The sequence below is a fragment of the Desmodus rotundus genome, chromosome 11, assembly GCF_022682495.2.
Source record: "Desmodus rotundus isolate HL8 chromosome 11, HLdesRot8A.1, whole genome shotgun sequence".
Classification (NCBI taxonomy): Eukaryota; Metazoa; Chordata; class Mammalia; order Chiroptera; family Phyllostomidae; genus Desmodus; species Desmodus rotundus.
In genome coordinates, this window is record NC_071397.1 from 37,242,861 (window position 1) to 37,531,218 (window position 288,358).

General features: G+C 38.4%; 1 protein-coding gene, 1 non-coding gene and 1 pseudogene across 2 annotated transcripts; 1 reads left to right on the forward strand and 2 right to left on the reverse strand.

Moving 5' to 3' along the window:
- The first annotated feature begins 25,679 nt into the window (after positions 1 to 25,679).
- BCKDHB (branched chain keto acid dehydrogenase E1 subunit beta) lies at positions 25,680 to 234,866 on the forward strand. The gene is made up of 11 exons (XM_024576580.3): positions 25,680 to 25,914; positions 35,048 to 35,125; positions 36,550 to 36,618; positions 69,000 to 69,133; positions 69,372 to 69,527; positions 71,614 to 71,722; positions 112,131 to 112,228; positions 114,173 to 114,283; positions 179,757 to 179,843; positions 232,808 to 232,956; positions 234,580 to 234,866. The coding sequence occupies exons 1-10, from the start codon at positions 25,722 to 25,724 to the stop codon at positions 232,946 to 232,948; spliced, it is 1,176 nt and encodes a 391-aa protein (XP_024432348.2). The 5' UTR covers positions 25,680 to 25,721; the 3' UTR covers positions 232,949 to 232,956; positions 234,580 to 234,866.
- Positions 27,491 to 27,592, reverse strand: LOC112319370 (U6 spliceosomal RNA). Its single transcript, XR_002976317.1, has one exon. It is a non-coding gene; the product is annotated as a U6 spliceosomal RNA (small nuclear RNA).
- On the reverse strand, positions 60,711 to 61,988 carry LOC112319234 (protein FAM204A pseudogene; annotated as a pseudogene).
- Positions 234,867 to 288,358: the final 53,492 nt, after the last annotated feature.

Genomic DNA, 288,358 nt, shown 5'->3' on the forward strand with positions numbered 1-288,358 from the left:
TTTGGAGAACTGGCTGCTGATGGCCTCATATCCTGTGTCAGCTGATCCCACTTACAAACCCTGGAAGCTGCCAGGGACACTGAACCGTCAGAACCTCTGCTTTGCTGGATTTGAGGGCATCTTCAGGATTTGCCTGGGTTACTATGTGGCATTTCAAACATTTCCTCAGAAAGATTTATTTTTTCTGTTAATTTAAATGTTTTAAAAATCAGTGTAGGAATTGCCAGTGTGATAATGGCAATGTGTTTATGTAAGAAAATATGAATGTTTTCAAACTGTACAAAATGGATGAAGCAAATAGGTCGAATCTAGATAATTGTTGAATCTGGGTCATGGATAAATGAGTGTTCATTGGACCATTAGCTCCAGTACTTTTGCGTGCATTCTTAAAATTTTTCATAATAAAAATTTATAAGATAATAAAAAGGAGTCTCCTTCTGTCCCTCTCCCTCTCTCTCTCTTTTTCTCTCTCTCTATTTCTTTCAAGAATCAAGACACTTATCGAAGAAGGGCAAACAGGGTTTTTCAGTGGAGGAACTGCCTCATAGGACCCCAAAGGCATCCATTGGCTTTAACAAGAGAGTGGTTACTAGGACCCTGGGGGAGCAATGGAGGGGTGGCAGGCAACAGGTGTGGTTGGCTGGGATGCAGGAGTTGGTGGAAGCATATTGGGGTACAGCAGGTAGGTGAGGGCATCTGGGCAAAGGGAGATTTTCTCTGATGGCTGGCCCCTGGGCTGAGCAGAGGCAATAAACGAGTAGAAGTACTTGAGATTACACAGCAAGGAACTAGAACTGGAATCCTCAGAGATTTACAGAAATATGTGGTTGCCCCAGACAGGGTCATAATTTGTCCCTCATTCAAACTGATATTTACTCCACATGTTTTAAGGCGAGGTCTATGGCTGTGTTGGGGAAGAGCTAAGGAAGGGGCTTTAGGGGGCATGGCCTGGCCTCTCCTCTAGGTCCTAAGCAGTTTAGCTCTGGCCCCAAATACATACTCTACACACATAGCAAAGGCAGAGGCCCGCAGCAAATTGTGCAACCACCCCAAAAGGTGATTGAGGAACTAATCAGCTGTTGCTCCTCAAACATGCCCATTGGAGTTTCGCTCTGGCACCCCGGCAGATTAGAAATGCATTCCTCCCAGACACACACTTTCACTCCCTAAGAGGAGCACAGCAGGAAGGGGTGATTCTTGAAGGTGTGTAGAGAAGATAAAATATGATCTCCCGGGCTCCTCAGGTTTATCTGCTGAGCAAGGTTGTTTTATACTGAAGACAATGGAACACCATGATCTGCCCGGCTGAACTGAGGTGGGTTACCTAAATTCTCTGTGCCTCAGTTTAATTCATTTAATGGAAGTGACTTTAGTCACTTCTATTTTTAGGAAGTGGCCAAAATCTCATGAAATCCAACAAACAATGAGAAGGAATGCAATTCCTAAAAGAAAGGAACTCTCAGGTCTCTATTGCTTAGAACAGAAATTTCATTATATCTTAAGCATTAGATAAAAGCTGATTTTTAGATAAAAAGTAAAAAAATATAACACTTTGGTATTTATTATAACCCATGTAATAAATAGTGACATAATATGTAATATATAAGATAGTATAACAATAAACTATAGTGTTATGAATAATAAGTGTTATTTTAATAGATTATCATAATTATTAATAAACAGGTATAATAACTATTGGTACCCCACTACTATGATACTATTGCTATCTCTGTGCACAATTAAGAAACAGCAGTTGGCCATGTGACCATCAACCTTCTATCAGCTGTTGTATTAGAACAGGCTGGGCCATGCTGTGGTGACAAAGCTGACTTGCTTAATCAAGCTATCCTCCATGTCTTTCGTGTTACAAGGTCTTATGAAATGGACATCTAAACACATAGCTGTCAGCTTGTCACACAAAGAGAAGAGAAACCCAAAGGGTCATTTGGCCCAGAAATAGGATGTATCCCTTCTACATATTAGTCCATTCTCTATAACTAGTTACAAGGCTTCAGTAAGCTGCAAGGAGAGCGGTACTGAGGCATTAGCCAGCAGCACATTTCTCTGAACCAGGTGGATGTATGACAAATAGAGGTCTAACATATATCTGAATGGGAGGTCACTTCTGGCTGGGAAGATTTAAAAAGGCTTGGGAAAGACGTGTTGTTTTTGCTGGCTCTTTTGAATGAAAGGTCTCTGAAGAAGCACTGCTGGGAGTGGGGAGGTAGATAGAGGAACAGCATGGAAATAATAAAGTAGCAAATGTCTTAGAGATCTGTTTTGCTAGAAAGAACAGGCCCTCTAGGAAGTTCTGGGACCAAAATCTGGAAATCGTTAGTCAATTGACTAGAGCCAAATACACATACCATGCCAAGGGGTTTATCATACAGATACATTTACTGAAAGTGTTTGGAACTAGAATTGATATTATGGAAAAGGAAAGGATAGCCAAACCAGGCCATGCTATACACAAGAATTCCCCAGACCCAGGAAAGTGACCTGCTAAGGGTCATATCGCTAATTAGTAAATGAACTAGGATTAAAATCCATGTTTCCTGATTTCAAGTTCAGATTTTGTGTAGTTACCCCATGATTATGACATGATTTTGAAAAATTTATCTGGAAGAGGTACACAGAATGAGTAAGATGTGGGGAAGGCCAGAGATGGGAAAACCAATTTAGAGAATAATATAATTTTTTCTAAATGAGGGAAAAAGGACTCTGAACTAGGCTAGTCATAAAGAGGTGTGGAGGAGTGTGTTATTGGAGTTAGTGAGAGGGGTAACTTCCCATTGGAGTTGGAGAGGACTTTCTCATTCCTTTATGACTTCATACAGTGGGACTTCAGCTCAGTCCTTACCTCTGGTGAGGTTGTGAAGAGAAAATGAGCATATATATCTCAATCCCACACTCTCTCTCCTTATTTTCCATCTCTGCCATGCAGTGGAGCTGGGAGGGAATGAGGTGTCAAGCTCAGCCGTTGACTTCTGGGTGGGTTTAATTCTGTGTTGGGCAGGATAGTGTTAGCGTGCTTATGCGACCATGGATTCCAGCCACGTTTTCAAACTCAACATTATCAGTAAGAAAGCTATTCCTTTGGTGACCATTGTCTGTTTAGTGTGCTTTATTTCTTTCTTTTTTTCCTATTATAATTTAGTTTATTGTTATGTAAATTCAGACATAATCCAGGCACAATGTGATCCATCCCAAGAATATAACAAGTACCCATATGAAAAACCTGGTAGAACATCTTCGCAGTGGGGATTATTTTTAGCTTTGTATAGCAACCTTTGGAACTCCAGTCACAATGCATTTGTGGCACTATTACTACACTCACTAGTAAGCTAACATTTCAGTTATATTTTATATATCTTTATTAAAGTGTACTAGTGTGTGAAGCATTACAAATTACCACCTTGATTACCTTTGGAGTCACTCTTGAGTCAATCATATCCTTGAAAATCAGTTGCCTAAACAATCTTCCTTTTATTTTTTTATTTTTTTAAATATATTTATTGATTATGCTATTACAGTTGTCCCATTTCGCCCCCCTCACTCCACTCCATCCTGCCCACCCCCTCCCTCCCACATTCCTCCTACTATAGTTCATGTCCATGGGTCATACTTATAAGTTCTTTGGCTTCTACATTTCCTACACTATTCTTACCCTCCCCCTGTCTATTTTCCACCTATCATCTATGCTACTTATTCTCTGTACCTTTCACCCCTCTCCCCCGCCCACTCCCCTATTGACAACCCTCCATGTGATCTCCATCTCTATGGTTCTGTTCCTGTTCTAGTTGTTTGCCTAGTTTGCTCTTGTTTTTGTTTTAGGTGTGGTCGTTAATAACTGTGAGTTTGCTGTCATTTTTACTGTTCCTATTTTTGATCTTCTTTTTCTTAGGTAACTCCCTTTAACATTTCATATAATAAGGGCTTGGTGATGATGAACTTCTTTAACTTGACCTTATTTGAGAAGCACTTTATCTTCCCTTTCATTTTAAATGATAGCTTTGCTGGATACAGTAATCTTGGATGTAGGTCCTTGCGTTTAATCTTGGGTAATGGAATTATGATGTGCCTTGGTGTGTTTGTTCCTCCTTGGGTCTAGCTTCTTTGGGACTCTCTGAGCTTCCTGGACTTCCTGGAAGTCTATTTCCTTTGCCAGATTAGGGAAGTTCTCCTTCATTATTTGTTCAAATGTGTTTTCAACTTTTTGTTCTTCCTCTTCTCCTTCTGGCACCCCTATAATTCGGATGTTGGGACGTTTCAAGATGTCCTGGAGGTTCCTAAGCCTCTCCTCATTTTTCCAAATCCTTCTTTCTTCATTCTTTTCTGGTTGAATGTTTTTTTCTTCCTTCTGGTCCACACCGTTGATTTGAGTCCCAGCTTCCTTCACATCACTATTGGTTCCCTGTACATTTTCCTTTGTTTCTCTTAGCATAGGCTTCATTTTTTCATCTGGTTTTCAAACAGATTCAACCAATTTGGTGAGCATCTTGATAACCAGTGTTTTGAACTGTGCATCCAATAGGTTGGCTATCTCTTCCTGGCTTAGTTGTATTTTTTCTGGAGCTTTGAAGTGTTCTGTCATTTGGGCCTTTTTTTTTTTTTTGCCTTGGCGTGTCTGTTACTTTAAGGGGCGGAGCCTTAGGTGTTCACTGGGGCGGGACAACGCTGGTCGCTGCAACGTGAAGCTGTACGTGGGGGAGGGGCCGAGAGGGAGTAATGGCGCCCCCCTCACTCTCCTCCGGATTTCAGTCTTTCACTCTGCTACCCACAATCAAACTGGGCCCCTCTGGTGCTGGTTCCCGAGTGAGAGGGCTTGTGCACACTCTAGGCCCCTGTGGCTCTCTCCAATGACCTCTCCTGTGAGGCTGGGAGTCTCTCCTGCTGCCGCCCCAACCCCCACGGGCATTTTCAATCAGAGGTTTGAGGCTTTACTTCCCGGAGGTGGAGCCCTGGGTTGCTCAGTCTGCTTCGCTCCCCGCCTTATCTGTGTGCGAATGTGGGGCTGCGGGGTCTGCTAGCGGTCAGACTGCCTGCCCTGTTCGTCCCACACTCAGCCAGTCTGGGTCCCGCCACGGCCACGTGAGTCCTCTCCGCCCTGGTGCCCGTCTCCGCCCCTCCTACCGGTCTGGATGAATGTTAATTTTTCATTTCCTTGGTGTCAGACCTCCTTGCCGTTCGATTTTCCATCAGTTCAGGTTGTGTGAGGAGGCGCAGTGTGTCTACCTACGCCGCCATCTTGGTTCTCCGCTTTATTTCTTAATTGGTTCTAAATTCAGGAACAGAAAGGGTAGTTAGTTATTATCCCTCTTAAACTGCCGCAGAAAGAATAGAGAATCATAATTTTGGAATGGGAGGGACCTCAGAAGTTTTCCAGGTCAATAATTTCTGTTTATAAGAAAAGGAACTGATTTCTAGAAAGTTTGGCATACGCAGTGTCACAGTTGCAGTTCGGTGTGCAGAGAGCTTTCTCCTACGTGATTATGGAAGGGTGGTGACGCGAGTATAGCAGACTATAAACACACAGGAGAAGCCAGCAGCATGGAGGGGAAGGTGGAAATATAGGCCTGAGTTATAGATTTGTTTAAGACATTTTTTTTTCCTGTGGAAATTTTATGTTTTTGGTAAGCAAGTCTCTCACTAATTTAGTTATGCCTTACACCTTCAGTGAATGTTAAAAGTGCTCTACATTATGTAAACATGTACCTAGAATATACAAATAAATACAGAAGACATAAGAACATATATGTATAAAAAAGATAAGTGAATATTTACAGTTTGGTGTTTTACATTAAAATCTGAATCCAATTGGAATTTTGTATATTTAAATTTTCAACTTAAGTTTAATTAAATTAAAATGTTAACTTAAATTTTCATGTCAAAATATCTTTTGTTGGAATGCCTATCTCTTCCTGACTGATTTGAAATACCGTATGTATCATATATCGCCCTTTATCTATGCCTGGCACTATTTCCAAATTTTCCTTTCTGTCCATCAGTCTGTTTTGACTCTATCTTTGCCAGCCGTACCCTGTGTTGGGCTTCACATGACAATCCTCGTGCACAGCATGGGATAGGGTCAGGCACTGGGTTTGAGCTTAGGGTTTGAATCCAGGCTGCCTCCCTTGCAGATGTACGTCCATAAGGAAGTGAATTAACCCTCTGAGCCTCAGTTTATTCACTGGAGTGATGAGAATTATCCCTAACTAACAGAACTGCTCTGAAGACTAGAAAAAACACTGCGAAGCACATAGCACTCTTTGGTGCACAGTAGAGCCTCAAGGAGGAGGGTCACAATGACCATCGAGTGACAGTGCAAGGAGTGAGATCTGTGAGAAGCAGGAGGAGAAGCCCAAGGACAGGGCTTTGAAGGATATGCCCATTTAGAAGGGTGGAGGGAGGAAGAGGAACTTCTGAAGGTAATAACAGAGTGGTATGGGCAAGGGAAGTGGCAGACTAAAGGAGGAGACCATGGTTAGCCAATAATGTCAAATGTTTTACATCAGACCAGAAAGATGAGCACTGAGAAACTGATGTCACTTTTGTCATACTTCCTTTAGGATGACAGTTTTAGGATTATGTTTGGGCAGAAACTAAATATATTTGAGGAAGACTGTCATCATGGTTAGCCCTCTGTGCTTGTTATGGTCCTGTTTTTTTAATGGAAACTGTGTGACATCTTCATTTGCTGTGACTGCTTGGGAAAAGCCAAGGTCAATTCGAGGTCAGAAGTTTTCAATTTGAGAGTCTTCTTGTCTTGTTTAACTGGAGTAGGTTAGTGTCCTTCGGTTTGAATAAACTACTTTATGACATCTATTTTAAAAAGTGATATCATTGCAAATATCCATATAAAAGCTTAAAATTATTTTAAATGTTAATCCTACTGATCTAGCTCAACCACTTTTTAAAATATATTTTATTGATTATGCTATTACATAATTGTCCCATTTCCCCCCCTTCACTCTACTCCATCCTATCCACCCCCCGCCCTCCCACATTCCCTCCTATAGTTCATGTCCATGGGTCATACTTATAAGTTCTTTGACTTCTACATTTCCTACACTATTCTTACCCTCCCCCTGTCTATTTTCTACCTACCATTTATGCTTATTCTCTGTACCTTTACTCCCTCTCTCCCCCTCCTACTCCCCTGTTGATAATCCTCCATGTGATCTCCATTTTTGTGGTTCTGTTCCTGTTCTAGTTGTTTGCTTAGTTTGCTTTTGTTTTTGTTTTAGGTGTGGTTGTTAGTAACTGTGAGTTTGCTGTCATTTTACTGTTCATATTTTTATCTTCTTTTTCTTAGATAAGTCCCTTTAACATTTCATATAACAAGGGCTTGGTGATGATGAACTCCTTGAACTTGACCTTATCTGGGAAGCACTTTATCTGCCCTTCCATTCTAAATGATAGCTTTGCTGGATAGAGCAATCTTGGATGTAGGTCCTTGCCTTTCATGACTTGGAATACTTCTTGCCAGCCCCTTCTGGCCTTCAAGGTCTCTTTTGAGAAATCAGCTGATAGTCTTATGGGAACTCCTTTGTAGGTAACTGTGTCCTTTTCTCTTGCTGCTTCTAAGATTCTCTCTCCTTATCTTTAATCTTGGCTATGTAATGATGATGTGCCTTGGTGTGTTCCTCCTTGGGTCCAACTTCTTTGGGACTCTCTGAGCTTCCTGGAAGTCTATTTCCTTTGCCAGATTAGGGAAGTTCTCCTTCATTACTTGTTCAAATAAATTTTCAAATTTTTGCTCTTCCTCTTTTCCTTCTGGTACCCCTGTAATTCGGATGTTGGAACATTTAAAGATGTCCTGGAGGTTCCTAAGCCTCTCCTCATTTTTTTGAATTCTTGTTTCTTCATTCTTTTCTGGTTGGATGTTTCGTTCTTCCTTCTGGTCCACACCGTTGATTTGAGTTCCAGTTTCCTTCCCATCACTATTGGTTCCCTGTACAATTTCCTTTATTTCACTTAGCATAGCCTTCATTTTTTCATTTAATTTGTGACCAAATTCAACCAATCCTGTGAGCTTCCTGATTACCAGTGTTTTGAACTGGTGCATCTGATAGGTTGGCTATCTCTTCGTTGCTTAGTTGTATTTTTTGTTGTATTTTTTCTGGAGCTTTGATCTGTTCTTTCATTTGGGCCATTTTTCTTGTCTTGGTGCACCTGTTAGGTAAAGGGGCACAGCCTTAGGTGTTCACCGGGGCGGGATAACTCTGGTCGCTGTGCTGTGACGCTGTATGTGGGGGAGAGGTCGTGTAGGGAGCAATGGCACTTGCTCTGCTCTCTGACGGTTTTCAGTCACTTCCCCTGCTATCCGCAATCAAAGTGGGCTCTTCTGGTACTTATTCCTGAGTGGGTGGGTTTGTGTACATTCTAGGACCCTGTGGGTCTCTCCAACAAACTCTCCTGTGAGGCTGAGAGGTTCTCCCACTGCCGCCTCAACCCCCATAGGTGTTTTCAGTCAGTGGTTTGAGGGTTTATTTCCCTGCGCTGGAGCCCTGGGTTGAGTGGTCTGTCACCGGGTCCAGCAGCTGCTGCCCTGCCGGCCAGCCGCAGCTTTGCCTGCCCTGCTCCACAATCTACCACCTCGCTGGGTCCGCCAGCCGCCGCCTTGCGGCGAATTCTCTCCACCCTGGCTGCCCATCTCCGCCCCTCCTACCAGTCTGGATGAATGTTTCTTCTTTATCTCCTTGGTTGTCGGACTTCCATACAGTTCAATTTTCTGTCAGTTCTGGTTGTTTTTTGATTTTAAATTGTTGTTGTCCTCCTTTTGGTTGTGTGAGGAGGCACAGTGTGTCTACCTATGCCTCCATCTTGGCCAGAAATTGATCAACCACTTCTTAAAGAGCTAGATTTTCTGCCACCTCACAACTTTTGCCAGAATGAGTTTCTTTGTTTACTTATCTCTGTTGAGCACTATGTTTATCACTCTGGAGAAAAAGAGACCCTTTCTAGAACAATTGCACCAGCCAACCTTCTAGAGGCGGCTGACACTGCAGAGTCTTTGGAAGGTAACTGACCAGCCCCCGGCACATTCTCAGCATTGCACGTGCAGTATTACTTGTGAGTTAACTGCACTGAGGGGGAGATAAGGCTGGAGAATGTTTTGCCATGGCTGAGAGTGTCCTTTGTGGAGTGACAGTTTAGACAAAGCCAAAAATCTGTTGAGATGTACAGTTGAGACACAGTCTTCAATAGTGTCATTGGGATCACATGTAGAAGAATTTTTCCATGACAAAGAGACTTACAGGGTCACCTACTAAAGAAACAGTTAAGGATCCCATCTCTTTCACTCAGGACCTGTGTGCCCATTTTCCCTTTGCAGTCTAGCATATTTAAAGCAATTTCTTCAAATTTGAGGTTAAACTAGTTAAACAGGGTGGCAAGACCCAGATCCTCACTGGACTGGCCTCCTGAATGCCACCAGAATTTACAGAATGTAGTTTGAAGATTACTACACTTGATAATGTCCTTTTTCTCTATTATTTTATGGTTCTCTTAAGCAAAAGAGTTCCCTGCTTTGAGTTTTTTAGAGCTTGAGAGAATTGTGAAAATGGAAATTAAACCAATGGAAAGTTCTCTCTCTATATTCAAGGCCCCATCTCAGTGCTACTATCTCCACATAGCTTCCTTGACCATTGGCTAAAACAAATATCCAATATGTAATTTTCAATCTTTAGGCCACAGTCACCTAGTGAGCCTGTTAAAATGCAACATGAATTCTCAGGCCCTATCTCAGGAGGAACTACTAACATGGTAGGTCTGCAGGAGAGTCTGAGATTCCGTATTTTCACTTGCATCCTACCTGATAATGACACAGTAAATAGGCAGGGACCATGCTAAGAAACACTGCTGCACTTTTTGAGTACTATTTCTTTCTAGTTTTATTACATACTACATGGGTTGCATAATGATCTCTGGAATGGCTGTCTATATCTGTCCTAGCTTACACATGTTTCCAGTGAAGGGACATTTCTGTGCACCAAGATTTCTTAAATTGCAAAGGAGGTCTCTCTTGGTCGGTGAACCAAATACAAAGAAGGAAGTAGCAGCGGCCATCCTTCTCCCTGTTCTCCAATCCCAGGGACCCAGGACAGGACCTTACCCAGGTCCAGGAATGCTTCTCCCTCAGGCTGACAGACATCGGTGATGGCTTTGGAGCCACACAGTTGGGTCATGCCATCATCTGAACAAGACCCAGCCATAATGCCAGGGGATGGTGCATGGTCTTGAGGTTGGGTGAGCCATTCCAGCCATTATTCTGCGACATGATTTGTTTACTTGAGAGATTAAGACTTTTGATGGGATGATTTGTATCTGGATTACATATTAGTTCCCACACAGTGTTCAATGAATATTTGTTAAATGAAAGAGAAAATAAATAAAAGTTACTTTGGTCTGAAGCCAATTCCAAAATGAGCGTGGAGGGAATGACTTTGATCAAATGACTTATTCCTGAAAGGTTTTCTTAGGCTCCACTGAGGAATGAATGCCAATCAGCCACAAAATTAGGCAACAGAGCTTTATTGGGGTTTGCTGCTCCTGGGTGAAATTCTTGGGTCTGCGGAGCAAGCCGAAGAAGTCGAAGAAGTCGCACAAGCCGGGAATATGGTGGTGGTGGTGGGGTTAAGCACCAAATTCTGATTGGCTCCCCTCAGGGGCTAGGGATTGGTCTCCTGGAACAAAGCTGCAGTCCATCATTGGTGGTTTGATAGGATAAGGGGCGGGCTTAGGTTGCCAGGCGGATATCCCTGCCCATCCTGATATTCTGATGTCTTTGATAGGATAAGGGGCGCCGTGTTCGATCTGGCTACTTCGGGCAGTGGGGGGGGGGGGTGTTGAGGGGAGGGGCTACAGGTCAGCTGTTTCAGGTTTGTCGGGGAGGGGCTAGTAGGTTGGGGCCTGAAGCAGCATCTGAAGGCAACCTGGGAGGCTTCCTGGATTCTTTCCTGTAGGAATCTCAGGAAACAGGAGCCAAGCATTAATAGTATGCAGATTATTATGAATGGCCCTAGGAGCGGGGCCAGGGTGGTAAAGAGTAGGGAACAACACCATGGGGTTATTGCTTCTAGGGTATCTGGGTCTCGGTGTAATTTGTCCCTGAGGTTTTGTAGGGTATTAAAATTCTCTCCCACTACACCGCTTTCATTCACATAGAGGCAGCACTGTTTCTGCAGAAAGAGGCATGTTCCCCCTTTTTCTGCCGTTAGTAGGTCTAGGGCTCTGCGGTTCTGGAGGGCAACCTGGGCTACTGAAGTTATCTGTCTCTGCAGAGATGCTAGGGAGATAGCAGAGGCATCTAGGGCCTGTTCTAACTCAGCCTGTAGTTGATGAGTGGTCTGGAGACTGTGTGCTAACCCAGCTCTGCCTATTCCAGCTGCTGCCAGGGTTGTGGTGAAGGTTAGGCCTACTAGCATGGGCAGGAAGACAGCTCGTTTTTCTCTATGCCTGGTTAGTATATCTCTGAGCTCTCCTTCTCTGTAAGGCATAAGCTGTGAGGTCAGCACGGTCGGGAAGCAGGGAAGGCAGAGGGGGAGTTGGATTTTCTAACAGCAGAAGGATAAGGGAGGAGGAAGGGGTAGGGTTTCGCGTGACCTGGAGAGTGGCGCCTTGCAGTTGGAGAACGTCCCTTCTTAGAAGTGGGATAGGGCAGGAGGGTATGACCAGGAACTAATGGGAAAAGGGAAAGCCGTCCAGACTGTAGTTAAGCAGAGGAGTTCGCCACGGGCGAGATGGGGTCCTGTCAACCCCCATGACCGAGATTTGGGAAGGAGTAAGAGTTCCTGAAAAAGATGGTAAAACAAAGTAGGTAGCCCCCCTGTCCACCAGAAAAGGGATGGACTTACCCACTACCTGCAGCGTTACCCTAGGCTTGGTGAGGGCGATGAGGGTCTTCGAGTCAGGGTCGCTTCAGTCGTCTAGGAGTCCGAGAAGTTCCGGCTGGGCCGGGGAAAAGTCTGCACCCTGATCAGCTAGTCCTGCATGGAGGCGCCGGGGCGAGCCTCTAAGGGGACAGGTATCCCTCCAGTGGCCAAGCTGTTGGCACTCGGGGCAGGGCTTCGTTAGTGGCCGAGGTTGAGGACACTGGCGGGCCCAGTGTCCTTCTTTGCCAAACTTGAAACAGGCCCCCAGTGGGGTGTTCTTCCACCCAGACTTAGGCTTCACCCCCGTGATGGTGTTTGCTGCCGGCGGCAGGGCCACCTTTTGCTGTAGGCGTGCCTGGCAGACAGCCTCAGCCTCTGCTTCCCAATTATTGAAAACCTTAAATGCCATATTTACCAGATCTCAGATGGGGGTTTGGGGGCCATCCTTGGCCTTTTAAAATTTTCTTCTAATGTCTGGGGCCAACTGAGAGATAGAGTAGCTAAGACAAGTGGCCCCAGAGTTAGAAGCCGGGTCAAGCTGGGTAAGGAGCATCATTGCCTCGGTTAGTCTGTTGAGAAATAGGGTCGGATTTTCTCCGGGGCCTTGGATGACTTCTCTGAGTTTATCATAATTGACTGCCTGAGATGAAGGGCAAGGGGAAGGCAGAGCCCTCCTTTTGGGAATTACAGTTGTTAGAGGTGGGAAGAGCCTAGGTGTTTTTCAATTGAAGAGAGGTCAGTTAGTGAGAAGGGGTCATGGACCTGAACAACACCTTCTGCTTCTGCCACTTCCTGGAGGGGGCAAATATGGGAGTCTAGGGGCTCTAGATTCAGGCGAGAGCGGGTGTGTGAGCTGACTGGGGAGGAAAGGTCTTCAGAGGGAGGGGAAGAATCTGGCTGAGAGGGGAGGGCAGGGGCTGGAGTAGCCACGGGTTTCGGAGCTGATGAGGAGGAGGAGGAGGAGAAGCAAGATCTTCAGGGGGAATCAGAAAAGGAGGAAGGGGGTTCTGGGGCAGTTGGCTTAGGAGGCCGTTTGGATTGAGAGTTCCCTTGGGCCAGAAGAACTTGAGCTGTGGAGCATTGGGCACACAGATCAGGGCGGGAGCGCAAGGCCCAAGAGCCCTGAATGTATGGAACCTCAGACCATTTGCCAGTCCGTCTGCCAAAATTATCTAGGTCAGTAAGGGTAGCGAAATCAAAAGTACCTTCGGGAGTCCAGGTTTCACAATTATCAAGTTGATATAACAGCCTGGCCGTTAGAAAAATCAGCCATTTTCGCTTGAGGCCGGGATCAATATCAAATTTGCCTCCTGGCAAATTTTTCAGGAGGCACCCTAGAGGTGACTTAGGGTCTGGTTTGGACTCCCCCATTCCTGGTCCCGCGAGGATTAGCAAGTGGGAATCGGAGTCTCTCAACCCAAGTTGCTGATCAGGTCTGGTAAAATGGGGATCTAGGTCCAGGAACATCTCCTCCGGTGCCTAGAGTCTCAGCGGAGGGAGAGCAGCCTCTCCTGGAGGGGTCACCCTGACGCAGCGCTGCGATTTGGTGGGAGAGCAGCCTCTCCCAGCAGACGAGGGTCCGGAATCAGTGTTTGGGGACCAGAAACGTAAGGGCAACAGCACTTACCCTGATTCTTAGTCTGGACTGGTGGGGTAGCCGCGAGGCCTCCTCCGGGAGTAGGGAGAGGAGTGGTCTTCAGCAGACAACAACTCCTCCCGGGTTTCGGCACCAAATGAAAGGTTTTCTTAGGCTCCGCCTAGGAATGAATGTCAATCAGCCACAAAATTAGGCAGTACAGAGCTTTATTGGGGTTTGCTGCTCCCGGGCAAAATTCTTGGGTCCGAGGAGTGGGCTAAAGAAGTCTGCACAAGCCAGGAATATGGCGGGGGTTTTAAGCACCAAATTCTGATTGGCTCCCCTCAGGGGCTAGGGATTGGTCTCCAGGAACAAAGCTGCAGTCCATCATTGGTGGTTTGATAGGATAAGGGGTGGGCTTAGGTTGCCAGGCGGATATCCCTGCCCATCCTGACAATTCCCATAGGTGCTGTGCCCTTTTATTTGTAAATAGAATATTGTGATGCCTGTCTAATATGTATTAATTTTTTAAACCACAAAGTGTGTTAAGACTCTTGGATATGAACATTATGTAAACATTTTGCATTAATGCACCATCACTTAAAAATTCTTCACAGTATGCCTGTTAAATTAAATACTGTATATCCACATGCAAGCTTATAAAGCATTATAGACTTGGGGGTTGCTTCTTATTTTTTTTGAAAAGTTACATTAGCTATCATTTAATTGATACTTCTATAGAGGAATTAAGGGCTATAGCAGACAACATAACAATATTTAAACCCACTTTCACCCTAATCTTCTGTTTCCTCATCTGTAAACTACAGTTAATGCTAATTTCCTAGGAGAGGTGAGGATAAAAATAAAAGGATAAAATAAAATAAGATCTGCAATGTTTGGGGTTTGGTCTATTATTACTTTAATGAGCAAAAGCAGATACACTGAAATGCTGAAATAAAATTGCTACCAAAAGATGAACTAATAAAGTCATCTTGAAGTTTGCTGGTTGCTTCCAAAATTTGAATCTCAGCCTTTCATAAACATATGCAGTATGCAAATCATTGTACAGTTGTATTCTGAAGGGCATTACAAAGTAGCAATAATTTTTATTGCTTCATGCCACCTGGTGTCCTGATCAAGTTACTACAATCCATAATTGTAAATTGTTAAAAAAACAAACAAACCAGATCTTATGTTTATTAGATTATTTTTTCTGTGCCAGGCACTGTATTAAATCTTTCATATATGCTAATTAGATAATTAACTAAACAAATATTTATTGAGCAACTTCTATGTACCAGTAACTTTTATGTATTATGTGAGTTTATCATCATGACATCCCTCAAGGTAAGTTTTTGTGTTCTCCCCACAACACTTGGAGACACAGTTAAGTGATACACCCAAGGTCATACATACAGCCAGAGCTGGAAGATCTGGTATTTAAATCAATACTCTCACTGCTTCCATAGTGTATAATAGCTAATCTACTCTAATTTTTTTATGAAGCCAATTTTCTTTTACAGAATGATGATGAAGGTGCTTCCAACATAACAACTGTATCAATAAATCTTTATCATCATCTCCTGAGACTTACTGTCACACCACTTTATGCGAATAGCAAGGGCCTCGAGCAGTAGGATCCCATTTCACCCCATCCTTTGTACTCCTGCCGCCATACACTTTACATCTAAATGTATCATATACCCCATAACACAATGTTATAATTTTTACTTTAAACAATGATTTGTCTTCTGATAAAATTAAAAATGAAAAGGATAATAACTTTTGTATTTACTTACCTACTTACCATTTTTGATCCTCTTCATTTCTTCTATCTGCATTTTTTCTTTCATTTCTGATTCTAATAATTTGATTTTTCTCTCTTTTTCTCTTGTCAATGTAGCTAAAACTTCATCAATTTTCCTGATCTTTAAAAAGAATCAGCTTTTGGTTTATTGATATTTTCTATTGTTTCTTATATTCTCTTTTCCAGTAATTTCCATTCTATCTTTATTATTTCCTTCTTTCTGCTTGCATTAGGTTCAGTTCACTCTCTTTTTTCCAGTGTTTGAAAGTGGGAAATTAGGCAGTTGATTAGACCTTTCTTGTTTTTTCAACTGAAGCATTTACAGATATAAATTTTGTTATAAGCACTGCTATAGCTATATCCCATACATTTTGATATATATCATCATTTTCATTCATCTCGAAGTATTTTCTAATTTCCCTTTTAATTTTTTTGACCCTTGGTTATTGGGGTGTGTTATTTAATTTCACATACTGGTGAGTGCCCCAATTTTTTTGGTATTGATTTCTATTTCCATTCCATTGTAGTCAGAGGACATACTTGGTATTATTTCTGTTCTTTTATATGTATTGAGGTATATGTTATGGCCTAACTCATGGTGTATCCTAGAGAACGTTCCATGTGATCCTGAGAAGAATATATCATCTGCTGTGTTGTTGAGTAGAGAGGTCACAGATGTCTGTTAGGTTAGTTGGTTTATGGTACATTCAAGTTGTGTTTTGCTGCTAATCTTGTGCCTAGTTGTTCCATCCACTATTGAAAGTGGAGTGTTGAAGTCTTCAATTGTTATTGCTGAATTGTTTATTTCTCTCCTCTTTTCTGTCAGATTTTGCTTTGTATGTTTTAGTGTTCTGTTGTTAGGTTGCATCTATCTCCCTGATGGACTGACCCTTTAATCATTATAAAATGTCCCTATTTATCAACTATTTTTGTTTTAAAGTCTATTTTATGTGGCATTAGTATAGCCACTTCGCCTTTCTTATGGTGGCTGTTTGCATGTTATATCTTCTTGTATCCTTTTACTTTTATATCTTTGAGTCTAATGTGTGTCCCCTGTAGGTAACATTTAGACAATCTCTGCCTTTTTACGCTTCTATTGAAATAATCACAGGTTTTATTGTTCCATCTGTTGATATGGTGAATTGCACTGATTCATTGTTAAATGTTAAACCAAACTTGCATTTCCATGTGTAAATCCATATGGTCATGATGTACTGTCTTTTTAAATATATCATTTTATTATCTTTTTTAGAATTTTGTTGAGTATTTTTACATCTGTGTTCATGAAGAATATTTGTTTATAGTTTTCCTTTCTTATAAGGCCTTTATCTAATTTTAATTTGAGGGTAATGTTATCATCATAGAATGAATTACAAAGTATTACCTTATCTTCTGTATATTGGGTTTTTAAAAATAGAATTAGCAATATTTATTCCTTATATATTTGGTAGAGTTCACCAGTGAAGCTATCTGAGCTTGGAATTTTCTCTATGGGAAAGTTTAAAGTGTCAATTTAACTTCTTCAGTAGGTTTAGGATTATTCAGATTATCTTCTTGCTATTAACAAAGTGTTTTCCAAACTCCCTTCACTTCTGTGTGCCTAATGCCAAGTTTGTTTACCCTGCACTTACACATAAATTTGTACTTTGTAGACTTATGTGTGTCATAACTATTCTGTAGATATTAATTGTATTTAAATTAATTGTATTTGATTTAATTAATTGTATTTAATTTGCTTTCTCTTTTACTCTATTTTTTAAAAGATTTCATTTATTTATTTTTAGAGAGAGTGGAAGGGAAGGAGAGAGGGAGAGAAACATCAATGTGTGGTGGCCTCTCGCATACCCCCTGCTGCGGACCAGCCCACAACTCAGGTGTGTGCCCTAGACTGGGAATGGAATTAGTGACCCTTTGGTTCACAGGCTGGCACTCTCCACTGAGCCACACCAGCCAGGGCTTACTCTATTTTTTTAAGGAAAGATGTAGGAGAATCGAGAGGAAGACCTTTCATGGTGAAATTTTCATGACTGGAGGGACAAGACATGCACCTCCCAGGTAGGATAATATTATGGTCACTGGGTTTTCTTTTGGCTTCTAAGCACCAGTTCCCCCTTTGGTTGGTAGCAGCTCCGTGACTTATGTTTGGGTAATCTTCTCTTTTACTTTGTATGTAGTTGCAGTTCACAGTCAAGGGATAGCAATGAACTGAGCTGGGATAACAAGATCCTCTCCCCCAGGAACTGAGTCGTGAACAGAATCGATCAAAGACAGATAAAATCGTTGGAGTAATGTATCCCAGGGGTTTTACTATCCACACAAGTCATGAAATTACCTCCTGTTCTCTGCTCTCTGGGGCTGCCCTGGTTTCTGTTGTTTCTGTGCTGTTTGTTTCTTCATTTTTTTTGTGGGCTTTCCCATGTCCTCTAAAGTAATTATAGATCTTCTTAAGTTAGCCAGAGGTGATTTCGGTAGCTTGTACCAAATAGCCTTAACTGATAAAAATGTGAGTTTGGTGAGGCGGTAGCAGTTCTTCTCTAGGCAGAGAACATAGTGTGTAGAAAGACTGCAGGCTGTTTATAGGGTTTGTATATATGATATGTAGACCCTTTTATCAAAGACACTAGTTGGGGGTGAGCTAGTTAAAAATGCAGATGCTTTACCCTAGGCCTAATGAATAAGAATTTCTCAGGAATCTGGAACTCTGAAATTTGAACAAATTTCTCGGGGATTATTCTACAAAATACATTTGAGAAACACAGTATAAGGGCATAGGTTTTTAGATTTGAAAAATATAAATTGGAATAATTTAAGATGTTGAAACTGAGGTTAGTCATTTAATTTCTCTGAGCCCGTTTTCTCATCCATTCGATGATGATAGTAAGACCTTGTTCATCAAGCTGTTTTGAAACATTGAAATATATATATAAAGAATTTTCATGTTGCTTTAATATGGAATAATTTCATCATTTGTGCATATCTAGATTTCAAAATCTAATACGTCTAAGGTAAAATGTGTGAGTAGCCAAAACTGTGGTTGAAAATAATTTAATACACAATAATAACATGTGGCCACAATAATGCATTATGTTGTGGATAAATATACTGTCTCTCAGTAAGCGTACAAATGAGAATTTTCCTAAGTTAGAAAAGTTGAACATCATGCAATGTGCTTGGCTTGTGCTTAGAAGTCATGCCCTATTAAAAATATGCACAACTTTCCATTTGCATTGTTTCTCACTCATGCTGTATGTCAAACAAGGGCGGATGGGGGTAGTGTCACTCCAGGAACAGGCTGATGGCTGCTCACGTCTAAAATGTTGCTAGTTGATGAAGCAGAGGAAGAATACATAAAGAACTGGCCATCAACTCTTAAATTCTACCACTCAGTAGTAGCTGTCTACACTTGTGCTACAATTCATTGGCAAAGCAAGTCACGTTGCCATACCTAATTTCAGATGGCTGGGGATGCGCAATCTGCCTGAGTTCTTAGAAAAAGAGGGAATGGAAATACTTGTGAGTATTGCCAATGTTTACCATGTGGGGCCTGGACATCAATATATTTTGAAAACTCCCTAGGTCATTCTAATGTGAAGTCAAGGCCGGATACCACTGGTCTAGGGCTTATATTTTTTTCACAAAAGGGAGGGAATAATCACCTACTCTCCTGTAAGTTTCATATTAATTTGTGCGGGTTAAATGTGTGCATGGTGTGACATAGGTGGACATTTATTTTATCTATGCCTCAGGGTGGTTTACATGGTGCAGAGAACAAATCGTCATGGGTCATTGGTGATGGCCACTGCTCACCTGCCCCTGCTTTCTCACCTCCTTTTTCACACTGCTCACCATCAAGCATTCCCAGTGTTCTCACAAAGTCTCTGATGCCTTCAGGAGAGTGTCTGTAGTTCAAGGATTTGAAATAAGATTAATGGATAAAAGTCACAACAGAAAAGAAGTGGAGATAAGTTAACATATAAGCCTCAAAAATTTCTTTTCATCCCAATACTCATATTAGGTAAGCCATAACTTTAATTAGGCTGTTAGAAACCTAGCAATATTCACAAATTATCCTGAGAATTAAGAAAAAATCACTACTGCCAGGCTGGCATGTATTTTTGTTTACAGATAAGTGGATCTTTCTGAAACATAGATATAGGGAGATATCAACATTTGGAGCAGTGTTCTGAGCCTCCCTTTGTGTCTAAATCCACCAGGCTATACACAAATGCCAGAAAATGTCACTTCGAAGGATGCTCTTTCTGCAGTGACTGCTCATAGGGTTTCTGTCCACCCGGATGGTTCAGGTTCCTAAAAGACTATTATAATGTATCTCAAGCCCCTGCAGGAGATGAGAAGCCAGAAAGAAGTTGTCTAGATGCTTGAGAAGCAGGGAAAGAGGGATAATTCATACACTGAATGGTACAGGTGACTGATGATGGGTTGGTTACAATAATGTTCATTAAAACATAGTGCTTTGCTCATGCAAGGCTCTTAATACACAGTAGTGAATAGTAGGGTCAGATTCTTAAAGTTGGAGAGATCCTTAACAATTCCTAAATGAAGCATCAATCCTCTCAAGAAGCTCCTCCAATAGTGTTCATCCCAGTGCGTGACTATCTCCAATGATAGAGAATTCATTGTTTACCAAGACAGTACACTTAATAGGGAGTTCTTTATATTATGTTGCAATTTGCTACTTCTGTTTCTTGTTCTTCCCTCTGGAATCAGACAACAAATTTAATCATTTTATCATAAGAGAGCCTATCAAACATTTAAGGAGAATTAATATATTACTTTAAAAATCTCATATGGACCAAGAATCTTGTTTAACTCTTCCCAAAATCAAAGAAATGCAAAGAATTTGCATTTCTCTGATGAATAATAATATTGAACACATGGGAATATTAATGTGGAAACTCTTCCCAGATCTTCCCATCACCATTATTTAATTTCATATTGAACAAAATCTATGCAACAATATACAGAAACTCTTGGATAATGTAAGCATCTCCAGAGAGTTCATCAAAAGTATCCAGCTTCTGTTCTGTCACCAAGACTCTGGCTGTTATGGGTTAAATTGTATTCATCAGTCAAAAGATATGTTAAATCTAACCCTCCGTAACTAACACCTGGTACCTCAAAATGTGATGTTGTTTGGAAATAGAGTAGTACATGTAATTAAGTAAGTTAGGATGAGATCATACAGGAGCAGGGTGGGCTCCTAATTCAACAAGACTGGTGTCCTTGTAAGAAGATAGCCATGTGAACATACCAGAGACAAGAAAGGAAGAAGAGTGAGGACATCATGTGATGACAAAGTGAGAGACTGAACCGAGGCATCTGCAAGCCAAAGATTGCCAACCAACCTCCAGAAGGTAGGAAGAGGCAGGGAAGGATTCCTCCAAGGGTTTCAGAGGGAGCATGATTCTGCCAACACTTCCATCTTGGACTTCTAACTTCCAGAACTATGGGACAATGCACTTCTGTACCCAGTGGTACTTTGTTACAGCAGCCCTAGGAAACTAGTACACTGGTTTTGATTGTATTTTGGACTTTCTTTTCAGAATGATCTCCACAGTGTTGCAGACTCTGTCCTGCAGAGTCTACGTGGCTTGTGGCTAAAGACGAGAACAAATGCACACAGACTACAGAAGTCCTGTGGAGAGAAAAGGGCAGTACAGGTGCAAAGTGGCCGCAAGAGAGGGCGACCTTGGAGGGAATCCCTTTTTCTCTGAAATCCAGCACACCCTACAACCTTACCGAAAAGCACTCAGTGTCACCTACCCTTACCTGAGCTGATGCGCGCACTCCAAGCAAGTTGGTGTGTTGTCCACAGCTGCGGCTTGTAGCCCTGGGTCCCTGTATGGGAGCCAGATGATGCAGACTCCAGGCAGTGGGGTCTGTGTGTTGTGGATGTGATGAACAAATTCACATGGACTGCGGAAGTCCTGTGGAGAAAAAAGGATGGTACAGGTACTCTCTTAAGGTGAGAGTCCTACAGCTACTTCTCTCGAGGGGAGAATGCCTTGGCCACTCTCTTAAGGGGTGAGCACCCCGACCCTTGCCTGGACAGGCTTTTATTGTTTTTCTTGGGTCTTGCATCAAAGAAGAATTTATTATCTATTACATAGTATGTTGTTGTCTACATTTTAGGTACAATCAAGGAAATTAAAATAATAAATGCAGAAGGGAAAGTGGTGCTCTGTCCTTTGGAAAGTTCTTATAGACTTTGGAAATTACCTTGAAGATAGGCAATAAACATCTACTGTTTCAGACCAGGGCAAGGGATTTTTAGCAAGAGCAAACCAAAACAGTCTGGATGCATTTTCTGGGCCTGGTTCCCACGGGAAAACCGGTCTGAGGGTCTGGCTCCTGCCCGCCAGTTCGCTACTGTCAGCTTTCTGATGCGGGGCTGAGTCACATTCACCATTGTCAAACAGACCGGTTCCCTACACATAGGATCATTCCATGTAGTAATCAGCAAAGCAAGGAAAATCACGGAATTTTCCCATCTAAATAATCCCCAGGCCCAAACTGAAATAATTTCAGAGTCCAAAAATAATACACATGTTGTCAAACCTATGCTGTAGGGGATACATCTCCTAATCCACATATTTAGGTGTACAAATCTAACTTCCTTATTTTTCTATAATGTGATTTTTAAATAGCAGTTTTGCTGAGATATAATTTTTATGGCATTAAATCTACCCTTTTAATGTTTTTTTAAGTGCTTTCACAAAATTGTACAACCATCACCATTATTTAATTTTAAAACAGTTTCTTCACTTCCTCAAAAATCTTTAGACCTAATAACAGTCACTCCCTGTTACCTCCTTACCCCATCCCCTGGCAACCACTAATCAAGTTTATGTTTCCATTGATATGACTATTCTGTACATTTTGTATGAATGGAATTGTACAGTAAGTGATCTTTTGTGACTGGCTTCTTTCAATTACCATAATGTTTTCAAGGTTCATCCACATAACATTACCTCATTTATTTTTATTGCTAAATAATATTTCATTGTGTGGATGTACTATGTTTTTAAAAAAGATTTTATTTATTTATTTTAGAGACAGGGGAGGGAAGAAAGAAAGAAAGAGAAGGAGAGAAACATGGATGTGAGAGAGAACATCAATTGTTGCCTCTCGTATGCTCCCCTGCTGGGGATGGGACCCACAACCCAGGTACATACCCTGATTGGGAATTGAACTGGCAACCTTCCGCTTTGTGGGACAATGCCCAACCAATTGAGCCACACTTGTCAGGGTAGATATACTATATTTTGTTCATCCACATCAGTTGATGGACATTTGGATTGTTTCCACTTTTTGGCTACTATGGACAATGCTGCTATGAATATTTGTGTACCGGTTTTAGTGTGTACATAGTTTTTACAGATATTTGTTTTGGGTGTATACTTAGGCATGGAATTTCTGTGTCATATAACAAATCTGTTTAACATCTTGAAGAGTGATAAGCTATTTTCCACAGCAACTGCATCATTTTACACTCCCAACAGCAATGTAAAAAGGTTCCAATTGCTCCTTATCCTAACCAACACTTGCTATAGATGTCTTATTTTAGCCATCCCAGTGGATGTGAAGTGGCATTTCATTGTGGTTTCAATTTGCATTTCTCTGATGAATAATAATGTTGAACACATGGGAATATTAACATGGAATCAAAAACATGGAAAGATTTCCATGTGTTTATTGGCCATTTGTATATTTTCTTTGGAGAAATGTCTATTCAAAAACCTTTGCCCATTAAAAAAAAGATTTTATTTTTATGACAGTTTTAGGTTTACAGAAAAATTCAGCAGAAGGTCCACAGAGTTCTTATATACCCCTTCTCCTCACACAAACACAGACCGCCCCGCTAACGTCATTCTATTCCACAGTGGTACTATTGTTATGGCCAATGAACACACACACACATCATTAGCACCCAAAGTCCACAGTTCACTTTAGTTTACCTTCATGTTTTATAGACTATAGGTTTTGACAAATGTATAATCACATGTATGTCCCATTACAGTATCATGCAGAATAGCTTCCCTGCCCTTAAAATCCTCTGTGCTGTCTATTCATCCCCTCCCAAACTCCTGACAAATGCTGATATTTTTAAGTCACCATAGTTTTGCTTTTCTAGAATGTCATATAATTGGAATCATACAGTATGGTTACAGTATCCTTTTCTTCTAATACTGGCTTCTTTCATTTAGTAATATGCATTTAAGGTTCTCCACATTTTTTCATGACTTAGTAGCTCATTTCTTTTTAGTGCTGAATAATATTTCATTGTCTGGACGCACCACAGTTTATTTATTCAATCACCTTCTGATGGAGGACATCTTGGTTGCTCCCAAGTTTTGGCAATTATGAATAGAGATGCAATAAACATGTGGGGGCAGAGTTTCTTTGTGGGCATAAGTTTTCAACTCCATTGGGTACATCATAAGGAACATGATTGTTGGATCATATAGTAAGAGTTTGTCTAGTTTTGTAAGAAATTACTGAAATGTCTTCCAGAGCAGCTCTATGATTTTTCATTCCCACCACCAGTGAATGGGAATCTACATATTTTTAATTGGGTAATTTACTTTTTTATTAAGCTTAAGAGTTTTTAAAAAGTATATTCTGGATACAAGTCCCTTATCATTCTGACTTCTGGACCTCCTCAAGTTTCCTGGACCTCGATACCATAGCTGCACCTCTCTTGGCTTGTGAGAGAAGCATTCTTCTGTTCCAAACACCATGCCATGGTCACGAATTTGAGGACCCTGTAATGCTGTTTTAGGTCCATCTACAAAGAAAGACACCTGCAGTTCTTTGTGTTCTATGGCTCTACCTTTATGGGAGATGGGAAAAACTAGATCTTAAATTAGAATGCTCTTTGTAATCTTTTGTTCAAGTCATAAATTTTGTACCCTAAGTTATTCAGGTTCTTGAGGTTTAATACTCAGAAACCAGTCTTTAAAAGTTAGTCTTTTCTCCAATTAGTGTCTCTGTCATTGGTTTTAAAATCTAACTAAAAGTAAAAAAAAAATCTAACTAAAAGTTCAAAAGCAAGAATTCGACTCCTTTGCTATTGCCTCCTTGATGCCTCTGGTTGAGTTTGAATGGGAGCAGGTAACAGGATACAAGGATGAAATATCACAAGATATTATGTTGCTATATAAGCGTTCAAAAGCTTACTCTAAGCAGGTACAGATTGCACAGGCAGTAAAGCTCAGTGACAGAAAGTGAGCCAAGAGTCATTTTGAAAGATAGTCTTTGCCTATCTTTCTAAACTATACTTCCAAAATTACACAAAAATGACAGTCATTTCCCAACTTAACATCAATGAAATGTGGCCAGGGTGGCTCCCACTTTAACAGCACAGACATTTCCACAGTTACCAGGCAGATGGTGTGGTGGCAACAGGGAAATTTTATTTTTTAAAGTGATTTGCTGGGTAGACACACCTGGTGGTGCTTTCTTTTTTGTTCCTGACTGCATATAGTTGGAAGTTCGAACTTAACCAGCATATGAAGACCTTCAAAATTTGGGGCCTGTCCTTCCCCCCCTCCTGCTTTCATCTGATGAAACTACTGTCACTCTTGTTTCTGTCATATCATACAATGATTTGTAAATTCATGGACAGAGAAGGTATCCTTTTAAATATTTGAATTTTTAAAAACGTTACAAAATTGATTATTTTAAATGTAAGTTAATGACTCAAATTCTCCAGGTTTCTAGGCTAATTAGAATTAACCAGCCAGGTCATTTTCTCTATTCCTGGGCAAAAATGCATCAACTATCTAATAAATGGGTTTGCAAGATGAAATTTCAGTTTATCTCTTTCACTCTCATCTAGATAAAAAAATCAATACAAATATATATAGACTTATTAATCATTCAAGAAGGATTTGAATAAAGAGGTGTAGTTTCACGCAGTGACTGTTAAATTTTCTGAAACTCAAAGCCAATAACCAATGCCAATCAGTAATATTTCCTCCCTTTACTTACGGGATATAGAGGTAAAGAATAGGAGAGGATACAAAAAGGTTACATTTCAAAAGAAAGTATAAATGCTAAAATGAAAAAGCCAGTGAAACTGACAATGTAAATGACACTGGGAAAGAACAAATCTAGGGATACTGAAGAACTTTGCAGAACCGCCTCCGGGCCCGGACCGCTAAGCTGACAGAATGGAAGGCCCCACCCCCAGGAACAATTGTGCTGGAACTCACCTGCCCACAAGCACTGCCACCCCGCCTCTTCCGCATGCGCACAACGAGCAAATGCTGCTTGGCTTTTCTCCACGCCTGTCCCACCCCTGAATTCCGAGCTCCGATTGGTTCGATTCGCAGAACCGCCCCTTAAGCCGAACCAATGTGGAAGCTGCTTTGGTGCTCCGCCCCTACTGCCGGCACTGTGCGGCGGCGCAGCTAGCAAAATCCAGCAGCGAGTGGGGATGGCTGCCGAAGCTGCGACAGCGGGTCGGCTGTGGGTCAGTGCGTGTAGAGCCGGGGCACCCTGGCGTAGGCTGTGTAGTTTGGGGCTGCTGCGAGGTTTCTTGCAGCCCGTCTCGGCCGTCGGGGATGCAGCCCAGAAGCGGCAGTCGTCTCACTTCACTTTCCAGCCGGACCCGGAGCCCCAGGAGTATGGTGAGCTAGGGGCTGCCCTGTGCGCTCCCGCTGCTACCCAGGCCCGCCTGCACCACGCACAGTCCACGCCCGGCTCTCTACGCTAGAGCCTCTTCTTATCGTAGGGTTCGACTGTGGTTTCCCCCTGCTTCTGAACAGCCCCTCAGTTGGGACTGTTCAACTCTTGCGCTGCAGCCCTCTGCACCCTCGACCTGGAGGAAAGGACACACTGGAGTCTGGAAGGGCCCGAGGGTGGTGGAGTGGTGCCGAGGAGACGCCTCCTTTTCCCTGTTCTCCATCCTTGCTTTCTCAACCCTGGCCATCGGTGTTGTGCCAGCTTGCCCGGGGCTAGGCCAATACCAATAGGCAGCGGTATTTAAAAGAAAGATTTTTTTTTCTTTCTTCCTTTGGTAGATTAGAGAAAATGGAGGAAATAAGTAATTGAATTGATTTTCCCAAGGTCACAGAATAGGTTCTTCGTAGAGATAGGAAAGAATCCAGGCTTCCTACCTAAGCCTTCTGCTGGTCTAGGCTGCCACTCAGCCACTGACAGGTAATCGATGTAGCTGAAGGGAAGAAGTCATTTAGTGCTTCCAATGGTAGCAAGGACATGAAGCACACCTCACAGTATGACAGTTGCATAACTTTTACGATTTTTTCTTCAAGTTTTATGTCATCTTTGAGAGTCCAGTGTCTGTCATCAGGCCATCGGAAACAAGAAAATGTCCTTCGTCTAAAAACTTTCTCGTGCTAGAGCTGAAGTGTGTCTTTATTTGTGAATAATTAATGAACGTTTATTGAGGGCTTACCATGGGCAGGCACTGTGCTCAGAAGTTTACATCCATCATTTGGTGCTTAGGACAACCTTAAAGAGGTCGGTAATGTTTTTATTCCCATTTTTCAGTTAGGTTAATTGAGGTCTTAAGCAAGTTTGTCCAAGGTTACACAGATAAGTTAGTGGTAGTTTCAGCTTTGGAATTATTCATATTCCCAAGCTTTATTCTAAATAATGTGCTAAAATGCAGGTAGAAATAATTTGCTATGAGGTGTCCCGGTTTTGTGGAACAGGGAATACCTTAAAGGTGAATAGCAGTGTTCTCACCAATAAGATGAACCTTGAATTTTGTCTTCAGAGCAAAGAAACTTTTGCCCAATACTTCGGAAATAGAGCCCAGGTCTTCTTAATCACCTTACATAATTGTGAAATTGCTAAAATTTGAGTAAAATGATAATCACTTTCTATGATAGTCTTTTCAAAATAATAAAAACATTATATAGATAATTTGTATAATAGAAAAAAGTAAAAAAAGAAAGTAATCTTACCACTTACTACTGTAAATATTGCTAACATTTGGGGTGTATTTCTTCCAGTTTAGTGGAATTAAAGTATTCTAATAAAATTAGTGGAATTAAATTTTCCCATAATTGTATTTTTAACACAAATACAATCTGCACTATTTAATCAAAAGCATCTCCCTAATTGTTATATAGTCTTTTTTAATTTTAATTTTTTTCTCTAATTTTATTGTTGTTAAGTACAGTTCTCTGCCTTTCCCCCCACCCCAGCCTAATCCCCAGCCCTCCCCACCTCCCTCCCAAAAATATGGAACGCTTCACGAATTGTCATCCTTGCGCAGGGGCCATGCTAATCTTCTCTGTATCATTCCAATTTTAGTATATGTGCTGCCAAAGCGAGCACTGTTAGATAGTTTTTATAATCTCCTTTAGAAGAAAATTTCTGTGGAGTAGGAACACTATAATTGAATGATTAAAATCTTGGTTCTAGAGTCAGATTGTCCTAGGTTCTATCTTGGCCCTGCTACCTATAACTTTGGACTGGTAACTTACCCTCTATAGGCCTCAACTTTTTTATAAGCAAGGAGTTAATAATAATACCTACTTCAGAAGGTTGTTACAAGGACTAAATAAAGATAATGGGTATGGTATACATAACCCAGTCTCTGACTACACCTAGAAATAAGTGGAAACTTTAAATAATTACTATTATGCTTTAGTTGTTACAGTTTTGTAGTGTTAAAAATAATGCAGATAGAAACACTTCATGTGCCTTTTATGTATCTGAGATTATTTGTTTAGGATAAAGTCCCAGGGATGATATTTCTGACTTGAAGAAAAGAACACTTTAATAGAGTTTAATGCATAGTTTAATTTCCATTTTATACTCCCGTCTGCATGTGTAAGAGTGTGAGTATTGGGTGTCATGCTAAAATCACAGGTGTACTCTATATTGTGATTTATAATAAAAAATACATATTTAATCTTTGTTCCACTAATGGCACAGAGTTCGGAAAATCCTTGAAATTTCCTGTGATGGGTGCAATAAAGGTGTCTTTCGTTATTTTAAGGTTGAATTTTGGCAAGCTCTTCAAGTCACTTCAGGGTGGGGGCTGGCCACAGGGGAACAACCTTTGTGATTAGAGAGTTGGCACTTTCCCTCCCACCCACCTGACCTCTGGGGAGGGAGTGGGGCAGAAGATGGAATGAATTGCCGAAGGCCCATGATTTAATTAGGCATGCCAGTGTAATGAAGTCTCCCTAAAAACCCAAAGGACATGGTTCAGAGAGCCCCACTCACAACTTAACATTGCCCAAGTTTATTTGTTTTCATAAGCTTTCTTGTCCTCATCTGTACTGTTTCAGATGTTGCTGGGGGGATTCTGTGAGATAATACATGTAATTACTGGTGCCTGGTACCTGTTGTACTAGAATATATTCCCTTATTAGGGGGAATGGAAAGGTAACCAGCATAGAGTAGATGCTTCATAAATACTGGACATTTGTTAGTAATCACCTCACTGAATTCTCACAATAGCTCTGTACAGTAGATATTTCTTTTATAGAGGTGGTGAAGGAACTTTCCCCAAGTTACACAGGATGTAAATGGCTCACAAACTCAGGCCAGGCCTGGCTTGTGCCAGTGTGTTTACCTCTGCCATTGCCCTGTGTTGCCCCCCAGGAAGAGCACATCTAGTCATGCCTGTTGCTGCCCCTGATTTCAGGCATTGTGTATATGTGTAGGTTTGTTTTATTTATTTATTCTACACATTTTAATTTTCTCCTGTATACCAAACTCTGTGCTAGGTGCTTAGGGATATGGAGACGGGCTTGTCTAGTGGAGGAGATAGCCCAGAAGTAGTAAGCAAATGCCTACCTAAATCAATCCCAGTTCCAATAAGTGAAATAAATGTTCAGGTGCTAGGAAAAAGAGTAAGAGACCTGGCTGGCCCCTAAGAAGAGGTAACATTTAACGGGACTCCTGGATGTGGTGAGAAAGGGGGTTTCGTTCAGGTACAGAGGCTTTGAAGGATTTTGAGCAGAGGAGTAATATAACATGCATTGCTTTTTAGAACTCTCATGTAGCAGCTTTCTAATGAGTAATTTGGAAGGATGAAAAAGTGCAAGTTGAGAAGCAGTACTGTGGACTGAATATCTGTGTCTTCCCACTCCCCGCACCCATTCATATTTTGAAGCCCTAATCCCTGATGTGATGGTTTTTGGAGATGGGGCCATTGAGATATAATTAGATCATGAGGGTGGAGCCTGCATGAATGGGATTAGAGCCCTTATAAGAAGAGAGTTTCTCTCTCCATCATGTGAGGAAATAGTAAGAAGATGGCCTTCTGCAAACTGGGAAGAGGACTGCACCAGGAATTCACCTTGGTCTGGAGTTCCCAACCTCCATAACTGTGAAATAAAATTCTGTTGTTTAAGCTACTCAATCTATGGTATTTTGTTATAGCAGCTAAAGCTAACTAAGACATGTGGTTAGGAGGTAGTTTTCTGGAACAGGAAAGAAATGGTGGGTTTTGGAAATAGTGCCACATTGTAAGCTATGTCTTGGAAGTAGGATTGATGGATTGGATCCCAGTAATAAATAAAAGGAAGACATTAAAGGATGCCTCCTTCATTTCTGGCTTGGACAGCTGGGTGGAGGATAGAGCTCTTTGCTAAAATGTGAAAGTAGCATCTTGGGCATCGACATCAAGAGTTCAGTTTTGTGCTTGTTGAGTAAAAGTCCAAGACATCCAAGTGGAGAACTGCTGACTGTTGGAGATGTTGATATAAGAACATCCAAACCTGTAGAAAATTTTTATAAACATTGTTTTGACCCAAATAGGATATAACTGGATGCAGGATCTCAAGAGACTGAGATAAATGCATTGGAGAATAACAGTTTGCAGTTCCTGTTATGCATTTGAAATTAAAGAGGGAACTAAGGAAGATTCCATAAAGGTGGGAGAAAGGAGATGATGATGGGAATTATAGGATAGTTAAGATTATGTGCTCTCTTGCATGGTTTACAAGGAGGGGTCTGAAAGGGCATTTCACAGCTGCGTGAACCTACCTGCACAGAAACAATGGAAAAGGCTTGCTTAAAGCAAAGATATGCTTTTTTGTAAAGAAGTAGTACGCTTGGGATGTGACTACCCACCAGGACCTGCCCAATTAGGAATTTATAATTAGATCACCCTGTGAGATTTTGATAGGGGAACTCAAGAGTTAAAGATTTTAGCCTTAGTTGATAGGCATAAGCGATTAATGCACATGGAAAGCTGTTATTCCAGGAGGTGGAATACAGGACCACCTGTGACTCCAGGAGGTCCACAAGCAATTCAACCTTTGTGCCCCGGGGGCTCTGCAAGCAATGGAGATGGTAACTAAGCCACTGTGTTCCAGGGAGGGAAGACCCTGACTCAGATAAAGAATTGTTGATCAGCAGATAAAGAAATACTAGGAAAATTGCTGCAGGACTGCAACTCTTATCTGATTAACATTTTCCCAAACCCCTTACCTACCCTTTCTTTCTCCTTATAAAAAAGATTAACGAGATGAGATGTTAAGACAGTTTTTGAGGGTACATAACCTGCCATCTTCTCAGATTGCGGGCATCTGAATAAAGCAATCATAATGATTCAATCCTTGTCTCTACTTACTGGTTCTGGTAGTGACAGGCAGCACGAATGCCGACTTTTCCAGTCTCAGTTACTTTCCCTAGAACCCCTTTTATTTGTCCACAGATATAAAAGACAGGAGCTCAGATGGGAGGTCTGGCTAATATATATTTATTTGGGAGACACCAGCATGTGGGTCGGTTTAAAAGCCATTTTGAGATTGAGTGGAGAAGGAGCAAAAAGAAGGGAAACGTCATTGCTTTTTCAGCAAAAAGTGATTTGTTCAGCAAAAAGAAGGGAAGCATCATCGCTTGCCATATCATGACTGAGTTACCAGGTGCCCTGAGAGGGGGAACCTAGGGACCCTAGTCACAGTCCATTCAACTTTCAGAATTTCTTAAGGCCTTTCTGTTTGATTACTCCTCCTCCCCCATGTCCGTACCATTTACTTTCTCCCTTTTCCTGGCTATTCAATAATACTGGCACCTTAAAAGGCATTTGTGTTTATATATCCTGCATTTATATTTTAATATTAAGTGCTCTGTCTCTGATATTTGGATTTTCTCTGAAACTTACTGTATGGAGTAGAGATTGCAGTACCACTTAATGGAGCTTAGAGTGAGGTAGAGGTACATACCTGGCACATAGAAAGGGATTCCTGGAAAATAGAGCATCTGGAGAGATGGAAGAGGTTTTGTTGGGGGAAAATAGGTAGTTTCTTAGCCATCTTCCCATTTCACAATGTAGTTAGTGCCAGTTTAAGCCATTGAAATAACTCACTCGTTGCTTCCACAGGCTTATTCTAATTGCCATGTATGTTTTAGGCACTGTGCTAAATGCTGAGATTTCTAAGGAATATGATGAGGCAATGTTATAATATGTAGGTCTACAGCAAGGACTAGGCAGCTCAAAGGAGGTGCAGTGCAGAATTTGTTGGCAGAGCCTTCGTTTTTGTGAAAGTAGACCCTAGTTTTCAATATCATAGCTGTGCATTTTTATTTGTTTGGGGTCTAATTACAAATACACTTGCTGTTGACATGCCCTGCTGTTGACCTTATTTATTTCTGGAGACTGCTGCTTGGGACCCATTTACCCCTTTTGTCTCAAGTGGTCTGGCTCTGTGGAAGGCTTCTCTCTCCCTTCAACACAGTTGCCTACTGAAGAGTTATTCAAAATAACTGAATACTCCATCAGACTGTTGTTGCAATATCCCCTCTCCCCCACCTCCCCTGCAGTCTCTTTGAATTGTGACTTTGAGAGATCATTTTTTTCTATCCCATTCCTTTCTCTATAAGTGGTTGATTAACAATTTGCTTTGTGTATTTTTTTATCTTAATTGAAGTAACTGCATGTATTTGTTCAGTCATTCATTCAACAAATGTTTAGAGTCCCTACTGCATGTCAGACATTGTAAACACGGAGCATATAGCTCTGATCAAAGGCAGATGAGAATCCCTTCCCTCTCAGAGCTTATGTTCTGATTTGTCCCTTCCATTCCACTCACATGCTACTTTGCAGTAATGATGACCTAGTAATTCTTGATGCTGTAAATAACTTTTTTAGTGGTGTTCATAGACCACCTTTCTTCTTTTTTCTTTTCACAGGTCTTTCCAGTGGCACAACTTTGGTTGTGTGTGCTGTAGGTGTGCTTATCTTACCATGAGGGAACACAGACATATTCTACCAATATAATAGGTCTTTGGTGTAAGCTACACAAGAATAAGTACTTTAAGAAAATTAAATATTTAAAATGATCTTACCTGTGCATAACTTGTGATTTCTTCCTGACCTATCCACAAAACATAGTACAACTCTAAAACGAATTGAAAGTAGATGTTGCTGTATTAAAAATGGTCATTTAAGAACATGGTGATGGTTGCCAGATGGGAGAGGGGTTGGAGGGAATGAGTGGAAAGGTGAAGGGATTAAGAAACACAAATTGGCAGTTACAAAATAGTCATGTGGATATAAAGTACAGCATAGGGAAGATAGTCAATAATATTGTAATAACTGTGCAGGGTACCAGGTAGATACTAGAACTGTTGGGGTGAGCACTTCTTATGTTATAGAAATGTCTAATCACTGGGTTGTACACATGAAACTAATATAATACTGTATATCAACTGTAATTGAAAAATTAAAAATATTAAACAATTTCCAAAAATAGTCATAAAACTTTTAAAAGCATCTAATAGAATAGCAGTTAATTCAAAACCCTAAAATTTTGAATTTATTTGAAAAAAAGTATTCAGAAGTGAAAGTTTATGTGCTCATATGGAAATATTACCTTTAAACACCCTTGTATATTATTTTCATGAAAGATGAGTAAATTCTTTGTGGTTTTTAAACAATACTTTCCAGATTTACTATATGTGATTTTTTATTATTAAAATTTTTGCTTTCTTCTGACTGGAAAGTTGCTGAGCAGCAATGTGATAAGATATCTTGAGAACTTCAGTATTAATTCTAATGATCTAATGACTTAAATATCAGCTTATATGTTTGGGCATTTTTCATCTTGTAGATCCTTAGGTATGAAAATCCTAATTGACAAAAATCTTACTTTGTGAAATGTATGTAATAGGAGAGTGGGATGACTTGGTGGTTGGGAAAAAAAATTTACCCTAAACCATTATCATCTGATGCTGAGCACTAATAAACACTCTAAAGAGTTTTTATAGTCTGGAGAAAGATTTAAGGAAGGTATCAATTAAATGATATAGCCTTAGCCTCAAGAAAAATAAATTATGAAGTGATCATGAACATGTGGTATGATTGTGTTTCCTCTGACATAGTTGATGTAACAATATTTTCTTGAATAAATTCCTGTTATTCCTACCAGAAACAAGTCTAGGAACAGGCCTTTATTCTGGGCACACAGGGCAGCAGGCAGACCTGGTGGGCATTGCCAAGACCTGAAGCCTGGGCTTTTAGCAATGTTGAAGGGGCTAGAGAGTTATCTAAGGTCAGAGCAGAGAAATAGTAGGCCGTGTGTCAGTAGTTAATAAAGATTCAAGATGTCACAGGTCAGAGATTGCCATGGAGTCTTGGGAAGAAGATGGGTTTCCAGGAAAAAAGTGAGTGACTAGTATCTCATGGCCAGAGGGTTGAAGGCAATGAATAGCAGTAGCTGTTGTGTCCCACGCTGGGAATTGGACCTTGGATTTTGGAATATACCAGGCTACTGAGGAGCCCAGAGGTTAGGTGGGGCAGTGGTCAGGGTAAGCACAGGTGTTGAGGCGATTTGATATTAGCATGGTTATGGGTTAAAGTGAGCACCAGTGCAGAGATTAGGCACTGAAATGAAGACTGGGCCTGTGGATCAGAGAAGATTCCAGCAGAAGCCTTTCTGTGCACTGAATATGGTTTTGGAGGAGTTGACCCAAAGTTCTAGGATGGACTGGGCACCGGGCAGCACCAAGACTTAAATCATATCTCTGAAGTCATAATGTTTCTGAATTTCAACATTTGGAACTTTATCAACTAATGCTTTGTGCCCTTCAGAATAATGCCCAGGTCAAGATGAAGGACACAAAGTCCAGATCTAATCATAAATAGCTAATATTTATTCAGCACTCACTGTGTCTTGTATTGTTCTAAGTGCTTTACAGGTACTGATCCATTTAACCCATTTAGGGAGAGAGAGGTTGGCTTGCAGAGATTCTGACTTGAGCAATAAAATAATAGGGATAAACAAGTCTGATGGGTTTAGGCATGAGATTCTAGTATTGTCCAAACACCAGCAGCTCTGGGTACTTAAGTTCATTTGTTAGCGTTCCTCATTGTTTTATGGCCGGTGACCATTTGCTTCCACTGGCCTGTGTAACACATGCCACTGGTCATGTGCATTCCTTATGACTAATGTTCCCAACCTCCCTGCAGGGCATCTTCCCAGACCACTCTCATGCTGGCTGGTAACCTTTCCTGACTTTGTGTAACTTTTGTTTATTTTCTACACACATTTGGTCACGTGATTATATGTCTTCTTCCTCTTTTTATACTTGTTTCTTGTTTAATGTTTGTAAATTTTGCCTCATCAACAACCCTCCTGAGGTCTTTGTTGCTTTTGTGTCTTTCATAGAGCCATCAGCATTGTAAATGACCCAATAAATTCATGTCATGTGCTCTGTACCTTCCTTCCTACCTTGATTTTTATCAAGTTGTAAATAACTTAAGAAATGCATTATATTTATATATTATGTATGAAATGTGACTTTAAAATTTTATTTTTATTTTTACAGGGGAAACTCAGAAAATGAATCTTTTCCAGGCGGTAACAAGTGCCTTGGATAACTCATTGGCCAAAGATCCTACTGCAGGTAAACTTACCTTGTGCTTGGTTGTGGAGGCTGTGGCTTCAGAATTAAAGATTTGCTAGAAATATTTGTCTGGACCTCAGTGGTTAACATTATAGCTACCTGAAATTTATAAAAGACCTGACCAAATGATTAAGATTTAATAATCCAATTATGATCTTAACACATTTTTAATGTGCTCATTACAAATTAGTTCTCAGGTGTATCATCAAATTCACTTTCCCCATAGTATGTGAGGTACTGATATTATATTAATACATTCTGGATTAATACCTACTCTGTACTCCTGTTCTATAGCATATAAAAAACAAAATACCACTTTGTTCAGCTCTCTATTTATAAAAATCAAGATTTGATTCTGTGTTTTCCTATAGGATACATTGTTATTCAACTTGCAAGATTTGGGGGGCACTAACTTTATAAGTAACTTAACCTTTATCTTATCAAGTTAAATTATTAATATAAAAAGAGTTGTCCTTCTGCTGTATTTTTTAAAAATTTGATTGGCTGTACTTCATACCTTTGACTTCTACTTGAGAATCCCTAGTTTTAAGATCAAGTGAAAAACAGGTGGTTTTTTAGTGGAAAGTGAGAACTAGATTGTTGGGCCCAGTTTGTTTTGAATGCTTTCTGAGAATGATTGATCTGGATGAATAGAGAAGGGTAATTTATTTTCATGAGGTACAGAAAGCTGGGTAGGTGCATTAATATGACTAGAATTTAGCACTGTGAATTCCCATTTTTAAATTTTCTTTGCCTTACTTCAAGTTCCTCTCAATTTGCACCTGTACTGTTCTTTTTCTTGCTTACTGTGTCCTGCCATACTTGCCTCCTTTCTCTTTCACACAATGTAAGTCACTTAACTATTTGTGACTGTTTTCTCAGTCTGGAATGATTTGCTTTTAGCGCTTCCAATCACTGACTCTCATTGTATAATATACTGTGTATAAAAAAACACTGGCCAAGGATTTGGGAGCCTGGAGTGTGAGTCATAGTTCTGCCTCCTTGCTTTCCGACTTGGCAAGTTCCTGTACTACTTCTGTGATCTCAGTTTCTCCATGGCAAAACAAGATGAGTTTTTAGATCAGTGGTGCTTTCTTAACTGAAGTGATTTCAATCCCCCTTCCTCTTACATGTAACAATGCCTAGAGACACAACTGTGTGAGGGGCAACTGTCATCCAGCGGGTAGCGGTCAGGAATGCGATGTGCTGCTGTGTATCTACAGTGCACAGGACAGGCTGCTGCGACGGAAGGATCATCCTGTCCAAAATGTCAATAATGTCAAAATTGAGAAACTTTGATTTGGATCTATGGTCCATTTCTGTCTTCTGATTTAAAATGTAAACATTTACATTACTTATTTCTTATTGTTACTATGATTTAGGGCTTATTAAATAAAATATGGTCTTTAAACATCATTTTTCAGTAATATTTGGTGAAGATGTTGCCTTTGGTGGAGTCTTTAGATGTACTGTTGGCTTGCGAGACAAGTATGGTAAGTTAATATCTTTTTATATGAACAGCATTCCTGTATAATTTTTAAATATCTTGAGAATACAAAATATGCCTGTTAAATTGTTGCTGTATCTGTATTGTATAAATGGGTTCCTTTTCATTGCCACAGCCACCCACAGAATCCTTTGGCCTAGATTTCTCCAAATGTGCTCTAACTGTGGCATCCCTTTGACCTAGTTCATGTTACACATATAGATTCCAAAATAATCTTCGTTAAATGTATTGTTTATCACGTAATGCATATATCTCGGAATCTTTGATGTTATTGCTGCCTGCTCAATTTCAATTCCGTTGCCTATAGTTTAAGATTCTGCCCCATTGGTCTTTGTTAAAAGATTTCATCTTTTTTTTTGGTCTATTTTCTTTTTCTATTATTATGTATACATACAAGTTTTATACATCTTTTTATGTCTGTATATTTTATTTATAGATGTGCATATATACATATGTTCTTAAAAAATATTTGACTCCTATTTTGTAACTTTTAAAAAAAAATGTTTTATTGATTATGTTATTATAGTTGTACCAAATAACCCCCTTTTGCCCATCTCTGCATGGTATCCCCCCTTCTCTCCAGCAGTTCCCCCCACTTAATTCATGTCCATGGGTCATGTGAATCAGTTCTTTGGCTACTCCACTTCCAACAGTTTTAAACATCCCCCTCTCTATTTTGTACCTACCAGTTTATACTTCTTAATCCCTGCACCAACCCCCTTCTTCCCCTAACCCTCCAAATAATCTCCATTTCTGTGATTCTGTACCTGTTCTGTGACTCTGTACTGTTTGACTCCTTAGTAGTCAAAGTAGTGTGACTTAGCAGTGTGACAAAGTAGCTGCCTTAGTAGTGTGACCTGTTGTAGAAAAGGCACCTGTAAATTGTGTTGGGTGGAGCCTTAGGTAGTCACTGGGGTGGAGCAAACTGTTTCAGTGCTTTGTGGCTCCGTGTGGAGGAGAGCTCAGCCTGTATGCCACTTGTGCCCTTCCGGCTGTTGCCCTGGTGCTGAATCTAGAGGGGCTGGTTCTGCGTGAGTCCCATGTCAGTTGTGGGTCCTTTATTATTATTTTTTAAGTATATTTGATTGATTATGCTGTTACAGTTGTCCCATTTTTTCCTTACCTTTATCTCCCTCCACCCTGCACTCCCCTATGTCTAGCATACCCCCTCACCCCTGCACCCTTAGTTCATTATCCATGGGTCATACATATAAGTTCTTTGGCTTCTCCATTTCCTATACTATTCTTAGCCCCCCCACCCCCGCCATCTATTTTGTACCTACCCATTATGCTTCTTATTCCCTGTACCTTTCCCCCTATTCTCTCCCTTCCCCCTCCCTGCTGTGGGAATACCTATTCCCTCCCAAATCTCCATTTGATCCATGTGGTCTCCATTTCTGTGATTCTGTTCATGTCCCAATTGTTTGTTTTTGTTTTTTAGGTTCAGTTGTTGATAGTTGTGAGTTTGTTGTCATTTTACTGTTCATAGTTTTAATCTTCTTTTTCTCAGATAAGTCCCTTTAATATTTCATATAATAAGGGCTTGGTGATAATGAACTGCTTTAACTTGACTTTATCTGAGAAGCACTTTATCTGCCCTTCCATTCTAAAAGATAGCTTTGCTGGCTAGAGTAATCTTGGATGTAGGTCCTTGCCTTTTATGACTTGGAATACTTCTTTCCAGCCCCTTCTTGTCTGTAAGGTTTCTTTTGAGAAATCAGCTGATAGTCTTATGGGAAGTCCCCTGTAGGTAACTAATTGCTTTTCTCTTGTTGCTTTTAAGATTCTCTACTTAGCTTTAATCTTGAGTAGTGTAATTGTGATGTGCCTTGGTGTGTGCTTCTTTGGGTCCAACATCTTTGGGACTCTCTGAGCTTCCTGAACTTGCATGTCTATTTCCTTCTCCAGATTGGGGAAGTTTTCCTTCATTATTTTTTCAGATTCGTTTTCAAATATTACTGCTTTTCCTCTTCTCCTTCTGGCACCCCTATGATTTGGATGTTGGAACATTTACAGTTGTCCCATTGGTTCCTAAGCCTCTCCTTGTTTTTTTGAATTCTTGATTCTTCTTTCTGATCCAGTTGAATGTTTATTTCTTCCTTTTGTTCCAAATCGTTGATTTGAGTCCTGGTTTCCTTCCCTTCACTGTTGGTTTGCTATATATTTTTCTTTATTTCACTTTGTATAGCCTTCACTTCTTCCTTTATTTTGCATCTGTACTCAGTCATTTCTGTCAGCATCCTGATTACCAGTGTTTTGAATTCTTCATCTGATAGGTTGGCTGTCTCCTCATCACTTGGTTCTTTTTGTGGAGTTTTGATCTGTTCTTTCATTTGGACCATATTTCTTTGTCTCAGAGCACCTGTTATTTTGTAAGGGGTGGAGCCTCAGGTATTTGCCAGGGCAGGGCAAGCCACTTTGCTGGGTTGTGGCTTTGTATGTGAAGGGGGGGTTACAGAAGGAACAATGCCATTTACTCAATTCTCGCTTTGTTGGGGGTCCTTTAAGAGAAGTCTCTTGAGAATCCTGCAGTTTCTTCTGCTGCCCCAACCTCCCCTCCTGCTCTCCCCAGCATCCCCCCCTCCCCGCCCACTGGTTTTTGCAGTGAGAAGTTGTGGGAACTTATCTTCCTGGTGCTGGAAACCTGGGCTGGGCAGTCTGGTCTGGGATTGCTCCTTCCTAAGCTATTCCTCCCAATTTTTATCCACCACATGTGAGTGTGGGACCACCCATTCTGTGACCTCTCAACGCCTCCACGTCTCAGCCCCTTCTACCCATCTGGATGAATGTGGCTTTAAATCCATGGTTGTTGGACTTCCATACAGCTTGGTTTTCTGACGAATCTGGGTGAAACTTGTTTTGTAGTTTAGTTCTAATTTTTTTTCTGTAGTTGTGCATGGAGGCTAAGTGTGTTTACCTATGTCTCCATCTTGGCAGGAAGTCTGATTTCATCTTTTATTACTTGCATTACTCAGGGTTCTTCAGAAAATAGAAGCATTAAGATATATTTATGTCTCTATGTATATGTATATATATGTACCTATATCTCTGTGTGTATATATATATTTATATATCTGTATATCTATATACCTATACCTATACCTATATAGAGAGAGGAAGTAATAGATTATATTTTAAGAAATTGGCTCACACAGTTGTGCAGGCTGACAAGGCTAAAACCTGTAGGGCAAGCCAGCAGGCTGGAAACACAGGCATGGTTTCTATATTGCAGTCTTGAGGCTGAATTTCTTTTTGTGTGGGAAACCTTAGTTTCTCCTAAGGCCTTCAAGTGATTGGATGAGGCCCAGCCACATTATGTAGGGTAATCCTCTTTATTTAAAGTGTACTGATTTAAATGTTAATCACATCTAAAAAAATACCTTCACAGCAATATATAGACTGGCATTTGATCAGATAAGTGGGCACCGTTGCTTAACGAAGTTGACACACAAAATAAACGATTACATTCCCTTTTTACATGTTTTGTCCCAGCTAATGTGTGTCTTTTTCCTGGTATGTGATTGATTTCTACTTTTTGCTTTCACTCATTTCATTTGACTCAAGATTATCAGAATGCGTTGTGGCCCATCCCATTCTTCCCACTCCTGACTTTATGTAAGGGATGTTTCACCCCCTACTACTGTAATGGATGCCTTAGGTAATTTTTACCCTTTATGTCTTCTTTCAGTTTAATCTAATCTGGCAGAGCAGTTCAGTTTCTTGGGAGGACTTGACATCTATCTATCTTCTTGTCTTTGACACTGCCCTGTAAAGCTCCTGTGTGCTACCAGAGTAAGGGGTGAGGGTCTTTAAGATACTTTTTTTCTAATTGTTCCTACTTGTTCCACACTTTTCTGAATCTAAGGAACCATAGCATCTTCATTTCAGTTACCAGGAACTCCCAGGTGGTGGTTCTCTCTTCCTTTTAACAGAAGGCTGACTTACTGGGTCCTGTCTGTCTGCTTTTGCCTAGTTTTCTGTTTTAAACAGCTGTTTAGAGTTGGAGACAGTTGGGTCAATCTCATCTATCTCAAGCTATCTCAATTAGTTCCAGCTAATTTAGATTCCTATAAACTTTAGATCTTAAAAAAATGTAAAAAACTTTATACATTTGATTTCAAAAGTAATGCATATGCATTGTAGAAAATTTGGAAAATACAGAACGGTATAATTGTTCATACTCCAGAGATAATGAAACAGGGAAAAATGTCCCCGTAGTTTCCACTGCCTGCCACAATGAAAGCCAAACTCATGAGACAGGTGCTGGTGAGAGGGAAAGTGGTTTATTTCAGATGTTGGCAACCTGAGCAGATGGCAGGCTCATACCTCAAAAACCATCCCAACATCTCTGATTCAGCCAGCAGTTCCTATAGGGAGTTGGTAGGAATTTGGGAGGGGAACTGCTAAGTGGGGGAGTGCGGATGTACAGTTTCTCTTGAGACAGGGAAGTGGGAGTGAGGGGAGGGGGCTGAAGTGGAGGTATAGAGTTCCCACTTAAGTCCATTCTTCTTGTTCTGATGTTATCTCGTGATGTGAGTTAGCCAGATGCCTTTGATTCATTGGGTCATTGTTGGTGTCAGTGCCCCTCTTTCTAGGAACAGGGGCAAATTGGAGCAAAAAACACAGAGTTGATTATATGTGTACTTTGATTTTTTACAGAATGTATAACTTTGTTCATTAGATTAGTAATATTAAATGATGATTACAATAACCTAGAGAAAATCACTGTACATAGTTTGGCTTGTATGCTTCTTGACTGTATTTAAATATATTTGCATGTATTAACCAATATTTAAAACATAGAATTGCATTTTTTTTAAGGCTCTTCATCTCTACTTACATTGCCCATCTATTCTTGCATGCTGTCTACTTTATGTATTAGAGCCTTTAGCATGGTAATCATAGTTGTCTTTAATTCCAGCATCCCTATAACGTCTGGTTCTGATGCTTGCTCTGTCTCTTCAAATAGTGCTTTTTTGCCTTTTGGTCTATACCTTGTAATTTTTTCTTTACAGCAAGACATGAGGTACTTGGTAAAGGGAACTGTTGTAAATAGGCCTTCAGGGATGTGGTGGCGAAGTGGGGCAGGGAGGGGAAACATTCTGTAGTCTTACGATTGGGTCTCAGTCTTTTGGTGAGCCTGTACCTCTGGATGTGAACTTTGCAAGTGTTTCTTAATATTTTTTACCCCCTCAGGTGAGATGGGATGGCTAGAGTGGGCTGGAGTTGGTTGTTTCCCTTCAGTTTCCCCCAGGTCAGTTAGCTCTGATAATACTCAGCAGGCTAGGCTTTGGTTAACTAGTTTCACCTGATGGTAGACCTTCTTAAGAAGGGACTGCTCTGGTATATTTCAAAATAGTTCCTTTTCTGCTTCCCCTGCTGGAAGTGAGAGGAGATTTGTCTCTGATATATACTATGGGAACCTAGTCAAGCTCCTGGAGGTAAATCTCACAAAGTTGAGGCCACCCCATTGACTGGGTCCCTTGGAGTTTTTAAATCTCAGACTTGTCCACACTGAGACTCCAGCAATTCATCTGTTATAGTTCAGGTTTTCCTACCCTGGCACTGGTTTCTGTGGTGGTTTCAACTCCTGGTCTCTGCTCCTGTAAGTCGAGATTCCCAGTAGTTGTGTGTCTGCCTGTTTCTCCAGTCTTGAGGGCGGAGGTTTGCTGTGTGTCCTCCTCTCTCATGTGGGTCTAAGATGATTTTTAGTCTGTTCACCTTGTTGTTAGGATGAAGTGGCAACTTCTTACATGTATCAAGTGGAACTGAAAACCACAAGTTGAATTATACTTTTGTAACTTGTGTGTGTTACGTGCCCTAGAACTGACAACTGGCAACCTTGTTGTGAATGAGCGATGTCCACAATGCCCTGTTTTCAACGGGCCTGCTCAGCTCCTGTGGACGCATGCCTGTGGCTTCTTTTATGGAGTCAATCATCTCATATTTGGTCTTCCTCTGTTCCTGCTGCCTCCTATTTTTCCCAGCATTGTTGTCTTGTCTATATCTGGTGTAGCTATGTTGCTGAGCAATTTCTATCCTTCATTATCCCGTCTTGCCTGACCCAGTGTGTGGTAGCATGCCACATGCTTGTTTAAGCTGCTGAGTTTTCTTCTGGCTCTCTGCCCAGGTTCTCATCCTTGGTACTCCTCTTCTTACTGTATCCATTCTGTCTGGGGCGTTTCATCCATGTCACCTTCAGCTCACACACCGGTAACTACGAAGTTTCTATCTCCAGTCTAGACCTCTGGCCTGAGCTTTAGATCTCTATATTCAATACTGTATATCACTGCACATCTTCACCTCGATGTTCCAGTCACTTCACAGTCAGCATTTCCAAACTCATATTTTCAATTTCAGCAGAATTCATTATTTCCACCCAGCAAATCCACTACATTTTCTATCTTGGTGAATCTGCCACCAACCTAAGGCAGAAACTGGGGAGATCATAGTGTCTTCCTTTTGTTTCTCATTCCCAGTATTCAGTCGTCCTAATTACAATTTTATCTCCATAGTTTGTCTTTAATGTGGACCCTTTTTCCATTCTCACTGCCCTGGATTCTCACTTTAGATCCTTAATTCGTTGTGCTTGAACAGTTTCATCATTTTTCTTAGTAATTATCCTCCCTCCAGTTCATTCTTATCTTCTTGCCAGTGTGAGCATTCTGAGACACAGATTTCTTGGCAGGATGTGTGGAAGACTTTGAGATCTGCTTCCTACCTACCTACCCGACCTCATTCACTTTATTCTTCACTTATATTGACTTCCTGGATGTTTTCCCAAAGGCCCTGCTTTTTTTTTTTCCCCACCTTTCTTCTTTTGCACATGCCATTTGAATCTCTCTCTCATCTGATTATTGGTAAACTCCTTATTTCACCTTCAGATGGTTCCTCTATAAGGCTTCCTGACCCTCAAGAAGATCCAGGCACTACTTAATCACTGTTCAGAGCTTACATATTTTACATCTGGCAAAGTATATTTTAATTGTCTTTCCATCAGATCTGTGCACCAGACAACTCAAAGGCAACAGGTATTTACATCTTTGTATCCCTAAGTGTTAACATAGAGTCAGTGAATAGTATGTGAATTAACCCTCCTTTTGCTAACCAAGGCAGTGGCCTATGACCTAAGAAAGGGGATTTGCTTAACTCCCTTCAATAATTTTTGATTGGTCTGATTTTCTTTCTTAAAAAGTCAGTTAAAAAAGGGAGAAACTAAATCCCTCTTGACAAGTCTACTGTTTGTAGAGGGCTCTTGCAGGTTTATGTTTATATGATGGGGGCTGAGCTAACAAACAGCTCTTAGCTTTTTCGTCAGCACTGCTGCGAATTTTTACAACAGCTTTAAGGCTATGGATTCAAATTTTGAATAATTCCAGGTTGATCAGTAGGAACAATTACATCACCACTACTGTCTAATGAGAAGAGGGTAAGATTCAGTTCGCAGAAGTGAAGAATGAAGAAAATGGTGAAGAGAAATATCAAAATTATCAAGAGAATTATCAAAAAAGAACCTTTAGTATTTAAAAAATAGCACTTGCCTTTTATAAATCTCTGCCCTTTTGAATATAAGCTGAGAATTTTTAGGTATATGGAAACATCAGCTTAGTGTTTTTTTCTGAAGTTAAAAACATTAGAAGATTATGTTGATATAGTTGAATACATTGTATGAAGTGACATAGCAAAGACAGCCTTTTGTGAGGGATTGATGAGCTCTCTGGGCAAGGCTGTGTTGAGTGGGAAGGGATCAGTCAGTCAGTAGGTGGCAGCCTACCCTTTGAAATGAGACTGCCCCTCTTGGCATTTTACCAGTGTTCTGGAACTTCGGGGAAGCGTTTTCAATTCCGTCGTCAGAAGGGAGAATTTGAAGACTTGGAGGTTACTGACATAATACTGTAAAGCTGAATATTTATGTAAAAAAGAGGGAGTTGTATAATTAGGGACAATGCTATTTAAAAAAGGGAGATAGAGTTATACTGTATTCCAGGTAATCCAGGTGAATGTGGGTTTAGCACCACTAAACTGCTTTTTTCCTTCCTGTATTTTAATAAAACAAAATAATAGGAGTGCTTTGAAAATTGAATAGTATAATTTCCCAACACATTGAATACCAAATGGCAGTTTTAAACTTTTTAGGCAAGGAGACTCCTTGATCAGGAGCAACAATTGGAAGTTGGGAAATTCTAGGGAAGCGGGGGTGGAAGAGGGTAATTAAAGGTAGTTGATTTTTATAGTGTGTGTGATTTTTATGTTGAATACCACATATTCTGTCATTTACATTATGAGACAGATTTTAGTGTATATGAAATTTGTGCTCCTTATTGTCATTATCAGTGTGATAGGGTGTGTGTGTGTGTTTTAGTCAAATAAGACTTTGGCATTTCAGGTTCAGGGTCTGTTTTATTTAACACTGTTGTGTACTGATATGAATATTGTTGGGCTGTGGTTCCTAAGGCTATATTTTGGTCTACTTCTTGGAGGAGACTTAGGTGAGAAAAGGAACAGCAGAGGACTTACCGATTTAGTTTATAGGCCCAAACATCCGCCTTTTCACAGGACTTGATGTTTTTCCATTACTGTATTCATTCCTCTACACCACAGCTGCAGCCTGTCGTAGCAACTTGGGAAAATGAATATAACTACTTCTTATGTAAACATCATAGAAATTGTATAACCAGATACTTTGTAATGCACTGAATTCAGGAAGGGAAACTAGGACAGTTTTGTGGAGATGGTGAGTCTTCATCCATACTATGCCAGTATTTGGGAGTCAACTCTGGGCCTTGGTGTCCTCATCAGTAAAGTGAAGGAAAAGGACCAGGTGGTCCTTGTGGATACACATCTCGGTAATCTTTGTGGTTTTATTTTAAAAGTGAAACACACATGCTTTGTGCTTTGATTTCCTTTACATTTACAAGTTTTGTATTTATAGTAGCTGTTATATTACCTTAGAACTCTGGGGTTGCCCTGGCTGGGTAGCTCAGTTGGTTAGAGCGTCATCCTGATACTGCAAGGTTGTGGGTTCAATCCCCCATCAGGGCACATACATGAAGAGACCAGTGAATGCATAAATAAGTAGAACAACAAATCGATGTTTTGCCCTCTCTCTCAAATCAATAAAAATAAATAAATAAAAAGAACCCTGGGAAAACTTTAAGCACCTAACTTTCTCTTAAGACATCCCTTTTCCAGTATAATTTTGTAACTGTGGGGACTATAATCAAAATCCTTTGACAAGTCTCATGCTTTTATATGAATTATGAAATAACACCAACAGAAAGTGACCTTTTATTATACGCTCCTGCTGTAAAGAACGGGTTACTTGGGTGATAATCATACTCTTGGGTTTAGTGTCAGGGTTCTAATGAAGAGTGGCACTCTGTGAGATGGGGTTTGGCCTCTGAGCAATTGAAACTAATTTCCCTGAAGAAAAAAACTTAAAAAATAATGAAAGTTTTTCAGGGAAATAGAATATGTGGTTTATTCCCCCTATTGAAGTGTATGCATTTATGACTTCAGAGAAGGTTGAAAACTAGTTGTAGGTTGTAAGATGTCTAACTGTTCCCTAAGTTGGGAATGAAAACTAGTATCCATAAGATGGTGTAAACTGTTTTTTCTAATATGCCTGTTAAAAATATTTTTAAGTATATTTTATTGATTATATTACAATTGTCCCAATATTTCCCCCTTTCCCCCCCTCTGCCCGGTACTCCCCTTACCTCCAGCAGTTACCCTTCCTTACTTCATGTCCATGGATCATGCATATAAGTTCTTTGGCTTCTCCATTTCCTATGTTCTTAATATCCCCCTGTGTATTTTGTACCTACCAATTATGGTTTTTAATCCCTGCACCTTTTCCCCATTCTCCCCCTTGCCCCTCCCAACTGATAACCCTTCAAATGATCTCCATACCTATGATTCTGTTTCTGTTCTGGTTGTTTGCTTAGTTTTTTGTTTCTTTAAAATTTAGTTGTTGATAGCTATAAGTTTTTTGCCTTTTTAACATTCATAGTTCTGATTTTTTTTTTCTTAAATAAGTCCCTTTAACATTTCATGTAATAATGGCTTGGTGATGATGAACTCCTTTAGCTTGACCTTGTCTGGGAAGCACTTTATCTGCCCTTCCATTCTAAATGATAGTTTTGCTGGATAGAGTAATCTAGGTTGTAGGTCCTTGCTTTTCATCACATTGAATATTTCTTGCCAGTCCCTGCTAGCCTGCAAAGTTTCTTTTGGAAGTCAGCTGACAGTCTTTTGGGAACTCCTTTGTAGGCAACTCTCTGCTTTTCTCTTGCTGCTTTTAAAATTCTCTCTTTACCTTTAACCTTTAGCATTTTAATTATGATGTGTCTTGGTATGGTCTTCTTTGGGTCTAACTTGTATGGGACTTTTTGTGCTTCCTGGACTTATATGTCTATTTTCCTTTACCAAATTAGGGAAGTTTACTTTCGTTATTTTTTCAGGTAAGTTTTCAATTTCTTGCTTTTCCTCTTCTGCTTCTGGCACCCCTATGATTTGGATGTTGGCACATTTGGAGGTGTCCCAGAGTCTTGTTATACTTACTCATTATTTTGAATTCTTGTCTCTTCTTTCTCTTCTGGTTGAATGTTTATTTCTTCCTTATGTTCCAAATCACTGATTTGAATCCTGACTCCTTTCCTTCACTCGATTCCCTGTAGATGTTTCTTTATTTCTTTCACTTAGTGTAACCTTCATTTCTTCCTTTATGTTGTTGCTGTACTCAATGATTTCTTTGAGCATCCTGATATACATGGCTATCACTGTTTTGTTTTGTTCTTTTTCTGGAGTTTTGATCTGTTCTTTCATTTGGGCCTTATTTCTTTGTTTCCCCAATTTGGCAGGCTCCCTGTGTTTGTTTTTGTGTATTAGGTGGAGCTGCTTTGACTCTCTGTGAAAGGCACCTGTAAATTCTGTGGGTTGGAGCCTTAGGTAATGACCTGGGTGGGGCAACCTGCTACACTGGTTTGTGGATCTGTGTAGGGGAAGGTCTTGGAGAGGGGACTGTGCCACTGCTTGGCTTCTAGGGCTTTGCCTGTCACTTGCCCCATTTCCAGTCACTTCACCCACTCCGCATATGTGACTGGCACCCTTCCAGCTTTTGCCCTGGTGTTGAACCCCAGAGAGGGGTTTGCATATGTTTTAAGACCATGTGGGCTCTTTAGTGAAGCCTCCTGAAAATCCTGCAGTTCCTTTCGCTGCCCTAACCCCCACTGGTTTATATAGCCAGAAATGGATATTTATCTTCCTGGTGCTGGAACCCTGGGCTGTGCGCAGTGGCCTGGGATCACTCGCTCCCAAGGTATCCCTACCAGTTTTTATCCACTGCTTGTGAATGTGGGACTGCCCATGCTCAATCCACCGTCACTGCCATTCCAGGCAACACTGCATTTCCTCGACTCCATGTCTCCATGTCTCTCCCACTCCTACCCGTCTGGATGAATGTGGCTTCTTTACATCCTCGTTCGTTGGACTTTCATACGGTTCAGTTTTCTGATGGTTCTGGGTGTTACTTGTTTCAAAATTTAGTTTTAATAATTTTGTGAGTGCTCAAGGAGGCAAAGCATGTCGCCTGTGCCTCCATCTTGGCGAGAAGTCCTCCTAGTTTTAAAGGGTTGCTAGTAGTTTTAGGTGTTTTTAACTTCCCCAAAGTCAGGCACTTTAATTTTCTTCTGAAATTACAAGGCCCCTTTGTTTTCTAAAAGTGCACGTGGCAGAATGAGTTAAGGAACAGGTTTAGTGTGCCCCTTTTTAGCATTTCTCTTTTATTCAGTTGAAGGAGGTACCCCAGAAAATGGGATAAAAACATTGATGTGTACTTCATTTATGGTAGTTTTCCTTATATATTGCATTGATGTTCTTTTGTAAATTCTCATTAAAAAAAAAGATTTTAGGCTCTGTTATAGTTAGAATTGGCACAAGTGGTCACCGTATTTCAGCTTCTCTAAACATTAAAATGACTGTCATCACAGTTGGCATGTTGATCAGTAGCTTAACAAATAACATTTAAGAAAATAAGACATTTTAATACATTTTGTAGAATATCAGAATTGAGGGGGAATTGAGGATATACTTGAATTAAAGGAGCACTGAAATCACTCCCAGTTCTCAACCGGGAGTCCTTTTGCCCTGCTGGGAACATTTGGCCATGTCTAGACACATTTTTTGTTGTCATAGCTGGGGGGTTGCCACTTCGCATATAGTAGGTGCAGGTCAGGGATACTTACCCATGATGCATTGGACAGCCCTCTCCCACCAAACAAATAATTATCTGGCCCAAAACATCAATAACACCAAGGTTGAGAAACCCTGATCTAGTCCCTCTTCTGATGCAGAAACTGAAATTCTGAGAGGTTGAATGTTACCATTTTGCCCAGTGGCAAGTGGGTGAGCCAGATCCTGAGCTCCAGCTTTCTGAAACACAGTGTTAAGCTTTTTGAACTGCATTATTTGCCTTCTTATATTTAAACGAGCAACTCATTCATATAAAACCATGAGATATACAGTATAAGGAATATGTAAGGAATTTTAATAAACAAAGCTCAAGGGTTTTGATTACTCATGGAGTAAGAAGCCAGTCATCAGTGACCCATATTAAAGTTGTAAAAAATTCTCTTTTTGTGACTCTTTTGTGAACAAGTTTTTTGGTTAGGGCATTAGATTGTTTGGGGGTAGTAGCTGCTGCTTTAACAATATTTTTTTCCTTAGTTGATTAAACAGTAAATGTTAGAGCTGTCAGCAGGTGTCTCTCTGACATTTTAAGCATCAGTATAATGCCCTTAAGCCAGTTTTTCTCAACCTTGTTTGACAATGGCAGGCTTTTTGAATTATTAAATGTGTACAACAGGGCTTAGGAGAAAGGCAAGGACTACAGTAGACCAGGAAATATGGGAGTATAGGTCATTATTGTCAGAAAGTGTAAAACTGACTTATTTATCTTTTTAAATATCACAGAGAATTAGAAAAACTTTATTTTATTAAGAAAAAATATATAGAGAGAGTAAAAGATCTTTGGTTTTACACTTTCACTGTCAAGTATGACATATATCATATGTTCGTTTAATAGTAGGTATGATATTGCTAAGTTAGCTTCCCAAATCTGGTTCTGAGTCTCATGAAAATTTTCTTCCCAACTGTTACTTTTTTTTTGGGGGGGGGGAGAGGAAAGGTGGCCAATCTCTCAAAGAAGAAGGGCCCCAACTGTTACTTTTAACAGAGAGAAGAACATAATTTTTTTCCTCAGTATTTAGTATTTCTTGAATTAGAGTGCCTTAGGTATATTTAATTGTTTTATTTTGGAGCTCATTTTATAATTTTTACACATTGAAGCCAGAAACCAATTCTTTCTTTCTTTCTTTTTTTTTTACTTTTTCTATATTCAAAATTGCATATTTAATTTAAATATACTTTTGAATTATGAGGCTTTTCTTTTTTAGATCCCAGACATTATCAGGGCTGAAAGGTGATCACTATAACAATTTTTATATAGACAGTTCAGATTGCTCAGTATCTGAATCCCTGGATTCTCCCATCCTATTTTGTTCATTGTTAGGAAACATCACGAAGGCCATTAAATTACAATATAGGATGTTGTTCTTTCTAGAAGTTGTGCCTGATGGCCATGCAGCTGTGTAGTAGCTTTATATTGACATTGTGCTCAGGTATTGAGCTGATGTTGTCATGTACCTGAAATCACTTACCTGTCCTAGGAGGTTTGAGTCAAAATGTGTAGGTTATTTCGAGCTAGACATTCTGTGCTTTAATTCTAACTTGGAATTCCACTGTGTAGCACCTTCAATAGTTATAAAGTCACATAATAATTAAATTCATCAGGAAAAAATGACTTTTCAGTCAAACTGGGGGTAGCCAGTAAAAACAGCCCTGCATGGAAGACAGCATTAATGTCATTTGCCAGATACGTGTTGAGGGAAACCTATGGAAAGTCTCAGAAGATTGAAGCACAATGCTCTTATTTTCTGTTCCCAATTAGCATAGATGAGATTTCTCGCTTGCTTTGGTTGGCAGAGGGGATGGGGGATGAGTTAGGTAAAGGTTGGCAAATGTCATGTGCTAAGGAATCACTTGGGAAGCTTGTTGGACGAAAAGTTTTCAGTTTCCTAGTGAGTAGCTACACCCAAAGGCAGCTTTAGCAATGAAGTACTTGACCTCCGGTGGCATCCTGCCATCCCTCTCCCTCCCGAAGTCCTCTGGCCATCAGCTAGAAGTGGTGACATCTGGCCAACCTTAAATTAGCTAAAACATTCTTTTTCTGTAGTTTTGGCTCTCATACAGTCAAGCATTGCTGGTAATAAAGGATTTCTCCTCATCTCAGTTTCTGGGCAGGCAGTTCATTTAACCCTCATCTTTTCCCTCTGCTGGTGTCTGCCAGCTTGGAGTCCAGCACAAAGACATTTACTCTTAAGCTAAAAGGAAACACACACAAACACAGTATTACATTCTTAATTCATAAAGATTCTATAGATGCTGAATTTGAGCATTTTCGTTCTTGAAAAAGTGGAGGTTCCTCAAAACTCAAAAGCAAACTTCTATCACTTTAGGAACATGTTAATTCTTAAAGGAAGAAAGGAACACATTAAATGGCTTACACCCATGATCTCTATTCTAATCTAAATTAACAGTGATAGGATAGACATTAAAAAGTTCCACAGTATTTTAACATTCTTCAATCCAATAGGGCATCTGGGTCATTAGCCTGGTGAAGCCACCTTTTCTTTTGTCAAGTAAAGATTCCATGGAGTTTATGCCCCAGGACCATTTAGCTTTCAGTTCCTCTAGTGTGTATGTGTGTGGTTATAACTCTGCTCATAATGTTTAACTCTATATAAAAAGAGGAGTTAGATATCATATTAGATATGTCATACAATTATTGCATGCATTGTGTTTTTTTAAATGGCTTCATTCACTCTACAGTCTGCTGAAAATGAGTCAGGAGGGGAACCAGGATCTGTTGTGTGCCTCTAACCTAACCAGTCTCTCCTGCTTTCTCTCAGATACTTGTAAGCGGAATTTGAGCAAAATAGTCTTAATGAAGCATTTACCATCCCCCCCATCAGTTCTTGCCAAATTACCTTTATTCGCCCTCATATCTAGTGCACACTGTTTCTTGAGGCCTGGGGCAGAGGCAGCTCACTGCTCAGCTTTAGCGCCTGTTTCACCTAAAAATATCAGTGAAGTAAAATTTCAATAAAGTGGGTTTTTTTTAGGCTAGGTGATCCTTGGCTGTCAATATTCATTTCACTCAGGGAGCAGCCCACGAGTTACTGCACTGTTCTCCACTGTTCAGGTTTCCTTGTAGCTGTGCAGTGCTCCTGCTGTCGCTTATTGCCACCCTGCATCCCATTTCCCTCAGAGTGATCTCTGTGTCCAAGGAGTTACGGGACCAGAAGGTAGACATTATTCTTTTTAAGGGTTTAGATAGGTTCATGGCTTTCATGGGAGAAGAGCCTAACATCAGGATTTTCTTGCCTAGTTTTATTTTCACAGGTACGCTTCTGGTACTATTTTCTATTTGTGGTCTCTACTGGGGTCTTTGTTCAACAGCTTGAGCCTTTCTTCCCTAATTTCCGGTGGACTGCTAAAAGATTAAGTCCAACTATTAGCATATGATGTATTTCTTCCTTCCAGACCACATGGTGTCTGTTTTCCCCTTGTGGGTCCCTTTTGTGGAGGCTTTAGCAACTTGACTCTGTTTCTTCTTGCCTGTCCTCTTCTTGCCGTCACTATGTGTGCAGCCATAAGGGGTCTGGTGTTCATCCTGTAGAGAACACATGCCTACACTCTCCCCTTACCCTTTGCAAAAAAAGAAAAAAATCAAGAAGCCTCTGGTGAAGGTGCAGTGACATAATGATCCATGGACCCTGACTCTGCCTCTGCTAACTGACATTGTGGTACCTGGTGCTCAAGAAGACTTTAATTTTCATCTGTCCTCCCAAACCACCTCATGCATACATAGTATCTTAATAAAAGCGGGCTAGCTATGAAAATGTAAGATTAAGAGAAGCCATCTGGCTTTAGTCTCCAACTAGAATGCTCCTCCTAAGCTCTTCCTACATAGATATTCTGGAGTTTCTACTGCCTGGCAACTCCATCAGTTTCCCTTTGCGTCATTTTTATAGTTTCTGCAGAACTGGAAAGTTGCCACTCAAAATAGCGTGTGATATGACTGCTAGGCCAACTGTTGGAAGTAATGGAGGGGTATGAAGGCAGCAATGGGCTGAAGTGCACTCGGTAGAGAAAGGCTGGCATTGACCAGTGGATACAGGAAGTAGCTGATTAATACTGAAGTGTCATCTGACATGTAGAAAAAACATCCCTGAACTTTGTCTTGGGCTAAGGCATTTCTTTAGTATGTCCTGGGATTGCTCAGGTCATTTTGCAGGCTACAGAGACCAATTTATTAGGCCTGGGTACTTGCTGGAGATACTATTTGAGGAAAATATAGATGCTTTCACGTGTGTGTACATATGTGGGATAAAAAAGTGTTTGAAATAGGCCCCCAGACAGTGACACCAGGATTCACTTCGTGGCACTGCTTTTCACCCTTGTCCGTATGTTGCAGTACTGATTTGTAGGTCTCCCCTCAGAGGTTCTAAGTTACTGGTCTGGTGTGGGGCCAGGGTGTAGGAGCTTTAAAAGGTCCCCAGGTGATTTAAATATGCAGCCAAGTTTGAAACCTGCTTTAGAAGGTACTAAAGTCTTTAAGGAAATCCCAATACACTTGATATGCCAAAGCATAATTACATGGCAAGTAAAATAACAATGTAAGTATGAAATAACAATATAAAACGATATAAGAAGTGCCCATAACTTTGCTTCTTTTATTTAGGCTAGAATTTAAGTGACAGAGAGTGAACTAAATTGTGAACTATGAGTTTTGATATCTGAGTCTTGTGGAAAAAGAGACAACTGAACATAGGCATCTACTTTTCCCCAAAGACTCCCCTGAAATGTCAAGGGATTTTCTCTTGTAAAGGCCTAAATCCACAAGGATGGGGAGGATGCACCTGGAGACAACATGAACAAAATGACAGAAAGCTGGAAGTCAAAGGACTTGATAGGCCTGGAAAACCAGAATCTGCAATGGGCCATGGGGCAGCCAGGAACCTGCCTGGTTACGTCACAGAATTATCCAAAGGCTCAGGACTTGGCAACACCAAGTCTCTCTGGGAATAGGGGTGAAGAGTGTTGGGGCTCTAGAATAAGGAGAATTGGTCGAAAGTCTTTTTGTCCTCAGATCTCCAACTTTTTTATATCATCTGCCCAAATCCTGGAGGTTAATTCTTCATGGAGAGAGCATATGTTAATCATCTAGAGGTTAGGGGGGCTGGGAATATAGTCTTTATTCTGTGAGGATATATGCTCAGCTAAATTTTGGGGTTCTGTTACTGTACAAGAGAATGAATAATGGGAGATAATTAGCAGTCAGTACATGCTTACATATACAGGTATTTACTACCTGTGTTAGTATAATAATACTAGTAACAACAATGATGGTAATGATAATAGTAGCAGTGAACTTTATAGTGCTTTCTACATGCCCAACACTCTTCTAGGAACTTTACATACATTAACTCACCTAATTTTATTCCATTTTGCAGAGGTAGAAAATGAGGTACAGAGGAGATAAGTAACGTCCTCAAGGTTTCACACCAGAACCAGGCCTAAGACCTCATCTTTCTGTGATTAAACCTGACATTGTTTCAGAAGAAGCTGATTTGTAATTAAAGTTGCTTAATGTGTTGGTTTTGTGTTCTCTCTGGAAAAAAAATGATTATACTGATACATGTGCTTGATAAATGTAAGGAATTATTACTAGTTTTATAAAACTATTTTGTACAAATTCAAGTAACAGAATACAAATAATGTAACATTTAAAGTGTATTAATATCTTTTTTTAAAAAATGGGTTCATATAGTATTTTGAATACTGTTGTAGAAGGTGACGAATGACAATTAAATTGGTAATTTAGAACTAACTGTGGCCACAGCATGTGTGAATGAAGACAGGAAGACCAGGATCCAGAAGACTGTTGGGTCCAGAGGTTCTTAAACTTTAGCACCCATCAGAATCACCTGGAAGGCTTGACCCATGAGAGATTACTGGGCTCTACTCCCAGAGTTTCTGACTCAGCAGGTCTGAGGAGGGGCCCAGGAATTTTTATTTCTAACAAGTTTTCAGGCGGTGTTGCTGCTGGTAGTCCAAGGACCACAGTTTCAGAACGTCTGCACCTATCTGAAAGGTCATGAGAAGCTAAACTATGGCCATGGAGGGAAGGTGGGGTCAGGAAGGGGTCAATAGAGAGCCAGCCAAGGAGAACTGATTGGCCTTGTGATTCTTTGGAAGTTGAGGCAAATGGAGAGAAAAGGATCTAGGGCAATTGTCAGGCATTAAATATCGAGTGAAAGACAAAAATTTCTGCTAGGTATGCAATTAGGAGGCCACTGGTGACTTGCTGACAGAAATAAAAGCACTTTTCATACAAGATGCAGTCAAAAGTAGATTAGATGACTAAAACTTTGAGGGAATGTGATTACCCTGTAATAGTGTATAGAATATAGATGTCTTTAATTTTGAAACACTAGATTGTACTTCGTACCATTGCTTATTTTAGCTGACTACCTGGTTGGACCAGACTAAAGTGTTCCATCATATTATACATCATAATACTTTCTGGCTTTCCCCTGACCAACTGTTTAAAAATGGATCTGATATTTAAAAAAGTTTCTATATCCAGTTTATTTCAAGTGAAACTCATCCACATGCATGTAGAAACTGTTTCCTTGCATTTTGTAATGCATGGTGACTTTCAAGCTCTGTCTGCCTCTTAGATCTTGCATATGGATGCTCGAGACTACTCAGATTTAAAACTTCAGAGTTGTCAAGTTCTGTTGGAATTACCTGGGGTTTTTTCTCACTGCTGTCACTACTGTCACTATCATAGTTCATGCTCTCAATACTTTTGACCTGAAAGATTATAATATCTGTGGTAAGAGTCTTTTTTCTTACTTCTTCCTACTCTAGTTTACATTATATACATCTGTGAGATTAATTTTCCTGGAATACAGCTTCAATCACAATACTTGCTTAAAACCTTACCAGTGTTTAATAGTAAAGTCCAGTTTTCTTAACTTAGCATTTAAGATCTTAAGTGAACTGGCTTTCGCTTTTCTGTCTGTTAGTTTTTAATCCCATATTCCTCACTGCATCCACAATACTCACCAGTTGCACCAAAGCTTCCCTGGCCCTCTGATTTTCTTATAGCTTCTGCCCTTCAGAAAGTCCTCCCTCTTCTTCAAATCTGACTCATACTTCCAAACCCAGCACATCTTCCTCATAGCCTGCGACACCTAGAAGTAATCTCTCAGTTGTTCCTGTTTGTGTCCATCTAGCACTGCATCTATAACTCATTATACTTGTTTTATCCCATATTTTACTCACATATAAAATTCACCTTTATATCTCCCAAGATGCCCATTATAATCCCACACACAGAAATTGGTTTAGTGAATGGAAGAAGGGGAAGCCTGTTGTCATGATTTAGTGCAAGTAAAGTGATGGTTCACTTAAATGACACAGACAAATATTGCTTATCAGTGGATGACTTCTAATAGAATTTTCTACTGCTGCTGTGAGTGAAAGTTTAAGGGACCTCTTTTAAGTATAGCCTGTCAACTTTGTCATATCTCTTTTGATTGTTCAGAAATATTTTCATTTTAACTTCTTTATATTTGATTGTGTCTTGGGTATTTCAGTAAGCCGAAAAGTATGCTTATTGTGAGATGTCACTGTTACGCTTTTATGGCAAGCTTGTTAAGCATCGCTTGCATGACGTGTGTGCATAAGTACCCGTATATACACAGACATGAACTCATACATGTTTTACCTGAGATTAATATGGTGGACAACTGTATTTTCCACACAGTGGTTATTAGTTAGGTGGATGAATGGATTCACTAGTCAGAATAATGATCTACACCAGTTATTTTCTGCCTGTTGATAAATTCCATTGTTGGGTTTTCTGATTCTGCTTTTAGTTACTCATTAAAATGTGAACTGGAAAAGTAATTAGACCGTAGAAGTGATGTGTCAGATTTGTTGGTTACAACTGATTTTAGAGGAACAAACATATAATTCTAGAATAAGATATTATAATGCTATAAGTTATAAAAATTGTAAAACATTTTAGATTTAGAATAGAATAATATAATTGAATTTTCAAAACTAACTTCTTTTCTTTTTGGCTGAATATCAGTCCTTTGGGGCTTTTAGACTGTTACTTTGGGGACTATATTAAGGATCATAGTTTTGGTATTTGTGTTTAGCTCTGCCTATATGTGCACGTTGAATTTCTTCATATATCAGTGATACAATTATTTAATTTTTAATCCTCACTTGAGGATATGTTTATTAATTTTAGAGAGAGAGGAAGGGGGGAGAATGAGAGACAGAGAGAAAGAGAGACAGAGAAAGAGACAGAGACAAACATAGACATCTATGTTTGCCTTTCATGATCAAACCTACAATCTAGGTATGTGCCCTGACTGGGAATTGAACCTGCAACCTTTTGGTTCATGGGATGATGCTCCAACCAACTGAGCTACTCAGCCAGGGCTACTCAGAGTTATTTTTAAAAGAGCAGATATAGTTAGTGAATGTTTATTTTGGGGGGTTAAAACTATGTTTTCATTCTTTTGAGTTTTATTTTATTAATAGCTCTTCAGTTTAGACTTAGAATTGGTTTAATGTCAACTTTCTCCTGTTTACAAAGGGGAAAGCTCATTTATTTTTCATGCTGCTTTGTCATGTTGTTCCCTTTTCTTCTGAGAAAAGGGCACCGACCTATTTAGATAGGGAGGTTTAGGCTATTTATAAAGCTAGGCAGGTTAATTTAAATTGACAGCTTGGTGATGTCCTCCTTGATGAATGACGCACATGGGTTTTAGATGGTGTTGGCATGCTGTTTGCACTTATGTCAGGAATCAGCTGGAGGAATTTGCGTGCTTCGGGCTTTGGTGTTGACGTAGGTACTGGGTACAGATATGTTTTAGGAAACATATCATTTCCATATAAATGAAGAAAGATTTTTAAAAAATTTAGATGGCCTGCCCTTAAATTCCAGCTGGTATCATGAGGATGATGAAAATATTTCTTTTGACTTTGTGGAAAAACAGCTTTGATTGTGTTCATCAAGCAAAATGAAATCATTACAGGTTTATTCAGAAATACTTTTTGGACTCATTTTTTGAATAGTTTTTTTAATATCTACATATACTTTTATTTAAAAATTATGTTTTTGCTTTAAACTCCAACTGTAATCTCTTAATAAGTTTCATAGATGGCTTCACTTAAGAAATTTGTGCAGTCACATCAGTAACCTTGTCAACTTGATTTTAATGAAAGAAGAGCCCAAGAATTCAACTTCCATGACAAAACTGTGGTTCTCCTTTTAAAAGACATAGTAAATACCAGTTTGATTAAAATGGGTTTTTTGTGATTATTTTAGGTTTGTGAGTGTCACTAGACAATACCATGTGATCTCACTTATATGTAGAATCTATTGAATAAAACTGATGAACAAAAATAGAAACAGGCATGGACACATGGAACAGACTGACAAGCTCTCAGAGGGGAGGGAGGGGGGCAGGAGGAAAGAACATGAAGGGATAGCTGAAGAACACATATGTATAACCCATAGACAGACAACAGTGTGGGGACAGCCAGAGGGAAGGGGGCATTGGGGGCTAGATGGAGGCAGACGGGGGAGGGGCAGATGGGGACATCTGTAATAGTGTCAACAATAGAATAAAGGACAGAAAGAAAAAAAAAAAGTCTTAACTTAAACGTAAATTGTTGTATGGTGCATATTACCTAGAATTCAAACATTCAGATTATATTTGTTTAAATTCTGTTTCTTTCCAGATAAAGTGACTTCACAAATGGGAATTTTATCTTAAATCACATCGATCATGCTCAGAAATAAAATTTGACACAAGTGTCAAAACATCAGTGGTTGATTTATTACTAGCTATTATATCGTTTCTGGACTCATACCCACAACAAAGCCAGCGCTGGGTAATTCTTGGGGATATCTGGGCTCGGGAATGCTGAATTGGTTCTGTACTGCCAGGATCATGCTATTGCCTTTGTGGATCATCATGTCATAAGGGCCTTACTCACGTGTATGGCAAATGGCACAATGCCGTAGGTCAGGGACCAGGCATCAGTTTGCTCAGGGACCCTTGTGGTTGGGGGTGAGTAGTGCAGAGCCACTGCTTCCAAGTGGATGCGTGCTTGAATAGAACTGTGATCTATTAGGATCAACTGGCCCTCCTTTCCAAGGAGTGTATTGGATAGCTTTGGGCTCTCTCAGGTTCAGTTTTTGGCCTCTATAGCTTTCAGCCCTCTGTAGATGCATAGCTGCTGCCACGGCATTTATTCCTCAGTCCAGGAGTTGTTTGGTCATCAACTCTTTATTCTCCCTCCTGGGATATCTCTTGCAGGTTTGCAGTGGCTGGGCCTCCAGTTTATAGCTGTACTTGGCTCAGTGGTAAACCTCGGGACCTTTGTGTAAAAGTGCATGCGAGCCTCCTGCTCTGCCTCTTTATAGTCTTGCTAATGGAAGAAGATTTAGTTTCATAGTTTGGCATTGCTTGTTACAACCCTGCTGCCTTGACTGACTTGCTTTGCTACCCCACTTTTTATCCCAGATGGAGACAGAACTTAACGAGGAGTGTCAAAGTGGCATTGACATTTTCTAGCTGGGCTGGATTGAGTGAAGGTGGGCAGGTACAGTGCTGAGTGGGCTCCTCCAGCTGATGGGAGTCTTGAAGACCAGATGTGGGCCTCAGTACCCCTCAGTGCCAACTCTTGGGGGTTCTCCTTTCATGTGCCTTTCAGCTAACGACTGTTCAGTCTTTTTGTGATGATTCTTTATATTCTATTATGCTTAATGGTTACAAAGAACTTATACATTCCTTACATTATTTGACCCACTCAGATCAACCCTGGTTCGTAGGCAGGTTACTTATTTTTATCCTAATTTTATGAATGCAAAAACTGAAGCGTGATCCAAGATTACACAACTGAAGCAGAACTGCATTTAAACCCAGGTGTTCTGACTCCAGAGCCCATATCTTTAGCCATAATGCTAACTTGCACATATACACCAAACTTCCTGCCTCTTTATCCCACAACTGTTTCTATTCCCTTTATGCTGCAGCTTCCTTGTTTTATTTCCCAACTCTGAATTTGCACTTTATTACTTGCCTCTGTGCCTTTGGTCACACTATTCCCACTTCCACCTGTGCCTTTCAAAATTCTCCTTCTTCTTTTCAAAATTAAGTTTTTGGGGTGACAGTTAATAAGATTATATAGGTTTGGAGTGCACAATTCTATGATACTCATCTGTTTATTGTATTGTGTACCCACCACCCAAAGTCAAGTCTCCTGTCACCATATATTTGACACCCTCACAGCCTTTACTACCTTTTATGCTCCTTCCTTCTAGTAACCATCATGGTGTTGCCTGTGTCTATGGGTTTTTATTTATTTTTCTTGTTTGTTCATTTGTTCTCAGTTTTATAGAGCACATATGAGTGAAATCATGTGGTTCTTAATTTTTTCTGCCTTATTTCACTTAGCGTGATATTCTTAAGATCCATCCATGTTGTCTTTCAGGGTATTTACCTGAAAAATTTGTAAACATTTATTTGCAAAGATATCTGCACTCCTATGTTTATTGCAGCATTATTCACAGTGGCCAAGACATGGAAACAACCGAAGTGTCAAAATTCTGCCCATTTTTTAGTGCTCTATTCCAGTGCCTTCTCATCCACGAAACTTCGCAACATTCCTCCAAGTGTGAAAGAATCTCCTCTTCTCTAATGGCCTTTTATTTTTACATCACTTTCTTTTTTTTCTGTCCTTTTTTTATTGCAATATTTTATCTGAAGGTACACTAAAACTAACCAAATGCTTTTATTATGTGACTGTCAAGTATCAAGTACTGCATCCAAAGAACTAATAATTACTTCTAAAACGTTAAGATAGAGTCATTGGTAAAACAGTGTCAATTCAGACTTTCTTACATTTATGACTAATCCATTAAAAAGAAATACCAATCTTTAAAAACTCAATTCCAGAATAAGTGCAGTTACACTCAGTGCAGATAAGGAAGCATAAGGGGCTCATTGGCTATGCTGTACCAGATGGGTGAAAAGTAAACTCGATTTTATAATGTCAGTCCCTGTGAATAAATAAATAAATCCCGATCTTTTTCCTGTACGCGTGTGTAGATTCCCGGTACAAACACCAGAATGTTCCATTCCATTCACTTCATTAGAATGAATTCTTTAGAAAAAGACTGATAATCAGCCCCCAGATTTTATGCTTATTTTTCTATGTCTACTGATTTTCTGACATATTTGACATAAGCAGGAATATCTTTTCAGTCAGCTGAGCAACTGAAGACTCAAGTGAAATCTCAGAAAAGACATGACGTCTAGAAGAACTCTGGCAGGTTACATGTATCCTATGTTGCTCTTGGTTTCCCATCTCTTCTTCGCTTCAAACCCTCATGCAGGTTTCTTCTTTTTCCAAGCAACGTGTGAATTTTCAGCTTCCTTTTTGGCTTTTACAAAGTTATGGCAGGCAATTGCTTTGAGAATTTTTACACCAAGCCTTTGGGTAGCCAGCTGGTTACTGAGTTCCTCAGCCTTCTCAATATTCCACTCTTCCACAGCCTGGTTGATGCTCTTTTCAAGGCCCAACTTCTCAATTTTTTTCTTTTTCACAGGAGGTTCAAACTTGTCATTGACTCCAAAATACTGAGTAAGTTCCTTCCACTGTGCTTCACTTGAGGAGTGTTCACTATGAGATTCTTCATTCTTCAATTACCTTTTCTGGAGCATTTTCTCTTTTTTCCTTCTGAACCTTGAAGTTGAAATTTTCTGTTCAGAGTGTTTTTTATGCAATTCTTGAAATTTATTCCACGCATGTAAGGGAATTCCAGGAAGACACTCTTCATATGCATTTACATTTGCCTCTGAGTCAGTTTTTGGTCCACCTGTAGGGAAATCTGAGATCTCTGTTTCTGTAACGGTCCCATCTTCTTTATCTTCCTGTAAGTTAAGTCCAGAGTTCTCTAAAGTGTCTTCATCTTCAGAACTCAACTCAACATCACTTTCATTTAGGCCAGCAGGTAGCAGCCCACTCCACATCTTTTCTTGAGGCTCAAGACTGCAAGAGGGTGGCTCTGGAAAGGTACACCTTTTCCTGCTTGGCCGCGCAACCCGGAACTCTGCAGGCTCTCTTGCAGCAGCGTCACACTCTGGTCCCCAGTTGGGATTCCCATCCTGGGCACAGCACTAGGTGCCCAAGGTTCTGGTACAGGAAATCTAGCCGGTCAGGAGCCAGCCACCTGGCAGCCATCGTAAGACCTACAGCACGTTCTTGTATCATAGTTATTTATATTTGACTCATTTCCTCTTTACGTAGGTTGTTTGAATGTTAAAATGTTTAAAGTTGTTTAAATGGTATCTCACCTTAATGTCATTTGTAGCATCCATCTACAGTGCCTTGTACATGGTCAAGTACATGTTGTGTGACTTTTTATTCCATTGGTTTAAAACAAGTCATATCAAGTTATATTTTCACTAGGTCAGAATTAAATCCTCTGATGATGTCAAAAGGATATGGGAAGGTTCACTGTCATCCTTTGCCACATCTATCTGATACGCTTAGGAAGGTATCTTCAGACATCCTTCTTATTCTATCTTCTGTTTGCTCTACCTCTTAGGATACAACTTATTTGTTAAAGATCTTATATAAGTTGTGACAGATTGAGTACTTTGTTTACATAAAAATAATTTCATTCCAGATGTTCCATATTTTTTGCAGTCTCTTATATGGTAATTGCTAGTGGTAATTGAATTTCTTGGGAAACAAAAGAAGATCCAACTTTTAGTACCAAAATAATTTTTATTTTACCCTTCAAGATTTTTTTGTAATTCATTTAAAAGTAAAAATCTCTTTAAAGTTAACACCTAGCTTCAAGAGCATAGCACACAGGAAATGTTGAATGTAATTTTAAAAGTCTTTTGAATACCTCGATAATGATTAAGATCATCTGAACTGTGAAATTGATATAGTCAGTCTGAGATACTCAGTAGAATCTGAACTGATTTGAGGAATTACATTTATTTAATTGCTTCCCTTTTCTTCCACGCCTTTTCCCTTTAGAGTGGACAGTGTAAAAGCTACGTCACTTCACTGTCAGTAACATCTTAGTTTTATGGACAGGTCTGGCAATTTTATACTACCTTTTTGAGATAGAAACATGTATACATTTATAAAGAATAATGGTGCCATCTTGCTATGCAATTAATTATTGGATCAAAGTTTGAAGCAGCCCCTTTTAAAAGTTTTTTTTAAATTCTCAAGTATTTACTTGACTTTTTAAAATTATGTTTTAAAGATGCTTTTTATTTTACTTCATTGTTGGTAACTAGGAACCCAACTTTTTTTATTTGATGTAGCTATTTTGAGAAACATTTGAGGGAATTTTAGGAATTATCCTCAAAGACTTACTACATTCAGATTAATGCTCTGAACTATTTTTTTGTGTCTGTGGCTGTGGCACCAGATAATTAAGGTCTAATTTGCTATATTTGAGCATTTATGAGTTGAGTAGTTTGCAACAGCTAATTTAGGAAAGAAATTTCTCTAGTACAGTGGAGCAGGCCCTGAGTAGAGAGTACCAGGGCTGTCAGTTACTGGCTTTTGACTTTGGGCTTGCTGTCCTTCCCTTCCCAACCGTAAGTTTTACATGATCATTAAAGTACCTCATGGAATCTCTATCTACTTTTATTCCTTGTGAATTCCTTGTAGGTATAACTTTTAATTTCTTCCCCAGTTGATACAGTTTGGAGCATCCCTGTATTCTCTTTAGTTTAAAAATGTTTATTTAAATGAAAACTAATTTACCCCATGGTACTTTTTTCCAATTAATCATGTAAAGTTTTTTTTTTTTTTTTTAACTTTGGTTACTAATAGTAGTGCTTTTAAAAACAATTGCCACACTATCCTTCCTTGTCATCTGTGGTCCCCGGGCCAGCCTTCTCTGTTCCTAAGCTGGCTCACTGTCAGTCTCTCTAGCACTCCTGTCAGTGCCCACGTACATGGTCTTCTCAATATTCTGGCTTCTCAGTTTCTGCCCTTCTTTTCTCTAGTGATCTTGTTCTCCATCCGACCTCATCTTCTCACAGTCATACTCCTGACTTTGTCATTGTCAGGAACTTGCAGTTCCTTCGCAATCTCAGCTTGAAGCATCCCTAGCTCTGACCTCCATCTAGAACCTCTTCAGCTCAGTACTTCCATCCCAACAATCTTTTGAACCTTATTGATTCTTAAAATGCATGAATGCCACAGTCCTGTTACTGTCTCGTACTCCCATGATGACTCTTCTTCTCTTTATACACAGTTTTCATTTGCTTGGCAAAATCCAGTTTAGTTAAATCTGCCTTCTCTGTCTAAATCAACAACAGCGCTGTTGGAGCAGCACACCTTGCCAACTGCTCTCACTCTGCTTCAGGACTGGTGCTCTGCAGGGCCCGCTCACGCTGTCTGCCATCCTGCTGCATGTTCCGGGGCCGTTCACTCTTTCCTTCTTTTCTCTCAGCACTGCCTTCTCTATTCTTACTCTTGCCGATAATCTAGTTTCATATTTTATTAAGAAGATAGATGCAACTAATAGAGAACTTTGACAAGCTCTCACGACCGCATGTATCCATGTCCCAGCATCAGTGCTCACACTCTTCCCTCCAGTTTTGAATGAATATAAGGGTTCCTGTCAACCTCTCCACATAGACTCCTTCCCTCTTTGTCATCTTTTTAAAGACATGGTTCTAGTCATTCTTCTCTATTTCATTAATTTTCTCAAAATCATCAATTTCCCCTTCTCTACAGATCATTCCTATCAGGCTGCATATATATTCTTTCATCATTTAAAAAAAATCCTTCTGTTGTCTCCATATTCAGCTAGTTATTACTCTTTTCTTTTTCTCTTCTTTATAGCAAAATTTCTACAAATAATTGTCATTACTCATGGTTTTCAATTTCTCTTCTCATTCCTTTTTGAATTTTTTGTTTTCTCCCTCCTACTTCGCAGACACGTTAAGGTCGCCAGTTAAAACATTTCAGCCCTCATCTCACTTCTGCTGATGGGGCACAGCACAAGTTAATTACACTCTCTCTTAGAAACACTTTCTTCATTTGGTTCTAGGTCAGCACATTCTCCTGGTTTCCTTGCAAACTCTTTGGTGTTTTTCTTTCTTCTCAACTTTGCTGATATTATTTCTTGCCTCTTGTCATTGTAACACTGGATTTTTTTTCTCTATGTACTCATTTAAATTTACTCGGTAAGCTCATTTAGTTCCGTGTGTGTGTGTGTTTTTTTTTCTCACCTGAGGACATTTTTTTCATTGCTTTTAGAGAGAGGAAGGGGGGTGTAGAGAGAGAGAGAGAGAAAGACATGGATTTGAAAGAGAAACATTAACCAGTTGCTCTCTCCTATGCGCCCTGACCCAGGGATCAAACCCACAACCCAGGTATGTGCCCGAACTGGGAGTCCAACCCACAACCTTTCCATCCACGGGATGCTCCACCCAACTGAGCCAAAGTGGCCAGGGATCTAGTCCCATGTTTTTTAATGCCATCTTTATGCTTAAGACTTTCCTATATCCAGCAGTTAAATTAATTCCTTTATCTTAATGTCTGAATGCATCTCAAACTTACTATCTCTAAAACTGAACTCTTGGTTTTCAGTTTCAGTTGAGAAACTCTTGGTTTGTCAACATGCTTCTTCATGGTTTTCCCCGTTTTAGTTAATGGCAACTCTCTCCTTCAAGTTGCTCAAGGAAAAAGCCTTTGAATCATCTTTAGCATTTGTCTGACTCATACTGCACATTCATTTCATCAGCAAATCCTTTTGATTCTGTCTTTAGGCTATATCCAAAGTCTTACACCTTTTCTGCAATTGTTTTGTCATCTCTTACTGGAATCATTGTAATACTATGTAATCAATCTTGCTGTGTCCACCCTTGCCTATTTATAGGCTATTCACCAAATACCAGCTAGAGGGATCCTGCTGAAATGCAGTTTTAGAGAATGGCAGGATTTTGCTCATTGGCTTACTGTCAACTCACCTACTTTACTCATTCTCATGGTAGTCAGAGCACTTACAGTGACCTACAAGGTCCTATCTGATTTGTTCTGTGTTCCTGTCCCATTGTTTTAATTCTTCAACTTCATATCCTTTCACTGTTTCTCTTTCTCCAAACCAAACGCTCTGAACTTTTTGCCTTTCTCCCCATGTGCTAAACATGTTCATACCCCCAGGACCTTTGTACTATCTGGTCCTTCTGCCTGGCACATATTTCCCTGGATGTGTGCATGATAACTTCCTCAGGTCCTTTAACTGTTACCCCTTCCTTTAAATGTTACCCCTCAGTGGTGCTTTCCCTATCTTCCTATTTAAAGTCACAGTAGTCCCACTTGCTTCCCACCTGCTCCCTCAGTCACCTACTCTGTGCTTTACTATTCTCCATAGCACTTGTCATCATTTAACACACTATGTATCTTACTTGTTTATTTTGTTTTTGCCTTTTTTCTGACTGAAATGTAAGTACCATAAGGTAGAATTTTTTTTTTCTACTGTATCCTCTGCATCTAGAATTAGTGTCTATACAGTATTAGGTACTTTGTAAATGTTTGAATAGGTGTGAATTTTTAGCCTTTCCAGTATCATGATTCTTCTGTTACAGATACAAATTGAGCCTTAGGAGTTTAGTAATTTGTGGAGATGACACTTAAACCCACAGGCAATTACTGTGTGTATTACTAATTTACCCATTGGGATACTGTGTGATCACTGTGTAAACTTGACATCAGGTTAATTGCATTGTAACAGAAGAAGTCGTCAGTATTGTACGTTTTATGTGTGCTCTTACCCTCAATCATTACCTGTTTGGGAGAAAATAGAAGCAGATGTTTAACATTTAATTCATGTTGAAGCAGTTACTTTGCTTGATCATAGAGACATGAAGAGAGTTAAACTATTTTCTCAAAATAAGCATGTTTTGGAGTAAGAATTCTTCCTTCTAGAAACAAAAAAGGCTGTATTTACTGAGAAAAAAATACCTGAATCCAGGGAACTAGAAGCAGCAAGGAATAAATTAGAACACTGTTTCTGCGGCTCAGGTGCTTCAGGTATCCCACGGGTGTGGATCCCACAGGTGGCAGCTGGAATCTGTTTTCACTTTCTGCCAGTGAATTGTTCTTAATTCAACAGAATCATACATTTCCAGAAATTATCAAACAACTCAGTCAAATAGAGAACTGATGAGGGCTAGAGGTCACCATCAGAAGGTAGTCACAGATCATGATGAGTATGACTTCATGCTTTAAGTTTTTGCAGCTGCTTTTAGAGTACAGACGTAGGATGTCTAGTTGGCATTTCCTTGCACCTGCCCAATTTGTGATTCATATTCAAAAGGACTGATTGAGCTGAAAGTAATTTCTACGTATCAAATCTCTGGATTATAGAACTGAAATATGAATCCCAGATCTGTCCCCAAACTCTGGTCAGCTGGCCAGACTGTCGTTATTGCTTGTGTCAATCCGTCCATGTGCCTGAAATGAGAACTTTTCATGAAATGCTGACATTGGTTGGGAGGTGGTAAAATTTCAGACGAGAATTTAGTTATATGCTAATAACATTGTACCTTGTGGTTTCAATGGGAAGCCTAAATTGTTTGTTTATCAAGCTCCTTTACTTAAAGAATCTCAGACTCCAAATTCTGTCTCCCTTCTATTGAGCAAAGCTAAAATCTGTGCCCAGCTCTTCGGGCTTCTTCTGGCTCTTACCTGTTGGGCTTTGGGAGTCTCCTGCAGACACAGGGGTCAACCAAGAATTTGAGCAGAGTTAATGCACAGATTTTGGGGGCACTTCCATGTAGTGCCCTTTTAGGAACTTCGTTTCTCAATTTCCCACCACTGATAGCTCCAGACTCCATTCTCTCTGATACTTCAGGCCAAAAAGACCGTGTCTGTGCATCTGAATTCTAGCTGTCTCGTGTCATGGAAACTGGGGAGTCCCCTTAGAGGATATTTCTTGTAAATGTTATACTCATCCTTTGCCATTCATTTCTTCCAAGGGTCCAATCTCTTTCAGTTTAGGCCTATTTTGGCCTCTCCAAAGCCTTTAAGTACCATAGTTTTTTGTTATATTTTGTTCAGATTTATAATCATTAGATGTGGGAAGGTTGCTCTGACATTATTAAAATCTGAACCAAAATTAGTTGGGATACATAGAGTTTTCATTATCATTCAGGTCAAAATACTTTCTAATTTTCATTATAATTTCTTTGACTCGTGAGTTATTTAGACATAGATTTAAATTTTTTTCAACATAAGGATTTTCTAATTATCTTTTTGTTATTAATTTCCACCTTGGAAATTCCACCATGGTCAGAGAATATACTCTAAATGATTTTATTTCTTCAAAATTTGTTGAGTTAGATTTATAACCCAATCTGGTCGATTAATACCAGTGTTCTATGTTTACCTATAAAAGATTTGTATTCCTAGCTGTTAGGTGTAGTGTCCTGTATCTTTCAGTTAAGTCATATTTGTTAATGGTGTTCAAATCTTGTTACTTTTTTATTTTGGTAAGCTTTATCTGTTAGTTACTGAGATTGGTATATTAAAATTTCCCATTATATTGGGAATTTATCCATTTCTTCTTTTAATTCTGATATTTCTTTCTATTTATTTGGAGCCCATGTTGTTACGTGAGTTTAAATTTAGAATTTTGTCTTCCTTGTCAATTGAACCCTTTAAACAATGAATTTTCCCTTTTTATCTCTGGTAATGCCTTTTCCTTTAAAGTCTTTGTCTGCCATTAATTTAGTAACAGCTTTCTTTGGATTGATTTTTCATTGTATTTTTCCCTTCTTTTTACTTACAACTTTCTGATTTCTTTATTGTTTATTTTCTTTAGAGTAGTTGGGTTTTGCTGGTTTTTTTAATCCCACTGTGACAATCTGTCTTCTAATTATAACATTTAGATTACTTACAGTTAATATAGTTACTGTTTGCATTTAAACCAGCCACCATGGTAGTTATTTTCTATCTCCTTCACCTGTTTCATGCTTTCCCCCCTCCATCTCACCATTACTAACTCATTGACTTTTCAGGGGTATTGTGCATTACATTATTCTGATTTGTCATTGTAAGATGACTTTCTTTTCTTTTCTTTTCCTTTTTTTTTAGGAAAAGATAGAGTTTTTAATACCCCATTGTGTGAACAAGGAATTGTTGGATTTGGGATTGGACTTGCAGTCTCTGGTGCTACTGCCATTGCAGAAATTCAGTTTGCAGATTATATTTTCCCTGCTTTTGATCAGGTAGGAAGATTGCATTTTACTATAATTGATAATTTCTGAGGTTAAGTCTATGTAGTACTGAAGTTTTGCCTCTAGTCTTCTACCCCACTACCTTACCAACTTTTTGTTATCTTTCAGCAAGCACATTACAAGTTACGTTGTTATAGGCATGTATTTAAAGATCTAATGACATGTTTCAAGAAAATGGATGAGAATAAAGTTCTTGTTGTGATATGTCCCTTCTCTTTTCCCTCCTGAGATTGTTAATGAAGCCGCCAAGTATCGATACCGCTCTGGGGATCTTTTTAATTGTGGAAGCCTCACCATCCGTGCCCCCTGGGGCTGTGTCGGCCATGGGGCTCTCTATCATTCTCAGAGTCCTGAAGCTTTTTTCGCCCACTGTCCAGGAATCAAGGTATCCTCACTTGTGTACTTTATTTGATCTCCATTTGTTGTTTCCATTTTGGTTCATTCTACAGTATTAATATTAACTAATAAGCTCCTCTAGAGGAAAACAAACAAGATTTTTGGAATTTATGTAAACAATTCTTTTTAAAAGAGAGCTTAGTAATTCTTTAGATCCACTTATCCATTGCTCAGGTTTATAGAATATTGATTTTGAAGTAGCACCTGGCTTGACCCTGATACTAATTTCAGGCTTCAAAGAATAATACTGAGAACATAGTTGGTTTGTCTTTCCCCTCTTTCAAATCTATAGGTTCACTTAATGGATTCTGGGGTAAATTAATAAATCTACTGGTTAATTCATAGTCAGAGGAATAAGACTTTTGCAGAAGCCTTTGTTAACTAGGAGTGCTTTTCAATCCAGGTAAGGTAATATGTGCTCAAACCATTAATTTTGAAGTATCTTTCTTTTATAGCCTTGCGCAACAGTCTTAGGTTTCTACAACAGTTTAAATCTCTTAATAAAAAACATTTTGCATATTTTAAGTCTTAATTTTTTACATTATCTCCTTTTTTAGTTCTATTTACTGAAGAGCTTTCCAGGGAATCATTATAAAAACACATAAACATGTCCACCCAGGGCTGTGTGTCTGTTTTTTTGATAACATAAACTGGTTGTAGATGTGTTTATGTTTATTTTTGTGTTTTTTTTCCCTACTAATGCAAAGTCATAAAATTTTCTCAGTTGAATACAAATTGCATAATTTTTCAATGTAAGCTGGGAATGGTAAGTTGGGACAGAAGCCACATTTGAGGCGACAGTTTTATTTGTGCTTGAGCTGAACATTGATTCACATTTACTGTTTATGATGTTGCCCAGTATTTTTAAGAACAGATCTTTTCTCTCAATATCCTACCTTCTCTACTCCTCCCCCTTTTTCTTTTTTTTAATCCCAAATGAAAATAATACATGTAGTACAAAATGCTAAATACATGATGGAAGCAGATGAAGAAAAGTAAGCAGTGTGTTCAACAATCTATTTACAGAAAATGAAATAGTGAGATTTGAGCTGCTGTTTTATTTTTTTAATAAAAATCCTTTAATGAATGGTTTGAAAACGATTTTGAAAGCCAAATATAGCTTGATTCAAGGAACCTAATTTGAGCCTTTGTGATAAATTCAGGTTTATTTTTATGGTAACTCTTCCTGTGTAATTCTTGTCTTTATGCAGTTATTTAACAATAATTAAAACTTAGACACAAGTTTGTATAATAATTCGGGGCAAAATGGTGTAGAGGTTAAGAGCTTGAGCTGTGGTGTCAGTCAGAGCTGGGTGACAATCCCTGGTCTAGCAAGTGATATAACCTTGGGTGAGTAATTTGATCTCTCTTTAAGCTTTAGCCTGCAGTTCTAAATTGGGGAAAATAATAATAGCTACCTTGTGGGGTTGCTATAAACAGTAGAGGAGTTACACGTACTATCTGCTGTCATTGTCCTCTTCCTCATTATCAACCTCATTCTCAAGAAGGTCCTGGAGCCCTTTCCTGTCAACAGGAGTGTGCAGTACCCACACTTTCTTTTAGCTTTGTAATAACTAGACATTACAGTACCCAGCTGATAAAGTTCAGTGGATTACTTCTTTAAATAGGAAATCATGTTGTTCATGGAAAGGAGATTTTGATATTTGAAATTGGAGAAGAGAGTTTCATGCCCTTTGAAATTAGTAGTAGAGTATTAGTAGAAAATATTTCTTTATAGATAAATACAGAAAGATATTGACAACTTTACTTGTTTTGATGAATGCTCTTTTCAGAATCCTATATTTTACACACATACACACAGGCAAGTTTAGCTCCTTAAGAGAATAGCAGTTTTAGTCATTACAGCATGATAGGCATCTCATAAATGTTGAACAAGTTGAATTTTTGGGGACAGAATGTAAATTTTTATAAAAAATGGTTAATTAGGCTAAAAATGCCAGAGTTCTATTTTTAATTAGTAATAATTGGTTATTTAAATATCAGTCCTTCTTATAAGTGAGTTTACTGGGATACAGTTTTACTAAAATTGTCTTTAAAAAAATCTGTTTTTGCAGGTGGTTGTACCCAGAAGCCCTTTCCAGGCCAAGGGACTTCTTTTGTCATGCATAGAGGATAAAAATCCTTGTATATTTTTTGAACCTAAAATACTTTACAGGGCAGCAGGTAAAGGTTTTCTTTATTTTATATTTGTGAATATCTTTATATTTTTGTTTTTTACAGTTCAAAAATTTATTTTTTTTCTGTAAGTTTGGTTTATATTCACCTTGTAGAAAATATTCTGACTTTTTTCCATATTTAGTTTATTCTCAGGTGTATACTTTATGTGTAGGGAAAATCCACCTGCTCATTTATGTGACTTGATTGTGGAAAAAAAACATGCATTTTTTGAGAACATGGGGACTATGGTAATCTACATAGTAGAGCTTAGTAAAAGTGGGTTGAATGAAAAAGTGAATGAGCTCTTTGTGCTAAATAGCATTAAATGCCCTTATAGCTAATGTTTAGGTCTGTTTAGGTCTTAATTAAAATTAGCACACTTATGACAGTGAAGGAGGGACTATTAATGCTGAGACATCAGGTCTACACTGGGATGACTGCGTAAGGAACCTGGCATTCAGTCATGCTCCTTTTAGCTTAAAAATCATGATTCTATAAACACTCATCTGTGACTGCTTATTTATCAGCTGTTATCACAATTTTAAGATCAAATGATTTGGTCTGTTGCAAGTATATTTTGAATTCAGGAAACATTGCTTTGGCAAATAATTCTTTGAATAGATAAGCTTAAAAACATTTAAAAAAATATTCTTGTTTATTGTATTATAGTTGTCCCAGTTTTTTCCCCTTTTCCCTCCTCTGCCCAGCCCCCCATTATCTTCAACCCCTACTCCACAGTCCGTCCCACACCATTGTCTATGTGCATGGGTCATTCATACATGGTCTTTGACTAGTCCCTATCCCTTCTTTCTACTGTTCCTCCCCTGTCCCCTTTCCTCTGGCACTGTCAGTCTGGTCTCTGTTTCCACGTCTCTGGTTCTGTTTTGCTTGTTTGTTTATTTTGTATTAGATTCTTCTTATAGGTGAGATCATATGGTGTTTGTCTTTCACCACCTGGCTTATTTCACTCAGCATAATACTCTCCAGTTCCATCCGTGATGTCACAGAAGATAGGAGTTCCTTCTTTCTTTCCTTCTGTTGTATAGTATTCCATTGTGTAAATGTACCACAGTTTTTTAATCCACTCATCTACTGATGGGTACTTAGGCTGTTTCCAGCACTTGGCTGTTGTAAATAACGCTGCTATGAACATAGAGGTACATAAATGCATTTGAATTGGTGATTTGGGATTCTTAGGGTATATTCCCAGCCAGAATTGCTGGGTCAAAAGGCAGTCCCATTTTTAGTTTTTTGAGGAAATTCCATATTATTTTCCACAGTGGCTGCACTAGTCTTCATTCCCACCAATAGCACTTGTTTATTGATTGATTAATCAATCTGACTAATCTGACCCATGTGGGGTGATATCTCATTGTGGTATTAATTTGCATCTCTGATGGCTAGTGATGTTGAGCATCATTTCATATGTCTATGAGCCATCTGTATGTCCTCCTTGTATATTCAGGTCCTTTGCCCATTTTTTAATTAGATTGTTTGTTCTCCTGGTGTTGAGTCGGATGAGTTCTTTATATGTCTTGCAGATCAAATCCTTGTCTGAGGTATCACTGGCAAATATGTTCTCCCATACAGTCAGTTCCCTTTTCACTTTAATGATGGTTCTTTAGCCATGCAGAAGCTTTTTAGTTTGATGTAGTTGCATTTGTTTAATTTTCCCTTTATTTCCCTTGTCCTAGAACATATATCATAAAAAATATTGCAGTGTGGGATATCTGAAATTTTACTGCCTAGGTTTCCCTCTAGGACTTTAATGATGTTACAATTTATATATGACTTTTATCCATTTTGAGTTTATTCTGGTATATGGTGTTAGTTGGTGGTCTAGCTTTGTTTTTTTTTGCATGTGCCAGTCCAGTTCTCCCAACACCATTTGTTAAAGAGGCTATTTTTACTCCAGTGTATGCTCATGACTCCTTCATCAAATATTAATTAACCATGTGTTTATTTCTGGGTTCTCTATTCTGTTCCATTGATCTATGCTTCTGTTCTTTTGCCAATACCAGACTGCTTTGATTACAGTGGCCTTGTAGTATAGTTTGATATGATTTATTGTGATCCCTCTAACTTTGTTCTTCCTTCTCAAGATTGCTGATGCTTATTGTGGTCTTTTTTGGTTCCATATAAATTTTTGAAATATTTGTTCTAGATCTGTGAAATATGCCATTGGTCTTTTAATAGGAATTGTGTTGAATCTATAGATTGCTTTGGGTAGTATGGATATTTTAATGATGTTAATTCTTCCAATCCATGAACATCGTATATTCTTCCATTTATTTGTGTCTTCCTTGATTTCTTTCTTCAGTCTTCTATAGTTCTCCGAGTACAGGTCTTTAACTTCCTTGGTTAAGTTTATTTCTTAGGTACTTTATTTTTCTTGCTATTACAGTAAGTAACTGGGATTTTTTTCCCCAGTTTCTCTTTCTGATATTTCACTGTTGGTGTACAAAAATGCCCTCGATTTCTGAGTATTGACTTTGTATCCTGCTACTTTGGCAAATTCACTTATTAGGTCAAGTAGTGTTTGGTGGAGACTATAGGGTTTTCTATGTACAGTATCATGTCATGTGCAAATAATGACTGTTTACTTCCTCCTTTCCAATTTGGATGTCTTTTATTTCTTTTTATTGTCTGACCACTGTAGCTAGTACTTCCAGCACTATGTTGAGTAAGAGTGGTGAAAGCAGACACCCTCGTCTTGTCCCTAATCTTAAGGAGAAAGCGTTTAGTTTTTACCTATTGAGTATGATGTTGGCATTTGTTTCTCACATATGGTCTTTATTATGTTGAGGTATGCTCACTCTGTTCCTACCTTGCTGAGTGTTTTCATCATATATGGGTGCTGGATTTTATCAGATGTTTTCTCAGCATCTATTGATGTGATTATGTGATATTTTTGTCCTTCATTTTGTTTATGTGGTATATTAGATTTATTGATTTGTGAATATTGTACCATCCTTGCATCCCTGGGATGGATCCCACTTGGTCATGGTGTATGATCTTTTTAATGTATTGCTGAATCTGAATTGCCATTATTTTGTTGTGGATTTTAGCATCTATGTTCTTTAGAGATATTGGCCTGTAGTTTTCTTTCTTTGTTGTGTCTTTACGTGGTTTTCAAATTAGGATAATATTGGCCTCATAAAAAGAGTGTGTGAGTCGTCCCTCTTCTTGAATTCTTTTGGAATAGTTCGGGAAGGATAGGAGTTAGTTCTTTAAATGTTTGGTAAAATTCACCTGGGAAGCCATTGGTCCAGGGCTTTTGTGTGATGGAGTTTTGTGATTACTGCTTCAGTTTCACAAGTTGTTATTGGTCTATTCAGGCTTTCTGCTTCGTCCTGACTCAGTTTTGGAAGATTGTATGTTTCTACAAATTTGTCCATTTTGTCCAGGTTGTCCAATTTCTTGGCATATAGTTGTTAGTAATTTCTTACAATCCTTTATATTTCTGTGGTATTGGTTGTAACTTCTCCTCGTTCATTTCCGATTTTATTTATTTGAATCCCCTCTATTTATTTCTTGATGAGTCTGGTAAAAGGTTTGTGAATTTTGTTTATCTTTCCAAGAACCAACTCCTAGATTCATTGATCCTTTGAATTGTTTTTTAGTTTCTATGTATTTATACTGCTCTGATCTTGATTATTTCCTTCCTTCTACTTGTTCTGGGCTTTGTTTGTTGTTGTTCCTGTAGTTCTTGTAGATATAGGGTTAGGTCGTGTATTTGAGGTTTTTCTGTCTTCTTGAGGTAGGCCTGTATTGCTGTGAATTCCCTTCTCAGGACTGCCTTCGCTGTGTGCCAAGGGTTTTGGGTTGATGTCTGTTCATTTTTTTGTTTGTTTGCTTCCAGATACTTTTTGATTTCTTCCTTGATCTCATTGTTTCCCTGTTCATTATTTAATAGCCTGTTATTCAATCTCCATGTATTTGAAGGTTTTTGAGTTTTCTTCTTGAGATTGGTTTCTAGTTTCAAGCCTTTGTGATCAGAGAAGATGCTTGATATGAGTTGAATTTTCTTGAATTTGTGAGGCTTGTTTTGTGTCCTACTATGTGGTCTATCTTTGAAAATGATCCATGTGTGTTTGAGAAAAATGTATCTTTTGCTTTTGTGGGTTGAAATGTTCTGCAAATGTAAAATAAGTCCATTTGACATACAGTGTCATTCAGTGCCTTAGTATTCTTGTTGATTCTTTGTTTGGAAGATCTATCCATTGTTGACAGTGGGGTGTTAAAAATCCCCTACAATGACTATATTGTTGTCAATCTCATTTTTAAAGTCCTCCAATGTTTTCTTTATATATTTAGGTGCACATATATTGTTGGGTGCATATGTGTTTACAAGAGTTATATTCTCTTATTGGAATACTCCCTTAAGTATTATCTAGTGACTTTCTTTGTCTCTTCTTATGGCCTTTCTTTTGAAGTCTATTTTGTCTGATGTTAGATTGCTCCCCCAGCTTTTTTTCGATGGCCATTTGCATGGAATATTATTTTCCATCCCTTCACTTTCAGCCTGTGTGAATCTTTTGTTCTGCAGTGGGTCTCTTTTAGACAGCATATATGAGGGTCATGTTTTCTTATCTATTCAGCTACCCTATGTGTTTTGATTGGAGCACTGAATCCATTTACATTAAGGTAATTATTGATAGGTACTTATCATTGCCATTTTTTCCCTTTGTACCAGTGTTCTCTCTCTCTCTCTCTTTCTTCTCCTCCTCCTCCTCCTCCCTCCTCCCTCCTCCCTCCTTCCTTCTTCTTCCTTCTTCTTCCTTTTTCATCCTTCTTCTTGCAGGCCCTTTACCATCTCTTGCATTGCTGGCTTGGTGGAGATGTATTCTTTTAGCTTCTTTTGTCTGGGAAGCTCTTTATTTCCCCTTCCATTTTACATGAGAGCCATGCTGGAGAAAGTAGTCTTGGTTGCAGGTCCTTGCATTTCATTACTTTGGATATTTTGTGCCTTTTTGGCTTGTCTTGTTTCTGTTGAGAAATCAACTGATAGTCTTATGGGAGCTCTCTTGTATGTTACTAGCTGTTTCTTCCTTGTTGCCTTTAAGATTCTCTCTTTGTCTTTAAATTTTGCCATTTTGATTGTAATGTGTCTTGGAGTGGGCTTCTTTGGGTTCATCTTGATTGGGACCCTGTGTGCTTCCTGAACTTGTGAGACATTTTCCCTCACCAAGTCAGGGAAGTTTTCTGTCATTATGTTTGCAAACAGGTATTCTAGCCCTTGCTCCTCCTCTCCTCCTTCTGGTATTTCTGTGATACTAATATTGTTACGTTTCATGTTGTCCCCAAGCTCCCTTAAACTATCCTCATTCTTTTTGAGTCTTTTCTCATTTTGTTGCTCTGTGTGTTTTTTTCTACCATGTCTTCCAACTTGCTGCTTTGATCCTTTGCTTTGTCTAGCCTACTTTTAATTCTTTCTTGTGTGCTTTTCACTTCAGATAGTGCATCCTTCATTTCCAGCTGGCTCTTACTCAAGTTTTCTGTGTCCTTTTTCATTCTGATACAGGTCCCACTAGGTTCCTTACAGTTCGAAGTTCCTCGAGCATTGTTATAACCATTTGTTTGAATTCTGTGTCTGATAAATTGCTTGCCTTGATTTTACTTAGCTCTTTTTCTGGAGATTCCTACTTTTCTTTCATTTGGGGCTTGTTTCTTTGTCTCCCCATTTTAGTTGTCACTTTGTGTTTGTTTCTGTGTATTAGATTGATTTGCTTTGACACTCTGTCTGTGGAGTGGCCTTGCATATTAGGAATCCTGTGGGACCCCGTGGTGCAGACTCCTTTATCTCCTGATCTGGATGCTCTAGGAATGTCCTCTGTGTGGGTTATGTGGACTCTTCTGTTGTGTTTCAGTCCTGATTATTATTGTCCTGTTCATTGGTGGGAACTCTCCTCCTTCTGATTGGCTAAGAAGCTCAACCCCCACAATATACTACATGTTGTATGCTGTTGTATAGGTGTTCACAGAACAAAGCAAAACAATACACAGTATCAAAACAAACAAACCCATCTGACCACCACAGCAATATGAATCACAAAAAAGCAAAGAACAATAACAGTGGTAAGTGCAATGTAATAGTAGAGAAAGGGAAAAAGGAAAAAGAATAGGAGACAACCAAAGGAAGGAAATGTGATTATGCCAGGAGAAAGGGGAAGAGAGCTAATACTTGTAATGAATTGAAAGAGGGAAACAAGGAAAAGGAACACAGAGAAGATAACAAAAATAATAAATGGAGAGAAGAAAGGGAAAGTGGAGTATCAAATATAAAAGTAGAATAAGAGATATGAAAGAAAAATTAGAGCACCAACAATAAAAGAAAAAAGTAGATAAAAAGGTAAATAAAAAAGGCCATGAGAAAGAAAAAATAGCTAAGATAATGAAAGAAGAACCAAGTGGATTTGTGTCAGCTCAGTTTAGATCTTGTTCTCTGGTTTCTCCCTTTGGGTACTACTTGATGTCTGAGTCTGGTGAAAACCAGTGTCAGGTGCTGTCCACGTCTGGCCCTTGGCTGACTTTTCAAAGCCAGAGGTGATCCCCAGTTTGTGGCTGATTCCTCCAGGCTTGGCTGCTCCCAGAGTGGGCCAAGCTGCTCTGCACAGCTGGCTTTTTCAGCACTAGGTCCAGAGGTATGGCAGCAAATGTCCCAAGTTACCACAGGATCTGCCTCTGCCTGTCTCTGCTGCCTGCCTGCTGTCAGTCTTAGATTAGTCTCAGACCCAACTATTTCTGGAAGGGCTTCTGGCAGAAACAGGGGGCTGTGATTCCTGGATCTCCTGTGGCAGGTGCCTTTCAGACTTCATGGAAGATGGTGGGTGTGTTCCCCCTCTTCCAAGCCACTAGTCTGAGTCTGTTTGGGATTACTTCCCTATACTCAGCAGGGCAGAGCTCCTATTTAGGTTTCAGAGCCCAGATTTTGAGTTTGCTGGACACTAGGAGGGTATTTCTGTGGCTCTCATGTGAGTGGGATATACCAGTCTGTTTCCCAGGATAGTGTGTGGACTGGCTGTGCCCCACCTAGGCTCTGACAACCCCTGAGTCTGTTTATGTTGCTGTCTCCTCAGCAAGGGTAAAGATGTAGGATGGGATAAAAGAAAGAAAAAAAAAAAGCCCAACAAAATGAACATGAAGGCAGAGCAAAACTGAAGAAAGAAAAAAAAAGTTGCTGAGTGGAGGAAATGGGGTTTCAATGTTTGTGGCAAAGACATTTCCAGAGGGTGAGGAGAGTGGTATCCCACAGGGTAAGGTGATTCATTTTCCCCTGGGAGGGGCTAGCTCTTCTCAAGAAAGGTGGCTGCTGTGGAGTCCAGGTATATTCAGGCCCTGAAAATCCCACAGCTGCTCCTGCAAAACTCTCCCCAGTGCCTCCCATTAGAGAGACTCCTTGTGCAACCCTATTGGTGCCACCCTCCCCTAGCTGGGGCCCAAGGTGGGTAGCTGCAAACACAAAGCCTGTGCTTTGCTCCTTTCAGGGAAAATAAAAAGAGATGGTGGGTTTATCTCTAGCGGTTATTGTCTCCCCACAGAGCAGAGAGCCCCCACAGTGCAGACTCCTTGATCTCCATCTGGATGCTCTAGGACTGTCCCTTATGTGGGTTTGTGGATTTTCGTGTTGTATTTGAGTCTGGATTTTTATTGGTCCATTCATTGGTGGGAGCTTTTCCCTGTCTTGCTAAGGGGCTCAACCTGTACCATGGCTGCCTCTGCCTTGAGAGGGCTTCTACATGTGGGTTGGATCCCCAGTTGGGGCACATGCAAGAGGTCATCTATCCACACTTCTCTCTCATATCGCCTCTCCCATATCAATAGATTATATCCTGTATGCATCATCTTCTTTCAAGTCTCATGTCATCCTGATTCGGTGAGAGAGTGAAGTGAAGAGTCCAGCATCAAAACTATAACACAGGACAGTGTTGAGGCCTTCCTGCCACTCCCTCCAGTGAGTCTCAGCCTCGACCTTCTGGCCCTGTGCTCCCTCTGTGGTATCTGTAGCCAGTGCCACCCTGGACACATCTCCACCCCCAGCGTTCCTGGCTCCTCTGCCAAAGCACATCCTTCTCAGTCAGACTCTGTCCCATTCGTGGTTGCAGAGGTGCCAGGGGCCATGGAGGTGACAGTTACCTCCCTGGCAAGTACCACAGCCCCTCGACCCTGGCTCCTGGCAGTAGTGTGGTATGCAGCCCTGCCCAGGGTAGAGGGCACAGAGACAAGTCCAGGCACTGAGGCGCAGCCACTCTGGTGGCTTCTTTCCAGGGAGGATATTATAATTTTCTCAAATGGAATCCTGTTCCAAATCCGCACAGCCAGATACTCTGGGCTCTGCCAGGAGCACCTGGGCCACCCGCCCCAGTGTGCCTCCCAGGTCGGCAGGCACTTGTATACTTGCACACACATCCACACACTCATCTGTGAACACACTCACACCCTCTCTCACACTCAGCTGAATTTTCAAGTTGATTGCTCTGTGGTTTAGTTGCAAGGCTGGTCAGCGGCTTGGAGCAAGTGAATGGAGCTTCCAGCTACTCTGCATCCATCTTGGAAGCCCAGTAAGTAAAATCTGACTCTGCAAGGCTTTACACTGGGCCAAGTGGTGATCCAGCTCTAAAACACAATTCACAGTCACGCGTTAGGCCTGCAGCAGCCTCCCTCCTGCCTGCGCCTGCATGTGTCAAAACATTGTTTTATTGCAATGTTATGTACATACAATAAAGTGCATAGATATTAAGTATTCAATTTGGTAGGTTTTTACAGTTCTATATATCCATGTAAACGCTGTGCAAAACAAGACAGGGAACATTTTCATCACTCCAGGAATGATGAATCTATTCACCTTCTCTGCCAATTCATTCTCCCTATCCTTAACTTACCTACTTTCTGATGCTATTACTATAGATTAGTTGCACATTTGGGGGCTTCATGTAAATGGAATCACACAGTACTGTACGAAGGTGGACCCCCCAAAACTGGAATTATCCTCTGGAGGGTGGGCTCCTTGTAGTACGGGCTTCCCTGCTAGGTGAGTGGTGGGGGGCTTCCACCCGCAGAGCCCCTCCAGCCGCCACAGATGACAATAAGTCTACCAAGACATGATCTGCTTGAGGAGGAAAGGTGGCCAATCTCTCAAAGGAGAAGGACCAGGAGCCCGTTCCTCAATGTACTTTTATTGGGTTTAATTTGCAGAGGAATACAGGCCATATACATTAAGCTCATCAATCACTGTCAGGCTGTAATGATCAAACAATAGGTAACATTCAAAGAACTATGAGGGCGTATTCTGAGTAGGGTCAGATAGCTAAAGGGCCATAAAACTTTGGGGAAACAAACTCATTTTATGCTTGGACCCTTATCATTTAAATTGAGGGTATTCTTTAGCAAAGCATGTTTCACAGGGTCTTATGCATTCTTTCTTAGGCCCAATTGCCCCTGGGGAATCTGCCTTTTCCAGCACAGGGCCATACCCACCTCCAGCATTGTTTCAGGCTCAAGTCAGTCAGGGGAAGTAAAGCAGCCAATAGGTTAGATTAGGGGACTTTTTGCAGACAGGAAGAGGACTCAGGCTATGTCAAAGCCGAGGGGCGAGGGTCCATCACCCCCTTTTTCTGTAGCCCCCTAAGTCCTTCCCTGAGGGCCCTTTAGCAACCGTGCCTTTCTTAGGTCGTTCTTCCGCTGAGGAATCTTACCCATCATTGGCTAATTAGTCATCCACCTGGGGCCAAGCAGGGTGAAGTAAAAGGGGGCAGAGGTGGCACCCCTACAAGGAAGATAAGCTTTGTCTCCTTAATGGCTCATGGTCCCAAGGTCTTTTTACTCAGCCTTAGCCACAGACGGGGGATTACAGCTTCTGAAACCAGGCAGGACAGTCCCAACTGGTGAGTGTTCTAGGAACCCATCTGTATCTGTAGCTAGTGTTGTTGTGAGAGGTTGCGTTCAGCTTCAGTGAAATTTTTTTTGAAGACTCAGTGCATTCGCCTATTTCATCATGGGTGATTTACAAGTGTACCTGCCCACAACATGCTAAGTATTCAGTTTTTTATCAAAATCGGCATTTCCCCTGTGCCCCACCCTCCCCATTCACCTGATCTTGCCCTGAGAAACTTTTTTTTCTTTCCTCGGATGAAAAAAGTCCTAAAATGGAAACATTTTGCTGATGTGGGAAAGGTGAAGTGAAAAACAGCAGAAGTACTAAAAGCCATCAAAATCAACAAGTTCAAAATTGATTTGAGCAGTGGAAAAAATGTCTCAGGTATATTGCATCAAATAGAGAGTATTTTGAAGGGTGAATGAAGTTTAAACATGTAAGAATAAACACACAATTTTTTATACATGAATTTCGGTTTTGTTTGGGTCCCTACTCACGTATGTTCTTTTGTGTTTGGCTTCTTTTACTCAACCTAATGTTTTTGAGACTCATTCATATTGGTGCTTATATCAGTAATTTCTTCCTTTTTCATTGCAGAGTAGCATTCCATTGTATGAATAGATCACAATTTATCAGTTTTTGCCTATTTTTGGAAGGTTGCTAGGGACATTCTTGTACATGTTTTTGTGAACATGTTTTTATTTATTTTGGGTAATAAGCATCCAGGAGTGTAATTGGTGTGTCACAAAGAGGTAGATTTAGCTTTAAAGAACTTGCTGAAGAGAGTTTTTCAAAATGATTGTGCCATTTTATACTTTCATTAGACACTTATCAGACTTGTAGTTGCTCTTAAGTTAAACATATTTTAAATTGAATCTCTATGTTTTTTAGGCACTCTTTTGTGACCTATGTCCTATTACAGGATAAATAATTAATGTAAGCATTTAAGATCTGGAGGTGAATAGGAAAGCACTGATGGCATACAAGGTCTGTCTGGAAAAAGTCTAACTGTTGTTAATATAACGAGAGCAGTTTGCACGACATTGATGTAACCTGGCAGCCAGGGAGAGTGGACTGGAATGCACATGCATGAACAATGATGACCTCACTGTACTAGTCAGTGGGGGCGGTAGAGGCTGCTGAGTGAGCATGAGTACTGTGTGGCCATCACATTCAAAATGACTGAGCGAGTATAGCAATGAATCTGCATCAGATTTTGTGTTCAGCTCGAACATTCCTCTGTGGAAACTATTCAGATATTACGAAGTCTGTAATTATGGGCAACTGGTGATTGGCAGCTTCATCATGACAACATGCCTGCTCCTGCATCATAGCTCATGCAGTTTTTTGGCAAAACATCAAATCATGCAGGTGACTCAGTTCCCCTACAGCCCTGATTTGACAACTTCTGGCTTTTCCCCAAACTAAAGTCACCTTTGAAAGGGAAGAGATTTCAGACTGTTGATGAAATTCAGGAAAATATGATGGAGCAGCTGATAGTGACTGGGAGAACTGTGTGAGGTCTCAAGGTGCCTACTTTGAAGGGGACTGAGGCATGATTGTCCTGTGTGCAATGTCTTTATTTTTCATATTACATGCCTGGATACTCTGGACAGACCTCATATCCTGAGTAGCTATTTAATTTCTAATACTTTGGATACCCTTATAGGTATTATATTTGTGAATTCGATCAGCTGTTATAGCTAATCAATAAATGCAGATTTTCCCCCCAGTATTTAATAAATGGAGACTGCCTAAGAAACATTTGGAAAAGTAATGTTCCCTATGCTGACATTTTGAAATCAGGATTGGTAAGGAAAAGGTTTAATGTTACAGGATTCTAGCTAAGCAAATGAGCTTGAGAAATTTATTGTAGGTTTGGACCTGCAGGAGGTTTTGAAAGTCTCTGATGAGAATCATGGTTCAGAAGTGTTTTAGAAGTTTCCTCATGATTGATTATATGCTATTTCAAGGACTCTAACGCTGAATGTTTTCTTGACCCCCAGTGGGTAAAAGACCATAAACACACTAGTTTTTTCACAGCTAGAGAGCTTCTCTGCAGAGGAAAGGGAAAAAAAGTAAGCCACCAAACTACTATCAAACTACTATCTAGTAGTTTTTTGATATGAATGTTCTCTAGGAGGTTATCAAAATTGATCCCAGGGCCAGGCCAGCAGTATAAGATTCCTGAGAGCTTCTTAGAAACGCAAATTGTCTGTGTCCTTCAAGACCTACTGAGTTAGAACCCCTGGGAGCAAGGCCCAGCTGCCTCTCTCAGTAGCCCTCCTGGTAATGCCGATTCATGCTAAAGGATGAGAACCACTGCTTAATAAGGTCAGTTCTGAAGCAATAACTGAAGTTGCTTGTCTCTATTTATTTTTATTGGCTTTGATATAGAATTCAGCATGCTTTTGCTTTCAAAGATTTTATTTATTTATTTTTAGAGAAGGGAAGGGAGGGAGAAATGGAGAGAAACATCAATGTGTGGTTACCTCTCACATGTCCCCTACTGGGGACCTGGCCTGCAACCCAGGCATGTGCACTGGGAATTGAACTGGTGACCCTTTGGTTTACAGGCTGGTTTTCAATACACTGAGCCACATCAGCCAGGGCGGAATTCAGCAAGCTTTTAATCCATGGTTTTGTTTGACTTGGCTTCCTGTTTGAATCAGTGTCTTACAGCTGACCATATTCTGTCTCCTGCTCTTTTTTTGAAGGTGGATGGAGGGGAGCTCTGAATGTTCTGACACTGATTCTTCAGTTGCTGTCTGCGTGCAGCTCACTCTTCTCTAGCTCTATCTGTTAATCTCCCAGATCTGCTTCACACTGGTGACATAAATGCCAAACTTCCACTTGTTTGGAATGATATATTGAATTTAAAAAATGGAGCATTTTGGTTCCGTTATCTGAAGTCCCTTGTAGACGACATGTCTGTGTTGAGGGTCAGTGGAACACTAAAAGACGGTGCTTTAATTTCAAAGATCAGAGTAGCCCGATGACTTCCAAGTTGTGGCAATAAAAAGACTTTTGGTGTCCATAAATAATTATTTAACTGGCTTTTTTTCTTACATTCTTTCTTCTTGAATTTCCAGTATACATCTGGGAATAGTTAAAACAGAGTGGACTAAAAATACAGACTCTTACATTTAGAGTTTTTAAAAAGAGTTCATATTGTGAAGGTTCATAGAGTAATACATATAGATGTATATTATACTATAAATACTAGGCTGACAATTCTTTGTAAAAATAATTGGAAGTTGTGTTCATTACATAGCTCACCAGTAATCTTAACTAAGTGGAAGATAGTCAAGTATAAGTAATGAAAACTTTTTAGTAGTCTAAGGCCATGTTTATAAAATATGTGCATTAAAGTTCTTATATTTTATTTATGGAGCAATATTGTAAATATACAGATATATTTATGAATTATATAATTATAAAACAGTTAGATATATTGTTTAGGCTTACCTCATAATAAGACTGTAAATAAGATGTCAATTTATTTCTCTCACATAAATATCCAGATTGTTAGTCCAGACCTGGTGTGGAAGCTCCTCAGTTGTCAGAGTGCCAGGGCTCTTCTGTCTGGTTTCTCTGTTTGTTTTAACATGTTTCAGACTGTGGTCCCAGATGGCCTCTCACTTTCCAACATCACATAAACATTTTGGCTACTAGGAACGGTGGAGGGGGAAAGGGGACAGGAACTCTTCTTCTCTGTAAAGAATTGCTTAGAAATTATTCCTGTTGAATCTACTCATATCCTATTGGTCAGAAATTAATCACAGGGCCACTGAGAAAAGTAGTTTTTAGCTTAGTGCCCAACTGAAAATTTTATTATTACACAATCATGTATAAATTTTATTATTACAGCTGCTTGCATGGTCTCCAAAAGTAATAAACTTTAAGAAGGGAATAGAATTGTTAGAAATATTATTTACTTTTGACCCATAGTCCATTTCTAAGAATCTGTTTCAGAGACATACTGAAAAAGGTCTTAAAAAAATGTTACTGTTCATTGCAGCACCATTTTGTCCATCTCTAGGGGATGTTGGTTGGTTGCATAAACTAAGCTATATCCCTTTTATGGATTCCCCTGCAGTTCTTTAAACACATGGGACAGATCCCTAGTTACTGCTTCATCATTCAGGGTCTGATCAGAGATGCAAACCAGAAAATGTAATAAAGAATATATTATAGGCATTGCACCTATAATGTATATATACAGTTAGAGAAGCTGAACAGTCTACAAAAAGTTTTTGGTTCTGTGCTTGGTGCTGCATCCTGAAGTCTGTGGAGCAAGCAGACTTCCAGGAAGAGAAGATGGACATGAAGTAGGAGAGACCAAGGGCAAATAGAATCTGCTAGGATGGATCTGAAAACAAAGGACAGTTTGGGATTTTTGTCTTTCTTCTCACTGCCTCCAAATTTTAGTATGATGAAAAGATAAGTCCCTGAGACTAGGCTAGGAGGCTCTAACAGCCTGTCCAAGAAATGGTGAAGGCCCAAATTAGCAGTGGATGAGTTAGAAACTTCTCATTATATGAAATATTATACATGCTGTCTAAATGAATTTAAAGTGGGGAAAGAAGAGGAAGGTGTCAAGACTAAGTATAGAATAAGATTTTGTTGTCGGGTAGTAATGGAAGAATGAGAGATGAGTACTCTGAAATAAATGGTGTGTGTGTGTGTATTTTATGTGTATAATGATCTGGCATGCAGGTTAGGGTCTGGAGTCCTGAAATGTGAAGCTCAGAACCCTGGAGGTATGTGAATGTCAAGGTCTCTCTGTAGGTATTTGCCAGATCCTGGGGACATTGAGATTCTGCTTTGATGACATCATGGGATACTGGGGACAGGGGATAAAGTCCAGGGCTCACTTTAGGTAGAGAATCTACTTACTTAAAGCTGGGACTCCATGAACCACATTCACAGTTTGAGATGTAGAGGTGGCAGGAAGGAGAATTTCCTGTCTTGACTCCATGCTGGTGGAGAGAAAGGAAAACTCTCCTCTGAGATTTTTATTACAGGATGACCCTTACACAGGATTATGATTTGAATTTGTACTAGTACTGTGGTCTGAACATTTTTAGGTAGATAATTTAATTTCAAATGCTTCTGGGTTGGTGGCATGCCTAGAGAACTGCCAGAAAGAAACAGATTCCCTCTGGAGTCACTTCTGCCCAGGTCTCAGAATAGTACCACAGATAGAAGTCCCCCCAAAAAGATAGTCTCTCTCCACACAAACAAGAAAAGGCAGATGCAGACCCATTAAGACCTCAGATTGTAGAACTATCACATAGAGAATGCAAAAAAGTAGGTTTATATTTTAAAAAAGAGAAATTGAGAATCCAAGCAGGAGAAAAGCAGAGTTGAAGAATAGAATGGAATGTCTGTAAAAGAAAAATATAGGTGAAAGGAAAAAAATCTGATTGTTAACCAGAAATTATAAACAGATAAAGGGAGAATTGATAAGCTGGAAGAGAAGGCCAAAGAAATTACAACTGTAGTCTAGAAAAATAAACAAGGAAAATATGAAAGAAATGCTGAGTATGGAGGGGGAATGAGTAAATATATTTAAGAAACAGAGATGAGTTCATTTTCTAATAATGTTCATTAATAGAATTTTACTGACAGAACAGTAATTTCCTGGCATATTTTTTTCTACTCTGCTCTATCAGAACTAATTTGATGCAGTAGGAAATATTTTAGGGAAGCATCATCTGTCACTCATTAACTATTATCTGATTTTCCCTCCTTCAGAATCATTAAGGTAAAATGTAATTTTTCCCAAATCTAGAGTAGATTCTATACATAATTCCTGAAACAAAGTGTTTAAAGGATTCTAGGTAAAGAGTTCTTTAGGAAGGTAAAGTATAAAGCATCTATAAAAGTTACCTTGCTAACTCAAAGAATTTCCCTTTAATGTATAATTTTTATCTATATAATTTATATCACTAAATCCTGTATAGTTGGTTAAGGCTTTAGCCTTGTAGTTGTAGTGCACATCTCTTTCTCTCTCGTTTGTTAATCTTTTAGCATCTATTGGTCTATTATTTTCCTTGTAGAACTTTTTCTTCCCTTGGCCAGTATTCTCCCTGACTCCATGTGATTTTTAAGGGGCTGCCAGTCACCCTATCTGAACTCTGTGATCTCAGGTGAGGGACATGTGACTTGAGCCGAGCTGTGTCACTTATTTTCTGGGATTTTCTATGTAGACATACTGCTATACTTTCTGTGTGTGGCTTGCCTGGGACCAAGTTCCCTGTTACTTAGTGAATGAGAGTTCCTAGTAGAAGATTGTGAGGCTAAGGAGATATGTTCGCTGGAGGTGGGAGGTGGAGAGAGAAATAGAAGTCAAAAGTGAAAATCCTCACCATTTTTGCCCTGACCAGTGTGGCTCAGTTGGGCGATGTCTTGCAGGGCAAAGACTCTTGGGTTGGATTCCCAGTGAGAGTGTATGCTGGGTTGCGGGTTTGGTCAGGGTGCTTAGGAGAGCCAACCAATCGCTCTTTCTCACATCGATGTTTCTCTCTGTCTCTTTCTCTCTCCCTTCCTCTCTCTCTAAAAATACATACATTTTAAAAATCTTTAAAAAAATTCTCACCATTTCATTAAGTTAGTTCTTAAAGTTCCTTGAGCTACTCATTCCTTTAATCTTCCTTTGATTAAAGGAATCTGGGGGAAAGAAACTTAATCACATTTTAGGTTCAACTCTCTGAGTTCCATTCCCCTGTGGACTTTACTAATATAATAGATAATCTTCACTGATATAATACATCGTTTTGGGTAGAGAAAAGAAGCTTCTCTTTCAAGATGAAAATGTCATCAGCTTGATTAGCACAATAAACTGCAGCTTTTCATGAACATACTATAAATGCCCTCATGGCTGCAGTAGGAACCCCCTCTGTGTGTCCGTGATTTTACTTACAATAGTACTCATATAGTTGTGGAGGGGTTGAGATAATCCATGTGAGTACCTGCCTCATCTTTAAGCACTTTTTGAACACTTAGGTGATAGACACAGTGATATGTTGTGTGGACATACGGATTCTTTCATTTAGTCTTCATAACAACCTTATCAGAAAAATTCCGTCACCGTCGTCATAGGAACTTAAGCATTAGGGAAGTTAAGCAACTTGCTTTAAAGCCAGTTTTCAAACAGGTATTGGGCATTTATGGTACAGATGGTTCATTTTATCTTCACAAAACCCTATGAACTGGCGGTATCCTGAAACTGAAGTTTAGAGAGTTTAAAAAACTTGCTTGCAGAGAAATAGGTGATAGAGTTAGGTTTAAAGGCTGCGCTCTCTCTAACATTACCTTAGTTTGCATCCCATTTAAACATTATGAAACAAATTTTTTCAGTGTTTTAGTTTCATGCCAAGACATATGCTGTCTATTTCATTCTCCCACAATTAAAATGATCTACTTTTTAATTGAATGGAAATATATGACATTAATAGCTCTTCATTATGGCACGATGTCCCTTATATTATAGTGTATAGTCCAGAGTTTGAATATGTACTGCATTAATTTCTCCATTGGCATAGTGTCGGGGGGCTTTAATGCAGCCCCCCAGGTTCCGCCACGGCCGAAGAAAAAGACTACCAAGACATGATCTGCTTGGGGAGGAAAGGTGGCCGTTTCTCTCTGGGGGAGAAGGGCCCCGAGCCTCTCTCTCCAGGGGCTTTTATTAGGTTCATTCGCATAGGAATACGGATAAAGCTCATCAATCATTGTCAGTCAGTAAGGGTTAAACAATACATGATTTACAGAGAACTCTGAGGGCCTATTCTGAGTTACAGCCAATTAGTTAGAGGGCCATAAAACTTTAGGCGCCAGACTCATCTCAGGTCTGGACCCTTATCTCTTAAACTGACGGTACAAATTAAGTAGGTTTCACAGGAATGTATGTATTTTTGTTAGGCCTGATTCCCCAGGGAATCCGCCCCTCCCAGCACAGGACAGCACTGCCCTCTGTTATTGCTTCAGGCTTAAGTCAGGCAAGGGAAGTAAGGCAGCCAAGAGATTAGGAGACTTCTTGCAGACAGAATGAGGACTCAGGTTATTTCAAAGCCGAGGGGCGAGGGTCCATCACCCCCTTTTTCCACAGCCCCCCGAGTCCTTCCCTGCAGGCCTCTTTCGTGACCAGAACCTGTCTTAGGTTGATCCTCCCTTGAGGATTCTTACCCGTCATTGGCTAACTGGCCAAGCTCAGGGCCAAGCAGGGTGAAGTGGGCAGAAGTGGCACTTCTGCCAGGGAGACAAGCTTTGTCTCCGTAGTGGCTTATGGTCCCAACTCTGACTCAGCCTTAACCATGAGGGGTTACAGCCTCTGAAACCAGGCAGGGCGGTTCCCAACAGCATAGGATTAATTCACTTCTTTTTTTTTACTCTGAGTTTCCTTTATTGCTTTTAAATGTATTTTTATTGTATTTTTTTCCTTTATAATTTATCCCCCTTATACCCTTTTCCACTTCCACCCCCTACTTCTCACCCTCTCAGTCACCACACTGTTGTCCATGTCCATGAATCTTTTTTCTTTTTTGCTCGATCCCTCCATCCCTATACCTGTCACAAGTCCAGCGTGGCCACTGATGGCATTTGGGAATGTCTGCTCCATGATGCTGTAAGGGACCTACTCACCAGTCCCCAACTAGAGACAAAGGTAGCTGAGAAATGCAGTCTTCTACATTCTGGGGAGAGGGGATGAAACTCTTCAGCACATAATTGTCCCCATCACAGCTCTTCTTGATCTCTCTGATCCCCTCATTTTTTGGACATCTGTGCTGTGGTGGCTATCCACATGTCTGGCCTACAACACGCAGAAAAAACTTAACATATTTTTCAGACTATAAGACGTACCCCCCCCATTTGGGAGGAAAATGGGGTGTGTCTTATAGTTCAAATGTAGCTCACCTGGCTTGCTGAGGGGGAGGGAGGGTGGCGGCAGTAGAGCCAGAGTTTTTTTCCCTATTTTCCTCCTCTAAAACCTAGGTGAGTCTTATGGTCTGGTGTGTCTCATAGTCTGCAAATACGGCATTTTAGTTCAGCCATTAAGTTTATAAACTATAAAGATGAAAGTAAAAATAGGTAATATATTCTTTATGCAGCAGTTTTCTTGAATTTCCTTTCTACAAATAAGTAGAATATATTATATATATGAATATATAATAAATGTAAACTTTATCTTCTAAATTTAAAAGGAATGTAATATTTCTGGAATTTACAATTATGACATTTAAATACAAATAAACTTAAAAATGACAGAGGGCTATTTAGTAAAGGTGGATAAGGAAGAGAAACCTAGGCAGACTCAAAAATGTACAAAATAGTTATGATTTTAAAAAAGTTGAATCAGTCAGACATTATCAAATATAGGCATCTCATGGAGAAGCTGTTCTTACATGTCTTGAACTTTCCAATTTTATTTAATTGAATGATTGAGGAGATCAGTGATATTGGAGTAAATATGGTTTTCATCTGTGGTTACTGTAGTGAGAAGAAAGGTAAGACTGAAAGCCTTGTGCTGCTTATTTCCAGGATTCAAATGATCCTTTCGGGCAAAAATAGGTCATAATGATACTGAGGACATTTTTTAAAGCAAATACATTAGTGTTGTATAAATTCATACATTATGAAGAAAATTGTTTTAAGTAGGTTTTGAATGGTAGAAAACTTTTAAGATGTTTTCACAAATTCGTTACGTTGACTTCATGAAGCAGATTATTTTTATGCAGGCTAATAAATTTAATACAAGCTATACTCACTGACGGGAATTCTTTGATCCAGTAATGAGAGATAACTTAATTCATTTGTTAGATTTTTGAATTAGTTTTTAAATTGAAATAACATGTACAAGTTTTAAACAGACAAATAATACATCCTGTAACAAAAACAGCAGCTCTTTACCTCAACTTTCACCAAGCCTGTGCTTCTCTCCTCATAGGCAATCCTTTTCAACTCTTTTAGTAGTTTCTTCTGGTAACTTATTATCGTGTTTGTAGATGATATGCTTAAACTGCTTTTTAACAATTTTATCTTTCTAGAATTTAGTTATTTTATCCTCCCTTTTCCCCAGCAGCTGCCATTCCTTCCTCACCATATATAAACTTTCTCTAATATCTTTGTAGAGTTATAGTGTAATTTTTAGTCAAATCATTATTTGGCATTTATGTTGCTATTGCAATATCAGTATGATTAACAACTAAGCCAAAAATAAGTAAAAAATGAAGCATTCTTTCATTTCCTCTTTGATATGCAACTATTTTCTCTAAATACAATTTTTTGTTTTTATTTGCTTAATTTCTCATGTTTCTGTTACCAACATGGTTACTAACTTCCTTAATATTATCTATTTTCATTATGTTTGGACACAGTAGGTGGACAATCAGCGCTTTTACCTGTAGGCATCCCTTCTGCCCTTAGTCTAATGAAGTGGTTGAGTATGGATTCTGGAACCTGACTGCCCGAGCTTGAAGTACTGCTCTACTAGTTACTAGCTGGGTGACTTTGGCAAACAACTTAACCTTTCTGTGTTTCCGTTTTCTAACCTATACAAAGAGGCCAATGAGAATACCCAGCCCATCAAGTTGATTTAAAGATGAAGTGGATGAGTGAATAGATTTAAAGGGACTGAGTCTACAACCTGGCACAGAGAAGGTTCTTAGTTCTGGTAGTTGATGTGATTGTTCTTTCCAGGGATAAGTTAGTTCTATCATTAGTGTTTGATATGTGATTAAAACAAATCTAGTCACACATCAGTTATTTTATCCACATATGTAAGGCAGTGACAAAGTTTCCTAAATATGAACTTGGATCCTTAACCAAAAAGTAGTTCCATTGTACTATCAAGCTAATTTAACTTTTTTCAATTAAAAAGATATATGCCTGATAATAAGGTATTTTAATATTTTGGGGTAAACATTGTTATAATTAGAAGTTAACAATGCCTTATGTTGTTTTCTTAAAAACGCTTATTTTTCTTATTACGAAAGTCATGTTCTATCAGCAAGCTTTTGATGCTTAACAAGCCATCCCTAAAACTTACTGATTTAAAACAACTTTCTTACGTAGCTCATGTGCAGTTCAGCAGTTTAGACTTCAGGTTTCATCTTGGTTCCCTCAGATACTTTGTCATTTGCAGGTACGGTGTGGGTTGCATTTGTGGATCTCCCATATCTGGGGACTGTGACTGGTAAAGCTCTGCTCTGCTTGTCTCTGATCCTCCAACAGGCTAGCTTGGTCTTATCCACATGGTAGAAGCAGAGGTTTCAAGGGGGCAAGTAGCAGCATGCAAGATTCCTGAAGCATAGGCTAGAAACCAGCACACATCACTTCTGTTAATAGCATATTGGCCAGAGCAAGTCACAAGGTCAGCCCAGGTTCAGGGGGTGGGCAAATAGACTCTATCACTTCATGGAACCAGCTGAAAAGTCACATTGCAAAGGGAGTGTATACAAGGAGGGTTAGAGGATTGTGGCCATTTTTCAGTCTTTTATAGATGCTTTTTGAAACTCCAAAAAGTGCAAAAGAGAAGATAAAAAGAGCTCATAAATCTGTCCTCTAACTACTGTTGACTTTTTGTTGTATATATTGCCAGAACTTTCATCTATATTTTGAAACCTATATTAATACTGTCAATTTATTTGATTACAGACCTTTTACAGTTCATGGCTTTTAATTTCATATATGTTTGTTCTTTATGAATTGGTTATGTAAACATCTGCCTTAACATTATGGAGCAGCATTTATTGTAGATGTGAAACAAGCGGGGAATGCAGTTAATAGCTTGTGATCTTATTTTGTGATGAGAGGGCCTGATCTAGTATGAGTATCAAGAAGAATCAAGAGGTTTTCCATCAACTTGACGTGCAGAATTACTTTTGAATTTATTTATCTTTTGCAATTGACCCGACAAACTGAAATATTGGTGGAATATGACACAATGGAATTCTTTTGTGCTGTGATACATTCTTTATGCTATTCACATACACTTTCAGAGTAATTTTGGACATTAGATAGATGTCTATTTTTGATCTTTGTCCTAATTTAACTGGATACTTTGTCAATGACTAAGCTTACATACAGTATATGAAAAAGTGATTTATTTTTATTTTTAATAAAATTTAATATCATGGATTATATGCACTTTGTAAAAAGTTCAAGTATCATAGAACTATAAAATGAAAAATGAAAGTTCCTTTTCTGTATTTAAATCCTTTCCTCAGAGCATCTTCTCTGCATTTGCATTGATAAACATATGCCTATAAACTGAGTTACATAAAATCATACTTAAACATTGTTTTGTAACTTGCTTTTCTTACCAATTTATTTTGGTTATATTTCAATGTCAGGTCACAACTATTTAGTTGATTTTTAGCTCATAAAATTTTGAGGGTGTACCATAATACAACTTTTCCCTATTACAGAATTTCGAGTTGCTTCTAAATTCTGCCTATACTAAACTATGTTGAAGTAAACATACCTGTTTATATATGTATATTGGGCACGAGGAAGGAGAAAATTATAAGCTTCTTTATTATAATAAAACTATAAAATCTATATTTCTTAATTCCATTCTTTCCTATTTTTTGGATTAAGCCCTGCACAATAAGTGATTGATGAAGCCGGACACTGCAAGTCTCTAAATGGCAGTTAGTGAGAAACTGGAAGGATAGGGTATTATCGATGCAGTTACTATACGGAGACAAAACTCAGTAGGTAACTATTTATAGCCTACAACCTAAAAATGAAAGCTGGAAATGTAAGACACTTCACTTGAGAAAACCTTGCATTTTATTCTATCAGAATTTTGCCTGTTCTTGTATTTTTCAAACTTTTTTTTTTTCTGTATTCTGTTATAAAGTTCTTTGCTAGTATGTTTAATAGAAGTCCACCTTGAAACAACTGGATCTCAACAATTTAATGCTACCTTCTGGGAAATGTCACCATTATATCTATGCCCATGCACTGGTTGTCACTGAGAGCAGCATTTTACCTGTTTGTTTAAACATAAATGCATATACACAAACATATAGTTTTTAAAGTTGTTTTTTCTATTTTTGAATCTTCACTGTAATGATTCTCTATTTCCGAGATCATGGTTGTTTCCCTTTATTCAAACTTCTTTTGTGTCCATGAATAAGTTGAGTAGGTTTTTTCATTAGGTTTGACACATTTGTTGTTAAGGTTGTTACTACATGTTTGGGGTTTTTTTTTTTTTTTTGCTATATGGATAGGATTTTTTACTACATTTTTAATTGTTTATTGTATAGAGAAAAACTTTTGATTCTGTATGTTCATAATCGGAAACCTGATACAATTCTCTAATAATATTTCAGTTAATTATCTTACCTGTTTTAGGTAGAAAATCTTACCCTCTTAGTTAATGATAGTTATAACTCTTTTTATTTTTTCCCCAAGAATTGATGAGACATTCTGACTTTTTTCCTTTGACAGGAATGTCTCATCTTTTCTTAACTTGGAACCTGGTCGATAGTCTTTATCAAGTTAAGGAAGTTATTATTAATTTTTAACTTAGAGGCCCCTTCCTCCCACTTCTCCTAAGGTGTTGAGTTTTATCAAATTGTTTTTAGGTGTCTGGTAAAGATGATTGTATGATTTTTCTTCTTTGATCTCTTGATTAGGTGAATTTCATGAACATATTTCATAATGTCGTGATGAATAGTTCTTTTATTCCTGAGATAAATTCTACTTGAGCATGATGCATTATTCTTTCAGCATATTGCTGGATTCAATTAGAAGATTTTGGAACAGACCTTTACATTCATAAATATAATTGAACTGTAGTTATATCTTTTCATATGAATGTGCATATATATATTTATATATAAAATGGTCTATAGTTTATCTTTCCTTCACCATCCTGGCCTGGTTTCAGGAGTTATACAGACTTTCAGAATGAGCTGTGCTCATTTCTTTTTCTGTGCTCTAGACCTGATTGGGTAACTAGGAATTATCTGTTGTATAAGGTGTAATATAATTTGCTTATAAAATTGTCTGGTTCTGGTGCCTTTTGGGAAACATCTTTGACTTTCTTTTTAATCATTTCTGGTCATTGATCTACTACCCATTCTTGAGTAAATCTTGGTCACTTATGTGTTTGTATGAATATTTTCTCTGGATTTTCAAATTTAGTAGTATAAAATTTTCTCTCTAGTACTATATAATTACGTTTATATATAGGAAATATTTAGTTAATGCTTGATAAATAGTAAGTGCTGAATAACTGTAAGTAGTATATTAAAATATGTTTCTATTATTTACAAATCTCCAATGATTTGTTTTAATAATCACACCCTTTGGCGTGAGCCTTTATTCAGAATGTTGGGCCACGAGCCCAACTCAGAAGCAGTGCCCCAGTCCGGGGGAGAGGGAGGTGTCAGTGCCCTGCTGCACTTCAGCAACAGAGGTCAGCCATCATCCAGCCAGTTTCAGGAGCAGCTGGCCAAAAATGCTTCTCAGAAGAGGGAGGGATTGTTCTTGCTATCTATTAATTATTAGTTGGGCAATTCAGATTTAGCAAGAAGGAGAGGAGGAAAAGTTGCTGGTTTATGGTAATTTGAGGGCCACTATGGGACATTTTTAGTTTATCAGGGAGTCTTACGAAGATTATTTAAGATTTACAACATAAACTAGCAAATTCAGATGTACATTGTATCTTGTTAAGTCAAGACAGTGATTGTGTACTTTTTTTTTTTTTTTTTTTTATTGTTCAATTACAGTTGTCTGAAATTTCTCCCCACCCTCCACCCCACCCCGGACAAACCTATCCCTCCCCCACCTCCACCCTCCCCCTTGGTTTTGTCCATGTGTCCTTTATAGTAGTTACTGGAAAACCCCTTTCCCTACTATCCCCTCCTCCCTCCCCTCTGGCTATTGTTAGATTGTTCTTAATTTCAATGTCTCTGGTTATATTTTGTTTGCTTTTTTCTTCTGTTTATTATGTTCCAGTTAAAGGTGAGGTCATATGGTATTTGTCCCTCACCGTCTGGCTTATTTCACTTAGCATAATGCTCTCCAGTTCCATCCATGCTGTTGCAAAGAGTAGGAGCTCCTTTCTCTCTGCTGCGTAGAATTCCATTGTGTAAATGTACCATGGTTTTTTGATCCACTCGTTTACTGATGTGCACTTAGGTTGCTTCCAGTACTTGGCTATTGTAAATTGTGCTGCTATGAACATTGGGGTGCATAGGTTCTTTTGGATTGGTGTTTCAGGGTTCTTAGGGTATAATCCCAGCAGCGGAATTGCTGGGTCAAAGGCAGTTCCATTTTCAGTTTTCTGAGGAAATTCCATACTGTTTTCTACAGTGGCCACACCAGTCTGCATTCCCACCAACAGTGTACTAGGGTTCCCTTTTCTCTGCATCCTCTCCAACATTTGTTTGTGGATTTGTTTATGTTGGCCACTCTGACTGGTGTGAGATGGTACCTCATTGTGGTTTTCATTTGCATCTCTCTGATGGCTAGTGATGCTGAGCATCTTTTCGTATGTCTCTGGGCCCTCTGTATGTCTTCCTTGGAGAAGTGTCTGTTCAAGTCCTTTGCCCATTTTTTAATTGGGTTGTTTGTCTTCCTGGAGTGGAGTCGTGTGAGTTCTTTATATATTTTGGAGATCAGGCCCTTGTCTGAGGTATCATTGGCAAATATGTTTTCCCATACTGTTGGTTCTCTTTTTATTTTAATGCTATTTTCCTTAGTCATGCAGAAGCTTTTCATTTTGATGAGGTCCCATTTGTTTATTCTTTCCTTTATGTCCCTTGCTTTAGGGAACGTGTCTGTGAGGATGTTGCTGCATGGAATGTCTGAGATGTTCCTGCCAATGTTTTCCTCTAGGAGTTTTATGGTGTTACGACTTATATTTAATCTTTTATCCGTCTTGAATTTATTTTTGTGTATGGTGTAAGTTGGTGATCGAGTTTAATTTTCTTGCATGTAGCTGTCCAGATCTCCCAACACCATTTGTTGAAGAGGCTATTTTTGCTCCATTTTATGCTCCTGCCTCCTTTGTCAAATATTAATTGACCGTAGAGACTTGGGTTTATTTCTGGGCTCTCTTTTCTGTTCCATTGGTCTATGTGCCTGCTTTTATGCCAGTACCAGGCTGTTTTGATTACAGTGGCCTTGTAATACAGTTTGATATCAGGTATTGTGATCCCTCCTGCTTTGTTCTTGTTTCTCAAAATTGCTGCAGCTATTCAGGGTCATTTATGGTTCCATATAAATTTCTGAACTGTTTGTTCAGTATCTGTGAAATATGTCATGGACACTTTAATAATAGGGATTGCATTGAATCTATAAATTGCTTTGGGTAGTATGGCCATTGTGATGATGTTAATTCTTCTAATCCATGAGCATGGTACATGCTTCCATTAGTTTGTGTCTTCCTTAATTTCTTTCTTCAGTGTTGTGTAGTTTTCTGAGTACAGGTCTTTTACCTCCTTGGTGAGGTTTATTCCTAGGTACTTTATTTTTCTTGTTGCTATATCAAATGGGCTTTTTTTCCTGATTTCTGTTTCTCATGTTTCATTGTTGGTGTACAGGAATAAGCCTTTGATTTCTGAGTATTCACTTTGCATCCAGCTGTTTTGCCAAATTCATTTATTAGGTTGAGTAGTTTTTTGGTGGAGTCTATAGGATTTTCCATGTACACATGTCATCTGTAAACAATGACAGTTTCGTTTCCTCCTTTCCAATTTGGATGTCTTTTACTTCTTTTTCTTGTCTGATTGCTGTGGCTAGGACTTCCAATACTATGTTGAATAGGAGTGGTGAGAGAGGGCATCCTTGTCTTGTTCCTGATCTTAGTGGGAAAGCTCTAAGTTTTTGTCCTTTGAGTATGATGTTGGCTGTAGGTCTCTCATATATGACCTTTATTATGTTAAGGAATGCTCCCTCTATTCCCACTTTGCTGAGTGTTTTTATCATAAATGGGTGCTGTATCTTATCAAATGCTTTTTCCGCATCTATTAATATGATCAAGATTTTGTCTTTGTTGTTGTTGATGTGATGATTATGTTTATTGATTTGTGAATATTGTACCATCCTTGCATCCCTGGGATGAATAACACTTGGTCATGGTGTATGATCTTTTTAATGTATTGCTGGATGCCATTTGCCAATATTTTGTTGAGGATTCTAGCATCTATGTTCATCAGCGGTATTGGCCTGAAGTTTTCTTTCTTTGTTATGTCTTTATCTGGTTTTGGGATTAGGATGATGCTGGCTTCATAAAACGGGTTTGGGAGTCTTCCATCTTTTTGAATTTTTTGAAATAATCTGTGGAGGATGGGCGTTAGCTCTCCCTTAAATGCTCTGTAGAATTCTTCTGTGAAACCATCTGGTCCAGGGCTTTTTTGTGTTGGAAGCTTTTTTATGACTGTTTCAATTTCATCAGGTGTTATGGTCTGTTCAGGCTTTCTGCTTCTTCATTGAGTTTTGGAAGGTTATATTTTTCTAGAAATTTGTCCATTTCATCTAGGTTTTCACATTTCTTGGCATATAGTTCTTCATAGTAATTTGTTACAGTCCTTTGTATTTCTGTCGTATCAGTTGTAGTCTCTCCTCTTTCGTTTCTGATGGTGTTCATTTGGGTCCTCAATTCTTTTTTTCTTGATGAGCCTGCTTAAGGGCTTGTCAGTTTTGTTTATCTTTTCAAAGAACCAGCTCCTAGATTCATTGATCCTTACAATTGTGCTTTTAGTCTCCATGTCATTTAATTCTGCTCTGATCTTGGTTATTTCCTTCCTTGTACTTGCTCTGGGTTGTCTTTGTTGTTGTTCCTTGAGTTCTTGTAGGTGTAGGGTTAGGCTGTTTATTTGAAATGTTTCTATTCTTTTTAGGAAGGCCTGTATCACTATGAACTTCCCTCTCAAGACTGCCTTTGCTGTGTCCCATAGGTGTTGGATTGTTGTGAATTCAATTTCTTTTGTTTTCAGAAACTTTTCGATTTCATCCCTAATTTCATTCTTTACCCATTCATTGCTTAATAGCATGCTGTTCAATCTCCATGTTTTTGAGTGTTTTGGGGTTTTTTCCTTGACATTTGTTTCTAGTTACATTCCCTTGTGGTCAGAGAAAAATCTTGATATGATTTCCATTTTCTTGAAGTTGTTGAGGCTTGCTTTGTGTCCTATCATGTGGTCTATCTTTGAAAATGTTCCATGTGCATTTGAAAAGAATGTGTATTTTGCTTCTTTGGGATAAAAGGCTCTGTATATATCAGTTAAGTCCATTTCATCTTGGGCATTGTTCAATGCCACAATATTTAAAAAAAATTTTTTTTTGTTATTCAATTGTAGTTGTCTGTCTTTTCTCCCCATCCTTCCACCCCACCTCAGCTAAACCCACCTCCCTCGCCCATCTCCACCCTCCCCCTTGATTTTGTCCATGTGTCCTTTATAGTAGTTCCTATAATCCCCTCTCCCCACTGTCCCCTCCCTACAATATCTTTGTTGATATTTTGTTTGGAAGATCTGTCCAATTTTGACAGTGGGGTGTTAAAATCACCTACTATGATTGTGTTGGTGTCAGTATCTTTCTTGAAGTCCTCCAAGATTGTCTTTATGTATTTGGGTGCTCCTATGTTGGGAGCATATATATTTACAATGTTTTGTCTTCTTGGTGGATTCTTCCTTTGAGTATTATGAAGTGACCTGCTGGGTCTCTCTTTATGGCCCTTCTTTGGAAGTCTATTTTGTCTGATGTGAGTATTGCTACCCCTGCTTTTTTTTCCTGTCCATTTGCTTGGAAAATTTGTTTCCAGCCCTTCACTTTCAGTCTGTGTAGGTCTTCTGTCCTGAGGTGGGTGTCTTGTAGGCAGCATATGTGTGGGTCATGCTTTCTTATCCATTCAGCTATTCTATGTCTTGTAATTGGAGCATTTAATTCATTTACATTTAAAGTTATTATTGATAGGTACTTATTCATTGCTGATTTTTTGTACCTGTGTTCCTCTTTCTCTCTTTCTTTTCCTTCCTTTCCTTAAAACAGTCCATTTAGCATCATCTCTTGCAGAGCTGGTTTGGTGGAGGTATATTCTTTTAGACTTCTTTTGTCTGGGAAACTCCTTATTTGGCCTTCTATGTTGATTGAGAGCCTTGCTGGGTAAAATAGTCTTGGTTGCAGGCCTCTGGTTCTCACCACTTGGAATATTTTCTGCCATTCTCTTCTGGCTTGGAGTGTTTCCATTGAGGAGTCAGCTGCTAGGCTTATTTGGGCTCCCTTGTATGTTACTTCCTGTTTCTCCCTTGCTGCCTTTATGGTTAAGATTCTTCCTTTGTTTTGGAATTTTGCCATGTTAATTATGATGTGTCTTGCAGTGGACCTCCTTGGTTTCCTCTTGCTTGGGACTCTCTGTGTTTCCTGGATTTGGGTGACTTTTTCTCTCATCAAATTAGGGAAATTTTCCATCAGTACTTTTTCAAACAGGTTTTCTATCCCTTGCCCTTCTTCTTCTCCTTCTGGTATCCCTATTATATGGATATTATTACGTTTCATGTTGTCCTGCATTTCCCTTAATCCCTCTTCATTCTTTCTGAACCTCTTTTCCTTTTCTTGATCATTTTGGGTGTTTTTTTCCTACCTTGTCTTCCAGCTCGCTGATCCGATCATGTGCTTTATCAAGTCTTCTTTTGATTCCTCCTACTGTGTTCTTCAGTTCAGAAATTGTATTCTTCATTTCCTCTTGGCCCTTGTTGATAGTTTCTATTTCCTTTTCCATGTTAATATAGTTTTCAGTGAGTTCATTATATTTTCCCTGTAGTTTTTGGTAATTCTGTGTGAGCTCATTAAGTTTCCTTATAACCATTGCTTTGAACTCAATATCTGATAGTTGACCTGCCTCTTTTTCATTTAGCATTGTTTCTGAGACTTCCTCCTTTCCTTTCATTTGGGGATTGTTTCTTTGTCTTCCCATTGTTTGTGAGACTCTTCCTGTTAGCCTCTGTTTCTTAAGTTGCTCTGTTCTGACCCCCTGAATTTATGGTGTAAACTTCTGTGGTAGAATACTTGTCAGATTCAGTGATACAGTCTCCTTGATCTCCCAATCTTACTGATTTTGGGCTGTGGTTTATGTTGGCTTTGTGTATGTCTTTGGTTTTTGGTTAGTGTTGCATCTTTCTTTAGTGGGTCCTTCCCACCAGCTGGTTATCAGTCTGTCCCCCACCTCTTGTTTTCTGTTGTGCAGGTGTGGGAAGGTTGTGTTGGAGCTGGTTCTTCCATGTGTACAAGGTTTTGAGGTTTTTCTCATGCTCTTATTCAGTTGTTTGTTCTGAGTAATTTCTCCACTATTTAATTGTATTTCCAGATAGGTCCTGGGTTGAGTTAGTGTGACTTCTACTCCCTCCTTCACCTTCTTCTGTTCTTAGCTGTTGGTGTTTCCTTTGTTGGTGGGTTTCCTCTACCAGGAGGTATCCTGGTGTTCACGGTTTCTACCTACTCTTTTTTATGGTAGGTTGTAGGGAGAAGGCGAAATGTTTTAAGACAGCAGGAGTGTATTAAATGATATTTAAAGTCCTCAACCTTAGAGAAGAGATAGGAGATCCTTTATATATATATAGTGTTAACTGCGATAATTCATCCACCTAGCCACTTTTTAGAAAGGGTGGAAAGAAGATAAGGCTCTTGTTGAAGGGGCGAAGGATTATGAGTTGGATCTAGGAAGCTGTGAGCTTGCAGGAGGTCAGATTATGAAGTAAAGTGAGAGTAAAGGGTAGAAAATATGTGTAATGTGTGAGAGAATAGATTTAGCCACACTAGTAATGAAGTTCAGGAAACAGTGAAGTGGGCTGAGATCTGGAAGGGGTTCTGTGTAGTATTTACAGATGTATGGAAGAGTTATTTACAATAGTAATGGAGCAACAATGATATGACCGAATCTATGTGATCTGGATAACTAGAATAGGGAGTATAGGTCCTAGAGTAGTGCGCTAATGGAACACAAGTGAAATGAAAGACAGTTAATTAGCAATACACTGTGAAAGAGAGAACAAGGGGAAACAAGTCAAACAATGCAAATTAACCAGTCAAGCAAAGAAGACTAAACAGAAAGAAGAGAGATACAAAAATACTAATAAAATGAGTGATGTAAGAATAATGAAAAATAATAATAATACAGATATGCAATAACTTGCCAGTTCTGTGGAGTAGCAAAGTGAAATTTATTTCATTGTCTCAGCTGTTGGATACCCCCTCTTTGGGTCCATCTTTGGTCTTTTCACAGTTCCAGGTTTTATTGTGTCACTTGTGGAGATTAAAAAAAAAGAAAAAGGTGGAAGGAAGAAGAGATATAGAAGGAGAGAAAGAAGGAGTAGAAGAAGAAAGAAAGAAAGAGAGGAAGAAGGTGTTAAACGAAATAAAAATAATAAAAAATAATTACTTAAAAAAATTAAAAAAAAAAAAAAGAACAAACAAAAAAAACAAGCCTGCTGTCTTCAAACTGGCCAAGCCAGTTTTGCTGGTCTTTTTGGCTGCAGCCAACTCAGAGGGTGTAGCCCAGCTTTTCTCTGTCCAGACCACCACTGGGCAACCTCCAGCCCAGCTCTCCAGTGACCCTGGACCCACAGGTTCAGGCACTCACCTTCCTCAGGGCTATGGGTGTGCTTGGTGGGCCTTCCTTGATTCGTACTCTCTGGTGCCTGTGGTCTCGGGTCCGCCCAAGGTGCTCATACTCCCTGGTCAGTGCCTGTGGTCTCAGGATCCCCCGAGGTGTGCACTACCCACCCCCCCCACCCCTGTGCCTAGGATTTGGGCTGGATACCCCCCGCGGCCCAGGGGTAGTGCCGGGCAGCCAGGTGGAGAGGAGACTGGAGCTGTTAGTGCAGGGGAATTCCCCAAACTGCCCCCAGTGTGTTTTTCTTTTTGAGAAAATCCTCCTGCTCAATCCTGCTGCTCCATACAAGGAAGGGCCTGTCCTCTCACACAGCCCACCTCTCCAACTAGACCGTGACTGTCCAGGTCAGGGCCCCACACAGGGCCCTCAGCTTTAGACATAGTTGTCAATAATATAGTTATTGACATTTTATATATGTGTGTATAGGTATAGATATATAGTAGTCCCTCCCTATCCATGTGGCATATCTTCCAAGACCCCCCATGGATGCCTGAAACCACAGATAGTATGGAACCCTATACATAGTACTACTTTTCCCCCATCTATACATAGAAAACTTTTCACTTAAAGGGAGTAGGTGGCTTACTCTTTGGCATATGTGAATTACTGGCCTCACTAGTGTTGTACTTTGGGGTCATTACTAATTTAAACAAAAGCTTAAAATAAAATTTCAGGGACATCAGAGAACTAGTCTTTTAACAATGAAGTTCCAAGTGGTTGTGATGGATGGAAGGGTGGAGAAAGTGGAGAATCATAATAATTTAACAGTCTTTGGAAGGAGTCAGAAGTAGGCTATTTCTAAATACGGCACTAACTTGAGAGCTCAGCATCAGTATTTTAAAAAGCTGAATCACCGATATGTTTGGTGACAAAGAAAATAATATTCTGACAATTATAAGTCAAAAGGTGAGGGAGAAGAATTAGATTCTGAATGTCAAAGAGTTTTAGGAATAGTTTAACTGCCTTTTTTGCTTGTATTTTGATCTTATGTGTATATAAGAGTGTTACAATAAAACCCATGTCTGCTTATTCTAAAATTTTTTATTTCAAAAAGAATAATTCTAAACAATGTGGCAGTATTTTCATTCCTAGTGGTTCACAAAATAATGGTATATCTTATAATTGACAATGAAAATTAATGTACTCCTTTTCCATTTCAACATAATTCTTTTTATTAGGTGATTGTTTTTCCTTTTAAATTCTCCACGTGCTGATAGAGAATGGCTTTAAAAGTGCCCTTTAATTCAGATTGAATTATTTTCTTTCCCACTTTGACAGTTTACCTTGTTAGAATCTATTTATGTGAATGAAGTCCATCCCTGTATAGCTTCTTATTGTAGAAAATACACTGAAAAATACTTACTAAATTCTAATATATTAAACATGAAAGATGGATAATTGGCTAGTAAGATTGTTGAGCACAGAACTTTTTTTTTTTAAAATTTTTATTGTTATTCAATTACAGTTGTATGCCTTTTCTCCCCATCCCTCCACCCCACCCCAGGTGAACCCACCTCCCTCCCCCACCTCCACCCTCCCCCTTGGTTTTGTCCATGTGTCCTTTATAGTAGTTCCTGTAATCCCCTCTTCTCACTGTCCCCGCCCCGTCCCCCCCCCCCCTGCCCTGGCTATTGTTAGATTGTTCTTAACTTCAATGTCTCTGGTTATATTTTGTTTCCTTTTTTCTTCTATTGATTATGTTCCAGTTAAAGGTGAGATCATATGGTATTTGTCCCTCACCTCCTGGCTTATTTCACTTAGCATAATGCTCTCCAGTTTCATCCATGCTGTTGCAAAGGGTATAAGCTCCTTCTTTCTCTCTGCTGTGTAGAATTCCATTGTGTAAATATACCATAGTTTTTGGATCCACTCGTTTGCAGATGGGCACTTAGGTTGCTTCCAGTACTTGGCTATTGTAAATTGTGCTGCTATGAACACTGGGGTTCATAGGTTCTTTTGGATTGGTGTTTCAGGGTTCTTAGGGTATAATCCCAGCAGCGGAATTGCTGGGTCAAAGGCAGTTCCATTTTTAGTTTTCTGAGGAAATTCCATATTGTTTTCCACAGTGGCCTCACCCGTCTGCATTCCCACCAACAGTGCACTAGGGTTCCCTTTTCTCCGCATCCTCTCCAACATTTGTTTGTGGATTTGTTTATGTTGGCCACTCTGACTGGTGGAGCACAGAACTTTTGCCAGATTATTAAATTCTGTACACTAGAGTGTACAAGAAAAAAACTACTAAGAGTAATTGCAAAGAATGAACAAGATATATTACAAATATGGTTAAATTTCAGTATATATTTTAAGTATAGTGATGCATATTATATAATAACCAGTGTCCTAAAACTTTATTACATCAAATAACAGAAATATGTGAAGTTAATTTTGAAGTTGTATAAGGAATACAACGGCTGCTTTGTCATAGATTTGCTTTTATGATGTATACTTGCAAACTGTTTTGAAAAGAAATCTAAGTTGTCTCATAATGCAAAAGAAGTATAAATGTGGGGTTTTCAAATTAATGAACTTACTATCAAAGAAAAAGAATTCAAATGTGTTTGAATTGAAATGGGTCGAGAACCAACAGTATGGGAAAACATACTTGCTAATGATACCTCAGACAAGGGCCTGATCTCCAAAATATATAAAGAACTCACATGGCTCCACTCCAGGAAGACAAACAACCCAGTTAAAAAATGGGCAAAGGACTTGAACAGACACTTCTCCAAGGAAGACATACAGAGGGCCCAGAGACATATGAAAAGATGCTCAGCATCACTAGCCATCAGAGAGATGCAAATTAAAACCACAATGAGGTACCATCTCACACCAGTCAGAGTGGCCAACATAAACTAATCCACAAACAAATGTTGGAGAGGATGCGGAGAAAACGGAACCCTAGTGCACTGTTGGTGGGAATGCAGACTGGTGAGGCCACTGTGGAAAACAGTATGGAATTTCCTCAGAAAACTGAAAATGGAACTGCCTTTGACCCAGCAATTCCGCTGCTGGGATTATACCCTAAGAACCCTGAAACACCAATCCAAAAGAACCTATGAACCCCAGTGTTCATAGCAGCACAATTTACAATAGCCAAGTACTGGAAGCAACCTAAGTGCCCATCTGCAAACGAGTGGATCCAAAAACTATGGTATATTTACACAATGGAATTCTACACAGCAGAGAGAAAGAAGGAGCTTATACCCTTTGCAACAGCATGGATGGAACTGGAGAGCATTATGCTAAGTGAAATAAGCCAGATGGTTAGGGACAAATACCATATGACCTCACCTTTAACTGGAACATAATCAATAGAAGAAAAAAGGAAACAAAATATAACCAGAGACATTGAAGTTAAGAACAATCTAACAATGGGCAGGGGGGAGTGGGGAGGGGACAGTGAGGAGAGGGGATTACAGGAACTGCTATAAAGGACACATGGACAAAATGAAGGGGGAGGGTGGAGGTGGGGGAGGGAGGGGGAGAAAAGGCACACAACTGTAATTGAATAACAATAAAAAATTAAAATTAAAAAAAAAAGAAAAATAAATAAATAAATTGACATTCAGCATGTTCAAAAAAAAAGAAATGGGTCCATGACTTTTCTGTTTTAAGTCAGTATTGTTACCTAGTTGAGAATAATAGTGAGGGTTGTTTTTTTTTCCATTGATATTTTTAGTGATAAGTTGATCTTCTGAAACCAATACCAATGGTTTTGAGATTTCAAATGTTTTTATATTTTTTATTTAAAAGTATCTCAGTGTGAAAAATCTCCTGGTTACATGCAAGATATTTGCTGATTTTGACTTGATATATTTTTGCTGAGACGATTTGACTGGTTATTAGTTTTTATTTAGTGTTCAAGGATCTCTGACAAAAAGCTGATGGGCATGAACATATATTAAATTCATATCTTCACATCTTCATGTCTCTGTATAATCAGACTCTTAAATTCACCCAGGTAGATGAGGTCCCAAATACAACACGAAATATAGCTACACTTCTTTTACAGGTGGATAGCTTTGGTAATCCTCATTTTCTCTATTTGTACTGATATTTCAAAAAGTAGAGCTTGCTTTACAAGGTGGTATCAATCTACAGTGCCTCTGCCATGCCTTGTATTAAGCTCAGTTTTTGTAATTTGGTGTATTTCCCCATCACGTCACACCTTATTTTTCCAAAATCTGTGGGAGACTTGCTAAGGTGGGTCAGCCTCCATTTATTTTAGTATATGTGCTGCCGAAGCGAGCACGAGCCTCCATTTATTTTAATTATTAAAATAATTTGTGAAACTTTTTATTTTGAAATATGCCCAAACAGAAAGGTTATCAAAATAGTACAAAGAATTCTTATGTACCCCTCTCCCCTCAGCTTCCCCAGATGTTAACCTCACATATAACATGGCCATAATGATCACAACCAGGATATTAACAGTGATAGGATACTGTTAACTCTTCTAGACACCTAATTCAAATTTCATTAGTAGTCTAGTAATGTCCTTTTCTGGGTCAGGATCTGATCCAGAACCTTCACTTACTGTTCTCTCTCCTTAGTCTCCTTTATTTTGGGACAGACAGTTCCTATCATTTTGTCTGCCATAATCTCCATATATGGAGATTATATATGTCTGTCTGATGTTTCTTTATGATTAAGTTAAGGTTATATGTATCTCTTGACAAGAATACCACAGCAATGATGCTGTGTCCTCAGTGCATCATATGATATGATGTGTGGTGTTTTTCTCAGCTTACTTGTTTAGACACTTCTGTTGTTCATATATGGTACCCACTGCTAAGAATGCCAACTTTCTGTCTTGTGCATCTAATTATATTCATTCTTTAAAATCTACCTTTTTTGTGGTTTTCTCTATTTGTTCCAGTTCATCTGCTTTCTCACTTCTCTGCAATCCTTTTATGGGGAACTGTTCCAAGCGTGGGAAATGTGGCTCAGCCCCCACTCGGAAAACCAGTGGGGAGTGAGGTTGGCGGGCAGGACTCAAGTCCATGGATAAGTTCTCCAGTGGGAAATCAGGCCTGCATTGTACTTAGACTGCTATGAGACTTGCTCTTGCTAAAAAAACTCCCTCACCCTGAATTGAGGAAGCAAATGTTTACTGAGTATCTTTATCTTCCCAGAATCTGGGCTAGACCCTCCAGGTATGGGACATAGCCCTTTCAACCATTTACATTGCAAATGTCCTCCTTTGATGTATTCAGTGACTTCCTCTCCTGTGTCTGCAAGGATAACCACCCAAAACAAACCTTTGTATAGTAAAGAAGACCTTTGATGTTAAGGGCCTCAAAAACCTATAAAGGCTGGTCACCCGCAAGGCTCTTGGCCCTCCCCTCTTGAGGGAGTGGCCGAGGTGCTGAGAAGTGCTCTCCTCTTGAGAGAGTGGCTGCACTGTCCCTTTGCCCCCACAGGACGTCTGTAGTCCCTGTGTATGTGTATTGGAATACTGAAACCTCAACAGCAGATCTTGCGGGCCGAGATCTGTGTCACCTTTTGCCCTAATTCTCAGTAAAACCTTGACATGCTTATGGCCTGAAGGCTTAGGTTATCATACGGTTGTGACCCTCAACCACTGTCAATCCCAGGAGACCTCTCGGGTTACTCTCCCTCGTGGTATTGAGACTATTCCAGTCTATATTGTCCACACATGCTCCTGGTAATCACTATGGGTTAAATAGTATCAAAATTTAGCACTTAATTATTCTTATTTATTGAAAGTTAGTTTTGTCTTCTAATTAGACAGTAATATTATATTAAAATAACAACTATTATAATGACATATAGACAAATAAATGTAATATTGTTAACAGTATGTAGATATGATTTTTCTAATGTAGACTGTTTAATCTTTAAATTTTCAATAATTTAAGGTAAAGAGATAAGGGGAAAATTGAGTACACCTTTATTTGAGGAATAATTTAAAAGTAATTACTATAAGAAAAATTGCACTAAGTTTTCTGGTGTGTATACTTTTTAACATAACTGTTTGTTACTTGTTTATTACATTGTTAATGTTGTGATGTTACAGTATTATTTTTAATGCTGTTAAAAGTAATTGTTGATATAGAGGTAAAAATTATCAAAAAATTATGATTAAGAACCTCAAATCTGAAAGGAGATTATTCAGAAAAGTGACAACTGTAATACAGAGATATAAGTTTTATACAGCAAATGGTAGTAGGAGTCAGAATAACTGTTCCGAATGACTGTTCCTAGAATGAAAACTTCCTTTTATAGTCTTAATGACTGTATCATTGAATTATTTTAAATTGTAAAGCTGGTCTTCTAAGACCTGAAAGGATGTCTGCATTGATTAACTTATGTCCTCATTCTGTCTCTGTGGTGTGGCAGATAGTCATACACTGCTTTCCAGAGTTTACAGGTGGCATACTGGGTGGGGCACAGAAGCAATGTAATGCTTCGTCAGAGATCACCTAATGAGTAAGATACAGAGATACAGAGACAGAGCCAAAACCAGGCTGTTGGTTGGGTGGATTTGCCCACCCCTCTCCCATAACACTGTAAATGCTGACAAATAAGATGGGCTTTCTCAGGTATGGAGATTTCGACTATGCTGTTTCGACTTCATGTTCCTAATCAGGCAGCATGAAGTAATGTATATTTTGTGAGGAAACTAGCATTACTATAGATTTGTACCAGGGCACAGAAATTACCTCTGTAATGGTAAGATTGTGCCTTACAGGGGAACTTGCATCATTAAGATTAAGTTGTTCTCTTGCAGATTCTTTCTACATGAGTTGTTAATATGGGTCCTGGCTGGGTGGCTCACAGGTTGGAGTGTTGTCCTGCATACCTTGTCCTGCACACCAAAGAGTTGTGGGTTCACTTTTCAGTCAGGGCGCGTATAAGAGGCCACTGATTGGTGTTTCTCCCTTACAATGATGTTTCTCTGTACCTGTCCATCTGTCTCTCTCTCTTTCCCCCCACATCCTCTCCTCCCTCTCTAAAGTCAATAAACATATACTCCGGTAAGGATTAAAAAAAATACAAGGAATAAAATTTTCCACCACATCACTGGTAACAGCACCATTGAATTTGATAATTTTTACTTACAAATATTATCTTATAAAACTATATTTTTAACCTGAAAAGATGGCCAAGATATATTGTTAATGGGGAAAAAGAGAGATTGTAGAAGAATTCTTAACTTGTAGGAGGGCTCCTAACAGTGTGTATAATATGATTCAATCTTTGAAAAGAAAAAAAATATGTCTTTGTGCGTGCATATTTGCATACTGTATGTATTGGAAAAGATACCACATCAGTCAGGGTCCTTAATTTTCAAGCAGATGAGATCAAGCCTGTCCAATATAAGCAGAAAAGATTTATTTCAGGATAATAAATAGCTCAGAGATCTCTGGGGTGCCTGAGAACCTGGCTTAGAGGCTGTATATCTATCTAGAAGCGATACCCAAAATTCCAGTGCATAATTTACTCTTCAAATATTCCCCAATAGTTGTCAGTGGACATGGAACTGCAGTCTGAATCATTAATATCTCTGAATCTGGGTACTGGATCTGCCTCCACTGTTACCAGTATTCTGGAATGGATTCTGGACACTTGCTGCTCTTGCGTGTCATCAGCTTCCAATTCAGAGTCAGGCATGGGTGCATTTGATTGATAGAGCCCATATTTTGTGCCCTAGCTGCAAGGGAAGCTGGGAAAGTGACTACATCTTAAGATCTTACTTCTGTAGTAAGAAAGATCTTACTTCTGTAGTGCAGAAAGGGCCCTGCCTCATAAGGTGGGGCATTCCCAAATGTAGGAATAGGATACAGAAACCTGGATGCCACCAAGAAAGCTGTTTACTGAAGACACCCAGGAAATTGTTGGCATTGATTACTTTTGGCCCATGTAGTTGGAAGGACTGACTGGGGAGCAGAGGGAACTTTTTATTCTCTTGTGCTCTTTGAATAAAAAAATTTATGTAGCAGTGATAATATGACCATGGAGAAAATGAACAAAAGGGAACAGTTTTTTCCTCTGTCAGTTCCACTGTAATGTTCTCACACAGGAATTCAAGAAGGCCTCCCTGTAATGGAGTAATTCTATCAACTTCTCCTAGTCCATTTCATTAAAAAATTTGCCTTATGATTTCCTCTTGAATTCAGTCAACTCTGTATTGCTTATACTCAGTTGGGCAGAGAAATCAAATGTTTTTTTCTGGGATACCAGCAGCTGTTCCTCATTTTGTCTTGGTGGAACTGATTTAGTTTCTCTCTGAGTTTCCTAGGATTTAGCTTTGAAAATTAAGGTGTAGTCAGCTGCTACAGCTGACAAAGTGTTCATAGATGCAAAGTGCAAAAGTAAAATATGCTTAAAAATTTGGCCCTACTATGTGGTTTTATTTTTTTTCAAACCTTTATAAATTTGCTCCTTGATAGAAAACTTGTCTGGGAACTTAATTTAGTCTAATTGAGTTTTAGCAGATATATTAAAAATTTTTTATACTTTATTTTTCAGAACAGTTGTAGATTTATTTAAAAAAACAAAAAACCAAGCTAAATGTAGTACAGAGCATTTATTTCCACACGCCCCACAACCAGTGTTCTCTGTTACTAACATCTTGCGTTAGTGCAGTACATTTTGACACATTGTTACTGACTAAAGCCCATACTTCATTGTCTTAGTTTTTACCTAATGCCCTTTTTCTGTTCCAGTGTAGCTGATATGTTTCATACCACTTATATTGCGTTTTTTCATCTGTGTGGTAATCTCATGAAGCTGTATGGTAAATGCTATTTCTGCTATAAATATGGAAGAATAAGTAAAGCTTTGCCACAATGAGAGAAAATATTCTTAATATTCTTTTATGCACAGATGCCACATGAGAGAAAATAATTAATCTTGATTTTTCCCTGTTTTATGTTCAGTGGAACAGGTTCCTGTAGAACCGTACAATGTCCCCCTGTCCCAGGCCGAGATCATACAGGAAGGGAGCGATGTTACTCTAGTTGCCTGGGGCACACAGGTCAGTAACATTTATACCAACTGGTAAGGTTCATGTGCTTGGAAGCTCTTACTTTTAATCCTGATACTATGAAGAATTGAAAATGATGCTTTCCTTATATCAAGTTTATCTCGTTTGGTGCTACATCTATATCTGGTACTGATTTTTGACTGAAGGTCAGGTGCTTATTCCGTCTTTACAATATATATGCATATGGTGAAGCCATTAAAAATATATTGCATTTACAAAAATGTATTCCTTAAAGACACTATTTCTTTTGAAGAGCGTTTTACCTATCCACTACTTGTTGTACTTCACTTAGTATTTTCTTTTTCACCTCATCTGCTGCCATCTCTCACGATTACTTTGCTGGCCATGTGGACCCATCCAGTGGCCTAGCCTCAGGAACCCCTGCATTTCTCTTTTCCAGGAAACCTCACTACTGTCCACCTCCACTTTCCCTGTTGCTTGTCATCACATTGCTCTGTCTCCAAGCATTTAAGCTCAGAACTCTTTCTGTGGCCACAGTTTCTCTTACACTTCTTCATCACCTTTTAAAGAAGTGTTCAGTTTTTCTTTTTTCTGTGTAAAGGAAATACTTGTTTACTTTAGAAAATTTAATATGCGTACAAAGAAGACAATGCAAATCATTTGCAATATCACAGCCTTTGTTTCTTTTCTCCACTTGATTTTTTGACTTGGAGAGCTACAGAATTTACAGTTTCTCACCTCCAGTGGGAAATCTTTTTATCCGCATCCCTGTCACTCTCAGCATATATTCTTGCCTCTCTTTTTAATAATGAAGTTAGAGTGTATTAGGTTGTTACTCCCATGACTTACTTTCCCTTTATACTTAACACTTCTTTCAGTCCTTTCCTGTTTTCCTTGTCTTCAAAGGATTGGTGTCTGGGTGTCACAACCACCTCTCCAAAACTGTTTCAGATTATAGTCAATTTATTTTCTTCAGGACTGGGATACAGCAATTGGTCCCTCTCCTGCATCTTTAGCTTCTTCTTTCCATGTCCCGTTTATTAAAAAGGTGTGTATCTCTTCCCTATCTAAAAAGTACATTTTTCTACTCTTCTTTTAAATATCAGTATATTTTCCATTTTTTTCTTTTAATACTAATCTTGAACCATTTCTACCACCAGTAGTTAATTCCTTAACTTCCTTATGGTCTTGTATTTTACGCATTCTGTTCCCACTAATTCACTGTATCTGCTAACAGCACTAACCTGCAGGTGGTTAAACCCAACTCTATCCCTTATTGCTATGGTGTATGACACTGGCTACTCTATGAAATCCTTTCTTCTTTAGCTTCTGGAATACACAGTCTCCTGACTTCCTTCCTGCTTCTTTTTTCCCCCTTTTTTGTTGTTGTTAGTGAATTCTTCTTCACCTGTTTCCCCCTTAAATGTTGGTCATGTACAGGGTTTCACCATTTCTGCTCTTTACTGTTCCCTAAAAATGCTTTCTCTAGAAATCCCACCTACTCCTGTGACTTTACCTCAGTGCTGGTATCTTTGGAATTAGTATCTCTAGCAATTACTGCTCTCACGTTCTTTAAGAACCTTTTCTCAGTTGTTTTCTAGACATCTATTTTTGATTATTTTGGTGGATTATGGGATTCAATATGTCTAAAGCAAACTTATTAATTCTCTGTAAAGATCAATTCGTCTGACTTTCAATACTCTATTATACAGTTCTATAATACATCCTCTGTATATTACATTGTGTGCTCACCACCCCAAGTCAACTCTCCTTTCATTACCCTTTGTCTCTTCTTTACCCTCTTCTCCCTTCCCCTACTCTGTATATAATTTTATTAACCGATGTCACCCCAATAAATTCAATAAAAAAGAAATTTAAAAAGATCCTCCCTCTATGAATGATGCTAGAATTCAACTAATGTTTTAGGCCTGAATTTCTGTGGTTATTCTCTACATATTTTTCTCCTTATTTTAGGTTCATGTGATCCGAGAGGTGGCTTCCATGGCTCAAGAAAAGCTTGGAGTATCTTGTGAAATCATTGATCTGCGGACTATACTACCCTGGGATGTGGATACAGTTTGCAAGGTACGAATATAATGTTGATAGATGTCATTCCCTTAAAATCTTGGGCAAGGTTTGTTGGATATTTGCAAAGAATGGTTTTGAAATTTTGAGCTATGTGAGCATTTTCAATTGATTTAAAATTTTAAAAATTTATAGCATGAAAGAAATGTATGCTATATAATAAGCCAAATGCTCAAGGAAACAAATCACTTAGGTTTTTTCCTCCCATAGTTCTCTAAGTTGAGAATATTACAAATGTGTTCTTCATATGGCCAGCTTGGGTTGAGTTGTGTGAGTAATGGAGCAGTGCAAATAAACACAGGGAGGACATCGGTATTTTAAACTTCTGATTCATTATGGTTTAATAAGCTAGGTTCAATATAGTCAGAAATGGTTTGGCTAAGTTTTCTTTTGTTTCTTCTCCAAAAGAAATGGAGATGGATTATTTAAAAAACTAACTCTTTGCCTTAATACTATGGATCACAACTTGAATTTTATGTTGTGGGATTCTGGCAGCTCTGATTTATAGTTGTCTATCTAAGTTTCCTCTTGAACTTTGGCCTGATTAGACTGATCTTATTGCTACTATTAATATGATTCATATATTTCACTCTCAAGGATACAGTTTAGTTCTCATTTACTGGGCTATAACCAAAATCATCTACTTCCATACTGGAATATAAATAAGTTTAAGCTTTTTTCTTTTTCTTTTTTTTTGTGATAGTTTTATCTACTAAAGTTTAGATAATATTGCATGTGTTATTTTGGTTTTTTCTTGATTTATTCTTATAGCAAATGAGTCCTAAGACCTCAGAGTATTTTATATTTACTATTTTTAAGAACTTTGGCATTCTTGTAGCTTTACAGCTATTTCTTAGGTCAATTACATAAAAATAATCTGCAGTTACTGCTACTATAACAGTGTAGCATATAGTGTTTTTTGGTGAAGATTGTGATGCAGAAAAATCAAAGTATTATTCATAGGGAATAAAGAAGATCCAAACTAACCATGGCACATACCATGTTAATGATTATTAAGGCAAAGAATAGCCAAAGCAATTTTGAAAAATAAAGCTAGAGGACTTAATTATCAAGTGTCAAAATGTGTTATAAGGCTGTGGTAATTACAGCATTATATTTGTGTAAAGTTAGACAAATAGACTAATGGAACAGAATAACGAGTCCAGAAACAGACTTGGGTTGTCTGATTCAGGAAAAGGTGAAAATTGCATTCAGAGAGGAAGAGGTGGTCTTTTTAATAAATGATGCTGGTTTAGTTGGGTAACATGAAAAATATCACACAAATGTCAACTGCAGTTAGAATTCCAGTTCTAATTGTCAAAGAAAAAAATGATGAAGCTCTTAGGTGAACGCATAAGTGAATATTTCTATGATCTTGTACAGGCAAAGATTTCTTAAAACAAAACAGAATATTAACATTTTTAAAAGAATGATAAAATTTGGTCTTACTAAAATTTTAAAAACTGATGCATCAAGAAGCCCCAATAAGAGAGTAAATAGACAACCCACAGATTTGGGGAAACTCATCAACATATATTCAGTACTCTTACAATTAAAAATGAAAGCACATCCCAATAGAATTATGAGCAAAATCTTGAAAAGGCATTTCACAAAGGAGGATATCTAAATGGTCAATAATAATAGTATGAAAAAAATGTTCAGTTTTTTTTAGTCATCAGGGTATACAAATTAAAACTACAGTATGATATCACTAAAGACATCATTCTAGCTAAAATGAAAAATATTCAAATACCAACTATTGCTGCGGATGTGGATCCAACCTATCTCTCATATGCTACTGTTGGTAATATAAATTGATACAACCATTTAAAAAAATTGTTTGACATTATTTACCTGAATCCTATAACTCAGCAATTCCACTCCTGTGTATATACCCAACAGAAATGCATGATATGAAAGGTAAGTTTGAGAATGTTTCCAGGAGCTCTATTTCTGAGAGCCTCACACTGTAAACTACCTGAATACTCATCAACCAGAGAATGGAAAAGTAAGTAATTAGAATGCTGCTTGGCAATGAGAATGAACCAACAATTTAATGGAAGAATGTATTTTCATCTCACAAACACATTGTGAGATGACTTTAAAAAGCCAGATTCAAATGAATACATAGCATATGATTCAGTTTACCATATTTTGCCATATATAATGCTTTCCCGTGTATAATATGCACCCATGGTTTTTTGTGAGCATTGTACATGGGATTATTAGGCCTACTATACCCCTGGCTTGTAATCACTATACCTATGTATAATGTGCATTCTTATTTTTCCCTCAAAAATTTGGGCAAAAAAGTGCACATTATACATGGCAAAATAGGGTATATAAAGTTCAAAAATAGAGGAAACTAACCTATGATGTCAGGTGTCAGGTCAGTGATTAATACTCGAATGGTCGTTAGTAGCTGAAAAGTATGTGAAGGAGGAGATGGATTGCTGGAAACAGTTCCTTGTTCTGAGTGTTGGTTACATAGGTTCAATTTTGAACATTGAGCAGAACATTCATTTTATGCCCTTTTTTTGCATATTGTTATAGTTTAACAGAAAGTTAAAAAAAAAAAAAAAAAAGAACCACGGTCCTGTTGATTCATTTCCTTGGATTCTGTTATAGTGTGCCTTTGTATAGGTTCTGGGAGAGCCCTGGTGTGCTCTGACCGGGAGAAGTTTCTTCTGTCATTCAGCTCTGTCCACACCCTGTGCTCCATTTTTCATAACCCAGCTCAGCTGTCACACTGATGCAAAATAGGATCGCATAAGTGGAGCTCATTCCAGAGTCTTCCTAGGAGTAAGAACGGTGGTTACAAGTTGTGGGCTTGAATGGGCTTTCCTGCTGAGACACAGACCACAATCAAAATGAGTGATTGAAGTGGTAGGGAGATTTAGGCTATCTAGCTTGAAGACTTTTTTTTTTTTTTTTTAGTAAGTAGAAATCCAGAGAAGCTGCCTGTGGCAAATAAGAACTTGATTTTGACAGGAGAATGACAGGCTTTGAAGGAAACTCAGGATTTCAAGAATTATGTTGTCATCTAACTTAGAATCAACTCCATAAAACAATGCAAACAAAAAGGAAAACGACAGTTTACAAGGTGATTTTCATATGTTTACAGAAAAAAATTGACACAGTTTTTTTTCATCCTCACCCAAGGATATGAGTATTGATTTTAGAGAGAGGGGAAGGAGGTGGGGGAGAGAGGGAAACATCAATATAAGAAACAGTGATCTTTGCCTCTGATCCCACAACCTAGGCATATGCCTGACCTGGAATGAAATTTGTGACTTTTTGGTTTGTGGGATGACACTCCAACTGAGCTACACTGGCTAGGGTAAAACTGACACAATTTTGACATGCTTATACTTTAATTAAAGTTTAAATTATGCTAATTATTGAAATAAATAAGACTGCCTTTACACCTAGGTGTCTTTTTTTTGGGATTTTTTAAAATATATTTATTGATTACGCTATTACAGTTGTCCCATTCCCCCCCCACTCCACTCCATCCTGCCTACCCCCTCCCTCCCACACTCCCCCCCTATAGTTCATGTCCATGGGTCATACTTATAAGTTCTTTGGCTTCTACATTTCCTACACTATTCTTACCCTCCCCCTGTCTATTTTCCACCTATCATCTATGCTACTTATTCTCTGTACCTTCCCCCCCTCTCCCCCTCCCACTCCCCTATTGACAACCCTCCATGTGATCTCCATCTCTATGGTTCTGTTCCTGTTCTAGTTGTTTGCCTAGTTTGCTCTTGTTTTTGTTTTAGGTGTGGTCATTAATAACTGTGAGTTTGCTGTCATTTTTGCTGTTCATATTTTTGATCTTCTTTTTCTTAGGTAAGTCCCTTTAACTTATTTCATATAATAAGGGCTTGGTGATGATGAACTTCTTTAACTTGACCTTATCTGGGAAGCACTTTATCTTCCCTTCCATTCTAAATGATAGCTTTGCTGGGTAGAGTAATCTTGGATGTAGGTCCTTGCCTTTGATGACTTGGAATAATACTTCTTGCCAGCCCCTTCTTGCCTGTAAGGTCTCTTTGGAGAAATCAGCTGACAGTCTTATGGGAACTCCTTTGTAGGTAACTGTGTCCTTTTCTCTTGCTGCTTCTACGATTCTCTCCTTCTGCTTAATCTTGGGTAATGTAATTATGATGTGCCTTGGTGTGTTCCTCCTTGAGTCCAGCTTCTTTGGGGACTCTCTGAGCTTCCTGGACTTCCTGGAAGTCTATTTCCTTTGCCAGATGAGGGAAGTTCTCCTTCATTATTTGTTCAAATAAGTTTTCAATTTCTTGTTCTTCCTCTTCTCCTTCTGGCACCCCTATAATTTGGATGTTGGAACGTTTCAAGATGTCCTGGAGGTTCCTAAGCCTCTCCTCATTTTTCCGAATTCTTGTTTCTTCATTCTTTTCTGGTTGGATGTTTCTTTCTTCCTTCTGGTCCACACCGTTGATTTTGAGTCCCAGTTTCCTTCGCATCCCTATTGGTTCCCTGTACATTTTCCTTTGTTTCTCTTAGCATAGGCTTCATTTTTTCATCTGGTTTTCGAACAGATTCAACCAATTCTGTAAGTGTCTTGATAACCAGTGTTTTGAACTGTGCATCTGATAGGTTGGCTATCTCTTCCTCCCTTAGTTGTATTTTTTCTGGAGCTTTGAAGTGTTCTGTCATTTGGGCCTTTTTTTTTTTTTTTTTTTGTCTTGTCGTGTCTGTTACTTAAAGCGGCAGAGCCTTAGGTGTTCCCCGGGGTGGGGTAACGCTGGTCACTGCTGTGCTGTGATGCTGTACGTGGGGGAGGGGCCAAGAGGGAGCAATGGCGCCCGCTCCACTCTCTACTGGATTTCAGTCTTTCGCTCTGCTACCCACAATCAAACTGGGCCCCTCTGGTGCTGGTTCTTGAGTGGGTGGGCTTGTGCACGCCCTAAGCCCCTGTGGGTCTCTCCAACGACCTCTCCTGTGAGTCTGGGAGTCTCTCCTGCTGCTGCCCCAACCCCCACGGGTGTTTTCAATCAGAGGTTTGAGGCTTTATTTCCCCGCGCTGGAGCCCTGGGTTGCGCTGTCTGCTTTGCTCCCCACCGTTTGTCTGGTTTATCTGTGCGCGAATGTGGGGCCGCGGGGTGCTACCCGACGCTCTGGCTGCCCCGTTCTCCGCCCCTCTGAGTCCAGCCCTCTCAGTTTATCTGCGAGAATGTGGGGCCGCAGGGTCTGCTAGCGGTCAGATGCCTGCCCTGTTGGTCACTCACTCCGCCAGTCTCGGTCCCTCCATGGCAATGCGAGTCGTCTCCACTCCGGCTGCCTGTCTCTGCCACTCCTACCAGTCTGGATGAATGTTTATTTTTTATTTCCTTGGTGTCGGACTTCCTTGCTGTTCAATTTTCTGTCAGTTCTGGTTGTGCGAGGAGGCGCAGTGTGTCTACCTACGCTGCCATCTTGGTTCTCCCCACCTTGGTGTCTTTGATTTCTCTGTTTCTCTCATGCTCTGCCTTCCTGTGTTCAATTCCAAAACAGATCTTGCTGACACCGCCTACAGTATGTCCGGAATCAGTCCACCTATACTGCTCTTACCTTTGATCCTGGTGCACACTGCTAGCCTTTCTCACTGGGGTTTTGGCCAGAGCCTGCGAACTACTGTCTGTGCTTCTGATGTTTCTTTGCCATAGGCAGAGTGGATCTTTGAAATGTGATTCATGTCATATCTCTTCTAGTCTTAAAAGGCCTCACTGGTTTCTCATTAAGGTCAGTGGGAAAGTCAAATTTCTACAGGGATTTACCTGACCTCACCATATTTGACATCCTTCAGGAAGTGCTCTTGGTTGAATATGTTAGGTCACTACTCAAATACCATTTTGTCATTAAGGCCTTCCTTGACCAGCTTACTTAATATTGAATCCCATTCCTCCTACTAGGAGCCACTTTTATTTCTTTTTCTCTAGAGAGAGTAACACTATCTAACATATTATGTTGTTTTATTATTTACATTGTTGATCTTTCTTACCTGTTAGAGGGTAAGTTCTGTGAGGGCAGGGGTTTTTGTCCTTTGGTGCACTACTGAAATCTCATTACCTGAAACAGTGCTTGGCATAGGCTTGGTGTTTGATAAATACTTGCCAAAAAATTATTATGAATATCAGCAAGAGACAAGTTTGATAATATATTATAGAAACTTATGATATTGAAGTGCTTGGGTGCTTGTTATTATTCTTGGTGCTTATACAAAGGTTTAGAAAGTAACTCTAGTATGTTGTTGTATGAATAAGTCCACTAATTCTAAGTTGAAACATGTAAAAGTCTTTTTAGTTCAACCCTGTGTTTTTATTTTTCTTTAATAGTTGTTCATTTTTTATAATGGTGTGTAAAAATTCATTTGAATTTTTCATTAGAATAGGGTAAGTTTATTCTGAAAAGCAAAGTGGAATTGACTACAGTAAACTTCAGCTATCTACAATTTTTGAGAAATGAGTTCTTAGGATAATTCCATTTTCTGCATAGATTAGACTTACTATTTTGTGGACAGATTTAAATACTTTTTAACCTTTTGGATGCCAATATTCCCAGAACCTTTTGTATATCATTTTATCTTTTAAAAATAATCCAAATGAACATGGATTGTTCTACTGTATTAAGACATGCATTTTTTGAGGTATAGAGCTTTTTACTTCATTGGTACATTTCTGTGCATAATTTTTGTGGCTTTAAGCCTTTTAAAATTTAAATGTTACCTTACATTTTGCTGTCACATTATTGCTAGCTGTTCATGGAATCCAGATGACCACATTTTATAACTGAGACTTGTACATTGGCCAAGGAGGGCCTGCAGTGTTTTCTTATGAATCCAGAACAAATCCTTTACCCTTTAAACCTTATGACAACAATTTCGGTTTTTCAGAACCTTTCTCTTGTCATTTCCTTCTCTGCAGTGCCGGTGGGTCATTGTCACAGAGGTTAGAACTGAAAGAGGTCAGCCTAGGCCTGTTCCCTTTGGCCTTCTTGCTGTTCCCAGGAGCAACCTGTGACTTTTTTATCTGTAACAGTTATTACGTAGTGCTTCTGGTCATCAGGATTTTTATCTGTTACAACACACTGTGGTACAATATAGTGTCTCAAAGTCTCTTCCCCACAAGTAATCTACATTTTTTGAGGTACTCGGAAGGCAGTTTATTTTTTAAAAAATTAACCAAGTTAGGGAATGACATAGAAAGGATCTTCTCTCTACTCCCTCCACTCTTCTCTCCACCTTGCCCTCTTGCTTTCCCTCTCCTTCCTCTTTTAAACTTAAGTTATGTAGCAAAAGATGCCGTGCCCATAGATGCAAATGGTTGAGCTTTGGCTACTTGTTGAGGTATCTATTGTTTCAGAGTATTTGGGAGGTGGGCTATCACTGGAGCTGGGAGAGGCCTCAGCAGTAGGACAGTGTGGAACAAGGCTGGGCGTACTTCATCCCTGGCATGAGAGAGTGACAATGGTTGGGACTGAGGGTTCAGTGTTTCTAGATTTAACATCCTTCTACCCTTGTACCCCAGTCATTTCCATTCTTGCTTCTAAAGATTTTATTGGGGCCTTGGATAAAGGTAAGGCAGTTTCTAAGGCTGGCAGGGTTGGGTGGGTGTTTGGTGGTTCTGGAAGCAGGAGAGGCCTACAATAAAGAGGGAAAGGGATATGTAGGAGTGGAACTGGAAAGGAGTTACACCTTAGTCATCTGAATGTGGGTAATCATTCATATATAAAGAACCAAGTTTGCTTAGTCTTGGATTTGAAAATGGTATTAGTGTTAAATATTTATGAATAGTGCAAACATGTTTAGAAGACCCATAATACCACTGAAGATAAACATAAAAACCCATGTGTTGTATTTTATGACTTTAAGTCTAATTTGTAGTCTTTAAGCTTGTTTTTAATTTTCATAGGGTATTTGTTTAGACTACCATAGATTTCATTTTTATTAAGATTGCTAACACTAGCAAGGTAATGTTTAGGGTCTGTATTTTTTTTTAACCCTCACCTGAGGATATGTTTATTGATTTTTGAGAGAGAGGAAGGGAGAGAGAGAAAGAGAGAAACATCGATTGGTTGACCCAACACATAACCTAGGTATGTGCCCTGATTGGGTATCAAACACGCAACCTTTTGGTGCACAGGACGACGCTCCAATCAACCAAGCCACCAGGCCAGGACTAGGGTCTTTATTTTATTGAATGTCTCTAAATTGGTTTTATGGGGAAGTTGTAGAATTTACCTTTAGAGAACCCATAATGATTTAATACTACCAGTTATATACATTATTTAGTTGATTTCTTGGACTTAATTAAATAATTCCATGATGGGATAGTAGTTATTTCGCTTGAGGCTTTTAATTGGTGAGGGAGAGGGGAGAGAATGAGTGAATGAATATGAATAAGAGCTTTACCAGAGGGTGGAGGTTGTTGGTGGGAAGGGGAGCTAGTAACTACCAATAACCACTAGAGGCCTCTCTTAAGCCAAGTTTCATGGTTAATATCACCAGGTTTCTGTAGCAGGGTCTGTGTCATTTTAATTTAAGCATATTTTATGCTATAGTTCTGAATAAGTAGCATGAAAGTACTTTTATTCCATGGCATATATTTTAATGTAACCCAAATGTTTTCTTTAAAATATGTGTGAGAATAAATGATTATTTTTGGACTGAAAAAAATTAGAAATCTCTGCTGTGTTCTTCTCCTTCTGCAAATAAGCTTTTAGTAAACGTGTAACCAAAGAATATGGCCAGATGAAAATTATCTCTTTGACAATACAAGAATATTTGGTTTTAAAATTATTACTGATTTGACATATTTAATCACTGAGAGTAGTTTATATTTTTCTGATGGTGAACAATGTTATTCTTAATTGTATGTTAAAAATTGCGTATTTCATTCATGATTATAATAAGTTTCTAATATCCAAAATCTATTAAATAGATGAGTCAAAATTCTTTTTAGACTTACTAATATTATCTGGGGTAAAATGAATCTTTTTTTTTAAGGAGAAGTGAAAATAAGTTTCATTTTTAGTTGGGATTATTTTGGATGCAGGTTCACTTTGCGGAGACAGCAGGCATGCAGGTCCAGTTCTTCCCGTCTGATGAGAGTTGTTCTGTTCTAAACTAGAAAAGCTGACAGTTAGGCGCTTGGTCCCCCTTTTGCCAAGTCATTGTCCCCATAGGGCTTTGTTTGTCATGACCACAACTAGTTAGCTAGTTGTACTAATTGGAACAAGTTTTAGATTCTTGGTTGCTGTGTTTGGGATGTGACTACTACATTTATTGTCCTGTGTGGTTTCCCTTAGCCAATTCTCTGAATTCCATGAGGGCAGGAAGTTTTGTATATTTTTATTGCTGTATCCTTCAATATGTACAATATGTCGAATATGTAGAAGAACTCATAATTATTTGTTGAATGATCTTACTGAATTTCAAAAATAATATGTAGTAATAATTTGGTTTTTCAGTGAAAGAAATTAAAGGAGAAACTGCTAATTCCTGTAGGAAGAAAAATACACTGAGCTGAGTGTATCAGTCCTACCACTTGATATATTTTTAGATATGTTTTGAAGAAGATTAAAGTAATGGGTTCTAATCTAATTTTGTGTAATATATTTTATAAAACGAAGCATAGCTTAGTGTCTGGTAAATGGTAAATAAAAGCAGGTATAAGGACATGTTTTACATATATCTCCTTTAGTGTTCACAGCTGTTCTTTTCATTAGACATCCATGTCATTATTTGTAGGTGAGAAAACTGAGGTTTAGAGAAGGCAGAGGAGCTTGCTCCAGGCCACACAGCTCACAGGGTTGCTTTCACTGCGATCACTGGACTTCAGATCCTTTGCTTTTTTATTTTATTGCTTTGGTTGAGAAGCATGCCACTTCTCATGCAGAGTTTGAGCACAATTTGTGAATAATTTTCAGATGTCATTTAATAAACTGTCATTTGTAATGTGATCTGAATGTAACTTGAAAGTGTAAACTATACTGGCAATAGAAATGTATTTATGGGGAAGGTTACTACTTTCTCATTCATGTTTATTTTGTGTACGGCTTTTCACCACTACTGTATGTGTTCCAGCTTAATCCTTTCAGTTGCCTTGTAGGCTAAGAATTATCATTCCCATTTTAGAAGTGAGAAAACCAAGTCTCTGAAAGATCAGTAACTTCCCTCAGTCTCTCAGCTAATAAGTGGCAGAACTGCAGTTCAAGCTCGGGTCTTAAATTTTTGAACCCTGGTATTTTCATGGTACAACAGGGCCTCATTTTAGAGTAGTTATTTTACAGTTAACTAACTTCATGCTTTAATAATTATCATGAGTTTTACAAATGATACACGTCTAAATTTGAGCTTGCAACGTATTTTATAACATTTCAGAAATTTTCTTTCACATTTGCCCACCTGTATAACACTTAAATATATATATAATATTCCTAAGTAGTGTATACACTTTGTAAATCATACTGCAATATTTTATTTCATTTGGATTTTTTTTCCTTCTACATGGAAGTGGAGAAAGCAAGATTAAATTATATAATTGTTTTTCTTTTTCTAATCCTTTTCAGTGTATCCCCTTACACACTTAAATTATTTGAGTTTCACTCACTATTTTCATTTTGTTGAAACTGTTTTCTTTTGCTTTTAGAACAGTGAAAAGAAAGAAATTACCTCATTTCATAGTCAAAAAAAAGATCACAGGTACATTGTGTTCTTAATTTAACATGTTAAGTGTAAAGTAAGAAATCTAAATTTGTTGACTTTCTGTTCCTCACTTTGATGGTCATTTAAGTTACTTTCCTATTAAACTGTTACCTAACACTTACAAAATCATAACATTTATGCTATAATCGATAATATTTTTTTGACTTTTGTTTTATAACACAGTGGTTTTACAGTATCTAGCTATTGTAATTTCACTTAAAAATTTATTGAAACTGTGGTCTACAAAGGTTTTTTAAAAATGAAATTAGGAAGTATACCATTTTACTTCTCTAATTTATCTATTCCAAAATTTCAGCCATTATTATCACAGATAATCAGTCCTTCCAATCACATACACTCCCTGTCATTTCTGTTGCTTTTTCTTCCATGAACTTGGTTTTCTCTCTACTTGTTAATCTTTTCTTTTGTATGTTTAATTAAGCCATATAGTTTCTTACATAGTTGTTCCACATCTTAAGTTTATTTTTCAATATTTTATGTATTTTTGTTGATATTGTGAATGGTGTTGTTGTTATAGTATCCACTCCCCCACCCCCCAATGCCCAGTGCCCCACCAATCCTTTTCTATGTGTGGCAGTAGAAGAGATTTTAAAATTAGATACCCTAAGATGTCAACAATATATATAGTTTAGCAGAGTTTATAATGCAGAGAACCATTTTTCATCCCTGTCCCTAGGCTCGGTCCCTAAACACTGCCACTTTTAACCATTTCTCTACTTTGTTCTTCTGATGGCTATTCCCATACCTCAAGTAAAACTTTATACAGGTATTTTGGGTATTATACAATTTCTGCAAAGTCCTGGATACTACATAAATACTCACTAAAACTAACAGGATTTATGGAAAAAATAGGTTGGGCACACCACTTAAAACCTGTACAACTTTGTAAGGGTTTGCAATTAGAGTCAGGAAAGATTGAACCTGCTTGAGGTATGTGGTTAAGGGCAAAATGCATAAAAGTTGGGAGAACCATGTAATAAACATTTCTAAAATGGAGCAGAAGGGCTAGCCTCAGCCAAAAGGCATAGTGTATTGAACTGAATTTTTCTGAGGCTCTTAGCCCTGCAGTTATGCCTCGCCTTTTACTGTTTCTTAGTGACAAAACATTAATGGACTGGGGCAGATTGCATGTATGCCAACATGACTAGTCAGTTGCTGCTACCTCTGACTTTAAAACACATATCACACCTGGTGCCAAAAAATGGACTCCCCTTGCCCAGTCCATTCACTTATGTGACTCAGTGCTGAATTAGGTTTGATAAAGCCTAGGTCACATTTTTGTTTTAGTCATCATAGAGACTAGAAAACATAGTTTTTTACATTCTACCTTGAGAAAGTGGGATTAATAATGAGGGAGCTATCAAAAGGTGGAGACTATATTAAAAAGTTTGGGGTTATTTGGTAATAAGTGGACAAACACCACATGCACATATGTGATAAATGTTTGTGTGTCAGTGTACATATATGTTCATTTATCAGATATAAGTTTATTTATTCCCACTTTGACAGTTAAGGTTCAGCATGCTTGCATTATCTGCTAGCTTCACCTCATCACTCCTTTTCCCAATTTTGAGTTATTTTATTTTCTTTGCGATTGCCTTTTGATTTTCAATTATTCAAATCTGTATTAGCTTGTTCTATTAACTTTTCTCAGCATGTCTCAACCTTTCACTGTGTAAGAAGGTGACATTAATACCCTCTACCCCTACCTTCACTTCCTTTTTTCCCTTCCCATTCACATTTTCCATGGTATTTATTTTCAGAATGCCAAGACTGATTCCATATAATATTGTTCTATAACCACAATTAAATCCTGCAGCCTTTTGTCATTAATTGATTTTAAAAGTTGAAAACCAGTAACATTCTTTTTTAAAGATTTTATTTATTTATTTTTAGAGCGAGGGGAAGGGAGAGAGAAATAGGAGGAGAGAAACATCAGTGTGTGGTTGCCTCTCACACATACCAAACTGGGGACCTGGACTGCAACCCAGGCCTGTGCCCTGACTGGGAATCAAACCAGCGACCCTTTGGTTCACAGAACAGTGCTCAATCCACTGAGCAACCCCAGCCAGGACAACACTCTTGATATTATGCTAAGATAAATACTTTTCACCACTGAGATGACCAGGGGGTAAGATTTTATTTATTTTTTACTTAAGGCCAACTGTCTCTGCCCATAGGCCCCTTAGAGGAGATCTTGGCGTCCAGATTAAATGGTTTGCCTTTCCTTATAGTTCATCAATTTCATAAAATTTTGCCACATTTTAGATGCTTCATATTTGGGCCGTGGCATTCTTTTAGATGCTTTTGGATTTTTTAGAGCTTCTAATAACCTTTTCTCCTTGAAAAAAACATAACAGCCTTTAACATATCCTGAAGATTAGTACTGTCACCTGGAATCCACTTTTCTTTTTGTGCCTCCAAGAACTCTCTGACTTCCTGTTCCAGTTTTGACTGCCAGTCTCTAAATCCGCTGCACCACAGCCTTCAAGGATGTTTCTTCATTTCTTAAAGACATTTTCTGAGTCCTGTGACTTTCTCTTTCGTGGTTTTGTCCCTTATTTTGATGAAGGCTATACATAACTTCTTCAAGCAAAGGTTGTATAGATGAGGGAGGCTCCCCACACTTGTATTTGGAAAATAGTGTATTTATTTTTCACTCACACTTGATTGAAATTTGGCTAGACATAGAATTTTAGGTTCACAGTAACTTTCACTTAGGACTTAGAAGATAATACTTCATTGTATACATGTGTTATGTTGGGATATAAATGTTTGATATCAGTATGATTCTTATTCTTTTGTAAGTGATCTCTTTGTGTTTCTGGAAATTTTTATGATTCTTTTGGTCATTTTATGTTGAAATGCCACAGGTATGAGTCTAAATGCAAGTCTGTTTTACTCATCTTGTTTGTGTCTATGACTCTGCTCTGGGAACTTATTACTGAATTAAAAATACAGTAATTACTTATACTTTCTCTTTGGATATTATTTCAAAAACTCATACCAGTTGGATAATAGACCTTCTAGATTCATTCTCTGTTTCACATCTCTTTTTTTTTTGTCCTAGTTGTTGTCCAATTGCATTCTTGAAATATTTAGGACATTTTCTCTACTTTATAATTTAATTCTTATTTTGAATATTATACTTTCAGCAATCAAAATTTTTTTCTTATGCTCAGTTCTTTTTGTAGCATGATGTTTTTTTAATGCTGTGTCTTCGATTGTCCTGAATATACTAATATTCTATAAATTATATATTATAAAATAAAACAATAGTTTTTAAAAGTTCTGTAAATTATCTCGTTCCTTCAGTAGTTTGTTTCTTTTGTAATACTTTTCATTGCTCATTCTGGATGGCTGACAGGTGCAGTTTTTTCTGTAAGGTCTCCTTCCACAGTAGGCATCTCCTCTCTGGGAATTGGGTAGATCTGTGCACATAGGTGAGACTTTGCTTTTTGATGAGTGAATGAGAGGTCTATCCTTAGGCAGGTGGGGCTGCCTCTAGATGTGCAGATGAGCCAGGCTTCCCTCTTTCATATCAATTCTCACAGTATAGGCCTATCTTTGTAGGCAATTTGAATGGTTTTGTCAACAACCAGCTCCTTTTCTGGATTGTCTCTGGGGTCAGGGTTAGATAGATGTGTTTTGTTGGCAAAAAAAAATGGGGCAATTGGTACAGCTGCTTTATTTAATTTCCCTGTTTTCATTCCCAATTCTTTTACCCACTTTCCACACCTGTTGATCTGGGGTCTCTGGAGAGATTAGTTTCCTCTTCCCCTGTGCATCTGATTTGTTTCCTTGTCCCCTATGCACACCCCCTCCCACCCTTGGTGCCTGGGCTTTAGCTTCCTTTGCTCTGTCTGTACTTTCATCACACATCCACACAAGACTTGTCTTAGTCTCTTTTGTCTAATACTCACTACCTCTCCTCAGTTTTGTTGTTTTGGCTATTTTTCCCTTTTCTATTATTCATTTCCTGCCTTGAGAAAACAGGGGAGGCAAAAGCATTATGTTTAGTGCATCTTCTTGAGTCGGAAAGCTTCTCTATTACATATTTTAATTTTTTTAACATTAAGCATTTGTATGTTTCTGTCTGTATATTGTCATTTCACCAAAATTGTATTTATTCCAATAGTTTCTTAGTTGATATTGTCAGATTTCTAGGTTGGTAATCTTGTTATGCATGTAAGACTAATTTTGTCTCTTGTATTCTATATACTTTTTTTTTCATATGGTGAAAACCACTGAACAATGTTAGATGACAGTGATGACCGTAGACATTGAATGTGATACTTCTTAAACCCAATCTTGAACTAACTGAATTATTAAGTAGAAAGTGGAAAGTATATTATATGGATTTCTGGGTTATTGAGGAAGGTACCAGAAATTTCCAGCGTAGGTATCATTTTTGAGTGAATGGATTTGGCTCTTACAGCCTGAATATCTTTTATATTTCTTATGCCAATAACCACAATTCAGAATTGGGGATGGGAAAGAAGGAAAAGTTAGCTTTGTAAAATAATAAATCCTCTCAATAGAGTTTATCAAATTTTAGATAACAAAGTTGGTAAATCATTATTGGGCAGCAAAATTAATGTTACTTTATGACAGTAAATCAAGAAAAAGGAGTCACTTAACTGATAGTTATAATGGCTCTTCTACCCTAGAGCCAATAAATACCTGGTGAAACAACTGTCTCTGGAGAGACACCTGCCTGTGATAAATAAAGCCCACCTGACTGACAGCTAAACAATGGGTCATTGCAGGAACAAAGAGATCTGGTTATTGGTTTCACATAGAAGAAGTTACATTCTTGATTTATTTTTATTTTTAAAGGTACTTTAAGAATTGCCTTGTATATATTAAAACCGATTCATGATGTGAAACACTTGAGCATAGTATTTGGAAATACTTGGTAGAAGTTGCAGGGAAGTGATTTTATGTCAAAGTACAAAGATTGTATATCAGTTTTATCTCTAACGGGATGTTAAATCAGTTGGAACTGTCAAAAAATGAAATAAGTTGCCTCTTGTGGTCATGAGACCCTCATTACCGGGAGAAACTTCATCATCCAGCAGACATTCTAAGAGGATTCGAGAGGATGGCTTATACAGTCTTTTCTGCATCAAAGAGTGTGTGAAAGTTGGACTATAATAAGTATTATGTGTCAAAATTAAGTAATGTAATAACAATACAGATATTATAAGAAGTTATTAGTTTACATTTTATGTATATTTTTTCTTTTATTGATTCTAGAGAGAGGAGAAGGGAGGGAGAAAGAGAGGGAGAGAAACATCCATGTGAGAGAGAAACATCTGTGGGTTGTCTCTTGCACACACTCTGACTGGGGACCAAACCCGCAACCCAGGCATGTGCCCTGACCGGGAATTAAACTGGCTACCTTTAGGTTTGCGGGGCAACACCCCACCAACTGAGTCACACCAGCCAGGGCTGCCTTTCATATTTTATACAGGATTTATCTTTTATGTTTCTGGTAAAATACCTTACATCTTTAAACTTTTCTTTTTCTAGTTAAGTCTTCTTTTTTGAATGGTAAATTATTTCTCCAGTTTTGTAAGTAGAACAGATATTCATTAGCCAAGTTTTATAGCGACTTTTTAAAATGACACCTCTGGCATATTTGCCTTTTTAATTTTCCATAGTTGCTACTATCTGCTCCCCCCCCCCCCCCAAACCTACTTTGACTTACACTGGATCACATGCAGCACTCCTGAACCGTTTGTTCCTTTCCGTTCTCATTGCCTGATTCAAGTCATAATGATTACTTAGGACATAGTGTCCTGTTGCTCCTTTTAAACCTTCTTTCTTGCCAGTTTTTTCGAAATTGAAAAACTGCTTGGATTCCTACTCTTATAGTTTAGGTTTGTCAATGGTTTTGGGTTGCCCTCAGGACAGAATGTAAAATCTTAATATATATTTGGTCCTTTATTATCTGAACCATGTGTACTAGCTTATATCATTTCTGCCATTTTTTCCTCACCTATGTGATAGTCCAGCTATATACTGTTGTTTCTAGATCCCAGAAAACATCCTGTTCTTTGTTACTGCAGTGCATTGGTATGTGGCTGGGTTGTTTTTGCCCCATCTTCCCCAAGATGGATCTGAGATCTGTTTAGTCTTTCAACACTCAGTTTAAAGTGTTTCCCTCCAGGAAGCTTTTTCTGACCTCTTCTCCCATTGTCCCATAAGTCTGCATCAGAGTTGTTCTCTCAGTGTTTGCAGGGCACTTTACATCTAATTCGCTCAGAGTAGGTTTCCTGTGCTGTAGTTTTTAGTGTCCTGGTCTAGTTCTCTCAGTAGACTCTGCCTTCTGTATCTGTATCTTCACAACTACTAGTATGTGTAGCAGCATAGAGTAGATATGAAATAAAAATTTATTTCTTGTCCTGTAATATACGAGCTCTCCACTTAGCAGAGATTAGGTTTCTTGGAATCTCATTTTTTCCAGTCTGTGGCTAAGCATATTGAAGTAGGTGGAAAAGTCTTCTCGTTAGCTGACATGGTTGCCGTAAAACCCATGCATAAAAGCACGCAACCATGAATTCTGTAGGAGAGTCTACAGAGCCCTTAATCACATCTGTTTAGCTTTCACTTTGCAGAGAATTCTGACAAGCTTCATTGCTTAGTGTCATAGCTCACGTTAGATTTAGAGGCAACACATTAGGAGATGGAGAAAAGTTATATTGACAGAGATAAGGATATTGGCAAGACTAAAGCTGATACATTGATAGCCTGAGCAAAAGGAACTCTATGGGAAAAGAAAACAACAATAAGAAGTACATAAGAATATTTTTAATCCTATACAATGGAATACTATGTAGCAGAAAGAAAGAAGGAGCTCCTACCCTTTGTGACAGCATGGATGGAACTGGAGAGCATTATGCTAAGTGAAATAAGCCAGGTGGTGAAAGATAAATACCGTATGATCTCACCTATAAGTGGAACCTAATAACAAAACAAACAAGCAAGCAAAATAGAACCAGAGACATTGAAATTAAGAAGAAACTGATAGTAACCAGAGGGGAGGTGGGAGGGGATGAAGGGGGGAATAGGGGAAAGGGTTTTCAGGAACAACTATAAAGGACACATGGATAAAACCAAGGGGGCATGGGATCAGAGGAGGGAGGTGGGGATGGCTGGAGTAGGGGGGAGTGGTGGTGGGGAAATGGAGACAATTGTATTTGAACAATAATAAAAAAACATTAAAAATAAAATAAAATTTAAAAAAATCTTTTAAAAATCACAGCAATTGGTAGTCATTTAATGTAGAAATAAGGTGGACATCTACCTTGATCCCATAGTATTATAATTGAAGCTCCAAATTCTATCTGTCATCATGAATAGATGAATTTTTATTATATATATGGATTTGAAAGACAGTATTATTGCTTAAAGGTATGAGTGGGGTGAACTCTCAAATATGTTGAATAACAGCCCCTGCAGTGCTAAATAAATGAGTTCTCACTGAATTTCTTTCTAAAAGCTGCAGGGTACTGGTGCTTTGCTTCTAATCATTAATTTCCCTTTAGTTATATTCACATTACTAATAATGTTGTATAGCATTTTTTTTGTTAGAGCATTTTTTCTATTAATTTCTGATTTCTCATGTCACATTTGGAAACAAATAAAATGATTCTTTTTTCTTGGCTTTTATAGTTCTTTTAATCATGGACCTGATACTTTTTTGTGTTAACTCCCTCTGACGTTTTCCAAACTTGAACAGGATTGGTGGGGAGGAAAAAAGGGGAGAGATTAGTCCTCCAGTTTTGTAGATTGAGACACTGAGGTGTGACAGATATCATGTGTAGTATCATACAAACCCCTGTGCTGGGGCTTAGAACCATTAATCTTCTTGGTGTGGATCACTTGAGACGTGTTTCTTATGTCTCTCTGTGGTTAAACTCCTCCAGGGGAGGTTGGGCTGGTGATGCCAAAGAGTAGAGTGGGCGTTGACTAATCTGTTAAGTAGCCTTTTGTCTGAAAGTAGTTTCTCATTAGTAATTCTTTTTTAAAAAATAATTTATTGTTTATCCTATTATAGTTGTCCAAATCTTTCCCCCTTTGCGTCCTCCACCCAGCCCGCTCCCACTCCCTTAGTCCATCCCCACACAGTTGTCTATGCCCATGGGTCCTTCATTTCATGTTCTTTGACTAATCCCTTCACTTTCTTTCAATCAGTCCCCGCCTTCTCCCTCCCCTCTTACAGCTGTCAGTCTGTTCCATGGCCTAACCAAAAGGGAAATGGTGGGAAATACAGAATTTTGTTTTTAATTAGTCTCTCTAGGGATGAGAGGCTTATTTTTGAAGAATGGAATTTTAAGGAAGCCTGACAAACTCACTTCTCATGTGACTGAAAAATTTGGCCGTCTCACAACTAGGAATTAGAGCCAGATTTTCCAGTGGCTAAGCTGCTCTTGGGAGTTAGACTCATGGGTAACCTGCACCCCTGCTTTCAGGTTACAGTGGTTCTCTTGGGGTGCTGCTCGTGGGACTTTCGTACTCTTTCTTCCCTCATGGCTCCAAAGGCTTTCAAGCAGTTTTTTGTCCCATTTTGTGCATTACAGAAATCTTCACTACTACTTTATTTCGTACTTATGCACTTTAATCAGACCAGTCGACCATCTACTACAAGCATAGTGTTGGCTTAATGCTTTTTTATCTCTATAAGAGTGATATTTCCCTCCTTTCTTATACTACCATGCAATTACACTGCTACTGTATTACCACAGTTTTATAGCTTGAGAGGAAGAGATTGGTTTTTGCTCAAGATCCTATAAGGAAAGAGAGAAGTAACCAAAAGTAAACAGCCTCCAGAAGACACGGAGTTCAGCTTGCTGTGCACTGCACTGTGACACCCTGGCAGACAGTCACTGAGCTCCTGTTAAGATTCTTTCTGGGAAATGAGGCATCCATCCAGTTCTCATGTTGTGCAGTTCTAGTTGTTAGAAAGTTTTTAGCTGAAATTTGCTTTTCTGTAACTTCCACCTTTTGATTCTTGTTCTTTTAGAAGAACATGCTTGTAACTGCTTCTACATGACTTGTCTTTAAATGTTTGTATACCTTCCAAGCTTCCTTGTAATCTTCTTCTGTAGGTTAAATATTCCATTCATCCTTTTCAACTGTTACTTAAATCTTCTGGTTTCCAAATTTCTCATCACACCAACTATAATTCTCTGGACATAACACTCAATGCCCAATGACCCTTTTAACTTCAAATGACTTAAAATGATACTTGAGATACTGTCAGTTTAGCTGAATGCTTACTAGGACTTGTTTTCTCCTCAGGCCCAACCACTGTCATGACCTAGAAGAAGATCTGTGCTATTTATACTTGAGTTCTGGAATACCTGAAAAGGTAGTGAGTTTCATATCGTTGGATATGTTCAGCAGCTGCACCTGTGTCAGAGATGTTGTAGATAAAAACAAACAGAAAGCATGTTGGATATGTGGTGTCCTTACAAAATTAAGTTTAAATGGCTATTTAAAAAAACACCTTTATGAAATAACCAACTGTAAAGTATAGGGCAAATTAGAGTACATAGGAATAGTATACATTGGGGATAGTATTTGAGTGAATATTATTCTCGTAGAAGGGCACTTTGATAATTTTGTCCTTGACCAATCACTGAATGAACTAGCGAGGATGTTTTGCATCTGTGAAAGAGTGCATCTTTTGTCAAAAACCTTTAGGTCACAAAAATTTCATCGACGTTTTCCCTTCATGTCAACATATAGCACTTTAGCTTTCTCCATATTTGCCCACATTGTTTACCTTATTCTTTATAGAGTCAACATTTGGGGCATTGCAACTAGGTTGTTACAAACTTTTGAAAAAACCTTAGTATTGTTACTAGCATTGTTTTATCCATTACCAGCTACTTAACCATGTCCCTCACTTGGATAATGTTATCTGGGCTTTGTTAGATTAATTCAGCCTTTTTTATCAATGACATTTTTGTAAACGGAGTATTGTTTACTTTTAATCCAAAAATTAAGTTATTGAGATATATATTGACCTTACTATAAATTTGGGCTGTGTAGCTGATCGATTTTGCTAAATGATGGCAGTGACGGTTTTTGTGGAGTCTGTTTAGGACAAGTAATTCTTTAGTGACTGTGGTAACAACATTCCACTGTATAGTCTTATTTATTTTTTTCCATGACATAATTTTGAAAATGTGTGGCTGTTGTGAGATATTTAGTCCAATAATATGCTGCATATAAAGATATTCAACAAGAGGCTTCTTGTGTTACAAGGAAAGGATGTTAAAAACCAAAATCTCTCAAGTAAATTGTGGTCTGTAACAGTTCCACCCTTGGGGAAGGGAGGCTTGTTGAAACTTCCATGACTATTAATCTTGAGAAAGAACATGTATCATCTTGTTGGACCAAAGCCTCTAGCCATCTTATCAAGCCAGGGCTACAAAAGTAGGATCAATTTGCACCCCTTTTTGGTCCGTTAGTCAAAATGAAGATGGTAGGTGTACATGGATGATATGTTGGGTCTTTGACAGGTAAGTGTAGGGTGTGAGTCATGAATATTTTCCTTTTCTTGATTTTACCAATTGTCTCCCCACATTCACTCACCAGAAGTATACAGTAAGAATCACAGTTGCTTGGCTCACTTAACTTGTTTTGGAGAATGGTTGAGAAAAGCTTCCAGCTGGAGTGCTCAGTTTTTCTGTAGCAGGCGCCTGCTTTTAGCCTTTTGTAAGGATAACCGGATACACTCCTTTCTTATTTTTGCTAAGAGTACTGCATAACATATACTATTCTGGCTTATGTAGCCCCGGGCTGTGAGGCCACTGCCTGGTCTGGTTAGTGCACAGAGCTCAGTGGCATGGAAAAGGCGGGATCTCAGGCCCTGGTTTTCCACTGGTTGCTGGATGACCTTGGGCAAGTGAGTCAACCTCTTCTCTGTTTTCTTTCCTACTTTATAGATTTAGGACTTTCTTTTTTCTTCTTAGTCTTTTAAAAAGGCTTAAAACATAGAAAAGATAAGTTTCTTGAGTGAATTAACACCTAACTGGATACTTTAGTTACTATAGATAGGGTGACTTTTCAGATTACTAGAATATATTAAACAAAATGCCCCAAATAGGTTCAATATGTGTTCCAGATATTCTATGTTAAATAAAAGATGTAAGTCTAGTCTAATTTGTATAAATAATTTCAGTTTGCTGAGGCAAAGCAAAGTGGTGTTTTGGTTGTCAGTGTAGATTGTATTGCAGCATCACAGAACCCCACAGGACGGACGCCGCAGGGCTCAGTCATTTGAACCCTTGAAGTCCCTTCAGGGAGTATCATTGTGAACAGTCATGTGGACCTTTAGAAATCACCTAGTTACCAATGTTCTAACCAATATTTTAAATTGTATCAGGATGATTTCATGTCTTTAGTATTCTCACTTTTTTATTTTTTTTTATTGTTGATTCTATTACTGATGTCCCCATTCCTCCCTCCTTTGCCCACCTCCACCCAGCCCCCACACCTCCCTTCCCTTTGGCCACTATCACACTATTGTCTGTGTCTGTGGGTTATGCATATGTGTTCCTTGGCTGATCCCTTCACCTTCTTTCATTCCCCCCTCCCCTCTGACAGCTGTAAGTCTGTTCCATGCCTCTGTTTCTATTTTGTTTGTTGGTTTTTGTTCACTAGATTCCACATATTAAGTGAGCTCATATACATACTTTAATTTTGCTGATGTTTTTTAAAAACGGTAGATGAAATATGCTCATCCTGAAAAAGTAATTTAGCTTCCAGTTTGCATAAATTTAATTTCAGTTTTCGTAGCCTAGGAGTCTATTTCTATTATGCATTTAAAATCCTATTAGCTCATTAACACTCTCCTTCTCTGTAGCACTCTATATGGGTGCTCTATAAACCTGTAGACTTCAGTAACCTGAGCTGTAATCTGTGGTTAAAATGCAACCTTCTTGTAAGTGTATGACCATAAAACTCCTTGAAGTAAATGTTCAGTTTATGGACCTAAAAGTGTTGTATGTGAGGTAACAGACTAAATTATGATGTGAGAAGGTTTTGAAAACTGTAAATCACTCTACTAATGGTAGAATTGTTATCTAATAAGAGTAACTCTGTGACTCATTGTAGTTTCCATAACTTTTTATTCTCATGAGCAGTTGAAGTAACCCACTGTGGGGGGTGGAAATATTCTTTCTTCTGATTGTGGGATGACACAGTGGTTGCTTTTTCCAACCACCATATGTGGTGATTCTGCTCTTTGGAATGACATGGGGGTACTCTCTGAACAAACAGTAACAGCCTTCCAAATAACATAATAAATCAAGTATGTAAGACATTTCCCCTCGCCAGATGTAATGTTCAATAGTAGAGGGATAAATTTAAAGTGACCTCCTACAGGAAAATTTGGGAAATGCCTAGGTAGATAAGAAAACAGTCATGCTCCTAGAAATAAGCAAACTCCTTTCCCATTTTTAGATGAGAATATATGATTTAAATATACATTTATATTTTATTTTCATGATTTCTGGGATTACTTAGAAAATGCATTGATAAAATGTAAAAATTTCAGTGAACTAATAGTCTGTCTGAGCTGTTACAGTCTTCGTTTCCAATACTCAAAAACATTTAAGCAGGTAGTGCATTTTGGTGGTGTTCATTTTTGTGAATGTTTGGTAACTGATCAAACTTTGTAAATTAAATTGTATTTTATGTACAGTGGAGTGAAAATCTAGTTCCCAAGGGAATTCTGGAAAGGTGGCATCTGAACCTGGGCCTCTGAGATCCCTTTCAACCTCCTAAAACAGCAGCTTCAGAATTTCCAGAAGGAACTTGAGAGTGAAGTAGGGAACAGCTGAAGGACTTGCCCTGAGATGGTGCTTTCTTTGCACACACAGTGCTTTACAAGGGTGTTGAGTTTATTTGGATGGGCCTGGGTGGAGGGCTCTGCATCTGTCACAGCCAGCCTGTGGTGCCTCCACTGCTCTTCCAGTCAGGTCCAAGCTAGAACAGGCATGTGCGCTGATATTCAAAGGGTTCTCCTTCTCCTGACTCAGGTAGTGACCAGCCTGGGCTCTCAGAGCTTAGTTCACAACTTTGCAAGATTTAGTCTTCCTGTCTGGGAGCATGGCATGTCTCCACTTCTTTTTTCTTTTCTTTTTCTTTTTTTTTGGCTGTTAGTGAATTTGAGGAGTTTGATGAAAAAAGACATTCTTAAAAAGAGAAACCAAATAGCTGGTGGCTATTGGAAAAGATGCTCAGCATCATAGAAGCTGTATTCTTCCATAAGACAGGATAATTATAGTGCTCCCCCTCATAGAATTGTTGGCAGGATTAAATCAGATAATACAAATAAGGTATTAAAGTGCTTGGCATACAGTATGTGCTCATTAAGTGTTAGTTTATTACTCTGTAGAAATAAAAGCATGAGTAGGCAAAGGTTGCTGTGAAAGGACAGTTATTACAGTATTGTTTGTAGTTGAGAATAACTGGAAACAAACTGAATGATGCATAAATAGGAAATAATTGAATAAATTGTTGTATCATTATTATGGAATTTTATGCAGTTGTTCAAAACAACTAGTTTAAATTATATCCATTGGTTTAGAAATTGGTCTATGACATATTGTTCAGGAGAAGAGCAGATTTTAGAATTATATAGAAAGTATGGTTTCAGTTTTATAGAATGATAGGGCAAAAATCCTTTGAAATGTTTTTTGTATTGAAGTATTAAATTTCTACATTTAAAAATCACCATTTTGGTGCACAGTGTTCTAAACATACACTATATATGTGACTTTTTTTCTAATACACCTTTCAGTATTAATCTCTTGCTGTCTTTTTAACTCAGGGTCTTTTTAGCATAAATTCTTGTTCTGGGTTAAACTACTAAAATGCCTTCAGAGAATTAAAGAATAAATGTGTTTGCCATTGACTCTAGCTTTGTGATACTTCCTGCTTTTTTTAAAGAGTTTACTTTTTAGAGCAGTTTCAGGTTTACCAAAAACTGAGAGGAGCGTACAGAGATTTCTCATATACTCCATGCCCCCAAACATCTGTGGTCTCCCCATTATTGACATTCATCATCAGAAAGATACTTTTTTTTTAATCAAGAAAGAACTAAATTGATACATCACAGCCACAAAAAGTCTATAGTTTACCTTAGTACTCACTCTTGGTATTGTATTTTCTGTGGGTTTGGGCAAATATACAATGATACATATCCATATTATAGCATTACATAGAGCAAAGAGTTTCAACCTTTTGCATCTCATGGCACATGTAAACTAATTATTAAATTCTACAGCACATCAAAAAATATCCTTTTTGCCAATGTGACAAAAAAAATAGGTATAATTTGTATTCATTCACACCAGATGGCTATTGTTGGGTTGGCTGTTGTCATTTTTTTATTTGACAATAAGGGAAAAGAGGTTAAGTGCTCCTGACTAAATAGTCAGGTACTTCAAGTTTTAAAAATTCTTATGGCACATCAGTGTGCTGTCACACATGGGATGGAAATTGCTGATATATCTTCACTGCCCTAAAAATCCTTGGTGCTCAGTTTATTCATTTCTCCTCCTAACTCCCACAACCACTGGCAAACACTGAACTTTTTACTTTTTTACTGTCTCTGTAGTTTTGCCTTTTCCAGAATGTCATATAGCTGGAATCATACAGTATATAGACTTTTTAGATGGGCGGCTTTTACTTAATAATATGCATTAAGTCTTTTCATGGCTTGATAGTTCTTTTTTTTTTAGTGCCAAATATTCCTTTGTCCGGATGCACCACAATTCATTTACTCATTTACTTACTGAAGGACGTCTTGGTTGCTTCCAAGTTTTGGAATTATGAATAAAGCTGCTATGAACATCTATGTGCAGGTTTTTGTGTGGGCATAAGTTTTTAGTTCCTTTGGGTAAATTCCAAGGAGCATAAATGTTGCATTGCATGATAAGAGTAGTTTCGTAAGAGACTGCCATCTTCCAAAATGGCTGCACCATTTTGCATTCCTGTGAGCAATGAATGAGAGAGTTCTGCTGCTCCAAGTGTTCATGGTCACCAGCATTTGGTGTTGTCACTTTCTGGATTTTGGCCATTCTAATGGACATGTAGTGGTATTAGTGGTATCTTATTGTTTTAATTTGTCTTTTTCTTATGACATGTGGAGCATCTTTTTATGTGCTTATTTTCCATTTGCATGTCTTTTTTGAAGATCTTTGATCCATTTTTAATTGGATTATTTGTTTTCTTATTGTTGAGTTTTAAGAGTTCTTTGTATATATTAGGTAACAGTTCTTTATCAGATATGTCTTTTGCAAATATTTTCTTCATTTGTGACTTTTCTTCTCATTCTCTTGATACACTGTCTTTCACAGAGCAGAACTTTTTAATATTAATGAAGTCCAGCACATCAATTATTCCTTTCATGGATAGTGTCTTTGATGTTATATCTACAAGGCCCCCAAAGTCTTCCCCCATCCCCACCCCGCGATGCCTAGCGCCTTGGTTTGGAACTGGTGCGGACCAAAGGAATCTTGACAACTTATTTAAAACAAAGCATCCTGAATATCTGTATTGGCACTCTGTGACTCCTGCCCAGTGCTCTGAATTTCTCAGAGTGCAGAAATTCAGTGGGGTGTGGATAAAATGCTTTTTATGCTGGTCTGTTTTCTTCTTTGCTGTTAGGTGATATCTCCTTCCCACTGTATTTTGTTCTTTCTCACTCTTTTTATCTGTTTCTAATTAGAAAGAGAGAGCTGGAATTGGTGTTGTGTACAAATTGAGATTCCCCTAGACCTGATAGGGGAGGACTTTTGTAAGAGCATTGTGAGTGCACTTTAGAATATGGACATTACAATATCTTTTGGCTAGAAAAGACTCACTTTTTCCTTCTATTACAATCAGTTGTGTTCTGTATAACCAAGAATCCTAAAGGAGTAGAAGGAAGATGGTACAATATGTGAACATTCCATGCTCTTTATTAACTTTATAGTCTTATAATATATTACAGTTTAATACATAACATGAATTACTCATTTGTTTAGTTAACAAATATTTACTGTGGACCTGCTATGTTCTAGGCACCTGGCATTGGGGATACAGTGGTAATAAACACGACGACTGCCTTCATAGAGACTACAGACTAATGAGAGACAAAGAGAGAGTCATTAATTGAAGCAAAAAAATATAGAAAGGTAAATTTATAATGGGGACAAAACTATTGAGCTATTTGCAAGGTCACTTAAGGAATCTTAAAAACTTTCAGGGTAATGCAATATAAACACTAATTTAATTCAACTAAATTTTTTAATTGCATATCAGTGACATGATAGTTTTTGTGGAGTCCATACCTAAGGAAGAAAAAAAAATAAAATATTTTCTAGTATCCAGTACATTGCTTATCATACACCCAAATAATGGAATACTTAACTAGAAATAAATATAACTAGAATCATAACTATTCCTGCTTTTCAAAAGAATGTTTTTATTCAGAGTTACCACACTATTAGTAACACTATTAACATGTGAAGTGAAGGTTATTTATACCCTTGCCTCAACCAGAGATTTTACATCATAATGGTGACTGACTACATGTATTGAACTGTCAACAGAGAGAGAAAAGTAAGCATTCATTACAACTAACAAACAAATGGTTATTTTATGCAGTAGATCTGTTGAATAGATCTAGATATTTATTTATCAGGATTTTCCCAAAGGTTTGTTCTTTCATCAGAGAACTTACTATGGGGCTCCTATAAACAGTGGAATTCCTTTTTTTCTGTTGTGATATACACTAACTGCTGTTTTGGACTTAATCATTGTTTTCATTTTTGCAAATCTTTGCCCTTATCTCTTTGTATAAGCAAGACTAAAATGGCCTAATTCCAGAAACAATTAAAAATCTGATTCCATTTTATTTTTAAAGGTTCATAATCCATTAAGATGGTTCATGATGTTTATCAGTCTAGCTGTATCCAGGACAACGGCCTTTTCTAAATCAATTTAATATGACTTTCACAAAATGGAATTCTGTAATTATACAGTGAAACCTACTTGGTGTCGTTAACTGGGAGTCCAAATTAGTGACTTTTATCCAAACATTTACATGCTTTTATACCTTGGAGGAGGCCATTATTATTCTTACCTGATTCTGGATTATTTGCCTTTGGATTAATAGTTTTCAGCTATTTTCAGAAGGTAAGTTTATTACTGTGTACCCTAGTCATCTTAATTAGGCTTCCTTAGATCAGAGGGATTATTTAGAATTTATTTATGTAAATGTCATATTTGTTCGTAGTTTGTAACCTTTTTCTTTTACGTACTTTGCCGGTGAAATGGAGTACTGCTGCCCAGGCTCAATTTGTTAGACCTCCTCCTTTTGCATGATCCTCTACACGTACATCTGGTGTGTGTTAGAGGCCTCTGAAAGGAAATGCTCAGCTCCAATAAGTCAAGCAAAACAGACATAACAATTGTATGCAGTGGTCCCCAACCTTTTTGGCATCAGGGATCAGTTTGGTGGAAGACGATTTTTCCATGGACCGGGGTGGGAGGGGTTGGTTTTGGGATGATTCAAGTGCATTACATTCAAACTCACCTCCTACTGTGAGGCCTGGGTCTTAACAGGCATGGACCAGTGCTGGTCCATGGTCCATAGGTAGGTCTGGGACTCCTGGTATAGAGGACATAGTGTCAGTAACCACAACCTTTAGATTTTTAATTATTCCATGAAGAAACCAAGAAAATACTTTTAAGTGAACACTGTGGTTATTTAACTGGATATTGGTAGTTGGGGACTTGGCTTTTTGCTGGTTAAGATCAGAGACATAGCCTTGCCTACAGAGGTAGGAGTTTCAATTTGTATGTAAATTTAGAGCTAGGGTGCTACTATTGAATTGATTAGTAACTTGATTAAATGATATTCTAAATTTACATTGTTCAGTTTTCAGAGCAGATCATAGCACCAGCATTAACAATAGCTAGTACTTAGCATTGTCTAACACATAAGCCTTGCTCCTCCTCATCCTCACAACTTTAAGGGATAGGTGCTGTTTCATTTCCATTTTACTTTTGAGGAAACAACTGCTTGGACAACTGTGGTTAATCACTGGAAGTATAAAAGCCAATTCCTAGAATAGTGTCTTCTGCACAGTGGGCGAGATTATTTTTGAATTAGATCTGAGCTGGTAATCTAGGTTAATCTGATACCAAGCCTGTGTTCTTGATCTTCATATTTCTTCTCAGTTGACTGTCCTATTTATTCAGTCCAAAGCCAATGGCAGTTGGTAGGTTCTATGAAAGTAATCATGTGGAATAAAGTCGGGTCCTACCAATTTTCCTTGTAGTTACTTGCCGAGTGGATACAATCACTTAGAGTCATGTCATCCTGCTTCTGGAGCAATCTCAGTGTTGTCATCTCTGAGCTGTATACGGCTTCAGAATGCAGCAGAACAAGTTTGTCTGATTGCTTGATGGAGCAGTGAAACTGTGTTGGGGATTGATGCTTCTGTGAGCTCTGGCATTGGGAACCACTGATCAGCCATGCCACGCAGATGGAAAGGGCACTGTTTAGCCATGGAACCTGGGTGTCAGTGCCCATCTGAGAGTAAGATCAGGCTGTGCTGGTCTAACCCGTGCTCCATGTGGAATGGCTGGTTTTGCAGCCATTCAAGTTCAGATGTGAATTGTAAAATAACTTATTAATACTAGTTTATTCAAAACAGTGTACTCCAGCCGTTAGATGTTCTGTTGTTTTTTTAAATAAAAATTAGGCTGTGAATTATTGCCTTACATCTTTAATGTTGTGTTGCTGTGTTCCCACAGCTCTTGATACATACAACTAATGCATTATCTGTATTATGGTGATTTGTTTACATACATATTCCCAGCTTAGCCAAGGACTGTTTGAAAGAAAAGTTGTTTTACACAATTTTAGGTGACAGACTTTATATGATCAAGAGTGTTGAACTGATTTGAAGTATACAATCAAAATCCACTTAAATTTAATTCAAACTATAGGTCTCTGTTAAACTGGAAAAATAATTTCATCCGTGAATATAAATGTAATTTTAGGTCTCCTGGTCTTATAATTTCCATATATAGTCCAAGGTGGTCTGTTATTTATATGTAAAAAAGTTAAAGCCCTCACTCTATGGCTTTTTCAAAATTTACATTTATTAACTCATTTATTCTTTACTACATAGCATTAGGGAGCTACTGTGGAAATACTGAGGTATAGAGAGATTAGATAACTGGGCTCAACTCACATCAAAAATTGAACCAGGTTTTGAACCCAGTTAGTCCAGCTCCAGAGTCTGGGCTGGAAACAATGTTACTGAAGATAATCAAGTACAATATTTGGCTGATTGAATAATTGAACTGGGTGACCAGGTATAACGTTCCTTCTAAACCTGCACTGCAATTCAGTGATTCTGACAACTTGGGACAGAAGAGATTCTGTTAAATTTACTCTTATCATGCACCACATCACCTAGAAAAGATCTGTGTAGGTAGTTTCTAGTGAAACTTATGCTGCCAGCAGTTATAGAAAATAATGCCTGTCACAAAATTATTCATAGTATCAAGCTCATGGGAAATCATTCATGAGATTTAGTGATAATGGTTGCTCACATTTCCTTTGTGTTTTTTATGCGTCAGACATTTTATTAGCACCCTTATATTATTGTTTATTTACTCTTCCCAGTAACCCTATAGCTCAAGTACTATTACAGGTTATTATAGGTAATTCTTGCTTTTCAAAAGTTCACATTATGCCACTTCCCTTTTACAAAATTAGTACCTAATTTTGCTAATTGAAATAACTCTGAAGGGGCTTTTTCAATTTTACGAAAAGTGAAAAGCAGAATCGGCATTCGCAGTTTGATTTGCAGAGTTTGTCATAGAGGCGCGTGCACTCTGAGCTGCAGAGCGCACCACCACGCTCCGTCCTCGGGACCACTCAGTGTTAAGCCGCCGTGCTTTGAACTTCCTGAGCATCTGTGCTTTGTCTCGATTTATTTTGTACAGCTGTTAGCAAGATATGCATTAAGGTATTGGAAAAGCTTAAGAGAGCTTATGAAGGTATTACACTTAGCTTAAAACTGAATGTAATTAAGGATATTAGGTATGATTTGGTAGGTTTTATTTTGGGTTTGGGAACATGGAAATTTTTTTCATATAAATTAATGGTAATTGCCTCTTCACTTGACACCATTTCAGCTTGCAAAAAGATTTCATAGGAACACTCTCCTTTTGAATGTGGGGGCAAACCTGTGTTCTCTGTCCCCATTTTATAGGTGAGAGGTTAAATAGCTTGCCGACGTTGATATAAGCCAGGAAATTATATGCATGGCCGGGACTTGAACTTAGGGCTTCCGTACTCTAAAACTTCTATGTTTAACTACAACACAACCTTTTAACTTCTAGCCCAGATCACAACTTGAAAATCAAGATAATTAGCTTAAGTTCTCAGAATATATTGTCTTTTATTATTTACACCAAAAGAAAAGGTTTGGATCATCTCCATCAATTGGAGGAGACTGCTATAAGGAAAGGAAGGAGTAAAATAGAAAGAAGAATGGGGGAAAAAGAAGGAAATTATTTGGTAGAAACCATTTTATGTCTAGGTGAAGTATATTATAAAACTTAAATGAATTTTTTTTAAAGTTCTGTTGTGGCTAGTATGATTTTATAAAACACTCTTATAAATAAGAAATGGCTGTTGAGATTATCTCTAAATTATTCAGTAAACAACAGGTAATTATTGACACCACCTTTGAGAAAGAAAACTGATTCCTCTGTGCTGAATATACAGTCCTAGATGTTGATGTCAGCATATGGAGGCAGTGTACATCTCAAAACTTCAGTCTCGGTGGAAGAATGTTCCAAAAGAGGGGAATGTCAATGCAAGAGCCAGAAGGCACAGTGTGCCTAGTATCCTAGGAAACACCAAGGAAGTTCCTGGGCCTGGAGCATTGATAGCGACTGCAAGTGTTTCAGAGGTGAGGTGGAAGAGGTTGGAGAGTGGAGTGTTAGTACTTTGGCTCCTATTGTGGAGTAAAATGATGTAACATTGGAAAAGGCTTGATCATGTTGCTTTGTTGGGATACACTGAGCAGAGTCAGGGAAATCAATTAGGAGACTATTGTAGCAATTTGGAAGAGAGAAGATGGTGGCTTGGACCACGGTGGGTACAGTAGAGGTGGTGAGACAAGTGGTCAGATTCTGGGTGGGTTTTTTGTTTTTTTTTTTTCTTAGTCAGAGGCAATAGAATTTACTGACAGATTGGTTGTAGGGAATGGGAAAGAGAAATCAAGGACAACTCACGTTTTTGGACCAGAGCTATTGGAGGGTGGAGTTGCTACAGACTGAAATGAGAGTACTGCAAGGGTGTGCTTTGCAGAGGGAACATAGGAACCGAGTTTTTACTGTTGTATTTTATGTGTCTTATGTGAGTCTGAGGTTTGGGAAAGAGTTCTGAGCTGGGAATTACATTTGAGATGAGAGTTGTCAGCATATAGGTGGTATAATTCATGAGACTGGATAAGATTACCAAGGGATTGAGTGTAGATAGCGAATAGATTGAGAGAGGCAACCTTGAGACCCTCCAACCTTTAGGGATCAGGAGGAAGGGAAGGCGCCAGCAGAGCAGACTGAGGAGTGACCAGCGAGGTAGGATACACAAGGCCATGTGAAATCCTGAGAGCCAAATGAAGGAGAGGGTGTGGTCAGCTGTGCCAAATGATGCGGATAGGATCTGTGAATGAGTACTGACAACCCAGCAATTGGTTTATCAACACAGAGGTTATTGATGAGTTTGAGAAAAATTTTAATGAAATGTTAAGGAGGAAACCCGACTGAGGTGTGTTTAGGGGAAATAGGAGAGGGGTTGAAAATTGCTAATGTAGAAAATTGTCAAGAAAATTGTGGCAAAGGGGAAGTGAAGGTGAATGGTATAGGAAGGTGGAAGTAGGCTCATGACAATGTTGCTTTCTTTATTTTAAAGAGGTGGGATAAATAAGAGCATGATGACAGTGGTTAGTAAAAGCACAACTTTGAGTAATATGCTCACATGTAAGTACATTTACTAATTTATTCTAACTATTGGTGTTCCAGTGTATGAATATCTCAAAATTGATTTATTTGTTCTCTCATTAATGGACATTTAGTCATCTTCTGATTTTCTCTATTATGTACAATGTCTCAGGAATATTTTTGTTTGTGTTTCCTTATGCATACGTGTACTATTTCTTATGGGTACTGGAAATGAATCATCTTGGTCATATTTTTGCCATATTTTCAACTTTAATAGATATTTTAAAATTGTTCTACAATGTGGTGGTACCATTCACACACTCAGCAGCAGTAGGTGAAGTGTCCTGTTGTGATGAAACTGTGAAATGGTTTCGTGTTGGGTTCAAATTGGCATTTCTGTAATTACTAATGAGGTCGAACACCTTTTAATCAGTGGATTGGCCATTCTGGATCTTCTCCTATAAGTTCTCTCCCATTTTTCTATTGGAGAAAAATAAAATTTTGTAAGTTAATTTGTGGAGTTCTTTATATTTTTTGATGTCTTTATGAGTTATGTATATTCCAAGGATCCTTTCTCAGTGTGTGGCTTGGATTTTTAATTTTTTAACGGTATCTTTTAATGAACAAAGATTTTAAATTTTGTTGTAGTCAGATTTATTCAACTTTTTATTTATACTTTCTGATTCTTCTGTCTCACATCCTTCCTTATCACAAATTTAAAGATATTTATTTCTATTTCTTTGAAGAGTTTTAAAGTTTTACCTTAGGTTTCTAATCACATCTAATCTTTTCAGTGGGCTTCACAGTAGGAACTCTGTTTTCTTTTTGACCCTGAACTATTTTTTGAATAGTCTTTTTTTTTTCATGGGTTTGTGATACATCTTCTGTCAGTCTCTAATTTTTTTTGTTTATTGATTTGAGAGAGAGAGAGTAAGGGAAAGAGGGTGGGGGAAGAGAGAGAGAGACAGACAGACAGACTGATTTGTGGTTTCACTTATTTATGCATTCATTGGTTGACTCTTTGTATGTGCCCTGACTGTGACTGAACCTGCAGCCTTGAGGTATCGGGATGATGCTCTATCCCGCTGAGCTTCCTGGACAGGGCTGTCAGTATCTAATTTTCATGTATGTATGGGTTTGTTTATGGGCTCTCTATTTTCTTTCTTTGCATCTCTTTAAAGTATTTCACTAATATTTTACTGTCTTAACAATATAGCCTTATAATAAATCTAGATATCTGGGAGGACAAATTTCCCCAGCTTGCTCTTCTTTGCACATTTTCTTGGCTATTTTCATTCTTATATTTTCTGTAGGAATTGGAAGATTAAATTGTCAAGTCACACACACACACACACACACACACGCAACTTGTTGACATTTTGATGGGAATTGCATTTAACTTGTAGATAACTTGGGGAATATGGCATCTTGGCAATATTGATTCTTCCTTTCTATGAATATGTTTTATCTCTTCTTTTATTCAAGCCTTCCTGTGTTCTCTTATAATCTTTTGTATATTTCCCCACAAACTCCTTGCTTATATTTGATTAGATATATTCATAAATACCTTAGAGATTTAATTACTGTGATGAAAAGGATCTATATTTTCCTATTATATTTTCTTCTCTTATTATGGGTTCAGAAGAACATCACTGAATACTGAGTTATGTAGAGGTTGAAAGGCTTAGTAATGGAAAGGGCAAATTTGAGGAGGCTGGGCCTCTAAAATGGAGAGACCATACTAAGGGACTGAACTAAATAGCATCAGTGAGGATGGAGAAGAGAACCTGGTCTTATAGCTGTTGAGGCAGGTCCCAAAATTTGGTGACTGAGGGAAGTGAAGGAGTGAAATGAAGTGAAGTGAAGGAAAAAAGGCTGGGTAACACAGTGATGATTAGATGATGATCCTGTTAAATGAGATTGGGTGCGTAAGAGGGAGTGTTCGAGAAAGATAGTTGAAGGTTTATTTGAGGACTACATTTTATTCAAGCAACTTTGATTGTGAGAACTAGAATTCATGACAGCTAACTCTGTAGAGGTCCAGATAGCATTGTGTGGATCAAATGGGAATCTGGGGGAAGTCCAGCCAGGTCTCAGGGCTCTTTGTCAGGCTGATTTTGATTCTTGCTAATGTTTGTTTGATTCTCCATTCTCCATTTTCTACTTACCAGTTTCTTAATCACCTTGGTGATTCAACTATAGTGCCTGCTATCGACTGGCAGTTTTCCCATACATCTTATTTTGACTTGCAAATTACAATATTGATCCCATAATCTTCCAAATCAACTTCATAGGTTACGGGTTGATGGCCAGCCTACAAAATGGATTTTTTTTGGTCAAATGCTTTTTGGTTCAGTTCTCTGTAGAATTACTACATATCACAGTTTGCCCAGCATAATTGTTGTTCTAGAATAATTATTAATAATACCCCCTTTCTTCTCAAAACTGTCTTAGCTTGGACAGTACGGTACTTGGTTTCACTGTTCATTAGTCACCCAGGGCTACAAAACATGACTACTTATTCCGAAAGCAGAGATTATAGGAGAGGAGTGTGGTGATGATTAATAACTAGACTAGGGGTAAGTAATACTCCTAATAGATATAAGGTGTAGTAATGGAAGACTTGAAGAATCTGTGTGATGTCCACAGATAGTCCACTAGTAATGGAGTCCTATATTAAATGGAAGAGAACACAGAAAGTATGTCCTTGGGGTAGGTGTTAGAAACCCAAGTCGAACAGGAAGAAAGGTAGATCTGTAGTCTGAGTATTCAACTAGGGCTCGGAGAAGAGAATGGTTTGGCAGGTGGTAGAGATTGGCATCTCTTTACCAGGGGTTAAGGGAAAAGAACTCAGTCAGGGAACATCAGGGCTCTAATGCCATACACTCCAGTCACAGACTAACTGGGTAGGGTCTAGTCACTAAAAGACTGGATAAAAGGACAGCATATAGCTCCAAGGAGATGAAGCAAAAGGGAGCATGACCTAACCCTGAGACCCAACTAGAAGTACAGGGGCATTAGAATAATCCTGAGCCTGCTCATTACCAGGCAGAAGTTATTACTTGTCTTCAGCACAAACATGAAGGCTGAAAGGTCAGTAGATACAATCCCAAAGGCAGGAGTATCCCACTTGGGAAGAGGTAAGGAATCGGGAGCCCATGGCTCATGACAAACTTTGCTTGTTGATGAGGTGATAGGAGCTGAATCTGTATATATCTGACACGGGAAGATTCAGGATGCAGAGAAATAACATTTTAAACTTAGACCTACTTAAACTAAGCATTGTTTATCAACAGCTAGCAATTAGTGAGACAAGTCCTCAAGTGTTCATATTTTTAAAAATCTTACTTTAAATGGATCTCAATGTAAGTATAGGAAATTAGAATTGTGAAGCATATGTTTATATTTGCTTATTTTGATAAATTTATATAAGAATGAATGAACAACTCACTTTTTCCAGTATACCATGGCAGTGAGAAGTTATAAGGTCTAAATATAAGCAAAGCATTTATGAAAAAATAATAGTATTTTCTGATACCTGGTCCTATCAAGCTGAGTCTATAAAATGACAGAAGCTACTGGGTTTCTCGTGTTGGGGAAACTGTAATTGGGAGACATGTGTGATGTATTGGTATTTGGGGAAGGCTGAGGAGTTTGGTGATGGATGAAAGTAAAGGCTGGAGAGATGTCGAGAGGGAAGGGCAGAGTTTTGAGGTTATTTTGGCATGCATGTGATATATCTAGAACCATGAAATAGCATAACTAAAGGTGTGTGTTATGTATGGTAGAAGTAATAGGTAGGCAATGAATGGTTTCAAAAACATGTTTGAAAATCAAGCTCCCTTTTGAGGTACTATCCCATAGAGATTCTAAAAGGGGTTGTTCATAAATCAAGTCCTGAGGGGCTCCAATGTAATTATTAAAAAATAGTTCCATTAAAATCACCGTTGAAAGCATTAGACATAAATCTTTTTGTTTTGTTATTATCTTAAATAGAGAACAGATTTCTCTTTGTTCTGAGGGATAAATGGGTAACAGGCATTTTATTTGTGTGGTTGTTACTTTATGTGTTGCATTGACTGTAATAGTAACAGATAATGTCTTTTAACAGTTCATGGAAAGAATTAGTTTCTTCTCTACCAAAAAGCTAGCCTTGCGGAAGCTGACAAAAGTGATTAAATTATTATGATTTTTGGCTCAAGAAAATAATGATATCTTGGAAAAAGTGAAGGAGTATGGCAGTGGAAGAAAGACATCTGTAATACAACAAACAAATTACTTAAACAATAGATACAGTGTTTCTTTAATTGGATTCTCATGGACTATTGGTTTAAAATGTGCTTACCAAAGGCAGTATCTTGAAGAAAGGAACTTTGAATTTCTGAATCATAGTTTTTCCAGCATGGGTTCAGTTTAATTTAACAAATTTTTATTGAGCATCTACTCTGGGCTCAAGCAGCCCTTATTTGATTCTCAGTTCTATTATTCTAGCTCTCTGTGCATCCATTTTTTCATTTCTGAAATGGAGATGACAGTACTAGTCCTGATTGTCTGGGATTATTTTGAGGATGAATTGAATTTAATGTATGTAAAGTACTTAAACCATGCTTGCCATTTTAACACAAAAGGTCAGCAGTTTAGAGTCCGGAAGTTTAAGGATGCTCACACTGTCTCAGACACAGGTGAGCAGCCCAACAATTTCATATTTTCTGATGATGCCAAGAAAATATTTATCAAAAGATTGCTGTGGGGACAAAGAGGTGGAACAAATAACAATTTTAGGGGGATAATTCAAGAATGGTTTTCTTTAGGAAAGGAGAGTATGTTCCTCCAAAAATGCCAGTAAACAAAATGTAGATGAAGCCAGAGGCTGGGACCCCACTCACTTGTAGCATTTTGAGCTTCCTTCCTTGCTGGGCCTACCACTGCGTGTGGTCACCACTTGAACACTTGGTAAAAACATGCAGATCATTTTAAGTTCTGACTCTCTTTTTATTTGTACTATCAACTACAGAGTCTAGTTGAGTCTAATAGAATTGGAATAGTTGGAATGGCAAATGACTTTTCTGTAGTGTAGAGTTCTTCATACTGCTGGACAAAATACTGATTTGTGGGTTGGGTTAGAAGAATGCCATGAAGAATGAGCAACACTTTCCTGTCATGGCCCTTCTCTTCTACTCTTTGTCAGTTGTAGTGAGTTGAGAAGAGAGGCAAGTGTATCTTGCTGAGAATGAGAGAGAGAAAGGAAGACATTTTAAGGCCAAGATATGGCAATCATGCTTTACGATAATCTTGATATTAAAATAATTTGTGATTCTGTAACCTGTGGAAACTGTAAACTGTTAAGCAATATACAATCTCTGCGTTTGTAGATGTGCAGAAATGTGACTTGACTTCTTTGTAACTGAACTTAGCTATGGAAACTGCTTTTCTGCTGGTAGTGAGGAAACATGCAATATTGCTTTTTCAAATAACATCTCGTTAGCATATGGGGGTAAATATTCAGTCAAATGCAAAATGGAATGCTGTCTTTAAAATTCATCTCCTTAGGGCTGTTGTTCCTGCCCATGATGCTGTCCCCATCCCGGGCCACACCCCCACTGCGGCAGACTCCAGAAGGAGTCTAAGCGAAGGGCAGGCATTGGCAGGAGGCAGGTGTCCACTGTACCCTGGGTCTCCCTGGTCTTTTCTGTGTGCTGCTTGGGCTTTGGCCTTTGTCTTCATGTTATCCCCTATTGTTGTACTAAAGGCTGGGGCATCTTATTGTGATTTTTTGCGGGGTGGAGGGGTGTAAAATAAAATTTTGACTGCTTGCTGATCTGTCAACTAGCCCCATAGTTCTCCATGCTCACTGTCCTCACTGCCTGCCTGCATGGCAGCAAGATAAGCTTTATCAGACTTTCCCAGAATGGGCCATGGGAATATTTTTGGATCCCTTTGACATCCCAGTGAAGTCAGGAGCACAGGGATGCTTGGAGCTCTCATTCCTGTTCTTCCCTGGCAAAGTTTGCCATCATTGCTGCTCTCTGGCATCTACCCAGCACTAACTTGAAGGACCCATCAAAATGGTTCTCCCAGAGGGTTTAGGTAGAAAGCTGGTCACAAGCCCCTAATATTTGTAGATAACCCTCAGTCTGTCTAAATTTTTTACCAGCTTACTATCCCATCTCCTGTTCATCCCCTCCAGACACATACTTGCATACATATACCTTTAAGGACCCAGACAGTCTCTAAACTAGCTGGACAGTTTGATCCTTACCTCTTTCTACCAGCCAGTCAAACTTTTGTCTCTTTTTCTAGAGCCAGGAAAACTGCTCTAGTATCCTATTGTGCTATTGCCATAATCTGAAAAACTTGCATATAAACTCTCAATTCTAAATGTTCCAAGCCAAATGCTTTTGGAACATCAAAACATACCACCTCTCTCTCAAACTCTTTCAGTAGAGACTGTGGGTTTTAAGACAATTGCTTTTGCTGATCTCATTTAAGAAATTCTATTTGGAAAGTTAGAACTAAACAACAAAGTCTTTGTTCTTGGTTCTATCTGCCTGTCTGCCAAAGAAGAAGCTGCCTCAGTAGGAATGAAAAACAAATCAGATAATACTTCAGAAATACTATTCTCAAATCTTATTGCCCAGATCTGAGTTATACCGCAGGAGAGGAGTACTCCGTCACTTACAGCCCTCACCGTGATAATGAGTGGGGCCGATACCCATGCATATTTATAAACAGAATTGTTAGTTTCTCAAAGATGTGTTCCAGGTGAGCTAATGTTAGCTGTAGAGGGGAAACTATTGGTCAGTGTTTAAATTCTGACTCCTCTTTCATTCACTTGGATATCCTTACAATTTATTTAAAGCTTCCAGAATCTTATTTCTCAGATGGGGTGATTCACTTACAACAATATAGCACTGTCTACTTCTGGAGGCTCTGTGGAAGGATGTCAGCAGCTGACCAAATTCTGTTGTTGGACACAGAAGATGAATAGAAGTGGTTTTGAAGTGACCCTGTTCAGTTCCTGAAGTAGCAGCTCCTTGGGGTAATCACCGTTGGGAATTGCTGCTCATGGCGGTGTTAGTGGGAGGTCTGTGGGGCGATGAGGACCACTTGAGCACTGGCTGTGTCAGGGTGGTTTTGATGCTTTCTGCTACTTAACATTCAGAATGATCCACAGCTCTTTCTAAATTGCTTTTAAAAACCCAGTGTATTGTCAATGGGAGTACCAAGTATCATTGCCTGGTTATTTTAAGACCTACTTGCCTCAAAATTTTTCAAAGAGTAAAATGAGATAAAATATGTGAACATTACAAACTTCAACTCTATGCAAGTGTTAGGTTGTTGTTATTATTTTTACTTGCTTTCCTATTATACTCTATTTTTCCATCATATATTTTTTCTTTCTTTTCAATGCTTTGGGTTGGTCTTGCCTATAAAGGTTGGTTTTTAAAGAAAGGAATCTTTTCTCAGAGTCTGCACCCTAGCTCATCAGCATCATCTGTATCTTTTTTGCTGTGTAGGTCATGTCCTGGGGCTTTGGTTCTTTTGGGGCCTGTGACTCTGTTTTATTTGAACATGGCATACATTTCAAAGGTGCTACTTTTTAATACTGAACAACATTCTCTGTTGCATGTTTTTTTTTTTTTTTAAACTCTTATCTTTGGGCTTATCACTTATAAATTGGTTTGAAAAAAATTCATATTCAACATTTGGATCAAGTGCCACTTATGTGCAAAATACAGAAATAGTACTAGGGCGAAGGATGAGCCCAGGGTTCCCAGGCTTCCCATTTGAGTACCAGTCAATGGTGGTACATTCACCAAAGCTGGGAGTACAAGAGGTAGAGTGGAGAAGGAGGGGTGATTGGGGCAGAGTTGGGGAGTGGAGGGGTGGTAAGAGATTCCTGTTAGCTTTGGATATGGGGAAAGCCTGAGATAGCCAAGGTGTAATACCTGGGAGGCTGTGATCCCAACTAGCAGATCTGGGAGTCATTAGCATAAAGACTGATTGACAGAATGGGATGAATGAAAGAAAATAGAGATAAATTCCCTATTGGGAAATGGGGTTATTCTTCTGTAAATAGGTATCCTGGTTGGGGAGGACTCCTCAAATAGCTATAGTGATGTTGAGGTATTTGCACGCTGAGTGTCCTTGATAGGCTTTCTGGAAAGTACAGTTTTAACCATCAATGGCACTCTTAAACTAGAGCATCTCAACCTTGGCACTGTTTACATTTTATTTTGGATAATTCTTTGTTGTGGGAACTGTCCTGTACATTATAGGTTGTTTAGCATCACCTCTGGTCTCTACCAGGTGGTAATAGCATTCCATTCCCTACCCTTCCACCCTTAGTTGTGACAACCAAAACTGTCTGTAGACATTGCTGAATGTCACATGGGCTACATGATGCGACCAGAACAGGTTCTCTGTTTACGTAAAGCATTTTGGGAGGAGCTGTCTTAGCTTTGTTGTTCCAAAATAGCCAAATAGCAAATACATTTGCTTTTGCAATTTACTCATCCTGAAAGATTAAGTAATTTTATACTTTAAAATCTACTGCACATAAAAACACAGGTAGCTGCTAATTTCAAATCTAGTCTTGTTTTTTCTGTGTGTGTCGTATGTAAACGAAGGACGTGCTGTACTCCGAGTAGTGAAAGGGCTTGTGGCAGCCATTTCACAGGAACTACTATCAGCTCCTTATGTGTCAAATATTTTAAGGCAAAATATCCAAAAGAGTTACCTGAGAATACTCTTAGGGATGGAGGTAAGAGGGTAGAGTTCAAGTTAATCAAACATGAGCCTTGTTATAGCAATTTGAGTATTAAAAAATTTAAGACAAGAACTAGTACTTAATTTTTTTATTGTTGTTTAATTACAGTTGTCCCCATTACTCTCCCCTGCCCTGCCCACCCACCTCCACATTCAACTCTCCATGCCCCCCCCCCACTTTGTCCTTGTCCATGGGTCCTTTACAAATGTTTCTTTACTTGACCCTTTCCTTTCTTCCCCCATTACCCCCCTCCCCCCTGGTCACTGTCAGATTGTTCTTTATTTCCATATCTCTGTTTCTATTTTGCTCGCTTGTTTTGTTTTGTTGACTAGGTTCCCCTTATAGGTGAGATCATATGGCATTTATCTTTCACTGCCTGGTTTATTTCACTTAGCATAATGCTCTCCAGTTCCATCCATCCTACCTGAAAGGTAGGAGCTCCTTCTTTCTTTCTGGTGCAAGTTCTAGCCACAGTAATCAGACAAGAAAAAGAAACAAAAGGCATCCAAATGGGAAAGGAGGAAGTAAAACTGTCATCATTTGTAGGTGACATGATAGTATACATAGAAAACCCTATAGGCTCTACCAAAAAACTACTCAATTTAATAAATGAATCTGACAAAGCAGTGGGATACAAAGTCAGTACTCAGAAATCAAAGGCGTTTTTGTACAACAACAATGAAATATCAGAAAGAGAAATTAGGAGAAAAATCCCATTTACTACAGCAACAAGAAAAATAAAGTACCTAGGAAAAAAACCTAACAAAGGAGTTAAAAGACCTGTATTCAGAAAACTACAGAACACTGAAGAGAGAGATTAAGGAAGACATAAATAAATGGAAGCATATACTGTGTTCATGGATTGGAAGAATTAACATCATTAAAAAGTCCATACGACCCAATGCAATTTATAGATTCAACGCAATCCCTATTAAAATACCTATGACCTATTTCACAGATATAGAACAAATATTTCAAAAATTTATATGGAACCAGAAAAGACCCCTAATTGCCTCAGCAATTTTGAAAAAGAAGAACAGAGTAGGAGGGATCATAGTACCTGGCATCAAACTATATTACAAGGCCACAGTAATCAAAACAGTCTGGTATTGACATAAGAACAGACACATGGGTCAATGGAACAGAATAGAAAACCCAGAAATAAACCCATGTCTCTATAGTCAGTTAATATTCAACAAAGGGGGCAGGAGCATAAAATGGAGTAAAAATAGCCTCCTAAACAAATGATGTTGGGAGATCTGGACAGCTATGTGCAAAAAAATGAAACTAGACCACCACCTTACACAAACATAAAGTCAAGGTAGATAAAAGACTTAAATATAAGTCATGACACCATAAAAGTCCTAGAGGAGAACATAGGCAGGAAATTTCAGATAATCCGCACAGCAATATTTTCACAGATATGTCCCCTACAGCCAGGGATATAAAGGAAAGAATAAATAAATGGGACTACATCAAATTAAAAAGCTTCCGCACAGCTAAAAAAAAAAATCAGCAAAATGAAAAGGGAACCAACCGTATAGGAAAATATATTTGCAAATTATACCTCAGGCAAGGGTTTCATCTCCAAAATATATAAATAACTCACACGATTCAAAGCTCCACACCAGAGAGACAAACAATCCAATTAAAAGATGGGCAAAGGACCTGAACAGATACTTCTTCGTGTAGGACATACAGAGGGCCCATAGGCATATGAAAGGATGCTCAGCATCACTAGTCATCAGAGAGATGCAAATTAAAACCACAATGAGATACCACTTCACACCTATCAGAATGGCCATCATAAAGAAATCAACAAACAACAATTGCTGGTGAGGTTGTGGAGAAAAGGGACCCTAGTGCACTGTTGGTGGGAATGCAGACTGGTGAGGCCACTGTGGAAAACAGTATGGAATTTCCACAGAAAACTAAAAATGGAACTGTTGTTTGACCCAGCAATTGCACTGCTGGCAATATACCCTAAGAACCCTGAATCACCAATCCAAAAGAACCTATGCACCCCAATGTTCATAGCAGCACAATTTACAATAACTAAGTGCTGGAAACAGCCTAAGTGCCCATCAGTAAATGAATGGACCAAGAAACTATGGTACGTTTCCATAATGGAATAATATTTAATATTTTTAAATTTACATTTCTTTATAGTTATCATGAAAAAGAATGTAAGAAAGTTACTTAATAAAGTACCTACTATGGTAGCTGAATTGACTTACAGCTTGAAACACTCCTTTTTAGAATTACTCAACTTTACAGAAACATTTATAAGGTACATTAATTGCAGGCACTTGCCTGTATGTGTTGCTCTGACATGATGCTATTAATTATACCTTTAGAGTGTAAATTCTGGGAGGGCGGGATTTTGTACTTTTTTCTTTCACTTCACATCTCACACTTCCATGTTACAATTCACAGTAGTGCAGAGAGTGGCTCAGGGAGCAACTTAAGAGAAGATCTAGCATCTTGTTTTTTTGGCTCCAATTCTGACCACCGGTACCCTTCCTCACAGCCTAGTATTCTTGATACTCCATTTGGGGAGAACACTGAGGCTAGAAGTTTAGATCATGGTGGCATCATCTCTCACAGGTCTTCCAAGCATTTCTTTATAAGCTCTTATACAATTTTGGCTATGGCACGTTCTAATTGGCCTCCTACAATTATGGTTAATGACTTCCAGCCCCGATTTAATCTTGTTCTACCAATAGAGGAAAGACAAAAAAAGGATTCCACTCTTTGCAACATGCATTCAGCCCTTACTCAGAGGCCCATGGCTACCTTCCTAAAATATGACCACAACTTTGTTTAATAGAAGTGGGAGGAAAGGAAGGGAAGGGATACCAGGGTTTGGAGGTCTTTATACTGCTTTTTATCCTGAAGACAGCAAGAATGGTATCTGGACAGCTACGAAAAAGGTGAGGACCTTTTCTGTATACTACTACTGCTAGCTGTCATTTGACTGGAATGACTAAGAACACTTTGGAACTATATTTTATCATTCGAAGCAGAATTGGGTTTGGGTTTATCTGGACTTGCACAGTACAGGGAAGATGGAGTGAATGTGGTATGAGAGTAACTGTGAGGCTCATCCCACAAGAGTCCACATAGTGCAGTGGATAGTGTGCTTATCCAAGAGGAATTACTGGTGCCCTGTGTGTGCTTGAGCTACTTAACTTCCCTGTTCCTGACTCCTCGTCAGTAATGCCCACTCAGAGGTGTGAGGATTTAATGTGATTATTGTATAAAGCATTAGTAGTTGTAGCAGAATTTTTTGTTTGTTTGTTTTAAATGGTGAGTGTGTAGGTTGTTTATTTGCTCAGGAATAATGTGACAGCTGTTTAAGAATTGTTTTCCAATAGTTGAAGATTAGGTGTCTTGTTTTGGCTTCACCACTAACTAGGTAGTCTCCTTGGTTAAGTCATTTAACTTTGGGGACCCTGGATTCCTTTGTAGTTATCCAAAACCCTTGAAATTGATGGTCTTTCATTTTCTAAGCTCTGAAATTCTATTTTATTTTTCTATTTTAAAACCTAGCTCTCCTTTTGTTGAAAATCTATCAACTGATTTGAGTTTGACTCATCTGCTAGATTTAAATAGCACGGCAACTCTGAATTCTTTTACAGATAATCCTATCATTTTTCAGGTAAGTATGTACAAATAGAACAAATAGCTTAAATGATACTTTACAACTTAATTATGTATTAATGAGTCTTATTCAAGGGTAAGGATAATATAAACTTATTTAAAATGTTTCCAGAACACCCAGCCTGTCACAGGGATATATGACAAAGGCAAAATTCTATTAGGATATAATTTGTAACCAAATGCTCATAATTTCCCATCCATCTGTTGCTGTGGGGAGGTTAATCATGTGTCTTTTCTGGTTTTACATTTTTTTCCTTCTGCCATATGTTTATTGTATAAAGCAAGGAGATTACGTACAATCAAGAGGCTCTTACTCTAGGCCTCAGTTTGGAAGCATCACTCACATTCTCTGTTCTCAGGAAAGCTACTCTCAGTGTCTGAAAGAATTGTTGTTTTCCTTTCTGTGTTTCTGTTTGTTTATGGTGTTTGCAGCAACCAACATCAACAGATGGTTGATTCTCTCAGGTAGAATTTTTTAAAGTAATGACAGGGAGTTATTAAGCATCAAATCTAATGCACAAAAAATACTTTCAACATAAGCTGTATACAGAATTTTGATTGAGTTATTAACTTGGTGGACTGTGCTGCTAACTAAAAATGAGTGAAGATATAACAAATATTTAAAAACCAATATATAAAGAGAATATGAATTGACACAGAACTAAAACTCAATTTATGCTGTAATGATAGTTAGATTTATAATAGAATGCCTACTGTGGCGCTCGGCATTATGTTAAATAGCTTGATGTGCATTATTTCATTTAAACATCCCAACAATACTCCTAGGCAGGTGTTACCACTCTATCTGTTTTGTAGACAAAGAAACAAGATCAGGTTAAGAAACTTGACCAAGTTCCTATAACTAGGGAACAGCAGAGCTAGAAGTTAATCTAAACTGCCCAAGTCAAAAGGCCAAAATAAAATTTCCAAAATTTTCTTCAGTATAACATTGGAACTTATTTCTGTTTAGGTCAGATGAAGTGGCAAATTGAGTACCTTAATTTTCCACTTACTGGAATCTCAATTGTAAAACCATATTTTGACATAGTTATTGGTTGTAAGTTATTTCAATGAATTTTCTGAACTTAAATTTTCTGAATAGAAAGTGAGCAAAATTTTAAATTACTTTTTAAAAGCATCAAATGAATTGAAGTCAAACTTACATACTTTGCATAAAACTAGGGCAATATACATCTACCATCTTAGATGGTTACTTATCTATGGAAATATAATGTTTAATATTTAAAACAATCCCAACCTAATTTATTAACATTGAATTTTTTACAAAGAATGGTTATATATAAATCTAAAATACTAAAAGAGTAATAGATACTAAAAGTAACAAATATTAAGCTTTAAAATATATAATTGGACAATGAAAACCTACTATCACACAGTTTAAACCAGAGCCACTTAAGTATGATTGTTTGTAGTCCCCTTACAGTGTGGACTCACAGCACCTCTGGCCCTTCTGGTCATCCATTGTGTGGGTTTTTCCCCAACCGAGCAGTTCTCCATGTCACCAGTTGGGTGTCCTAAAATTTGACTTAATGCTGACACTGTCTACTTGGAGTAGTGTCAGATTTCATAGGATGAAGGCTCCCACCCAACTTGAGATGCAAATAGCATGTGGTAGGCTCCCATGTTACCCAAAATGGGTCTGACTTGGCTATGAAGAGGAGGTTCCCATGATTCCCTCCTTGGGTTTGATTACAGTACTTTGCCAGAGCAGCTCACAGATCCGTGGGAAACACTTTTTATTTGGAAGGAAAATAGTCTCATGATAGTTTTTCCTAGGTCCAACTGAATAGCATTTTCTCTGTTAGTGAAATCAGGTAGCTCCTTATGTCAGGTATCAGTCATACTTTCTGAATGAAATGTACTGATTTTGACATTTTGTGTTGGCTTAACTTTTCAGACAGGAGATACAATTGTGAATAATTTAACCATAAGCCCTGGCTGTTGTGGCTCAGTGGATTGAGCGCTGGCCGGGACTGAGTCCTGGCTTGCGAACTACGGGGTCACAGGTTCAATCCCCAGTCAGGGCACATGTCTGGGTTGTGGGCCAGGGCCCCAGTTGGGGGTGTTAACCTATCCATGTTTCTGTCCCTTTGTCCCTCCCTTTCCCTCTCTCTATAAGGAAATAAATAAAATCTTTTGGGAAAAAAAATTAACCATGATAAATGTAGTTGTCTCATAGTACGTTTTTTATTTTTTTTGACAGTGATGTGGTTCAAACCAGAGACTTCTAATTAGACAGATAATTACTAGGTAACAGGAGAGGATATTTTCAAATCTGTCTACTTATGGTGGATGATTTTACTTTAAAATCTAGTAGTTTCCTGATTCAGTTTTAGTTTCCATAGTTGTTTATGAACGTGTTTACCTACATTATTAAGAATAAATTTCACACCGAGAAAATTAAATACTGTATGATCTCACTTGTATATGGAATGTAAAAAAATCCCAGATTCATAGAAAAAGAACAAATTGGTGGCTTCTAGGAGCAGGCAACCGGTGTAGGAGGTAGGGAAAATAGTGAAGGTGGTCAGTTGGTACAAACTGCCACCTACAAGTTCTGGGGATACACTGTGCAGCATGACTGTAGTTAACAGTGCTATATCGTATGCTCAACAGTTGCTAGGAGAGTACATCTCAAAAGTTCTCACCACACACACACACACACACACACACACAATTGTAACCATGTGAGGTGATGGATGTGTTAACTAACCTTAGAGTGGTAATCACTTTGCAATATATATATCAAATCGATACATTACACACTGTAAACTTACATAATGTTATATGTCAACTGTGTCTCAATAAAGCTGGGGGAAAAGAATAAATTTGCTCACTAGTGTTATAGTTTCTTTAATGTTATTTATGACACTTCTTTTAGGAAAATAATAATAATTTTTAGCCCCTCAGCAAATGAGTTTATTGAGTATCTACTGTGTCCTGAGGCACCGAAAAACAAAGTGCCTCCTGTCATGGGGGGCTTATTTTTACAATGTGCTGAGTGACTGCTTTTGGTTTAAAATCCCAGTTTCTCTTGTCTTTAATATCACTTTCTTTCTGCCCACACATACTGCATACCCATCCCCAAAATATATATATACACACATATATATACACACATTATATATATGATATTATACACATAGATGTGTGTATGGATATATGTATTCTATATGTATATATATATATAACAGTATAAATATCTTGTGTGGAGTAAATTATACATATATTTTTCTGTTTTTATGATACGACCTATAAATCAGGGGATTAATTATATATAACAGTAATGCACATTTTAAGAATTTAAATTCTGCCTTTAAATATTCCTTATTATATATCCAAATTTTCCACTTAATGTTCTGGCTTTATAATATATCTGTCTTCCACATTAGTTTGTTAACAGACTTTTTCCTTTTCCTTGTTTGACAGACACAAAGCAAAGCAGTGATTGATGATATACCACTTCTTCCTAAAAGTCCAGAGAAGCATTCAAAGATCAGTGACAGGTTCTGTTTTCACCAGTTCCTGGTCAGCTTTTCATAGTGTAGGTGCCTAAGGAGAAAAGGTCACCAAACTGAGCTAAGGATGCCTATTTTCAGGGGCTTAAAGGAACTTTAACACTTGTTTAAGCTCTCAGAGAAAACCAGCAGAACTCTGATTACAGATAGGCTAAGGAATGGGTTAAGATATTCCCTTCTTTGTTTAGAATACCAGAGAAAATTTTCAACAAAACTTTATCTTTCCATAAAAGTGTCAACTGTTGTAGACATCTCTTCATCACTAGCATGTGGTTCGGTGGAATAAAGCTGTAAAGCAGCAAACAGTGATTGCTGATGCTCCCTTTCCCACTCTTTGTGCATGCTGATGACTTGTTCTACCTTGCCCTTTGGCGGGGTTGATGCATTGGCACAGGCTGCCTAGTTGGCTTTGAGCCTCACCCAACCACCAGGAGAGTGAGGATCTGCCTTTCCTAGCCCATGGTTCCAGGCTTGGGGTTATCAGCTAAGCAATGATCCTGATGAGGAGAAGAGACAATGTGGCGTAGTGTGAACATTTATCCACAGTGATGAGGGTTAGCAGGAAGAGCAGCAGTTTAGTGGCACTAGTACGTTCTATCACTGAAGTGCAGCTTAGCACATAGAGGCTTAAAGCATATCCTTCACCTTCATGATATAACCCTTTGGGTTGTAATTTTCTTCCAAACTCCTCCACATAATTTCCTCCCAACTTCAGTTTATTAGAGTGGATTATTCTATGTCTCTTAAGCATGGTTTACTTTATTTGCATGTATTTTTTCTCAACATAAGGCCACTGCTGAAAGATGTCCTAGGGTGGTATAGTCAGGGCCCTAGGAATGGAGAATGCCTTGTATTACAAGGACCAAGAATTTTTTTTTTGAGTTTGCTAATATCTTTTTAAATTTTTATTTTTCAGTTACACTTTACATTCAATATTATTTGGTTTAATTTCCATCATTGGATTGGAAAATCCTTTGATTTTTGACCCATACCATGGGTCAATCCTTTGACTCATACAGAAAGTCCTTTTTCTGTGTGGGTCCTGAAATAAACCCAATTATTTTTGTGGTGCCACCTTATTCTCTTCTCTGCTCGAAGATGTTCGCCATGGTGTCTGTGCTTCCTCTTCATATCTGTTCCTTGTGATTAAGACAGAAACACCGACTTGGGACATCACTGGCACTGCTGTGGGCCTGGCCCAGCTCCCAGTGCTGATGGCCAAAATTAGCAATTCACATTTCCAAAAATTGGTTGTGATGGGTATGTATGTATGTGTGGGGGGGGATTAATAAAAAATAATTCTATAGCTTCCCTTTAATATAAAAATTCTAGACACTTACATTTCTGGTAGAATTATTAAAACTTTTATCCATACACATGCATCTCATCTATTGCAGATACTCTTGCTACCATATTTCTCCTGTGAAGGACTGAGCTAGTATGCAAGCTGATTTTCACTTTCACAGGCATGTAAGCACATTGGAGGCCTCCTGGTGGAGGGACACTGTGAATGCTTCAGGAGTGCAGTGTTGTTACCCAGTGCCTTTTGAACAAGAGTTTAGAGGTATAGGCTTCTTTTCTTCCTGTACATTTAAAATTTCAAATGCTGTAATCTCCACTTATGATGTCATTTTGGAACATACAGCAGGACTACTGAAAAGTTAAAGCTATCTTGGATAGCTTACTGTTTTTTCTGGGTTTTGGAAACACGTGGTGAAGAAATGGCTCAAATGTCTTTCTTTTGAAACACTGGGACTGCTCTGCTAAATGTGCTGTTCAATGAAATGGATGTTTATATTGGTAAATATCCACAAAATATTTGGGAAGGCCAGAATGGAAAACCGCCTAATTCAGTGTATAATTTTGTGGGTAAAGATAACATGGCAGAAAGTACATCTTGACATTTGAAAAAAAAGTATTGTTTCACCAGAAAGATGTTTCTTTAAAGTACAGGTTGCAAAGTTTTGGGCAGAATCCAGCCTGGAGACATATTTTGCTTGGCTTTCGTAATACTTAAAAAAAAAAGTTTGACCGCCAACATCAGAGACTGTGTTCCCTGGTTGTCCACATTACCCACCACTTGTGTTGCCTCAGTTACTCACATTACTTTGAGGTGCTGAGACATTTATTTTGTGTACCCTGTTAAAGGAAAGCTATTTGTAGGCAGTCTTTGATTTCTCTGTCTTAATTATCCCTGAAGCTGCTGTCAGACTGAGAAGAGGAACCTCTTTCCTTCCTTCTTTTCTTTCTTCTTGTTTGCAGTTCTAGTTTGGGCAATATGAAGTTCCTGGCACACTTCAGAAAAGGAAAATTGAGGGAGAAGGGGAGGAAGGCCTGTCCATGCATCTCCATCGGCGGTCTTCTGGTGTCTGAGGGGGTGAGGGAGCCTAGGGAGGGTCCTCACTGCTGTGCTGTGTCCAGGGACTGAGGAGAAAAGACACCTTGTTACTCACCTTGCCTTCCTGTCTGCTTGCTTCTCACCTCTGTATTTTTCTGACACTTGCAGCGGAGGCCAATTTGTCCCTACTCATTCATTCAGGATATGGTTTTGATGGCTGCTGAATGGAAAGCAGTATACTGGGCTAGTGAGGGCAGTAGGGGAGGATGACTGGATACATAGATTATCACCACTGTGGGTTTTAGTTTTACTGTGTGGTTTTAGTTCCAATGTGAGACTTTTAGATCTCGTCTATACCCTTTTTCATCTACCCTTATGGCCTCTTTAGCATTTTTATTCCGATCTCTTGGAGCTTACCGTATTTTGCCATGTATAATGTGCACTTTTTTGCCCAAATTTTTGAGGGAAAAATAAGGATGCACATTATACATGGGTATGAAGATTACACAATCCCGTGTATAATGCACACAAAATGTGGGTGCACATTGTATGCATGAGTGCATTGTACACGGCAACATACGGTAGCTCTTATATCCTGTTAAGAATGCACAGTAGTTACTTAAATACTTTCATCTGGATCTTGATAGATTATTTTCAGAGGCATACTTTTCCTTTGGAGGATCAAAATAATTTTAAGTATTTTTTTTTTCAATAAGTTCTATGGTTTATTCTATGTTTTGTTTCCTTTACTGAGTTTTGAACAGAGTGGTGTCATTTTGTCCAGGCTTCTTTGTCAATAACCAGGGTATGGGGATTCCGCTCTCTGTCTGTTTACAGGAGCAATCCTTTTCTCAGGTTTCCAAGCTGAAGGGTAAGGCGGGCAGCTCCCAGCCTGGCCATCCATAACAGGAGTTCTGTTTGCAGGGAGAGCATCTCCTCCACTGCCAGCCCTCCGCCACCTGCCTCTCTGGCACTCTGAACTAGGGATCACAGACTCCAAGCACTGTTGAAGCTAGGGAGATTAAAGAAGATGATGGAAGTCTTGGTTTTAGACATTATGTAATGTGTGGTGGCTGAGGAAGGCATTTAAATGCAATATTTTTAAAGTGCTTTGCCCTTTTAAATAGAATTTTCCCATGAGCCAAACATGGTAATTAAGTCTTTAGAGTGAGGGCCTGGTTCTTAAAATGTGTTTCCTAAAAAAAATTTTTTTCGACTCAGTGTACACATGCACACACACAGTAATTTTAAATCAGAAGTCAAGAATTTTGCATGTTTTGAATCCTCAGAAAATAAATTTTGGAACTGAGGTTGCTTATTCTAGGAATTGTATAGCTTTTGATAAATGTATTCCCAGAATATTTCTCAAAAGATTTATGTCAGTTTACTTTGCATAGGCAATATAAGGAAAATTTTACTATACTCTTGCCAGAATTTAAATTTAAATTATTTTGTGACTTTAATGGATGAGGTGCCATTTCATTCTAATTTTTTACTTATTTTAAAAATTATTAGATTGGTTAGCAATATCTTCTCATTTATAATAATCATTTTATTCATGATGGATATAGCAAAATGACCAAATTCTCATGGTAATGTAAGTCAACCAGCACAAAATCTTGGATCACTTCTCAAAAAAATTTTTTTTTATCATTTACTGTGGAGGGGCTCGCCTTCAGGGCCCACCCTCATCTGCCACAGATGAGAATAGGTCTACCAAGACATGATCTGCTTAGGGAGGAAAGGTGGCCCATCTCTCAAAGGAGAAGGGTTCCATTTGCACAGGGATACAGGTAAAGGCTCATCAATCATTGTCAGGCAGTAAGGATCAAACTATAGACAACATACAAAGAACTATGAGGGCTTATTCTGAGTCAGGGTCAGTTAGCTAAAGGGCTATAAAACTTTGGGAAACAAACTCATTTTATGCTTGGACCCTTATCAGAAAAATGAGGGCATTCTTAGCAAACTAGGTTTCACAAGGTTTTATGCATTCTTTCGTAGGCCCGATTGCCCCCGGGGAATCTGCCTTTTCCACCACAGGGCCACACTCACTTCCAGCATTGTTTCAGGCCTAAGTCAGGCAAGGGAAGTAGGACAGCCAAGAGATTAGGAGATTTCTTGCAGACAGAATGAGGACTCAGGCTATGTCAAAGCCAAGGGGTGAGAGTCCATCACCCCCTTTTTTATAGCCCTCCAAGTCCTTCCCTTAGGGCCTCTCCATGACCAACCATGCCTGTCTTAGGTCATCTCTCCCTTGAGGAATCTTATCTGTCATTGGCTAACTGGTCAGACTCAGGGCCAAGCAGGGTGAAGTAAAGTGGGCAGAGGCAGTGCCCCTGCCAGGGAGATAAGCTTTGTCTCCTTAGTGGCTTATGGTCCCAAGGTCTCTCACTCAACCTTAGCCATGCTGGGGTTACAGCTTCTGAAACCAGGCAGGGTGGTTCCCAACAATTTACAATATAAGATATGTATTATAGGTGTCTCACTTTTTGTGGTATAATGGCCACAGTCATTGTACTCTTTTCGTTAGTCCTTGTCAATAAAAATGTTACAGAATAGAGAACTGTAAATTTAACAGGATAGATTATTCATATCTCTATCTTTGTGGTTTATAAGGAAAGAAAATTTCAGTTTTTCTCTTACAGAAAAAGAGGGGCTTATCTCTAAACATAAATTGATGTTTAAATATTGAGACATATTTCTGCTCAAGTAATATTATGTTATCTTATCATTAATATTCCATTAGCAATGAATATTGAGTGTAATTCTTGACCTTGAGATTTCTGTGCTTATGCCCCCACCCTCTCTAAAATAATCAATGAATGTTTTGTAGACAAATTCCTTTCTACTAAAGGAATTCTTTTTCCAGAACTACCTATCATATAAGTAATTTCTCCTCATCATCTTGGCTTTAATGGGAGAAAGAAATTTACGTTCTTTCTCTTTTTGCTATCTTAGTAACATACACTCAAACACATATGTCTAACATTTGCCGACACATCCTTTGAGTTTTACTATACCACTTTTTTGATTCATACCCAAAAAAGACCCAAAAGATTTAAGCTTTGCCTATGTTTTCTGAACTAAACGTGATTTTTTTTTTTGCTTTATAATGGACTAAAAATCCATGTACTCCGATAAAGTTGGACCAGGTTTTAGAAAATAAAAGCCTTTATCCATGGTGATGCGGCAGTGCAGCAGTGTGTATGCTTTTGATCATTCCCTAGAGAGTTATTACCTTGGTAGACAACCAGCTGGCTTCAGGGAAAATTGTACCTTTGATATGTGCTTAAAACAGCAGTGTAAAATGTAACTGCTGACAGTCTTGGTTTTGGTAAAAGTTACTTTCTCATTACACGGTATGCTGGAAGCACACTGGGGATGATGTCAGGTTCTACCCTTTACAACTCTTATGATGGCCAGACAGAGTATTTCCCTCTGTTGTCAACACTTGAGAAGAATTTGCCAAGTGGAGACTTCGATTCGAAAAGGAGGGAGTATTAGTAATCGTTTAGGAAAAGAAAAAAATTTTTTCAATGTCATTATAGAAAAGACATCAGGAGTTGAAATTTAAAATTCTAAAAAAACTTTGTTTTTGACAAATATAACTTGATTTTTTAATTCCAGTATTCTCGCCTTACCAATCTTTTAATTACCTTTCTTCTTTTTGAATATGCTTTGCCCTAGGACATGTGGAAACCCATGTTATAACCCTTTAAGGACCTTGGTTAACTCATCTTTGTTTCCCCAATATTGGCACATGTGAGGGGCTCAAGAAATTGGTTTTAATATGAATCAGTGAACTTTGGAATTTATACAACATTAAAAGTTAATTGGGAAATAGCATATAATACTCAAATATGATAGTAAAGGTGATTTTCTGGTTTATACTGTTATGTTGAGAGTTGAACTAGAACAAGGAACAGAATGGACTGATGATCCAGGTTAAAGAAAAGGGAAGAAACTAGATGTGCTGAACATACAAGATGAACGAGGCAGAAAGGTTACAGCCCTTGAGCAAAGTGTGACCCCAGTGCAAGAGAACTGTCTTGCAATAGAACTGCTTATGCTTGAAATTTTCCGTCCCCCACCCCAACAGATAACCCAGAGTGTGCTAAGAATAACAAATTGCTAACCGCCACATTCGCTTCTGTGCTAACGCATGCTTGCTCGCGACTATAAAGCTGATAGGCTGTAAGCGCAAGGCGCGGCTCTCATCTGCAGCTTTTCTGAGCACGGTGCCTCCGGGACACATCGAGAGTCCGCTCCTGCGCAGGTTAAAAGAGTTGGCCAATAAAGTAACATCTCTGAAAATGTCCTGAAAGTCTCCGAACATCTGTTTCTTGCGTTGGTGGATGCAACAATACCAATGTTCCAAACTTCTTTCCTTGGCATTATTCTATCCTGATTGCTGGCCCAGTATGGAACACAGGTATGAGGCGTGGAAGGTTCTGTAGTGTGTAACTATGTAACAGGGTGCAGCCAAATAGGGATTCGTAATGGGGTCCAGAATTCAAGGTGTCCAGGAAATATTAGAAAAATATATATAAGATGTCCTCACCCCCACAAGCCTGAGCTGGGGGAAGGGACACATGGAGCAGGGCCATTCAGAGCAGTTTTGCATAGCAACAGCTGTTCAGCTAACCTCTGGCACAGTCATTTAACATATCTCTAACCTTTAACTGGTTTCATAGATATGTTAAATAGCTGTGGCCCTGCTTTGAGCCAGGGTGCTGGGAGTGACGTCCATCCAAGATGTAACTGGGAAGCAACTCCCCCTGGTTACAGGGCCTGTGGGAGAGCTTGGAGAAGTTTGGCTCCATGCCATGGGGCCGCACCTGCCCAGACTTACTATGGCAGCCCAGTAAAGCTGGAAGAATACGGGAATGCTGGCAGGTGTAACTGATTATAGGAGGAGTTGGAAATGGGGCTGCAGAGGAAGACTGGCCCTGGGATTTAAACCCAGGCATGGCAGCCATACCCGAGAGAGGACCACGCAGTTTTGGGGGAGAAGGGGGAGAGAACCATGTGGCTTTGGCAGAGTGGGGACCCCTTGGCGGTGCTGGGAGCCTGAATCACGGACTTCTACTTCTTTTCCTGAGATACTGTACCCCAGGCTGGGCAGAGGGAGAAGGAAGGACTGTGTGCATCTGTGGGTATTCTAAAGGACTTTAGTATTTTAATGAAGACATTAAGTCACTACTCTAAGTCTGTATAACTTTTAAGTAAATAATTCCTTTCCTTTTCACCAGTCTCTGGCACTGAGAGATGTCTTTCCTCTGGCAGCAGGCAAGGCGAACCTAGTAGGTGTGTGTGTGGGGGGGACCCCCAGAGAAAGAAAAGGGGGAGGTCCTTTCTGTAATAGTATATTGTTCACCCCCTGCCCCACCCCCTGTCTGTTCTGTAACAACTAGACTCCATTGTGTTCTGGGGCTGCTGTTAAAATTTACAGGTTATCTTTGTGATTCTGGATAGTAGATTTACCATTGAAGATTTCTCAGGAGAGGAGTGCTGTCTCAGATAATCTATTTGGCAAAGGATCTCAGTGACTAGTGATCTTTTGAAGAAATGTCCTTGTGTCTGGTTCCGAATGGAGGATGGTGAGGAAATCAGATGTAAAGCTTTTTCAGGAACAAGGACATGGTGAACTATTGAGTTTGATTATATCTTTTCCCAAATGGAATATCATATCTGAAAAGATGTTATTTTAAGTCCTCAAGGAGATCAATTTAAGAAATTAGATACATTAAGCATTCTTAAAGCACTATGTATATCAACAACAAAATTCAAAGAGCCTGATTAAATAATTGAAAAGAAAAAGATTAAAAATGATTAGTGATTACACATTAGTTATCATTAGGGAAGTGCAAATCAAAACCAGGAGATACTACTCCACACCCATTAGGATCTCTACTATCAAAAAATGAAAAATAGTAAGTTTTGCTGAGGAGGTAGAAAAATTGGAACCCCTGTGCATTGGTAGTGGGAATATAAAATGGTGCAGCTGCTATGGAAATGGTACAGCTGTACCTCAAAAAATTAAATAAAGTAGTACCATGTGATCAGCAATTCTACTTCTGGGCATATACCCAGAAGAAGTGAAAGCAGAGACTCGAGCAGACATTTTATACGCCCACGTTCATAGCAGCATTATTCTCAATAACCAAAAGGTAGAAGTAATCCCCGTGTCCAGCAGATAAATGGATAAACAAAATGTTGTCTGTGCATACAGTGGAATATTATTCAACCTTTAGGAGGGACATTTTGGCACATTCTACAACAAGAATAACCCTTTGAAAGCATTGTGCTAAGTGAAATAAGTCAGTCACAAAAAGACAAACACTGATGATTCCACTTGCATGAGGTGCCTAGAGTAGTCAAATATACAGAGACAGAGAACTGAATGATGGTTGCCGGGAGCTGGGATGAGTTCTTGTTTAATGCACACAGCAGGGGAGTGAGACTCATTTTCACTGGGGGCCACATCAGCCTTGAGGTTGCCGTCAAAGGGCCGAATGTAATTTTAGGACTGTATAAATGTAACTACTCCTTAATTCGGGGCAAGGAGCTTGATACTGCCGCCAGGTAAAACAAGGTGGAGGGCCGGATTCGGCCCGTGGGCCTTGTTTGCCGCCTGTGGCGTCCAGTTTCAGCTGGGGAAGATGAACAAGATCTGGAGATGGATGGTGGGGATGGTTGTGCAATGGTGTGAATGTGTTTAATGACACAGAAATGCACCCTTAAAATGGTTAAAATGTTAAAACATACAAATAATACTGTCTGTATGGAATTTTCAGTGGGCTCATAATCATCATAACCTAGAGGCTAAACTAGGCAAATGAGCTATTTGTGAATTATCGACCCCTTCTCCCCTTCATGCAATGTGTGTATAACACCATGGTAACAAAACAGTATTACTTGATAAAGGTAAACTGCTTGAATTAATTAATAATAAATGTAGTGGAATGCTACCATCATTGATCTTCACTGTTGGGTCAGATTCTAAATTTGCCAGGTATTGTGTAGTATCTATTGTACTCACACTTTCTCACTTGTTAGAAGAGTATAAGCATATATACAGTAAGGTTTTAGTTAGTAGTACCCCTGAATGCCTCCTGCCATAGCAAACTCTGAAGAAAAAGCCTGAAGAGCTTTTAGGATGGAAGTAAGAATAGATGTAGAAGATACAACACCCTAATTTTGTTTCAGAAGTATAGCTTGATTTTATAATAGTAGTCCTTGTTAACGACTTCTTTAAAATTCTGTAACTTGGAGGTCAACAGTATTTACATTCAAATGACATACTATAATTTCTTCTTTTCATAAAAAGAAACTGATAGAGTTGAAGCAGATATTAATTACAAGTTTACGGAAACATGTTAAGTCCTGCTGGAAAGTGATAGGGTGGTAGTAAGAATGAAAATACATAAACAACTTGAAAAGTCGCTATTTCAATCTTTGTAAAATAGTGTTGGCACACACAAAAAATTATATTGACTCCTAGATGTTGTGAGACTTTGCATGATATTTAAAGTAATTGGGTGCCCTGACTGGTGTGGCTCAGTTGGTTGGACTTCATCCTGCAAACCAAAAGGTTGCCAGTTCAATTCCCAGTTCGGGCACAAGCCCAGGTTGCGGGTTCAGTTCCCAGTCAGGGTGTGTGCAAGAGGGATCTGATCAATATTTCTCTTTCTTTCTTTCCCCTTTCCCTTCTCTCTAGAATCAGTAAAGGAAAAAAAAGCAATCTTTTAAAAATATTCACAAAAAACTAATGGGGGAGGTGGAAAAAAAACTTTTAAGACATATTTATTTATATACTTAGCCATGTTTAACTACATATCTAGTAAATGTCCACCAGTCCGGTGCAGTACCCTTATCATCATGAGATGTGACCTGGTGTCAATAGGAAAGGAAAGTATGGTCAGTATGAAGGAAAGGGTACATTGTGTGTCTGTGTATTCCAATCATGCACTTAAAAATGTACGTAAAAATGGAAACATGTTCTGTACTGCTAACTCCTTATTCTACAAACAATCTGGAGTAGGAAATATCAGTGGAAGAAGTTGGCCTGGGTAGTCCTCTATCAGCATGAGAGCAATGATTAGAGCTTAGCTTTTAGGACTTCCCTTTTAATGCCTTCCATAGCGTGATTAGTCCCTCTGAAGAGCTTGAAGACATCAGAAAATTGTCAGTGATTTCCCGACAATTTCTGACAGGAGTCTTGTCAGCAATTCATTTAAATCACTGTCCGTATGCTTTTATAAAAAATAATATTAAGAACATTTATTGAGCATCCACGACCATATATTAGGTATGTGGTTAGCTACAGAAATACTTGATACTTTCTGAATTTTATGCTCATGAGTGATTTAGAGTCTGCTGGAGGAGATAGCGTAGACATACTCACACACACCCTATGAAAAAGAATACCCTCCAAATCAAAGAAACAGAAGATACTCTGTCCCAAAATAAGAAAGTGCATATTTGTCATATGCTATATTCTACAGTAGATACAAATATAAATAACACAGAGTTTCTGTCTTCAAATTTGTGATTTTGAGTGTGTTTGAAAGGGGTAAAAAGACTGATGTCCACAGGGCTGTCCTGTGAGGTAAATTAGTAGTGTTCCTAACCAGAGGTACAGCAGTTAGCGCCGCCTTGACCCTAGTACTTGTACTCTTGACCTCAAATGGTAGCTGAATGCAAAGAAAAGGAAAAGGCAATGAAAAGGAAAGCAGGAAGAAGGTACAACGGGGTTTAAAATTGGAAAAGCCTGCTTGGGAGAACCATGGAGAAGGGGCTCTATGAGGTGGGTCTTAGGGAGGGATAGAATGCCTGCCAGTTTGGGGAAGGAAGTCAGAGACGGGAGAGCGTGGGCCACATTCACAGAGTAGACTGACACAACTGGAGCCTGGAGGGACCGTGAGGAACCAAGCTGGAAAGGTAAGATTGATGGGCAGAAACACGTTTATCTGACATTTTGAGGTAGCGCTCAGAAAGATGTCCACTTCCAATTTTTGCCAAAGTGATTTTTCACAGGCTGTTCAGTGTTTCAGCTCTGATTATACAAATAATTCAGGCAAGAATGAATCAGTGAGGAAGTCTGAAACTTTCACGAACATTTCATGCCTCCATCATATTATTTGCATATTCTTCTGTTGACTTTACTCAGTTCTCTTCATGCTCTGATTGCTCCCTTACCTACTTTTTCCACATGGGTGATAAAACTCTGAGGATTTAGGTTTCTCAGCTTACACCACTTTCCTGCAATACCAAATGTAATTGTAACTTCACTGCTAATATCCTTGCCAAAATGGACTTTTCCGAACTTTCCCTGGAGTTCGTGATTGTTATTTCTGTTTTAGCATTGGCATCTCTCCAGTAGAATATCAGCTCATGGCCTAATTGTGTGTGAAGATCGCTGATTAACAATAGTTACTAGACATATATTAATACATTCGTTAGCCTGGGATTAATTGTGACGTTTTTCTGGTTAATTTTTCTAATTAGTAGCATTTGGCTACTAAACAAGAAAACATTTCAAAAACTTAATTCATTTAAAAAAAAACCCTTAATTATTTTCAATAGTATTTGAAGCTAATTAAAATTATGTCTTTAATTATTGTAAGTTGTATAAATAAATATTGTTTTTGATTAATGAAACATGAGTATGATTTTACTATTACTTCTGCTCATATGTATTTATAAGAAGATTTGCTTTCAAAGGAAACAGAAAAGATCAATTTTGATGTTTCTCTTGCTTTTCATTAGCTTTGTATTTAGACAGAAAACGTTATAAGAGGTATAAGTTGCCTCTCCGAAGTGTTAGTTTCCTATTTACAGCAGTCAGAAAAGGCGACTGAACGTGGTGTTGGTCAGGCTGAAATGCTCTGTAGGGGAAAAAAATCTTGCCATATATTTTGAGTAAGCAATAAATACTATATATCAACATAATTTGTTTTTTGAATGTCACTGTCACACTTTCAGGCATATGCAAGCTTAATGGTCTGCCTGTCTGCATCGTCTTCTCCTGGAATGACAGTTTAACAGTTTTCCTGGATGGATTGTGTTAAAATCTTTAAAAGCTACATTCATTAAAACATCTGTTCAATGTTTGGACAGCCAAAATCTGTGCAATAATTTTAATGGATTATAACTTAGCAATTCTCCTGTTATCACAGATATCTTATTGTTAAAGCTACATTAAAATATTCTCAATTTGGAGACTATTATTTCATATTTAAATTGTTAAGGGCTGTGCTGAAGTATGCTTTTGACTATTTGAAAAAAAGATTTTGCCAAGAAAGCAATAGTTTTGTAAGTTAAATAAGGACATGCTTAATATAGTTAAATTATTTTAATAGACTTTTAACTAATTAAATTTCTTGAGTGTCTACCATATTCTGAGCATTGTGCTAGATATCCTGCCTAGATAACTTGAAATTATAGCCATTAGTAATGATATCTGGGTAGGAGATAGACAATGGGAAATAGTCATGAAGTGGCCCAACCAGAAACAAGGCATCTTCGGGATTCTGTCAGAATCCAGGACAGTCGAGATGCTTCTGTTGTTGGCAATGTCGTCCTCTTTGGAGTGTTCAGATTTTGATAGCTCCCCTTGTAGTAGTATTCTGTTGTTGTCCTGGGGAAGGGGATGCTAACTAAAACAGTGAAAAGGCTGAGGTTCCTGGGGAGAAATCTAGGGCAGACCAAATGCTAATCCACTTAGCAGCCTACAGGCTCTTTCACTCCTTGCCTTTTAGAATTGTTTTTTAAGTTTTCTTGACACATCAAAGCACTTTTCTTTTGTGGTAGAGGACACAAGAGAACATTTATTGACAGTCTAGTCCCAATTGGTACAGCCTTCCCTGGTACCTTTGTCCCCTCTAATTTACTGGTGCTCTTGCTGCCTAAGGCCAGGTTCCTTGGAGCAAGCTTTAGTGGCTAGAGGTTGAAGAAACAGATACTGGAAAATCCAGCATTTTGTGATTTTTGCTGGCTTTTTGATAAGTTCAACTTTCATATTGACAAGTTATTTCAACCTTTGCAATTTTTTCTAGTAGTGAAATACATTTATCTCAGAAGAAAAGTTGAAACTTTAAAATTGACTTTATTGTAAAAGAGAAAATCACTTTTAAAGTATTATTTGTATTTATATCTATAGTTATTTACTTTAAAAAATTTGACAGCTATCTCCATTGAAAGGCACAATATTAATTTTTACTAAGTATTTCAAAATGCTAAATTTGGCTAGAAAAATTTCCCAGCAGTTATATATCATTGTCCCTCAGTGTAAAAGGTAATTTTTAAAGGTAAATATTAATTGCCTTTATGGTTGACAAAAATGTGTAGTTTGATCAAAATATCTAATTAAATCACAAAAATAGAAAGAGTAACACTCTCTTCAATTTTGTATGTTTGTCTAATCTAATTATAATAATAACAAAGTGCTAATAATTTCCAAAATAGTATAGAGGCCATCATCAGAAATTTCAGTAAATTAAAATTGTGAAGAATAAAAAACACATACCAAGTTGAATTTATATTATACCTTACAAAATCATTGAACTGTATTTATAGACTCAATCTTCTAATGATATATGCTAATTATATTTGAGGGTGTGACTTTGAAGCATCAGTGTTACTTCTAAATTTAAGCATTTTTCAGAATTTTTATTTTATACATTTCAATACTTTTCAGATATCAGAGTTGATTTTAAGAAGCAAAAATGGAATGTATGTACTTACTAAACTAAATGGCAGTAATCCATGTAAAATGCTGAGCTCAAAGCCTCGCACAAAGTGACTCCCGTGGCAATCGGCTGTTTGTGACTGTGACCAGTACTTCTGACTCTCCTTGCCACACTCTCTCACTGGTGCATACACCACGACCATTTCCATACTCACAGCAGTACTACGTTTCATTGTGCCTACCCTGTAGCTCTTGGTGTTTTAGAAATTTCTGGAATTATTTCTGCAACTATAAGATCATAACTCCTATTGAAGAACACATACGTTTACATAACACACATACAGATGTGTTGAAGAACTTCACCTTCTGGGATACCAATAGCTTATTTCCCACCTTCTCTAGGGTCCAAGAGCTTGTGGGTCAAGAGGTGAGTGGGATATGATCCTGGCTTGCAGCAGATCATGCAGAGACTGACAGGGGAAGGCTGCCGGTTCCTTGTGTCTTTACTGTGCTTGTTTGCTGCTGGAGTTTGGGTTCCCTTGTATCTTAAACTAGTTCTAAAGTACCATGAAAAACAGCATATGTTTCTTAAAGGAAATTATGACTTAAACATAATATGTATTTGCCTTCAACATTAATTCAAACATTTTCCCTTTAATTTTTATTTATTTTAGTCTTACTGAGAATACTTTCAATATAAAAAATATTTTATATAAAGGAATAAACAAAAGTCCCTTTCCTATAATTCCTTTACTGTCATTCCTCACGAGAAATAAGTTTTGGTAGTTTGAAATGAATCCTTCCAGACTATTTACGTGTGTCAGCTCTCTCTCTCTCTCTCATATCTATGTGTGGCTATGTTTCTTGTTGCTCTCACTGCTGTGGTGGTTGCTTTTAACAAAAATGAGATTATTGTTCTGCAATTTGCTTACTTTATTAAACATACATGTATCATTTCATGTCCCTAGTCTTCTTAGTCTTTTTCACGGCTCTGTAATACTTGACTATTGATACGTCTTGGTTTACTTAGCCTTTCTTCTTTGGAAAGACACTCCGGGTCTTTGGATTTCATCTACTTACACATCATGTAGCATAAACTCCAAGGCTGGAAGCTTTTGTCCTGGGTACATCTGTGCTTAGCTTCCCCACTAATCACTTTGTAGGCTGTAGGAAACCTATACTGTCTGCCTAGGTTGCTTACTGGCCTTAAGAGATTATACTAAAGGCTCTCATATGATCTTGGATTGGCCTCAGCTCAGAGTACCAATTCTTGTTATGTGCAGTTTTAAGGTAACAATAGCACTTTTACAGAAATTTTCATTTCTACTTCTTAAAAATACAAGATACACCATCTAACTGAGGTGGATTTTAGTTGTCATCTTTAGACACTGTCACATTGGCAGAAGTCTGGGTTTTTGAGCTGTAAAGAAGATCTGATTGTCAGATCTGTCTGTTTTTTTTTTTTTTAATCAGCAATTTTTAAAAATCAGGGCATCTTTTAGAGAATTCTTTGAGACTACATTTGTAGTGTGTGTGTGATTGCAGAATAATTTTGTCTCTTTATATTTTTAACCCAGTGCATTGAAATTTAATCTGTGACTATCACAAATGGCATAATAAGTCACCATCATAAAAATCCAAATACCAATAGTCCAAGGTTAGCATTTCATTTGAGGGTGGGTATGGTGTTCATGAAATTTTATGTTTTTCAGTCGCTCTGTACTTAGTAGCTACAGTAACTTATTTTTGTCATGGTTACTAGCTATATCTTAAAGTTCAACATGCATTGGTTTAAAATTGCTGCATACTTTTAAATTCTAAACTCTAATTGCCTAAAATGAAGGGAAAAATTAATTTATACACCTATTTTGCTTGGAAGATTTTGTTCCATATTCAGAAATAGTAATGTAGAATTTAAGGAAGGTGATAAGTTATTAGAAATGTAGAGGAGGAATTACCACTTCTCTTTGGTAATGTAATTGTTGAGCATATTTTAAATAATAGCTTGTAATAATTTGCTGTTGGTTTTAGATTTTTTACCTTCCAACAGAGCTGGTATCCTGTGATACCATTACTATACTTCCTGATTTATTATTGCACAGAGTATATCACACACAGTATGAACAATCACACTGAGCTGGCATTGAGAACACATCTTTATGATTTGTGACATTTTCTGTGTTAAAATGGAGTTGAGATTCTGAACCAGGTTTTAATGCACATGGACAAAGAGGGTTGTAAACCTTGTACTTTTACAATGATTTCTTCTTTACAGGGCTCCTTGACTATCTGGTAGCATGAGCTTTTTTCCTCTGCTGCAGCGTTTACATGCTATTGTTGTGTTTTCCTTCTCCACAAAACAGTATTTCCTAAGAGTTTTTGGTTATATGCAAATATACAGTCTTTTATAATGAAAGCATTTTTGGTGACATGCATAGAATTAGAAATCTTATTTTTATTTTGTGCTTGGATTATAAACTATATTGAAAAAAATTTTAAAGGGCAAAAATCAAATGACCGTCCAGTTGAAAGAGTTGTATTGTAACTTATTTGGCCTAACAATGAACTACTAATTTTTTTATTGTTTATCGAATTAAAATAATTTACTTCTATTTCTTAATCAAAACTACCATCCTATACTTGAAATTATGTATTCTTTTCAATATGAGGTTTTCCTTGTCTTTTTCAGTCTGTAATCAAAACAGGACGACTGCTAATCAGTCACGAAGCTCCTTTGACGGGCGGCTTTGCATCGGAGATCAGTTCTACAGTTCAGGTAGAGTAACTTTTTGGCATTGATTTTAACATTTATGTAATTGCACGTGTCTATTCCAAGAAAAAAATTATTTATCACAATATGTAAAAGGATGCACTTTTTGGAAATGCACATTTTTCATTTGACTCCACTGTATTCTAGTTAATGGTCTAATTACATCATCTAGAAAAGACACCTTAAAGTAATAAAAGCTGAGAATTCCATTATAAGAAGAAAATTTCAAAGTTTAATAAACTAAGGTCAGTTATGTTTACTAAGATAACAGGAAAACCCTTTTAAATTTGAATGTAATATTTCTTGATAAAACTTAAAACTTATTATGAAATGTGTTATTATAAAATTGATCTTCGATTCTCCTGCCCTCACCTAACAAAAAATGAATCTGTCAAAATTTAATAATGTGAATTCAATAATTTCAAAATCAATAATTCAATTTATTAGTTTAATTAGTAATGTTTTGTTATGCTATTTGTAACAGTTTAGAAGTAGTTTAAAAACTTATTTCTGTTTTAAAAGTATTCAGTTAAGATGCTGCATATCAGGAAAAATTTCAATGCACCTCCTTATAGATAATTTTTACTTAAAATTCTTATTCACATTTGTATCACAGATATGAATAAGATGATTTAAATGATTTTCATTATCCCTCTTAAAATTTAAAATTACATACCTATTTTAAGTGTGAAGTATACGCATTTTAAACCTAAGAAGCTTTGCAGTTTGCAGGCATTTTGCTTTTCTTTATGGGTATTATTAAAACACATACAAATTGAGAATTCTTTTAAGAGTGTATATGGTTTAAAAATTAGATTGTAATATATAAGAAATGGTTTTAATTTTTAAACTTTTAATCAGTAAACAGTGATTTCTACTATTAAATATCTTTAAGCTCTAATTGAAAACACTAAATATTTTTAAATTGGGTGAAGCATATTTAAACATGTTTTTAAAGCTAGGTCAAAATAATCCATAAGTAGATTCAGAAATAAAATGTATTATTATTTTTACATGTTATTTGTAGACCTGTTATTTACCTATTTATTACATAAATTAAAATTTGAAACATACTGTTTATTATATAACATGACTGTCCAGTATTTATTGTGCATTTTATTCATTGAGCAGCATAATGTACTAAAACTGTACAAAAATGAATGTTGCAGAAATGAATTATTTCAACACCAAGATGCTATTTCAAGTTAGAGGGGAAACTGGAAAAGAAACTGGGGTGTTGTGACTCTTGGTTAATATGTGGTCCACTAAGGCCTTTGAAGTGATAGTGTCTGTGGCTAATAGAAAGAACCTTCATTTGACAACCTTATTTTGTTTTGTCTGTTGAATGCCATTTTATTCTTATCTCAAAGATGGGTCTGCATTGAAATATAAAAGAAAGACAGGTAGAACATATATAATTCGTCTTGTGAAGTTAGCTTTCTCTAAGTATGCCTTTTAAATTTGATCTTCATAAAATGTTAGTGAGTTGCAATAGAATGTAACATATTTTTGAACTTGGAAGGAATTAGAAAGATTGTCTAATCTAATGTCTCTTGGTCTTGAATAATATGTGGACTTGTGTTAACAAAAAAATATTTCCCAGGCCCCAAGAATACATGTATGAATTCCAGTTTGAGGAATACCATATTATGAGCTAAACACAGTCAGCATAAAAAGCTAATATCGACAAGATCCTAAACACTTGTATCAGATCAGAACCTGAAATTATGTGATACTAATAGGTGCTGAAAGTTATGAAGGAGATTATCCAGAATATAGTTATATTTATATCATAACATGGAGACACCAAAACAAAACAAGACACTGTGTAATACTCTCACACTCCTGAGAATATGCCCAGAGATCCTCAGGCATCTGCCATCTGAGAAATCCTGACCACCTAAACCATATTCCTTTCTTTAGTTAAGTGTTCATCACTCAGAGTGCTTGTGACTTGCCCAGTTTAAAAAAGATGGTGAAGCTCTGAGGCTGGGACAGGAATACTGAGTAAATACTGTACGTGCACCTGCAGGGTCTATTCAAAGCCCCAACGCCCTCCCAGCCTCTAAGGGGAGGATAACAGGTTTAGATTCATTATAAAATGTTCTTTGTTTTCCATGTTAAAATTATTCAACCAATTAACCAAAAAGCTAATTAAAGCAATAATGTAAAATTTGTAGGGGAATCTGCATTTGGGTTTTGGGGAATTAGAATTTGACTTATTAATATGTGAATAAATTTGAAAATGTTCACAGTTTTTGCTTAATTCAAATTTTATTTGCACAAATAGAAAGTGTGAAAAGTGAATTTTAATAAAATACAATCAACGTAGTATCCCCAAAAGTTTGCCTGCTGGCTTTTATGTATTGATAAGGGAGAAAATGAAAGAAAGCTAGATGCCTTGAGAGATTTTCTTCTTTTTTTGGAAATAATTATTGCATATAATTTGGAGTATTCTGAATAACAAAATCCACTTTTCAGTAATTGTTTCTTGCACACAGTCAACTAAATGCAAGGTACTATAACGAGCAATTTCTTCATGGAAGGTCTCATTCCCAGTTAAAAGTGAAGCTTGTGTCATTATTAGTGCCTTGGGTTCTTTAAACTGAAGTCACTGAAGTGTGAGGTGCAGCTGCTTTCACTGTTCAGAATGAGCAGTATTTCTATATTTCTTTTTGCTGTGGATACTCAGTAGGGTTAAAAACGATGAAACAGGGTTAAGATGTTTTCCTTGGGATGGCAGAGAATAGGTGCACAGAGAACTTTTGATTGTTGTCTTTGCAAAGAAGTTTTAAATTATGGATAAAATAATGTATAAACTCGAGCACTATTGATTAAAAGAATGAATTATTCTCCTTATTGTATTGGTGAATGTAAATTTTATGTGAAAGTGAGTATACACCAAATAATCTCCATAAATACTATTTTGTAGAAGATATTTGGTAACTTTAAAAGCTCAAAGCTAATCTTACAAAGTTGCCCTTAAAAATTATCATATTTTAATGATTGTTATTTTATTATCAAGTAAAATAATATTTATAAATATTATTTTATTATATTTTAAACAATATACTGATTATTAGGAATAAAACTACTGCTTCTAAATACCTTCATATCTGAGAGCATGATTTTGCTTTTTCAAATTCTACATATCCATATTAAAAATAAAAAATCGAAAAGAATACAGCACTATAGAGAATATTGTTTTAAGGTTATAGTTTTTATTTTTATATAGAAAAATTACATCATGCTCTACAAAATTGGATATCAAATAAAGAAACATTTTTGGTTGGTGTAGGAAAATTTGCTGGTATTACTATTAAGATTATTTTTAGTAATAGAGGTAAAATATGGAAAGAATGAACAGAAAATATGTTTATATTTTATTTACATAGTTTCCCACTTACTACAGGTGGCACTTCCATTATATAAGAAGTTCAGTGTCTGCATCTTAAGTTTGTTCATGTCTGTTGCCTCTTTTTCATAAAGTCATTTATTTTATTATTTAAAAAATTTTTATTGTTAACAGTCTAAGTTTGAAGTAATGTTAAACTCACAAGAGTGATTATGAGATTACTTTATGTTGAATATAAAAATTTTTTACTTATATTTGTCGGTAGTTTCTTGATAAAATATATGTTTACAAAAAATCAAAACCAGTAGTACCTTGAATCGAAGAACTGCTTTGCATTTCTGTTGGATTTAATCTGAAAGTTAACTGGGAAGCAGAACAAGCTGAGGTCTGGTATATTTGGCTCCCCTCAGGGGAAGATTTCTTGGTCGGTCATCCAAAGCTTCACTGTCTTTTCCCATCTGATTTTACATTCCCATCTGTTCTCATTTTGGGGTGAGGGAACTTTTTCCTTCTTTCATTTGACACACACACACCAAAACTTGGAGATGTGCTTCTTTGAGGGAGTTATGCATCCCATTGTGCAGCCTGATTTGTGGAAAAGTGCAAAGACAACAGAGTTTAGGTAATTCATTGACCTCATTGCATAGTTTGAGCAAAGATTTCATTGTTTCAGAAAATTATATGAGTTAATTTTATGTGATGTTGTATTCCTCAGCTTTATGTAACTACAGCTGTAAAAAAAAACTTTATTGTTTAAGAAAAAGGTGCTAATCTCATCTACTTTAATATTCCTCCAAATGAATTTATATGTTCTAGAATGCAATATTCAAAATAGGCATTATTTATTTAAATATTGAGACCAAGTCATTTGTGGTATTTTAACAACCTTAAGCTTTAAATAGCATACTTTTTTTAAGCTTTGTAGAAACCAAACTTTTTTAAAAATTAATTTCTAACACATTCTCATAATAAATAAATCTTTAATCTGATAGGCTGTGATAATAAAAAATGTTTTTTCTGGATTCAGTGTTTAATAAGTGTGCCAAAAATTTTAGGGATTGGGATTGGCTTAAAGGTTTGAATTTTTTTTTTTAACACATGGAAGCAATAAGCCTGTAATAAAGAGTCCAGTTGGAGGGGATGGTAAGTTTCCATACATTGTTCCATCCTTTCTGGGCGATCTCTTTTCCTAGAATAAGAATGCAGAAATTGTACATACTGACATATATTTTTTAAGGTAATCATATTCTAATAGTCTGTGAAGATTTTTATGGGGTTTATACAAATCATTGTGTTAAAAATTTTTCATAATTTCAAATAAAGGGATTTTGCTTTTCTTACTGTTTCATGTTAGAAAGGATTCTACAGAAAGATTTTATCTAATGAATTAATATTACTACCAAATTTATAAGCAATCTTAAAAGAATCAATCTGAAGAAGAGGGAAAAGGTCCTAAGTTTTTATCATTGGGAAATACCTTTAATCAAAATTACTATGTTGATAAAGTAAGAGTGATCAGAGAAAACTATCAGAGTAGTAATTTGATGAATAGTTTACTGCAATTTTATAATCTTAATTTTTTTAAACTAGTAATGCAAAGCATTTGCTGACAGCAACAGATACAATAATCAGGAGAAGTGCACTTCTCTACTAAAATTTATTTAGATGGAGCCAAAGCATCAGAAAGGCAGTTTAACCCAGAGTGTTCAGATACAGGATGGCCTTTAAAATGGCATTTTGCCCTAAAGCCTCTTGAATGTTGATTACACAAATAGATTTTGTAGCCATAGATCAATCTGAACCAAAACCTGAATTGTTCAGGGACACGCCGTGGATGGGGCCGCTAACGTCACAGTCGTTCAACCCATGTTATACTCGTTCTGCTTCCTTCCCCCTTGGCCTGGCCACACCATGTCTCTGACAATGGCTCTTTCTCCTTTACCCATCAGTGTAAGTGTGGCCACATTTCTCCTGTCAGCCCTCTAATTCTCCCCATTTTTTTCCTGGGTGAACTCAAACCATTTGCATGGCTATTCTTGAAACTTTTAAATTCAAATTTTCAAGAATTGTTCTTGAGTGTTAGACTCAGAATGCCAACTGCATGCTCAGTGTGGTAGTGATAGGAAATTTGTATGATAAAATAGTTTATATGGAAGGATTTTAACATGAAACAGCAAGAAAAGGTAAACATCAGCATATGGCTGGCTATCTTCTGCTTTCTAGAAAGTGGCTTATATCACAATGAGCTCTATTTCTCCTCAACTTTTTCTGGACATTTTAAACATCTTCTTCAGCCTCTCATATCTTATCACATTACTATTCATTATTTTCTAGAAATACACATCAAATTTTGTTCATTCTCTGTTTGAAAACCTTCAATAGATCTTCTTCGACTATAGAAATAGATCCTTATGTCACCATTCAGGCTCCTCATCTGTCCAAACCAGTGTTTCCAGTGTTACTCCTCACATTTTTTTAATGACTCCAGTATGCTGATCACTCAGTTCTTTCAACCAACCTTTATTGAGTATTCTGTGTACAGCCTTAACTTGGACATTTCATTCAAGAAATAGAGTCCTTGTTTCAGACACACTTAACAAATTAGTCAAAGAAATAGATGCCAAACAGATAATGGTCCTGTGCTAGGATAGAGAAATACCCAGAAGACTGTGGAAATATAAAATACTTAGTCATCTAACCCAGATATGACAGCTGAATTAACTCCTGGAGCATAAGTGTGATCCTGTGAGTGAAGGTGGGTGGGGATTCCAGGCAGGAGACATAATATGAATAAGAAGGCAAGAGAAATATTTGATATTCTAGGAGTTAAAAAGGTTTTGGTACAATTGCATAGTAACCTGTGAAGCTTGTTGCACAAGGTAAGGTTCAACAAGCAGATAGGAATTAAATCTTAAAGAATCTTATATGTAATACTGAGGAATTTGTTTTGTATAGAGGAAGTAGACATGATAGAGTAGAGCCAGCTTGCAGAGAAATAAATCTAGTTCTTCCATATTAATGTATTTAAAATACACTTTATAAAGTTCCTGGCAAATAGGAAGTAGTAGAAACTAAATGTCGGGGAGCTTTAACGCAGCCCCCCCTGGTCCGCCATGGATGAAGAATAAGTCTACCAAGACATGATCTGCTTGGGGAGGAGAGGTGGCCGATTCTCTCAAAGGAGAAGGGCCCAGAGCCTTTCCCTCCATGGGCTTTTATTAGGTTCATTCGCATAGGAATACAGATAAAGCTCATCAATCATTGTCAGTCAGTAAGGGTTAAACAATACATGATTTACAGAGAACTTTGAGGGCTTATTCTGAGTTATAGACAATTAGTTAGAGGGCTATAAAACTTTAGGCGCCAGACTCATCTCAGGTCTGGACCCTTATCTTTTAAGCTGAGGGTACAAATTGTAGGTTTCACAGGAATGTATGTATTTTTCTTAGGCCTGATCACCCTGGGGAACTCACCCTTTCCAGCACAGGACTGCACTGCCCTCTGTCATTGTTTCAGGGTTAAGTCAGTCAAGGGAAGTAAGGCAGCCAAGAGATTAGGAGACTTCTTGCAGACAGAATGAGGACTCAGGTTATTTCAAAGCCGAGGGGCGAGGGTCCATCACCCCCTTTTGCCACAGCCCCCCGAGTCCTTCCCTGCGAGCTTATCCCTGGTGACCAGAGCCTGTCTTAGGTTGATCCTCCCTTGAGGATTCTTACCTGTCATTGGCTAACTGGTCAATATCAGGGCCAAGCAGGGTGAAGTGGGCAGAGGTGGCACTTCTGCCAAGGAGATAAGCTTTGTCTCCTTAGTGGCTTATGGTCCCAACTCTGACTCAGCCTTAACCATGGGTGGGTTACAGCCTCTGAAACCAGGCAGGGCGGTTCCCAACAACTAAAAGACCAATATACATCATTTAAGGCCAAATGGTGTAATTAAAGGATTTTAAGCAGGAGAATAAAGATTTACAATTTAGAAAAACTCTGGCACTATGTTGAAGATGCATTGGGAGGGGTGAGGCAGGAAGTCCTAGAGATTAATTAAAAAACTGAGTAATTTAGGTGAGAGATCCAAGTGTCTTCTAAACAGAAGACATGGGAGTGGTTTGGAGGGAAAGATGAATTTTAGAGTAGGAGGAAGACTCTGAAAGCCTTCCTGACTGATTAGGTAGCAGTGGGGCCAGGACTGAAGTGAGTGACAGGCAGGCAGGAGTGCAGAATAAGGCGTAGCTTGGTTTCTAGGTTGGATGATTTTTGAATGGAGGTGCAGTTACTTAACTGAGCTGGGGAATATCATTGGGAAACAGATTTAACCACATCTTTAATGGAAGATTATTAATTCATTTTAGACTTGTAGGATTTGAAATGGGGATGAAAATGGGTCTCTGCAGCTCAGGAGGGAACCTAAGATGTAGGAAAAGATTAAGGAATGATCACCTTGAGGTGATGGCTGAGGCCTTGGGGATGGGTATGACCAAAAGGAAAGGGATAGTCTTTTACAAGGGAAGTTTCTGAAGATGTCTCTAGTTGTACCAACATTTAAAAGGAAGACAGGAAAGAAGAGTGAGATGGAGTGGCCAGAGAGAAGGAAGGGAGGAAGAGAGAGCTGTCCTAGAAGACACGGAGGGAGTTCTACTGTGGAGTCTATGGGTGACAATATTAAATTCTTCCAGACTTTGTCAGTTAAAAGTGACAGTTGTACCTTGAACATAGTAACTGGAAGATATTAGTGGCTTTGATGAAAGCAGAGGAGTAGCTGGGTTGGGACCCATATTGTATTTGGGCTGGTGAGTGAATGAATGGTGAAGATTTGAAACGAGGAATATGGGCTACTGTTTCAACAAACATGACCTTTTTTTATTGGTGATTAAGTACAGTTGTCTCCATTCCCCCCCCCCCCCACCAGTCTTCCCAACCCCAGCCATTCCCACCTCCCACCCTCGATCCTGCCCTCTGGCTTTGTCCACGTGTCCTGTATACATGTTCCTGACAACCCTTCAACAAAATGACTTTTAAGGAAAGGAGAATAATAAATTAGTTAGAAATGAGTTTAGTCTCTTAATGCTCTTTGCTCAGCATGGAAAGCCATTTTCTCAGTTTGAACCCCTCCCTGGCAGCCTCCTTAATTTCTCCCTCTCCCAGCCTTATCCTCTCCCTTCTACCTCCAGCCCTTCTAGCAGCTGGGTTTTAAATACCTCTCCTATCTGTCCTTTGCTTTCCATTCCCCTAATAAACTCTAAATGAACTAAAAAAAGAAAGAAAAAGTAAAGAAAGCTCAGCCACAAAACCTAAAAGAAAAATGTAGGGAATAACTGATACTGAGATAGGTAAAAATTGTTGAGCAAAAAATTTTTTAAAAAGCAACAGGATCAGTCATATTTTCACAGACTAATATATTTGCATAAATGAAAAATTTTGAGTGACAAGAAACAAGCACAACTGACTGACAACTAGGAAAGTTGGAACACAGGACAGCAGACTAATATGTGTACTGTATTAAACATACTTAAATATCAACAAGGAAACTACTGGCTCCTTTATTTAAAAGGTCAGAATCAGATTATTTTTAGAACTATTAATGGCCAGTAAATACAAAACCATATACCATTTATTAAGGCTAAAAATACAAATTTCAAAAATGAGATATCAGTATCATTTGTTACCCATAAGAGTGGCACTGCTTAAAAATTAATTACACAATATTTATCATTGAGATGATGCCGGGTAAATGTAGATATTGATTCCTTTTTCCTGGAACTCAGTTTGGGAATGTGGGTTAAGACGTCCCCTGATCAGGAATTCTAGCAATCGTCACTTTGGTGTTGCACACAGAAGTGCATGAGAGCATTTTCCTCCGTGTCGTTCATCTGATCGGAAAATGTTTGAAACAATATTAATGACAACAGGAGTATAGTTGAATACTGTATTTTTCAGACTACATGATGCACTAGACCATAAGACACCTAGGTTTTAGTGGAGGAAAATAGGAAAAAAAATTTTGAAGCAAAAAATGTGGTCCTGTACCTGCCTCCTGTGACCCCGCTCCGCCTTCCCCTCCCGCTGCGAGTCAGGTAAGCTACATTCGGACTATAAGACAGAGGCCCCCCCCCCCCACAAATTTGGGGGGGAGTGCCTCTTATAGTCTGAAAAATACGGTAAGTTATGAATGTTGTAGATTTATCAGAATCATTAAAAGAATAGTTGACAACACCCTATTTGTATGTGTATACTATTATATTATATGAAAAACTTACTCTGCTAACCTACAGGTGTTTTTCTTGCCCAATTTTGCAAAGAGAGAAAAACCATATCTTTTTTTCTATGCCTAGGAAAAAAATAAGACTTCTGTTGAATTGTATTTTCTTTCTAATTTTTTCTTTATTTTCTATGTATATATAACAATACTTAAAGGCTTTAATTATAATTAGATGTCTCTCCCACATGGCATGATGAGTCTTATAGTTCTTCTTAAATTGTTTTAAATATGAAAGCCCATTTTGCTTATTATGGTTGATTTTACAATTTTATATTTTGTGTTGACACTGTCTCTTAATTATGTACATTTGAGTTTTGGGATGGTCATTCACAGTGATACTCATTACTCAGATGTGTGACGGGGGATAGTTTTAAAACCAGTGAAACTGCATCGCATAAACTTGGTTGTGCTGCGGGTCAGCACTGTCCCCTACGTGTTTGGTGTATTTGGTTCATCACTCTCATTGTGAAAGTGAAAGCAGCGTTATGTTGGGGTATGCAGATTACTTAATTTTCCTCTGTTAGTTGGTCAGTGATACTGACACTAGCATTGCTAGCATGTAATGATACAACCATCGGATCCCCTGCTTATTTTCCCTTCCTTCTTTTGATGTTAGCTTTATGGTGGATGGCCATCATTCTTTCTGAAGTCTCTCTGGACATAATCCAGTCAGAAAGAAAATTGTCCATATTTCATCTTGCTGGATAATGACAAAGTGCCCCAGTTTCTCTCACACAATCCTTCATATTTTTCTAGTCAGATGTAGTGGCCTTTGAGTTAATGGTGCTTTCATATTAACCGCCCTCTTTTTTTCTCCCTTTCTTTGTAACCTCTGGTCAGCCTTTTGTTGTATCTCTCTGGTGGTGTCCCAAGACCATTCCTGTCCATCTCACTTAAGAATGACTGATCTGCCAGTTGGATAAGAAAAATAACTCTGCTAGAAAATTCCAAAGGAAATGTGCTCAGCTGGAAAGAGTATGTGGATTCTTCGGTAAACTCAGTTTTGAAATAGTACGTCCTCAGAAAGGCCCTCCTGGATGCCCCATCCGCAGTAGCTCTTCAGCCCCAGAGTCTTCCTCCCTCACATGATTCTGTTGAACTGTTCACGTAGCCCTTGAAATGTCTAGTGTATTTAGTGTCCTTCATCCCCAATTGAAGGCAAGCTTCATGAGCTTGAGGACCGTGTCTGGCTTGTTCAGGCCTGCGGTCCCGGGGCCCAGAACCGTGCCTGGCACTGAGCAGGAAGTGAACGATGTAAATGAACCGATTGCGCCTGCCCTGCCCTACCGCCAGCCACCAAGCATCGCTGTTGTTAGGCATTTCTTTGAAGGGGAGTGAGTGATATTCTTGCTGGTTTATGTTGTGTGTAGATATTTCTAGTCATAAAGACTGACAGGTTGAATAGCTGTCCTTTATATACCACCACTCCGATTTATTGACCAAAACCAAAAAGATTTGTCTTCGTAAAGTTACTGATATTTTATGCTGTTATCCTTTACATTTCTACTTTGTATCCTTTTAACAGTGTCACTTCTTTTGAATAACCTGGTAGCACTTTTTTCCTCTTCATAATTCTCTAGTGAAGCTAAAGCAGACACTGACAGTTATATAGTTACCAATGAAGTTTCATAGAATGAATAGACTATTAAGTGAGTACAATGGATTCTCTGAAGGAAAATATTACTTTCTTTAAAATGTTAGTGATTTCTATAATTTCCTACCTTTCAATTGTATTTTAGTACCTGAAGAGTTGTAGATTCCTCTCAGAGCAATAATTCTTGAACATCTGGTTGTATTCTCAAAGAAAATTAGTATAATCGGTTTAACATGTTTCATTTCCTTGTTTGGTGTGAAATATTTCAAAAAATTTTTTAAAAATACGCAACTTGTCGTAAAAGTTTTCAAACTGTAATAAGGTTATTTAAAATTTTGTAAATGAGAGAACCTGTATCCATGACCTGTACAGTCCTCTGGCCACGCTGTCCGACATCTTAGCCAAATATGGAGAAGCATATTAAATTTGTAAAGAAATGCTAGTGTTTATTGTAAATGTTGTGTTCATAGTCATAAGGGACTGGGTTGGCCTTCAGGAGGCAGAGTTAAATTTTGCAGCTAGTTTGTCATGCATTTTGGTGGGCCTTAAAGTTGTTGAGAACACATTTTTATTTTGATAATTTAGTGTAATTAACTTTATAGCCCAAATTAGTTTATGTTTTGTTAAGGGGTTATCATCTCTTTTCATGAATGAGTTCACAGCTCACCAAAACATCTTTGAGTTTAAAACAGACATTAAAATAGATTAACTACTGCTAATGAATTTTCTGCTCTATTTGAATCTAAACACTTGTGAAAATAAAGCCATTACAATCAGCACTTACTGCAAAAAAAAAAAAGCAGTTGAAAATGAAAGCTATAAGCTGAAATCATGTAGTTTATAATAATTTTGGTTTTTTAAATGTATCAATATTAATGAAAGTGTTCAAGATGTTGTTTTAGTTTGCAGAAATGACAGAAAATTTGCATTTGATTAGGGAAGTGTTGAATACTTGATTTTTCTTCCAAGTTAATATTAAAAAAGGCACTTTACTTTTAATTCTTGATACATTTGAAGATAAACTTTTCTGTTTCAGTCCTTGAGAGGATCATATAATATTTATTATTTAGATAATTCTGTTGCTGATGGCACCAAGAATCTATTTGTCTTTATCAAAACTATTAGATGAAAAGTATAATTCATGATTATTCTTCTAAGAATATCCAAATATTTATGTTTTAAGAAATACCTTGAGATGACTAACATTTCAAAATCCACATTCATACCACCCAGAGTCATAGTCGTGTCATTGTTTAAAACAAGTCCTGATTGTTTCCTATCTATTGAAAAAATTAGTTTGCCCTTTTCAAAGCTACATTTCTGCATTCCTTTCTTGGGTTGTTTTTAAATTCCCATCTTAGAATACGAAAAGTATAAAATACTATGCCTGTATCCTTTGGTGCTCGCTGAACCAGTTAGACAAAAATCTCACTTTTCCCTGACATGGTTTACATCATTAAATTTTCTAGCACCATTTTTTCCTTTTTTCCACCAGTCTTTTAAAATACCATAGCTAGCTCTATATTAGCAGTGAACTTGGAATTTACTCTTACCTTTATAGTTTGTTACTGAAGAATCTTCTGCCTCTGCACCCTGACAATAAATTTATGCATTATTTTCTTAACCATGAACTTTTCTGGGCATAGATTTCTAAGTATGCATTTTATGAATAGTATTCCAACATGACACAATCTTAGAGTTTATTAAAACCAGCTTTGCTTTGGCAGTTCCAAAAACATAGTTCAGGTACAGTAAAATAATGAAGTAGTATATGTAATTGTTGATAAAATAGTCTTTTATATTTTATGGAATATTTTACTATGTTTGCAGCTATCATTTTGCCTAATAAATGTGTGTTCATTGTTTTATAAAAAACCCATGTATTTTATAAAACTAGGACCCTGACTAACCTGTGTTTGCACAGAATCATGGGTAGCATAGGTGAAGCTAAGTCCTCATGAGAGCACATGCTACCTGGATACCTTCTTAGCTGCAGAGAGCCACAGTATTTTTTTCCTCCTTTCCTTACTTTCCTCCCTCTCTTCCTTTCCCTTTGCCTTTCTTGGTAGTTTTCTCAACGCTGCCCTCAGCAAACGTGGATCTTTGCAACAAAACTATAATTCTTCTCTCACCCTGGACAAACTAAGCATTATTCTAGTAGTTTGTGTTTATGAAAGCCTCCCTCATTCTAGTAGGCAAGAATTAGAAGTGTCCTATAATACTGGAAAAAGGTAAAGGAATGAGGTTGAATGTAGGCAAATACTTTCTTTTTCACATGGTTAATAACAAAAATTATAGAATTAATACCATTTGAAAAGCATTTTTAAAATGGGTCATTTTCAGTATGAAGTATAAAGAATTTTCCCTCTAAAGAATACATGAATTAACTTTTTTACTGATGGTTTTTTTAAATGGTGTAATGGGGTAAGGTGTTATATATGAAACTTCTCCTATGTTGTCAATGTCTTCCAACGATATCATAGCTTACCATAGTTTTAATGGTGCTGTTAGGGGATAATTTGCTAAAGTTGAAATGAGGGGGATTATTATGACACATTCTTCTCCAAATCTGAAATGAAGACAAAAACAACTGGGAGGGACCAAAAAACATTTTTAAATGATTTCCCCTAGGAGTACGCCCAGTTTTCATTTTTTCCTTCAGAACAAATGTCTTTAAAAAATTCCGTTTTGAAATGCTGCTTATACCATTTGAAGAAACTTGCTTGCTTTGTTACTGAATTTTTTGGACCATAAGATGCACCTAGGTTTTAGAGGAGGAAAATAGGGGGAAAATTTTTGAAGCAAAAAGTATGGTCCTAGGAGCTCCTGCCTCCTGTGACCCCACTCCACCATCACCCTCCCCATCCCCCGCAAGCCAGGTAATCTACTTTTGGACTATAAGACACACCCCCATTTCCTCCCAAAATTGGTGGAAAACAAGTGCATCTTATAGTCTGAAAAATATGGTACTTAAAATTGAACAAAATATTATTTGTTCATCATTGAAGAAGCATGTAGTTAATAGTCTGAAACAGAGTTATCTGTAGCATCATCATTGTGTAACCTCTATTAAAAAGATTAAGAACCAAAGTGTGGCTCACTTTCTACCAGCTAATGAATTTGTTTTTCATGGGGACACAGCCTCTAAAGTAATGTTTTCCGAGAGGATACAATTTTATGTTATACAAATAGAGGTGCTTTCCTTGAGATACTGGGAAGGGTAGGTGGTGGGCCCATCAGGTTAATACTAGTTTGTGTGTTGAGTCTTTTCCCTTACAACTGTGAAGCTGACAGTCTCTTTACTGCCTATAATATTTTAAAACTGATAACTATTTCATAGATAAAAATATAAAGTCCATATTATTTTATTTTGCTTTTTGCTGCCGTAGACGTAGAGTATGGTCACCTGTAGTAATGGTCAACTTACCCTTTACACTGTGCAAGTCAAGCATTTTAAGTGCGATTTTATACTTGCATTGGTTTTCATGAAGTTTTTGGTCATCCGTATGTTAAATAGAGCTGGCATCTATATTAGAGTTTATTTATCTGGAGAAGAAATACTCAGATGTGTGTAGTAAGTGACCACAAAGTCGGAGCTTCCATGTCAGGCTAAGAAGTGATCTGTTAGGGAGCAGGAAGTTAGACCCACTTCTGTTTGTCCAATTGTTAAAAAAAACAAAAGAAAAACTTATTCCCATTTTGACCAATTTCCATTACTTAGTGCCTGGATAGGAAGCTTGTCATACAGACAGAGAGGACTTATTTTTGAGAACAAATCCTAGGATTTTTCTTTTGAGTTTTCTAAATGGTCTCTTGTGAATGCCAAAAACTTATTACACACTTTTTTATTTTGCAAAACGTTTAGTTGTGTTATCATGACATAATCATCCTGACACATGCTGAGGACTAGGTGTTTGAAATGCTGACTTTTCTAGTAAAGCCTTACATTGCCAAGTAGGTGATAGAAGCATCTCCTCACACAGCACTATGCATATCTGTTATATGTCGAGGTAAACCTATTTGAATTTTCCAGCTAATCAGACCTTGAAAACAACAACCAGTTCTGTCATTAATTGTGCTTTTACATTTGTTTAGCTTTAAACTGTATTGTAGATGTATTCTTTTCAGTTATAGTGTAAAAGGATAATGGAAAATATATGAAGTTGTGCTGAAACAAAATCCTGAAATAAACTGAAACAAGCTCTGCTGTGAAACAACCTTGCAATGTGAACATATGGAACAAAGCAGCCTGTTTTGGGGGGAAAACATCTGTTGGGTGGCAGCCCTGCTTATGTTTGAGATTCACAGATTATCAGTGTTAGTGTAAATGGGATGACGATGCTTGAAAAAGGGCAGCGTTTGTAGTACGCACGGCGAGAAATGTAGATAGGAGTTTATTTTACTGGAACTAGGAAGTAACAAACATACAGGAAAAAGTCTTCACATGATATTACCAAAACTCAAAGGGGAATTCTGTGTATCTTATGGCTTCAGTTAGTGGGATTTACATAATCCTATGTCGAGATCCATGTTGAGGTAATGCTACTGTAATAAATCTAACAGACAGATGGAGAAAAGAAAGTATTTTCAAAACAAGCTAAATCCAATTATGAGTTACAACTGTGTAAGTCTGGCAAAAAGAGATGATACAGAGACAAAAGAAACTAAAAATTAGGGCAGAGCATATGCAGTTTTAAAAAATCTTAGAGAATGTCTAACCCAACTTCCTACTTCCTGTGCTCGGATCTCTTGCACGGCCATGAGTGTGCCTGCACGAACCTACCCATGGAACAGGCACCGGCTTTTGTGGAAGAATCAGCAAGGCCTAGAACAAGTTAAAAAAAGAATCTACAAGATAGTCAATGCTGCGTGTAACAAGATCTCTTGCAAAAAACTAGTCCACAATAAAGTGAGAACTCTAAGAGCGCTGTCTCCCTGCTTTCCTCCTCCCCTTCTCCTTTCTTATTTAATAGAAGTAGAAACTCTTCAAACATCAACACCCTTCCTTGGGAAGGTCAGTCCTTCTGTAAGTTTGTTCATCTTCTTTATTCATATTATATATATTTTTTCTCATATCAATTGATGATGTTAATTGGCTTTTGTATTAATGTTTTTTGTTAATAAGTCAACCTGCTGTCCATCACCCCGTTTTGTTTAGGAAATTGCACCAATTCATAAGGTGGTACTATAGACTGATTTTTTAATTATCACGCAGATTTTTAGCTTCTTAGAGCTGTGTATTTTGCCTCTGTTTTTATTACACAAATAACAGAGCCACTTAAGTGGGTCTCCAAGAAAATATAAATAGGAGCATCCTTAAAGGAGTGTTCCAAGAATATTCTGAGCTTTTCAGTAATTTTTTAAAAACCTTAATACATGTTAAGGTTTTAAAAATATAGCTAAGTAATCAAGAAATTCAATTACAGGTAATATGGGCCATTTAAGAGTAAACTAGGTATGTACTTAATTTGAAAGAGATACATTTTTTTTAAAGGTTTTTTTTTCTCTTTAGCTCATTTTGTAACCATTTTGCTGGTATTCTCTTTAAAGACACTGAGGAATATGAAAGTGAAAATATGGTACAGGACATAGGGCCAACATTTTTTTACCATTATTATGCCAGTCATCATTCTAAGGTCTTTACCTGGGTTATTTACTGTACATATTTACATGTTTGCATAAATATTTACTATTAACACAAATGTTAACAAAGAATGATACTATATAATAGGAACCACTGGCTTCTTTGTTTTATAGATGAAGGAACTGAGGCCCAGAAAGTTTAGCAACTTGATCAAGATCACAAGTTAGTAGGTAGCAGATACCTAAATATTCTCACAAATATCTAATAGAGGTGTCTTTAACTTTTACTAGAGATACTTTATCGGTTTTTTTTTTTAAGTTTTTATTTATTTATTTTTAGAGAGAGGGGAAGGGAGGGAGAAAGAAAGGGAGATAAACATCAATGTGTTGTTGCCTCTTGAGAACTGGGGACCTGGCCGGCAACCCGGTGCTCAGTCCACTAAGCCGTACCAGCAGGGCTATCTATTTTTCCAATCAGAGACAAATTTTAGGAAAACTTAGTCTGGAATCAGATGGCATTATTTATAACATCATATTTGTGATATTCTGTCTTTGTTTTTTAACAACTAGAAGAATTTCTCTATATAATTTTAAAAGGTATATATTGTAAATTTTCAAATACCAAGCCTGTATCACTCATAGGAGATATTTGGCAAGCAAGTTCTTAGTTCACAGTTCTTCAAAGAATGTAGATAACTAATTGTTAGATGATATATCTGCATGTTGTGAGCTTTGAGTGTGAAAGTTTTGATCTTTAATTTGATGTTCAACTTGTAATGCCATTTCTCGGCATTGGTTATTAACCTTATTTTATAAGTTGACCAGATCCTCACTTAAAAAAACAAATATAACTGAAGGAATCTTTTCTATATTTAATATCCTTTAAAACTTTTATTTTACTATGCTCTGGAAGAACAAAAAAGCAGAAGTTTAAAAATCAACATTAAATATAAGAAGTGAAGTATATAGCAAGTTAATTGTATACTGCTTCTTTTTTAAAAATTGTTTATATATTATCAGCAAACGTTACAAAGGCTACCAGACCAATAAGATTCATTGTGATGATATAAATACTTCGGAAAGGAATATAGATTTTAGTTTACTTTAGTTGATTCAGTTAAAAGTACTGAGCTACAAATAACAGTATTTAGAAAGCACAACTCTCTGCTCTGTGCCAAGCAGTTTCTAGTCATTAACTGATTTCTCTGGACTCTTTATGTGCCTGGTTTTTAGTTTTAATAGTGATTGTTTTATTTGGATTAATTGTTGAATAGATTTAATGTATTCATAAAGCCTTTAGGAAAATTGCATATCACTTTATTCGGGGCACTGTAGTATTTGGAGGGTTGCTAATTTGCTGGCCTAGAAACTGGGTATTGTTTGCTGCTCAGGCAGAGTTTACAACATGAGCTCTTGGGAAAGGATACTGTTACATCCTAAAGCTATAAATTTCCCTCTAGGCATAGAAGATAGTAATAAGTTGCTTACTTCAGGTCTGTTTTACTCTCAGCTTTATTTTTAGCTTCCCTTTGCTCTAATCTTCTTGTTACTGTACCATCTTTATATTTTCTATTAACTGTGCTTATTTAAGTGGAGAGAAGAAAGTATGGAAATAGTGGCTTTTAGATTAGGTTGTTGGCCTTAGCTGATCTTTGAGAGAAGCCGGCTAACCCCATTTTCAACCTGCACCATCATGATGAAGGTTGTAGAAACATTTAAAACGTCAAAGGGAGAAAATTGGACATGACCCCCTAACAGCTCAAGAAAAATTAGATGAAGTTTAACACCATCTGTGAACGCTTTTGAGACTCAGCCATATATTTTTTCTTTCCTCTTCTTCCTCATTCCTCCCAATTCAAGATCTCTCTCTCTCTTTCTGAACAATGTTTTTCTTACTTACAGCCCTCTAGACGTTTACTTTTCTGCCATATGCCTTTAAAATGTAATTATTTTATAGGCCATTTTTAAGTATCATTCTGGGGGCTTTTAGTTGTTTGATAGAAGTTTGGGAGCACAGTATGACCAGTGACTGGGCTATCTTGGTCTTAAACATGAGCAGATGATGTTAATGAGTACTGAAAATGTTAATGAGTACTTTTTAGAACACTTTGTAGAAAATACAAGTTTTATATTTCAAGTCACTTATGGTGTTTTAGAAAACATTGCAAGCAGTAATTTTTTCTCCCAGGATTAATGTCTTTAAGGTAACAGGCCAATTCTCTAGTATGAAACTTTGAATGGCCAGGTGGTTATTAGTTGGAGGTGTCATGAAGTGATGCTGTGTCAGATATTTAACGCACAAATTCCTCGGGTCAAGGTCTGTTTACTCTGCTCTCTCTTCAGAAATTTGAAGGAGGAAATGACTTGTCACTAAAGCAGATCAGACACATACATTATGGATTTCTGATTGACATTTACAAGAACCTAATGCTCTATTTCACTTAAGACTAAGGCATAACCAAACTTTACTTAGCATCATTGTTTAGGCAATTTGATTAACATCTTCATTAAGGTGGAATAATAATTTAATGGGGTAAAAGGAAAAAAAGGAACCAAACTGAAGATTGTTTTATATGAACATAAAGGAATATTACACAATTTAGAAGATAGTCTAAAATTTTCTAAAGACAAGGATAAGTATAGTAATAATAAACGACTAATTGAAAATAGTTACCATCCTGATAAGATCAAATACTTTAAGTTGTATTTGTGACTTGTCACGAGTATAAGAAAGTGAACATATTAGCATTGCTCTGGTGTTTCCATAGGTTCTTCATTTATAAGGAGCTTTTGGCAGAGCTGGTTTTCATTGTTGTTCTTGGTGGGGTAAAGGTTGTTGATATTTATTTTTACCATTGCTGCATCTTGGGTTTTGGATTTCTGGATCTGATTTAAAGGTTTGTTATAAATTTTTTGTTCTCTAATATCTCCCCAAACTTCTTAATTTAATTTTGTAAATGTTAATTAATTGTGTAGTTCTGACTTTCCTAGAACAATAAAAATCATCAAAGTTAACCAAAGAAGAAAATGAAAATTAAAACCTTCCTATAATATGAAAGAAATTAAACCAGTAACTTCTCTTAAAGAAGTATCAGGCCCAGTTTATTTCATAGGTAAGTGTTTCTGGAGTTCGATGTTTTACATACAAACTCTTATATAAGACAGAAGAAAGAACCTGGCCCATCTTGTTTTATGAAGTTAGTATAAGTTCAGAACCAGACAAGGACAATTCAAAAACAGAAAACTGTAGGCCAATCTGCCTCATAAGCTTTGATGCAAAGTTTTTATAGCAAACTGAATCAAAAACATTCAAAACATTCAAGTCCAAGTCAAATCTATTTTAGGAATGGCAGTTTAACAATAGATAGTCTATTCATGTAATTTATTACATTACCTAAATAAAGGAAGAAAAATTATGTAACCATTTCAGTGAATACAGGAAGAATATTCAATAATTTTTGGTATTTATTATTAAACGGAAAAAATTCTTAGCAAATTAGTAATTTTGTTTACCTGATAAAGGTGGTCTACCAAAAACCTACAACAAACATTACATTTAATTGTAAATGTTGGAAGCATTACTTTTAAAATCAGAAACCAAGAAACCCACTGTGAATAATTATATGTATTGCTGCACTACATGTCTAGCTAGCACAATAAGGCAATATATGTGGGAACGATCTTTAAAAATCATTTGAGACCTTTATGGAGAAAGTACAAAACTTAAAATTATTTTTAAAAAAACAAAATTTTAAATGATTTTAAGAACCTATGTTCATAGATAGGGAGATTTATGACAATAATAAGTTATTGTCTAACTGATCTATAGTTTCAGTCCAACTATAAACAAAGTCCAAGCAGGTTTTTTTCTTGAAACTTGACAAATTGAATCTAAAATGTTATGGAAGAGAAGAGACCAAAATCCGCGAAGCAGGAAGAGCTGGGTGAGGGGCAATGTGTTCCACGCTGATGCAGCAGGAACAGCCCACGTGTAGAGGATGCTGGCGTCAGTTGCCTCTGTGTCCGTCACAAAGTGCTCAGGTTCACAGCAGTGACAGTTCCTGCCCTGCCACTCACCCATGGAGCTGAGGGACCAGATCAAGTCGCTTCAAACTGATCTGTCCTCCTAGTATATTGCTCTTGTCTTACAGAACCGCTTTCAGGGATTAAATGAGAAGAACTCACTGACACAGGGAGGGCTTTGACCAGCAGTGGCTAACTGCCTGGATTTAAATCTCAGATCCAGCTCTTATCTGCTGTATGATCCTGGGTAGTTATTTAGTCATCTGTTGCTTCAGTTTTTGTATCTGGAAAATAGGGTAAATAGCAGTACATTCTGCAAAATGTTATTGTGAAGATTAAATGAATTAATACATGTAAAACTAGGGTACACGGTACTCAGGAAGTATTAGCTATCACTGTTTTTATTCCTTTACACTGTTATTCTTTTTCTAAAAATGCTTTCATCCTTGTATCATCCTTTGAAAATACTTTGTATTGGGCTTAATTCAATGTTAAATTGCTGGTATCACTATATACCTCAGGTGATAAAAATCCACAAGTAGCAGGTTTAGTTAACAAATGAAAACTGCACCTATTATATGATAGGCTGGGGTTTAAAGAACTGTCAGGTTAAAGGTATCATTTTAGTGGGAAGAGACAGTTATCGACGAACAACGTGATAGGTGAGACACCAGTACAATATGTGCATAATACAATCTCAGTGTAGAGAAAGGTGCCTGCATGATCCTAAGAAAATCAGTCTGGAAGACTCATGAAGAATGTGGGGTTTTCTCTGAGATCATAAGAATGAGTAATAGTGTCTTCAGCATGTAAGCAGATACACCAGCCAGGACTCATATAACTGAAATGCCATTCATAGGAAGAAGCTACTGTATTTTTCAGGCTATAAGACACACACCCCAAATTTGGGAGGAAAATGGGGGTGCATCTTACAGTCCTAATGTAGCTTACCTGGCTCACTGGGGACTGGCGGTTGTGGAATGGGGTCACAGGAGGCAGGAGCAGGACCACATTTTTTGCTTCAAAAATTTGTTTCCTATTTTCCTCCTCTAAAACCTAGGTGCATCTTATGGTCCAGTACATCATATAGTCTGAACAATACGGTATTCAATAACCTTTACAAGGTTGTGGCAACAGAGTACATGTTGATGGAATAACACCATCAGACACAGATAAAGATTTTAGTTTCATTAATGGAAATGGTACAGAAACTTATGAAAGCAGATAAATCTGGTGATGACACAGCATGCCCTCCCGTGGAAGTGTAGCTCTGCATTTTCCCGTGGAGTCATGCAGCTGTGGCTTGGTACCAGGCATGAGCACGCCCTTCGTCCTGACCCCAGCTTCCTCCTGGGAGCTGGCTCCATGCCTACTGGAAAATCTGGAGATGGCTCCAAGTCTACCTGCTAATCAAGAGTGAGTGGCTGGTACAGGTAAACCACAACACAGTTCTGATGATGTTTACCGTGACACTGAGTGAGGTGAACTTGTTTCCAGAAGTATTCCTCATCATGCAAAGCTCCAGCCTATCCGAAATCTGTTCATTGAAGAACTTCTCTATCCTTGATGCAGAACCTTGGTCTAAAAGCCTCATCTATCTTTTAAGTTACATAACTAGCAGCTTATTCTGAGACTAGCTTTTCAGGCCTTCAGTTTGTCTTCACCACCAGCTTTTCTTTCCCAAGAGGCATAATGGCCTTAGAGAAAGAGGTTTTATTTAATTAGACAGATTAGGGTTAGACTCTACTATGTAATAGCTTTGTTTACTTAGGAAAGTTATTTTCATTATAAATCTCAATTTCCTTATCTGTAAAATGGGGATGGCCAATCTACCATAGAGGATTACATGAGATAATATATACAAGAGAGCTAGTGCATTGCCAAATGCATAACAGGAATGCAGCAAATTGTTTATTTTTCCATATTCTAAAATTGGATTATATCAATATTAAATGTTCCTAACCCCCTTTCCGTAGTGTTCTGAGCTAATGATTTTGTTACTTTTTTTTTTTCACACACATCACAAAAAGAGCATGCCTCTTGTAAATTTTCAGTAAATTTAAACTTGTCTCCAGATGTGTCCATTAATGACTACAAAAAATACCTTTGAATGAAAAATATCAATATCATACTTGAAAGGGTAACAGAACTACAAAATATATAACAGAAAATTTATAAATTATTTCTGTTCACATTAGGCATCTTTTATTTTAATGCAGAACATGATATAAATGTTCATGCTGACATTTGTTAATTTTCATTGTCTCATAGCAGAATGTAAAGCACACACTTTACAATGGAGTAGAATTTTTAAAAATTAGGATATGGATCCATTTAAAGAGAAAATTTACTGAAATAAAAAAATGTTTCATTTGAATAGAATTGGGTCCAGACATATTTTAGACTACAGAACACTGTAAATGTGACTCAAAAAAACACCCTAAAAATATAGAAACTATTCCTGAAGTAAAATCATAGACTACCTTATACCTCATTCAAATTAGTCTAGCAAAAGTTTTTGAGTGCCAAATACAGTAAAGGTCTCTACAATTGCAACTAAGGGATGGTCCCTGGCCCGCAAAAAGCTTACAGTCCAATAAGAAATAAAATAAATGTACAAATTAAAATATAAGATAGAATAAGATGAGCAAAATTAGAAAAATAAAAGGTTACACTAAAACTATAAGATTCATAAAGCAGTGGCTTTTTTCATACTATATTTGTCCCTGTGTACCTTAGTGTATATGTGTATCATTTTACTTTTACACTTTTACAGTATGCTTTGTGTGTGTTTTTGTTTCCTGCTTTTTTTCCATTTAGCATTAAATTATGAGCATTATATCATATTATGTTCAAAACTATTGTTGAATGGCCGTCATTTGCCAGTAGTTTAAACATTCTTCTATTGTTGACCATTTAGTTTGTATACCAGCACTTCAAGCCTCAGCAGAAATGAAAGAGAAAAATATCACTAATAGTGATTTTTAACATGCAATATATTTACATATTTTTACTACAGCATCAAAGTTAGTACCAGATTATTATATTGTACTGTTTAACCTTGTACATATGTTAGAGTACTGCTGTATTGATGTGGATCCCGGGCCCGCGGGATCTGTGTGTTGTAGCAGCGATGGAGAAGTTCACACAGACTACAGAAATCCTGTGGAGAAAAGAGACGGCATGGCTGCTCTCCAACTGAAAGAGAGACCCCGACGCCCCCCCACCCCTGCCTGCACGGGCTTTTATTGTTTTTCTAGGTACATTGCATGGAGGATGGTCCTTATTTACTATGCACAGATTTGCTTTCCTGGTTACCTTGTACAGAAAACAAAGGAGAGGATGTTGCTAATTACATCAAAAAGGAAGAATATTTGCAAATGTAAAGGAAAAGTGGTTGAACTGGTTACACTCCTTGGAAGGTTTGGCATAGATTTTAGGAAGTTACTTTAAAGATATGCAGTAAACCTTTGCTGCCTCGATTCAGGGTGGGGAGTTTTAGCAAAAGTAAGCCTCATGGCGGGTAGGTACAATGCAGGCCTGATTCCCCACAGGACAAGCTATCCATGGGCCTGGGTCCTGTGTGCCGGACCTCACTCCCCAGTGGCTTTTCCGAGTGGGAGCTGGGTCTATGCCATGCAGAATGGTCTCCTATATTGTATTCAAACTAAATGAAGAATGGTAAATTTTATTTTCTAATTCAGGTTGTCATTCGTGTGTGTGTGTGTGTGTGTGTGTGTGTGAATACTAACAATTTTTATAATTTTACCCAAATTAATACTGTTAGGGTGGGCGGGGATATCCCCCTGGCAACCTAAGTCTGTCCCTTATCCTATCAAAGATGTCAGAATATCAGGATGGGTGGGGATATCCGACTGACAGCCAGAGCCCGAGGGGAACCACCAATGATGGATCACGGCTTTGTTCCAGGAGACCAATCCCTCAAGGGGAGCCAATCAGAATTTTGGCATATAAAGCCCCGCCATATTCGCTGCTTGTGGCAACTTCTTCGGCCGGCCCCACACGCCGGCCACAGAATTTCGTCCAGGAACGCAAACCCCAAATAAAGCTCTGCACTGCCTAATTTTGTGGCCGATTGGCTTTATTCTTGGTGGAACCTAAGAAAACCTTTCAAATACAATTTATGATGTGCCTGCTATTATTTGTCTTAGTATTATTTTATTTTTTAAAATACTTCTTTTGGTTTACTATTAAAAATATAGATTGTTGACAGTAAATTTATGAAGAATGTATTTTTCTCTTTAACGTCATTAACTTTATTAAAATATATACTTTGAAATATTTACTTGTTCTATAACATTGACTTAGTTTTTTAGTTAGAAAGTAGTAGTATCCTATATTTTTGGCCTTTTTGTTTCGTTTTTTAATCTATAAAATGTAGCCTATAGTATTTTACTGGGATGATATGGAGAGTCGATTCTTTAAAAATATGTAAAGCTCCTCCCACAATGTCTGACAGAAAGTAGGTGCACAGTCAATGACAGCATCACCCCCTCTTTTTCTTTGCACAAGTTAGAGCATAAACCGGTTTGTAGAAGATTCTATAGGGAAAAATGAAATGAAAAATGAAAGTATCTGTCAGAGATACCACCCCCATCAGGCAAGTTGTTGGACTAGGGTGCCTTCTAAGGCTTTATTCATGTTTTGTAATTTCAAGATTCTCAAAGAGTAAAAATAACTGGCAGGCTTAGTTAGCCAGTACAGTCTCAAGTTTAGGATACTTTAGTTTGACATTTAAATTATAAAACAGATGTTAAAACATTTACAAACCTCAATGAGCTATTTTATAATTGAGTCAACCATTTTAAGAACTTAAGCTATATTTGATTGTTGTAGATTTTCTTTGAATCATAATGATTTAATTTGTATATAAATAATAATTTTAGTTCTGTATCATTATGTGACAAAATACTCAGTCTAACACAGACTTTTTAAAAAATTTTACATCTGTCTTTCTCCATATTGCATGGTCATTATTCTAATTCTTTACAAGGATAAAAGTATCCTCCTTTCCAGCAGAACTTTCCTTCCCAGCAACTAGGTGTATATTTTATGACTATACAATGGATAACAACATAAGCAAATATGTTTATCATGTCCATTCTTCCTTTAATTTAATTCACTCTTAATTAATGGAGAAAATTATGAAATCAAGATACCTCCCACAATGAGTTCTTAAAATATAGTGCTTCTTACCGCCAACTTCATCTCATGATTTCTGCTTTCTTTGCCTCGAAGTACTGGCAGAAATGAGAGGAAAGTGATCTTATTTGTGTCAAACCCTCCCTCAGTGGCTAGCTATTGTTTCCTCGCAGCCTAGGTGAGGACTTTGTTACAGAGTGCTTTGTATACTGCCTCTCTGTCTCAGGTACAGACTACTCTTGACCTTGGCTTGCAATGAAGGGCAGACACCATTTAGGGGCACCAAACAGTGTGGCTTTTATTCTGTTTGCTTTTAAATGTTCCCAGTTTGCTCTTCCCAGAAGAGAATCTTGGGGTGAAGTTTAGAATTAGAACAGCATTTCCTCAAAGATACTAAGATTTACCATATCAACCTTTTATATTAGGCATTCTCTCCTGGATTTACTCTAATTCTTTAAGAAATTTCCCTTTCCTTCTGTTTAGCCTTCCTTGAGCTGTCGGGGTCAGATAATGATTTTCCTCTCTGGCTGGGCTTCTCTCTCTCTCTGTCTCTCTGTCTCTCTGTCTCTCTGTCTCTCTGTCTCTCTCTCTCTCTCTCTCTCTCTCTCACACACGCACACACACACACACACCATTCAGTTTTTTCCCCTCCACTTACAGGGGACAGAATTGACCTAGAATTTGAAGTTCCCTATATAAATTTTCTATTGCTGCCATAACAAATTACCACAAACTTAGTGGCTTAACACAGCACAGATGTATTATTTTACAGTTCTGTAGGTCTGGAGTCTGACACATATCTCACTGGTCTAAAACCAAGGTGGGGCTGAGTTCCTTTCTGGATGACCCTAGGGGATCCGCCTAGCCTTTTCTAGCTTCTAGAGGCAGCTTACATTCCTGGGTTCATGGCGCTCCCTCTATCTCAGGGGTTTCAAACTCATTTTCACCAGGGGCCACATCAGCCTCATGGTTGCCTTCAAAGGGCCGAAATAATTTTAGGACTATAAACGTAACTACTCCTTAACTATTACAGAGTTGAAATTACATTCGGCCCTTTGAAGGCAACCTCGAGACTGATGTGGCCCCTGGTGAAAATGAGTTTGACCCCATGCTCTGTTTTCAAAGCCAGCAACACTGTTTCTCTTTTCCTCCTTCCACAGTCACATCGCCCTTTCACTGACCACAGGTGGGGAAGGTTTCTAAATTTAAGTGGACACGTAATTAGATTGGACCCACCTGGATAATCCTGGGTAATTTTCCCATATTAAGGTCCTTAATCACACCTGCCAAGTTCCTTTTTCCATGAAGGGTAATAAATTTACTCTTGCTGGGGATTAGGACATGGGCATTTTTCAGGGCAATTATTCTTCCTACCACAATCTCCTCTTTTTTGAGTGGAGATTTTTTCTATTACTCTGAGAACTTGAAGGAGACCACCCATCCCTCCACCATGTCATGGTGGGCCCAGGATATGGTAATTTTAAAGCACAAAGACCAGTGCATCTGGCTGCAGACCAGGCCTTCTCAACCTGTTTCCCTGCCATTTAATAGACTGGATTTTTAACCGTTTCTTCCTCTACTTTCCTCCAGCAACTCTATGACTTGTTTTGAGATGCTTGGTACACTGAGTCCTTTATCCTCCAGCCAGTGTTTTTCCTGCAGCTTTCCTCAGCTCCCCATGTCAGAGCATACACTGTAGAAATGGCAGTCAAATCCCAACAGTTGTGAGTGTCAGGTGTCTGGGCAGTGATCCACCACCCCATCACCCCCTACTCCTTCCCATTGCACCTTTTCTCCATAAAGAGCAGTTTAAGGCTCCTAAAACCAGACAAAGTTAATTAATTAATCATTTAATTGTACACAGTGTAAGGATAATCAGATAAAAAGATATGGCCCTTGTTCTCAAGAAGCTAATGGTCTAATCAGTATGATCATTGCTGTGTACAGGATTGATGTGTCTAGATGTGTATGTTTATGTATGTACGCGTGTGTGTTATCGTGGGAGCACAGGAGAGATAGGCCCTTCGGGCTCCTGGGGGATCAGGGAACATTGTCCAGAGGCAGCTGGGCTGGGCAGCAGATTGCGAGAGCATGCTAACCAGAGAACTCTTCTGCTTTCACTTAGTATATGGAAAGAGCTGTGCTTGTGGAATTTTTTTTTATGTGGAAAAGAGTTACATGTCACAGTACACATTTTTCTTCTCTTTCTCACTCCTTACTTTTAAAAAGAAACCAATAAGCATCACAATACTGGCTGACACCTTACCAACAGTGTGATCTTCCACACATTTCTTATCTCTCTAGTCTCAGTTTTTCCATCGGTGGTACCCAACTCCTCGACTATTGTACTGTTTGAATTTGAATGAGTTAATAATGCTAAACTGTCAGAATGGTATCCAGATACAGAAAACATTTAATAATATTGTAATGTATCACTGTCAACATTTATCATCATGATCTGTCTTGAATTACTCATTACTTTTATGCCATCATTGCATGCAGCAAATGCCTTGATTCAGGCCAGCTTTTTTCTTATTTATGGTTCTGGAGTTGCCTCTAGTTGTCAAAGGAACCTTGTAGTCTTCTGGTTGTATTGCCTCGGTGGGTGTGTAGTGAAGCCGTGAGGATACACCTTCTTGATCTAGTTGCTTGCATCTAGATCTTTCCTCCATCTCTATAGTTCTGTCATTTCAAGGATGTTTATATATATGGTCATACAATATGTTACTTTTTTGAGATTTTTTTTCACCAACCATAATGCCCTTCAGCTCTCTCCAGGTTGTATAAATGTCAATAGTTTGTTCCTTTTTTGGCTAATTAGTTTTCTGTGGTGGGTATGCATATACCACAATTTTTTAGCCATCCTCCCATTGAAGGATATTTGATTTGTTTTCAGTTTTTGCTATTGTGTAAAAGCAAAAACTGTTGTATTTCTGCACACAAATTTTATGTGGGTATAAGCTTTCATTTCTGTGGGATAAATGCCTAAGTGTGAAATTGCTGGGTCATATGGTACATTCATCTCTGGTTTTATAAGAAACTGCTAGACTATTTTCCAGAGTGGCTGTACCATTTTACACACCCTCCACCGATGTACGCAAGATCTCCACACTCTCCTGGGTTTGGCATTGTCAATGTCATTATTTTTCTGTTCCACTAGGTTTGTAGTGATATCTCATTGTGGTTTTCTTTTTCATTTTCCTATTAGCTAACGGTGTTAAACTTCTTTCCACATACTTTTACCATCTGTCTCCTCTTTGGTGAAATGACTGTTTCAATCTTTTGCCTATTTTCTAAATTAGATCATTTATTTTTTTAACTGTTGAGTTTTGAGGATTGTTTACATATGTTGTGATATGTGACCTGTCAGAAATGTAGTTTACAAATACTGCTTCTAGTCTGTCCTGTGCCACTTCAACTAAATCTTAAATCTTACTGTTTCCTAGAGGTTCCGATCTTCCCTTGAGAAGATGGTTTTTACCTTTTAACCCCAGGAGTCAAAAGTTTTGGGTTATTACAAAAGAAACAACATTTTCTCAACATCACTGACTATTAAAGATACTCTGACACTTCCCTAATAGGGAAATCTTTTATCCCTATTTTGTTTATAGTGATGAGTTTTTTTCACCAATATAGCCAGCTCTTATGTAATTTTTTTCAACTGTCAAAATGTTCTGTGTATCTGTGAGTCTCTTTCTGTTTTGCTTGTTCATTTGTTTTTTAGATTCAATTGTTGATAGGTATGTATTTCTTGACATTTTATTGTTCATATTTTTAAATCATTTTTTACTTCTTTTTCTTAAACGAGACTCTAACATTTCATATAATACTGTTTTGGTGGTGATGAATTCCTTTAGCTTTTTCTTGTCTGGAAAGTTCTTTATCTGTCCTTCGATTCTACGTGATAGCTCTGCTGGGTATAGTAATCTTCTTGGTGTAGGTCCTTTTCATCACCTTGAATATTCTGTGCCATTCCTTTCTGGCCTGCAAAGTTTCTGTTGAAAAATCAGCTGACAGCCTTATGGGACCTTCCTTGTAGGTAGCTAACTGCTTTTCTCTTGCTGCTTTTAAGATTCTTATTCTTTTTCTTTTTTAATATATTTATTGATTATGCTATTACAGTTGCCCCATTCCCCCCCTCACTCCACTCCATCCTGCCTACCCCCTCCCTCCCACATTCCCCCCCTATAGTTCATGTCCATGGGTCATACTTATAAGTTCTCTGGCTTCTACATTTCCTATACTATTCTTACCCTCCCCCTGTCTATTTTCCACCTATCATCTATGCTACTTATTCTCTGTACCTTTCACCCCTCTCCCCCTCCCACTCCCCTATTGACAACCCTCCATGTGATCTCCATCTCTATGGTTCTGTTCCTGTTCTAGTTGTTTGCCTAGTTTGCTCTTGTTTTTGTTTTAGGTGTGGTCGTTAATAACTGTGAGTTTGCTGTCATTTTTACTGTTCCTATTTTTGATCTTCTTTTTCTTAGGTAACTCCCTCTACCATTTCATATAATAAGGGCTTGGTGATGATGAACTTCTTTAACTTGACCTTAACTGAGAAGCACTTTATCTTCCCTTCCATTCTAAATGATAGCTTTGCTGGATAGAGCAATCTTGGATGTAGGTCCTTGCCTTTAATCTTGGGTAATGTAATTATGATGTACCTTGGTGTGTTCCTCCTTGAGTCCAGCTTCTTTGGGACTCTCTGAGCTTCCTGGACTTCCTGGAAGTCTATTTCCTTTGCCAGATGAGGGAAGTTCTCCTTCATTATTTGTTCAAATAAGTTTTCAATTTTTTGTTCTTCCTCTTCTCCTTCTGGCACACCTATAATTCGGATGTTGGAACGTTTCAAGATGTCATGGAGGTTCCTAAGCTTCTCCTCATTTATCTGAATTCTTGTTTCTTCATTCTTTTCTGGTTGGATGTTTCTTTCTTCCTTCTGGTGCACGCCGTTGATTTGAGTCCCAGTTTCCTTCCCATCACTATTGGTTCCCTGTACATTTTCCTTTGTCTCTCTTAGCATAGCCTTCATTTTCTCATCTAGTTTTCGACCAAATTCAACCAATTCTGTGAGCTTCTTGATTACCAGTGTTTTGAACTGTGCATCTGATAGGTTGGCTATCTGTTCGCTGCTTAGTTGAATTATTTCTGGAGCTTTGAAGTGTTCTGTCATTTGGGCCATTTTTTTTTGTCTTGGTGCTTCTGTTACTTAAAGGGGCGGAGCTTTAGGTGTTCCCCGGGGCAGGGTAAAGCTGGTCGCTGCGCTGTGACACCGTATGTGGGGGAGGGGCCGAGAGGGAGCAATGGCGCCCGCTCCACTCTCCACCGGACCTCAATCTTTCAGTCTGCTACCCACAATCAAACTGGGTCCCTCTGATGCTTGTTCCCGAGTGGGTGGGCTTGTGCACACTCTAGGCCCCTGTGGGTCTCTCCAACGACCTCTCCTGTGAGGCTGGGAATCTGTTCTGCTGCCGCCCCAACCCCCACGGGTGCTTTCAATCAGAAGTCTGAGGCTTTATTTCCCTGCGCTGGAGTCCTGGGTTGCGGGGTCTGCTTTGTTCCCGGCCGTTGGTCCGGTTTATCTGTGCAAGAATGTGGGGCTGCGGGGTGCTACCCGCTACTCTGCCTGCCCCGTTCTCCGCCACTCTGAGTTCGGCCCTCTCAGTTTATCTGCACGAATGTGGGGCCACAGGGTCTGCTAGTGGTCAGACTGCCTGCCCTGTTAGACCTACACTCCGCCAGTCTCGGTCCCGCCAGGGCCACGAGAGTCCTCTCCGCCCTGGTCCCCGTCTCCGCCCCTCCTACCGGTCTGGATGAATGTTTAATTTTTATTTCCTTGGTGTTGAACTTCCTTGCCATTCGATTCTCTGTCATTTCTGGTTGTGCGAGGAGGCGCAGTGTGTCTACCTATGCCGCCATCTTGGTTCTCCCTGAAGAATCTTTTTTTTTAACCTTTTGCATTTTAATTATGATGTGTCTGGGTGTGGGCCTCTTGAGGTTCATCTTATTTGAGACTCTCTGCTTCTTGAACTTGTAAGTCTACTTCCTTCACCATGTTAGGGAAATTTTGTCATTATTTTTTCAAATAGGTTTTCAATTTCTTGTTGTCTGTCTTCGTCTGGCACCCTCATGATGCGAATGTTCATATGCTTGAAATTGGCCCAGAGGCTTCTTATGCTAGTTTCATTTTTTTAATCCTTTTTTCTTTCTGCTCTTCTGATTGGGTGTTTTTTCTTTCCTTATATTCCAACTATATTCTCAGCTTTATCAGCTCTACTTTTAATTCCCTTTAAATTATTCTTCATTTCAGTTAGTGTATCTTTCATTTCTGACTGGTTCCTTTTTATGGTTTCCATGTCCTTTTTATGTCGTTGAGGTTCTCCTAAGTTCATTGAGCATCCTGATAACCATACTTTTGAACTCTGCATATAGTTCATGCTTGTCTCCATTTGTGTTCAGTTTTTTTTCTGGAGTTTTCTTCTGTTCTTTCATTTGGGCCACGTTTCTTTGTTTCCTTATTTTGGCAGCCTCCTTGTGTTTGTTTTATGTATTAAGTAGAGGTGCAACTTCTCCCAGGTGTGGTAGAGTGGCTTTATGTAGTAGGTGACCTATAGGGTCCAGTGGCACAGCCTCCTCAGTTATCTGAGGTGGACATTCCACATGTACCCTGCCACCCTCTGCCCCACATGGGCTGTGTACACCCTTTCTATTGTAGTTGAGCCTTGATTACTGTTGGCATCAATGGAAGGTATTTACCCCCAAGCTGATTGGCTGTAAGGAATGGCTGCAACCCTACCATGGAGGATCAGCTGTGCTGAGTTCCACCTCACAGAGTAGTACTTACTTCAGCAGGGCCCTGGTGCTACTGAGTCCACCCCTTGGGTGTATTGCTTGTGTAAGTGATGGGTGCTGCTTTTGTATGGTCTGAAGCTGTCTAACAGGTGCACTGACTCTGGGGCCTTCTGGGAGGTGCAGGTCAAGGTCAGCTGCAGCGTGCATTCTGCCCTGGGCCACCTGGCATGAGCTACAAAGAGATCTGCAGATGGTTGCTACTTGTATTGGGCTTGGAGGTGACCTGGAGAGGCTAAGCTGTGAACCAAGGCTGGCTGCTGCTAGTATCAGGCCTGGGGCCCCTTAGCTAGAGGTATGGGGCAGGCTGAGGCCAGATACTGCTTTTATGAGAGATTTTAGGAAAGTCTAAAGCATGACCCAAGACAGTCCATTCATATGGAAAAGCCATAGGAAACACCCAAAATTTGGTGGGGCGGAGTCTCAGAATCACCAGGGTGCGGCAAACAGTGTGAACCAGGTGGATGGAGATACAGATATGGTGCCTGCTGCTGACTCTATAAGGGACTCTCAGAAAAGGAACAGTGGCTTCTGACAGCACAATTGTATGGCTGAATGTTGCCCCTCAGCTCTTGTCCTGATGCCAGACAATTCAGTTTTTCCCATATGTCCCTGTTGCCTTTTGAGCTGCTGCTCCAGCAGCAGTGGAGCTCAGAGGCAGTGAGTCCCTCAGCGAGTAAGTCTGTGTGTGGGCCCCTTTAAGAGGAACGGCCTGGAACTCCTGACCCCTCTTTTCCCTAAGCCTCAATCCCTGCTGGTTTTTACAACCTGAAGCTATGGAAACTTCTCTGCCCAGCTCTGAAACCTTGGGCTCTGGGACTTGGTGTGGGGCTGGGACCTCTTGCTCCTCCAGGGAAACCTCGAGGGCCAAGATATCCCTCCCAATTTTTATCCACCTCACGTGGATGTGGGACCAGCCAGTTCAGTATCTTTGCCTCTTCTACCAGTCGCAATGTGGCTTCTTCAAATCCCTAATTGTAGAACTTCCTTTCAACTAGATTTCAGGTGGTTCTGAACGATGCTTTTCTGTAATTTAGTTATAATTTTGTAGTGGTTGTGGGAGGATGTGAGTACCACATTTACCTATACCATCTTAATCTCATTACAATGATGTTAGCCCCTTTCAGTATTTAATCCGAATTAACCTTAAACAAAAAGCATTTTGTAACTTCTTAAGGTCCTTGGGTTCTTTTGTTTCTTTATCTTTTCTTTCCTCCTTTTGTTTCTTTGTTTCTTTCTTTTCTCCCCCCCCCCCTTTCTTTTTTTGGTTATTATGAGTTTATTTGTTTTGGTTCTGTGGCCATCAGTATTTTGTCAGTTTTTTGCTATTTGTGTGTCAAAATGGTCAGCTGACAACCTCCTGAGTTAGCTTTGTCAGGAAATCAGGGCTGAAATTCTTTTTGTTCAAAATATCCTGGCTTTTGGTATCTGTACTGAAGAACTAATGACTCTCAAGCCCTTGCCTTCCTCCCAGCTTGACAGATATTAAGGTAAGTGAAAACAGGAATTTTTCAGGTCAACCTCAGATTTACTGCTGTGTGCCAGACATTGTACGCTATAAGATGACTTCTTATACAGGGAGTCAGGAAGGGCATTTACTCTTTCATCAACTGGAGTTCGATTTCCTTTATTATCATGCTGATCAGTGCCCACTGGTAGTGTAGATGATTGAATAGAAAAGCTAGAGCCACACTGTCCTGTCACTTACCTAGCTGATAAGAGATTCAGGTCAAGGACCCGAGTGCTCTACTTGCTAGTACAGTATGAGTCTGAAACCCAAAGGAATCGAACTGCTTTGTCATTCATTTCACAAAGGAAACATTTTTTCACAACATGAAAAGATAATGAGTTGGAATTTACTTAAACTTTCTAAGAAATTAGTCTGTATGGAGATTCCAGTTAATAATTCCAAATAACAGAATTTTCAAATAATCTGAATTTTTATAAACCAGAATGAAAATAAATGCTAAGCAGATACAAATATACCCTTCTGAACTTTGTATAATTGGGTACATAGAACATTTTCTAGTTATATTTTGCTTTCATTTATAGATTTCCACACAATTACCCCAAGTTGCTGGATAGCAAAATTTTTAGGGGGCTAGCTCAGAGTTTGCTATATTGTAATCAGCCTTGGTGATTGACAACAAAGAGTGACATGAATGAGGGGGGAGAGTTTTCTCTACAGCCCCTAAGACTAAGAAAACCTGTGTCTGTGTGCAGTGAATTTCTACTTCTTACTAAAGGAACAATAGATACCATTTTTAAAAATACAATCTTTGTGCATGTTGCTAGGTTACTCAATTTTGAGCCTTTTTCTTTACAATGCATAATTATAAGAAACCATTGAGAAAGATGCAGCAATAAGAAATAGAAGATAAAATATGTAGTAGTATGAGCGTATGGGAAATTGATATTTTCATTAAGATACTGGATATGGTAATAGACTGATTACTAGAAGATATATTTGAATACTAGCCAAAAAAGGATTCCATTCAGCCACAGATTATACTAAAATACTTCTAATTTCAAATTTTCTATTTTTTCTAACTTCCTCAAAAGTATTGATTCTTTAAATGATTTTTTAATCATTTTTTATTGTTACTATATTACTGTTGTCCCAATTTTTCCCCTTTTCCATTGTCTGCCCATCCCACCCCCTGCTCTTGCAGTCAGTTCCCACACTGTCTTCCATGTCTGTGAGTCATTCATACATGTTTTTTGACTAGTCCCTTCCTCTTCTTTCCACCATGTCCCCCTCCTACCTCCCTTCTGGTCACTGTAAGTTTGCTCCATGTTTCCATGCCTGTGGTTCAATTTTGTTCATTAGTTTATTTTGTTCAAGAATCCACTTATATGTGAGATCATATGGTATTTGTCTTTCACCAGCTGGCTTATTTCACATAGCATAATATTCTCCAGCTCCATCCACACTGTCACGAAACGTAGAGTTTCTTTCTTTCTTTCTGCTGTGTAGTATTCCATTGTGTAATGGAATGTACCACAGTTTTTCTGATCCACTCATTTACTGATGGGCACTTAGGCTGTTTCTGGCACTTGGCTATTGTATATAGCCCTGCTATTACCATAGGGGTGCATATAAGTTCTATTGAATTGGTGTTTTGGTCTTCTTAGGATATATTCCCAGCAGCGGAATTGCTGGGACAAAAGCCTATTCCATTTCTAGTTTTTTGAGGAAATTCCGTACTGTTTTCCACAGTGGCTGCACCATAGGGGTCCCTTTTCTCCACATCCTCTCCAGCACTTGTTTGTTGCTTTATGATGGCCATTCTGACTGGTGTGAGGTGGTATCTCATTGTGGTTTGAATTGCATTTCTCTGATGGCTGGTGATGCTGATCATCTTTTCATATGTGCATGGGCCTCCTGTATGTCCTGCATGGAGAAGTGTATTCAGATGCTTTGCCCATTTTTTAATTGGATTGTTTGTCTTCCTGCTGTTGAGTCATATGAGTTCTTTGTATGTATTGAAGATTAAACCCTTGTCTGATATGTCATTGGCAAGTATGTTTTCCCATATGGTTGGTTCCCTTTTCATTTTGATGATGGTTTCTTTAGCCATGCAGAAGCTTTTTAGTTTGATGTAGTCCTATTTGTTTATTTTTTCCTTTATTTCCCTTGCCCTAGGGGATATATCAGCAAATATATTGCTACGTGGAATATCTGAAGCTTTACTGCCTGTGTTTTATGCTAGTATTTTTATGGTATCATGACTTATATTCAAGTCTCTTATCCATTTTGAATTTATTCTTGTGTATGGTGTAAGTTAGTGGTCTAGTTTCACTTCTTTTTACATCTATCTGTCCAGTTCTCCCAACACCATTTATTGAGGTGGCTATATTTGCTCCATTGTATGCTCCTGCCCCCTTGGTCAAATATTAATTGAACATAGAGACTGGGGTTTATTTCTGAGCTCACTATTCTGTTCCATTTATCTGTGTCTGTTCTTATGCCAGTACCAGACTGTTTTGATTACAGTGGCCTTGTAATATAATTTGATATCAGATTGTGATCCCTCCTCCTTTGTTCTTCTTTCTTGTAATAAGAAAAAGAATGAGAGCTGACTAAAGAAAGAAAGAATGATTTTGAGAGGACAGAGTGAAGAGAAATAGGAATAAAGAGTAAATAGGAGTAAATAGGAGTAAAGGCATAGCTTGGGGAAAAATAAGATTTACAACAAAAATAAGAAAGGGCTGAAAGAAGGCCAAATGGAGTAAGACAAAGTAAGGGTAAAATGTGAGATTTGAAATCAAAATAAACTAAAAAGTATTACAAAAATCTAAGTAAAAAGAATAAGAAATAAAAGACAAAGAATAGTGAATTAGTTGGAATACAATTGACGTAAAAGAAGAAGTCTTTAAAAAGCTATGCAAACGAATAAAAAGAACACAAATTCTGAAGAGGAATGAGGTGGAACTTGTCTCAGCAGGGTTTGGTATGTTTGCCTTCTGTCTTCTTTTTCTGGATCTGCCTCTGGTTTTTTCTCAGCTCAAAGTCCTGGGGTGGGCCGTCCAGCTTCCAGCAGAACCACCTCTGTCACCTTCACGTGCTTCTCAAGGTGGCTTCTATTGTGATTGGGAAGGTGGGACCCCTGTGTCTCTCTTGGGCACTGTGCAGTCTTCTGGGAAAGTCGTGGGTGTGTTCCCCCTGCCCTGGCACCACTCATCTTGGCCTGTCCCAGCTTATTTCCAATAATGTACAGTTTCTGCTGAATTAGCTGTCCATTTCAAGGTAGGGGCCAATCTATGTAGAGGTTCAGCTCTTTTCTGCTTGGTGGTGCTGTCAGTTCTGTGTGTGAGCCAAGGCTGGGCAGGGGCCTGATTCCCCTTGCTGTATGATTTCTGATCTCCCTGCCTTGCTGGCCTGAGTGGAATAGGGCCCTAGGAACCAGTGTATTTTGTCTCCCTGAGAAAGTCCAAAATGGGCCCTTTAATCATTTCATTTTCTTTCTCTTGCATATATGCACCCTGCAGAGTGTTCTTGAGCCTCTCATGCTTGTAATCCCGCAGGATGTGGGGGCTGTGTGTGTCCTTCCTTTCCTGGAGATTCAGTCTCCCCAGGGAAGGGGGCTCTGTCTGGCTATAAATAATCTCAGGTGCTCCACTCCCACCTGTCCAGTTCCTAGACCACTGCCGTTGTAGCAGATTCACTCTCCATTCTGCACAGTCTCTGGCCTGCCAGCTGTCCCAGGCTGGAGCTGAGAAATTCCCTTGCTGTGCACCTTTCTGATCTCTGCCCAGCTGCACTCAGTGGGAGCAAACCACACCCTCAATCCTTTCCCCTTGCTGATAGAGCAGCTTTGCATGGGGTCCCTGCCCAGAACACCTGAGCTCCCATTTTAAAAAGTCCAGGCACTCCCACTGCAGCACTGACTGAGTCACTGTCTAGCTTTGCATACACACCACCTCCCCAAAAAGCCAGAAGTCTCTCACAGTCAAGGCTGGCTGCGGTCTGCCTCCTGGGCTGACCCAGGTGCAGGCAGAATCTCTCTCTCTCTCTCTCTCTCTCTCTCTCTCTCTGGCACTCTCCAGGTTAGCGTTTGCTGCTGCAGCTATGGGTGTGCTGCTCGCTGTGTGTGTGTTTAGCCTGGATCACCCCAACTTTGTGTATCCAAGTGACTCCAAGCTCAGTTCTGGGGGATCTCTGCCCTGGGAGGGGAGAGAGTGGCAGAGCTGAGATGTCTGACCAGGTTCTTTAAGGCCTCAGGCACCACACCCAGGGTACTTCCCCTTCAACCTATAAAATCTCCTTACCTCCTGTTGTGTACTCCTTGGCTTCCAAACTTCATACCAGCTAAGATTCCATTGCATGATTAGTTTATTTTTCAGAAGATTAACCAGGAATCTGAGTTGGGACAAGAGCAAGCTGACTCCGCTTCCACCTACTTGGCCGCCATCTTTTCTCTCAAAATGTTTTACACTAAATGAAGTGATAATTTCCCCTAAATAACTCAAAAAAGTGATTCCCTCATGTTGTGTACTTTGACTTACTACCCTTATCCCTGTATTGTTGCATGTTTCACTGAGATTCTCAGCAACGCTGGTATTCGTTTCTAATGATATATCTGGTTTCCTATAAATGAACCCTAAGTTCACCTTGAAAATCTTGTGACACTCCATAGCTACTCTTGCATGTGCACTTTAACATGTAGATATATAAAATATGAAAACCATCTGTCACTGTTGGGGCTGGTCTGCTGGCCATCTGGCCGCCTGGTTGTCCCCTCCATCCCTTCCATTGCTTTTGTTGCTCTTTTGTTGGGTGCTCTCACCTCAGCCTGTTCTCAGGTCCCCAGAGTTTCTCTCCACCTGGGGGCCACACAGACTCGTTGCTGTCTCCGTACCTTTGTACTTATTTTGTCACCTTGCAGAGCCACCTTCTCAAGAAAGCCCTTCCTTGAGCACTCTGTACAACTGAGCTCCCTGTTATGTTTACCACAAAATTCTGTGGACGTCCTGTCTAGGACTTCCTCATGCGTATTCCCCCGCTAGAATATAAAATTATGTGAAAATAGGGGCATCATGGGTCTAAAATAGATGATCGAAAAATGATTGAATAAATGAATATTTAAAAAAATCAACATCAAGGTCCTGAAGGCTTCCTGGAAGAGAGCATTTAAGCTGAGTTTGAAAAGTGGACTATGCGAAGGTAGCAGGGGATAGAAAAATCAGAGTTTTAGAAGAGAGTGGTTTATGTTATAAAACAGCAAGCTTTGCGGTGGAGGCGGGCCTGTGCATGTCTGTCCTGGGTTGTGAGGGGATTAAGGATAAATGAAGAGTAAGTTTTGGGGAGCTAGGGAAAACTTCCAAGCAGGGCAGGGATGGGATCACAATGGTAACGACAGTGTGGAGGCTGCTGGATGAGTAAGACAATGTGTAGTGACTGCTAAGGAGTAAATACCTCCACAACCCACCTCTGTCCTGCTGACTTTTTGCCTCATCAGTGACTAAGGTCATTAATATCCTGGAGTGAACCAGAACATAAGTCAGACCTGAAGTTGTTTGGGTAGCAATTATGTACTAATGCCTACTCTGTAGCAGGCATTGCACCTCTAATACAGTGGGCTGTGAAGCCAGTGTACATGACCTTCTGCAATGTTGGTTTTACACACCTAAATTAAGATGCAGCTTTAAAGATTTACCTATTGATACTTAAGCCAGTGAAGACGAAGCTGGTAAATACCTTCCTGAATAGGAAAGAGATGTATTTAATTTAGTAAATGTAGTCAATTTATTTATTACTCTGAACAGTAATACTCAGATATCTTGAAACAACCACAGATAAGAAATGTAGCCATTGAAAATGTACAAAAACTCCAAGAGCTGGGTGGAAGCATATGTTATTTCTTGTTAGTTTTATGTGTCATTTGCTCTCTGGAGATAGTTTTCTTCTGTCTGGACCTCCGCACAAAACCCACTCCAGCTATGACATTCTTGAATTACTACTTCACAAATTTTACCTCATTTTGAAACTAGACTACAATGACTGATTTCACTAATTTTGCATTTACTATAAAGCTGAATTCTAGTGAAATAATTCAGTTAGCAAAAATACTGTTAGTTTTGTGCAAAAAGTGATATATTGTAGACTTGAAACAAGTTCCTATTGTTATCGCCCCAGAAAAGGAAACCTATTTCCCCCCCCAAAATATTAGTGTTCAGAGCTGCTGCTTATTGATAGGGAAAGAGTAGTTGCCATAGCAATCTAGCAGCCTCTGAGGGAATGCGGTCATGGCCTTAAGCATCCGGCAATCCACCCCGTTTGGAGAGCACCTCTGAAAAGAATTCCCTTCCATAGAAATTAAATTACTGAGATAAAATAGTTTAATTTCTGTAGCTCAGATTTGTCCATAGATTTGTTTGCACACTTACCTTCTGTAATGAAAAGAAAAGCATTTATAATAAACATATCATATGTGGTTATCTTTGGGGATGAGGTTAAATACAAGTAGATTGCATGCTCATTTCATAAACATGTTCTCAGAGACTCAAACAACCTTTACTGTTTCTCATGTGAGCTACAGAGCTTGAAAACCAATTCAACAAGATGCTGATCAAATGTATTTATCAGTATTTGGGGTTTTCAGAGTTTCAGCAAGTGTTGTGAAGTAGAGGAAAAAATCATAGCATTATAGAAATCTGCAGAAGCTGAGCTGAGCAAAACAAGCGACTTAATACTCATGTATAATAATTGTTTTACAGTAACATCAGCCTGCCATCAGTAGTTCTAAATCCGAACTTGCTCGCAGGACAGCTTGCTGTGTGAACACTGTTTACAGGACCGAGGCTGCACATTTGCTCTGCAGCTGTGCGGAACCGTTATCAGTTTGGCGCACAGCATGGTTGTTTTGCAGGCACAGTAGACACCTCAGATCCCTTTTGGCAATTCTGAAGTAACAGAAGTACCTACTGCCGAAGCGAATCATATGTACTTAATTAGATTTGCTACATAATTAGTATTTGAAGAAACCTAAGGAAAATCCTTGTGGGTTGGTGATTTGTTATGTCAAATATATGTATGTGCATTTAGGGAACTGGGGATTGAAACTGATGCGATTCTACTGCATCATAATCCAGATGTGTTACATACTTACATAATTTTTTAATCAGGATTTTAAAAGTGATACTTTCCCAGGGAAGACTGAAATGCTTGTCCAGGCAGCTCGGACCTGTCTGCTTCCATGCTTGGGGACGGGCCCTTCTGCACATAACCGTGTCCTCTTGATGGCACTTACGTGTGTGTAAACAGCTTCACACCTTCAATAGGAGAGCCCACAGCTGTTTAGTGAACACCCAGGTCAGCTGTCGAGAGTGTGCCAGTGACCACTAATCGAAACTGACAAATACAGTCTGAGACAGGGAAGTCTGTGCCGCACTTAAATTTAAATTTTAAGAGTAATTTAGTTGCAAGTCTTATCTATTGTTTTTAATTTCACAAAAAGAATTCAATTTTTATTCTTAAAAGACATTTCTTTAAATACTTATGAGATTTTCTTGTGTAGTTTTAGAGTTCTACAAAATGAGTTAACTGTGAGGAGAGGATTAAATTTCATATTCTAATTTAAGTCTAGGATAAAACTTGTAACGTATGTTTATTTAAAATATTTTTCTAATCAATCAAAAGCTGTCACATTCTTATCAAATTACGTAGTACCTAAATTCATCTAGATTTTATTATAGATAAGGAAATAAATGAAAGGGAACATTTAATTTCCTGATGGAGTACTTTAATGATTTTTAAAAATTTAAACTTACAGCCATCATAGTTTGAACATCCAGTTTTTCCTAAGTATTCACAGCTTCAGACCTGGAGGTGACGGCTCACAACCTGCACTCCATCAAGGTGCTAGTAATTACACAGAAAAAAGGTACCGACGTCCACCCTTCCCCTCATTTGCACAGCTTCTCCCCAGCAAGTATCTAAAGGGAACAAATATAAATCCAAGCCTAACTTACTGTAACTCTAATTTAAAATGTATTCTCTTCCCTCCCTCCCCAAAAGAGGCACTCTACTGCTAAGTATTTTTGTTTGTTTGTTTTTTGTTTTTGCCGCTGCCCCTCCTAGAAACCTGCACAACAGAGAGAGGGAGAGCTATATGGCTTTTGTGAAATAAGAGAAAGAATTCTAGAAATATATTTAAAGCTATGTTACTTTGACCTAAGTTCTAGTTCATTCCTTCTGAAAAAATGAGAATAATAACTCATATTTTTATATGATTGTTTAAAAGCAAGGGTTGGGAAATTCTGGCCTGTGGACCAAATGAAGCCCACCCCTCGTTTTTGGGCAGCGTGCAAGCTGTTTCTAGTCTAGCCTACAGGACACACAGTATAACCAGTGATGTGGCAAGTTTTTTAAAGCTTTTCATTCAAGTTAAAAAATCTTCATTGGAGTGGATAAAAACAAACAGTTCCACCAGTTTTTCTTTCACAGGTATAATGAGCACTAGATATAAAAAATATTTCCTTGTATCTAAAGCAAGATGCTTTGGCCCACCTTTTAACCATAAATCTCAGTAACACTCAAGATTAACCAGGAGAGCTGGTTCAGATACCAACAACTTTGAGCACCTGTGTGATCGTCAGCCCTCCTTGAACTGGGCGGCCGCAGCGCCTCACTTATGCCATCACAGAGAGTCGTTGAAAGGATTAAGTGAGGCTATACAAATACTTACCCTTGTTTATTACTAAATAAGAACATCTCTCTGGTTACTATTTAGTGAACATCTGGCTTTCTGTTGCCTGTATGCCTGTACTTACTCCTTCTCTGAACGGATAGGCATATGGACAAATACATTTCTTTTCCTGTAGGCTGCTATGTTGTTTCTCGGACATTGGCCGGAATGTGTTGATTAAACACCGGATTGTTTGTTGACGTCCCTGTGTGCTTATGTACATCACTATGTGTGATATATGATGTACCGGGAAACTTCTGGGGCCTCTTTCAAAGAGCCATTGCTTTTCATGTTAGCCTCTGATTCCTAATTGAGTGACCAGATTAAATTGATATTCCATAGTTTGGCCTCAAGTAAGTAGATAAAAAGTAGGAAGTTAATGTTCTGGTTCATCTAAATATATTATGTGAACATTGCCATTTTTATGAACTGTATAAATTTAATTAAATTTATTAATAATAGTACCATTGGGGAATGCTAATATTATATTTTTACACTTAAGTATAAAAGTATCCAGAGCTAAGTCACAGTTTCTAACCACCCCCTCAGTAGTGCATCTGTGGTTTTTATCAGGCTTATTAGAAGTTTGTTTATGGAGCATGCAATATGTGCAGACTTGGGTTCCTCTCATCAGCATACAGTTTACCCAGTATTGGGAGCAAAAAAGGATATATATATATATATATATATATATAATCTCCCCCTAATTCTGAAATATCCATTCTTGAATTTATGAAAATGTATATATGCAAATGCATAGACATTAAACCTGAAAAACTCCTATGTGAGAAATATTAAGCACCTTCACAGGAAGAAACATAGATATGTAAATCCAGTGAAGAGGAAAATATATCTGGGATTCTGCATTTTATTATAATTTGATACAGACATTAACTACAACTTCTAGATTCAGTGAACAGGTCAAATTCATTACGTTAGTGAAAGTCATCCTCATCTAAATAGTGAGAGCATTTATAAGCCTTTCCTTACTCTGGTCAGAGATTGCCACCATTACTGAGGTCAGAAACATGTTCGCTTTGTTAATTTGTCCAGTTATTAAACTTTGGAAGTGCAGCTACCGCTGGAATCCAGTGAATGAGTATTTGACCACATCTCCCTAATTGTTGGTGATAGCCTAGAATGTTTATTTCTCTAGTAAAATTGCAGTGATCCACTGACCAGAATTACACCGCTGAAAAATAAGTTGGCATGATTTATTCATTCAGCAAAACCAAGCATAAAGGCTGTGTTGCTATGATACCCAGTGTTAACTTTTTTAAAAATGTGTTTAATTTCAGTAAAAACATTGACATATCTATTTTGGCATTATATCGATAAAGTTGATTTTTCCCTTTTCCTTGCCTTATTTAACAAGTTCTTTTTAGCATTCTTTTATACATAAACTAAAAGACAAACTAGAAATCAAACATTTTTAAACAGAAGGTAAAAGCAATAAAAACCCCTCTATATTGAGCAAAAACATATCATTTGTAAAATAGAAAATATTTTAGCCATTATTTTTTAAATCCAGCTTTTCAAACTGTTTAGAAAGATGGTGGTGCCAGGTAGGGAGAAATCACTCTAGTCTAGTAGTTTCATTTTGTAATTGGTTTTGAAACCTAAAAACAGGTCATGACAAATCCTAACAATTTTTTTCTAGTGCAGGTTCAGTCCCCCAAATTCTAAGATAATACCAAGTACATTTTCTATGTCACGAGACAAAGGAATCGTCAGGTTGCTTTAGCTAGGGTTCATTTCTGCCTTCCGAGCACCATTTAGTCATGTTAGAATGCTATTTGAAGAATTTTGTGGAAAAAAAACAAGCAAAGTGAATGCTTTGTAGGGTCATCAAATGTTGCTCTACCAGATTATTTTAAATTTCCTGGTGCCAAGCCAAGAAAAAAATCCTACCTTACAGAGAGCGATTTGTTCCTGCGATGACTCAGGGCTGCAAGTCGCATATATTTATCATTACGTGTCCACATTCTAAAGAAATTTCACTTTCAAACCTTGCTGCCGTTCATGCTTTCTTATATAGGAAGAATTTTGAACTATAAATTTTAAGAAGCTTCAGGGTCTGTGGAAATTTGAGAACATTGCCTTTTTTTCTACTGTTGAATATAAATTGTTTTAACAAAAGCAATGGAGCCACAGTACATTTTAAATGTCAAAATTTGCACATCATATATCTCAAAAGAATTTAAACTGTAGACTTTGAACTTTTAAAACATCAGAACATCATTGGAGACTGATTGCAGCACATAAATAGAAAGTGTTGCAGGAAGATTTAATGAAGAAATTGATTTTTTTGCCATTGTTTCTCACAGCGCTCTTCAGGTAAAAACAGTGAGGCAGCTTTGGGTTGTAGCTCAAGACTGTATCTAGGGGAAAGTCTGAAAGCAGAACCACAAACCTTGACAGGTTTTACTGGGAAAACCAGAGTGGTTTGGACAGAGTGCTAGTGAGTTAAGGTAGGATTACAAATTCTAGGACTGAGTTGTCACTTGCTTTCATTTATTTCTGATTTTAAATATAGTGAAATTATAAAATTATCATTTTGAGAAGAAAGCAATTTATATTACATAGTAAATTATTGATGTTAAAGTTAAATTTTGATATTGAAATTTGTTCTTTAATTTAAACAGTTAATGTATCGAGATTCATAGATTAAGTCTACATTAACATGCTTATATTCTGGCGTGACTATTGAATCTGAACAATGAATCATTTCTATGTATATTTTAATATCATTCTTCAACTTTGTTTAGGTAGCTAGACTGTATCCAGGAAAACTGTTTAGATCAAAAATAGTATTTCTAACTTCAGAAAATAGGCTTCTATTTTAAAAATGAATTGGAATTTAAGTGAAAATCCTAATTTAGAATTCAGTTTCATTCTTTAAGTAGCTGGAAAAAAATCTTAAAAAACCAAAATTATAACAAATTTCCAGCAATTTGCATTAAAAAAGAAAAATATGGAATTTTTTATAAAGTCAACAGACATTGAAGACATTCCAATGAAGTTAAGTAATAAAAATCTCAGCTTTTACTTTAGTCAAGATTATGATTTTATATGGAAGCTTTGCTGAAGTAGTTGGGCCTGTGTAAAATGTTTCAGGTGTTACACAACTCTGGATAAAATTATATTATTCATACACGTATACTGCTTTATTTAGTTACATAGTTTCAGCTGTGTTTTAAAAGTGAGAAACTTCATAGCAACAAGTTTTTGTTGAATATATCTCATGTGAGTGGTACTAGAAAAGTAAACTGAACATAGCTCTAATGTTTAGGGGAGCATTCAGTTAGTTTGGGGATAGATTAGGGACTCAGCTGTCTGAAGAATTAATTTCATAGACCTATGTTATATAGAAAATTGATACAGACTAATATATATTTTAAGTTCCATTTCAAAAATATGATGCATGATATTTAAACCACTAGCTTATATGAAAAATATTATAATTAATAAAATTGTATTTATTATTTCAGTAACGAAATTAATTTGGAGTTGCTGATAAAGTGCCTTTACCAGGTTTTTTCCCTTCCTCATTAAACTTCGTTTTAGTGGGTCACAAAATTCTGTGACAGAATTTTGGTTAAGTTGTTTCTATAAAAAAGTACTGATTTTAAAAACTAATAACTTAAAAACTGCCACACACAAAAACAAAACAATTGGTCCATTAAACATTCTCCTTTGCTTCTGAAGGTTTTATGATGTATTATATTTATTAACGTGTCTTTTACTATTAAACTTAAATAGCCAATTGAGATAAACAGTTCTGAGACTGTTCTACCACTGATTACCACTGAGGTGGCAGGTGTTGGGCATAATACTCATTTAGCCTTCTGAGCTTTCTGGGCAGACTTGGTGACTCTGCCAGCTCCAGCTGCCTTCTTGTCCACTGCTTTGATGACACCCACAGCAACTGTCTGTCTCATGACACAAACAGCAAAGCAGCCCAGAGGAGGACAGTCAGAGAAGCTCTCAACACACACGGGCTTGCCAGGAACTGTATCGACAATAGCAGCATCACCAGAATTCAAAAGCTTTGGGCCGTCTTCTGGCTTGTTCCCAGAACAACGATCAGTCTTCAGTTCATCAAATCTGCGAGCAGTGTGAGCTGTGTGACAGTCCAGAACAGGTGCATGTCCGGCACTGATTTGGCCTGGATGGAGCAGGACAATCACCTGAGCTGTGAAGCCGGCTTCTTCCATTGGTGGGTCCCTTTTGCTGTCACCAGCCACATTGCCATGATGAATGTCCTTGACAGACATGTTCTTGACAGTGAAGCCTGCATTGTTCCCAGGAAGAGCTTCACTCAAAGCTTCATGGTGCATTTCAACAGACTTGACTTCAGTTGTAACATTGACTAGAGCAAAGGTGACCACCATGCCAGGTTCGAGAACACCAGACTCCACTCTGCCCACAGGGACAATACCAATGCCACCAATTTTGTAGACATCCTGGAGGGGCAGATGCAGGGGCTTGTCAGTTAGATGAGCTGGTGGTAGGATGCAATCCAGCGCTTCAAGCACTGTGGTTCTACTGTCACTTTCATGGCTGACTTTCCATCCCTTAGCTCTTGGCTCCGGTGTGTTGTCGGCATTCCAACCAGAAATTGGCACAAATGCTGCCATGTCAGGGCTGTACCCAATTTTCTCAATGTAGATACTGACTTCTTTAACAATTTCCTCGTAGCTCTTCTGGCTGTAGGGCGGTTCATTGGCATCCATTCTGTTAACACCAACAATCAGCTGTTTCACAGCCAGAAGGGCATGCTGGGGGGATCTGCCCATTCTTGGAGATAGCTTCTTCAAAGTCACCAACACCAGCAGCAACAACCAGGACAGCACAGTCAGCCTGAGCTGTCCCTGCAGTCATGTTTTTGATAAAGTTTCTGTGTCCTGGAGCGTTAATGATGGTCACACAATTCTTGCTGGTCTCAAATTTCCACAGGGAAATACCAGTGGTGATGCACTCACAGTTAGCTTTGAGTTTATCCAAGACCCAGGCATACTTGAAGGAGCCCTTCCCCGTCTCAACAGCCTTCATCTCGAGTTTCTTGATGGTCGTTTTGTTGGTCCCAGCACACTCGTAGATCAGATGGCCAGTGGTGGTAGACTTGCCGGAATCTGTGTGGCTGGTGGCAAAAATGTTGATATGAGTCGTTTCCTTTCCCATTCTGACTTTGATTTAGTGGTGGTTTTCATGACACCTGTGTTCTGGTGGCAAAGCCGCTGTGAAAAAGCTGCAGGTTTCTTTGACTCATTTGCTGAGAAAGTATAATTTAAATACCAGAATCATTTTTTTTTCTCATCAGCTAAAATTCATGTTTTGGCTATGGGCAAGTTTTCAGGGTAGATTTAAAACTGATTTAAAACAAATATTCTCTGATAATATTTGGAAGCTGGGGGAAGTCTAACCTTACATAAATAACTTAGGACTAACCAACTTATAATCAAAAATAAGTTTCTAAGCTCATGGACTTTAAAGCTATCAGAATCACATCATTGTAGTATATTAATTCAGTTTTCTCCTATTTTTAGAGTTTAACTCCTGCTCATTACGATAACTATTGTAATTGCATTTGGAAGCAAAGTCTCCATTGTTGTTTTATTAATAGTAATAGACAAGAACCCAGTGGTTTTGGAATTTAGGTTTAAAACTTTTTAAAAATTTAGGTTTAAGCATGTTCACAAATCATTTGAAGTTCTTAATGTTTTCTCTTAGAGTAGAAATAACTTCATGATCTATATGTCTTGTTCAGTGCTCATTACATTATTAGCTTAGTGGACTCTCCCACACCCCTCCCCTTGGAAACAAAAATAAATTCTCTAGTTTAAATGTGATATGGTGGCATAACAACAATTATATGGTATAACCTGGATCTTTATGTTTGAAAAGTAACTTAAAATCAGTTTTTTGAGTTATTTCTTTGAAAGTAAGTTGTAGACTGATGTTTCTTGTGGTTCCAAGGAGAAACATAAAATTCTAATTTATCAGATAATTCTATAGGGAGTGATGTCTATTTTGACTTGTGAAGTGCTTCTCATTTCCGTGTCCTGTTTTCTTACTTTCCATTAAATGTTTAGAAAAATGAGTTCAGTAGTTTTTCAGGAAAAAAATAAATTTCATCAGCCAATGTCAGCTGTAAAAAAGTAGGAACATATATAAAATACCTACATTTTTTTATCTCACTTTAAACTTCATAATTTTCCAACTCAAGATGATATATATGTATTTTTGTACAGTGGGCTATATCCAACTTTCTGTCACAGAACACCGGAATAAAAATTATTTCAAAATTGCTCTTAGAAAGAAATCTGAGCCTGGAATTGCCTTGAATTAAAAAACAAAAGCCAAATAAATCAAATAATGTTGTATGGTCTTTATTCTTGACTGTATTTTTTGAGGTATATATGCATTGATTACATTAACTTATCTCCTTCTACTGGTAACCATTTGGTAGCTGACTGATAGCCTCTTTTCTATAGTAGCACTGCTTGGAAAGTATGTTCATTTTGGAGGAAATTTTAAACCATTTCCCTAGCCCTTGACTATAGCCTCAGGAACTGGCAATTAGTGCCTAGGTCCCTGCTCCCCAGCAGGGGGCAGCACTGGGCTTGTCTTTCCTAGAGGCTTGACTTTGGTCTCCACCCTCCTTCCTCATAAAGCACTTAAACTTAGTTTGGTAGTTCCTTTTTTTTTTTTTTTTTTTTTTTTTTTTTAAGGCTTAGAAAGTGTCCAGTAAATAGTAGCTGTTCAGGTTCTGTGTTATAAGGAATATTACTTCTCACTGTTGACTCTTCTATGTTACCAGAATCTTGTCTTCAGTGATGATATGGTTTATCATTGCAAATATTTACCTTGTGTTTTTTCTAACTTGGCACATCTTAAGAGGAAAACAAAAACATCACAGTTACTGAGCACTGTGATGTGTCAGGCATGAAACTAGGTACTTCTAATATGCTACTCCACAGTCTAGGAAAACACCTAGGCAAGGCAACAATAGTGTCACAAAACAATAGGAAGATAGCACAGCAGAATTGTGAATACTTTTATTTTGCTATTGAGCAATCAGAGGCTAGGAGCGGTTAAATCATAGTAGAGCATAGGTTCCCTTCAGACAGAATTCCAAATTCCATGCTGCATCAATTATGTTATCAGGTCTGCCATAAAACAACAAACAGATTTGTTGAGAGTGACTGAAGCCGCAGTGTGGAATGCCTGAGGCCTATTTCAGTGATGTAACTTCTGTGATGTGGTGGCAGGAGAATTTATGGTTAATGCACTTAACACTTGAATTGGGAAATGGAGTTAAGTGATATTTATATACACATACATATATAACCTATATTACATTTGCCAAAATGTAGGAATATTGCAGTATAGTTGATTTTAAAAAACTTATCAATAATATTTTATCTGAAAACAAGAATGGATCATATTTCATTTTTACTTACCTTCTCTTACCTGCTAGAAAATCTTCAGGATCTCTGTTCTCTGCAATTTCAACAAGATACTAGTAAATTTGTTTTGTTTTGTTATAGAAAACAAGCAAATAAAGAACTCATTTTGCCTGAGTCTATGATTTTTATGACTTGAAATTGGTATTCCACATTGTCTGCTTCCTTTTCTGGTTATAATATTCATAGCAAGCCAGATGGCTAAGATATAAACAATTTGGGATATGCTGATTTGAATCATTGGGTATAGCCTAGGAGGTGCCTGATCCCAAGACCATCTGTTTATTGCTCTGGGTGTTACCTTCATGCTGAAATGTGTTTTCAGTTTCTTCATGTCTTAGCCTCTACCTTCCATATAAATACGGAAGAGGCTTCTTAGACCAAACTTAACCCATTGTGCCTCTTGAGGTTTTATTGTAAAACTTTAATCACAGCCTGCCATCCATTTCATTGTTCTTATTTATTCCTATTTTTTCTTGTTATTGCTATTCTGAACAGTAGTGCTTCAAAATTGCTGAAGAGTGACTGAGAATATGGGCTTTGTTGGGATCTTACTTGGCTATGTTTGTGTCTGTTTTACGTTGGGCAAGTTTCTTCACCTTGGTTTCCTCATCTGTGAAATGGAAAATGATACCTACCTTATGCACTTGTAAAATGATTAAATCAGATAAAGTAGAATTCACTTAGCACCATGCCTGTTATATAATAGGGACATACCAGTCACTACTCTTATTAACACACTTCAGAGAGAAAATGTTCATAGTTACAAAAAGACATGGTTAGATATAAATGAAAATACCATATATAGAATTTCATGAACGAGTCTTTTGGAAGGAATATGTTTTTCTTCAAATACCTGATTATTTATGTGAGAGCACACACCACCAAAAAAGAGATGTAGGGGATACTACATAACTGTAAGTTTAGGGTTCACTTTCAGTCCTTTTAACTAGATTCAGGGTGAAATTTTGGACCACAAATAGCTGGAGAAAAGTTTCTCTTGGCAGCTGTCTGGGTTCTTTCCTGTTGCCCTGGACTACCTGTTACTTCGGTCTGCTTTGGAACATCCCGGTCAGGCCCACCATTGTTTTCCCTGTCAAACTCTCCAGGGAGAGAAACCAGCAACCGACACTTCCTGTTTTAGCCCCTGTGGTGGATACTACCTGCAATCTCCACGATTCCCCGTGGGCTAGATAGTTATTTCTTCCTAATTTTCCGTGGAATACTATTTCTGAATCAAAAATCATCAAACATAGTTTTTAAAATATGAGTGTGCTTGGGGAATACAAAGAAGAATATGATTAATGGAAAAGAAGATGATTAATCTGGGTTGTTTTGAAACTTTAGGGCAGATGGTGTCTATAGTGACTGTGTCATAATGTATATAATGAAGAGAGAGAGATGCTTTGTGGAGGATTAATTAGGTACCTTGACCTACAAATCTGCCGATGAGATTCAGATATTTCTAAGACTGTGAGTGTATTTGTGTGTGTGCACAGCTTCTGTAGGAAGAAGAAAACTGATGCAGCACGAAGACGCCCTGTTTTGATGGTTGCCCAGAGAAACAGTAATGACACACAGATCATTTGTGTGTGAACCAGTTCAGTGGGAAGTAACTCTGCTTGACCCAAACATCTTATTTCCAATTGCTTTAAAGAAGTTTTAACACAAAGTCATGAAAGGAAGAATTTAAATCTCTTTAATACACTGTAGTAAACAAAGTGTTAAAATTTCAAACTGTTTCATTTGGTCAGCGGATAGCCTTGTAAAATTGAATCATAGTTGTCCATATACTTGAATTATCTTCCATGATTTTTATAATACATTTTATATACTTAATGTATAGTATGTTAATTCCACAGAATTTACAGTAATTGTTTTCAAATTAAGGAAGTGCTACATATAAAATAACAAATTTGTGTTTGTTAATTCCATAAAATAGTAACTATTATTCATATAAGAAGAAAATTCTTCACTCTTTCTCTTTATTTTAGTGCCATTTAATTACAAAAATAATACTGTGTCATTCAAACTCCAACAGTACATATAAAGTACAAAGTGGAGTCTTTTCTTACCTCCTGCCATTCCCAGTACGGTTATTGCATATAAACTTTGAAAAATACAGGAAACAAGAGAAAACATATTATCACTAATTTCAAGCTGCAGAGTTCACTGTGAACATATTGTTATGATTTTGTTGTGCCTTACATTTATATTTGTAGAACAGCTTGTTTGGTGTAATCCGGTTTGGCTCAAACAGTGGACATGTGTGTAGGCATAATATACATAGACATAGATGAAGATGTATTTTAAGTAAAACTGGATCATGCAAACCTGCTGTTTGTCACCTCCTTTTTTTAACCTTCTTGTTTCACATTACAATAGACTTATTTTAATGCCCTTAGATGGAATTGTATTTTAAGTTGAAATGTTTCATCTCTGAAAAAAGATTTCTTCTTGAAGTTAACCATCTGTATTCTTATCTGTAGGAAGAATGCTTCCTGAACCTGGAGGCTCCTATATCAAGAGTGTGTGGGTATGACACCCCGTTTCCTCACATTTTCGAGCCATTCTACATCCCAGACAAATGGAAGTGCTATGATGCCCTTCGAAAGATGATCAACTATTGACCACAAAAGTAAGTCTGCCCTGCGTTTGTTTGTTTTTTTAATTTTAATTTTTTATTGTTATTCAATTACAGTTGTGTGCCTTTTCTCCCCATCCCTGCCCTGCGTTTTGAGAAAGCTAGCATGTGTCCCTGCAATAATGTTCTGTTACCCAAGGAACAGCGGTCTTCAGTGTGTTGTATTTTGGTAAATGGCAACTTCCAGATGAAAATGGGTATTTCAGAAAAAAAAAAACCACTTAAATTTATAGTAAATTTGCATGTAATAGAAACACAGTAAGCATATGTATTATCTGGTCTCTCCAAAATAGATGCACGCATTTGTTAACATTGAATATCACTAGATCAGGGTGTTCTCTGCTGTGGTTTAATTGCAAACACACCCTACCTCATTGTTCCAGCGTTTACTGTTATTTCTGTGTGTTCTTATCAGCTATTTAAAATCTTCACAAATGGGGTAATTTCATTTATTTAAAAATGGCCCTTCAATTTCGGCTCCAGTGATTTTGACAATGATTCGTACATAGTATTCTGAAATTTGCCTTTATGTTATCTGAAAAGATAGGTTTGTTGAACAGGAAACCTATTCATTGTGTATAAAGGAAATTTTTACTTAGAAAAACCTAAAATATCCAGCACTACCACCATTTCAAGTCTTTTTGGCAAGTGAATGTTTTTAAACTGTGGGTAGTAAATGACGTGTGTTCATTACAGTTTCTGAGTCCTGCTCGCGCGCCTCTGCAGCAGGGTTGGCCTGGCGACAACACACACCGCTAGGTACTGCTGAGGCAGGTTTCGGGGTGTAAGACTGCAGACGTTGCTGTCACCGACACTCTTATTTTGTCTTTGGCATTTTTGAAATGATTTTAAATGCATAGGAATTAAATGCCATGTAATAATACAGCCCATACTTTTTAAAGGTAAGAAATAACCATATTCGAATGTGGGAGGTGGGGAGTAGGTAGGGCAGAGAGAGTAATGGGGAGAGAAATGGGGACAACTGTAATTGAACAACAATTAAAAAATTTAAAAAAGAAATACTATATTCATTTATTATGTGAATGGGTAGTAAAGCTAGCTCACCTAAAACCAGAGAGAACCTTTAAATTTGTGCAGAGGAAATAATGCTCCCTTCTGCCCCTCTGATCTCCTCACCACGTAGTCTGTCGTTCTGTTCTGAAAATACTGTTAAGGCCATTACCCACACACCCCTGGCATTCTCTCTGACATGCAGAGGTAGATGCTTCATTTCCGATGTCCTCTTAATGTCTGTGAAAGCAGCTGGCGTCCACGGTAAAGTCACACTCAGGACTGGTTAGGGGACTTCCTCGTTTTGTTGTCCGTCTAGTTCCCTTCCATGGACCATCATAACGGAGAGTCAGGGTAATAACATGCAGCCATATGGCTTGTTGCTACTTTGAAAGTAGTATTTAGTGCTGGTTTTACCTTTGGGTATGTATTTTTTTTAAACAAAAAGAAAATTGAGCCTATTGTGAGAATATGGTAAAAGATGCATAGGCGTTCTATACCAAAAGTTAGAATGACATTAAAGTATGGAGTCATACAACTAAGAAAAATCTATATTTAACTCACAGTGGCCAGAATGTCTGTAATTATTGTTTATTTCTTTTACAGAAAACCTGGAAGATCATGACTAGATATGGAAATATTTTTCTGAAGTTTTTATATTGTCTCAGATTTATCTCTTCTTGAAAATAAGAGTTTTTATGAAATGAATCATGATGGATATTGGCCAAAAATTACAAATTAGTTATTGTATTAGCACACATGAGTTGATTTCCATTAAGAGTGTTTCAGATTAACTTTTGAAAGTGTTCCATATGATGGTCTTATAAATTCCATTTAATTACATCTGTAAATACTGGGTGTGGGTAGTACTCAATAAAGCAAATCAGATTGTCTTCAGGTTGTGTGTCTTTTTTTCATTAGTAAAAAGAATTTTTATTGCAGATGAAGGGAACCCAAATTCCACCACCCTGAAGCTGCTTTTCTGAGGTACTGATTTTAAGCTGTTTATTAAGAAACAAGACTCAGGGGGGAGCTTTGACCCTCCCCAACTCCCTTTCTCTTGCGCAAGAGATTCAGACAGAGAAACCTGCTTTAGGTAGATCTTGGGATGTTCGCCTTAACCTAACTTGAATTTATATAAGCAAGAGCTCTTCATCCAGGTGCCCGTTACCTAGACACCTCTTTTGTCCCATTGTTGCCAGGCCGGGGTTTTCCTGCCCTGTGTGCTCCCTCTTCCTCAGCTGCCTGCAGATTGCCCATTCTCACTCCTGAAATACAAGACCCATCCTTCTCTCCTTCTTTGTCCAAAACTGCCTTAGATACCAATGTTGCCTCACTGTCTTTGGAATTTTTGTGCTTATGCACCTGTATTAAAGCTTTGATTTTTCTCCTGCTAATCTGTTTCTGTTAATTTGATTATTAGTCCAGCCAGAAGAATTTAGAAGGTGGGGTAAAATGTATTACTATTTTTTAGTCCCCTCATCCCAGACTAATTGTCAACTTGTTCATTAGGTCTAAGTAAAATGAAATGCTGAGAAATGTTGAATTTTCAACTTTATTGTATTCGGTTTAGTTCTTTATGGCTGAGGTGGTTGGTTATATGTTGATAAAACTTCTGGAATGTTTTTCCTCATTCTCCCCTCTTGCCTCAACAGGGTGTACTGCTGGACATACTCATTTTTTCCCAGAATGGGGTGGCAGGATCGAACTTGCTGCCTGTCTTTATGGGCAGCACGGGCTTGTCTTTAGTTATAAAGGTGCCAAGCTTTTGCTGTAGTTATATTTTTTTGCCATGATGTTACAAAGCAAATATTTTGTTCCTGTGCTCTTTATATTATTACGTAGCTAAAAAGAAAAACATTAGCAGCAACAAAAGTCTCAAACAGGAGGAAGCCTCCCTGTTGGGGAAGTTGGCAGGGCCTCTTGTTTCTTCCTTTGCTTCTTCAGCCCTTCACCGGTTTCAGACAGGCCTGCCCTGCCGGGGAGTCGCTGTGCAGAACCCTCAGCCCTGGCCCAGCCTTCGGGCGGGTGCTGTTGATGCGCCTCATTCTCACGGATCCAGAAGAGTTTCTTCTCAGGCCCAGCCCCCCACCACCACCCTCCACCCCCTAAAAAGCAGAGAAACAGTATCCTAGAGTATTTTTCTTTCTCTATAAATACTGTATGTAAAACATGGACATTTTCTTAAGATTACAAATGTATGTTACATTAAAACTATGATTGAAAAGTGTGTCCTATTTATTTTTATCAGATATTTGGAAGAGGATACAGAAAGTAACACTTGGAGATTGCCAGAAACGGGGAGGTAAAGGACAGGCACTTAATCACAGATTCTGGGTAGCGGTAGGCTGAAATGGAGAACCGAGGCATTTGTTAGGGGTGAAAATATAGCTGCTGTGTCCTTGGTTTAAAAATAGAAACACCTGTAATATAGGATGGGAAAAGATTATTTGTCAGCCACAAGTTTGGGAAGGATTTCAGGAATCCACTTGGCTTACGGTACAGGACTTTTCTGAGTTTAATTCGCCAAAACCCAGTATGGACTTTGGCTTTGGCCTTCGTTCTCCACCAAAGGCTCCAGACATCCTTGCTGGGAACTGGGCACTCACGTGGTCCATCCAGCAGAGCAGGGAGCATGCGGTAGTCAACCACATCTTGGTCTACAGTGGCTTCTATTAGAACATGTTTGTTTTAGTTGATAGTATTTATTATTTTAGTTGAAGTTACTTATTTTAAGTTATATTGCCATTGGTAATTTTTTAATACTGTTTTTTCTACTCATTTGGTATTGTAAAATTTTCCCATAGCTATTTTAATTTTATTTTAACTTTGTTTTTGAAATAGCAAGCATGAGGACAGCTCTGGGGATAATCTCTGCACTAATTGCCACAGCTTGAGAGCATTTTTCTCCCTCCAGTTAGCCCTGGCGTCCCATCAGCAAATACCTCATTCCCTTCCAAAATAAGTGGCTTACAGTTGATACTAAACTCAGTCTATAGCACTAGATGCACATATACACCTAAGTAATTGTCTTAAATATGTTGATTCACTTGAAACAAATGTATGTGGTGGAAATAAGAAAATAGTGATGTTAAATGAACGCCAAAGTCAAAATCCCCCACTACTCAGCCACAGCATAAGCCTGCTCCCTGTGACAGCATGGATATGTAAGTGAATATAATCCTCTGTAGTTCAAATTATGTAGCTGATAGATATTATCCAAGCTGAGTAAACAGACCTTTATACATTAGAGAAAGAAATGAGGCGGAAGGTCCAGAAATGATCTCAATCCATTCTGTTAGGTTTAAGTCACATAATCTACAAACTAGATGAGAGTCCCATAAATATCCCATTCGATTTAGTGAAATCCCTTTCCCATCAGCTTGCCTGTGGTGGACATCTGTGGTTTCTGGCCGCCTGGCATCCCTGCCCCCATCTTCTAGTAACAGCACCGCTGCTTGTTTAGAGAACCCCCCCGCCCCACCGCATGTGGCTCTGGAGCGGCTGCCAATCCTAGTGCCGACCAGCACCAGCCACAGAGATGGCCCTGGCTCAGGCCCTGCTGGGGACCTCAGAATAGAAGGTCAGGTTGCCGGTACAGAAACAGAATGTAACCTCAGCCTTGTCAACAACACTAAATTCGAAAAGCTTGGTTCTCTAATTTTAACCTGTTCAAAGTACACCTGAGAATACAACTGATAGGTGTTAACCAGTCAGTCACACAACAGTAGCTTTAGCAGAAATTCTTTGCGGTCAGGAACAGGACCCCAAAGCTAACACGTCAGAATTTCCAGAGAGACGTGAGGTTTGGAGACTCTGATATGCTTCCTTAGCCCATCTAGTTTGCAAAGAAATAGAAAATATTCATATATGGGCAAGATTTAGAAACCCTGATATATACCTTCCTGAATATGGTAATTAAAGATATTTGCTATGAAAGTGAGAAATAAAATTAGAACAAGGATGAGGAAATCACAGCTTGAATGGACCGGAGGTAAGAATGGAAACAAAAAGGTACTTCTAAATAATTGTCTTAAATAAATTTTTTTTGGAAAACTAGTGTTCCACATTTGACAAAGGAATATATCACAGTTAAATTCTTTATGTTGTAAATGTGTATTATTAAAATATAAGCACAAACTTACAAATACAGAAGATATGTACAGAACAGCTATACAAGGCTTCATCGCTCTGCTTTCAATTTGATAGACGAAGTAGACAATCATAAGTAATAGGATTAGGCCAATAGAAATGTATTTTAAACTTTGTGCCTCCATAAACTAATCACCTTTTAAAGTATGCACAAGCAGTTAAAAAATTGATTGTATACTATGGCACACAAAAAATAACTGTAAATCCCTCAAAGAGCATTAAAAGGCATCATGTTTTCTGACCACATCCCAAATTAATGACAAATATTACAACTACTTAGAAATTAAAAAGCACCCAGCTTTGTAACTGTGGAACCAAGGAAGAAATGGAAAATAGTTACAAAATATTTAGAACATAAGATCACTGGTGTGCTTCTGCCAGGGTTTTACTCAGAGGTAAATTCATAGACTTTAAATCTTCTAAAAAGGAAAACTGAAAATATAAGAATGTAAAGAGAAAGAAGCACAAGAAGAAAGAAAAAAAATAATAAAGTTGCAAGTAGGAAGTTCTAGATGAGAAAAAACTAATCTTGAAGTCATTTTTTAAAATAAAATTGAAAATGTTCCTTTTATTTTATAGCATCTGTGTCCTGTGAGGATGGAGCTATGTTTTTATGTAATCATGATACCAATAAATAAAGGCCGTGGAATGGCTGTGACTACATCGGCTAATACCGTTGAATCCTTTGTTTGAGAGGAGGAAATTATTTAGCAAAACCTAATCATTTACCAGAAGTATTGATAAGCAAAGGTCTTTGTTATTAGGATAACTTATTCCATCATTTTAGGAAAATAATTATCAAGGTCTTGTTTTGCTAAAAATTCTTTAGTTTTTGCTGAGTCTTACTTGGCTACTTCTAAGTGTTTTTAAAAAAGATTTTATTTATTTATTTTTGGAGAGAGGGAAAGGGGTGGGGAGACAGGGAAAGAAACATCAATGTATGGTTGCCTCTTGCACACCCCCTACTGAGGACTTGGCCCACAACCCAGGCATGTGCCCTGATGGGGAATTGAACCAGCAACCCTTTGGTTCACAGGCTGGCACTCAATCCACTGAGCTATACCAGCCAGGGCTGAATTTTTCATTTACTATGAATTCTCATAAGATATGGTGACTATAAAGAATTAAAATAATGACACCTACTTATTATTATCCTGAACTTGTTTCTTTCTTCATCCACAATGTTTTACTGATTCCAAAAGTGCAGGGAGTTTTGGTCTGTTTCTCTACTACTCTGCAGAGCCTGGAATAGTGCCTGGTCCACAGAGGCTTTCTTTATGTTGCTGAACAAACAGATGAAAGGAAGTGCATGCTTATAATTGAATCAGACCCTGTACCAGAAAAGCACTTAGGTAGAGGCCACTTTGTAGATATTAAAGTGATATTTTAATAATAATTGATATCAAGAACAGAAAACAGGCATTTGCATTAAGGCTAGACCCCAAGGGTTCCCAAGAGATGAGAATTGTTTCTGTATTTTTTTGCCTGTTTCTTCAAATAGATTTCAAAACCATGTATTTTTTAGTGGCTTTATGACAATATTGTACATTAAAATGTATATATATGCAAATGGAAAACCAGACTAGAATGCTCATTCAAAACTTTTGGGGGTGATGCAATTGTCAGTCATTTTTCTTTATTTCCTTAATTTCCATTCCTAGTCATCAGTGGAGAGTCAGCCTGGCTCCTGTTAACCTCCTCATGGCCCTGTCTGTGCTGCTGCTTCCTGATTGGTTGAATATACAGACTTGACCTGAGCCAGAGGTGGGGCATCATCTCCTTGGCCACCGTAACTGGTTGATGGATGGAAAGTGACCAAAATTGGGTCAAAGTCCTTCTTCAGGATTTTAAAAACAAATAGATCCCCCCCCCAAAAAAAAATATTGTGGAGGAGCTATGGCCACCTTCCCCTATGGAGGAATGCCATCTTTTTCTGAAAAAGATGAACCTGTGTCCCAGTGAAAGCTGAAGTGCAAGATGGTGTCAGTCCTGGCCTGGTTCCAGGGTCAGGAGTCAGTCACCCCAAAACCACCTCCACTGCTGCCATGGGCAGCCCCAACCATTCTATCCTTCCTTCCATGCTGTGAAGAACTCACCCAGGATCCTTCCAATAAACTACCTTTTTCTTTGTTCAGTTGGATTTTGGTTGCTTGTAACCTAAAGCATCCTAATTCAATTATTCTAAATGCTTATGAATATATTCAGTTTGAAGAAAGCCCTCATGTTTTTAATAAAATATACTTAGGGAAAACCTTCACCTTTGAGACTGTTGTGCTTGATTTATCTTCCTTGTCCACGACGTGCACATTCGCTGCGGATGTGGTTGGGTTAATGTCAAGTGTCTCTGCCATCAAAGAAAAGAATTCAGACTTTCCGCTTGAAAGCTGAATGCTGGCAGCCTTCTCCTAGGGCAGGAAAACGAGTAATTCCACAGCGTCTGTTTTGTAGAAGCCTGCCTGTTTGGGGGCTTATTACAACGTTCTGTACTGAAGTCCTGAGACCTTACAACTGTTGTAAACTTACCTGTGTAGCTGCAAAAGAGCCCTTGGGAGTTTTCTCTTTCAAAGAGGTTTAATATGCCTGTTGTCAGTCTAACAGCAAATTTTTCTTTGAAAATACTTTGTATAAGTACCCCATATTTATGCTCCTTCTGTTGAAGCATACCTTTCTTTACTTTCACCCTTATTTATCGTTTATGTGAACTCTTTCAAAGAAGTTAGAGAACAGTGTGACTGTCTGTCTCCCACCTAACAAACATTGTGAAGTACGTTTTCTCTCTCCTAGGTTGCCCTCACCCAAAGGAAAAATTTAAAGCTCCATTAATAGTAACAAGTAGTGTTTTCTGAAAAAAAATATTTCCCAACTGCCAGGTAGCCTCTCTGGATTTCTCCAGTTATTTGGGGGACTTGCTTGAGCGTTGCTTCTGAACAGTCATTTGAACCAACATGCGGAGTCCAGGGTGCTCTGGCTCCAGCTGCAGCTCCCTGCAGAAAAGTCTGCTGCCAGCAGCTTTGGAAGGCACCACGGGGCCACTGCCGCCACTGGGGCCACCTGCAGCTGGCATTCCCTGTCCCGAAGCGCTCAGAGCTCCCCACAGGGACTAGGTGCAGGTGTGGAGGCCATTGATACTCTTTGTCATTGGGCCCTGGATCGGTGAGAGTGCTCTGTGTTCTTCCTGGGAGCTGGAAATCTTTATCTCCCATAGAGATCCATGGATCCCCAAATAGTGTGGCTGTGTGCCCCAGCATCTCCTGGGTATTTGGTGAAACAGGCCAGGGTGAGAGACCAGTTGTTGTACTTAGAACCTCTGTCCCTGTTTGGGGCTCTAGCATTGTTTTTGGTCTAAGCCAGGCTCCATCTACCTTCTTTGAGATAGCTACTCCCACAGGGCTCCTCTTTCTCAATACACACAGACCATTGGCTGACTCACCCGTCAATCCTGCAAGCCCATCTAAATCTTAGAGCAAGCATACTTTAGTCCTAACTTGGTTTATTCTTCTAAGGAAAGACCTCAAGGCTATCAGATTTTTTTGATAATGTTTTGTGCTCAGTAACAATTTTCATATAGATTATAGGAAAATTGCTTAGGAGAAAATGGAACAGCCATGGTTTATAATTAATGGTACATCCATATGATTAGATACAATGTAGAATTTGCAAGTATGATTATGAAAATTATGTAGCAATATGGAATCATTCTCTTTATTACTTTTAAGCAGAAAAATCAGGATACAAAATTATATATATATATATATATATATATATATATATATGACTACAACTATTATTACTTATGATTTTTCTTGCACAGGAATAGAGACCATGGCAACAGTGTTAGAGGGAGGACCATGAAGTATATTATAATAAAGGAATTTATTCTTAGCATGTCTTTAATGCAAAGTAATAAAGTAGTGAATATATATTTAACTGTTAGGAAGTGTCAAGCATTGTGTAACCTTCCTATTCTTTAAAACACAGCCCTTAAGCACCAGTACTAAAGAATCTTTTTTTCTGTCTGCAAGAACCCGAAATAAAATACAATTTTTTCTTTCTCCCTCTTAAACTCTTCCCCCATACCTTCTCCCCTGTTCCCTCTCTCTCTTTCTCTCTCTCCTTCTTTCTCTCCATGAATGTTTTATTAGATAATCTCAGGGTGATTAAAAAATAATTCATCTTCTACAGTACTGTGCTGATGCCTTTGTAAAAATTTGACTTATTCTCTCTTTAAATTTTTTTATTTTGCTGAATTATTGGGGTAACATTGGTGAATAAAATTATATGGGTTTCAGGTATACAGTTCTATCATACACCTTCTGAATATTGCACTGTGTGTTCATCACCCCAAGCCAAGTCTCCCATCACCATTTATCGCCCCCTTTACCCTCTTCTACCTCCCCCACCCCCTTTCCTTCTGGTAATCGCCGTACTGTTGTCTGTGTCTATGAAGGATATTTTTTCTCTGCTTAATCTCTTCACCTTTTTCACCTATCCCCCAACCGCCTTCCCCTCTGACAACTGTCAGTCTGTTCTATCTATGGGTCTTTTTCTATTTTGTTTCTTAGTTTGTTTTGTTCATTAGATTCCACATATAAATGAAATCATATGATACTTTTCTTTTTTCTGACTGGCTTATTTCACTTAGCGTAATACCTGCCAGGTCCATCTATGCTGTTACAATAGGTAAGATTTCCCTTTCTTATGGCTGAGTAATATTCCGCTGTATAAATGTACCACAGCTTTTTTATCAACTTATCTACTGATGGGCACTTGGGCTGCTCCCAAATTTTGGCCATTGCAAATGCTGCAGTCAACACAGTAATGCACAGATCATTTCAAATTAGTATTTTGGGTTTCTTTGGGTATATTCCCAGAGGTGGCATTGCTGGGCCACAAGACAGTCTCATTTTTAATATTTGAGGTAACTCCATACTGATGTCCATAGTTCTATTAAAACTTATACATTTATTAGATTCACAGCAGAAAACAAAGATGTCACAGTTAAAAGTTTTAATTGAATAGAGTTTAATAAAGGGACAGTTTACAAAGGTATGGGCAGATGTAGGGAACTGGGAAGGAAGGGTGAAGCTCCTAGGAACCGGAAGCTGTGAGATTCACTGCCACCCCTCACCTGAAGGAGTCCAGAGGGAGGTCTGGTCCAGAGCCAGGTGAGACCTATAGGCATAGGGGAGGTACAACAGGTGAGGCCACAGAGAAAGGAAACAGCATGAGGAGGCAGAGGGGTATGAATCCTGGTCTCGTCTCCCTATCCCCCAGTGATGACCTGCCAGTGCTGCCCATTGACCCAACCCTATTTCAAGCCAATAGACCAAGGTAGCCTGGTGATGCAGTCCCAGTAAGTCAGTCTCTCCAGAGACAGAGTAGGAAAGACAAGTGTGGAGATGGATTTAGAGGAGCGAATGGAGAATGACCTGAACATGGAGCTCTGTGTCATAGCAGACTGCCAGGTAGATACTTGTTTAACTGCAAGCTTACTAGTTTTTAACCTGATGAAAAATGTAGCTACATTTTACTCATGCTACATTTTCCTGGGCAGGCCTGAACTTCATTGCCTATGTATTCTGCTGGTGGAAATTGATGGCACAGCATCTATACCCTGCACTTTCAAGGACCCTCTGCAGAACTCGGCCTGTGGCACAGTGGCCTCCCTGGAGCTCTTCTGTGCTGTTTGCCAGCTTCCATCTGTTTCCTGGGTCTGTGGTTTTTTCTTTCTTCTTTCATTTTGTCGGAGCACATCCTCGAGTAGATTTCTTACAGTGTCTTCCTGGGATGCTTAATTTCTGAGCTCTTTCATTTTCATCTCAGAAAATGGACTTACTCTGACCCTTGACCAGTAGTTTGGCTGAGTGTAAGATTTTAGGCTGAGAAATATTTCTTTCTCAGGATAACTAAGGCATTAAATAACTTTCTTTTCACACTGGTCTTTAATTATTTTTCTCAAAATTTGTGTCTTCATCAGACTTCTTGGGATATCTCCTTAACCTTATCTTCCAACCTTTTATATGTTATTTTTATTTTGGCCATTTAAAAAATCTTTGTTCCTTTCTCACATCATCCTTTTCTTAATTTAAGGCTGCCATTATGCATATACGTATGCATGTATACATACACATATATGTACACACATGTAAATAGGTGTGTATATTTTTTAGAGCTCTCAGGATATATGTAAGAGCTGCGGATTTTTAATAACTTTTAGTGTGCTTTCTGAGTTATATTGTTTCCTCCTGTTTCCATTCTTCTGTTTATTTTGTTTTATATGAGATGATTGCCAATTGTTTTTGTATTTTTTCCCCCAAGACTGAGGCATCAACAATTGATTTTGGATTGTGGTGTAAACATACAGTGGAATATTATTCAACCAGAAAGATAAAGTCCTGATGTATGTATGCTGGAACCTCCACAATGTTATGCTAATTAAGAGTAGCCAGAAATAAGAGAACCAAGAAGGCGGCGTAGGGAGACACACTGCACCTCCTCGCACAACCAGAATTGACAGAAAATCTAACGGCAAGGAAGTCCGACACCAAGGAGATAAAAAATAAACATTTCATCCAGACCGGTAGGAGGGGCGGAGACGGGCAGCCTGGGCGGAGAGGACTCGAGTTGCTGTGGTGGGACCTCGAATGGCAGAGTGTGAGACAGACGGGGCAGGCAGTCTGACCACTAGCAGACCCTGCGGCCCTACATCGCACACAGATAAACCGAGAGGGCCGGACTCAGAGTGGCGGAGAACGGAGCACACAGAGCGGCGGGTAGCACCCCGCAGCCCCACATTCGCGCATAGATAACCGGGGCGAACGGCGGGGAGCAAAGCAGACCTCGTTACCCAGGGCTCCAGCATGGGGAAATAAAGCCTCAAACCTCTGATTGAAAACGCCTGTGGGGGTTGGGGCGGCAGCAGGAGAAACTCCCAGCCTCACAGGAGAGGTTGTTGGAGAGACCCACAGGGGCCTAGAGTGTGCACAAGCCCACCCACTTGGGAACCAGCACCAGAAGGGCCCAATTTGATTGTGGGTAGCAGAGGGAGTGACTGTAATCCAGCAGAGAGTGGAGCAGGTGCCATTGCTCCCTCTTGGCCCCTCCCCCGTACAGCATCACAGCGCAGCGACCAGCCTTACACTGCCCTGGGGAACACCTAAAGCTCCGCCCCTTTAAGTAACAGAAGCACCAAGACAAAAAAAAAAAATGGCCCAAATGACAGAACACTTCAAAGCTCCAGAAATAATTCAACTAAGCAGCGAACAGATAGCCAACCTATCAGATGCACAGTTCAAAACACTGGTAATCAAGAAGCTCACAGAATTGGTTGAATTTGGTCGAAAACTAGATGAGAAAATGAAGGCTATGCTAAGAGAGACAAAGGAAAATGTACAGGGAACCAATAGTGATGGGAAGGAAACTGGGACTCAAATCAACGGTGTGGACCAGAAGAAAGAAAAAAACATCCAACCAGAAAAGAATGAAGAAACAAGAATTCAGATAAATGAAGAGAGGCTTAGGAACCTCCAGGACATCTTGAAACGTTCCAACATCCAAATTATAGGGGTGCCAGAAGGAGAAGAGGAAGAACAAAAAATTGAAAACTTATTTGAACAAATAATGAAGGAGAACTTCCCTCATCTGGCAAAGGAAATAGACTTCCAGGAAGTCCAGGAATCTCAGAGAGTCCCAAAGAAGCTGGACCCAACAGGGAACACACCAAGGCACATCATAATTACATTACCCAAGATTGAACAGAAGGAGAGAATCTTAGAAGCAGCAAGAGAAAAGGAGACAGTTACCTACAAAGGGGTTCCCATAAGATTGTCAGCTGATTTCTCAAAAGAGACCTTACAGGCAAGAAGGGGCTGGCAAGAAGTATTCCAAGTCATGAAAGGCAAGGACCTACATCCAAGATTACTGTATCCAGCAAAGCTATCATTTAGAATGAAAGGGCAGATAAAGTATTTCTCAGATAAGGTCAAGTTAAAGGAGTTCATCATCGCCAAGCCCTTATTATATGAAAATGTTAAAGGGACTTATCTAAGAAAAAGAAGATAAAAAATATGAACAGTAAAAATGACAGCAAACTCACAATTATTAACAACCACACCTAAAACCAAAACAAAGGAAAACTAAGCAAACAACTAGAACAGAAACAGAACCACAGAAATGGAGATCACATGGAGGGTTATCAATAGGGGATTGGGAGGGGGAGAGAGGGGGAAAGGTACAGAGAATAAATAGCATAGATGATAGGTGGAAAATAGACAGGGGCAGGGTAAGAATAATGTAGGAAATGTAGAAGCCAAAGAAGTTATAAGTATGACCCATGGACATGAACTATAGGGGGGGAATGTAGGAGGGAGGGGTGGGCAGGAAGGAGTGGAGTGAGGGGGGGGAATGGGGCAACTGTAATAGCATAATCAATAAATATATTTAAAAAAAAAGAGTAGCCAGAAACAAAAGGTCACATATTGCATGATTCCATTTATGTGAACTATCCAGAAGAGAGGAGTCCATGCAGACAGAATGTAGACTGGTGGTGTCCAGGGGCTGGGGGGAGGGGAGAATGGGGAGAAAGTGCTTAGTGGGTGAGGGGTTTCAATTCGGGGTGATGGAAATACTGTGGAACTAGACAGGTGGTTGCACAACAATGTGAAATGTACTAAATGCCACTGAATTGTTGACTTTAAGATGGTTAATTTTATGTTATTGAATATTGCCTCAATAAATCATTTGTTTTTAAGGCTGACTGGGTGAACTGTGCATGTGCATGTGTGTCTGGCATGGCAGGCAGAGGCTTTCACTTCTGGAGGAACAGCCAGAGAGCTACCGCTTTGAGAGGCCCCAGCATCGTTAGTATAGAAAAGTACTTCCTCTGGGGCTTCTTGCCAAGAAAAATGTTCTAATCTCCTACCTAAGGCAACTGAGTTTTTTAAGTGCTGCTTGCATTCAGGGTCTGGATGTGACATTAAGTTCTGTTTCCCACTTTGTGTATCATTCTGTTCTTGTTCCGAGCCAGGTTTTTCTGATCCCAAAGGCACTCTCGATTTCTCCAGGGGCTAAATCTCTGATCTCCAGGTAGACACCTTATTCCCCCTGTGGGGATGAGGGAGGGCCCCCCAGTTTTCCTCCCCTGCCCTCAGTCCTGCTGTGTGCCACACCGGAGACCTTCAAGGACTGTGGCGTGGCCAGTCAGCTGCTTCCGGCTGGGCTCTTCCACCAGTGACCCTCCAGTCCTGGGTGGGGGCTCCCTCTTCTGACACAGCTACCCTCACTTATTTCATTCTTCTGACATTGAGATCATGTCCCCAGTTCTATGCTCTTTGTCATTAGGGTCTATGCTTTAAAAACATTTTTTAAAAATTATTTTAATGCCATCTTAGAAAGGAGAGGTGATAAACCAATTGTTGTTCAATAGGCTGGTTTAACTAGAGGCCTGTACGCTTTATTTAGAAACTTATTGGGGGAAATATTACCTCAGAATGACAAGAAAGCCACCCAGAAGTCAGTGCTAGAGTCAGCTGTGTTCTCAGACAAGTTAACAAAACGCCGAAACGTTTCGCGTGCCCTATTTTTAACTGTTACAAAGGTGATGGGAGCAGGTAAGGCATGACAGGACACGGAGGGCCCCACGTTTATTAAATGCTGGATCTGAGCCCAGAGAACAGTGCTCCACCTCCTCAGGTTTCAGGTGCAAATTACTGAAATTAAACTAATGTTTACCTGTCTTGTGTGATTGTTTTTGCAAAGTATCAATTTCACAACTCTCTTTGAAGTAGGTGAAAATTAAGTAAGTTCCTGTCTCCTGCAGCCCTAGAGCACCAGCCTGCGCCTATATTACAGGCTTCCTCCAGGCCCTTGTCATTATTTCTTACACCCTGACCCCCAGCAGGAAGGACTCCTGCCGTGTTCATCACCATGCACAAAGTGGCTCGACGGAAAATTACATAATATATAGTGTTCCTGTTGTAGGAATAGTGATTTAAATGGAAGGAAATAAGTCGATAAATGTAAAGTGGTCTTAGAATTCAATATCAGCTATGACTAAAACTGAGAGCCTTATGTTCACAGATTGCTATTTAGCAATACTAGTTTTTGTTTTAAGAAATCCACTGGTGCATGTCCATTGCATTGCAAGGACCAGAGATACTACTCTTATTTACACCAGGTGGGATTGATTCTACTGAATCTAATTGCAAGGAGACCTCTGGACTTACAATGATTAGAAGGCTATCATACACCTTTTTATTGTAATTTCCCTACCTCTCTCCCTGTCTCTCTCCAGGACTCTTGGTATCTCCTCTGCACCAAATGCCAGCTTCATTCTTTTATCTCTGCTGACCTTCTCAAGTCACTCATCACTATGCGTTTGGCTGCCTTGAAATGGCAGCTTCTACCTGGCCCTCTGGCTTGGCTTTACATAATTAACAAACTCAGTGTGTGTTCATTCTCATTCCAGGTTCCTGGAAGTGGGAATAATTGGCCCAGCTTGAGTCAGGTGTCCCTTCTGGTCCACAGCTGGTGTGCAGATGCTGTGTGAGGGGGCTGGGAAAAGATGGCGCCTCTACTGGAGTGCACTTGACAGGTCCCTCTCTCTGAAGCAGTTGGTTATTGTTATTATGTCTTCAGAAGTAAGGTATTTTATCCAGGACTTAGTGGGTGAACTGTGAACGGACCTGTTCTTCGGAGGCTTTTGTGTAGCAGCAGAGCACCTAGGGTGGGGATAGGTGGGAGGGTGGGGTTCCTTCAGGAAGTTGTTTCTGGTGCTGCTCTTACTGTGATCAAATAGGAGCACCCACCCCCACAAGAAATAGTACTTCTCTCCACTTCAGCCTAATTTCTCATCTGTTCATTCAGACACTGGCAGCTAATAAAGGAATTGGCATATAGTTTGGGAAAATGGATCCTCTGTAGCACCAAGGCTTGGAAGCCACAGACGGAGGGATTGGTAAGTTTCTATTTCTTTGATACTTTAAACGCCATCTTTGCACACAGAGGTCACACGTTGTAGAGTGAAAGGGGACTGGAGGAGAAGGCAGATTCTGAGAGAAAACTGGTGGGGCAGAGAGCTAGAGAACTGGTTCAAGGACTAAAGGTTATGTTTTGTACAGAAACCGTGGTTCTGAGAGTTCCACACTTACAGCGATCCTTTACTTACCATGTCACTCTATGTGCCAAGTACAGCGATCCTTTACTTACCATGTCACTCTATGTGCCAAGTATATGCTAGGCTGTCTCTGGGAAATAGTGGTCAGTTGCGAGGATCAGCATCGACTGGAACTGGGAGCCTGTCTGGGCTCTGAAGCAGCGCTGAGAAATCAACTTCTGTTTCTTCTTTAGGGTGGTCAGCTCCATCTTGCTTCATGTTCTCTTGGGTAATTTCTTCTCTTACCTTCAATCCCCTAGATCAAGGGAATCTGATCATATTTTAACTCAGAGTGTAACTCTTGAGCCCCCAGTCCCTGGCTCAACCAATTTCCTGTAGCCAAGATAGAACTGTTTTTTGTTGTTGTTGTTTTGGGGGTTTTTTAGTCTTAGCAATCACTTTCCTTCACCCCTCATCCTTGGAACTGAGTGCCAGGAAACTGAACAGGAAACAGCACTGAGGGAGAAGATGCTGTAGAACTGTTTTATCATAGGGGGGGCACTGATATTTACCTGTGAAAGGGGCCATAGAGATCAGCGTAAATAAGGGGCATGATGATGCCTAATGACTTCCTAGTGTAATCAGAGGTTGACATTATTTATTTTTTAGTTCTCCAGCAAGCTACCCAGAGTGGCCCTCCTGATGCTAGTATAGTGCTGGGTCACTATTGTACCTTCTCAGGGACGACCAAGGATAAAGGCAACCCAGGACTGTCATAGGACCTGCCGAGCTTTGTGTAGGAAAACATTGTCTCTTCGAATGCTCCCCAGAAGAGAGAGGTTTTAGTAGAGTCTGGAACCAAAAATGGGTAGTTACACTGTGGAAGAGAGCAGAAAAGCCTTTATTAAGGCAAGGGCACCTGCACGATTTGATGTGAAAGAAAAGATCAAGTTGGCCTCACAGTAAAGGCTTCTCAAAAAAAAGCGGCCCAAAACCTTAAAAATTGCAACCTGCTTGAATTTTAAACTTAATACATGTTCTGTCAACTCCCTGATTTGAAATAAAAGTTGCATTAACCAAGACGTGCCTTTAGATGTAAGTTTAAATAAAGCACCTCTAAAGAAGACGAAAATTCTATGTAATTTTACATAATTAAATGTAGCTATTTTGTCGTACTACAATTTTCCGCTTTGCTCCTTATGTCTACAATTTTGCTGTTCATCATGGATTTGGATGGTTTATTTCAGTGCAAGCTTGCCCACATTTGTAGGGTGCAAATGGTAATTACTCTACCCGAAACCAGACAAGATGCCCCAAGTTCTCAGTTTGATGACACTTGGAAAATTTTTAGCAAAGAAAATAGTGAATGCTCTTCAAATCCAGGCACAAACAGGGAAGGCAAAAGTAGTTTCAAAAGGCCACTTTTATTTCTGCCTCTGACCTCCCTTTTCCACGTCTCTTTCCTTTTCATCGGTGAGAATTTGGTTGAGCATATTGACATGACCATTTCTAAAAAGTCTGAGACCACCACACAATTCCAAGGGCTAATATGGTTTTGATTACAAAAAACTGTTTTTTCAAGAGCCTATCTTTAGGAGACATTTATTTTCTTGTCTCCTTATATAAAAGATCATGCAGAATGTCAACGCGCCTGAAGTCCTATGAGTCTATGCAATTTTTTCTTGTTCCCTTTCCATCACACACAGAAATTAATATTTTGTATTTTCTCTGCTTTATGTGTAGAAAATTACTCATGTGCTAAATTTCTTGAAGTTAGAAGAGCTGACCTCATTTTTTAGCATTGCTGAACAAACTATTATTATAAGCATAGTACAGGGCTGTTGGCCAAGGAGATTACAAAAGAAATGTAGGATCAAGTTCACGCTCCCCACAACATACAATTCGGTTAAGCAGGAGTATAACAGTCTTTTAAAGTTTTCTTTTAAAATAGATAAACTTGACTCCCTAAAAGTCTGCGAAGGTCTACATAAAAACATGCAGAGATTAAGAGTACAAAGAACATGTTAATACACAGCAGTTGTGCAGTGGCTTGTAGGTGACTAACATTTGGGCAACCCGAAGCTTATTTATAGTCTTACAGCCTCAGAGTGAGCACTGGGCTACCACCAAGGACAACAGAATCCCTGTTATTTATGCCACTGACTCACAGACATTTGAGGCAGTGAGGTAACAGTACCAAGTGATTCACAAATACTTCCAGCCAGCCCACAACACCCTTTCTCCCTCACAAAGTTTAGAATGACTAACAATAGTCCTACAGCGATGTTCTGTAGCTCTTTCCTTTTTAAATTTGTGTGTGTGTGTGTGAACCACGTGGACTTGGAGAGTGTTTATCACTTAGGTATTTGTGATTTTCCTGTGAATTCAAATATGCAGTTACCCAACCTGAAATGAATAGGACCAGCTGAGGAAAGAAAGAACAGCTAGATGCACTAAGATACACCACAAATGATCACAGGGCAGATCATTGGATTAGGCATTGCTGCCGAGTCTGAAGAGGGTATTTGATGAATGGTGGGAGGAAGATCTGGGTCTGTTTCTGTCTTGATGTGGCTGGGGAGGTCTGGAGCCACGAAGCCGTGATGGAGGACAGCCCTGCTCTCTGATTGTTCAAGGTAGTTTTCAGACAAGTATTTTCCTACAAGTAAATTACCAATTTATTTCAGAGGTTAGTTGAGTCTCTTTTCCCTCACGTTTTCTTCAAGACTCTTTGTTACAGCCACTAACACCAAAGTGACTGAGCCAAACTCTGCGGCTCTCGGCTGAGATGAAAAACCAAACTTGTTCACACTGTAAAGGCAGACTCCTGATAATAGGAACAAGTGCTGGCGAGTCAGAGAAAGACTGATTTACTCCTACTTTGGCTTTTCCTGTATAATCATTGAACCTGTTGAAAGCAAACTTGGAGCCAGGAATTTGTTCAAGCAGGAGGCTAGAATATGACACTTTTGGAAATATTTGAAAAGCAAACAATCTCACTACAACCGGTATTAGTCCTTTAGGTATAATCGCTCAAAAGTAGCCTTATGGTATATGCAGCTTGTGTTTTTATAAGTACGGGTGTGTTTCCATTTTCTGCAGGCCATTTTCAGTCTCTAGTTCAATGACATAACCTTGAACCTGAAATAATCAAAGCAGGAATTTCCCTGTTTGGCATTGAGCTATACTCATTAGCTGTTAATGAGGCAGAAGTTGTAGAGCCAAGTCCCATGTGGGCCAGTTGGCTTCATATTGAGAGAAACATCTTTCAAAGGCAGAGATTGAATTCCCATCTCTAGGCAACATCAGGCAGATGCCTATCATGGGACCTGATTCAATCCTGACGAAAGAGTATAGATGTTTAGCTTGCTATAGCCCATACCTATCACTGGGGAAAAAGTGCCAAATATGGCCATTAGGCACATTAGTCTAGAACAACCCTAGCATCTTATTCGTAGTCAGCACCCTTTTCCATTTAGTGATGAGAGGAAAATTCTTTTTATCCTCGCCCGAGGACATGCTTATTGATTTAGAGAGACAGAAAGGGAAAAAGAGAGAGAGGGAGAGAAATATCAATGTGAGAGAGAAACATCAATTGGTTGCCTCTTATATGCACTCAGATCAGGGAACAAACCCACAACCCAGGCGCGTCTCCTGACCGGGAATTGAACCCATGACCTTTGGATCTATAGAATGATGTTCCAACCAATTGAGCCACACTGGCCAGGGTGGAAATTTTTTTTAAGAAAAAAAATAAAGTTACCTATATATGAAAGTATAATTCTGACTTATAACCTAAGTGTCCTGTTGACCTAAAAGAATATTTTTTCTACACAGAATGTTTTGCACAATACTTTCAGTGTTGTTATTGGTTTTGTGTATCTTATTTTTATTTTTTTATTTTTCCCAATTTTAAAATTATTTTATTGCTGTTCAATTACAGTTGTCTGCATTTTCTCCCCACCCCTCTACCCCATCCCAGCCAAAACTACCTCCCTCCCCTGCTTCCACCCTCCCCCTTGATTTTGTCCATGTGTCCTTTATAGTAGTTCCTGAAAACCCTTCTCCCCACTGTCCCTTCCCCCCTCCCCTCTGACTATTATTAGATTGTTCTTAACTTCAATGTCTCTGGTTATATTTTGCTTGCTTTTTTCTTTGGTTGATTATGTTCCAGTTAAAGGTGAGATCATATGGTATTTGTCCCTCACCATCTGGCTTATTTCACTTAGCATAATGCTCTCCAGTTACATCCATGCTGCACCAAAGGGTAGGAGCTCCTTCTTTCTCTCTGCTGCGTAGAATTCCACTGTGTAAATGTACCATGGTTTTTTGATCCATTCATTTGCTGATGGGCGCTTAGGTTGCTTCCAGTACTTGGCTATTGTAAATTGTGCTGCTTTGAACATTGGGGTGCATAGGTTCTTTTGGATTGGTGTTTCAGGGCTCTTAGGGTATAATCCCAGCAGTAGAATTGCTGGGTCAAAGGGCAGTTCCATTTTTAGTTTTCTGAGGAAATGCCATATTGTTTTGCACAGTGGCCTCACCAGTCTGCATTCCCACCAACAGTGCACTAGGGTTCCTTTTTCTCCTCATCCTCTCCAACATTTGTTTGTTGGTTTGTTCATGTTGGCCACTCTGACTGGTGTGAGATGGTACCTCATTGTGGTTTTAATTTGCATCTCTTTGGTGGCTAGTGATGCTGAGCATCTTTTCATATGTCTCTAGGCCCTCTGTACGTCTTCCTTGGAGAACTATCTGTTCAAGTCCTTTACCCATTTTTAATTGGATTTTTTGTGTTCCTGGAGTGGAGTTGTGTGAGTTCTTTATATATTTTGGAGATCAGGCCCTTGTCTGTGGTAACATTGGCAAATATGTTTTCCTATGCTGTTGGTTCTCTTTTCATTTTAATGCTGTTTTCCTTAGGCACACAGAAGCTTTTTATTTTGATGAGCTCCAATTTCTTTATTCTTTCCTTTATGTCCCTTGCTTTAGGGGACATGTCTGTGAGGATGTTGCTGTGTGGAATGTCTGAGATTTTCCTGCCAATGTTTTCCTCTAGTACTTTTAATGGTGTCACGTCTTATTTTTAAGTCTTTTATCCACCTTGGATTTATTTTTGTGTATGGTGTCAGTGATCGAGTTTCATTTTTTTGCACGTAGCTGTCCAGATCTCCCAACACCATTTGTTGAAGAGGCTATTTTTGCTCCATTTTATGCTCCTGCCTCCTTTTTCAAATATTAATTGACCGTAGAGATTTGGGTTTATTTCTGCGCTCTCAGTTCTGTTCCATTGTTCTATGTGCCTGTTTTTATGCCAGTACCAGACTGTTTTGATTACAGTGGTCTTGTAATACAGTTTGATATCAGGTATTGTGATCCCTCCGGCTTTGTTCTTCTTTCTCAAAATTGCTGCAGCTATTCGGGGTCATTTATGGTTCCATATAAATTTCTGAACTGTGTGTTCTGTATCTGTGAAATATATGTCATGGGTACTTTAATAGGGATTGCATAGAATGTATAAATCGCTTTGGGTAGTATGACCATGTTGATGATTTAATTCTTCCAGTCCATGAGCATGGTACATGCTTCCATTTGTTTGTGTCTTCCTTAATTTCTTTCTTCAATGTTGTGTAGTTTTCTGAGTACATGTCTTTTACCTCCTTGGTTAGGTTTATTCCTAGGTACTTTATTTTTCTTGTTGCTATATCAAATGGGATTTTTTTCCTGATTTGTGTTTTTCATGTTTCATTGTTGGTGTACAAGAATGCTTTTGATTTCTGAGTATTGACTTTGTATCCGGCTGTTTTGCCAAATTCATTCATTAGGTTGAGTATTTTTTTGGTGGAGTCTATAGGATTTTCTATGTACACTATCATGTCATCTGCAAACAATGACAGTTTTGTTTCCTCCTTTCCAATTTGGATGCCTTTTACTTCTTTTTCTTGTCTGATTGCTGTGGCTAGGACTTCCAAAACTGTGTTGAATAGGAGTGGTGAGAGAGGGCATCTTTGTCTTGTTCCTGATCTTAGTGGGAAAGCTCTAAATTTTGTCCATTGGGTATGATGTTGGCTGTAGGTCTCTCATATATGACCTTTATTATGTTGAGGAATGCTCTCTCTATTCCCACTTTGCTGGGTGTTTTTATCGTAAATTGGTGGTGTACCTTATCAAGTGTTTTTTCTGCATCTATTGATATGATCATGTGATTTTTGTCTTGCCTTGGTTTATGTGGTGTATTATGTTTATTGATATGCAAATATGTGCCATTCTTGCATCCCTCAGATGAATCCCACTTGATCATGGTATATGATCCTTTTAACATATTGCTGGATGCAGTTTGCCAATATTTTGTTGAGGATTTTAGCGTTTATGTTCGTCAGCGGTATTGGCCTGAAGTTTTCTTTCTTTGTTATGTCTTTATCTGGTTTTGGGATTAGGATGATGTTGGCTTCATAAAACGAGTTTGGGAGTCTTCCATCTTCTAGAATTTTTTGAAATAATCTGTGGGGGATGGGGGTTAGTTCTCCCTTAAATGCTCTATAGAATTCTTCTGTGAAACCCTCTGGCCCAGGGCTTTTGTGTGTTGGAAGCTTTTTGATGACTGTTTCAATTTCATCAGGTGTTACTGGTCTGTTCAGGCTTTCTGCTTCTTCTTCATTGAGTTTTGGAAGGTTATATATTTTTTTAAAAATGTGTCCATTTCACCTAGGTTTTCACATTTCTTGGCATAATTCGTCATTGTAATTTCTCACAGTCCTTTGTATTTCTGTGGTATCAGTTGTAGTCTCTCCTCTTTCATTTCTGATTGTGTTTATTTGGGTCCTCTCTCTTTGTTTCTTGATGAGCCCACTTAAAGGCTTGTCGATTTTTTTTATCTTTTCAAAGAACCAGCTCCTGGATTCATTGATCCTTAGAATTGTTCTTTTAGTCTCTAAGTCATTTAATTCTGCTCTGATCTTGGTTATTTCCTTCCTTGTACTTCCTCTGGGTTGTCATTGTGGTTCTTCCTCAAGTTCTTGTAGGTGTAGGGTTAGGTTGTTTATTTGAAATGTTTCTATTCTTTTTAGGTAGGCCTGTATCGCTATGAACTTCCCTCTCAGGACTGCCTTTGCTGTGTCCCATAGATTTTGGATTGTTGTGAGTTCATTGTCATTTGTTTTCAGAAACTCTTTGATTTCTTCCCTAATCTCATTCTTCACCCATTCATTGTTTAATAGCATGCTGTTCAATCTCCATGTTTTTGAGTGTTTTGGATTTTTTTCCTTGAGATTTGTTTCTAGTTTCAGTTCCATGTGGTTAGAGAAAAAGCTTGATATAATTTCAATTTTCTTGAAGTTGTTGAGGCTTGTTTTGTGTCCTATCATGTGGTCTATGAAAATGTTCCATGTGCATATGGAAAGGATGTGTATTTTGCTTCTTTGGGATGAAAGGCTCTATATATATCAGTTAAGTCCATTTCCTCTAAGGCACTGTTCAATGCCACATATCTTTGTTGATATTTTATTTGGAAGATCTGTCCATCTTTGACAGTGGGGTGTTTAAATCTCCTAGTATAATTGTGTTGCTGTCAATATGTTTCTTGAAGTCCTCCAAGATTTTCTTTATGTATTTGCGTGCTCCTGTTTTGGGTGCATATATATTTACAATGTTTGTGTCTTCTTGGTGGATTCTTCCTTTGAGTATTGTGAAGTGACCTTCTGGGTCTCTCTTTATGGCCCTTTTTTTGAAGTCTATTTTGTTTGATATAAGTATTGCTACCCCATCTTTTTTTCCCTGTCTGTTTGCTTGGAAAATTTGTTTCTAGCCCTTCACTTTCAGTCTGTGTAGATCTTCTGTCCTGAGGTGGGTCTCTTCTAGGCAGTATATGTGTGGGTCATGTTTTCTTATCCATTCAGCTATTCTATGTCTTTTGATTGGAGCATTTAATCCATTTCGATTTAAGGTTGTTATCGATAGGTACTTATTCATTGCTGTTGTATGTGCCTGTGTTCCTCTCTCTCTCTCTCTCTCTCTCTTCCTTCCTTTTCTTAGAGTAGTCCATTTAGTTAGCATCTCTTGCATAGCTGGTTTGGAGGAAGTATATCCTTTTAGACGTTTTTTGTCTGGGAAACTCCTCATTTGGACCTTCTGTCTTGATTGAGAACCTTGCTGGGTAAAATAGTCTTGGTTGCAGGCCTCTGGTTCTCACTACTTGGAATATTTTCTGCCATTCTCTTCTGGCTTGGAGTGTTTCCATTCAGGAGTCAGCTGCTAGGCTTATTGGGGCTCCCTTGTATGTTACTTCCTATTTCTCCCTTGTTGCCTTTAAGATTCTCTCTTTGTCTTGGAATTTTGCCATTTTAATTATGATGTGTCTTGTAGTGGGCCTCTTTGGGTTCCTTTTGATTGGGACTCTCTGTGTTTCCTGGATTTGTGTGACTTTTTCTCTCATCAGATTAGGGAAATTTTCCATCATTACTTTTTCAAACAGGTTTTCTATCCCTTGCTCTTCTTTTTCTCCTTCTGGTATCCCTATTATACAGATATTATTACGTTTCATGTTGTCCTACATTTCCTTTAATCCCTCTTCATTCTTTCTGAGCCTCTTTTAGTTTTTTTGCTCATTCTGGGTGTTTTTTCCTACCTTGTCCTCCAGCTCACAATCTGCTTCATTGAGCCTGCTTTTGATTCCTTCTACTGTGTTCTTCAGTTCTGAAATTGTATTCTTCATTTCCTCTTGGCTTTTGTTGATAGTTTCTTTTTCCTTTTTCATGGTGATATAGTTTGCAGTGAGTTCATTGTATTTTCCCTGTAGTTTTTGGTAATTCTGTGTGAACTCTGTGAGCTTCCTTATCACCAATTCTTTGAAATCCATATCTGATAGTTGATCTGCCTCTTTTTCATGTAGCATTGTTTCTGAGACTTCTTCCTTTCCTTTCATTTGGGGATTGTTTCTTTGTTTTCCCAATGTCTGTGGTACTCTTCCTGTTAGCTTCTGCTTCTTAAGTTGCTCTGTTCTGACCCCCTGAATTTATGGTGTAAACTTCTGTGTTAGAATACCTGTGAGAATCGGTGGTACTGTCTTCTTGATCTCTCGAGCTTACTGATCTTGAGCTGTGGTTTATTTTGGCTCTGTGTATGTCTTTGGTTTTTGGTTGTTGTTGGGTCTTTCTCTGGTGGGTCCTTCCCACTGGCTGGTTATCTGAGGGTCAGTCTGTCCCACACCTCTTGTTTTCTGTTGTGCCAGTGTAGGCAGGTTGTGTTGGAGCTGGTTCTTCCCTAAGTACAAGGTTTTGAGGCTTTTCTCTTGCTCTTGTTCTGTTGTTTGTTCTCAGTAATTTCTCCACTATTTAGTTGTATTTCCAGATAGGTCCTGGGTTGAGTTGGTGTGACTTCCACTCCCTCCTTCACCTTCTTCTGTTCTTATGTGTTGGTGGTTCCTTTGTTGGTGGGTTTCCTCTTCCAGGAGGTATCCTGTTGTTCACAGCTTCTATCTACTCTTTTTTGTGATAGGTTGTAGGGGGAAGGTGAAATGGTTTAAGACAGCAGGAGTGTATTCTATGATATTTAAAGTACGAGCCCTTAGGGAAGAGATAGGAGATCCTTTGGATATGTTTAGTGTTAACTGTGATAATTCACCCATCTAGCCACTTTTTAGAAAGGGTGGAAAGAAATTCAGACTCTTATTTCGGCGGGGGAGGGTGGAGGGGAAGGATTGTGAGCTCTAGAAAGCTATGAGCTTGTGGGAGGTCAGATTATGAGGTAAAGTGAGAGTAAAGGGTAGAAAATGGTGTAATGTGTGAGAGACTAGACTTAACCACACCGGTAATAAAGTTCAGGAAACAGTGAAGTGGGCTGAGATCTGGGAGGGGTTCTGTATAGTATTTACAAATGTATGGAACAGCTCTTATTTACAATAGTAATGGAGCAACAATCATATGACAGAATCTATGTGATCTGGATAACTAGAATAAGGAGTATATGTCCTAGAGTAGTGTGCTAATGGAACACAAGTGAAGTGAAAGACAGTTAATTAACAATACAATATGAAAGAGAGAACAAGGGGAAACCAGTCAAACTATTCAAATTAACCAGTCAAGCAAAGAAGACTAAACAGAAAGGAGATACAAAAATACTAATAAAATGAGTGATGTAAGAACAATTAAAAAAATAATAATACAAATATACAATAACCTGAAAGTTCTCTGGAGTAACAAAGTGAAATTTGTTTCACTGTCTCAGCTGTTGAGATGCCCCCTCTTTGGGTCCAACTTTGGTCTTTTCACAGTTCCAGGTTTTATTGTCTCACCTGTGGGGATTAAAAAAAAAGACAAGGAAGAAGAGATATAAAGGGAGAGAAAGAAGGAGTAGAACAAGAAAAAAGAAAAGAGAGGAAGATGGTGTTAAAAGGAAAAGAATAAAATAAAATAAATAATATTTACTTAAAAAAAAAGAAAAAAAAAAAAGCCTGCTGGCTTCAAACTGGCCAAGCCAGTTTTGCTGGTCTTTTTGGCTGCAGCCAACTCAGGGCCTAGCTCAGCTGTTCTCTGTCCTGACCAGCACTGGGGCAGCCTCCAGCCCAGCTCTCCAGCAGCCCAGGGACCCACAGATTCAGGCACTCACCCTCCTCAGGGCAGTGGGTGTGCTCTCAGGGCCTTCCGAGGTGCGTACTCTCCCTGGTGCCTGTGGTCTCTGGCTGCCTGAGGTGTGCACTCTCCCCACCCCATGCTTCAGATTTGGGCTCGATGCCTGTCACACCCCTGCAGGAGTGCCAGGCGGCTAGGTGGAGAGGAGACTGGAGCTTCTGCTCAGGAGAATTCCCCAAACTTCTCCAGAGTGTCTTTTTTTTTCTTTTTCTTTTTGAGAAAATCCTCCTGCTCAATCCTGCCACTCCATACAAGGAAGGGCCCGTCCTCTCGCACAGCCCACCTCTCCAGCTGGACCAGGACTGTCTTGGTCAGGGCCCATCATGGCCCAACTCTCAACTCTTCCTGGCCGGTGCCCACAGTCTCTGTGAGTTCACCACTTTGTCCTTATTCCCCTCCCTGGGATTTCAAACAACCAGGTCTCTCTCAGTGCTGCTCAAGCCTTGTTTGGCAGGGGAGGGAGCGGTCTCCCTGGAGTCCTGTAGCAGGCCGGGTCGGGGCAGGCCCAGCAGGCACAGGCCTGGGGCTGCAGTCGCCCTGGTCCTCATGCTGGTCCCATGGACCTTTTTGTCCTGAAACAGTCCCCTTACCGTCTGTTCTTTCAGCGTCCTCTATACTTTTTGGTCTCCTATCTTCATAAATGCTGGGGTGCTGTTGGCTGTTCGCTTTGTTCCTCAGCAGATCAGCTAGGTGTTTCACCCGTGTGCAGGGGGAAGTGGACTCTGCTCCCACCTATCTGGCCACCGTCTTGCATAGAAACATTTTTTAATTCCAAATTTTAGTGCTGCATTAACGGATCAGTCTTCAAGTGATATTCAGTACAGGTCAAAAAGATAACTTAGGCTACTCTTTTATCAGTCTTTCCTAAACAAATTCTAATCACTTCACACCCATGCTTAAAACCCCTTATGAAGTAGAAAGAACAGAGACCCTAGAGTCGAAAAAAGGGAATTCTAAATTTAATTTAGCCAATTAACAGCTGAGAGACTCCAGATAAGTCCTAGGAGGGACCACTTCAGTTTTCTCAAGGGTTAGGTGGGGATAACAACACCTATCTTGTAGAGCTCTGTGTAACTTATTTTTAAATATATTTTATTGATTATGCTATTACAGTTGTCCCAATTTTCCTCCTTTGCCTCTCTCTGCCCTGTACCTCCTTCCCTCTAGTAATCCCCCCACACCCTCAGTTCATGTCCATGGGTCCTGCATGTTTTTTGGCTTCTCCATTTCCTATACTGTTCTTAACCTCCCCCTGTCAATTTTATACTTACCAACTATTCTTTTTACTCCCTGTGCCTTTTCTCTCATTCTCTCCCTTCCCCCTCCCAGCTGATAACTCTCCATGTGATCCCCATACCTATGATTCTGTTCCTGTTCTACTTGTTTGCTTAGTTTGTTTTTGTTTTTTAGGTCCAGTTATTGATAGTTGTGAGTTGGTTGTCATTTTAATGTTCATGTTTTAATCTTCTTCTTTTTCTTAAACAAGTCCCTTTAACATTTCATGTAATAATGGCTTGGTGATGATGAGTTCCTTTAGATTTACCTTGGTCTGGGAAGCACTTTATCTGCCCTTCCATTCTAAATGATAGCTTTGCTGGATAGAGTAATCTATTTTGTAGGTCCTTGCTTTTCATCACTTTGAATACTTCTTGCCAGTCCCTTTTTGCCTGCAAAGTTTCTTTTGAGAAATCAGCTGATAGTCCTATGGGTACTCCTTTGTGGGTAACTATCTGCTTTTCTCTTGCTGCTTCTAAGATTCTCTCTTTATGTTTAACCTTTGGCATTTTAATTATGATGTGGCTTGGTATGTTCTTCCTTGGGTCCAGCTTCTTTGGGTCTCTCTGGGCTTCCTGGATTTCCTGGAAGTCTATTTCCTTTGCCAGATTGGAGAAGTTCTCCATTATTTTTTCAAAGAAATGTTCAATTTCTTGATCTTTTTCTTTTCCTCCTTCTGGTACCCCTATGATTCAGAAGTCAGCACTTTTGGAGACATCCCAGAGTCTTCTTATACTTTCCTTATTTTTTTGAATTCTTGTCTCTCCTTTCGGTTCTGGTTGAGTGTTTATCTCTTCCTTACATTCCAAATCATTGATTTGAATCCCGGCTTCCTTCCCTTCAGGAAACTGTGGGTTCCCTGTGGATTTTTCTTTATTTCACTTAGTGAAATTAGCCTTCATTTCTTCCCTTGTGTATTTGCCATACTCAGTGATTTCTCTGAGCATCCTTATCACCAATGTTTTGAACTCTGCATCTGATAACTTGGCTATCTCTGTTCCTCTTAGTTCTTTTTCTGGGGTTTTGTTCTGTTCTTTCACTTGGGCCATATTTCTTTGTCTCCCCAACTTGGCAACCTCCCTGTGTTTGTTTCTGTGTATTAGGTAGAGCTGCTTTGATTCCCTGTCTCAGCACACCAGTTAAGTTGTAAGGGGTGGAGCCTTAGGTATTGCCAGGACAGGGCAACCTGCTTCACTGCTTTGTGGTGCTGTGTGGGAGGAGGGGTCAGAGAGGGGACAATGCTGCTGGAGGCTTGCCCAGCACTCGCCAGTTTCTAGTCCCTGTATGTGACTTCCAACTTCTCATATGTAATTGGGACCGTTCTAGCTGCTGCCCTGGTGATGATTCCCATAATGGGTGGGTTTGCACACATTTTAGGACCCTGCAGGCCCTTTAAAGGACTCTCCTGAAAAACTGGTGGTTTCTTCCGCCACCCCAACTCCCATTGGTTTTTACAGCTAGAAGTTGTGAGGCTTTATTTTCTTGGTCCTGGAACCCTGGCCTGCTCAGTCTGGCCTGGGGCTCGGATCACTTGCTCCCAAGGTATCCCTCCCAATTTTTATCTACCACACGTGAATGTGGGACCACCCATTCCACCACCATCACTGCCTCTTCATGCCACTCCCTGTCCTCTCCGCCTGGCTTCCCATCTCCACTCCTCTTACACATCTGGATGAACATGGCTTCTTTAAATCCTTGGTTGTCAGACTTCCATGCAGTTCAATTTTCTGGCAGATCTGGGTGATTTTTGTTTTGGGGTTAGTTGTGATTCTTGTGATTGTGTGAGGAAGCCAAATGTGTCTCCCTATACCTCCATCTTAACCAGAAGTCTCTGTGTATCTTATTATTAAGATCTCTCCTTTTCCAATTTCATAATAGATTGCCTAATCTATAAAGAATAGAAAGGAAAATACATAAGTCAATTTATCTATCCTTCCATTTATCCATCCACCCACCCCCATCCATTTATTTATTAGATTTCCAGTACATTTCTGAAGTATAATTTATTCTTGCTGCAATAATGTTCTCTTTGCTGACTCCTTAATCCTTTGAAATCCAGCTTTCAGTCTAGCTAATCTCCCCATATTCCTCTTTCAAAGTTTACCATGTTAACATCCATGTTCAATGTCTATTCTAATCCCCAGCCTGGGGACAGGAGGGAAAAAATGCAGATTTCAGAGGTGAGCCATCTCCCTGGAGACCTGCGCTGTGCTGGCTGGAGGGACAGACAGGGAAAGTTTTGTCTTCTCCGCATCTGCCAGCAGAGAGCTGCTTCCCGGCTGCATTTGAGCAAATAACCAAATGTTGTCTCTCCCAAACACTTTGACTTTGTGACTTTGCTTATCCTGGCTCCACTGCAACCTAATGATCCTCTCAGGTATGGACCAATGCAAAACAAAAATGTGGGTTTTCTTCTTCAAAACACATGAAAAGGTACCATTAAAGATGCTCACATAAAGATTTTTCATTTCTCATGTTATTTTTCTCTTCACTCTGATGTTGTTTATCTATTTGCTATTTAATGTCATGCTCAGTAGAGAAAAATTAAAAATTTAAATTACTAGTGTAAATTTTACCATTTCTCTTTATATTGTACAACTAATTTTAAGTGCAAACTTAAGAGCATTTAGTTCATATGTAGAATTACTGAAATGACATAATCAGTATTTTGTGGCTCATATGCATATATATTTCATTCTTACCAGAATAGTGGGATTACTGCACAAAACAGACTTTTAAAATTGCACTTCTTGACGTGCACACATCCTACCAACACTCTCTACCGTGGGCCACAGGTGAGTGAGGGAGGACTGAAAGGAAAAGGAACTGTGTGGGTTGCCTTTTTCTCATTTCCTTCTGTGTCATCATTTTCAGGATAAGTGGTTGGCTAATACAGGGAAGAAACTCAGAAAGAAAGGACACAAGAAGGTTGCTTTTAGGGGGTGGTTTGGGGTCATTTTATGTTTCTTAGAATGCCATTTGATTTCTTTCAACACAGCAAATTCTGGTTTGAGCAGAAATCATGGCCTTTCGGGACTTTCACGTCTCCCCCACTCCCCTGACTGAGATGAAGATGAAACACGCTCACCTATACTCACGCTGAATCTTACAGGACTCCCACACATCATGGGCATGGGAATTCCATGCTCAGGAGACACCGTGACTGCCATTTGTGAACAGGGAGGCAAGACGTACTGGACATGCATATTACACAGATGTCCTCTGCTCACACACATGCTCTATTGTTCCATCCAACTGTAATTACAAAACAAGTTCAGAGATAAAATTAGTAAGAATTTTAGGCTGTAGTAATAGAATATTTCATTAGGTTTGGAGACCTTCTGAACATGGAGTCTTCTGAAACTGCAGAGATCACACACCAATGAAGCTGGCCCTGGACTCTCTGTCTCTCTGTTTCAGCCAATCCACCTAATAAGTGTCTTATGTAGTTCTGTCATCATCTTCTCTTTCTACATTATATTTGCCTTAAAGATTCACTTAACACCTGTTTCTAGCTGCCAGCTTTTCCCCAGGCTCTGAATATCCAAGTGCCTGCAGAATACATCTCAACACATAACATATCTAAAATAAAATCCATCATTTTCATTCTAAAGCTCTTCTTACCTGTTCAGTTACTGGAACCAAAATTCTCAGTCACTTGGTCTGCAGTCTGTGCATGGCTGATAACATGGTTGTTGCTCAGTATATACCAGTTTATTGCTCATGTTGAAAATCTGCTTCCAGTTTTAAATTTGTAAGATTCAGTCTCAGTCATTTAGAAATTGGTTGTGCTGGTTATAGATGACCTATATCTTTATTTCTTTCCCTTTTAAAATTATTCTTATAATATATCTTTAAGGCATTGTACATAAGCAAAGAATTAATATAAATTTTAACCACCCATATTTACTTGACACTAAGCAAAAATTTTTAGCAGGAAATAGATTGATATTAATAGTTAAAATGGATACTGGCATTTGTAGTCGACTTCACATATGCTCACACCTTTGCCTTTCAATCACTCCCAAAATTAGCAGTTTTATTTCTTTCCTATTTCCAGATTTTTATATATGTACTTTCTAAAAACGCTGCCAGTTGGGCTCAGACTTAGTCCTTTTCAGAGCCATATTGGCTACTGTCTTGTTATTTGAATTCTTTTTTGTTGAAAGAATTGTAGCTGGATGGACTTTAATTATGGTGTCTTGATATTTCCAGTGCTTCCCACTTCTGGTTAGACCATAAATACAATCACAGTATTTTTTTTGTTGTTGTTTTTCTGGCACTTTCAGTTCAAACCAGAACCCAGGAAATGTTCAGGGGTACTAAAAACACCACCAGCAACAACAACAAAAAGACAAACAGACCTAATAAAGAAAGATGGGGGTTTGGATTATTTCAAACCTTGTTATGGTATTTGGTTTATATTTAAATGAGGTTCAAGCCAGTTCCTGTTTTTTATGGGACTCTTCAAGCCAGTTTCTAGCCATCTTTGCTTTAGGTTTGGCCTGTGGAAAGACTAACCTGCCTTTCTGCCTGACTGGGGCTCATCCAGTCATTAACCGCCTGCGACACCAAGGTAGAATTTTTACTTATTTCAGATGGTCCAGGAACTGGAAATAATGTGTTACTTGTATAATAAATCCAAAGAAATGCCAGAATAGCATGTGGCTTCTCAAATTGGCCCACAGAGCTATTAGGCACAAGAAATGGGAAGCCAATTTAGAATTCAGTATCAGCTTCTCCATCCAAATCTTCATTCTGGGAGAAATGAAAGTGCTAGTTTTGTGAAAATTGAAAGTAAGATCTTAAAGAAGACTTACTTCTAGGTTGTTCTAAGATATATTTTATTTATGGTACATTACAGTAATACTCTAATTTGGAGGTAGCCTGAGCAATTTTAAACTATTCCCTTAAACAGTCTTAAGAGTTCTGTGACATTTCATTCTTTAACATCAGAGCCAGTAAAGCAAGACAGCAATCAATCAAAAACATTGATTGAACTTGGGATTCATCCAGCACTGTTATAAAACAGCAGTAAGATAAATAACTCCTACCTTTAAAAAATGAATTTTTGAGGTAACTGTAACATAAGCATATGAATAACTTAGAGGCCAGTACAGTACAGTATATAGTTCTCTTAAAGAAAATGGTCAGAAGAGGAGGAAACTAGATCCTATGGGGAGAAGAAAGTGAGACACATTGTCTCTCCACAAACTGGTGGGGACCACAGAGGGCATCCTCAGGGGACTCGTGCAAAGCAAAATATACCTAAGGGGTTTTAGACATTGGCACATTGCATTTCTTTAGCTATAAAAAGACATGATATTTCCAAAGACTAAGCACTGTGGCCTATTGAAGAGTTGTGCTGTGATTTTGAAGGATTTCAAGAACTTGGAAGAGTAGCTTGTCTTGATAGAGTAAGAAATTATTTCTTAACGGGAGTGGGGTGGTGGAAATAAGAAAGGTCTATTCAGATCCTTTGTCCATTTTTCATTAGGTCATCTTTCTAATATTGGTTTAGAGGAGTTCTTTGTATATTCTAGATATATAGAATTCTCATATCAGATATATGATTTCCATGTCAGATTTTTCTCATTTTTTGGATTATCTTCTCACTTTTGTTGATTATGTACTACATAGCACAACAGTTTTTAATTTTGAAGTCTAATTTCTCATTTCGTTTGTTGCTTTTGGTGTCATATCTAATAATCATTTGACAAATTCAAGGTCATGAAGATTTACTTCTGTGTTTTCTTCTAAGAGTTTTATAGTTTTAGTTCTTACATTTAAGTGTAGCTCATTTTGAATTAATTTTTTAGATGGTGTAAAGAGTCCAGCTTCATTCCTCTACATGTGGTTATTCGTTTGTCTCAGCGCCATTTATTGTGAAGACTTTTTTTTTTGCCATTGGATAGTCTTGAAACCCTTGTCAAAACAACAGTTGACCATAGATTGTGGGTTTATTTTTGGACACTCAATTCTATTTCATTGGTTTCTATGTCTGTTTTCATACCAGTACTACACTGTTTTGATTATTTATGCTTTGTAGTAAGTTTTAAAATGGAAAAGTGTGATTCTTCCTACATTGTTCCTCTTTTTCAAGATTGTTTTGGCTATTCGAATCACTTGGTAATACATATGAATTTTAGAATCAGTTTGTCCACTTCTACAAAGAAATCAACTTGGATTCTGAAAGGGGTTATAGGTCATTTTGGGGAGATTTGCTATTTTAACAACATGAAGTCTTTAGATCCATGTGATCTAAAACACCATGGGGTGTTTTTTCATTTATTTAGACCTTTAAGTTTTTGACAATGTTTTATTATTTTTGATGATGCTTTTGTAAATGGAATTGTTTTTCTTAATTTCATTTTTGGATCCTTCATTGTACAGAAAGACAACAGACTTTTGTGTATTGATCTTACATCCTGCAACCTAACACCAGACCCAGAATATGGATCATGCCAGGTATCAGTGAAGGGGTGGGCAGAAGTAGGTTTACAGTTGTGAGTATGGGAAACAAAGTTTATTCTTGTGTTATTATTTATTAATTGTTATATTATTTTTCTATACAAACAACTGTAAACCTACTTTTGCCCATGCTGTTTATTAGGTCCCTACTTCCTTATGTTGAAATTAACTACATTTTGCTTTCCACCCATAATCTATATAGTTACCAGCAGAAGAAAGTCTTATGCCTGATATTCTTTTTCTCACCTTTTATTAATTAACAATTACACAGTGTTTGTTGTTCATTTTCAGCCCATTATATTTAAATATTAAACCTACTTGAGATAGATCAGCAGGGGTTTTTAGCAAAACCATTTTCCTTTATATTCAGAGCTATGTCTCATGTTTCACTCTTTCAGTGGTATATTATCAACTTTTGTGTCTAACACGTTTCACTAAATTATGATTCTGTGGTTATTTTTAAAACTAAAATAAGTAAATTCTGCATCATTTTTCAGTTAAGGGCATTTCTAATCACCAGCAAAAGGGTTTATTCTTCATTTTACAGAGATGTAAAATAGTGACACCCATAATTTCCATAATATCTATTTCATTAACAACCCTGAAACCAATGACTGCGCTATTGAATTAGTTTCTAACGCTCAGTGTTCTACAAATACCAAACCATAAATAGTGGCTTATCAATTTCGGTTCTACTAAAGTTGTGTAAGAAAGAAAGTTGTAAGTAAGTTATTCAAGTAGCATTGAGATAACAAATGACATTTAAAATCTCATCTAGAGTTTATAATTCTAATTGTCTGGATCTTTATAAGACCCATTTCTGGATAATGAAATAAGAGGTGCAGAATTCTAGGGTTTTTTTTTTTTAAAGAGAATTTCCTCACTCTTCCTGAAGAACAATCCCCTTTCATCCTGTAGCTTTTATGTTTGGAAAGGCTGGGCTTTCTTTTGACCGTGAAATTCAATAGCCTAAGGCCAACTTACACTGGGAACAAGACAATGGGGAGATGAAAAGAATTTGGGTTCTTGAAATTGTGTTTGAGACACTGTACCCAGCTTAGAGTCTACCACATCTTTGACTTCTGGCTATATAAGAAAAAAGTTTTCTATGGTTTAAACTAGTGGTAAATAGGGTTTATTACTTAAAGAAAACAGAGAGTACCCTGAGGGTACCCTTAAAATACTCTAACAGATACTAACAAATTGTTTTATGATCTCACCAGCAGTAGAGTGCTCGTTTTATAACACTATTTTATAAATCTACACTAGGCTGACAGACTAAAAATGACATCTGTTTACTTAGGCATATCTTTGATTTAAAATGTGTTCAAGTATTTTCCACAAGTTCCTGGTAATTTTTTTCTTTAATGAGTTGTTTTTTCATTTCCTTCACCAAGTCTTCTAAAATAATGTTCAATATTTTTCTCACTGATTAATAATTGTAAGAGTTCCTAGCATATAATAAGAATACTAACAGATGACTATAATAGCATAAAAATAAAATGGAATAAAAAAGAATATTTATACTGTATTCCATAATCTTTATAAACATTTTCCTAGTTTGCTTTCAATTTTGAATTAGGTTTTAGGTACATATAAAACTTAATCTTTTTATATAAGCAGTTATATAAATTATATATAAATGCTTTATTCTTCAAATGATTGTTCAAATGCCATTGTGCATAATACAATTAGTTAATTCACCAATAGCTTTCAAGTGTTTTATAGTTTCAAATTTTACATTGAAATATTCAACTCACTTAAAATTTGTCTTTATGATGTGAGGTGAGGATCCTTTTTAAAAAAAATATTCATCTTTTATTGTCTTTAAAAAAAATTCTAATGATTTTTGGATGGTAGTACCTTCATATGGTTCAAAATTCAAAAGATATAAAGTAATATGGGCTTAATGTAGAGACAATGATGTTTTCTTTAGACACATTATATCTTAAAATTATTTTTCTTTGTTTACTTGAATAAAAATACAGATTTTGAACAATTATTTAGAAAATCATATTTCATCTGCCAATACTTTTATATCACAGTTTTCTCATTCACGAGCTTGTGATTTTACGCTCTTAGTCAGTTGAAAGATACTGGCAAATAATTTTTTCCCCAAGAAGTTTACACGAGTGGTGTAGTAGCTAAATGATTACCCCCAAAGGTCTGTCCACAACCCAATTCCCAGAACCTGTGATTATTAACTTATATGGCAAAAGGGGATAAAGTTGGTGATTTTGAGAAGACGAGGTTATCCTATGTTACCCAGGTGAACCCGTTGCCATCATGTGTGTCCTTATAAGGGAGGCAGAGGGAGTTTTGACATAAACATGAAAGAGAGAAGATGATGTGAAAAAGGAGGAGGCTGATTGGAGTAATGGACTTGACCTATAAACCAAGGAACACAGGGACTGCTGGCACCCATCAGAAGCTGCAAGAGGCAAAGAACTGAATCTTCTTTTGAATCTCCAGAGGGAGCACAGCTTAGCTCACACCTCGATTTTGGGATTTGACCTGCCGAACTGTGAGAAATACATTTGTGTTGTTTTAAGGCACCAATGTTTTGGAAATTTGCCACAGAAGTCCTAGGAAACTAATAAGGTGGGGTTTTTTTGAACATTGGTATAATAAATAATGTCTTTCTCTGCCTTAACTTATAAACTTCAAGTTGGCCACTTATTAAATTGGGGGATTATATAACCTTATGCCTTTTATATTTCCTGAATATTGCTTTATTGACTATTATTCTTGACCATTGTTCATTTTAAGGGAACATCCACTTTTTTCCTAGTTGTGGGATCTGTTTTTCTTTGTCCTTTTCTTAGATATTTTTCAAATGTGCGCCTCTTTTTTATTGGTAGCTTTTTAGAATGGAGTGAGACTTTTTAATACATATACATATAGAATTGGTTTTCCTAAAGGCAGCATATTCTTCTTTTAAGGCTCTGTATTAGTCTGTTCAGGTGGCTTAAAAACAACAGAAATTTATTTTCATAGGTCTGGAGGCTAGAAAATCAAACTGAAGACACCAACAGATTGGTGTCAGTTGAGGAGGACCGGCTTTTTGATTCATGAACGGTCATTTTTTTGCTATAACTTCACACTGTAGAAAAGGCAGGAGAACTCTCTGGACCTTTTATAAATGCACTAATCCCATTCATGAAAGCTCCACCTCGTTACGTAGTCACTTTACAGAGCACCTCCACCTCTGCCCCAAACCGGTACATTAAGGTTAGGTTTCAACATATACATTTTGGGAGATGTAAACATTTAGTCCATTTGCAGGCTCTGATTATTATTATTATTTATTTGATTTTTCTTCATCAACACTTGTATCTTATATTGGCTGTCTTCTCTGACCTCAATCTTCATGATCTTTTCATCATTTTCATGCCGTTGTCCCTTTCCTCTGGCTTCTTGGATGACTGTTTAAATTTTTCCTCAATACCATTGCTTCCATTTTTTGCAATAGTTCTTATGTTCCTTACAGTTTCCAGTGTTGATTTTTATTGTTATATTTGTAGCTCTGTTTCAGTTCATTCTTAATTTGTGTTGTGTTTTCTAGCTTGTTTTGTCCTTATGATTTTTGGCTTCTTGCTTATGGAGGATTTATCTTCTTATCCTTAATTGAGGTTGTAGAGTGTTTTTCCGAAAAGTTCTTTTGGATCCTGTAGTCGAACACTTGCAGAGATATACTCTCGCTCTGTAATTTTCTCACACAATTACATCCTACTTTCTTAGTAAATTACATTTAATACTCTAGTTAAAATGATAGCCTGTAACCAGCCTATAACAAACAACAGCAATCCTGTGACTCGCCTTTGCTTAACCATGCCATTCTAATTCCCACCTTTCTCACTCTTTCTGCTTAGCTTCTTCTAGGAATTGTCTTCTTTGTTGTCTAAACATGTTTGGATTATAATACAATCTCTCAATTTTATAGCTTTGGATTTATTATTATACTATAGACTATGAGGACTGTATCTTTAATACATCTCTCCCTCAATATTCCAACAGTATTTTCCTAATTCTTCTATCAGTCAGTATTTAGTGTTTGATATTATTATGACTAGGCATTTTCCCCTCATGATCCATGTAATGCAGCACAGATACAGTTCTTTTGCTGTCACATATTTTCTGCTCCTTTGGCAGCATATAGAGGTGCGCTTTATCTTTTGCTTTTTCTTCTTCCCTTCCCCCCTCCCCCTTCCATCCATCCCTCCCACCTTCCTTCCTTCCTTTCTCTCTCTCTCTCTCACCCTCACCCTCCCTCCCTCCTTTATTTCTTCCTCCCGTCCCCTCCCCTCCTCTCCTTTCCTTCCTTCCTTTCTCTCCCTCTGTTGTCTCTGCCTCCTCTCAGTTTCTTTGTTTCTGTTTGTGTGTTTTGGTATCTATTTTGGATTCTCTCCAACCTCTGATGATTATAGGCTACTTAACACTGTTTGAAGGCTTTTTGTGTGGTCTGGGAGAAGCTTGTCAAGTAACGGCTTCACCAAAGTTTGGTGGGCCAGAGATCCAGCCATTTTTTATTCTCACCCAAGGACATTTTTTTTTATTGCTTTCTGAGAGAGAGGAAGGGAGAGATTTTGACCTGTAGCCAATAACCTAATCTGAAAGAAAACTAACACTATAGCAGGTAATTAAATTTTTTCTTACCAACAGATGATAAACAAAAATGTAGTATGTATACAAAATAGAATATTATTCAGCTTTAAAAAAGGAAGGGATTTCTGCTGCATACTACAACATACATGAACCTTGAAGACATTATGCTAAGTCAAACAAACCAATCATAAAAAGACAAATAAAGCATTATTTTGTTTATATGAGATACATGTAGTAGTAAAATTCATAGAGACAGAAAGTAGACTAGTGTTTGCAAGGGGCTGAGGGCAGAGAAAAAATACAGAGCTATTGTTTAGTAAATATAGAGTTTTAGTTTGGGAAGATAGAAAAATATCTGGAGGTGGTTCATGGTAATAGGTGCACAGTAATGTAGACATACCTAATACTTGAAGGTACACTTAAAAAATTAAAGTGCCAAATTTTGTTACATAAATTTCACTGATTTAAAAATCTGCAATTATACCCTAAGAATACTGAAACATCAATTCAAAAGAACCTATGCACCCCAATGTTCATAGTAGCACAATTTACAATAGCCAAGTGCTGGAAAGAACCTAAGTCCCCATCAGTAAATGAGTGGATCAAAAACTATGGTACATTTACACAATGCAATACTATGCAGCAGAAAGAAAGAAGGAGCTCCTACCTTTTCGACAGCATGGATGGATCTGGAGAGCATTATGCTAAGTGAAATAAGCCAGACGGTGAAAGACACACACCATATGATCTCACCTATAAATGGACCCTAATCAACAAAACAAAGCAAGCAAAATATAACCAGAGATATTGAAATAAAGAACAAACTGACAGTAACTGGAGGGGAGGGGAAGGGAGATAATGGGGGAGATTAGGGGAAGAGTCATCAAGGAACATGTATGAAGGACACATGGACAAAGCAAAAAGGGGTAGGATCGAAGGAGGGGTGGGGTGGGGGGGAGTGGGGGGAAGAAAATGGAGACAACCCTACTTTAACAACAATTTAGAAAATAAAATAAATAAGTAGAAAATGATTAAATTCTTTCCTTATTCTACCCCTTGGATATTTATGTCATTAGAATCATAGACTTTGAGAGCCAGAAAGATCTTAGAGATGTGAGATCCTGAGAGATAGATTTACATAGAGCCAGCAAGTGAATAACAGAGATCTACAGGCTATAAATCCTGGTTGCATTTACCAAAACACCATATTTAAGTACTGAATGTTCTTTTTACTGATTGTTGGCATGAAAGGTTTGCTCTGAAAACTCCATTGTGACTTCTTTCTGTCTCCTTCTTGAGACAGGAGGTATCTTCATTTGGAAGCGATATGGTTATCATTATAACTGGTAAGTGCAATAAAGATCTTGGGCTATAGGAAGCCATTTGGATTTTTAGAAGTAGGTGTATTTGGGGGTATTTCTCAGGTTGTCAGTAGGGCTCAGGAGCTGATGTGTTGGTTGGGTCCCTAACATGAAGAGCCAGTGGCTCTGGGGTACAGAGGGAAAAAGAGTTTGAGGAAAGCTTGTCATTGTCTTTCTGGCTTTGAAGCGTCCGCATGAGCCTGGATGGACCCCTCTGTGGTGTTTTATGAGTAATTAAATTGTACTTATGCAAAGAAGAGGAATGGCCAAAATTACAGATGACTGTCTGGAAAAGACTTTTCCCAGACTAAAGAAGTGGAACAACTCACTGATCGAGAATTTAATGAATTGCAGCTTGGAAGAAGACAACAAGAATGAGTTTACATTTATTTGCCACACACAAAACATGCTCCAAATATACAGGGGAGCATGACTAAGTCCGGTGTAAGGACTAAACTGGGTTGTATGTGCACCACAGCTTTGGAAAAAGAGACTGCCAGCATTCCTTAGGCCACACTGGAATTCAAGACCAGAATACTTAATTCCTCCACTGGTTGAGTATAAATTGTGCAACCACTGAGCTGCCAGAGTTTCCTCTGGTTATGTCTTGTTACAGATGCAACTGTCACATGTCACTGAGGTTGTAACAGCTTCATGGTGTCAAGTGAGAAAATATGGATTCAAAGAATTTGCTCTTTACAGCACTTTCAGTATAAACCACTGTGTGGCCAATGAAGGGATTACATCTGGAGTGTCTGAAAATAAAAGTCACTTCAAAAGCAGTATTAAGCGGAGGGACTTAAAATAGCATGTGTGAGGATAGGTTGTTTTATTCCCAAGAAAGCTCCAACAACTTTCGACACCTAGTTACCACATTAGTGATGACAATGAAGCCTAAGAAAGCTAATCATTTTAACATGATCTTCTCCAGAGGTCTTACACCTATCATCTCAGGTATTTATGTTCCAGTAAACTTTTTAAAATGTCCACAGTACTGTGTGTGGTAGGTGGAAAAGGGGATAGTGTTGTGAGTTGAAATCTCTTTCTTTTGGTTTGAAAATCAAATGAAACAAATGTAACATCCAAGTTGTTTTCCAAGCAGATTTTCTGGAAAAGAGGAGAAAAAAATGTTGTTTAGTAACAAGGAGAAACAGTAAGAATGTTGTCTGCTGGGGGCTGAGCATTTTTCTATGATTAGTGAAAATGTTTGTGTATAAAGATAATTTGGTACTGCATCCTATAATCTTTTGAATTCACTTTGCATTCTTGGATAAGCCCAATCATTCCTAAAAACTGATTTAGTTTTGATTATTTTCTCTTGTTTTTCTGCTTCCCTCTGATCTTACCTTTATTACTTGCTTCCTTCTGCTTAATTTGGGTTTAATTCGCTATTCTACTTATTAAGAGGAAAGCTCAGATCATTGATTTGAACACTTATAATTTAAAGGTATAAATTTTCCTCTAAGGATTGCTTTGGATGCCTCCTACCACTTAGTATGTTATATTTTAATTTTCATTACATTGAAAATATTTTAAAATTTTCTGTGGGATGTCTTCTTTGACCCTTCAATTATTTAGAAGCATGTTTTTAAATTTCTAAAAATTTAGGAGAGTTTTCAAATATCTTTATGTTTTTAACTTCCAGTTTAATTTCCTTGTGGCCAGGGAATATACTTTATAATTCTATTTTTTTAATTCATTGACATTTTTATGGCATGGAATGTACTCTATTTTTAAATGTTTTCTGTGCACCTGAAAAAAATGTGTGTTCTGTTTTTGGGAGATTGTCCTATGAATATCATTTAGGTCGATTTGGTTGATAGGTTATAGAAAACCTGGTTATTGAGGTTTTTTATATCTTACTCATTTTCTGCCTAATTGTTCTATGTTACTGCAAGAAAAATTTTGAAATTGATTAGCTATAATTTTGGATCCTGTATTTCTTTTTTAAGTTTTATTAATATTTGATTTATGTTTTTTTAAGTTTAAAATGTATTTAAAATTGTTCTGTCCTCTAGAAGAATTGATCCCATATTGATTATAAAGTATTTCCCTTTATTCCTGGTAATATTACTTGTTCTGAAGTCTACTTTATCTGAAATTAATATAGACATTCCAACTTTATTATGGTTAGTGTTTGTGTGATATATTTTATTCCATTCTCTTATTTTTAACTTAAAGTGGTCTGCTTCTAGATAGCATAACATTGGGTGATTCTTTTAAATTTAGTCTGAGAGTCCCTGACTTTTAAAAGGAGTGTTTAGCTATTTACATAGGATTTATGTCTATGATCTTGATTATTTGTTTTCTATTTGTCTCTTCTGTTCTTTGATACTTATTCTTGTTTTCTGCCTTCGTTTAAATGAAGTACTTGTACAGTTCCATTTAACTTCTTTATTGGTTTATTGGCTCTGCCTCTTAGTTTTGTCTTTCATAGTCATTGCTTTAAGGTTTAGAATATATATCTTCCAAGCATCACAGTCTACTTTCAAATAATAATGCTATACTACTTCACAGATAGTATAAGAATCTTACCATAGTATACTTTCATTTTTTTTCCTCCTGGCCTTTGTGATTCACAATGATCCATTTTCTTTTATACATGTTCATCATTTTACTTTACCATGTTCTAAACCCTAAAATACATTATAATTTTTGCTTTAAAGAATTATTTTAAAGATATTTATAAATGAGGAAAACAATTTTAAAAGGATTTTACGTTTACCCAAGCTATACAATTATCAGCATTCTTTATTTTCTTCTGTAGGTTTTAGTTTTCATCTGTTATCATTTTTCCTTCTGCCCAAGCACTTCCTTTAATATTTGTTTTTGTGCGTGTCTGAGGGCAATGAATGCATTCTCTCTCTTCTTTGGATTTGAAAAAAAAATCTTTATTATGCCTTCATTTGTGCAAGATATTTTTACTAACTACAGAATTTTTCAGCTCTTTGAAGATGTTATGCCATTGTGTTCTGGCTTGTATATATCTTGACAGAAAGTCTGTTGTCATTCATGTCTTTGTTCTTTTGTACATTTGCCTTTCCGCTCCCATGGCTGATTTGTTTTTTATGTTTGGTTTTCAGAATCTTGTATAATGTGTGGTTTTCTTTTTCTTTCTTTTGCTTTGGATTCATTAAAGATCTTGGATATCTGGGTTAATAGGTTTTACCAAATTTGGAAACATTTCAGTCATTATTTAAATATTTCTTCCTTCTCCCTACCTTACAATACCTGAGATACCAGCCACACATATGCTGGACAATTTGGTATTATTTCACAGATCACTGATTCTTTTGTGGGGGAGTCTTTTAGTCTTTTCCAGTCTTTTTCTTTTTGTGCTTCTATCTGAAGAGTTCATAGTCCTATGGTTTGGATTCACTGATCTTTTCTTCTGCCTTGTGTAATATTGTTAATCACCTACAATATATATTTTTTTCAATTTCAAATGTTGATTTTTTTATCTTACAAACTTCCATTTGGGTCTCTTTTATGTTTCATTTATTTCTTATCATTTTAATGTTTTTCCTCTACTTCTTAATCATGTACAACCTATTTATAATATTTATAATAGCTATTTTAAAGTCTCTGTAATTTCTCTCTCCTATCATATATAGATTTGCTTTTGTTGATTATTTTTTTTATTTGATTATGGGGTAAATATTTTCTTAAATCTTTCATGCTGGTGATTTTTTATTAGATGTTTGATACTGTGATTCTTTTTCTTGTTGGATCTTTTTTTAAAGAGTGTTGGTTTGTTCTAGTGTAGATTTAAGTTTCTTGAAACCAATTAGATTCTTTTGAGGCTTTCCTAGGCCCAGAGAAGCCTCTTTTCTCGAGCTACTTTAGCCCCACCACTAAGGCAATGCCCCTCTGGCTACTCTACTCATTTCCCGTGTTTTATGTAATCTCTCTACTTTGGCTGGTGGGAAATTAAACTATTCCCAGCCCTCCTGGAGCTCTACAACTCATTCAGCCTGCTGCTTTTCAGTGGCTCATTCCCTGGTTTTGGATAGGTTCTTTTACAGTCACAGGTCTGTACTCAGCCACAGACTCAAGGGATTTTTCTATAGATCTTTGGAGCTTTATTCTGTGCAGCTTTTTCCTCTACAGCACTTGTTTCTACAAATTCTAACTATCTTGGCCTTCTTGAACTCCAATCTCAAACTTGGGGAGATTCCCAGGCTCTGTTTGGGTTCCCCATTCTGTACTGCAGCCTGGAAACTTCTTAGGCAATAAGTTGGAACACTTGTAGAGCTTTCCTCATGTGTTTCCCTTCTCTCAGGGGTCAGAGTCCTGTGCTGTCTGTTATCCAATATTTTAAAACCATTGCTTCATATGGAACTCTTGTGTGGCTAGCAACAGGATTCTTCAGCTGGGCACAGTCTGATCATACTAAAACTTGTCGTGTCATTTCTCGACTTTTATTTCTCATTAGACTTTTTTTTAAAGTTAGGAACCAGTTTAGTGTAATGAGAAAGAATCAGGCTGTGGTAACAGACAATCCAGGCCGGATTCATAGCTCTATTTAAAATATACATTAATTTAATTATTCAATTTATTCATGACTTTGTTGTTTTATTTTTATAATATTTATTGAATGTCTACTTTGTGCCAGGCATTGTGCTATATTCCAGCTTTAGTTTGTCATCTATAAAATAGAGAGAAATTACACCTACCTCATTGTGGTAGATTGCAGAAATGGTCACAAGTTCCTGCACATTGGTTTTTGTTTTTTTCATGATCTTGCAGTTTGAACTTGCAGTTTGTCCTATCATGACGTGCACTCTTCTCCTTTACTCACTACGCCTGGGCTGACCTTGGGACTCACTTTGGTGTATATACTGTGGTGGAAGTGATGTGCATGATTCTGAGCCTGGATCTTAAGAGACTTTGCAGGTTTCCACTTTCTTTCTTGAAACCTGTGCCTGCCAAGTAAGAAGGCCTGAACTGGCATGCTGAACAGTGAGAGACTAAGTGGAAAGAAGCATCAGTTATCCCAGACCTGCTAGTCAAGGTCATTGTAAACCAGCCAGCCCCAGCCTACCCACCCCCTTTATCTTCTAGGTACTGTGCTACATTCTAGCCTCAGTTTACTGACTTAAGCGAGCCTAGCTAAGACCTACTGAGCCTGGCTTAGACCAGAAGAAATACGCATTTCTGGAGCCCAATCTATACTGCCAACCTGCAGAATTGAGAGTTAAATTAATGTCTGTTGCTTTAAGTCGCTACAACAACCCACTGTTTTAGGCAGTTTGTTATGTATAAAAAGCTAACCGATTAACTATATCAGATTATGGTAGAGATTAAAAAGTAATATGCATAAAATTCCTAGTACAGTGCTTGATATGTAGTAGGCACTCAGAAAGTGTTTTGAATTGCTATTTTTTAACATCATTGTCATTATTTTAACATCATTAGCATGTCAGATTGGTGGATAGAATTTATTTGTGACCTCTGAATGCTTTCTTATTCTAAATTCTTTACATGTGTAGCTTCAACTGTGCAGTTGAGGTATATATATACATATATATACACATATATATATACATACATACACACACATACATATACACACACACACTCACATAACATACATACAAAACCTCACATCTATATACATATATTAACAACTCAAATAAAAAACTTATTGTTGTACAAGCTGGTTAAGAAATAAGGTAGAGTAATAATAATGTAACTATCATATAGTCTACATGTGAATAAAAATTTTGCTCAAAAGTTTTGAACATTAAAATACACTGAGCATTAAAAGCATATCAGCCAAGTGTGATTCAATTTTGATAATCCAGAGGACTGAATGCTCTTTTCTCCAGGATTATCACTATAAATATTAACTGTTGTTGTATGGTATCTATGAATATGTCAGTTGATATTTTTGACTGGCTGAATGGAAGATAAGTACAGTTGTGCACAGCTATTTTTGAGTAAATGAATAAAGCTTTAAATTTCAGCTTAGAAGTCATTTTCCTAGGGATACTCTTCTGACATTGCCAACTCTGATAAAATTATATTTTCCAAATTATATGCTCTTGGTACCTACTATATTTGTTCTTTTATCAAGTAATTATTTATGTAACTGTTTAATATTAAACTCCTCTATTCCACAATTAATTTCACTTTAACATTTTTTCTTGGCATTTGATGTAGTGCCTGGCAATTAGTAGATATTTGGTAAATATTGTTTGGATTTATGAGTAAGAGGCAAATGCGTTAAGGATTGAGAAACGTCACTTAGATTTAATAGCAAAGGAGTCATTAACACAAATGTTGAGAGTAATTTCAATGAATTAATGGGAAAAGACATTAGACTCACAGGTGAGTGAACATTGCAAAAAGCGTGGAAAAAATAAAAAATAAAACCAAGTCTAAGTTACTAACTTTATTTTAAAATGGCAAATTCCTTTTATGCTTGATTATTTTTTCTTTTCAATTAAAAATAAATAAATCCAAAGTGTCAGGTAAAGTGATTACAATATTATTTTTATTAATCTGGCCATTCCTGTGTCTCTGAGAATGAGCACACAGAGGACCTTTATTTGTGCCAGGTGCTCTGGTGATATTAACCTCTTTCAGTTTTATGTGAACACTTGTTTCGAGTGCTCCAGAGTTTGACAATTAAAAGGACACATACACAAAAGAAAAAGGCAGTATGTTCAGTTTGTTTTCTATGGACTAATTGAAGAGGATCCAGAGAAACTATCATTTGGATAATGGAATAAAACTCCCATAAAAATCAGGTGAAGATTTATCTTCCAGGACTCTGTATGTACATTTCCTTTACATCTCTCATGGCAGAAAGGACACATCTTTGTGAGTTTACCCTCTATTTTTGACAGTGATTTCATTATTTCAGTTGTCAGTTTTAATCCACATTAAAGTTAAAGACAAGAACTGAATGACCTTCACTGCCATCAATATTTCAAAGGAATCAGACCTTTTCATTTCAAGAAAGGGTGTGTCAGGTGGACAGATGTCACCACAGGCTAATGGGCTGTCTTTCACCCCCAGCCATCCGCACTGCAATTTGGCTCGGGCCCACGTGTGGGTAAGATTGGCCACCTGGATGCTGGCTCTCCTGCACCTGTCTCTCTATTAGAAAGCTATCGAACAATCCACTCTGAACCTTGTTATCAGTTGCCTAAAGAAAGACTGAGTTTTTGATGGCAGGAAAATTGAACTCCGGCTGTTGAGCAGGCAGTTGGCCTGGGGCACAGTTTTCTTTATATGTATATTGTTTCCCATTAAGTAGCTAATGAATCTTTGGCCATGGGTGACTGGTAGTCTAATGAAGGAAAATCCAAGGGAAAGGAAAATGTACCAAGTTAAAAGCAGAAGTAAAGTATGTTTAGGTCACAAGCCTGGGAATATGGGATGTTTATGAGCATGAAAGAGACTAATCAGTGTGATCTGAATGGGGCACAGGATCGAGGTGGGACCTTCTCCAGAAAAACAAGTGACGTTTCTTTGAAACATTAGAAATCTTGTAGAATGTACATGCTAAAGACACTGTCCATCCATTTTCTTCCTTTGATTTTTTTTATACAACATTCACTTATTATTTACGATGTGCTTAAGGAAGTCATATGGTAAAGTTAATGGTAAACTACCTGCTCTTCTGTTTTCTGTTGAATACTTAGTCATTGTATCACCTTTTATACAGTCCTTGGCTCATGCGAACATTCCACAGAATGCCTTATTTATGAGGTCAGAATGAAGTAGGCTGCAAGCTGAAGACCTGAAGTTACCTTTACGGGTATTTGAGACTCCTTCTCCTCTAACAGCAAACTGCCTGGCTCGGTAGAGTGACCGCGCATCAGAAGCTATGGTAACATCTCCAGCAGTAAATCTTGATCACAACATGCATCTTATATTGCTGTCATCACCATTTCCAACGTGCCCTTTCCACATGGCCATTTTATTGCTCCCTTTGAGTTGCCAAAGTTCCCTGACTCCATCTCTCACTGCCAAAATAGACATTAAACTCTTCAGCTGTCTTATCATCTTCCAGAGAACAATAAAGGCCCTTTTGTATGCCTTTAGTTAAATGTGTTCATTGTGCCAGCAAGACAGGAGTTAGACGTGTTTTTCAGTGTGAGCTCAAGTCCAGCTAGAAGGGGTTACAGCTTCTGCCATTCTGTCTCAGGCATAGCATTCGAGTTGATTTCTCACTGTAGAGCATACATTTGGTGAGTTTTATTCTGAATGCCAAATTCTTTTTAGGTTTATTTGTGTATACTTTCAAAATGTAATTGCAAATTAATTTTAGTCTAGCCTTTTGAGAAGTTGCCCATTATTGAACAATCACGAGATAAAATTGCCACAGATTGAAGAAAAAACATAGAAAGTGGGGTGTCCTGGGGACTTTGTTCTAAGTCATTGCAATTTTTATATGACATTTCTGCACATAAGGAGAAATGGCTAGTTACTTTAGATGGCCTAGGCTGGACCAGGTAGAAGTAAACACTTTTAAAAGCTATCATTCGAGGAAAACCTATGCAATTTAAAGCACATGCATGTAAAAACATTGCCTTTTGAATATAGCAATTCTATCTGGATTTGACTTTAGGAAATTCTATCTCCTTAATTGAGTTCAGTGACTTGAATCATCACTATGATATTTGGTAGTTTAGTAAGTGCGGCATGACCGATAACTGCACCAAAACTGTTCCCCACTCCTGTCATGAAAACAGAGCTGCGACTGAGTCCTTGCGTCTTGGACCTCACTTGCAATTAGTGATGTGTCTGGGTCTAGAAATTAAAACTTGGGCAAAACTCCAGACTCTTGCTAGATATAGTAGAGATACAGATTTTTAAAAAATTCCTCATCTGAGTATATTTTTATTAATTTTAGAGAGAGAGGAACATCAATGTGAGAAATATCAATTGATTGCCTCCCATGTGCACCCCAACCAGAGATCAAACCCGCAACTGAGGTATGTGCCCTGACAGGGAATCAAACCTACAAACTTTTGGTGTACAGGATGATGCTCCAACCAACTGAGCCACCCAGCAAGGGCAGAGATATAGCTCTTTAGTGTTCCAGAGGATAGAAAAGCAATGAGGTGACGGGAGCCAGTCTGAATGACTATGTGGCAGATTTGTCCTATCCAGCTAAACCACTCGCTTCAGTTCTGTTACACAGGAAAGAAATTTCTATATTCTGTAAGCCACTGTATTTGGATCCTCTTTAAGAGAGGAACTCATCCTTTAACATAATTATAACTTTATTTAACCAGAAAATGATGTGTACTGGTTATGTAAAAGTTTATGTGTGGTTTTAAAATTTAAGAAACAAATTTGAAAATGTTTCTTCTCTAATTGGATATACAAAGACCAATGTATATTTTTCATGAATTTATTTTTTATACAAACATAATATAAAAATTTCTCTATTATCCAGCATTGATGAGGGTGTAAGGAATCTTGGACTTTTATACAAAAAGTGGAATGTGATTGTTATGATCTTTTGGGAATTACTTGGTGGTGTCTATTGAAAACAGAAACATGCGTCACTCTGGGTTCTACTTCTAGGAACCTCTCTTCCGGAAGTGATGAGGGAAGGTCACACGTTCTGATGTGGACATGTGACTAGGAGCTCATAAGATAAGTGTGTCACAGGACAGTGTGCATATTAGACACCATTTGCCACATTTTGCCACGCATAATGCACACTTTTTTGCTTAAATTTTTGAGGAAAAAGTAAGGATGCACATTATACATAGGTAGTGCTTGAAATACCTTGTGTCTGTTCTTGTGTTTTGTAATTATTACATAAAATTTCTTGTACCATAATATATTCAAAAATAAATGCTAATATTCCTTTGTAATAGAACCCCCCCAAGTATCTAAATATAAATAAATAAATAATTGAAATAAAAAATTAAAATGAAAGATTTTTTTCCCTGAAAGTTTGGGCCAGAAACATGGGTGTGCATGATACATGGCAAAATATGGTAAGTAAAAATGCCCCTGCATGTGTGTGCGTGTGTGTTTCTGAGTGTGTGTGATCAGAGGAAATCGAGGCAGGGATGGTGCAATTTGACTTTGCACTCCTTCCTTTTCTGCAGTATCCAGCATATAATAAAAGCCAGATGTCGACCCATATATAACGAGCTTTACCCTTGCTGTCTTCCAAAGTGTAAAATGCTGCACCCATAGGATTAAATACATTTCAGAGTTGCACAGGAAAAGCACAGGAAGACAATGCATCCAGGGTCCTTCTGGCAAGGCAAAGGGGATTTGCGGTGTAGATTGGAATGCAAACGGGAACTATCAGTTTTCCATTCTATATTCTCCTCTATTTTTTGACTTCTTAAATATGTCCCATGGCTCCTTGACTTTAATATAGCACAACATTAAAAGCCACAAAGTATTTAGGGTGCTTGGTGAAAATGTATGCAGCACAAGAGCTTTTAGAAGTGTCCGATGCTGATGCTGTGGTGGGATTTAATATCTCTAAGCCATGGGCTTCAAAGAAATCAGTCGTTGGAAGAGAAGGGCTCTGGGTCAGAAAGAAATTAAAACAAAAATGGAAAATATAACTTCTTCTGGAGCTCTACAATCAACTCTCGGCCTTTTCTGTGAGAACCCTGTAGCTTCCCTGTGGGTGAATTCGGGAATAATGGCTGTGAGCTTTCAGGCCGAATGTGTAAGTGCAGCTGGGGGACAGTTGTGCCAAAGAGAGTGGAAGACAACAGTAGGTCAACAAGCAGGCAAGCCCTCTGATTGCAGCTTTAAACAGTGAGGCCTTCAACAAGAGGGGCGTGGACACGCATCCCTGGTTAGGCCTCCAAAGAACAGGTAGTGCTTTGAAGCATCCTTTTCAGAAACAAAAATGAAAGGGTAATAGACTATTGTTTTAACTGATTAAGTGTTTTTCTAACTGAAATTTTGGGTGGTTTTAAATATTTTATCCAGGACCCGATATAGTGTGACCACTTGGATAGGTCTTAACTTCTTGAGATAGTAACAGAAGTTTAGAAATTCAAACTCAGTTATATGAAGTCAAATATTATTCTAAATACTCTTAGACCTTAAGTAAAATAAAACAATACCCAAATCTTCCTTTTCTCATCTAATAATATTATGAGTGGGTATGTTAAAATAATTCAACTCAGCTAAAATGAAGCTCACATCCAAAGGTTATTCCATAGACTCCTGTGGAAAATGCAGGTGCTCGGCTTGAGTGCTTCCAGACTGTTCTGCCAAAGCATTCAGTGGAGCAGTGACAACCAGCCTGCAGTTTGGATCACCCCAGTGCTTAAAAGGAAAATGTCTTAGAAAAAGCAACCATACTATCAGGCATCTATTCAACATGCATTCATGGATCCCTACACGGATTTAGAAACAGAAAGTGAAATAAGCTGTAGATTTCTCTTAAAGGGAAAAAGTACTAATCAAATACTTATAATGTGAAAGTGCTATAAATAATACTATCAAAATGCTTTGGGGTCCCAAGAAAGGGCAGAAAACCCCTCTAAAGTTGTTAAAGGTTTTATAGAGGAGATGACATTTAAAGAGTCTTTAAGGATTCCTAGGATTATCTCCAAATATGAAGGGGAGCAAAGGCACTAGCACACTCTAAATACACAACTGCGGGGGAGAATGCGAAATTCATAACAGGGTAGCATTTTGAAAAACAAGATTGTTACAAAAAGAATCAAATAAAGTTAATATTCAACTTTAGACATTCAAAACAGGATTTTTCCAACTGGCAGTGGGTTTGACAGAATAAAGATTTTAAGAATTCTTTTTTCATTTAACATCAAGGACAGAGCTTGATGGATATCATGGTTTTTTCTCTGATTGTGTAGAAGAAATAACTGACCATCATTTAAGTTAGCCATGAGAATGAAGTTTGGAAGGTGACAGATATGGCTTGGAGGAAGAAAAAAGTATCTTAACTTTTTTGGTTACAGGAAGCACTTTGAGAGTGACAAGGTAGAGGACAAAGAGAAAGGTTGGAAGATACTAGGGCCCTGCCAACATGCTCTACTACGGGCAGTAAGGGCTTGAAAAGGGACTTTGGGGAAGAATGTTCAGGAAATGCTGAGTGGTGCGAGGTATAAAAAGAGCTGAAGAACAAGCTTTGTTTGGAAAAATGGATTACTTAGAATTTCAGTGGTTGTGGTTGCACAGTCAAGGAGGCCCTAGGAGTGAAAATAATCTCTGGAATTAGTGGCATAAAAAGTTACTGTCAAAGAAATTAAACAGTGACTCATTCCTCCCAAATACAATGTAATTTAAAGGACCACTGTCTATGTAGAAGAGGCGGTTGAGATGGATCATTAGCTCCACACTGCGTGAGAAGTGGACTACGTTGCTCGGCTTTAAACTGTGTGTGTGTGCGCATGCTCAGCCCCACAGCCTGGACTCGGCATTGTCTGCTGTGGTGGGATAATTGGGCTCTCCACCACAGCCCTTCCTGAGAAGGTACAGAACACATTTACATGGTTTCTTGTGTTTGTAAAGCAGCACATTGGCACAAGGACAACAGACCTGCTCTGCTTAAAAGAACTGTGTGTGGCCCAGCGGGCACCACTCACCTGGGCCCTTGGAATGTGGGGCACCAACTCGGTACTGAGAGGCAGTCCGCCAGGTGTCGGCAGTCCCAGCACCTCCCATCCCAGGACTGAGCTGGCCCAAATGGGAGGGTGGGGTGGGGTGATGAATCTTGCAAACTTGGGCGGGTGAGGATCATTGCAAGTGTTTAAAAATAAAAGCCAGGTTTGGGGGGGTTGTGTTTGGCTGTCCATTGAAAGTCCAAGTGAGGGTCATCTGTCTGACCTGTCTCTCGTGCCTTGATTTCCTCATCTGTCAAATAGGGGCAGAGATTCCTGCCCTGTAACATGCTATTATGGTGAGGATCAGATGCATGAAATATGTGAAACAAATAGCTGGCCTTTACTGAACATCATTAGTGCATGAGGAATTGGACCAGGTGCCTGTTTATTACTTCATTTAACTCTTATAAGAACTGTCTAGGCAATTGTTGTCATCTTCATTTCACAGATGTGGAAACAAGTTGGATAAGGTTAGAATTACTCTTCATTCATTTGTGTGTCTGACACATTCGTCCTGAACACCTAAGACTTGCCAACATGGTACTAGACCCCGGGAGTACGGTAGTACAGAGGCTACACGGCATCGCTGCGCCGTTGGGGCTCGGATTCCACGGGGGCAGATGCATAGTAAAAATAAACAAACACAACTTAATAATAGTAATTAATACAGAAAACTAAGATAAGGCTATATCAAATGGAATCTATTTCTCTATTTTCTATAGTCTACAAACTTAATGATATCTAAGAGCTTCACTAGACTCAGGTTCATTTTCTGACAAAAGTCCTTCATCGGTGTTGTGTGAACTTCATTTACATCACATCAGGGGGCTCATCGTATCGAGTTATTCCACTTTCAGAGATGAAGATGTGGAAATCCTGAGCCTACAGCTGTATTTTTCTTTCCCACTGGCCGTCCATCCACAGTAATGATTTCTCATCCTGCAAATGTCCAGCTCCTCATCAATCTTCCACTAAATGGTTTTACAATCTGTTGATAATCATTTCCTGAAATCATGATTTCATTAAGGGTTGTAAAGTTGTGATTGTATAATATTAATAAATAATCATTTATCCAGTATTTATTACCTGGAATTCTTCTGTAAAGAAGGTTTCCTCATCAACCAGCACTATTTGTTTTACATGGACATGAACTGAGGTGGGGAGGGTGCAGGGCGGAGGGGGATAAAGGGAGAAAAAATTGGGACAAATGTAATAGCACAATCAATAAAATATACTTTAAAAATGAAAAGCAGTTTATGCGGTTCATATTGAAATATTTAAGCATTTCATTTTTCCCATTAATTTTCAATAAGAAGGTGGTGCCAAAACTATCTCAATGGTGACTAATGAGTTTATTTTTGGCTTTCCTTTTTTGGAGTATTATAATGAACTCATGGATTTTAATATAATAATGTATTTCAAAGATTTGCAGTCAGTAGTCCTTCTGAGTTCAAGCTGGTCGACAAGAATCTGAGTGGGGTATGGGGAAGAATTGCCTCTGACAGAAAGAGCTGAAGAAGGAAGGATGTTGCTGGGAGGGAGTTTCACATTGGCCCCAGTGAAGCAGTTCATCGAGGGGCCAGTCTCCTTGGTACCAAAGGCCCTGGTCCTTCCATCACTACCTGCTCCTTCTAATGTGAAATGTAAAAGTACTTTAAAAGTTAAGCATGTTACTCTTTAGTAATATTCTGCTTAGAGTGTATATTAATCAGCTTTTGCCATGATAGCGTACAACCCTCAAATCTCAGGGGTTTAAACAACAGACATTTATTCCTTGCTCATAACAAGGTCTTTGCCTACAAATTGGCTATGGCCGGGGGCATCTGCTCAGTTCTGCTCTGTGTGTATTTCCTTCTGGAACCCCAGCTGTGGGAATAGGCACTATTTGGTACAGTCTTGTGCTAGAGGAGGAAGAGTGGGAAAGTTAGAGGAAAATGATAAAGTCTCTTAAATCTTCCAGCTGTGGTTTATACCACATCTGCTCACATTCCACTGGTAGAAGCATGTCATATGGCCAAGCCCCATTTCAACAGGGTAGGGATGTATATTTCTCCAACAGGAGGTACTGCGAACCAGATGGCAAAGGCAGGAGATTAAAGTTTCCTTACAGGGAAGGGGGTGGTGCAAATACTTGAGAAAAAGATTACATTTATTACAGATTGTCATTATCTTAATGATCTTAATGATCTTAATGATAACCCTTGTAACAGGACTAGAGGTGTT

Excerpts from the sequence above, each read along its gene's own strand:
- BCKDHB (XM_024576580.3), top strand. The coding sequence starts at position 25,722 with ATGGCTGCCGAAGCTGCGACAGCGGGTCGGCTGTGGGTCAGTGCGTGT. Across the intron at positions 36,619-68,999 it reads TGGCTTGCGAGACAAGTATG|GAAAAGATAGAGTTTTTAAT; the intron begins GTAAGTTAATAT and ends CTTTTTTTTTAG. Across the intron at positions 114,284-179,756 it reads ATGTGGATACAGTTTGCAAG|TCTGTAATCAAAACAGGACG; the intron begins GTACGAATATAA and ends TGTCTTTTTCAG.